Here is a 256,339-nt window from a genome sequence, read left to right as displayed (position 1 = left end):
ATGACAAGCTGGGAAGCACCTGGCTGCTGTCCGGTGGGATTCAAAGAAGCAGAGGATGGGGTGTGCTCCCAGGCCTGGGGAGACTGGAGACCAGCAATGCTGGTGGCTGGAGGGACCATCAGCGTGCCCAGCGTGGGACAGCCCCTCGGCCTCCTGCCAGGCCAGGCAGGCACCATGCAGCCATCCCAGCTTCCAGGGCTTGGTAAAGGCTCCTGCTGCAATGCATTACTGGGGGTGTTCAGGGGAAGTAACGTGATTATCGAGCTGCTGCATCCATGCTTTGCTGGCTGGGAACTAGGAATTAGACCAGGAGTAGCACTGCCACCGAAGGGGTGGCAAGGACCCCGAACACCCACCCTGTGCTGCAGGCAGGGTGGCGCCCAGTGCTGTGCAGGCGATGGAGTGGGCTCAGACCCCACAGTGATGTCCTGCCTGGTGCAGGCACCCGGCTCCTCCCAGCCCGGCTGCTGCATGCCCTGCGCCGAAGCTGGTGGTGACTCTGGCAGCAATGCCAAAACCAGCAGCAGAAGGAAGCAGGAAGCGGGGAGCGGTTTTGCTCTCAATTGCAAGACCACAGAAGTATTAGGTGGGCAGGAGGGGACTGCCCGGGGATGTGTCCTGCTCTCTGTGGCCGCAGCAGACTGTGGTTGCATCTGGAGCGCAGGGTGAGCCCCGGCACTGCGGTGTGCCGCTGCACCCTCGCACCGGCATGGCGGGAAGCGGTGGGGAGGAGCGCACTGGGGCTGCTGGGGTGAAGATGCTGGTAGACATCTGGGGCTGGCCTACGGAGTGCATTTCTGAAACATCTTAGATTATTCTGGTTAAAAAACAACAAACCAGAAAGTGAAATTTTACCTGCAAGAGAGAATGCGAGGTTTCAGTAAAAAACTCTGCAGATTTTCTGTTCTGCTTTGTTTTGACAAAAAAGCCAGCTCTGTGTGAAACCATCTTGGTGCCCTCTCGCTGCTGCCGTACCTGCAGCAGGCTCCTCGCCCTGCTCTGCCGAGCCACCCATGTGTGGCTGACCAACTGGATCGGCCCCGGACCCTGCTGCCCCAGGCCCCTGGCTCGGCTCGTGTTCCCCACAACCGCCGTCTCCCCCTGGTCCGGCTGGGCTGAGCCCCTGCGCCCACATTGCCACTTTGCCCGGCACGGCACAGCAATTACCTTTTGGCTATTGTGGCTTTGCACAAACACCTGCACAGGGACACACAGCGGCTCTGAAGTGGCCACCAATGGTTTTGGTGGCTCATGCAGCCCCCAGCTTCGTGTGGTGCCCCGAGGGTGTCTGCAGCCCCCCAAAGCAAGTGGCATGGGGTCTTGGGGCCGTCTGGGAGGGCATTTCGCTGCTGCTCCTCATGTGCTGCAGCCTGGAAATGGCTTTCGCAGCCCATCCGTTAGCAAGATTTATCAAAGGCCGCGCACACACGGCTGCCGCTGCTGGGAGGGTCTCGGCGGAGCAGGGCACGGGGTGGAGGCTGCTGCCTGCAGTCACGGGGTGAGGCCCCATGTGGAGGCTGCAGGCTGAGGAAGAGCTGATTGATGGGCAGGATAATTTTTCAGCATCTTACATTTCATTTCACTGGGGTAGCAGATGCTCAGCCTCACTTTCCCAGGTGTTTCTCTGCAGGAACAACCTGCCACCCTTCAGCCATGTCCCAGCCAACTTGGGCCCAGATAACAGCCCCTGGTCTCCTCTAGAGTAGGGTTTTTTTTAAATCTGGATGCTTTGCCTTTTCCCTTTTTAGGATGAAGGCCCCAGCGGTGCCAAGCCTGCCACTGCAGATGCTGCTGTTACTGCCTGGGCACCTGGGAAGCAGCCACTTGGCTCCGCATCCCAACAGTTCCAGGGTGGGAAGCAGCCAGCCAAAGCATTGCTGGCACGGCTGCCTGGGCAGTGGCACTGCAGCCGGGGGGATGTGGGGCTGGATATGCCACATGGCACAGAGGAGAGCAACCCCTGCTCTGCCAGCCTTCGCTTGGCACACCACAGTGCCTCTGCCAGGGAGTCCTGGCACAGCCAGACCCACTGTGAGGAGCTGAGGGTTTAGGGCTGGAGCTTGGGATAAAACCCAGTTTGGCTGCTCCTGCGTCCCAGTCTTGTAGAGCTGGAAACAGGGCTGCACTGGGCAGAAACCTGGTACAAGGTGCAGGGCAGCGTCACCTGCCCTGGCACGACCACCCCACTCCGGGTGACTGCCACCTCCACCTCGGGGTGAGCTCCCACAGGTGCCTAAGGCTGGAGCCCTCCTCTGTGTGGTTTCGTGGGCAGGATGGGGCCCCTCTGCCTTGATTTATGCCTGGGAGGAAGAAGCATGCGCAGGCCGTTCATTGCGAGGATGTGCTTTCAGAGCAAAGCTCCTAATTATAAGGGCTGCTCTGCACTGTAATTTAAGATGAACTCAACAGACATGTCTAATTTGTGGCCAGGGACAGATTTAACCTGCAGGATGGGTGCCAGGAACCTGCCAGCCCTGCCCCTCTGCAATTTCTGGACACAGCTTCACTTGGCTGCGGAGAGGAGCCACTGCCCGGCGCGCGGTGCTGGCACAAGCAGGCAGGGGACTGGCACCCCAGGGTGCAGCTGCTGCTCTGGGGGTGTCTGTCTCCCCCAGATGCCGATCAAGACAGATACTGAGGGATGACCCAGCTGACTCTGCCAGGGCCCCATGGCAGCTGGGCTGCGGGCAGCACTGGTTTAGCTTCTCCCCAGGGTGTTCTGGGGTCATGGGGAAGCAACGCAAGTGTGAGCTGTGCCAGGGCAGGTCCTGCTGCTCTCCTTCACCCTGGTCCTGTTCTGGAAACAGAAATGTGAAAGAGGGGTATAAGGGGAAAATGCTGTCACAAAAGTTGCTGGAGGGATTGAGGGAAAATCAACAGGCATGTTATTGGAAGCGAAGCCACCCAGAGTTTTCCAAGCAGCCCTTGCCAACAGAGTTTGCTGAAAAGTGGATACCACACTGCAGCCCCGGCTCTCTGGGATCTGCTTGCATATTTACTCTGTTGGGCTGCTCTTACTGCTGGCTTTTGTTTGGTCTTTTCTGATGAATTATTTAGCAATTACGCTATCTGTCGCTCTGACATCTCCGGAACACGCAGTCTCTGGCAGCTGGGTGCTGATGAGCTGCCGTGTCCTGATCTCTGGGCTAGAAGGTCGCAGTTTCCAAAAGCAGAACCTGTTTTCCCTTCTCTGCTTTCTCTCTTACCAGCAGACAGCTGAAAACACTCAGTTTTCCCTGGAGCACGACCCACTGTTCTGGGAACTTCTGCATTTCCCAGGTGAAGTTTCCTTGTTTTGCACAGCAGTTTGCACCCGCAGGCCGAGTTGCTCGGGTGCTTTGCAGAGCCAGGGATGTGCGCACCCACCCTGGCGCAGGGCTGACACCGGGACCCAGCACTCCGCTGGCATGGGGCTGCGCATATTGCCCCTGGAGAGCTTTCATCCCCTGGGGAGAAGGCAGGGCTGCCTGGGGTAGGGGGTCCCATGTGACCCCTCAGCTCTGTGGCACTGGTGGCAGCGCTGTTCTGGGGTGACAGCCCTGGGTAGGATGCGATGCATTGAGTCAGGGTCGATGGAGATGGACTGCTCCTAATGGGATCATCTCTCGCTAACGCGCAGGGCACTCCAAGACAGGCATCATCCCTGATACTTACCAACTCATTAAATAGGCAAGAGGAAATTAAGAGTGAAAAGCACAGCCTGTGGGGAGGAAGGAGCCCAAGGGAGGGGGGACATGCTGCACTTCGCTGCGGGAACTGCCGCAGAGGGAGCAGCAGCTGATTCAGCAGCCCCACACAAAACAGTGTGCTGTGTTTTCAGACCCTTGTAAATGCAAACTAATGCATTATTTACAAAACGCAGCTAAAGTGGCCTCTCGCACCTCCCTTCCCACTGCTGTTCTGGGGGGTGATGCAGTGTTTCAGGCTGTGGGATGGGGGCAGGCTGCAGCACTGGGCTGGAAAAGGCAGCACTGGGCTGGAAAAGGCAGCTCTGGGGTGGCAAAAGCCTATTTCTTGGAAAGCTCAAGGGAAATAGCATAGGAAACTGAGGAAAAAACCCAGCCTAGTACACCCAGAAAGCTGTAGAGCAGCCAGCACCACCCGGGATGGTGCCACTGGGGGCCACCATGGGGCCACCATGGCCTGCAGAGCGCAAAGACCTTCACAGCAAAGTGGGAGTGATGGGAAAAGGGTCTTTGCCAAGTTCTGCTAAAAGTGGGCACAGCACATCCCACCCTGGCCTTTCTCTGCAGGGACATGCTCGCAGGTCCCTGCTGACATTGCCTCCCTCCCCTCTGAGGGTGCTTGGCTGCACTGGCACACGTGGGTCAGCAGTTCCAGTGGCTGAGTGCTCCGGCTCATGCACGGTGTCTGTCCCCCCACAGCAGCACATGGGTGAGGGTCCTGCAGCTCCGCGCTGCAGCGCCCAGGGCGCTGGCTGGGCAGCTGCGTGTTGTGGTGCGCTGCACTGGGCGTGCAAGCCTCTGTGTCGACAATGCCTGCCTATAAACCAGCCTGATGGTGTTTAATTGCTTCCTTTTAACGGGTGCTAATGGTGCAAAGGTTAATGTGAACTATTAAACTCGTAGTTTTGCGCAGGCTTTTTTATGCTGCCCGATGGATGCCGTCAGCCCCAGGAGTGCTCCTCCCTGGCACTGGGCGTGAGGCTGGGTGCATCCCTGCAGCCCCTCTGGTGCCACTCAGCACCCAGGCACCAGCTCGGGAAGCCATCCAGGAGATGCAGTAGATGCAAAAACTCTCCTCTGTGTCAGGAATCTCATGCACCAGTTCCGAGAGCCTTGCAGGCAGGAGCCAGGAACTGGTCCTCAGGAGAAGATGCATCCGTGAGCATATTCCCCTCCCAGGAGCAGGCGTGTGGCTGTGCAGTCCCCAGCCTGGGTCCATCCTGCAGGTGCTCAGTGCTCTGGCCCTTGTCCAGGGAAGCACTTAAGAGCATCTCTGTCTCTTTAAATACAGGAAATTCCTTGAAAATACTTAGTCTGTGGATTCACAGATTTGAAGACCAGAAGCAGCCATGAGGTTGGTGTGCCTGAGCCTGGCCGATGGGTCTCCTGCAGCCCCTCATGCACCTCAATGCACAGGGATGGAGACAGGACTCTCCCCATCCCTCCTCCCCTCATCATCCTTGCTCTCACGAGCACATATTGGTCCCCAGGAGAACCCTGAGTGCTCCCGGCTGCTCGCTCTCGCTGTGCCATCTTCTGTGCACTTTGATTGAAGAGCTCTCCAGCGCCTGGCATTCGCTGCCCACAAAGGTACTTAGTCACTGCAATCAAGCCGGCTCTTCACCTCCATTTGATTAGCTGAACGGACTGCGCCCTGCAAGTCTGTGGAGTAGGGCAATGCCTGGGCTAATCCAGGCTGCGCACAGCACCCTGCAGAGATGCAGCACCCCATGGAGATGCTCTGCAGCACTCTGTGGAGATGCCCCGGTGCTGGTGCTGCTGCTGCTGCTCCCGTTCCCTCTGCCCGGCGTGGGGCTGTTAGTTGGGTGCTGGGGGGCCCTGCCTGCGCTGCACAGGCAGCTCCTGGGCCAGGCAGGGAGGGATTCCCAGGCTCATGGCTGGGCTGAGAGGCAGCTCTACACCTGCCCTGAGCCCCAGGAGGTGGCAGAGCAGCCAGGGCTGCCTCTCTGATCAAGTACTCTGCAGGTAACGGAGCAGTTGCTAAGCAGAGGATGGGCTCATTAAGGGTGCAATTACAGCACAAATATTGCTTATACTGTAGAGCTGCTGTCTCAGCCGTGGGGCTGGAGATAGCTCTGATCCCAGAAACCTGGGGGCTCCCAGAACCCACTCTCTGGGCACCAACAGCCCTCCACCTCCCCCAGCCCTGCCAGTGGGGAATCCATCCCAGCAAACCTTGGGAGCAGCAGGGAAAGGGCTGGGGGCACCTGGCAGCCATGGGTTTCTCCAAACCAGAAGTACTAAAAAGCAGGAAAGGTTTAAACCTTCCTCTTGGAACAAATGCAGGAGGCCTCCGGGTGCCGCCAAGACATGTTGCCTATAAATCAGGGTGATTAGTGGGTTTATAAAGCTGGGAAGCATCGATCCAGGCTGCAGCGCTCAGCCATCGTGCTGGGCAGCCGACCCGACCCATTGAGCAGGTGAGGAGCCACGTGCTGGCCTAATGGACACTGACGTATTTGCAGAAACAGGTTTATTAGATTGTTGTGTTTTTTGGGTTTTTTTGCATCTCCAGAATCGTTAAATCAATCTCCCTGGCCTGGTGTCCCCAACCTGGGGTGCCATGCTGCCTGCTCCTGGCCCCAGGGCTCTCCCAGCCGGTGCAGTGGCAGCTGCTTTTGGGAATAGAACACAGAAATGGCTGCTTCTCAACAAGAAATGAGGAATCTAGGACTTTGTATTTCCCTTTTTCTGCTGGAGAAAGCCTAAGGTCCCTTCGTGCCCCTGCAGGACACAGCTACCCAGACGTGCATATTTGCTTGTGCACATTCTCATATATATTTCAATGCACACATCTTTAAATGTTCTTTTTATTTTAAAAACCCAAGTCTTTACCTGAACATTAAATAAGCTGCTGACTGTGAGCTGCAGCACTGGAACAGGCGGTAGCAGCAGACTGGGTATTGCCTCCTCTGTGAGGTTTGGGTTATACTGGTATGAAGTCAGACCTCTTTTCTGTAGCGTCCTAAAGGGCTTTGTCCACGATGACAGGGCAATTTTTAAAGACAGAATGAGAGGACAGATGGCTCTTTTGGAGGAAACTACGCAGTGGTGAAACGTGGTATTTTCTGAGTGAAGTGTCCAGCCCATTTGACACATCCCAGGTAGGGATGCAGCATGTTTGTGATGCCTGGATCCCTCAGCTTCCTTCATGCCAGGTGATGCCTGGTCACCTCGGGCTGGCCGTAGAGCCAGAGCACACTGTCTGGGTGTTTTTCATGTACAAGCCATCACCCTGATGTCTACTCTACCCATGTGTCAGGTTGAAATGACGTGGTTCTTTTCCTGCATCCCCGTGGGAAGCCATCAATGGAGCTATTGTGGGTCGGGAGCAGCTCCTCCTCCCTCCCTCCCTCCCTCCCTCCCTCCCAGCACTGTCGGGACTGCCAAGCAGGGACCCCATGCACCCCTGTCAGCTCGTCAGGGATGCCGGGACTCTTTGGTGAGTGCTGAGTGCATTACCTCAGTAGCACTATTTCCTTTCCTGAGGCCTAATTAGGGTCTGAAATCAAAAGCATAACGACCCTATTTCCTCTCGCTCAGTGGAGCTGTAAGAAGTAGGAAAGGAGCTTTCTGGTTAAACTGCTTGGGTGAGTAATGTCAACAGAAGTGCTGCTGCACAGCCTGCGGTGGCAGAGCCTTCGGAGGCTCATCCCACCACTGCGTTTTTAAACAAGGTTTTTGTCTCAGCTGGGTTTGGACACCTAAATAAGGAGCACGTTTCCCAACAGGATCTGGGCTGCTGCTGTTCAGAGTTGGAAGGAAATGGGGAAATTCTCCACAGCTCTCAATGGGAACGGCTGTGTACTAATGGCGCGCTGGAAACCTGAGCCCATCTGACCAGGAATTTGCTGGCAATAGCATAAAACAAAGGCTCTGTCCTGGGAAGTCAAAATGCCGGCAGAATTGTTTAGATGAATACTTCAAATTGTCTTCGAGAGAGACACTTTGCAGTGACCCGCCCAGCGGCTTATGCATGGACCATGCAAATCAGGCTGATAAATATGTAGGAGGATGGATAGGCGACAAAAGGTGTCTGTGCTCTGCTGGGAGGGCTGCAAATGCGGCAGCAGCATATGGCCTGTCCCGGTGGGGGCTCGGTCCTGGCATCCGCAGCCCCCGACAGGCAGCCCCTGCTCTGCGGGAGCTGCTCTGCTCCCCAGGGGGAAGGAGCATCTTTCACATCCCCGGGGCACTGGGAAGGGACACGAGCACCTGCTGGTCCAGGCTCAGGCGCCCCTCCTCGTGGCATCCCTTGCTCTGCGAATGACCCCGCTGCCAGAACATTTTGGATTTTGCTGCAGGACAATTGCCCTGCCTAGAAACCCGACCTGAAGCTTCTCCTGCACAACAAAACGTCTGTAAAAAACCACAGCCGGCGGTGGAGGAAAAAGCCAGGCAAACACCAGCTGGATGCTGTGAGAGGATGCAGAAGCCGGCTAAGAATAGAAATGCCTCCCCGGCCGCCAGCCCGGACTACGCGCGTGGAGAGGCCAACTGCTGCCATCAGCGAGGGACTTCTTCACTTAACAGGTCCGCGGGGAGCAATCGTGCAGGCAGCGACAGCACTGTTAGGAGGAAATGCACTGCTGGCTGAGCCGAGCAGTGCCGGCTTTCCTCCTTTATTCTTTCCAGTAATCTGTTAAAATAGCTGGAATAAATCAATAGCTGCATGCTTGGTCTCCCCCTCCTGCTTCGCTCCCTGAAGAGGCTCCTGCAGCCCAGGTGGCCGAGGGACGGCTCGGTGGGCACCGTGCTGCCCGGGCACCAGTGGCAGCTGCTGCCGTGCTCCTGCCTGCTCGGTGTCGGCTGGAGCACACGGCAAAGGGCTCAGCACCACCTTGGCCAAACCCGTCCTTTTCCATGTGAGCTGCTTCCTTTACTCATAAGGCTCTTTGCCAAAAATAAGAAAAAAAGGCTCTCAGGAGGTGGTGGCAGGGGCAGCCTCCAGTGAGTATGGAAAGCAAAGCAAGCTGCCAGCCTGGGGTAGGTCAGCAAATTAGCCCTGAGTCAGGAGGGAGACCCAAGTGCCCTAATTCCCACCTTCCCTTTTGCCCCCCAGGAAAGGCATCCCCCCGGACTGCCGCCTCCAGGGCTCAGCTCTGCGGCACAGCCGGTGCAGGGGACCGGCTCTGCTCCCACTGTATGTTTTTCATGCATGGAGCTGAAATTAATGCACATCCACAATAATTCCTGATTTTTTCCATCTTGGAAATGCCTTGTAAATACTGACGTAACTTGGCAGAAAAAAGCTCATGTTTTATTGTGCTACACCCCAAGCATCTTCCTGGGAACGGGACAATTTAGGATGGCCAGAGCGTCTGCTTAGCTCATGACGGCAGTCACAAATCTGCTGGTGTCAGCAGTCCCTTTCCTTTCATGCCCAATCATGTTTTTCTCGCATTATGGGAGGAATGGGAAGTTTCTAGGAGCCAGGATTGGGACACACGTGGTTTTGTTTTGAGCTCTGAGCAGCGAACAACTTCCCAGTCCTGTGGTACTGGATATCCTGGGCTGGAGTACCCCGGCATGCTCCAAGAGCTCCAGCAGGACCTTGCAGGCAGTGCTTTTTTAACTCCTTTTAGATGGGATGAGTGATGATTTAAAGATGTGCCAGCTGAACCCCCAGCTCCTCTCGGTGGCTCTTCGACTGATGAATGATCTCAGACTCTGGCTTCCCCCATGCCAGGGTGTGATGCCCGTCAGGAGCTGTGCTGGAGGATGCACCTCCCCTGCCAGCGGTCCCATCCGGATGCTGCCCGCAGCCTGGCATCACTGCCCCCAGCATCGCTCCCCTGAGACCTGCTGCTGCTGTTTGCCATCCAGCTCTGGGCTCACAGCAGCTCGCCAGCACAGCAACAGCCCGTGTGCATAGCCAAGCCCCCCGAGGTCCCCAGCCTGAGGGGGAGATGTGAACGGTTGACATCGATGCTGGCTGCATTTGTGGCCAGAGTCAGGAAAAAGCAGGTGACCAGCCTGGGCCAGGGCACCCCGGTTTTACAGCAGACTACCGCGAGGTCTGGCTGGGGGTGAGCTCTGGGTTTGTTCCTGCCTTGACTCCAAGGAGCAGGTTAGCAGCAGAAGCCAGGTGTGATTTCCTCCTCTTTCCAGGCTCCGGCAGCAGTTCTTTCCCCCCTGCTCTCCACCGTGAAACCATCACTCTCCCTGGTCCGTGTCTCCCCTGCAAAGCAATGTGCTGAGGCTGAAAAGAGCTCGGTGCTCGTGGCAGCTGCCTCGTCACCATCTGCATCCATCACACCCCACGCCGCAGGCACTGCTCTCAGTACCTGCTGAGCTCACAAATGAATTATGCATTGTGCTGAGATTAATTTCTCTTTTACATCAGCTCCCTTTCAGTCCCCTGTGGCTCTGGGGAGAGTTTTACAGGTGTCTGGCCTGCACGTCCCCTCCCCAGGCTCAGGAAGCATCCACCAAGGCACCCCATGGGCGCTGGCAGCACACTTCTTCCTAAACTCCTCACGAGAGGCTGCCCAGTGTTGCAGGAGGTGGAGGAGGAAGCTGAGCAAAGCCATCTTCTTCCTCCCAGCCGCCTGCCATGAGTCTGCAGGGCAGAAGGGCTGCGGGGAAGGGCTGCAGGAGCTGCAGGGAGAGTGCTGCTGGGTGCCTCTGCTCCTGGCAAGCCCCATCTCCCAGAGGGTTTCTGCACTTGCTGCAGCCTGTGTAACGCCGCCTGGCTCCCTATCTGTGTTATCATCTAAGTTAGGAAAGGGCTTTTGTTCCTTTTGCCCTGCCTCATTTCACCATCTTTGTTTTTCTTGCAGAGTTCTTGATTTATGCTGAATTCAGCTGGCTGGGTAATAGCATGTGTGTTTGCATAAGTTATCACCTCCCAGACTCACACCCAGAGGGCTGGGAGCTCAGGAAGGCTTCCAGCTCAAAGCAGCCCCCGTTCCTAAGGCACGCCAGAGAAAACACGTCTCCCTAACTGGAGAGTGCCGGTGTTAGCAGGTTTTGCTGCTCATAAATCAGAATTTCCCTAGCAATCGCCCATCTGGTATGTGGCCCCGATTCCCCCAGGCCAGCAGCAGGGTGGGGAGGTCCTGAGCTCCCCGGCCACAGTGACTGTTGGTGCCTGAGCAGCACCACAGCCCCTTCTCAGTGTGGGGCTTTGGGGCTCTCTGGTGCCACCGGTGCTTCCCACCGAGGCAGCCGTGGGCACCCTGTGAGTCCCCCCGCAGCCAAAATTTGCTCATGATCTGGGGGACGAGGCACTGCCAGCCGCAGGCATCCCACCCGGCAGCACAGCCCGGTCTCTCCCACCACCCGGGGCACCCAATTTTTCCTCCTTGCTCCCCTCCTTGCCCTCCTCTTGCTCAGCCATTTGCTTAAAAACGGGTGGCACGAGAGCAGCTCTAGAGTAGCCCTGCTCCCTGCACTGCACCAGTGTCATTTTCTCTGCGGCACTTCCACCCCATAATTTATGGCTGGATTGTGGGTTTTGACACTGCGATCACTCCAGATAAGAATTCTTCAGCATTACTATGCAGATGAGCTTATGAAAGCCCCTAAGTGCTTCTTGCCTGTGCAGCAAAGGGGCTTAAAACAAAGCAGTGTTTATTCCTCAGACGCAGGGGGAATGCTAAGTGGCAGCGCCAGGCTGAGCATCGTCTACCCACCACCAGAGCCAGGAGCTGCCTCCCACTGCCCCCCGGCACCCCCAGCCCCACGGAGCCTGCGGGCTGCTGGAAAGGGGGCAACAATGCCTTTTTCCTTACTTGCAGCTGCTTTGCCCAGGAAAGTGGCGATGCAGCGTACCCTTTGAGTTTGGTAGCGTGTCTCAGATTAGTTGAAGGCGGCTGGGCAGGGGTTGAGTTACAGCAAAGCCATCCCTCGCTGCAGTCCCACGCAAGGTGTCTGCAGACAGGGAGGTGGGAGGTAAAATGAATTTACAGTCTGGAGAGGTCTGGGGGGAGATGGATGGGGCACGAGATGAACAAGCCCATTTTCTCCTCGCCAGTACATTCCTGTCTTTGAATTTACATGGAACACCTCGAGCGCTGATAAATAGAAGAGAAATAGGCTTCCTGCTGGGTGCGGGTGATTGCGGCATACATCAGCATCACGCTGCTGCTGGCAGGAGAGCAGGGAGCAGCGCTGACAGATCCCGCCTGAAGACGGATGGGATGTCTGGGCACTTTACTCAGGAAAGATGGAAGAAGTGAAAGATGTGTTAAATGGCAATAACCCCTCGATAAAGTATTTCACCATGTCAGGCACCAGTAAATGATGGCAGTTGTATCCAGCCTTGATTATTTCACGCCTGCTTGCAACCCTCCATTAAAAAATGCACATGCTCTCTAATCTAGCTCCCCTACCCATATATTACCTGTGTGGTCGATGTTCTACACAAATGCCTCAGATAATGAAATTATAAGCAGGAGGAAATCACATTTTAATAGAAGTCCTATTGGACAACATGCCATGCCAGAATCACATTAGCGGGGCAAATTTGGTGGGGCAGTTCATTTCTCATACGAGGCTGGAAAAAAGCCTGCTGGGGGTGGAGAGGACCTGCCTTTCCTCCAGTCCGCGGCGGTGGGAACCTCGATGAGCTTGGGGCAGGATGGAGAAGCCTCTCCAGCTGCTGGTGGCACAGCATCCCTGCCGGCATGGTCCCACTGGCACTGGGCTGAGCGGATGAAATTCCACTTTCGAGGGTTTTTGCTCTATTGCAGTCTCCAGGACGTTTTCATGGAAAGTTTTGCTGCAACGTACATGTTCTCCCAGAGCCAACTTGGGTCTATTTTCCAATTTTCCATCGAAAAATTGGGCTGTTTTTCAAATAGAACAAGGCCCATTTCCAAGTGAATATGGGCTAGGTTTTGGCCTGTTTTCCAAGAAAAAGGGGATTTTTGCTTCAAAAACATGCCAAAAGATTGTTTTTTCAAGGCTTTTTTTTCTGCATAAAAATTGCAGTTTCATTGAAATTGAAGGAAGAAGGGACTGAAAATCCTCATCCAAGGCTCTTTGAAAGAGGAGCTGCAGCATGGGTAGCTCATCCTCCCCAGCGGATGCCCACCCCCTGCACCGGCTCCAACGCGCCACTCCGGAGCGAGGGCACGGGTGCCCTCACCTTACCGCGGAGCATGGGAATGAGGAGATGCAGCCCAGGCCCTGAGCACGCTGATTTTTTCCCTTTCATGCCTGCTCCTGGATCACAGCCAGGGAGGCAGAGCTTCAGTGCTTCCCTTCATCTCCAAACATACTCCTGCCCCGGCAGGGTCGCAGCAGAAGGGTTTGGGTCTGTGCACCCCCAGCACCCATGCAAGCTTGTCTCCCCAGGGGGGAGTGAGGCAGCACCGGGGCTCTTGCAGGATGAGCACTTGTGCTGCTCCAGCATCTCCGAGTCAGCCCAGCCATGGAAAAGCTGAGCTGGAGGAGGGAGAGCGCTGCTGGGGTGCATTCCCGTCCAACTGCGAGTACTGAAATGAACACTTAGTAGAGAGCTAGGAAGGGCCAGCAGGGTCCTTCTCACCGGCCGTGGCACATTCAGTGCAGCATGGAAGCTTGGTGCCCAGCCTTGTGCCCCAGTGCAGCTCAGCCCCACTGTGCCGCTGCCATGAGCCAGTGCCAGGAACTTCGGGGAACACTTCCTAATGTGATCTGCTTCCTGTGAAAATGATTGCAGAGCATGGATGTCAGCTGCTTGCTTGAAAGCTGGGACCTATTTGGATTTTCATCCCGGCAGCTCTGTCCTCCCTTGCAATGCACAATGCTGCCCAGGCACAGGACGGGGCAAGGGAGGACCAGGAGCTCTGGACCACTGCTCTGGATCCTCCCAGAGAGCATCAGCTGCCAGGCGGGGGGCAGGGAGGAGAGGAGATTTGGTGTCTGGTCCTCTCTCTCACACAGGTCAAGCAGACTCAGCTCTGTCCTTGACCTTGTGCTCAGAGCAGAGCTGTTGGGTGCTGCTGAGCACAGTCCTGCCCAGCACACCTGCACCTCCCCAGCACCTCACTCCTCTGCTGAGCCTGTGCCGCCGTTAGCGTCAATAATTAGATCCATTTCTGCTTCAACTGGAACTTTCTCATGCGCAGCCCACATAATCAAATCACCCTTGAGGTGCAGGAGACATCATGGCTGTTGCCATGGTCCCAGGCAGGGATGGAGGCTGGGAAGGAGAGGGGCAGGAAGGGAGACGGAGTGGGCAGGGTGCTGCATCCCGGCAATGCCAGCGATGGAGCTGTAACCACAGCGGAGATTTTAGTGATCCTGTGGGAACACGTGAGGCAGAGCAGGTGGGAAAGAGAGAGAACAGGGGGATCCACTATATTTGCACCAAAAGCTTGTATTTTATAGGAGATTTTATTGGTTTTTAACATAATCATGCCAGAGATAAAGCCAGTGTCCTCACACTGTGTAATGCATCCACTGGTGTGGACCACATCTCCTCCTTGCAGGGCATCATGGGCTGCCTGTGGGACCAGAACCCATCTCCCTGGACAGCCCATCCTTAACCATCCAGCATCCCCTTCCCAACAGGATTCTCAAGGGGCTGCATGACGAACTGTGGAAAGTAGCTAGGGAGGAGCATCCCACTGCATGGTGTACACCGTGGCTAACGGGGATCAGGATGAATTATTATGGCAGATTATTCTGTAATTCCAGGATCACTTGACTTTTCCCCAAGGCATCTGGCCTGGTCATAGGGGCAGGTGGGATGTGGGCTCAGATGAGCCCCATCTTGCTCCTTATGGCCACTCCAAGAGGCCATCACCAGCCTCAGTGCTGGGGGCTGCTGGTGGGGCGGCCCCGGGGGGTTTTGCACTGCTGGACATGGGGCAACCACCCCAGCTGGTCCCGCACATGACAGCAGCTCGGCCCTGGGGGCTCTGGGAGCACTGACCATCTACAGGAGAACCCCAAAGTTTTGTCAGGCTGTGAGGAGCAGCTGACAGCAAACGTACATGTCTGACAGCAAAAGCAAAGCTCAGCTGTGTTTCAATGTGCCATTAATAACGGGCTGCTGCAGAAAGCGCTTGGCAAGTGGCAGCCGTTCTGAATTACGATGAAAACTACTGATAATAACAACCACCTGACCACAATTGACTCCAGTCACTGGGCTTTCTTAGGGACCTCTGGCAAGCGTGGGGGGGGTCATCTTGGTTTCAAGGCTGTGCTTGCATTGCTGGGGTGAGCGTGCTGCAGGGCTGTGCTTGCCTGCAGCAGGGCTCAGCCCTTCAAGCTTGGCTGTGTGTAGCTGGTTTGTCTCTGTGTGCTCTGGGTGTCACCGAGGTGGGACAGAGGACCCCCAGTCCCTGGCCACCAGCTCTCCCTGGCTTGTGTACACCAGTGCAAAGCCACCCTAGGGCAGGGCTGGGTTTACTCCCCTTGGCTGGCTCTGCCTGGCCACCTCCATCCCTGCTGGACTTGCTCTCTGCTCCTTCCCTGCCTGCTGTGGTGGGCTGTGAGGGGGAAAGTAGCAGCCTGTAGGTATTTGTGTCTCTTGCAGCTCTGAAACAGATTTATAGTTGAATGAAAGAATTTGGCAGCTGAGGGCTCTGTAACGAGGACTAAATGCTCTGCTGTTTCTTAACAAACTGAAAACAGTGTGGGCCTGGTGGGAGGAGGCTGCTTCCCCAGCCCTGGTGCCTGGCAGTGCTTGAGCACGGTGCACAGTGCAGGTGGGTGCTGTGTAGGGATTTGCACGCTGTTGCTGACTCTGAAGGGGTTTGGGGGTGGCAGTGAGTTGGGGCTGTGCATCCTTCTGCCCAGTTTTATTTTGGTATGGATACAGCCCCGCAGCAGGGTGGGTGAGTTCCCACTGGCCAGTCTTGCTGTGGGATGATCAGCTGTACCCCTGTGATGCCCTGTCTCCTCCCCTGTCCAGGGGAGCAGCCCCAGCCCAGCTCCTCTCGCCTTTGCTGCAGGTCCCCCAGTGAGGCAAAGCCATGCCATGACCTGCTGTTCCTGCAGCAGCCTTGGATCAGTGGGGCAAGCCAGGAAAAGCTGTGCTGGGTCTGATCCCTGTGCTTCCCCCCTAGCAGGCTGCAAGTCTCTATTGATTTAATAAGATGCTTTGCTGTTTGCTTTGATTTCTCTGGGGAGCCCAAAACAAGTCACAGCAGTTCCCCTGGGGCCTGAAGCTCCCCTACAATGCAGGAGTTAAAAGGGATTGAGGCCGTAGCTGAATTTAGTGGCTCCATTTTCCCAGTGAAGCATTTAAAGTGGGAAGGGCTTACAGCGAAGCCAGGGGCTCCCATGCTAATGGGAAACATCAACTGAGTTCCCTCCCCGTGACATCGGTACTGTGAACAAGTTACATCAGAAGTGAAATTACTGACTTGCATCTGCCAGACTTCGCATTTAATGTAATAACTGTTTTCAGGCAGTTTGGGAAGTCTGTAAATATGCCCCTCGCTGTAATTCACGTGCATGACCTCCTCCGCATGGCAGAGCCCTCCGGCAGCGCAGGTGCCTGCGGCTGTTTGTTTTGCTCGTGGACATTCAGAGGCGATGCAGCCCCTGGCTTCTCTGCAACCTGGGAGAGCCCCAGCAAGGGGCTGCAGGGTGTCCAGCAGACACAGGATCCAGCCCCACAGGGGAGGCGAGGACGGGGATCGGGGCAGTGCTGCCCAGGGGTCTGAGCCACTCCATTGCTGTCTCCTGGGCTTTGGCAGCACCGGGTTTCCTGTCCTGCGCAGTGTTTGCTGCTAGGTCCTTAGCTGACCTGTCTTGCGAGGGGTCTTTATTGCAAACTTGACAGGTTTTGAATGCTGTTTGGTGGGGAAGATTTATATCAGAAAGCCCCTGAGGCGAGACAGGTGTGATGAGTCCTGCGCTGCTCAAAGAGGCTTTTGGACAACAACCTCCTCCAAACCCTTTGGCAGGTGGGGACCAAAGGCTGCCGGGGGACACGCACAGGCAGGGATGCTCCTGGCACCGCTGCCTCCACACGAGGGATGTGAGGAGGGAGCACTGCAGCCAAGCCCCGATGATGAAGCCCCCTCCAGCACAGACCTGCCCCAGTACCGCCTGTGTGTGGCCTTTATGGCCCGTGACCAATGGCCCCTCTTAGCCTTTGCCGGCACTGGCAGCCACGGGCTTTCATCCGGAGCAGGAATGCCCATTAAACTTTGAATTTCTTGGTGTCGCTTACCCAAAAGCTCAACTCTAACCCTTTGCCTTTCGTATCGAAAACCGAGCCCTGCCATGCCTGTTAACATCTGCACAGATGTTTGGGGAGGGAGAGGAGAAGGGGGGATCCAGCCCTGAGGTGACCTTGCTGGTGCCACTCTGCCGCTCGCAGTCCCAGCAGTGTTGGTCGCCAAGTGCTGCGGGCCAGCACCGGCCCCACCGAGACCCAGGCAGGAGAGGTGCAGGTGTGCTGCTGGCCACATGCACTGTCCCATCAGCCCAGCACTTGGCTTACTATGATATGATATTAAACCATATTAAAGCAGAGCCCCCCCTCCCCCAGAAGCACTGCAGGCGCTTCTGGGCGAGGTGGCAGTTAGCAGGGTGCGTCGCCGGGTTTGAGGAGGGGTTTCCAGGGATGTCCATGTCCCTGTGGAGTTCAGGCTGTGCCTTCTACACCCTCTGGCTGACAGGTGCTGGGTGGCAGAGGGTCTGCTGTGGGCTTTCGTGGAATTCCTACATTCTTGTACCTCTTCTGCCTTTATCTCTTGAAATCTTAAAGAAGCAGATGTTCTGTGCAAGACCATAAGGCAGAAACTCTCTGGCTGGGTTTGCAGCCTGAGTTTAATTAGCCACCTGAGCCCCATTCTTCCTTTTGGCAGCAGGCTTGCAGTTTAATTAATCATCTCACTTTATTTACAGTGAGAACACGCACTCTGCCTTTGCCCTGCCTGCATCACAAGCCCCGTCTGCTTTTATGGCCAGTGCGATGTGAGTGCCCGGCACGGCTCCAGCTCCCGGTAGGAGGGGAGATGTGGGGCTGCCACGGCTTGGGGGGGGTGGGGTGGCTGGTGCTTCAGCTTGACCCAGGCGTTGCTGCAACCAGTTGCTCTCCTACCCAGTTTGTTGTATAGGGGCAGCAGCTTGGGGCTCCCCTTTCTTTCCATGAGTTCACTGCCCTGTGCAGCAAAAGGCTGGGTTGTTGTAGCTAGAGAAGCCACAGGCAGGATTAAAGGCTGCTGGTACATGGACTGCTCTCTTACCACCCTTTGCAAGGACAGATGTCTCCGTGACCCCTTCCTAGCTCACTTCCAAGTATTAGGCACTCTCTGAAGAAGGAAATATTTGCCCAGAGCCTAATAAAGTTTGCTTGCTCCTGCCCTTCTCATCTCCAGGATCAGCACGCTCCCTGGACCCCACTGATGCCTGCCTGGAGAGCCATACATGCTGATGCAGCTCCCACCAGCCTGGGGTCCTGTGCATGTCCCTGCTGCTGCAGATATCAATGTGGTGTTGAGGGCAGGTACATGCTTGCTCTGCCTGGCAAAAAGTAGTGTAGCACTGAGCTGGACCCTCACAGGGAAGGAGGCAGAGGGCTGCATTTGCCAGCAAAACATCCTGAAGACACATCCAAAAAGGTCCAGGACCCACAGCTGGCTCTGTAGGTAGTTTCTCTGTAGAATAAAAAAATAGTAAAATCCTGTAGTAAGTTGTTCTTTCATCACAAATTTAATAGTGGGGCCATGAGTGGGTTCAGATGTTCAGATATCAGAGCAGAGATTGCATGGGAAAGGGTTTGTCTTCCACCCCCCCCCCCCCCCCCCCCCCTTTCTCCTTAGGAAAGAGGAACACAAGTCCAGCTGGCTGAGCCCAGAACCACTCCTCCTCGTTCACTGCTGTATTTGCTGCAGTCGAGTTGCAGCTCCCTGCAGCCATGCTGCCTATGCACGAGGTGCTAAGGGCGGCTCTCCCTGCCCAAGGAATCCCTGCGTAAGGAGGTGAAGAGCGAGCGTGGGAAGGGAAACAGTGATGCCCAGCACAAGTATAGCATGTCTGGGTTGATGGCAAGGAGCAGGAGGCTTTGGACATGCTCCAGGTCCCTGTCAGAAGACCTCAGGGTGAGTCCCTGTGCCAGGAGGCACAGCAGAGAGGAGGAGGAGGAGCGCCAGGAATTGGGGAGCTGTCTGTAGGAGAAGCAGGGCTGCTCCCACCCGCCTGCCCCTTCCTTCTGCTTCTGATTTCCTGCTGGAAATAGACTTTGTGGAAGCGATTTGCAGCAGTCAGCAAAAGAAAGGAGGGACCTTGCAAGAGGTGGAAGGATCTGATAGGGGCCTCTCCCCTAGAAAGGGATGGGGAAGAGCAGCATTTGAAAGGTTTTGCCCAAACTCCTGTAGACACTCAACAGGAGTTGAAAGACCTTTGCAGGGGAGAGGGGAGGAATTATATGGAATGATATTGGGACTGAACAAAAAAAGACTGTATAAAGATGATTATAAAAACATAACCCGTTCCATATGTGACTGGCTGAAAACATGCACAGTGACTGGGGTAGGAGGTGGGTCTGGCACAGGCAGCCATGGTATTGCTAACTGCTAAGCAAAAGCAGGCAGCTGCCTGCAAGAGCAGGGCACGCTCTGCTCCCTGCCACACTGAGCTGCCAGCACCGCGGAACAAAGCGAACGTGGCACAAAGGGCCCATGCCAAGGGGACCCAGCTGCCCCTGTGCCTGGCCCCAGCCCTGGAGTCTTCCAGCTGCAGAACTTTCCATGACAAAGAAGAGGTTTCAGGAGCAAAGCTGGGAGAAGAAGCAGGAGGAAGGCTGGTTGGTGCACAGGCAAGGGACTGGTGATCACGGGTCACCGGGTGCTTGTGCCATTGACTCCCGGTCACCCTCTCTCTGTGGCAGCAGGAATACTGGGAGGAGTGAACCAGCAGTAAGTGATGCCCAGCCTGAGGGGGGCTGTGCAACCCGCGGCATCACCTGCTGCCCCCTGCTAACAAGCCCTTGGCGTGCAAGTGGCAATTATTTCAGCCATAACAGTTTTAAATCAGTTCTTTTATTGACCTGGCCTGTAACTGGATGCAGCATGCAAATAGTGGAGGGTCTGTTCCTGCAGCCCTCATATCCCTCAAGGCTTTCCAAGCTGCCCCCACTCTCCCCAGGAGCCCCCTGGGGGGGGGCTTGCAGCAAGGAAGCCCCCATGGCTGCTGCCTGGGACAGGGGCAGTGCTGAGTGGTGTTTCCCAGCCCCGCCAAGCACCTTGCTTGCAGTGGGGCAGGGATCCCTCAATCCTTGGAGCAGAGCTGGCCGTGTCTAAGCACAGGGAAGAGCGGCACTGGCCAGGTTTACAGGTGGCTTTCTGGGTCAGATCCTGTGCCAGGCGTTCCTAAAATAAATCCTCTGTTCATTATTTCTTCATGGTTTCCACAAAGCACTTGTTATTTCTATGGTACCAGGTCCATTTATCTTCCCCTTCCAAACCCTCCCACTGCTGAACGAACAGCCCGCAGTGGCAGGAAGGTCTGATGCTGCTGCAAGAGCTCCTGAGGGCTGGGCTGGGACTACAGACTGGACCCACAGCAGCCCAGAGCCTGCCCATGCAGCATGGCTGGGTGCTCTTTAGAGGCTACTGTGCTGCATTTGGGGAGGCTCCTGCCTCCTTTTCCTCCTCCTACACAAGCAGCTGAGTCTGGAGCATCATCTGTAGGCTCCAGAGTGCACGTTCTCTTGGCTGAGCAGGGGGGTTGCAGCTCTCAGGTCAAAGTAATGGTGCAAGACAAATCATCTGGTGAAGAGCAGCTGACTCCTGGACAAACACAGCCTGATGTCAGGCCACCTTCCCCAAATACTGGTCCCCATCCCTTAAAGCAAAGGTGCATGCAAGCACATGCATGTGCAGAGATGCACAAAGCCCCTCTGCCCTCAAGCACAAACTGGCACAGCCTGGGACCATGGTGGCTGGCTTGCCCTGCTGCTGAGACCACCTTGCCAGCTACCCAGCAATGGCAGTTTTTATTTCCGATCAGATCTGGTGGGGTTTTCTTCCCCATTTCAGTATTGTATTCCCCGCCCCCCCCCACCTCCCCCCCCCCCCAATAACCTTTAATAGCTGAAAATGCTGGGCAGAGAACAAGCAGCTCTTGTCTCACCTTCTCTGCAGTCTCCAAGCTGGCTCAGGTGATAAGCCAGCCTCCCCCTGACCTGGGGCTGACCAGGGTGGTACCCAGAGATGCTTTGGGAGATGGATGAGGAGAAGGAGCTCGCTGCTGCCAAGAGCATGGGCTGGGATGCTTATCCCCTCCTGCAGAGGCACGTGGCTGCCCACTGATGGTGCCTGCTGATGCTGCCCGCTGCTCCGGAGGAGGCAGGAGCAGAGGTACCCACTAGTAATCCCCCTTCCCCCAGCACCCTGCTGCCAGCACGGGTTTACAGCTCTTCTCAAGATTTTATTAGTGCCTGGTACAGACCCAGGCCTGCTGCCTTTGCCAAATTGTCAGGTTGCTCATAAACCAGAATGATTTAGAAGTAACTAATGCTGAAACTATTCTGTATCGTATAGAAAAAAGTGCTCCTTCCCTGCCAGAAACGCTCCATGGTGACTGTGCTCCCGAGACCTGGTGAGCTATAGAAAGCGTGGGACAGTTAATTAAATGGAAAGGAATCCCATTCCCGGGCATTGGGGGGAATGGTGTAGACAAGCCTACCACAGCACAGCTCAGGGCTTTGCTGGGTTGCCAGAGTGTTTAAAAACAAACACCGTGAGGGTGTGTGGCTGTGCCGGGCTCCCGGAGGTGCCCAGCCACAGTGGGGAGAGGGCCAGGTCCCCGCAGGGCTGCCCCTTCCAGCATCCCTCCTGCTCAGGCACAGAGCCGGGGGTGCCTCTGGCCTGAGCTAACTCCCCACTGCAGGGCTCAGCCCCATCCCTCTTCCCGATGAGGTGCCGGCACTGCACGCTGCCCTTGCTGGGAAGGGCTCAGCACCTGGCAGGATCCGGCTCGCGGCGGGGGATGCTTGTGCTGCTCTCATCTGCTGGAGCTGGAGGGCGGGAGGAGGCTGCTGGGGCGAGGTATCGGGTTCTCCTCTCTGCGGTGCAGTATCTCCTTGAAGCGTGACAGCTGCAATTGCTTCCAGATGTGCGCCTCCTCGCCTCCAGCCGGCTGGGGGGGATGTGGTAAACCCTGCGATGGAAACCAAAACCCGGACCAGATGTACCGTGTCAGCCTCAGCAACGCACACATCTGGCCCCAACGCGCGGGCACCGCCGGAGCTAGCGGCTGGTATTCCTGCAGCACAGCACAGCCGGCATCGCGGCTCTTCCCGCGGGACCCTCCATCCCGTGGGTACCGGCAGGGCTGATGGGCAGCATTTCAGGGGGCTGTGCAGCCTGCGGGCCAGCACCCTGGCTCTGCTGACCACTCCTCAATGCCCTCCCAGCAGGACCTGGAGCTGCTTGGTGGGGCAGAGCATGGCTGGCCAGTACCGCCGTGTCCTCCCCTGCCCAGCCCCGCTGCCGCACCAGGGATGTGGGGAAGAACTCTTGACATCACCGCTGATGTCAGGAAGGACTGGGATTGCTGACATCATGGGATAAATCGGGAAGGAGGAGGGACTCTGCCTGCACACAAGGCTCTTGGCAGGCAGCAGCGGTTAGGGAAGAGCAGCGGGGAGCCCGAGGACACGCTCAGCACTCGTCTGAGAGAAGATGCTCAGAGGTGGGGGGGTGCCAGGCACCCCGGGGCTGCGGCTCTGCCCTGGCACCATACTGCCTGAGGAGCTGCAGGAGTATCCATCAGCGATGAACCCAGACGTGGTCCCAGGAATTCCCTTGCAGCTCCCTCGCCTTCCTGTGCCTGCAGCCCCCACAAGCCCACCCACTCCTGCCGGTGCTGTGACAGCTTGGGTCCCAGCTTTTACCTTGGACCCTAATGCTTACCTCGCACCCAGCACTAATAACAATTATCCCCATGTACCTCCTTCACAGAGGACTTGAGAGAAACAATTAATCTCAGTAACAGGCTTTGAAGAGAAGAAGTGCTGTCTAAGCACTGTGCTTTTATCCTTTTGATGGGGTTAGCTGTGTTGGAATACGAGCGAAGACATTTGGAGTAAATTAATAAAGAGTTTAATGACATCCAAAAGTTAGGGAGATGAAGTATTTGAAAGGAGTTTATAGCTTTATGGGGAGGGAATAGCAAAGCGAAGGGCATGTTTTCTTCATCAAGTCTGCTCTTCGGGCTCCAGCATGACTAAGTCTTTGTACCTTTTACCAGGGTGCATCCGTTCACCCCGGGTCAGCCCATGCTCCCCTGTCCTCCTCGGCAGGGGCCCAGTGACTGGTGCTGCTTGGGCAGGATGGAGCAGAAGTGCCTGGGCAGCAGGGAATTCACCCTCCGCACAACCCCGGGTGCTTTCTCAGTAATGATGGTCCCCAATTAAAAGACCTGCTGTCCCCAGGTGCTTGGGAAGCTCTGTGCAAACAACCCAGCCCACAGAAGGGGAAATACTTGGGGGACACGGCTGCCACATCCGACAGCTCCTGCCTGGGCAGCTGTGGCTGTGCCGGGGGAGGCAGTGTTTTCCTGAATGCAGGGATGCAGGACACCATGCAGAGCGAGGTACATGACCCCTTGCCACCCTGCTCATCTTCTGATGCTCCAAAACAGGAGGATTTGTGCAAACACACCAGGTGCGCCCGTATGGTGCTGGCACTGCTGATACCGGCTTTCCCAGAGCTGTGGTGGGAGGGTCAGGGTGGTTGCAGGGCAGTTATTTCAGTCTCAGTTCTGTGTAGGTGATGGAGAAAAATCATTAAAATGCAGCAGGTGTCTTGGACTGTTTTGCTCTGAAATCTAAATGGTCTTACAGCACTCCAGAGATAATGCATTTTCCTAGCAGTGTATTTATAAGAGAGTCAAGATACGAGCACTTGGCCCAGCTCCCAGACCAAGTGTCCGATGCTGCGCACCCCATAGATGGTGGTTTTCATGTTGTTTTTATATTTTCATCCTGATTAATACCCTTGTAGTGGCTGGAGCATGGAGACTGCTTTACGTTTTGCCAGCAGGCTCTAAAGCCGATGTAATTTACCCAGCGGCTGGCAGAGCGGGGATGCACCGACATGCAGCGAAGCATTTTGCACCCACTTCCTCAGCACCTTCCCCATGAGTTAGCCCTGCCTGTCGACTGGGATCAGCTGGCCAGGGCATTTTCTGGAACATGACACTATCCACGTACCAAATTCCATGGCACAGGTGATTTCACAGCCCTTCCAAGAAATGCCTTTTATTCATCATCCCCAAGATGCTCAAGTGCCTTTAGCAGGGTCTGAAGCTGAGTGGGCAGGTGGTCCTTCCCTGTGGATCTGCTGGAAGAAGTGATGGAGGGGGGAGCAGAGGTGGCAGGACAAGGGGCACCCAGGATGCCCTCCCTTCCCTCAGTACTACAGCTCTGCACAAGCACCCAGCAGAATTCTAACCCAGGTTTTGTGAGGCAAGATGGGGAGAAGAGTGCCCCGGACAAATGTCCTGGCTCTGGGTGGCTGGGGCTGCTCCAGAGGTGCTCCAGATGTCAGTCCAAGCACGCAAACATGGGCAGTTCTTCTCTAGACCTCAGCACAGGAAAAAAATCAACCTCACAGTTAGGAACACATGTTTAGGGAGTGACCAGATTACCTTTTGCAGTGGTGCTAATTACTCAGAGTTAACTAGCAATCAGTTACCTCTAGGCTATAAAAGCCCTCAGTGAACATAGAAACCCAGCTAGAAGGCTTTGAGAGTGGTGCTCTGTGCATTTTTTCTTTCTTCTTCTCCTCCTTTTTGTCTTTTTCTCTGCTCAGTTGGGAAGTGGGAAGGTGTGGAGGGACTACAAGGACTTAATGTGATCCCAGCTGCAATCAGACAAGTGAGTGGCAGAGAGAAATGTTGCCATAGTGTATTTAGGGATGCTGGCTACAGGCAAGATAGAATATTGTTTCCTGGAGAGCACAGCCAGCTCCCAGTGGTGGAGTTAGAAGGAAGCAGCCCCAGGAGGAGAAACAGAGATATGAGTGATCTGTGATGGCTCTAGTAGCTGTGGAGGAAAGGTTGTCTGCTCCCAGCTCAGCCTTTCACATAAGATGCTCAGGAGCAGAAGAAGCTGCATGTCCTGGAGTGAGATGTGACTGCAGTGAAATGGGGGAACTGGGGGGCTGTGAGTTAGTGCTGCTGGTGCTCTGAAATGCCTGCTTCTGAGGCACATGTGCCTGTGGAAGTGTGTTATGTATGGCCATTTCTTACATGCAAACCTGTGTGTATGCATGTGTACCTTCCCAGGTACTGACAGCAGCAGCACGTGGCTTTCTCTGTGTCTTGTGCCGGCAAAGGACAATCTGCAGGTTGTTTAAGATGATCTCCTAGTAAGCAGCAAAGAAAAGTGAATGTGCTCATGCTGTATGTGGTGCTGGATATCAGGAACCCCTGGGAGCTGGGCTGACAGGGCAGGGCACTCCCCTTACAAGTTGGGGAGCTACAGCAAGATGTTGCCTTGGTTTTGTGTAATTGTTGGTGCCCTGATGTGGTGATTAACACTGCTGGACCACGACTGCTGGTGGCACGTATGCATGGAGAGCTCATCACTTTTTCCAGTGGCCTCTGCCTAAATACTTTCAGCCAAAGGAACTGGGATGCTTTCCAAAGCAGCCAAGCTTTCTGCAGGCGGAGCACCACACCATGCCCAGAGGCCCTGTGATGCCTGTTGCATGCTCTCCAGCCCTGCCCAGCTCCAGGGGAGTGCAGCAGGACCAGCCTGAGGATGTGGCTGGAGGAGACATGAATGAAATACCTCACAGCCCCAAATGTTCCCTGAAAGGAGCAGCCCTGAGTATCCTACGTGCTGCCTCTGACGTTGGCTCTGCCCAGGTAAGAGGAGCAGACATGAGCTGTGGGGCATCTTGAGAGCACCAGTGAGCCCCTGTGGCTACCAGCAGTGTGGTCCAGCTGCTCCCTTTGGTATTGCCTTTGCTTTCCTTGCTGTGGTGTCTCTGGCCAGGTGTGGGTGACAGAGGGAGCAAGTGGGAGTGGACAATGAGCCCAGAAAGAGCTGGGGGAGCTGGGGTGGAAAAGCCTTTCCCAGGGCAGGGCACCACTCCACACAGGCTGTGCTTTTGTCCCTGGAGTGGGCAGGTTCCTGGGAGTGGGGACTGCTGCAGGGTGACCCTCTGCTTGGGCATGCCCGGGCCCTGGCGGGGTGGTCAGGGGCCAGCCACCAGGTGAAGAGCAAGCCTGGGTTGCACAGTGCAACAGCAGGGAACATTGGCTTGGAAAGCCAAAAGGTGCCTGGCACCCCGGGTCTGGTGCTGCAGCTCTTCCCGAGCCGGCAGCTTCGTCGGAGGTGTTGCAGCCATGGCTGCCCACCGACAGGCAGCTGCCAGCACTGCTCTCTACGGAACCAGCGATGCAACACAGAAGGGGACGAGGCCACTTTCAGGGGAGACCTGGGCTACGTGGGGGAAAGATGCTTCTCCAAGACCTTGCAGGTTTTGACTAAAGCATGTTGGCATAGCAAAAACATGTTGGCTAGATCTTTAAAAAACAAGTAAGAATACATAAGATACATGTACATCTATATAAACATACAGATATGTGCTTGCATGTATATATATACGTATCTGTTACAGAGTCCTATCGTCGTTTTTGCAGCAAAGACATCTGTCTTTGCTTGTGCTGGATCACTACCATGTTCCACATTACTCCTGCTCTGATTTTTGCAGCACGTCCTCTCCCACCTCCCAGCCTGGCCCTGGCTCTCGTGCTGCTCTGAGCAGCTTCCTTGGGCTCTGTGAGCACTCGGACCTGGCAATCCACCTCTGCGCCCCGAGCATGGCTTCCAAGTGCCACGACGTGCTGGGGGCACGCTGCATCCCTGCCCAGGCAGCTCCTCCTCCATCTTCACATAGTGTCATGGGCCAAAACTTGGCTCCTAAATTTGTGGCTCCAGCGGCGAGCTTAATGGGGGCATCAGGGGTTCCTCCTCCTCCCCACTGTGTTGGCTGTGCCACCTTGGGTTGCAGGCGGCATCTCCTTGGTTCTGCCACATCAATGGCTGGGCCTGAGCTCTGGGCCCCTGTGCTGCCTATTTCCCAGTTTGCTGGGTTTTGTTGGCTTCATCCGAAGGGATATCTGCTGTGGGATGCAGGCAGGGCTGGGTCAGGGTCTGCTGGAACCTACCCTCAGGCTTCAGTGCACTTCAGGGCAGCGATTGGAGAGCAGAGACAAAACTGTGCAGCCAAAATGCAACGTCCTGCCCTTTCAGTGGGACTGACGCATTGTGTTACAGATCTGCAGTTATTCCTTAATTCCAAGCTGTAACTATGCGATCAAACTCTCCAGTGCAATAATTCCAAAACCTTTCTTGATTCCTGTATTAAATAAAGTACATTTACAGGGTATATGAATTCCAGATTCAGCCTGGGACTCCAGGGACGCATATTCCTCTCCTGGAACTTGTATATCCGGCCTGAGGATGAAAACCCCCCGAAGCCCCGAGCATAACAAGCATTTCTTGTATTTTTTCTGTCTCCGTCACATCGGGCATGTAGTATGTGCTCAGGCTGATAAACAGCATCTGGTTAGAGTCAGGTAAGGACCTCTCCGGGGAGTAAGTTTGTGGTCAGCTGCCAACGTTTCTCTCCCTCCTTAATGTGCTTTTGCAGATGGATGAAAACTGCAGCCAGTCAAGGTTATGGTTTTGGATCGCGCCGGGGAAGCGGGGGGAGAAGGCCGGCCTCGGTCTCTGTCCTATGGGCACCACTCCGCTGCCGGGGCCGCTGCTTAACGCGAGGCACATGCACCACTGAGCCCTCCCGCCCCCTTGCAGGGGGGCTTAGGGGAGCTCCCCCGGCCACACAGCCCTGCGGAGCAGGGCCTGGCGGGGGTGAAGGCGTCCTGAAGTCAGCCTCCCCTTCTGCGGCTCGCAGCTCTGGTCCAGGAGGAAAGGGCCTGCGCATCCGCCCGGGATGCGGTACGGAAGGGCTGTTGCCGGCTTCCCTCACCAGTGCTTTCGAGGAACGGAGGTGCAGTGTGCTGGTCCACTCAACTTTTTTTTTTTATTAATATTTTATTTTTTTGTCGGAAACCTGGAAGTCCCGCTGGCCTGTGCACGCCTCGTGGGATGCTTCGGAGTCTGCTGCCAGGTTCTGGAGAACTGTCCCAATTCGTATTTCTTAAAAGCCCTTTTTTCTGCAGGAGAAGGAGGAAATTCTTGTATAAAAATGGAAACGCGCCCCTTCTGCCAAGCTATTAATTCTGCTTCCTATGGAAATGAGAGGTCCCTGCCTTTACTCTGTCTTTCTGTACTGAACTTCCAAGTTTATTTTTATGCCCAGATTTGGCAAGGCATTTAAGCCTGAACATAGTGTTACACATGAGCTGAAGTCCATCCCGGTGCGATGGTGTATCTGAAACACCTTACAGCGCACACAGACACGTGCTTCAGCAGACACCCCTCACGCTGGGTTTGTTCCCTACTATGGAGACTTTCTTTTTTTGTCCTTGCCAAGTTATCATTTGCTCTAATTAATTTCGCACAGCGAGCCTGGGAGCTGACTGGTGGTTTCAAGCCTCCAGAATAGCCAGGGTAACCAATTTAATTAGCTCAAGTGAGCCAAAGTTACTTAAGCGATTTGTAATAAGTTCCAGGCTCTCCCACACCAAAGAGGTTTCAGCCGAGGACAGAAACTTCCTGAGCCTGTTCTGCAGGGACAGGGCTCTTCATGCCGCATCCGATGAACACTTGAGTGCAGGGACGTGGAGCGGCCCTGCCTGGGGAACTCAGTGGCTGCTGTCGCGGGTTTTGCATCCCTGATGACAGGGCTGTGTTTCTGGGTGCAGCGGGTGTCGCTCCCCCTCTGTGGCCCACCAGAGTGCTGTGCAAACACAGCAGTTTCTCATTTGTGTGTGCATCGCTTTCCTCTGCCATCTGCCCTGCAGCGAGAGAGGGGCTGGGGAGATTGTGCTCTCAGCAACGGGACCCCTCGGTCTCCCATATGAGCTAAGGGCCATCCTTCCCAGCAGCGTCAGCTTCTAGCTGCATGTATTTCTGTTGTTAAAATCTATGAGCAAAACACTGTTTTCCCTCTTTCCCTGCTTGCTGGGAATTTTGTGTGGGTGTGTAGATCTGTACGTGCTCTTTGCTTTGGCAGGCAGGCTGACAGCACGGATGTCCTGGCTCTGCTGGTGTCAGGGCTGTGGGATGCTCCTGTACCCCCATCCTCTTCCCTGCCTTGGAGGTAGGAGTTGCCATGTTGCATGCATGGCCGATCCCTTGAGCCCTGGTGTCACCGGTGCCGCTTCAATTCAGCCCAGGTAACTCAGTGAGGACTTGCCAGGTAGGCTGGAGCCCCATCCCACATGTGCCGTGTTTGCTCTGCAACGTGGCTGTGATGTCCAGAGCAGGCAAAAGGACCACGAGGCCAGATGCTCTTCCTGGGGCTTCACTTCATCTCCCTGTCCTGCTCCTGGGGGAGCTGGCTGTGGGCTGCTCTTCACGTGGCAGCCAAGGGGACGAGCCGAATCTCATCCCAGAGCTCTTGTGCTGGGGGCTGTGTGCCTTTGGAAGACCTTCTGCCAGGGAAAGCACCCAGCCGGTTGTGGGGAAGAGCTGGGATGTGTTCCCCAGCCCTGGCGGCAGGGCTGAGACCACAGCAGCAGCACTGAAGGCAGCAGCATGGGGCAGGTGCCTGGCACGGGGTGGCAGACCTTGGAGCAGCCATGAGGAGAGCTCCCATCTGCAGGATCGGGATACTGGCATGAGGAGGATCCCAGCTGCTGACGAAGGGCCCCCAGCCTGGCTCCCGGGTAGAGAGGACAGCGAGCTCGGCAGCCCCTCTTCCCCGGTATGTGGTCCCCATAGTTTACTCTGTAGTGAAGCATCTCCAGTTGTTTGGCTGTGATGGGAAAAGCAACAGCCTGGCTCTGCCATCGTGACAATGCTGTCCTGACCCCCAGGGCCAAACCCACCTTCCTCACCAGGCGGCTCCTTGGAGCTTCCCCCATGCATGCCCGCCGCCTTTCCCTTGGGAAGAGGATTGGTGCAGGCCAAGGCAATCTCCAGCTTCATGTCCAGCCCTCCGCAGAGGGCTCCTGTGGGTAACTACGGTCCTGCAGCTGCACCATGTCTTTGCCCCTTCCTAAACACAGGCTTTAGGGAAATATCTGGCCTCCCTGCAGAAACCACCAATAACATGTGCAACTGCAGCAGCATGTTTGTCTCCCTGGCGCCTCTCGGGAAGGATGGAGCAAGGCCAGGCAGTGCATTCAGCACTGGGCAGATGCCAGCCCTGCAACCTGCGACCTGCCAGGAGAGCTGCTCCGGGCTGGCACGGAGAAGCTGCAGCTGGGACTGACCTTGCCTTGCAGCCCTGGTGCTTGCTAGGGCCGGCTGTGAGCTCCTGCCTTTTATTTTCCCAATTGCAGTGAACCTGACATTCCTTTCTGCCGCTGCAGAAGCAGTGGCTGGGCTTTGCCTGCTGAAGCTGGTGCACAGCCCTTGCACAGCATCACAGCTGATGCGTGTGGGACAGCCCTGCCAGGGTCCTGCATCCCCCTGGCAGGTGCCCGGTGCCCAGCTGTGCTCTGCTTCCCTGCCCACACGTCCAAAAGCCACACTCCTGCAAGAGGCGTCGCTTTGCAGGGCGGGCTGGAAGGGAGCGTAAATTAGGCCTATGCAAAAATGAATTTAATTATTGGGGAATAAAGATCCCATTATTCTCTCTGCCCTGAAGCAAGAAAAAGAAATTTCTTGTTTCCTTCCTAAATTCAAATGAGAGAGGGAGAGATTTATAGGGAAGGTGCACCTGGCACAGGAGCAAGGGCAACAGCAGCCAGCATGGGAGCCAGTGATGCAGGAGCTTGCCGGGGGTGGGCTGGCAGCACGGACACTGGCTCCAGCGCCCCAACACCGTGGTGTGACTTGTCTGCAACCTCCTCCTGAGGCTCCTTTGGCCCCAGGCATTTCTGTGATTATACCCTACCTGTGCAGACAGCTTGAGGATCTTGTTACACTGGCACCTGTCTAACAACTTGCATGATGCTTGCACCAGCCTGGAGCCTGGGCAGGGAGATGTCCTGCTCCAGCTCCCAAAAATACAGCCCTGTGCGATGGGGACAGCAGTTGTCCCCACCAGCTGGCAGCTCTGGAGCTCCCCGCACCCCATCTTTGTGGCAACACTGTTAATTAAGTGGTGCTTTTCCCATGGAAGTGAAAGTTCCTAGTCTAAGCAAGCCAAGCCTGCACCCCTTGATAGCTGCTGGTGCCACCAACCCCTGGTACAGGCGCACACCTGGAGTGACAATAACCATCAGCCAGGCAAAACTGGTGCTTTGGGAAAAAAAACCCCACAGAAAACAGCTGAAACCGCATTTTTCTGGCAGCACAACAGTTACATCTTAAACAAGACATTTTAAATTTACACTGCGAGCCAAAAAAAGTTGTAATTTGAATATACAGCATGGCACATTCCTCAGAAATTGATCATAAAGTTCTGTTAAAACACAGGCACTGCTTGAGTAAAATAAATATTTTTGCTTCCAGAGAAGTGAAAGGTCTGGCCAGCGACTCAATTTATAATATTTTTAGCAGGTGATTCATCGAAGAGGGAAAAAAATACCCAGGGCAGCTGAATCCAGCAATGGCTCTTTGTCTCAGCAGGGCTATCGCATCCAGGCGTGCCGGTAGCTGGCTGTGGTGAAGCTCCCTGCTGCCAGGGCCCTACACACCCCTTTCCTGGGGTCTCCCCAAGCCCCCGTGGACCTGCTGCCTTCAGCAGAGAATAGAGGACTTGTAGCTGCAGCTTCTTCGGGGAGCCAGGCGCTTCTTGCCACTTTGGGGATGGGGTTGTCAACGTGGCAAGTGCTGGGGCTGCATGTCAGTCCTGGCACAGCCACAGCTCCCTGGGCAGGGGGAGGCAGTGCTGAAGCCCTGGCAATGGGTCCCTTCTCCCTCCCAGAGTGGGAAATGAGGCAGGCAGGGACAGAGGTCCCTTCTGAGGCATTTGTTGTTTGCCCAGAGCAGCCTCAGGAGCTGTGGGTTTGGACAGGGTTTCCTGACTGGGTTCCACTCACCGCATTGCTGCAGTCTGGGGATGGAAAACAAACCCTTTGGCCTTTCCTATCTCCGGCTCCAACAGCAGATATTTGTCTTTTCCTCCCCACAGGTGCCAACTCTCCACAGCATGTTGCAGAGCTCGTGGCCCCTGGACACATGGGTGCTCTCTGCTCCTGCACATCCCTGTTTGTGCTGTGAAGGTGAGCATGGGAATGGGACTTGGGGGAAAGTATGGGCACAAAGGGGCTTCTGCGCAGCCCCATGCCTATATGCTTTGTTTTATGCACGTGCAGGTCAGGCTTTAAAGCCTGTGGGAGGCTGCGCACCCCAGGATCAGTTGCTGCAGTACCAAAGGTAGCAGCTTGGAAGGACACAAGCAAGGTGCAAGCACACCTACAGCCCTGTGTCCCCGGCCGGGGTGCGATGGCTGATGCTGCAGTGGCACCCAGAGCCCCCCCTGCTCTGCTCCCTGCTGCATGGGTGAGAATCGGGCGATGCAGCTGTGCAGGGGCACGTGTTGGACCATGGCCCCACAGGGAACCTGAAGGGTGTTTCTGGAGCTGGTGGACATCGAGTCATGGCCAGTGCCCTTGGACTTCTCCAGCGTTTGTGGCCAAATGAAGAGCGGCCTTTAGACTAGCTGCTTGTGATGCATGAGGCACCTGCTCCCGGCTATAAAAATGGATTAGCTGCATTGCATCTGGAGCCCATCCAGGCAGCAGCGCCTTCTCCAGCATCCCATTTGGCACGCAGAACCCACTGCCTGAAAACGCAATGAAGGGGCGTGAGGGGACAAGATGCAGAGTTAAAAGGAGGGTCTGGAAGCTGTGATCCTCTCTAGGTGGAGAATCAGAGAGCTTTGAGCAGCCCCAGATGCAGCACTGCCACCGAGGGCTGGATGCTCCCTTTCCACCCGCTCCTCACCATGCCTTCCCATTGTTCTTTGTACTTGAGCCTGGTCCCAAGGTGCTCCCAGCTGGCTGGGTTTTCAGCCTGGATACAAACTCCAGCACAGCAGATACTAACTCATTGTATTCTGAGTGTTGGAAGGACTCCATGGTCCAACACAAATTGAGTGGTAATATATTAAATAGGAAGAAAGCCCTCCTCCTTGATAGAGCATCCAGGATGCACAGTGCTGAAGGTGCTGCTTCTAGCCCTGCCCTGGGAACCCACATCCAAACGCATTCCTCTGCACACCAGGGAGATCCACTGGGACCTGCTGGTGTGATCCTGATGAGCCCGGTGGTGGGGTGAGTAGGATCCTGCTGAGCCCCGTGGGCGCTCGGCTGGCTCCACGCCAGAGCAGACAGCTGGGCGCAGCCTTGGCAGCAGCGGTCTCCTGCTCTCGCTGCTGCTGCACCACGGAGGAGTGGATGAGCAGCCCACTCCTCTTCAGCAGTGCTCAGAAATACCCCGAAACAAGAGTTATGTGCACTTCCTTCATTCACCTGGAAAATTTTATTCCCCTGCTAGACATCTGCCATAATGCAGTCCTGCCTGGATTGCGAACCACACGTGGAGTTTTATTATGCTCTGAATACCAATTATTTCAGGTACTCATGCAGCAATCTCTGCCCTAAATGATGCAATAAGGGAACTGGAGCTAAGCTGAGACTATGTTTGGGTGATGGCTATAAATCTCTTTTTATTATAAGCTTTCTGGTCAGTGTGCCACTCAGTCCTCGCTGCTCTGGCTTTGACTGATGCACTCTATGATCCTTCCAGCTCATGCAAAGCCAGATGCTTGGGACCAGCCCTTGGAAAACAACTGGCAAAGTCAGGGCTGCAACCGGAGGCTCAGGTTTCTGACTGATTTTCAATGCTTGGGGAAGCTCCCAGATTTGCCACATCGTTCAGCGACATGCGATATAAAAGGTGGGATTCTGAAATGTGCTGGGTTTGGAGCAACCAGCTGAACAGCTGAGGAAGGCGTGGGCCTGGGGACGGGAAGGAAGGTGGAGAGGTGCAAAGAACCAGATTTCTCTGACTGCAGACCCAGGAGGGATCCCTGCGGCTTGCTGGGCGGCATGGGCCACCCTTGCCCCATGGCAGCGGGTTTTTCTTCAGGACTTTTGCCTGGAGCTGAATGCGGGCAGTGTCCTTGAAAAGGGCGGATAAACAAAGCGTGGATGGGAAATTAACGTGGCACAAGGCTGAGCTCACTGACCGAGTCGTGGCCAGGGTGATGCAATGAGGGTCAATTAAGCTGCCACCATGCAGCCTCAGAGGGCAAATTAAGTGCCAATTTTCTGCACTACTGAAGAGGTAAAGAATTGAAATGATAACTAACAGGAAGTTTCAGCTGAAGAGAAAGAGCAAGTTGGGAGATGGGAGTTTGAGGCTGGACTCGGGCCAGCGATGAGACAACTGGGCGAGCGCCACTGGCCTGTGCCGAAGCAAGCTCCGGGGAGCTCGGAGCCCCCTCCTGCCCCAAAGCCCGGGCAGACGGCAGGGTCCATGCGGCTGCCACAGCCTGGGGGCTGGCAGGGGCTGTGTGTGGGGGCTGCCCGCTCACAGAGCCCAGTCTGGCTCAGCATGGGCTCCGGAGCAGATAGGACCATCCAAGCAAGGTGGAGCGGAACCTCTAGTCCTTCCCGAGGTATCTGCACTCTGCTCGTCTGGCTGGAGGGAGTGATGGGTGACAGGGAAGGGTGCTCAGGCGTCTGAGGGTGCACAGACAGGAAGCTCCTAGAGAAGGCGATGGTGATAGGGGCTCCTGGGCCATCACCCCCCACCCTGCTCGCCCAGGCGTGAACCTCCGTGCAAGGCACAGCAGCATCCTTCCCAGTCACCGTCCTCCTGTTGCTTTTTGGTTTTTGCAGGAGGTGGGAATGCAGACTGCAGAATTTGTTTGCAAGGGGAAGTTCCCTGTCTGAGCAGTTTTCTCCTCCCTTTGGGCAGCAACCCCCCTGCCTGACGCTTTCCCGAGGACGAAATGGCTGCGGCACGGCCCGGCGCTCATTCCTGCTCCTTGCGCTCCCTCTGCAGGAACTGACCGTGGGCCGGGGGCTGGGGCCGCATCCAGCCCATGGGTCCACAGCAAAGCCAGGTTGGCACTTCTCACACAAACCCTTTGGGGTGAGGCCAGGGCTTTGTTTTGTTGAAATGCTTGAGCTAATTTCTGTGTCTGTGGTGGGCTTGGTCCTGTCCGGTGTGACGTTTGGGGACCAGACTGCAGTTTGGGCAAACTGGGAGGGGGGTGATGCCCTCAGGGCTCCAGGAAATGGGGTGGGGCGGGGGGCTGCTTCAGAGGGGACAACAGGAGCTGGCTGGAGAGGAGGGGCCGTGGGATGCAGGGATGCTTACCAGAGCAGTGACCTCTGTGCCTTCAGCTGTGAAAACGCATTGCTGGGGCGGAACCCAAAACAAAGCTTTTGAAACTGCAAAGGAAAAGTTCTCCTCTGCTCAAAACTTGTCCCTTGCTATCCAGCTAAAGCTCCTGGCTGTCCCAGCACCGCCCCAGACGCGTACCTTGTGTGCTGGGCGATGCTGCCTCCTGTTCAGCCTCTCTGGGAAGCGCAGTGGCTCCATTTGTCCCTGTCCACACGTCTTGCCCTCGCGGGGCAGCCAGGGGAAAGCAACCTCCCTGGGTATCAATCCACAGGCACGTCCACCACTCCCAGCCCTCCTTCCCCAGCCTTGCTGGAGCTCAGGAGCAGCTCCCCATCTCCTCTCTCTGCAGCCCCGAGGCCGCAGCTCCTCACGCGCTCCCTCTGTAAGCAGAGATGTTCCCTCCCCATCAGAGGCCAGGCTGCCAAATTCCAGCCAAGAGCACATTTTTACAGCATGACACCAGTGGGGCCCCGACAGGAGACAGCACGAGATCCAGGCGTTCACCCGAGAGGCTCTGGTACTGGCGCAGCAGTGGCATGCGTGGATGGCTCACCCAGCACCGTCTGCCCCACCAGTTTCCTCTCTCTGCCCGTGGAAGCGCTCGCCAAATATTACAAAACATCCTCCTTCCTTTCCCCCGGGCTGCAGGGTGCTCTGAGACACCCCGCTGCTGCCTGGCCCTCCCCACGCTGTCCATCCCCTTCCTTCCTCCCTGCTGCTTTTCCAGGCAGCTGCTCGCGCAGGCAGCTTTTGAAGGAGCCCTGGGACAGGTAGCAGAGTGACTGAGCCCGGAACAGGTCTGCGGCTGCAAAGGTAGGAAGGAGAAGGGAGCCGAGGGCTGGGGCACTTGCATGCATCAGGCTGGAGGGAGGAGGAGAGCAGGGATTGAGAGCTCCTCAGCCACCCTGGGGTGCGGAGCTGGCATCCAGCTCCCATCAGCCCTCCTGCGACGGCAGACCTTGGAAGACACCTTTGAATAGCACAACCTTCTCCCCACTTTGCCCTGTCAGAGAGCTCAGTCTAGCGGTGCTTTCCCAAGGCAGAGCAGGGCACCGGCACCTGCCAGCCGGCCAGGGCTGCGTGGGCACACTGGGCTCCCTGCCAGAGCCTTCACGCCGGGCTGCGATGCTATCTGCCACCCAGGTCCATGTCATGGCTCTGTTTGTGTTGCCAAGGAGGAGCTGCCAGGGCGTGATGTGATGCTGTGTGCTGGCATGCAGCTCCGCTCTGCCTGCCCAGCTGGGCCAGGGGCTGCCCTCCTTCAGGACCCTCTTGGGAAGCTGGAAGGGGAGATGCCATCGGTGCTCTGAGCAAGCCACAGGTGGCGAAGGGCTCAAGCACAGCATCCTCCATCCAAGGTGGTTTGCTGCCGTTCTGCCGGTGTGGGTGGGTGCGGGTTGGGGTGCTGGGGAGCCCACCACAGAGGCAAGGTGCTCCGGGCACTCCCCTCCAGCCACCTTGCAGCCCAGCGGTGCTGGCTCCGGGCAGGTTTGGAGCTGGTGGAATTTAGATGGGAGGCTCCAAGGAGGCATTTAAACACCATCCATGTGACAGACCCAGCTCTTAGTCACAGTCCCCGGAAACAACAGTGAACCTCTGCCCCGGGCAGCAGCAAGAGCTTGGCGTGCCTCTTTCCCAGACACATGGAAATTTCCATGGAATTAGCGTAAGGGTAATTATTACCATCTGCCTCCTTGCAGACAGCAGTCACCCCGCCAGTCAGCTCCAGTGCTCCTCGGGGTGCCGTATGGGCAGGGGGTGTGGGAGCCCCACCTGAGCCGAGCTCTGCCAGAGAAGCAGCAGGACAACCTTGGAGTCCTGGCTGCTGCCCTTGGAGTAGGAACCCACATCTGGGGCACATCTGGCTGTTCTGCAGCCCTGCCTGATGCCTGCCTGCCTCTCTCTGCAGTGTGCCTGCTGTGCCTCTGTCCCACAGCCTCCCTGGGCACTGCCAGTCCCTGCCCTCAGGGGAATGGCTTTCCCGGCAGAGTTCCGTGGCATGGCTGTGTGTGACTATTTAAAATCTTGTGACACTTTGCGCAGCTGGGAAGCAAAGCTGCCTCATGCGCAGTGCTCACCTCCAGACCCTCAGAGTGGGGTGTGCTGTGGCTGGGGGCAGGACTGGGGCTCCTGGGCGTCTCGAATAAGCCCTGTCACTACTCTGGGGCTGAGGTTGTGGCTTGCAGATGGTGACACTGACCCTCGAAGTTGTCCTGAGCAGTTGTGAAAGCTTAATTAGCATTTTGCCAGAGTCTGTCAGGCTGAGGGAGCTCTAGGTGTGGGATGGCACTCTGTGTCCCTGAGATTCTTGGTGTTTGGAAACCAGTTTTCTCTCTCCTAGGGCGCTACGTAATTGTCGTTTAATTTCGGAGCCTTCCCCCTCCTGATTTTCTCTTGCCGCCTCTGACCAGAAAGCCTGCAGTTTCCCAGAGGTCTACATGTATTTATTGCTCGCAGGGAGGGGGCCCCTTGCCAAGGAGTGCTGGGGCTGCAAATGCAGCTGAAATAGCCGAGCTGCAGTGAGAGCTGAGCATGGAGCAGCAGCAGCGCTGGCATGTTACCTGCTGCGCGTCCCCCAGCTTGCTCAGCATCCAATGCAGCATCCATCAGCCCTGCCTGGTGTTTTTAGCACTTGTCTACCAACATGTGTGTATGTTGCTGGAGCCATGGCTCCCTTGCCTTGTGCTGGGGCAGCCTGGTGAGGATCCGATAGGCTGGACTTCTTAGGAAATACCGAATTCCTGCCGCTTGGCAGAGGTCATCAGCTCAGCGAGGCCTCACAAAAGCCTATTTCTGAGATTAAACTGCTGAAGCCTGGGTACAGCATCCCAGCTTTGCCGTATGTGCAGGTGCCAGGCAGGCCCCTCATCTGTTTTGGGAGGCCTGAGTTGAAATGTGTCTATAAACCGCAGCGTTTCAGCATCTGCAGGCACGCTGGGATTTTTGCCAAGGCTAGGAAGGGCAGCATTTCTAAATGCACTACTTGAAAATGGCTGCAGGAAATTATTTTGAAACCAAAAGCACAGAAAGGAAAGGACCAAGCCCTCGGGAAGGCTGCCATGCTGAAGTCCGGTCCTTGGGTATGCCGCCCCCACACATGGATGCTGCGCAGGGGACTGCAGCTCTCGGGACCGCACAGCCTTGCACGGAGGTCACTGCTGATGCCAGGGCTGGCAGAGGCAGGGCTTGCCCTCTGCTGTGAGGGGGGGGAAGATGGGCAGCGACACAAGACACAGAACATCACATCTGTGGCGTTTGGTCTTTCAAACACTTGCAGAACATCAGAACAGCCAAAAGGCCCCTCTGAATTCTGCATCTTGAGCCTGGGAATGCAAAAGATCATCTCATCACCTCCCTCACCTACCTGCCACAAGCTCTGGGCTTCTGTGCTCCAGACTGAGAGCCCCCATGCGCTCCCGGCATGGCCAGGTTCCCCCTGCAGCAGTTGGCAGGGGAAAGCAGAGGGGCTGGAGCGGGCTGCCAGGCTGTGAGGGAAGGATTTGGAGCTGACCTCCTCCGGGGCCATGCCCAGAGCCATTTGCTGCTGGGCTGGGTTTTCCTTCGCCCGTGGGGCCGTGGTGCGGTGCTGGCAGGCTGCAGACACGCCAGGGGAGGTATCTGGCAGCTGCCAGCACCTCCCAGAGGGCTCAGGAGTGCTGCCTGCACTGCTGCCAGGGATTATGCAGCCACACGCAGCAGGCAGGGCCCCACGCCATGTCCCACACGGTTGTCACCTGACTCGGACACGGTGACCGACCGCAGCCTCCAGCTCCTGTCCCGGCACACCGGCAGCAGAGGTAATGCTCCCTTCTATCAGATGCATCTGGTGGGCTCTGGGTAGCTCGGGGCAGTGGGGACCATTGGATGACTGTGGCCATTGGGGGACCCCCCCATGCAAGCAGGGGGGTCCCCTCCGGGGCCCGCGTCGGTGTGCGTGGCTGCGGGCACACTGAGCACTTGCACAGGCAAGGGGGCAGTTGAGCCTGTCAGGATATGTTTTCATCCAAGGAAGGTTTGGTTGGTTTGGGTTGGTTTTTGTGCATGTGTGGTAGTTTTTTTCAGGAAGGTGAAAGCTTTCAAGGGTGTCAACACTTTTCTTGCCAAAAAATAATGCAACCCAAGCCAGAACAGCCTGACCGACAAAGAAAAGATTAATACTTGAGTTTTCCGTTTCTCAGAAGTAAAAAGCTCAAATGGTGTCAGAAATGGCTATGTTCTCTCAGGCACTTTAATTAAAATAAATCCAACAAGGACGTTTCCTTAGCAGGGTCACCTCTGTGTTTCCAAAATGCTGTGTTAAATCTTTTCCTTAAGGGGTCTGGCTGCTGCCTGACATCGGGGCTCGCTGTTTGTCTGGCTTCCCCTTCAAGGGATGATTTGGGGAGAGGCTGTTTTAAGGGGAGAGACAGCATCATCGGTGCTTTATCAGGGCTGCTTGACCAAGGTTGAGTGCCCCAGATAAAGGGCTCGGACCCCATTCTCTCATTGAATGTGCAGCATGAGAGGCTGTGTTGGTGGCTGGGGTCTGGTGAGACCCCCGTGAGGTGAGGAAATTCAGCCCCTGCAAGCAGTTTTGGGGTGCAGCATGAAGCACTCTGGTCTCAGGACTAGAGCGAATTTGCATCATTAAAATCTGTGCAGTCTCAAAATCACTGGGTGAACGAAGGGAGGGAAGGAGACAAAGTCCAACAGAGCTGATGTGAACATGTGTGGGGTGCTGGTGCCGTGACACCAGGCCATGCGCTGACCTGTTATTAAATAACCTGGCAGCAGAGCTACATCCCGGCAGCTCCGTCGCTGTGGTGGGACAGGGCTCTGGCGTCCTTGCTGCTGAAACCACAGCCTTGGCATTGCACTCCGGAGTGGGGAGCGTGACTGGGAGTCCTGGTGAATAGGTGGTCAGATGCCTCGGTGATGGGCACCTGGAGCAGCCCAGGGGAGCCCTGCTGAGAGCTGGAAATTTCAGCCCGGGGGTCACACTGATTTGTGCCCAGCTGGAGCCGGGCCCAGTGTGGGAGAAGCCGCTGAGAGCCGGGGGCAGCTGATGAAGGCAGCGAGCGGCTGCAGCCAGGACAGGCGTCGGGCCGAAACGCAGAGCCGGGCTGCGGGGTGGCGCGACGGCTGCAACGGGGCTCTGCCGCGGCTCGGCGGCGGCTCTAACGGGGCTCGGCGGCGGCTCTAACGGGGCGCTGCCGCGGCCGAACCGGGGGGATGCCCGTCGGTTCCCCGGTGTCATTGCCGAGCTGCCCGGCAGGCAGCTGCCTGCGCCCTGCCCGGGGGGTCCCCGCCGTGCGGCCGGCGTCCCGCGGGGCGGTGCGTGGGCGCGGGGCGGGGGGAGCCGCTGTCCGGGGCCCCCCGCCCTCCTGCAGAGGCGGGGACGCGGCCGGGGCGGCGGCGGCGGCGGCAGCGCGGCCCGGCCATGGGGGCGGCCCGGAGCCGGGAGCCGCGGGGGGGCTCGGAGCCGCGGGGGGGCCCGGCCCCGCAGCGCCGGTGAGTGCGGGCGGGGGTCGCGGCGCGCGGGGCTGGCCCGGGGCTCGCCGCGGTGGTGGAGGAGAAAAACGGAGCCTTAACTGGTTAAACTGGGGGGAAAAGTTTCTTTCCTCTCTTTCTCCCTCTCCGTCTCCTTCTCCTCTCCCTTGCCTCTCCTTTTCTTCTTCCCCTCTTCTCCTTCTCCCTCTCCTCTCCTCCTCTGCTCCTCTCCCTCCCCTCCTCTCCCTCTCTTCTCCCTTTCCTCTCCTCTGCTCCTCTCCCTCTCCTTCTCTCCCCCCTTCTTCTCCTCTCCCTCTCCTCTTGTTCTTCTCTCCCCCTCTTCTCCCACTCCTCCTCTTGTTCTCCTCTCCTCTTCTCCTCTCCCTCTCCTCCTCCTCCTCTCTGCTTCTCCACCTCTCCTCTCCTCCTACCCCTCTCCCTCCCCTCTCCTCCTTCAGCCACACTCAGCTTTACAGCCAAGCACACCATCCCCGTTCCCAGCAGATGGGATTTCCCAGGCTGCAGCTCACACCCGGCTGTGGTGGGAAGTCGGGGCAGCGTAGGCACCCCTTCGTTTGACAGCATAAACCTGGGTGCAAGAAGCGGGGACCCAGCAGTGTGATTCTCTGCGGTGCCGTTAGAAAACCAGGTGCTGAGGTGGGAGCTGGCTGAGGTTTCGTGGCTGGTGAAAGCCAGAGTTGGGGCTGGGGGAGCTGCTGCTCCCAGGCCGGCTTGGACACCATAAACAAAAGGGAAAGCATGCTAGCTGTGATCAAAGGGGAAACTGGAGGCATCTTATCTGTAAATCAACCAAAACACTTTCTGGAACGTAGAAATATTTCAAGTGAGCCACCTTGTGATGCAGAGATAGCCGTACTCGGGAGCTTTGCTGCTGCTTTTTCTAACCAACGCTGTGCCGTGCTGCAGGGACACTGGCCCTGCGTTGGGACCTGGTGCCCGACTGGGTGCTGCGTTTGTCCTGGAGTCTTTGCCAGGCTTTACCGGGTGGGTGACCTGCAGCCAGGCTGCTGCTTTTCTAAATGCTCATAAACATCCCTCTGTTGGCAAATGCTGGGTTCAAACAAGGGAAACAACTGCATTATCCCCCTTGTAACTGCTGAGTCCTGCCTTTATTTCCCTGCAAAGGTCTCCTAAATACAAATTAGAGGTGTTCCCAGGCAGAAAAAACATTCTATTGTTTACTGTGTGGATTGGAGCCACTCCTTTCTGCCCCATTGGACTTGGCTGCTTCTCCTTCCCACCTGTTTGCATCACCTTCAGCAAATTTTGTTTTGTTCCCCTCCAACCCTATATAATTTCCCTGGCGCTGCTCCAAGCACCAGCTACCTTCCTCGCTCCCCACTGCCCGTCCACCGTCCCTGCCAGCACCCCACGTTATGTGGCTGCGATGCTTCCTGCATTTCCCAATATCACTGAGTCCCGACTAAAATCAGGGAGCCAAGGCCTGGCAAACACCTGATAAGAACATTCCCGCCATGCAGCACTGATATTTTTAGCAAACAGAACAAAGGAGTTGATAGGGGAGTAAAGAAGCAGCAAGATGAAAGCAGATGCTTGTGTTCATAAAGCATCAGTGTGAAAATCAGGCTAGAACTTGTGTATCTTGAGCCTGTTTCTACTGAATTGCTTTGCACAAGCTCGGATTCACATGGGTAGCGTCAGTGAGATTAAGCTGTGGTTGTCATTGTTAAAATGCAGGAATAGCAGGGCATTCATTTTTGCATCAGTCCTTTTTCATGCAGCCGCAAATATTTGTATTTATTAATTTCATGGCAGTATAGTAGGGAAAAGACAGCTGGAGCCCAGGGGCTGGTTGGTGGTCTCTGGGCTCATGTGTGACAGTTGTGTTCTATTTTTGTACAGCTATTTTGATGGAATGTATAGCGATGGGAACTGTCACATCGAAGGGCTGTGAAGGGTCCTGGGGGAGCTGAGCTGCTCAGCAGCACTGTCCCATGCTGGGCATTGCTCTGCTGCCCCCAGGTGCTGCTGCAGCCTGTGATGCCCAGGTTCCCGCTGTGCCCTGGCAAGCAGATGGCAGTGGCAGAGCCCGAGGTGGGAGGAAATCACATTTTGTCTGTCTTGAATTCCAGAGCATTCAGTATTGTGCTGCTCAGTCGTGTGACCTGTACGGAGGCTGCAGCTCCGCCAAGGTCAGGAGAAGCAAAAGCAATGCGGGGACTTTGCTGTTGTGGATTTGCTCTCCTGCCACCCTGTCTTGTCGCTTGGCAGGAGTCTTCTCGCCATGGTGGGGACATGCCCCAAAATGCCAGCAGGGTTGGGTCTGGCCAGCTGCTGCTTTCCACCACACAGCTGCAGCAACTGCAAAGCGTTAGGTGGCTGTGGCAGCTGCAAAACTCCGTGTATGAGGCTGCGCTGGGCCCGCTGGCACGCAGGGGTGCTGCGGGATGCTGCGGAGGAGGTTTGGGCTGGGGAGCTGCAGGGCAGCACAGCACGGGCAGGGGCTCGGGCTCTGCCCGGCAGCGTCCCGCGCTGCATCCACGGGGGTCGCTCCCGCAGGTCGCCCACCCGGCTCCCGCATCCACGGCCGGGGACGGGGCGCAAGGCGGGCCGAGGGGCGCGGCGGGCCCGGGGAAGCCGCGGGGCCCTGACCCTCCGCCTGCCGAGGGGCCGGAGAGGCTCCGCAGCCCTTGCAAATCCCATCCTGGAGTGCCCTCTAGCGCGAGCAGCGCCCGCCCGGCCCCGCCGAGCTGCCGGGAGGCGCTCTGGGATGCTGCCGTGCTCGGGGGATGCTCTGGGGATGCTCTGGGATGCTGCCGTGCTCGGGAGTTGCTCTGGGATGCTGCCACACCCGGGGTATGCTCCGGGTTGCTGCCGTGCCCGGGGGATGCTCTGGGATGCTGCCGTGCCCGGGGGATACTCTGGGATGCTGTCGTGCCCGGGGGATACTCCGGGATGCTGCTGTGCCCGGAGGTTGCTCCTGGATGCTGCCACAACTGGGGCATGCTCTGGGATGCTCCCATGCCCGGGGGTTGCTCTGGGATACTGCCACACCCGGGGGGTGCTCCAGGATGCTGCCGTGCCCGGGGTTTGCTGCTGCTGCTGCCCATGACAGGGTCGGACCCCAAGGCCCTCGTCGGGTGCTGCCACTCCTCCCGTGGCCTTGGTTTTCTGCTTGCCCTTTCCTAGGGCCCAGTTCCCTTTCCAACCTGGGCTTCTGGGAAAGAGGTTAAGCCTCTCCTCAGATGTGGTCTGTGGCCTGAGCAGGTGAGTCGCAGACTGGAGTCACCAGCATTAATCTTTTCAGTGTCACTGCAAAGGTCAGGAAACATTATGAAGTCATCTCTCTCCCCAACATTCACTGCACATCGTCACTGGTGCACATAAGCTGTGGTGTGAATAGTTCCCTTAACTCCCAAAGTTTGCATTTTTCACAATGCAATGACAGAGCAATTTACCTTTTTACTGATGCATAGGCCTGTTTTAAACTAAGGAAAACATGATAAATATAATAGGGTGGTGTAAAAGACAACTAGAGAAAAATATTCTCATGGAACACCTTGCACCTTCTTTTCTGGAGGAGGTAAATGATCTGTGGATAAAGTGCTTATTACAAGCTCTTAAGGAGACTTATATAGCAGTGAAATATGTATTCATGTTTTACCCATGGGCTGATCTCCAGGCTGTCTCCATGATCCCCTGCTGAGAGGCTCCTCTCACCGGGGCACAGCTGGTGCCATCCTCGTGCCCCATCCCAGGGCTGGCTGCGGGGACGCTTGTCCCCGTGGGGGGAGTGAAAGGCCCCGCCGTGGAGGAGCAAAGTGGCAGGAATCGAGAAGAAAAATGAAAACCCACAAAAGATCTGTTTCTGAGCTAGAAATGGAAGTGCTGGCTTGCTGCGCCATGCCCAGAAAAGCTCCACAGCCAGAAATAGATGTTCTCCTGACTAACGAAAGGGCCAAGAATGGAAACTCCAGGTGCGTGTCTTCCTCTGAGCTGGAGCGCTGCAGCTTCGAACACGGCACGGGTGGCTGTGTGATACCGAAATACAGTGTATTTCCCTCACCCTTCCCGGGGCCTGAGGTGTGGTAACTGCGAGAAGAATGGGGTCATGGTGTGTTTTGGGACATGAGGCCGGGCAGAGGCACTGCCAGCCAGCCAGGAGGAGGTGCATCTGGATGCAGAGCTGTTATCCCTGCATGCAGCTGGCTTCCTGCAAGGGTCAGCATAAGAAGTGTGAGCAAGGGTTTACATCTTTTTGCAGCCCCTGTGACGCCAGGGCTCTTCTAGCTCCAAAATCCTTGGGGCTCCACCTGTTTGCTCTGCAGCGGAGTGCTGCTGCTCCCCTGTTCCCTGGAAAGCCAAATCAGGCTGTGAGCTGTGGGTGGTTTCTAGGTCATTCAGTGCTGCCACTGCCAGAGGCGCTGTGCTGTGCTGCCTTGCTCCCAGCTCTCCTTCCTGGAGCAACTAGGACAGCCCTTGGCCACCCAGACTGGTGATCTGCAGGGAAAGGGCTGCAGGAGCCAAACAATCCCTTCTCGTGGTATCTGCTGCTTGTGTGCTTGCAGAGCAGGTGGAGGGTAACTTATGCAACCCACAGTGTTTGTTTAAAAAAGAGGCAAAGCCAGGAAAAATAGTTCCTATGCAAGGTCAAGTGCCCATGTTTAGAGCCTCCTGGGGCTGGGGACCACTGTGCTGCCACATCAACCCCTCCTCCTTCACCCACAGGTCAGCCCTTTTATGGACCCTAACTGGGAGAGGCTGGGTGCCTGGGCAGGGTGGCTGTACATTGATCGGTACGTAGGCTGTACGTCAGCACATCAGCTGTACATTGGTACACAGGTGGTACATGGGTACATTGGCTGTACCTCGGTAGGCTGTACATTGCTGTCTAGCCCTGAGCCACTGTGTTTGTGTGGTGCTTAGCACAGTGAAGTCCTGGGCCAGGGTGGGAGGTGAGTGCAGTGCAAAGGACAGCTCACCCAGCTGCTGCGTGTGCAGGCTGCAGCCCACCATGCGGATGCAAACTGCTGGCAGGTCTTTTTTTGACCAGGTCAGCGTCCTCTCTTCTCTGCAGAAAATGTGTCTGCTGACTATGCCAAGCAGCACTTGGCAGCCAGAGGCACCGGTGTGACTGACAAAGTCAGGTTATCTCCTCAGTGTTTGATTTGCAGCCAGTGTTGTTGCCAGGCCGGGTTGGGTGCCAAGCTGGAAAGTGCCACTCGAGGCATTTTCTTAATTGCTCATCATAAACAGCAAATGGAAGCAGGCTCTGCTCTTGTACTGCTCTGGTATCTTCCTACCCCAGGGCCCTGCAGGTCAGGAGCGTTGCAGCTGGTGCTGGTGCTGATGTGGTTCAGTTCTGTTGATGCTGTTCCTGCCTGCCAGTCTCCTTCCCCTGGGCGGTGGGTGAGAGCAGGGGGGTCCTTGCTGTGCGCACTTTGTGTGTGTGCAGCCTTCACAATGGAAAGATGCTGATTTCCTCTGCTCACATGCCCCAGTTCCCCTTGTCCAACAAGGGGGGGGGCTACAGAAGTCAGCCCGTGCGTTGTCCTTCATCCAGCGCAGCTCCTTCCCCTCAGCAGCAGCAGCAGCTTGCTCCTGCCACTGGCACTCACGCCAGCTGCTGCTCCCACATCGTTCACCTTTCTGCTTTCCCTGTGTGGTCCCTGGCAGCCACCAGCCATTCTGAAACGCGGTGATGCCATCACCCTGGCTTCTGGGTCAGCGGGGATCTGAGCAGCAGCGGGTGGGAAGCAGGAGAGGCAGGAGGCATTCAGGCTGCAGCGAGCGGTGCTGCAGAGCAGCTCACGCTGGAGCTTTCCTTATATAAAATTCATCTGCAGAAATCAGCTCTGCCACTTCAGATGGTGGGAGGTAGGCTGCTCGTTTCCGTTCACAGCAGACATAGGCAACAGGATGCTGAGTTTCTGCTTTTGCTGTTGGTTTTTTGGCTCAGCTTTGATAAGCGTCACTTAGTCCCCACTTGCTCAGTGTCCTCCATGCAGCAGCATGGAGGTTTGCAGGGCTCCTTGTCCCCTGGACCCTGGGCATGTGGAGGGCAGCGCTGTGCTGCGGCCAAGGCGTTCCCTGGGGTCAGGACATGTGAGCTGCTTCTGCCACTGACTTGCGGTGGGAACTGGCGGCAGCACCTTTGCTTTAGCTGAATCAGAGGTATCTCTGGGGACATTTGGAAGCATTGTGTAAGGGGGTAAGAGGTTGTCTTTGACAGAGGCCGGACGGTAAAAGCACGCAGCAATGACACATATATTTAATAAGGACATCAACAGATGGAGGCTTGGAAGAAAGGATCCCTGCAGGGAGGTTATTTGAGATGCTCCGCAGTGAGGAATGAGCCCTTTGAAGCCTCTGACAGAGGCCGGTGTTGGAGGCAGCCAGACCAGATGGACGGGTCTGGTCTGACCCAGAGGCCTCTCTGCCCATGAGAAGGCATTCCTTGTGCTCGAGCTGGCTGATGATTCACAGGAAAGCATCGGGCTGTGGTCTCAGCCTGCCACGTAAGCACTTTGCATGGTTATTGAGGGCCAATAGCTCTTCTTTGCAATGGGCCGGCCTGGTTTTGCAGCAGGACAGTTGTCTGCCCTTTCCCAGGTCATCCCTGGGATGTGCCGCTGGCAGTGGGGTGAGCCAGCCTGGGGCTCGGGGAGCCGCCAGCTCTGCGGCAGCAACTGTCCGGAGCCGGTAATGCCACTGCTGCCAAAGCCCCGGCCACTCCTTGCAGCGCTTCGGATGCTGTGCAGCATCAGTAACGTTATGCTCCTCTCTCCAGCAAGCGTGTGGGAGGTAATGGATTTGGGAGTGGGAGCCTTCATCAAGGGGAAGATTCCTGAGAGAGGCCAGCATGGCAGTGTTTATTTCTGCAGGGACTGCTGGCTGTTATTTTTAAATAACAATAGTTTAATAAATAAATAAACTTGCTGCCACGGAAGGATATAGCATCAGCCGGGGCTGTTGAAGTCGGTATTTCCTTGGAAAATGGAAGGGGCAGGTGTTTCCCTGCCCTCTGCCCCTCTCCCGTCGCTGCCAACCCCTCGGGAGCGATCCGCTCTGCCTGGCTCTGGGCGGGGGGGCTGCCCTGGGGGGCCCCTCGCCCGGGTGGGCATTCCCCGGCCAGCACGGGGCGTTTGCTGGCACGTCCCGAGTGGAAGGACCCCGCGGTCCCACCGGCTGCGTTACAGCACAGGTGCAGCCCCGAGGAACGAGCGTGGGACAGACCGGGGCGGGGGTGCTGCTGGTGTCGCGGGGGGTGTTACTGGTGTTGCAGCCCACCGCCCTCTCGCGTTGGGGCTTCCCTGGCGCGGGGGGGAGGGGGCAGGGCAGATCGCAGCACCCCGGGAGGGGCTGGGGGCTGGCGCCGGGCGGGGCACTGGGGGCGATGCGCCTGAGCCCCGCGTTTGAGCAGAAATCGGTGGATTTGGGAGTTTGCTGGGAAGGGAGGGGAACGGGGGGGGCGGCGCAGCGGCCCGGCAGCATCGCCCGGGGGGGGGCTCGGGGGCGCCCCCCGCATCCCTGCCCGCACCCCCTGCGCCAGCGGGCGGGCGGCGGCGGGGCCAGGGGCGTCCCGCGGGCCGGTCCCTCCCGGCCGGGCGGTGCCGGGGGGCGGCGGGGGCGGGCGCTCTCCCTGCCGGCGAGTAGTACGGTCCGGGGGAGGCCCTTGGCGGCGGCGGGGGCGGCGCGGCCGCAGTGAGCCCGGCGGGAGCGGCGGGAGCGGAGCGGGCCGATGGCGTTCAGCGCCTGGCAGCTGCTCTCGCCGGTGCAGTGGGCGCGCTGGACCTGGTCGGCGGTGCGGGGAGGGGGCGGCCCCGAGGGGGAGGACGGCGGTGCGGCGGAGGACGCGCCGGCGGAGGGCACGGCCCCCGGCTTCAGGCAAGTGGCCCGCGCTCCCTGCCCGGGTCCCACGGACGGGGACGGACACGCGCGGCGTGTGGGGCTGCGCCCCTGTGTGCTCCCCGCCCCCCCCCGCCCCGGCCCTCGTGCTGCCTGCTCGCTGCCTGCCACCCGCCTGGCTGCTCGGGGGGGGGCCCTGCAACCCGCTTGGCTGCCCGGGGGGTCCCTGCCACCCGCCTGGCTGCCCAGGGGGGCCGCCGCCTGCGCCGCGGGTGCGGGGCACGGGGGGGGGCTGGCTGGAACTGGGCGCTGCTCGCCCGGGGAGGTGCTGGCGGGCACAGGGCGGCAGCGCCCCCCGAAGCCTCCCCTTTGGGAAGATGCCGGCAGGGATGCCGTGCCCTCAGCGGTCCGTGGTGGATGCTCAGCTCGGGAAGGACCTGGCAGAAGCAAGCCCGGTGGCTGGGCCGAGAGGAGGGTTGGGGGCGTGCAGGGGGATGCTCATGATGTTGTTTCACCTGCTCTCCCTTTTCCGTTTGCTAGCGTGTGCCGCTGGACAGGAGAGCGGCTGCTGCAGGATGCCTGCGGCCAGCCGGCCTGGGAGCCGGCCTGGCTGAATATGTAGGCAGTGTGGAGGATGTCAGAGCTAGCCTTGAAAGTGGTAATTCCTCACTCTTTTCCCCCCCTTCGGCAGCTCGGACTCCAAAGGTAATTTTGAGACCCCTGAAGCAGAAACACCGACCCGCTCGTCACTAAAGGAGTTCTGCGAGCCACTGCCCGGATTGCCGGAGCCCGAGGCCAGGACCCAAGGTAAAGAGCCAGCGTGCACCTTCTGCTCTTCGGCACTCCGCTCCGGATGCGGAAAGGCAGGGTGGGGTCAAGGAGGAGAAGTCGCTTGTTTTGAATAATGCCTGCCACATTTTTTGTGGTTAAAGGCCTGGATAGTTCAAATGCCAGTACTCCGGGCTGTGTGCTCTGTGAAGGGCTATTCTCTCACTTGCGTGAAACGTTGATTTTATTGAATCACTTTGGAGGGAGGGGACTGCACTGCAGGCTCAGAAAAGTCAGTTTGCCCCCCTTGGCTCATGCCTATGCAGTGCAAAATTATCATTGTGCTCTCCTGCACCACCAGTTGCACCCTCCTGCTGCGCTCGAGCCAGGAAAGCAAAGGACTGCAGGAGGCAGAGCTCTGCACATCGGGCTCTGTGAGCTGCCAAGCAGGGCTGAGGCTGTGTCCAGGGATGCAGAGACTGGAGCCGGGACCGCTGCGATGGATTGATTGAGAGGAACCAGGGATGTTGTCAAATCATTTTTGTCAGTTAAATTGCCCTCTGCCACTTCCCCAGCTGCGGGGAGTGGGCTGCTGGCTGGTGGGCACTGCCCCACTCGTGCCTTGCATGCCACTCGCCCTTGGCTCTTGCGCAGGAGCTGACGCGGTGCAGGGTTTGTCCTCCCCCCGGGCAGGTCGGTGGTGGAGGTTTCGTTGCGTGTCTCTTTTCCCTGGCGTTAGTGGCCAGGTGTCTTTGCTATGTAGCTGCTGTTAAAGATGCAAAAGCTTGATGCTGCTAAACCCCGTTTCTTGAGAAACTGCGAGGGACCTGCTGAAAACTCAGGGAGTTTCCTTGGCTGGCAGGTCCCGTGCTGTTGCTGGTTTGTCCTTGTGTTTCTCGCCAGCTGCTGCTTCTCTGAACGCGGCTCCCCATTAACCCTTGGCCTTTTGGGGAGCAGCTCCTGCCGTTGTTGTACCCTTCTCTCCAGGGGGAATTGGGGTTGTGATCTGTGTCTTGGTGTTTATGTCTGTTTTCATGCTGCTGGGAGGCGGCTTTGAAGCTCTGGCACCTCTGCATTAAGTGCTGGAGGTTATCAGGGCAGCGCAGGGGGGACAGCTCCGCTTTCCTCTGCTCTCTCAGCAGAGCAGGGTGGCTGTGCAATGTCAGGACATCTGTGAACCCTCGGGGTGTCTGCAGGAGGGCATCAGGGCATGGGGCAGCACGTGGGGGGCCGGGAGGTCCCAGCTGCGCCATCCTGAGCATCTTCTGCCCTCTCTTGCCTGACTGCCTCCCGCTGCTGCAGGGCCCCTGGTACACGATTTGCAATATTGGGCTTTTCTTGAATGCCCACAGCAGCAGGCTGGTAGCTTACTGCTTAGCTGGTTTCAGGTGCTAGCTTGAACCAGAGCCTGGGGCCTCCCCATGCAGGAGCCCAAGCACTGCGTGACCTTGGTACTATCGAGGTGCTGTGGCTCCCCATCTGCAGTGTTGTTTCCCTGTTGAGATAGCTCTGGGTGCCCGACCATCCATCCCTGTGGAAGACACAGGTTTGTTTGCCTTAATCGAGAGAGCACTCGATTCACACTTCTGACATTCCCAGCTCTTGGAGTAATCCTTCCTTTTAAGAAGGGATGATAGAGACGTTACTTTGGCAGATAATGCCTGGGGAGAGGGGAGATAAAGGATTTCCTAGTAGGTATGAGGCTCCTTTCTGCCAAAGCTCCTGCTCAGGAGAGCATGTTGCCTCAGACATCAGGGTGTCACCATCCCCGAAGCGTGCCTGTGCCCCTGCATCCTGGGTCGAGCAGTTCCTCGAGGCCAGCCTGACACAGCAGCGAGGGAGCCGGCTGCTCCCGGCACACAAAGGTCGCAGTGTTGTGGGGCCGAGGGGATGATCTCTGGCAAAAGCTGTTTTTTCCATGCTGGCTGGTGGAGAGCGGGATGTTGGAGACAGCAGAGCCAAACCCACAGTGCCACTGTGCCCAGCTTCATGCCATCCCTGCCCGGGGCTCCGGCTGCATCTCTTCAGCGCCTCTGAAATGGTGGAGGGAAGGGATTACCCGGGTGCAGCTGTGAGTCTGCGGTGTGCTGGCATGTGAAATCACTGTACCTTAGGTAATCACTGTGTTAAGGCCTCATCTTTGCAACGCTGTTCTGCAGCAGCATGTGCCCTTTTGTCTGGCTGCGGCTCGGAAGCTGCAGCGGTAACAAACGCTGTGATCGGAGGCGATCCAGTGTAATGGCTGCTTGTCAGCACTGAGACAGCCGAGCTGTCGCCTAAGGTGGGAGCTGCTGCCCTGCAGTCCTTGGGGAATCGCTGCTGCCAGTGCTTATGTGCAGCTGGGGCAGCACAGCGGGGCAGCTGCAGGAGCCCTGACCTGTGGGCAGGCACAGCATCTCCCGGGCTCAGAGCAACCGGGAGGAACAAGCACACATCTGTTTTATAGCTGCAGTCTCGCCCTTACTTGGGAGTAAACAGGGTTAGGAAATTTGTATGACAGAAGCTGTGACTCCAGGGGCTGGCCGCTCAGCGTGCAACTGAGAGGTGTCCTGGATGCATTAAGCCGTGTTCTCGGGGACAAAAATTCAGCCAGTCCCATCGCCCTGGGGAGGGGGCTGGAGTGAGGCTTTATGCCCACTCAGGATCACTCAAACAGTTTTCCTCTTGCCACCTCGGATGGTGGAAGCTGTAATTCTGTCCCATTCAGGCTAAAGTTATCTTCAGTCACCTGTGAGAAGAAGATATTCTGTGCAAGGAAACCAGCAGCAACAAATATGGAACCATCAGTGACAGAGCAGGCTCATCAGCTTTTACTTCTGTTACTCTGATGCAGGGCACGTGTTTTCCGGTGCGTTAGTGGCAGCATCGTTTGCCGGTATGCTAATTCTTAACAGAATAGATTTAAAAATAGACCAACGTCTGTTAAACAAAAGCGGAAAGCCAAAAGAGGAAAAAAGTCGTTAGCTACGTAAGCCGAAGCTGAATGCACCAGCCAGATATCCTGTGCTCAGCCTGCGTGTGCGAGCGAGCCAGGAAAGGGAGAAATGCGTGACTCAGGCTGTGCACAAAGCATGAGCCGAACCAAAGGCTGCAGATAGTGGAGGGGTTGTTCTCGCCGGCGTTTGGCATTCAGGGCTGTGCAGAGGATCATTGCTGCTTCACTTGGTTGCTGTATGTGGGATGAAAAGGGCGCGGAGCCTTTGCATCGCAGCACTGCTGCTGCCAGGCTTTTCTGATTCATTTAAGGGAGCAAGGGGTGGCATCTAGGAAAGCTGTTTAGTTAGTCGGTGTTTGTGTTTAATTTCAGCCCAAGGAAGACAAGCATAATAACAACTATAATGTACACGCACAACACGCCTATTACTGCAGTGCCAGACTGTCTTGTCTGTATGTTTTTCTTTAGAGAGTATAAAATCTCCATTTTCACTTTGTACTATCCCTCCACATACGTTGGCTGGACCAGAAGCAGGTTTGCACTCTGCGCACTGCCGGTACAACCGCTGTTTTCAGGGATCCAGAGTGCTGTTTTGCAGATCTATTTGGGATGGATCCTGGAGTCACCGAGCTTGCCGTGCTGCTGGCAGTGCCCGTTTTCATGTCGGGAGTAGAATGTCCCCACCTGCAGGGCACAGTGCCCAAGGTGAAACGGGAGAGCTCAGGGTCACCTTGGAGAGCTCGGGATGCGTCGGAGAGGCACTCGCTGGGATGCCTGCGAGAAGGGCTGGTCTGAGGGGATAGCTGCGTGCGGTGGGTCGGCATGCATGGCAGCCTGGCTGCCTTCTCCCAGGGTACCCAGGGGCGTGCAGCACGGTTTGGTCCCGGAGGAGGGTTAGGGCAGCGAGGCGGCCGGGATGGGCAGGCGTTGGCTCTTTCTGCAGGCTGGGTTCCCTGGCAGGAGACGTGAGCAGAGGGAGCGTGTGCTGAGCTGGCGCGACGGCTCTCCAGCATGACTGCACGGGGGTGGTGGGGAGCTGCGCTCACTCTGGGATGTAAATGCATGCAGAGGCTGTGGAGGAACAGGGAGAGCCGCGTGCAGCTCAGCTCACAGCGGTTGGGAAGGACTCCCTGGGAATAGGCAGTGCTGCACCGAGGTTATCACCATGCTCGTGCCCAGCAGAGTTGGGCAGCTGCGGGTCTGGAGGGCAGACCTTGGCTCTTCTCAAGCACCCTGAGGCCCTTCGGGTCGCTAGTTTCTGCATCCTGTGTAATTGTTCCTGCAGGAACACACGCTTGGGTTGTTTTGGCAGGTGATGGGAGGCTGTGTTGGAGGCAGAGGAAACACACAGGAGGAGGAGCCGTGGCTGGGGCTGGGGGGCTTGGGGCCAGGCTGTCCCCCCAGCCCTTTTTGGGCTGAAGGACCCATGTAGGGTGGGTTTGCCTGGGATGCCATCACCATTCCAGGAGGGGGTTTTGTCCCGTTCTCATCAGCAAGACAAGGCTCTCCGTTCCTGCGAGAGGCAGCTGAAGTGCTGGGTGGTGCCCCAGGAGCACCCGTGGTCTGGGCAGGTCCAACAGCAAGGGCTCTGCCCTGCAAACCGGCACAGTCTTCATCCTGGCAGTGCTCTCCAGAGAACCCATTGACCTTGAAGCTTTGCCAGCCTTTCTGCTCTGTACGGAGCCATCTCTGTCCCAGTGCGAGCCCATCCCGGGGTGGCCTCAGCCCCTGAGGCTGTGGTCCCCCAGGGAGGTGAATACCTCAGCCCAAGCAGGGCTGAAAATGGGACTCGGGGGCATTACATGAGTGTGCGGGGAGGGCAGGAATAGGGTTCTTCTGGCAGAGGTGGCAGTCTCCTCGCCACCCCTATTCCTTCCTCTTGGTTCCCTCGGGCTGTCGCACTGAGCGTGGCTGTTAACTCGCACAAGGGATTAATACCTGTCTCATACCTGGGACCTCTCCAGACAAGGGGAAAAACCCCACCAAGCCTGGGGGAGGGACAGTCCTACTTCAGAAGATTGCCGGAATTGCAGGTGCACTCCTCAGCTGTCCTTCCCCCGCACCTTCTGTCTCCCAGTATATTCCAGTTCCTCAGGTCTCAGACTGGCTGAGCGGGCTGTGCTGCAGGCAGAGGGAGTGGAGCAGCAGAGCTGACTTGGGTGCAGAAAATGAGTGAATCACAAAATTGGAAGACCTGGGCGGGTGGTTCTTCTAATTTTTGTGAAGCAATGATTGTTCTGGGTGATGATCACATGCGCCGGCCCGTCTTCTCTGCCGGCCCTGCAGGCATCCACAGCAAGGAGAGGTGGTTTGCGTGCGGGCTGCTTGTTATTCAAGAAGTAATTGCTCTTTGCCTGGGTTAGAAACCAGGATGGGCTTATGTCTGTGAGAACGGCAGCTGCAAAACCTTCTGGTGGGAATGTAAAATGCATTTAAAAGGTGCCTTTTGCCCTGACTTTGAAGTCTGTTCTACTCAGGGCTGTCTCAGTGAGGTTTAAAACATCTGAGCAGCACAGCAAGTGTAATAAACAATTTTTTTGAGTCTGTTAAGGAGGTTTTCCTGGTTCCTAATTATGGAAAGACCTGGCAGGCGCTGCCTTGGACTGTTTTCTGGCTGCACTCCAAGTACGTATCCACTGGATTTGTGTTTACTGATGCATTTTCTGGGGCAGCAAGACCACATCTATTTGGAGGGAGCTTTTTTGCCATCTCAGGGAGCACACAGCCCCTCATGATTCATTTCCGTGGCTTTTAGCATCCTGGAGATCAATTATGCAAACCACGAGCCATCAGCTGAGTCAGGGTGGTTGGCTCAGTGTCCTGGATTAGCCCTGGGACCAGATATTTGCCTGATTCACTTTTCTTCTTTTGCCAGCCTGTGACTGGCTTGATCACAAGCAAACGTGAGCTGGTTGCAGATGCCCCGCGACAGGAACAGCCTTTCCAGGGAGATGCGCTCAGGGCTGTGGGTGCACGTGGGGCTGTGGGAGCTTGTTGTTGGCATCCGCTGGCCAGACCTCCTTCCTGCAAAACACGGGCACGCTTGACATGGTCCCCCTCCAGGGCTGTCACCCATGTGCCAGGGCAGTGTTGCAGCAGTGGAGGGGGACAGGCCGGTTTCCCCTGCACAAGCTCTGCATCACCCATGCTGCTGTTCCCAGCCAGGTTTTCAAACCAGTTTGATCCTCAGGTGAGCACTGGTTTCATTCTGCCCTTGGAGGAACTGGCTGGGCTGCGCCTCCCCAGCAAGGTACCAGCAAGAGCTGGGATCCTGTGCACTCCCTGATGGGTGCTGAGCACCCCAGCATCTCGTTCTGCCTTATGCTGGGAGTCTGTGCAAGCATCCCTGGTTGAGATGTGGAAGAAGAGCTGCAGATGAGCTCGGCGGAGGTGACACCAGGTGTTTTCCTCTTGTGCCTTTTGCACACCTGTGCTGAGGTCCTGGCTGTAGGTGCTTGGTGGGTGTAGCTTTCAGGATGCCTCTGTAGTTAAGGAGCTTCCCCATCCTCTGACAGCAAAGAAAAGATTAAACAGTAAAAGGATTTAGGGGAAGGGATTGGAGTAATAGTGATTAAGTCATGGATCAGGATTTGTGATTAAGGAACTCTGACAGCAGTGTGGTGAGCTGTAAATGTGCAGGCAGGATTTCTGCAGGCAGAGATGCAGGCAGCATGTGGCTGAGTTCTGGTGGGCAGGATGTGAATCACGGGTAGCTGTGGTGCTGAGCCGCACAGCTCCGAGCACCTGCACCCTGCTGCTGGCAGGCCCTTTCCTCTGGGCTTGTTGCTCTTTGGGGGTCTGATGGCTCTGCTGTGCCCCCGTTCCCTCCCAGGGTGAGGGCTGGGGTGTCAGGGGAGAGCAGCAGTGCTGTCAAACCCGTTCCTGCACCTGGCGGTGCGGCAGCTGAGCCCTGGGGAGCGGTTTGCGTTGGGCAGCTTCCCTCTGCCTGGTGTACATCCAGCTCCGCAGCCCTGCACCATGGCACCGCGGCTGATCCCCACATCCCCTCTGCAGCCCATGACATGCTTATTAATTCAGCATAGCATCCCGTTCCCTTTCACTCCAGGGCCTGCTTGTTCACATCTTGCAGTGTTTTTCTCATGTTGTGCTTCCCTGAATTCCTCTCAGTGATTTTTAACTCTCCACCCAGGTGAGCAGTGACTCCCTGTCACTGCCACTCCCGCTCGGATGTGCATGTTTCTGCCCTGGGAGCAGCCACCCCAGGGTTGGTCCTGGCCGGCATCTGGCCCTCAGGAGCCTCGCTGGGCTTTGCAAAGCCCCCCAGCACTGCTGCCATCCTGCGTAGGAGCAAGCGGCAGGGAGAGGAAAGGCATAAATGGAGATGTTGGTTGGTCTGCTGGTGTGGTGCAGAAAATGCCCTTGGCATGCAACTTATGTACGTTCCCTCCCCTGCATTCATGGGCTTCAAATTTTACAGAAGGTGCTTGAAGCTGGAGTTATGCAGTCATCCTGGCAGGTGGGGAAGCTGAACTTTGGGTCAGTGAGTCTCTTGTAAAATCTGACCCTGGAGCAGCTGTGAGGAGGGGAGAGAAGCCCCTCTGGAAGGGCGTGCATGGCAGGTGGGGGTTTAACCAGCTCCTTTTATCTTTTCAGAGCCAAGTGGCCATGGTGACCTGCTGGTAGGGGAAGCCATCCGGGACAGCTTGCCTGGGAAGCACCCCAAAGATGAGGCTCAACCAGAGATCGGAGCCCCTAAAGCCAGCTTGGATATTAAAGGGGAAACCGACTCCGAAGACTCTTCCCTGACACAGCCGCCAGCTGAAACCCAGGCTCCAGCTGTGCTGGGAAGCAGGGCTGACGCTGGCTGTGCCGCTGTGCCTGCTGCAGAGCTGGCCCCGGTGCCCCATGCGGGCAGAGCCACCCGGGAACGGGTCATGTCAGGAGAGGATGTGGTGGATGCCAGCACGGGGCTGGTGGAGCCGAAGGCAGATGCCGTAGCCCAGGAGTCCTCGCCCAGCCGGGGCCAGCTCGGGAAAGGAAAATCACTGGGGAAGAAAACAGAAGAATCCACAGAGGAGACCCCGGTGCCCCCAGCATCCTACCGGTTTGACCCTGAGCAGTACGATGAGAGCGTAAACCCCTTTGTGGCAGGGGGCTGCCGGCTGCAGAGCTCCCCCCCGGCGGCCCTGCACCGCTTCCCCCATCCTGGCGGCAGCACCAGCGAGCTGGGGGGGGACCTGGCCCCGGAGCCCCAAGGGCAGGTCCTGAAACCCGAGGTCGATTTTACAGAGGGGGGAGAGAGCACGGAGGCCAGGAGAGCGACGCCCAGGAAGGGCAGCAAGATCCCGGCCAGCAAGCTGACGCCGAAGAGACACCGGGAGCCCCCCCAAAAACCAGGCGAGGATGCGGAGAGGGGTCCCACAGAGCCACTGCCCCCCCGGGGCTCCCCCCGGCTGAGCCCCGCGCTCTGGGACAGCCCAGGGCTCAGCCCCTTTGGTGGCAGCTCAAACCTGCCGACTCTCCCCAAGGGCTCTTACCAGTTTGACCCTGATAACTTTGACTCCGTGGATCCATTTAAGCCCACCAAGACCCTCACCAGCACCGCCGCTGACTCCTGCCCCACTGCCGATAACAGCCTCAACGAAATCCTCGAGTCTCAGACGCTGGAGGTGCAGGATGATCTCGTGAAAGGCAGAGACTCCCCGAAGAAGCCCAAGTCGCGCCTGATAACGTGAGTGCCGGTGGGCGCGGAGCGGGCGGGCAGCTAGGGGCTGGCAGCCCCCTCTGTTCCCCCGCGCGGGCAGAGCAGCGGTGGCGATGGCGGTGGCGATGGTGCTCCTGTCCCTGTGCCTTCTGAGCGAGCCTGAAATACCGGCGTGCACCTCAGGTCCTGCTGCCACCGCAGTTTTATCTGCCCCTCGTCCCGGGCGGAGGGGCTGCTCCCCTCTCTGCCGGCACCCCCGGTCACTCAGGAGCGGATGGGAGGGGTGGGTGTCCCAGAGCAGCACTGGTGTCCCGGGTCCCAGACAGAGTGGGGTGGGCTAGATCCCGGGACTGGCTTCGCAGGATCACCTCTCTGGGGAACCCTCGGGGCTCCAGCTCGTGGGGTTGAGGTGCAGTTGCTGTGGGGTCATGGAGCCAGAGCAAACCTGTAATGGGGGCTTGAGCCTGTGGGGTTTGCTGAGTGCCCCTGGGGTCTGTAGGTCTTCTGGGGCTTGTGGGTGCAGGTCGGGTTAATCAGATGCTGCTGGGACATTCTGTGAGCTGCCACTGAATTTCTCTTTTTGTAACCAGGGAAGAGAAGAGAGGCTGAGCAGGCAGGTTGTTACTGCTTTTGTCATACCGGCACAGGGGGTAGGGAGCCTGTTGTGCCTTGCTGAACTATTTAGGTACTTTTTTACTTCCTGAACTGTGCTATTTAAAACCCCTGTGCAGATGGTGACATTTCACAGTGCCTCCTGGGAATGTACACAGCATTACTCCCCTCCTCTGGGAACAGGTTCAACGGCTAAACCTTGCTGTTTTCTTGGTATTTCACCTGTTGTATCACAAACGCCCTCCAACCTGCGCCTGGGCAGTGCTGAGGTCTCAGCCTGACTTTGAGATAGCAGCTGGGCTTGGCTCCACCTGCCCCCCTCCGCAGGCAAGGGAAGCAAAGCAGAGGGGATAAAAGCAGTAGCACGAGGGAATAATTGCCCAGTCAATTTTGGGTCTTTCCACTATAATTTGTGATTACACTTAACATGGGTAATTGGAGCCAGTTGAAAGCAAAAGCAAGAAGTAAGGTTAAAAAGGGAAATTTTAGGAGCACAGAGCTTGTGGCTGATTTGGCAGTAAAACCGAAACAAGCCATCGCTCTGCTAATGGGTTCTCTGGTGGGAAGACTAGAATGGGTTTTTACAGAGAGAGCAGATAAAGCCTGGCAGGCAAAAGTAGGGGCATGTTGGGTGTTTTTCTCCTAGAAATACTTTGCAGAGGGTTGATGGGTTTGTTAAGAGTCGGCATTCCCGTGTGTGACCGCAGCCGAGCAAGAGCTGGCGGTGAGGGGGAGCAGTGGGGAATTTTCAGACTCCTTCTCTGTCACCTGGGCTGCTCCGGGTGGTCACCTCCCTGGCAGCGGTATTTGGGGTTGAATCTCACCCCACTGCTGCGAATAGCAAATGCAGAATGAGAGCATCCTTTATCTGTGTGTTCCTTCCAAAAAGGCAGAGCTGGGCAACTCGCTGTGCTTCTCCAGATGAGAGTTAATATCCAGGTCTTTTCACACACTCTTCTTCTCTCCATCTGTCTGTCTCTCTCCCTGTCCGTGCTTTGGTGCATCAGGACTACTGAACAAGTGAAATTTCTCTGTTTTCTGTTGTAAGTACTCTCTTCTGTATTTCTTTCTTCTTTTCCTTTGCTGGTTTTTGTCCTTTCTCTGGGTGTGTGCTGGCCCCACTCGTCTCCATGGCATGCAGGCTCCTTCCTGCCCTTTGACTCGTGCTCTCCGCTGTCCGATTTGTGCCCAGCACCTCCCAGGCCAGGCCCCCGGGGCAGCTGAGCCTGGCGAGTGCCTGGGAGCGAGGGAGGAGAGGAGAGCTGCACCGGAGGCGTGCGCCTGTGCTTGCTCCCGCAGCATGCCGGCTCGCAACACCTTTTGATGATGCACAAGTCCTCGAAACCAGCGCGTCAGCTGAAGGAGGGGGAGCAGGTTTCTGTACGGTCCAGGTCCCTGTGAAGATGGGTAGATTTTAGTCCTGGAGATGAGAGTGTCTTTTACCCCCTCCCACGCAAAACCACCAGGGAGGCAGCTGCTCTAGAGGGGTAGGGTGGAAAGCATCAGCTGGGAGGCAAGAGAGTCAGGGGGGCTATCTCCTCCAGCTCTGGGATGTGCCAGATACTTGGAGCTCTGCCCTCACAGCCGGCTCCGAGCAGGGCTCTCTGTTAGATCTTTGATGGCTGCCAGAGCTGATTTGCTTAAGGCTCTCCTCTGAAGCATCCCTCCTGTGCCCAGAGCTGGGGTGGCAGAGCTGATCTGTAAGATCATGGATGGGTTAGAAAGCACGGCTTGAGTAAAGCAGCCTTTGCTCGCTGCCCCGCGACCTGCACTGCTGCAGCAGGGCCATGCTGTACCGCCAGCATGAGCAGCCCTGCGGTGGGACACCAGTGAAATATCGAGTGCCCCGTGCTGTGCCATCCCAGGCTTGCTGCTGGCCTGCACTTCCATCCCGTGGGGAGGGCACGCAGGAGGGGCTGGGGTTACCCCCATTTAGTCTCCCGGTGATGCTCGGTGTCCCTTGCAGATTGTCAGACCCTCTGGCCTCATCTGGGCTCTGCTCTTGTGCAAGGAGAGTTGGAGGAAGAAGCGTGCTGGGCTTAGTTCCTGATCTTACACTGTCCATCCCAATGCTCTTCTTGTCCGCTTAGTGCCGCCTGCCATGTGCACGAGCAGAATTAGAGCTGGGCTCAAGCACTGACATCTGTGTCTCGGCCGAGAATGGATCCGCCTTTGTACAGCGCGATGTTCAACAGTGGATGCTGTCTCTTAACACGGGACCTGCAGCCCGGCGGGTCCATGCGTGCACCAGGCAGTGCTGCCTGCCTTCGGGTTTGTCCAGCTGTAAACACTGGTGGCCCCTGCATGGGTGGCTCTGTGCGTCCTCGGGGGCTGCGGCGCGGAGCTGGGGCTGTCAGCCTTGGCTGTCTTCTTCCCATTTCCCCGTCCCCTTGAACTACAGAGCTGTTGTCTTGGTGTTGTGGGGGGAGAGCAAACCAGCTACCAGTTGGTGTGGTAACACCGGCCCCAGGAGATGGGGCAGAGCAGAGGTGGAGAAGGACGCGGTGAGCTGCGGTTTAGCTGCTCGCGTTAGGGCATGATGGAGAAAAAGTCAAGAGTGATTTTTCAGTGCGACCCAGGTGTGTGTGTCAGTGTACAAACAAAATTTCCATGTGCTGTGCCATGCTGGTCATCATGCTGTGCTGGTACACATGTGCAATGGGATGGGGAGACTGGAGAGTGAAGTGAGTGGGGGGATTCTTCAAACCTAGGAGGAGCTCACTGCAATCCTGCTCAAGCTTCTGCTCGTGTCCCTGGGCAGAGATCCCTCCCCAGGAGTATCTGCAGTGTCACACGAGCTGCCTCCAGCTCAGCAAATATTGTCTCCTGGGGGGTTCGGGCATGGCAGTGGGCTGTGGGAGATTGCTAAACGTGGAGGGAGAGGGTGCAGAGATGCGGGAGGAGAACTCGTGCTCTCTTTCGCATGCCGGGGTGCGTGTCGTCTCATCGCTGACTCCCTCAGCCCCCGTGGGCTTCAATGGCACAGACCCTGTGCCACACATGGCCATTCCCACCGGGACCGTCCCTCCGCTGCCAGAGCTGATCCAGGATGCTGATGCCTGGTGTGTCAGGATGCGGCTGTGCCTGCAGCCCTGCGCAGATGAACTCCAGGATGGCATGTTTTGAGGAATGAGGAACAAAGTTCCAGGGAGAGCTTCCTCACTGGACAGCATCCAGCCACAGGACCACTGGCAAGATCAACCTGAGCTAAACCTTCTCCCCCCTGCAAGAACCTTCTCCCACCTGCAGGCCCTTCTCCCTGGGACAGCGTTTGCACCTGGCAGATGGAGCGTTGGAGGCAGAGTGGATTGCCCTGGGGCTGTCCTGCAAGCAAAGCAGAGCTCTCTGCCCAGCAGCCATCTGCCCCAGCCGTGCAGGTCCGACTCACACGGAAGACATGTCCCAGACAAACCGCCAGCTGCAGAGACAGCCTGGAAATGGTTCCTTCCTGTAGAAAATCAGTGTGCACTGAGGCCTCAGGATGCCATCATGCTGGATGCACAGGGTGAGGGTGCAGCAAGGGAAAGCTGTCTTTGCCAGCTTCTTGGCAATTGCGTCTCTCGCCGTCTCAGCACCTCGGGGTCCTTTGTCAGATCTTCACCTTCAACAGGAATAAACACCTCAAAGACAAACCCAATTTGCTCTGTAGTCGTGTGTTTTACTTGCTTGTTCCTCCCGTTCATTCCAAACTTGCTCTGCCTCGATATTTCACTGGTGAGCGGGGTTGCTGGCACGCGGCGGGGTGCAATGCTAGCGCTGGGGCTGCTTCCCCTTGCTTGGGCTGTCTTACACGTGCCCCTGCTTCCCTCCCACACAGCCCCCGTGAGCCCACACCTCAGCTGGCTGCTTCTGTCTCCCCTGCAGGAGCGGCTGCAAGGTGAAGCAATACGAAACACAGCCCCTGGTCCTGGATGTTTGCGCTCAGGTATGTGGGGTCTGGCCGCAGGAGCTGCTGGCTGGGCGTGGGGATGCTCCGACGGCCTGGGCAGCGGCGTGCACGGGGAGAGCTGGGCTGGCTGAGCTTTGGGCTGCTGTGTGCCTGCAGCCGTGCCTGGCCAAAGGGCCAGTTCCCTGGAAGGAGCAGCTCCCAGCGGGGGGAGAGCATCTTCCCCGTGGGTGGTTCCTGGTGGGGAGGGAGGGAGACTGTGCTTGAACCAGGATGAGCCCGTCCCAGTGGGGTTCCTGTTCATGCCCAGTAAATGCTCTCTGTTCCATATGGTTCATTAGGGACCTTGTGTGAGCTGTCCCCAGTGTGAGCAAAACACTGAGCTCTGTGGTCAGGTTAATAGATTTTGTGTGTTGATTGCTTCTGTCCCTGGCACCATGTGTTTCCTTCTGCCAAAAACTGCTGAGGAGCTGGTGGGGAGCAGCTTGTTGGTTGATGCTAAGCCTCCCATGCCTTCTACAGACTGTCCAGCAACCTGGGTGCCTGATCCCCGCAGATTAGCTCCGTCCTACTTAACTGCATGCCTTGATCCTGCAGGATGAAGGAGTATTGATCTCAGAAATCCCAGATATTGCAAATCGGGATGGACACGCCACTGATGAGGAGAAGCTGGCCTCCACCACCTCTGCGCAGAAACCGGCCGGGCTGGAGAAGAAGGGCGAGCCAGAAGATGACCTGGAGTACTTCGAGTGCTCGAATGTTCCTGTGCTGGTAGCGAAGCACGGCACGGAGGCAGGTGAGGAGCATTCCCACTGCCTCTGGCTCTGGGGATGCACCATGCATGCACCCAGGCCACCTCTGCAGCCTCTGGCAGTGAATTGGTGCTGTTGAGGCGACGCAGCTTCGTCACTATTTACACTGACAGAGCTAAAGGCTACCATAAATTATAATGAAACTGCCAATGGTTTATTATCTGCAGTATTTGCGTTATGGAAAAATCACGGTGCAGGCTGTGTTTATGCAGAGCACCCTTCCCACGGTAGGACGTGGCTCGGCCGGCAAGGCTCCCTCCCCGTGGTGCAGGCTGCCATGCAGCCGTGCTGTGGGTGCCCTCCTGAAACCAGTGCTGACCAGTGAGCCAGGATGAGGGCTGGGCTGAGCAATCACGCCACTTGGCTGGGGTGTTCCAGCTTCGTGCCCTGCACAAAGCCTGTGCCAGGAGCAGAGCTGCCAGGACTCTGCGTCCCAGCACAAGGGCTATGCTGGATGGAGATCTCAGTGTGGCTGCAGAAAATCTCCACTAATGCTCCTGGCAGTATTTTTCTGTCTGTCTCCTATGTAATTAGCCTCTCTGACCAATCCATTAAAAAATAATTAAAAGCCAAGCAACATGACATTTAATCAATAGCAAAGTTATAGGTGCAAGCAGGAGAAATGGCCGCATGGAAGGTTTGCAGCTCTCCCCTGCGCAAGGACCTATTAATCATTTCTCCTGAATGCTGTGCAGAGCTGTAGGCTCTCAGGAGAGGGAAACAGTCCTTTATCTCTCCAGGGAGGAAAAATCTGACAGTCAGCAGAGAGGCTGGGAGGTTTTATTTATTGCTGCTGGCCTCAGAGGGCCAGGCAGGGGTGGGCTGGCTGCAGGGCTGGTGCTGTGAGCTGTGGCGTGCAGCCCCTGACCAGGCACAGGGATGAATGGGGGGAGACAGCAGGAGGTGTGCAGACACCAGCATTACTTTGCCTCTTCCTTTCCTAGCTGGGCTCTTGCGACACACTTTTCTGTGCCCAGTTAACATGTGCATAGCCAGTCGTGTCTGCAGTTGTTTGAGTGAGGTCCATAAATTACCTCCCGTGCTATGTGAGACGGCATGGTGTCCCGCGCATTGCAGAAGGGAGGAGACAGATTTTTTCTTCTCTCTGCTGCTGGTGAGGATAGCAGGGGCCATGTGGCATCTCCTTTGGGTGCCGGGCCCAGCTGGCGTGGGCTGAGGCTTGTGGTATCCAGAGTGGCCCGAGCAGCTGGGCTTCACTCCAGGGATGCATCCTGCCCATGCTGGCCAGCAAAGTGCAGAATGTCCCGTGCATCTTCCTCCATCCTCCTCGTTCCCCCACAGGCTCCAGGATGGCTGGCATGGGTGGCAGCTGTGGGGACACAGGGACCGGCTGAACTGCCACCAGAGGGGAGTGTTGGCTCCCACTCCAGGGAGTGCAGGAGGAGAGGCTGGCAGGGGTGCAGGATGCATCCTCCCAGCAAGGGCAAGAGCTGGGGGCAAAGAAACCTTTTGGGAGGGGAAGCTCAGGGGATGTAGGGGCTCAGGGGTATCCGCCTGCACCCCAGCAAATCTGTGTGTGCTGCCAGGATCTTGTTTCCAGGTAGCTAAAAGGTTGTATTTCCTTGTCTCTAGGCTTTGAAAAGGAGATCTCCAAGCAGGCGGAAAAGGATGGGCCTGGCATCTTCCCTGTAAGTGCCTCTTGCTTCCCTCTCCCGCTCCTGCAGGGATGCTGGGCAGGGCGGTGGGGCTGTGGGAGGGCTGATCCCCCTGCACCCCAGCTGCTGCCTGCCCCGCCGTGCCTGGCGGTGGTGGGAAGCTGCGGCACGCGTTGCTGCTCAGCCTAGAAGTGCTACCAAAACCTCTTTGAAATGAGTTTCTGTGAGAACTAAAATTATTGAAAAGTCCATGCAGGGACTTGGTAAAAATAGTGGTGATTTCCCAGCAGGCCAGGACGAGCCTGGCAGAGGATGGCTCCCTCCCGGGTGGGCACTGCTGCTTGTGAGAGAGATGCTGGGCAGGGAGCCAGGCTGGTGAGGAGCCAGGGTTGTAGCTGTGGGAGGGCAACGAGAGCAAATGTGGCGTTTGGAAGTGGATGAATGACAGTGAAAAGACAGCTCAGCTGCAGGACAGGGGCTGTGCCTCACGTGGAGGAATCCAGGGCTGGCTCTGACGGCCAGCTGGTGCCTGTGCATTCTGCAAGGCATCCTCAAACTCTGCCTTTCAGGAGGGCAGCTGACAGCGGAGATGGGGGGGATGAATAAAAAAAACCCCTGGTTCTGCCGCCACCGGTGACCCTGGCACCCTGGCAGTGGCACATGGGAGCTGTTGGTGTAGCCCCAAGACTCCTCCACTGTAGGGGGGACCCCGTACCAGCTTAGCCGCCCCTGGCCAAAGCTGCTGGAAGTGACAAGCAGATGACAGTGAGATTAGCAACATCAGCAAAATTAGCTTCTCTGAGACAGATTTAACCGTGCTAAGCCCCACAAGGACATTAGGCAAAGTGAACCTTTTGTTTGGTGCTGGGGAGAGCGTGGGCAGGCTCTGCTCCTGCAGATGAGCTGAGGTCATCCCAAAAACTCCCAGCATGGGAGGATTTGCGGTGGGACAGGCAGTGGGCAGAGGTACTTGCAGGTCTCCAGGTGCACACCTGCTTTTGGGAGATGTGGTGGGAGGCTGTGGCCAAAACCACACAGGGCTGAACCTCCCCAGTGCTGAGCTGCCCGGACCCAAACCTGCAGCTGGGGGTGACGCTGGGGGTGGCCCTTGCCACTGGCCATCACTCGCCCACTGCAGGCAGCAGAGCTGGGAGAGCCGTGAAGGGCTTGGTTGTGCTTGAACCTGAGCAGCAAAGCACAGGGGAGGAGGGGAGGGCAAGAAATGCTTTAGTGCTCTCGTTTCCAAAAGCAGACTGCCTCCTGCAAAGCACTTCTCTATTTATGGCCTGGCAGCTGGTTCCCAAGGAGATGGCTGCATGGGGCTGTCACTTCGGCTTGCATGATAAAAGGAGGAACAGGCGGTGGTGTAAGCCTCGGTTTGAAGGAATGCTTTTCTGGAGGCCTTTCAGGCCGCAGGACCCCCCGAGGGAAGGGATGCGGCCAGCATCCAGGCAGCTCTTCCCACAGCTTGGTTCCTGCAGCTGCAGCACTGGTGCAAAGGAGCTGGGCTCTGGGGGAGAAAGCCGTGAGTGATGGGGGTGCAACCACCTCTACCCTTGTAGGAGTACCCATAATGGAAACGAGGATGCTGGGAGCCCTGTGTGACCATCTCCAATTTTGCAGCTCTTCCAGAGCATGGGATGAGCGGGGCTGTCCCTCGGGAAGGAGTGGGAACAGCCTCACAGCTGGGTCAGCCGGACACTTGCTTTGCAGGGAGGTGAAGCCTGCTCCCCCTGCCAGCTCCCTTGTGCGTTCGGGGCAATCAGCAAGGCCCAGCAAATGTCCTTGCAGCTGCTGGCAGCAATGTGGATGTGTCAGCTGCAGTGATGTCTCCACCTGACTTGGAGGTGATGGAGACTGGCGACCCCGTGCAGCCCCCCTGTGTGTGGCTCACAGTCAGCAAAGATCCTCCAGGCTGGAGATATTTTTAAACCAACCACGGGGAAGGTGAAGGGGTGTCAGATGTGAGCACATCTCTGCTCAGAGCTGGGTCTCCTCCTTCCGAAATGGGCTCTTACTGGGTCTTGCCTTCAGGATGCTGCTTTCTGAGGGTAGCCTGTGGGTGTCCCACAGCCTGACTCCAGCTCCCAACATGCGACTGGGCACTAAAGTGCACTAAAACTAAAACTGAGCTGTCGGTGTGTGCAGGTAGAGAGATTTGGTGCCTGAACAGAGGCTGATAAAATGGGGGAGAACACACCAAACAGGGCAGGTGGTGTGAAAAGAAAATGCACACAGCATCCCAGCTGGGTGATTCCCCCTCAGGGCAATGCCGGGCTGTGCTCCTTGGACAAGTCCCCTGCAGCCATCACCAGCATGAACAGGAGTGAGAGTCCCCTGGACAGCATCTGCCTCAGTGAATCCGAGAAGACAGCCGTGCTCACGCTTATCAGAGAGGAGGTAACTGCTGGGAACCCTGTCCTCCCCGGGTGCACCCCAATGTGGCAGCCCCCCAGGGCTGCCCCTCGCTGGACCCCGTTCTGGCTGCTGCTGGGGGGAGCAGGGGCAGCTCTGCTCTGCCCCGGGGAGGTCCCCTGCGCATCGCAGGCGTGGGGCAGGAGAGAGACCACCCAGAGCACATCCCAAGGGTCCTGTGTCTGCTGCGACCTAGATAATCACAAAGGAGATTGAAGCGAGCGAGTGGAAGAAGAAATATGAAGAGAGCCGCCAGGAAGTCTTAGAGATGAGGTAAAAGTTTTCTCCTCGCACATTCGCCTGCCAGCCCCCTGTGCGGTGCAGCGCTGTGCTCTGTTCCCCATCCGGAGGTGGGTTAGCGGGGCCGTAATGGGATGATACAGCTTGGCATCGGCAGGGTGGGATGTGTTAGGAGACATGTACTCTTTGTGCTTGTGCCGTGTCAAGCCTGCCGGTTTCTTTGTTGCAGGAATAAAATCCCATTAGCTGTGCTGGTTCGTGATGGAGCTTAGCATGGAGCAGCGATGATGGGCACTGCAGCTGGGGCTGTGCAGACAGGCTGCTGCTTGGGCTGCCTGTGTGGCTGGGGGAGGGGGCGGCTTGCTGGCAACAGAGCTGTAGGTGCATGTCTGCAAAAAACTGCTGCCTCTTACCTGTGGTTGGGTTTTTTTCTCCTTTTCTTCTAGGAAAATCGTGGCTGAGTATGAGAAGACCATTGCCCAGATGATAGGTAAGGTGCTGTCGCCTGGCCGGGCGTGCGGGGCCAGGAGCTGGCTGCCACAGCTGTCCCCCCTCACTCACCACGTCCCCACTGTTTATTCTCTGTCACAGAGGATGAGCAGAGGACAAACATGACATCTCAGAAGAACATGCAGCAGCTCACGATGGAAAAGGAGCAGGCTCTGGCAGACCTAAACTCGGTGGAGAGGTCCTTGTCAGATCTCTTCAGGAGATATGAGAACCTGAAGAGCGTCCTAGAAGGCTTTAAGAAGGTCCTTACCTTGGTTTCCTCTTTCTCCCTGTAGTCTTGGTCCTGAGACACAGGGTTCCCGTGCAGCATTGCCCCACTTTGCCCCACACTGCAGCACTGTGGCCCTCCCGCCCCATGCGGTGCTGCTTCAGATGCCCCAGCCCTTGCTTGGAGGGCTTCTTGCTTGCTTTCATCTGTGCACTTTCTGATAAAATGAGCAAAGAGTCTTTCAAATGCCACAGGGAGAGTGTGGGGAGCTGGGCTCACGGGGAGCTGGCTGTTCCTGCGCTCCTCCCTGGCACCCTCCTGCTGAGCTGCTGGCCCTGGAGCATCCTGCCCTGGGCAGAGCTGTGGCCAAGGGAAGGCAGGTGCCAGGGCAAAGTGCCCCAAGAAACTCTGCCTCCATCTACACACTGTTTTTCCATGCTGCCAAGGTGGATAAGGGGCTCCAGCATAAGGGAGAAGCTGATTCTATTTAAAGCCTTTTCCTTTGATACTCAGGCTGTATCATCTCATCAGGGCAGCATCTCTGTGCTCAGTCCCCATGCAGATGGATGTACTTTTTTTTTTTTTTCTCCCAGAATGAAGAAGCTCTGAAGAAGTGTGCTCAAGATTATTTAACCCGGGTCAAGCAAGAAGAGCAGCGGTATCAGGCCCTGAAAGTCCATGCAGAAGAAAAATTAGACAAGTAAGGGCATGCATGAGGTTCATGAGGTTGCTGGGTGCTTAAAGACCTTGTAGGGCAGTGTTTTCATTTGGCTTTCCTGAGGCTGGAAGGCAGGAGCTTATTGATGTGAAAAGCTGCCTTTTACAACCTCAGGCTCAAGTGACTTTAAATGGCTGTAAGTAAGCCAGCACAAATCCCTGAATGGATTCTCTGATCTCTGCTTACTTTTTTTTTTTTTTAATGGAGAAACTGAGGTTCATGGTCTATTTACAGTCACTTAGCAAGGTCCATGTTTGAGGGCTCACGTTTGTGGTGTAGGGGATGTGCAGCTACCAAGGCTCAGCTGACAGTAGCTCGCCAACACATGGTAGCCCCCAGGGAAGTCGGTGAGGAACTGGTTTAGCTTCACTCTGAGAAAGCAGAGTTTCCATACAGGAGTCTGGGGGGGCCGAATTAATCCAGTTTCATGCAGGTTTTCCCTATGGGAAAACCACCTCTGATGCATCCAGGCAAGCAGGAGCTGAGCTCTGCTGACACCACGTGCTCTGACGTGCCGCGGTGCTGCTCCTGCCTGCACCTGGGTGTGATCCCTGTCCCCTTCTCTCCAAACGCCACCGCAGAGCCAACGAGGAGATCGCCCAGGTGCGCACCAAGGCCAAGGCAGAGAGCGCGGCGCTGCACGCTGGGCTTCGCAAGGAGCAGATGAAGGTGGAGTCCCTGGAGCGAGCCCTCCAGCAGAAGGTAACGCGCCTGCCCTGCCTCCTCTCTGCCAGCCGTGCTGGCTGTGCTCTGCATTTCCATTTTGCTGCCCTGAGCATCCTGTGGGTGCTGGAGGGGTCCTCCAGGATTTTGGCCCAGAAAGTGTCTGTGGTTTTGGTTTTGGGGGTATTTCTTTGCTTGTTTTGTTCGTGTTTTGTGGGTTGATTTATTTTTTTTCTTTTTATAAAATGTACAACTGTGTCCTCTCGCAAGGACCAGGCGTAGGCATGGCTGTGTGCAGTGTTGTGGCTGCTGGTTCAGGGCTGGCATGTGTTTGGCTGTCCTGGGGCACAGGCAGAGCTTGCTCACAGGTGCCCACTACCAGACATATGGGCTGAGCCGAGCAGGGTGGGCTGTGCGGAGCAGGGTGGGCTGCAGCTGGGCAGCGACGGGTGTCTGTGCAGCTCTGGGGTGTGTTGAGGGTGAGGAGGGCTGAGCCCAGGGCTCCCCGTAGCATCTGGATGATGCACCAGAGAGCTGTTGCAGGGGCAGGTGTAGGAGCCAGCTGCCCCTTCCCGCGCTGGCTCGGTGGCAGATGGTCCCGAGTGTTATCCTCCATCTGTGATGCTGCAGGGGTCCTCAAGATCTGCTTTTCTTCCAGAACCAGGAGATTGAGGAGCTGACCAAGATCTGTGACGAGCTGATAGCGAAGCTGGGAAAGACAGACTGAGTCTCACCGCCCCTCGTCCAGCACTCTGCACTTGGCTGCTTTTCTTGTAACGTCAAGCACCTTGCCTTATTGCCCAGGTCCCCCCCCCCCCCCCCCAGCAGAGAAGCACACACGTCCAGCTGCCTGCTCCGCTCGGCTGCCGGACCCTGCGGCCCCCGTGCAGAGCCAGTCCCTGCGCTGTCCCTGTCTGTGTCTCCCAAGGGCTCTGGGGCTGTGTTCCCTGTCGTCAGGCTGGGCATGCATGTCCCTCCTGGTGTCCGTAGCAAGTGGCTGCCGTGCCGTCCATCTGCACGGATGCCAGCTCTCAGCTGGGAGGTGACACCCTGGGCTCTGTCCCCCTCAGCTGGGCTGGGTCTAGTGGTGCCCCTACACATGCTGTCACTTACTGTCCTCACGTGCTCAACTGCACAAGTCCAGCCCTGCCTAGCAGGTCCTGCCCCGGGATGCGGATGATGCCAGGGTTGGAGCCACTGGCCCTTGCACTGGGAAGAGGAGCTGGCCCGTGCGTGCACGGCTGGGGAGGCAGTGAAGGGGCTTGGGGACCCCAGGCACCTGCTACAGGTGGTCTGGGGCCACCAGCCTGGATCCCTGGGCTGAAGCAGCCTCCTGGTAGATGGAGTGGTGTTGGGAGAGGCGGTGGTGTTGCCGGAGCTGGTCCTGGTCTCTGGTACATGGGTGAAACAGCACAGCACATCCTCATCCCTGGCTGTGCCAGCCTTGGAGGAAGGAAGCCAATGTCTCTGCATTCGTGCACTTTATTAGCATTTATGAGCACTTGGGCTCTCTTCTCACTTCTTCCCGTCGGGCAGGGTCCTGCTACATGTCTCATTTCCTCGGGAGCATGGATATGGCCACTTAACCAGTAGTAACTCAAATCCTCTCAAAGGAGAGCCTAGCCAAGGGGAGGACAGGAGGCTTCTGCCCCAGGAGGTATTGGAGAAACAGGGGAAAATGCTGGTTCTGGAGAGCTGGGACTTGTCCGTCCACCTTCCCCACCCTGCCCGCAGCCCTGGCACCTCCTGAGGCTTGTTAGGGTAGAGTTTCTAGTCTGCTTTGAAATGTGCAGAGCCCAGCCCCTTGCTGTTGGCTCCCCACACCTAGTGAGGTTAGTTCCCCACTTTGGATGGTGCAGGAGGAAGGAAGCAAACCCTGAACTGCTTCACGATTCTGCTGACTTCAGGGTCCTTTCGCCAGTTGGTACAGAAAGGCAAGGAGGAGTGCAGTACTGCCCGCGGTCTTGCACTGCTGTCAAAAATGCCCTTACAGCACTGAATGTTAAGAGAACTAAACAAAAGCCATCTTTACAGGCAAAGGCAGATCCAGACAGCAGTAAAAGACACTTTGAAATCTGTCTGGATGCAGCCCAAAGTCTGAGTTTCCCCGCCAGCAGGCTGCCTGCTCTGTTTCAGAGGTGTTTACTTTTCTGGACACACCAAGCTCCAGCAGAATTGCTGAGGTTGCCTTTGCACTGTGCTGAGGACCAGGGGGCTCTGGAGTGATGCATCGTGTTTAAATCCCTGCGTGGGTCCTGTGCGCGCCTTCGCAGTAGCGCCATTGCACGAGCCAGCCTTGCCTGGTGAGTTTTGCTGCTGTGCACGCTGTGCAGTGCCACATCTTCCTGGCCGTGGTGCCTGCCAGCAGGCACCTGTGGCTAATGTATTGGGGGTGCTGGGGGCTGTGGGTGATGCCCCTTGGGGTCAGTGCAGGACCGTCCTGTCCTGCAGAAGGGCAGATCAATGGGACCAGGCAATAGCTGCAGTGGTGGAGGATTCTCTGCTGTCGCCTTGATAGTCATAAAGCATCAAATAAGGGAAGTATTTGCTGTTTGGACTGTTTCCTACCCAGCCTTTCTAAGACTTTCACAAACTTTTTTGCTGCTACCTTTTTGTAAAAGAATCCAGCTGTTTTCCTCCTGTTTTCTAATTCCCTGTGTTGAGCATGCAGTGCAAACATCTGTTTAAATCAGAGCCATACAATTGGTATATATTTTATTAGTTATATTATGTATAGAGAGAATTTATTATACACTTAAGCAGACAAAGAAGCTGGTAGCCTGTCCTAGTACACAGACCAGGACTGTTCACCGTGTTCCCAGTTATCCCAGTGAATAGGCTAGTAGCTGGGTGGTGGGAAAGCTGATGGCTGACCCCGCTCAGAGCTGTGCCCCTGTGGCTTTATGCTGGCCGAAAGGAAAAACCTTTTTTCCCCATTTTTTTTCCTTTTTCTTTTTTTTTTTGCGCCCCCCCTTTGTCCTCCCCACACTTCCCTCTAATAAGCTGGTACAAAAGCATCTGTCAGATGATCTACGAAGACTCTGGGGAGTCAAAGATGCCAGCCCCAGCCCACTGGAGTGTGGCTCCCCTCCAATTTCATCAGTGTTTGGGGGTCTGCAGACCATAGGACTGCTCACTTCTCCTGTGTCCAGCTCCAAGGCAGCATTCCTGCCTGGATGCAAGTGTCCCTTTCCTGGCTGCCAGGCTTCAGCAGGGTGGTGGTGACAGCAGGGAGTGACCCCAGGAAGGTGCTGCCCCTCTGGACCTTCTGAGGGTCTGTGCAGGTAAATTAAAGCCCTTGAGACCCAGGGATTTGTTTGGGAGTTGGGTTTTTCTCTTTGCAGCCCTTCAGAAACCGAAGGGACCAGGTCACTGCAGAGCAAGGCGCTGTGCAGGCTCTCAGGGCTTCTTCTGGTTTGGCACATGGGTTTGCCATCGTGCCCGTAGCTGCGCTTGAGGTCCCAGCATGAGGCTGATGGAGCCAGAGCAGGTGGCAGCCCCCGGGCAGGGACGGTGGCAGCCCCTCAGCCCTGGGCTCTGCGTGGGGGCATGCTGCACCACGTGCTGGCTTTATGCACCGTGTGATGCCCCAGCCCCTCTGCGGGAGTGTGTACTTGCCGCCCTAGCGCAAGGGATAATTCAGGTTCTGTGTGTGCCGTGGCCAGCCAGGGCCAGGTTTGCTCAGCCGGAGGGTCAGCACCGAGCACAGCAACCGGCTCGGGGCATTGGGCTCGCTGGGAGCCTGACCCGAGTGTGTCTGGTGGTCAGTCTCTAGTCAGGGGTGTTCTGGCCCTCGGAGGTGGCAGATGATTGCAGAAGTTTGGTTTTCACCACTCGGCACTTCCCCAGAACCCCAACCTGCGTACAGTGCAATCCGTGCTGCAGTCTTGCCCCTCTGGCAAAGCGAAGCCACCGGGAAGGCCAGGCTGCCTGCGGGGAGCAGCTTCCACGTCCATACTCCCCGCGGGCAGCATGCGCCCCGTCTCTGCTCCTGGTGTCTCCTGCTCCCGCTTTCGCTGCCTCTCTCACCCCAGTGCTGTCGCGTTCCTGTGCCTGTCAGCATGCACTTCCAGTCTGGGCAAAGAAGATTCCTAAGGAATGATTTATTAACTATAATATGGTTATAGTTACATATATAAATATATATATATAATGGTTATAGTTATATATAATAGAAGGCGTGTGTTCGTAACTGTCAACGGGCAGGGCCATTGCCCCCTGTGTGCCACTCTCCGCGTGCGGAGCTGGTGGCACTGGGGCTGGCTTGGCCCTGGAGCTCCCGCTCGGCAATGCCGCAGAGGCATGATGCCGGCACCGGCTCACCGGCAGCACTGGGCCAAGCTGGGAGCTGGCAGCAGGAGCAGTGCACGGCGTTCAAACACTGCCCGGCTGCTCCAGCCAAGATGTGTAACCAGCGCGGGGAAATCTGCAGGTACCTGCGCGTCGGGACTGCAGCCTGGTTGTGTGTGTTGTCTTTTTTCTTGCAGTAGAATTTAAATACCCCTTTCTGACAGTGGTGGGTGCCTGCCTGTAAGCCGCTAGTGTTGCTGTTTGCAAGTGTGCATCTGCCAGCAGATCTCTGTCTGCAGTGAAGTGCCAACAAGTAACCACCCCGACTGCAAATCCCTCCCACCCATCCCTCCGGTGTGCCCCCACCCCAGGCAGGAACTTTCTCTGCATTGACTACTATCCCCATCGCTCCAGACCATGTATGTAACTGCCATCGCCATCAATTTTATATGTACAATAATTTCCCTTTTATATGTCAGGTAAATATTTGTAAGAGTTATACTCACACAAATGAGATTATTATAATGATTACTAATATATTTTTTCCATGTTTCATTGCCTGAATAAAAATTGTGTTTATCACTCTTGAAAGCTTCCTTGGTGTTTGTAAGGTCAGTGAAGGGCTTTTGGAGAAGCTGGCTTTATCTTCCAGGATGGGCCCTATTCTGCCTCTTTTTAATGTGGTTTACAATGCAGTTGGTTTCAAATAATCATTGTTATCATCTGTTCCTGAGGGGTGTGTTCATCAGCTCTGAAATTCAGACCTGAGACGACTTTGATGCCCCCTTGACTCCTACCATGCCGCAATGATGCTCCCGGCAGGTTTTGCTGAACTGTGCGCCAGTGAGCTTGGCCAGGAGGAAGAGCTGAGGGCTGCGGCAGGACGTTGGGCAGTGGGACTCTGCTTCATCCCTGGGCTGACCCCGATAACCTTCCGTGGCCTTGGGTAAACCCCTCTGTAAGGACGGAGACTGCCCTGCCCAGCCAAGGGCTGGGTGAGCACAGGGGCGGCTCCACTGGACTCCCAGCCCTTTATGGGTTTTCAGTTGTTCTCTTGCACTTCTCTTTGGGTGGATTGGAAACTTTGGAGGGTCTTTCCCCAACTTGGCTGCTGCAAATGGCAAGGAAGGGATTATTCTTTGGATGGAGCAGATGGGCTTGATCAGGATCTTTGAAAGCCACCACAAGGTACTCTGGAGATGGAGAGGGTTCCCATAGCAGGCGCCAGTGAGATGCAGTGCAGAGCCCAGCCCAGCAAGTGTGGGCAGGTCTGGCCAACTCCACAGGCACCGGACCACTGCTCTGCCCTGATCCCATGCCCCAGACTGGCCCATGCCCTTGGGGACCTGCATCCTGTCCTCCCCAGCTAAGATGGCATTAGCAGGGGCTGCAGTAAGTGTGTTATCCCCAGCCCAGTGATCCAATCACCCAAGCAGATTAGCTGTAAGACCTTAAGACAAAACAGAGGATACGTGCCCTGTGCTGCACACTGCTGAAAATGTTCGCCCTGAAGACCCTCCTGGCCCTGGCTGTCATCACATCCCTGGCCGGAGAAAGTAAGTGTCCTATAGCTCAGGGCAGGGCAAGGTGGGGTAAATCGCTGTAGCTGCTTTCCTGCTTGCTGCTGCCCCGGCCCTGCTGCCTGCCTGCCGGCTTGTGTGCCCCCATTGCGCCCCTGCCTGCTGCTGCTCCCTTCCCTGCAGAAAAATGGTGTTTTGGCGGGATGGTGGCTTTCTCCTCTTAGAGGCACCCAGAGAAGCACCCAGCCCCTCGCCTACTCTCTGCCACTTGCACAAAGCACAGGTGTGAGGTGCCCAGCTGGGACTGCAGAGCCTCCGGTCTCTGGCTGATGGAGCTGAGGAGGCACCTGAGCCGGCGAACAGCAGCTTCTCATTGCCGGAGCCGTGTTTCCCAGCTAAAACTTGGCTCCTCAAAGGCAGAATCACAAAAAGCCATCTTAAAAGGCGGGAGAGTGGTTGCACTGCTCTGAGCAATGCTGCTGTGGTCACCTCAGGATGGTTTCAGGACCTTTGGACCGAGACGAGACGAACCATGACTGCGTTTTTAGCTACGGGTAAATGAAGGCTGTGCCATGCTGCAAAGAACCGCAAAGGAGAAGCAGGAGACAAGCAATCCCACTGTGGAAGTCAGGGTCAGTGTGGGTTAATGGCAGGCGTTTACCGGCGTTTGACCCCATGAAATCCCCGTTTTCCTGAGACATGGGTTTCCTCCTTTCCCATGAGATGAAACTGGGAGCTCCGGCCACCTCGTGCAGGAGCCACCCTGCGGACCCGGAGCTGGGCCACGAGAGGGCTCTGCTCCGCCAGCAAAGCAGGGACAAATTTTACTCCCGACATCGGTGGTAATTTAACCATCACCATCAAAATCAAGTATTCATAATTTCAGGCAAGAGCAGGAACCTCAGATTTGTTCTTTTTCCTTTTTTCGGGGGGAGGGTGCTTCATCTGCAGATATTTAAAACAGCACTGTTATTTAAAGTTTTTTCCTGTTATAAAATGATAATAATGCTTTCACATTTGCTCAGCTGGTTCCTAAACCAAGCAGGGACCTCTGGCAGCTGAGCATTTTCCTCTCCTAAAGGGTCAGTCAGCTCTTGCACCTATTATCGGCTCTGACGCACAGAGTGCCGGCGGAGGTGATGGGCTGGTTGTGATCTAACGTGCCCGTGGCCACCTTTGAGAACCATTTGGAGATGACTTGTCCTTGCTGACACACACGTCTGCCCAGCACTTCGCTGCCTGTCACTGCGCCTGTCCCCCTGGGCAGTGCCCCCGGGCTGTGCACTCTGAGCGTTGCATGGGGGAGCTGCTGCAGTTCAGGCACACAAATGCACAAAACCTGCTTCCACAGGTTAGATGAGTCTTCCCTTGTCTCCCCAAAATGCTCATTAAAATGAAATTGGGCACAAGAAAACAAAGATCTAGGGTGTTTTTTTAAATATTACATCTACCTATTTTTATTGTAAAGCGAATTAATTACAGGACACTCAGTTTCAGGAAGTTTTTGCAGAGCACGGACTCAGGGGAGCTAGCCTGCCCAGTTTAGCACTCATCATTTTGATTCACACTTGGAAGAGTTTTTCATGAATGTCACGGACAGGAGAGACCCCGCATCCCAAAGCCTGCTGCGTGCCGTGGCCTTGCCGATTCCCAGCCAGCAGAGCGGCTCGGCTCTGACCAGTGCTAACCCTTGCCTGTGACTCCCCGTCCCAGTGCTGGGGGTCACCAGATGGCACACCACTGCCACTCTCACTCCTCCTCCTCCCCATCTTCGCTCAGGTAAAGCACTGAAATGCCACAAATGCATTGCGTCCAACGAGAACGACTGCAACAAGCAAGGTTCCCACAGCTGCCCCCAGTACGCCGACGCCTGCCTCACCATCACTGCACCCAGTAAGTCCCTTGGCTGGGGGGGCCGGGGGTTCTGGGGGGCACTGGAGGGGCTGAAGGCTACTGGAGGGGCTAGGGGACACACACTGGGGGTTCCTGGGGACCAGAGGGTGAGAACAAGCAAAGGGCCAACCAGGCAAGACCAGGAACTGGCTTCCTCTTGTCCACATGAAGCAGGGGTGAGCCACTTGGTTTTTTTCTGAGTTTTTAGACCTCAAAAACATGCTTTTGGTCTGGGGTAGCTCACAGCCCTTTGCTGGCGTAAGGAAAGTCCTTTTTAGTGGCATGCTGCTCCCACCCTCCAGCAATGCTTCACCACCCTCAGTGCGAGGCAGCAGCATGGCCAGTGAGATGGGGAGAGATGGTTCCCAAAACCAGCCCCGCTCCTGCCCCAGGTTCTCTCGTAGCCTGGGCTATATGTACTTTCACGTGCGGTTATAAATATGTGGTCACTATTCCACAGCAGGGCTGTGTGATGTGCTCCACATTGACTTGGGGTGGTGTGACCATGGGGCATCCCTTGGCCACCGGACCGCTGCTCGGCTCTCCTGGCAGCTCTGTGGGCAGGACAGAGACCGTTTTATTCCACATCTGTAACACAATATGCTGGGACATGGCTCTGCTTGCTCCCTTTCCTCCCCCTGCTTAGCAGGGCAGGAGTGAAGCCCCCGACACCCGGGGGTGCCTGACACCGCGTGTTGTATGTGCCTTTCCTTGCAGACAGCGTCATTAAGTCTTGCTCCTACAAGTCCTTCTGTGACCAGCGTGGTAGCTCTGGTGGGGCCACACTGAAATGCTGCTTCAGCGACAACTGCAACGGACCACCCCAGGGCTCCAGGAACAGTGGGGGGGCCACGCCGCTGCCCCTCCCCAGCCTGCTGGCTGCTGCATTGGTGGGGAAGCTGCTGCTGAGCTGGCCATGAGGGTCCCAGGCAAGGGGCGGCTGGCCCGGCGTAGCTGCTTGCTGCAATAGCCTAGGGGTACGCGCTACGCACACCGGTGGGTTTGCTTGCTGCTTAAAGCGTGGGGGAGGCTGAGCCACCATCACTCAAATAAACGCTGCAGCTGAAAACTGTGTTCGCAGCCGCTGCTCCTCATTGACAGGAAAACCATAACCTCGGAGAAAACGGCTCAAACCGAACTGATTTGGCTCCCTGTGGGGATGGGAGCTCACCTGAGTGCAGCCACCCTGGGAGGTTTCGTCAGGCAAAGCCTGGGGGGACCCAGGGCAGAGCCCCGCTCCCAGCGTGCTGCCCTGACAGAGATGCTTTTGGGCTGCTTTCTGCTAACTTGAGAATCATGGCTGCGGGGAGACGTTTTTTCCCTCCTGTGGCTACAAATATGCAAGTCTGGACAGACTATAAATACATTTGGCATGAAATATTGGCCGAGCCTGTTTGGTGCAGCTCTTGGTGCTGCTCTGTGGGAGGAAACCATCCACTGGGACCCCGTTGCCTCTGCAGTGAGCCCCGGCCACCCTGCATGGGGTGGGGGTGGGTATCCCCAGACAAGCGGTGCTGCATGTCTGCAGTTGCAAGGAGATGAAACTTTGGGGTGACTTTCATCCCCTGGTGGTCACTGCCACCTCTGGGAGATCTTGCTTTTCCTCTTTCCACCAGGCTTTCCCTTTGAACCCCTCATGACAGGGAGTGTCCCACAGGTGCCCATTGTCTCTACCTGCTAATGAGTGATTTTATGTAAAGTCCTCCTGAAGCCCAGAAACCTCCTAGGGCTGGTCCGATGCAGGCATGGGCACCTGGCCCTGGGGATTTTGCAGTCTAAGGAGGAGAAAAACAGTACTGGGCTGAGGTAAGGAGGAGATGAGATGTGATGTGTGGGGTGGCTGGGGAGAATGCAAGACATGGGGGGCTTCAGCAGAGCTGCTGAGCTGCCCTGTGGGAAAGTCAGCTGCACGCTGGGGTAAGAGCAAGGCTCCTGAGGCTCGCAAGGAGCAATGGCACTGTGGGACGCAGAGCCGGGCAGCAGGCAAGCAAACCACTTTCCTGTTTTTTTCAATGCATGATGCTTATGGATGTGAAAGCGTCCCCACTGAGCCAAGCAAACGCCAGTGCTCCGCTTGCTGCAGTGGCTGAGAGCAGCTGGGGGAAAGTCATCCAAGGAGCGATCGGCCAGGCATGGGGAGGCTGCTCCCCCCTGCGCAGCTCAGCACTCGCTGAGCTCCTGGGTGACTCCTGCCAGTGCGTGGTTTGCAGGGGGGAGTGCTGATGTGGGGCTTGCTTGGTGGTCTGGGATGGCTGGCGCTCACACAGCTCAAAGCTTTGCTCGAAAGACCCCCCAGGAGCGCTCGGTGCTGCTTTGTTTTGTAAGGGAGAACGGTAAAAGCCAGTGAACAGGAACGAGCAGGGAAGACAGGAGGATGATGAGGGGAGGAAAGAGAAGGATGACTGGGAGCATGGGGAGGAGAGTGGGAAACTGACTGCAGGAAACAATGTGGGGCAAGCCAGCAGACTGCTGACTGGAAGCCCAGCTGCTGCTCCTCTAGCAAAGCAATCTGCTGGGAGTTTCCCTCAGTCATAACGCAAGAAAAAAGGGAACAGGTACTGAAATCGAAAAGGGCAAGTTCAAACAGAAGAAAATAAATAATGCAGCATGCTTGGATCCAGCTGTGGAGCTCCCTGCTACAAGAGGCTGCTGAAAGAGGCCTCGGTGAGTGCTGGAGGATGAGAGGGTCAAAAGTTCTGGAGAAGATGGATATTGAGTCTTCTGAGGATTAAAACCAGCCAAGAAGGATGCTTGGCTGCTGCCACTGGAGGGAAGGCCTCTAGAAAACAGATTATTCTGTGTCTGCTGTGGGCTCTGCTCCTTCCCTGGAGTACATGTGGATGTTTTCCTGCAGGGGACCCTGGTTGCTGTAGGACATCCAAAGGCCCTGGGACAGAGGGTGCCCTGCCCTGGGGATCCCCTTGTGACCCTGTGTCTGCTAATAGGGTGTCTCTGCAAGTTCAAGGGGTTGCTCACACCCCCAGGCAGGCTACAGCAGCAAAATATATTGAAACATGTAGGAGGAGAACTGAAAGGCTCTCGGAATAAAGGAAGAGCAGCAGTGTGACTAGCTGCCATGTGACTGTGCCCATAGAAAACAGAGCTGCTTCAGATCCAGGCTCTGGCGCAAGTCACAAGGTCTGCAGGAGATGCCCCAGTATAAAAATACTCCATGGAACAGTTTAGTCTTTGCAAAGCAGAGAGGGATGAGGAGGGGGGGGAAAGACAGTGGTTGGCAGAGTGAGGGTAGAGAACTCCAGCAAGAAGGGCTGGTAGGCAGGCAGTGCAGCGAGCAGTGGGAAGGAGAGGACACGTGTGGGATGGACAAGGGTTGTGGGTGAGGCTGTGCTGAAATCCTGGCACTGAAGCTCTGCCTCTCGCCCACATCTCAGTGTGTGTGTGCTGCTCCCTGTGTGTGGTGACCTGTTCCATGCAGGTGCAGACACTGGTTTAAAGGGGCCTGTGCTGCAGCAGGCTGGTGGGCATCCACCGCTGAGCTTCCAGAGCTTGCCTGGACACAGCCCTGTCCTCACCCGATGGAGTGGCCAGCCCTGCTTTGAGGCAGGAAAGTTGCTTTTCCAACTTCTTCATTTTCTTTTTGTTTGTCTTTTTTTATTATTATTATTTTTAATTCTCGGTATAACCCAGTTGCTGTGGCCTGCATTTCCATAACTGGTGCGTTTTTCATGCTTCAGGTTTTGGTTCCCTTATAGCACCTTCAAAAGCCCTATAGTGAGTGCTCGGCACGTTCAGACTCTGGCTCCATCAGACTGTCTTGCAGCTGGGCAAGGGCAGGCTGTAGGGTTTGTGTGCATGGGGGAGCCAGGCAGTGCGAAGAATTACTCACCAGCTGCATTGAGGGATGATTCTTCCCTGAAAAAGTACATGAGGAGCAGTGCCAAAATCCTCCTCTGTCATGCACAGCAAAATGGGCACCCAGGCTAGGGTCACCCTGGGTGTATCGGCTTGCAGCTGTACATGCTCCCTCGGGGCTCTTGGGAGCGCTGGCAGGAGGGATGCGGAGGGAGGTCATTGCTGCTTTTCTCCTGATGTAATTAATAAATGATGCAGTTTGGGCTGCAGCTTCTGGCAGGGTGTGGGGCTGGACCGTCCCCCAGCGGGGAAATGGGAGGGATGAAGAGTGGGGAGGGAAGATGCTTCTCCCACAGGTGGCCATGGTCGGCTGGCAACGGCGAGGAGAGCAGCTGCGACTGCGGAGCTGGACGCTGCATTTATTTAATGGTGCTGAACGCTGAGCTTTGAGTGAGGGTAGATGGGGCCAACAGCCCTGTCGGGGTCCAACAGGAAATTTCTAGAGAAAAATAACCTCTTGTGCAAAGTGCTAGGAAAGCACCACTTGCATGGTGCCTGTCTGTGACAGCAAGGCTCCCTGCGCACCCTCTGCAGTGCCAGCAGCACCAGGATCAGGTTCACCCACACGGGGAGAAAGCGCTTCAGGGCCAGATGCAGCTCCGGGGAGAAAGCAGGGACTTTTTGAGGGTGCAGCTGCAGGGACCCCACGCTGTTCTGGGTGGCATGGGGTGGGGGGAGGCGAGTGTTTCCTGCTCCCCAAATCCACCCTGCACTGAAGCAGCAGCTTTCCTAAGTGATGCTCCTGCAGGAACGGCGGCTCATGTCCGGTCAGTGCCACGCTCCGGCACAGCCCAAGAGCCGGGTGAGCACAGCCCCCCCGGGCCCTCGCCTGCCCCGCTCCAGCGCGTTGTTTCTGCAGCGGGCTGGAGGCTGCTCTGCTGTGACAGACTGTGGTTTCATCTGCTCCTGGGGCGGTGACATGGGCCTGGAGCAGAGTCACACAGAAATGAACACACATGGTTTCAGTAACAGCATTTGGGCAATCTTCTGCAACATGGAAGGGGGGGGGGGGGGGAGGAGAACCTCTTTGTTCTAAAAATGACCCAGGCCATAGGAAATGCTGGGGGCTGAGGCAATGTGTTTACTTAACAACACTGTGTACAGCAAGCACTGAACAGGGTGCAATTGCTCTGGGAAGAAAATCTGCAAATGTGTAGCACTGGATCCTCAGCACTTAAAATTAAATAAAGGAAAGACCCTGACGATACAGCATCAGTGAGGGGCATGGAGCTGGAGGTTGGGGTCACTGGCATTGCTTGGAGGCGAGTAGAGCTGGTGCAGAGCTCTGCAGAGTTGATCCCCCGGGCTGGGTGTGAGCACCACTGACTGTCTGGGCTACATCGGCTGAGCCAGGTAGGCACCTCTGGGGTGTGGGTAATGGGCTCAGATGACTGACAAACAAATGACTAGTTGATGCAACTGTGAAGTTTTCTGGGTGACCAGGCAGTGCCTGCAAGCCCAGCACATGCCTGATTGCCCTGGGCTTCAAACGAGGAGGTTCATGAAGATGGCAAGGACCCTGAGACCACATCACAAAGGGGAGCAGTGGCTGCTCTTGGAAAACATCAATTATTAACTCCAGGCTTCGTTTTTGCAGCTTCCTCAGGTGAGGAGGAACCCCAGGGCTCCACGAGCACACGAATAACTGTTTGCAGGGTTAACTGCTGGCTCCCCAGAGACCTCACCTGCTGCAAGGGTGTCTGCGGTGTTTTGGTGAGCGGTGCAATTCAGTTTGGACACCCAGCATAACCTCTGTGTTACCTGGCAGGGTTTGCCCCTCTCCCCCTGCAAGGCTGGTGTGCCAACCCCATCGGGCGCTTGCTCTGTCCCGCAGTGCTGTGGTGTTTTTGCAGGGTCCGGATGGGGGCTCATCCTCTCCAGCCTCCCCCCCTTCCTGCGGTGCCAGCTCTGAGCTCTGCCACTCCACGTGCATGTGCCCACAGAGATGCGTGTGCATCCTTGGGCTGGTGTGAAAGCGTGTGAGTGCTCTAACTGCTGCTTGGGGAGGGGGGAACGCATGGGGCAGTCGGCTTGGTGGAACCTGGATCTGAACCACAAATAAAACCAGCGGGGATTGCTCTGGTTTGATGCAGAGGCTGGGGCAGTTCACCCGAGACGCATGCCGCTCTCGGTCACGTGCCTGTTATCTGCCCTGATGCTGCTGTATCTGACATTGCACCCCATAATAAGGCCGTGGGAGTAGAGCAAGGTTCTGTAAAGCAGCAGTGAAGCCCTGTGTGGTTTGGAAGCCCTGGGATTCTGTGTCAGTGTGAGGCCTAACTGTATGGCAGGACCACCGGAGCGTGCCCACCCTTAACTTCCCTTGCATGCGAAGCCACTTGCTATTTTGAGCATCTTGCTGGTGGCGCAGGCGCTGCTCGCCCCGCTGCGGGCTGGCCCTTGCCCAGGTGGGGTCTCGGTTGGGGTGGTGGGTCCCGGGTGGTGGTGGGGGGGGGGGGCAGTTTCACGTGGTGGGGATGCAGCTGTTCCTCACGGGGCAGCTCGTGGGGGGCCTGGGAAGCATTTTGCCCGAGCGTCCCGGTGTCGGAGCAGGAGCTCTCGGAGGGCACAGATGTACCGAGCAGCTTTCTGCCGAGTTTGCGGGGGGGGGGGGGGGGTGGGGGTCTGCCTGGATGGCCCTGGGGCTGGGCAGGGGCTCTCGGAGGGGCTCGCCCACCCCGCGGCGAAGGTGCAGCGCTCCGGGCGGGCAGCGGGACCGGGCTGGCCCCAATCGGGACCCCCGCGGCGGCTGCCCGTGGGGGCGCACCCAGCCCGGCGCCGGGGCCGCTGCAGGTGCGCGGGGTGCAGGGGCGCGCAGCTCCCCCCGCCCCACGGGCCGCCCCCCCCGCGCCCCGCACTCACATCCGGGGCCGGGTTTGCTAATGGCAGACGTAATTAACCCGGAAAAAAAGCGGCGGCGGAGCCAGGGGCACACCCCCTCCGCCCGCCCCCCCCCCGCTCGGCGTGCGCGCCGCGCCGCAGCCCCCGGCCCGCCCCGCCGGCCATGCGCGGGGGGCGCAGCCCACGGACAGCGCGGGGTGAGTGCGGGGCGCTGCGCGTGGCCGCGGAGCCGCCGTCCCGCCCGTGCGCAGCGCTCCCCTCTCGGGCGCTTCTTGGAGGACCCCGCGGGGGTGGGCAGGGGGGCCTCGCTGCCCCCTCCTCCCTCCGGCGCTGCCTCTCAGCCCTCCCCCGGCGAAGGGGCTTCCGCGGGCTCGGGGCGGCTGCAGGCGCTGGAGCACCCCCCGCCCCGCCCGGCGCTGGGTGGCTGCCGTGCCGGGGGTCCGGGGGGGCCCGGCCCCGGGGTGGAGCTGGGAAGCGGGGCTGCTCCGCCGGTCCCGGGATGCGGCAGGAACTCCAGGCTCCGCAGCTGGAAGCATCTGGAGGGAAGAGGCCGCGCGGCGTTGGCGGCGGTGCCCGTCGCTCCTGCACGTTAGTGCTGGCAGCGTGGGCGTGGGGGGGCTGGGGGCAGCGGGGCCTGCTCCTGCTGGTAGCCCCTGATTTGGGGGACGGGGTCCCTGCGGGAGGCCCGGGGGTGCTGCACGCACTGCTCTCTGCTGGGGTCTGTGGGGTCGGCAGCAAACGCACGGGGAGCGTCGGGATCTGCAGCGATTCCGAGCGTTCTCCTGGCTGTTTGTCTGTGGGGAGTTGGAGAAACGCATCCTTGCTGCTCCCAGCCTGCCTTTCAACAGGTTAATTATTTAATTAAGGCAAACGTCTGGAATTAGCATGAGTTAGTTGCTGGGCTCTGCCTACACCGTCTGCCTCGTGTGTCAGCCTGCGGATCGATGGCGGCGGGGTGAACGCTGGAAACTCCTTTGCAAGACCAGGTAAAAGGAAGTAGTGCTGCAACCGCTGCGGCTCGCAGCCATCACCCCGATCTCGCGGAGCTGCATGGGGGCAGTGGGCATCGCAGCTTGCAGCCCCTGTGAAACGGGGGTACCCGTCCTGTGCCCCAGCCAGCACCAGGGCAGCTCAGATGGGTGGGTGAGAGGGGAGGAGGATGATGATGCTGAGGCTGCTTGCTGGGGCTGCCTGCAGGTGCAATGGGCTGTGCTTTGGGGCGAGGTGGCGGGGAGATGCCTCTGGCCAGTGCTGCTGCAATGCTTGGAATGCCAGGTCTCATTGCCTTGGCTTTTTCTGCTGCGGGGTGTCCCTGGGTCACGCTCCTGTGGCTGTAGCTGTGCTGTGAGTGCCAGGAGCTGGGCAGAGAGGGCATGGGCAGCCGTGACGGTGCAGTGAAGCGCTGGCGTCCTGGGGGTGCTTCCTGGAAAGTCTGGCTGTGTGGCTGCACACGAGGCCTTGGAGCCAGCAGTGACTGCAGAGCGGGGCTCGGGAGCCGTTTGGACGGTGCCCTGCACCTTCTGCTCTTCGTGGGAAGCGCTTACCTGGATCTCGGGAGGCAGGCGAGAGGGTATTTTTTGCTGTAAACCTTCTGTAGCCTAATTGCTCTAGTCATCTTGTTAACTGAGCCAGAAAAGGGTTGTCCTTTTTGGTGGGATATTATGACTCTCAAAAAGCTGGGAAGTCATTTGCTTCAGAGGTGGGGAAGAGCCCTGGAAGTCTCCAATGTGCTTGTTACAAAATGGTGTAAATTCATAAATGGGATCTGGTCGTGAGACCCTGAGGGCCTGATTCGGTGGCATGCTCAGGAAGTTCAAGTCACTGGATGGTGGATTAGCCTCCATGAGTCGGGCATGTGCATCATCGGTAAACCTTCCTGTGCCCAGTGCCAGTGTGGTGTCCATTGTCTTTCCGTAAAGGCTGCCCCCTGGAGCACCTCCTCACAGCGAGGCCGTCAGGGACTCATCCGCACCTTTAAATGATGCTGATTTTCTGTGAAGTCCCTCTTACTCTCCCCCTCAGGTTTAGTCTTGTGTCCTTCCTACAGAAAGCACAAGTTTGAGTCTCACATAGAAATATTTGTGACTGGGAGTTTACAAAGTGCTGTATAAATAGCAAAGGTTATTGCAAACTGAGGATTTTCCAGCCCTCCCGGGGTTCCTGAGGAGAGGGAACAAATACCCACATGCTGGTGGAGCTGGAGATGCTACTTTTATCCTTTTCCTATGGAAAAGTGCAGTTCTCAGTGGCTGCAAGGAGACAGACAGTTCATGTCCTGCAGGCAGTGGGATGTGAGGGGACAGGGAGCCTGGCTGGCTCAGGGGAGTGTGGTCTGGAGGGCAGAGTCTGGAGCAATTGCAATCTCCTCTGCCCAAAGATTTTTGCATATCCAAGTGCAGTCTGAGGTCAGCTGGAGCAGAAAAGTTGAGCTGGTTTGTGGGCTTTCAGCCCAGCCCGTGTTAATTAAGGATGGCAGGGGGAGCACAGGGGGTCCCAGGAGGCGTCCCATGGGTCTGGCACTGCAGCCCTGAGGGGCTGGGGGCTCATCCCTCTGCTGCCTGTGGCACACCTCAGCTCTTTCTCATTCCTCTCATAAGCAGAAGTCTCTGGACTTTTATTAGCAGCAGGAGGAAGAGATAATTTATGAGGCCTGGTCTGAACGTGTTGGTACGGTTGAGGGCACTTGGGAATCTGCTTTCTGTGTGCTTCCCCCCGCCCACAAAAAAAATGCAAAGTGCCCACATAACCTTTGCATCAGGGCAAACGTGTTGTTTTAAAACAATCTCTTCTACTGAAGCAGTATGATTTCCCTCTCAGCAAAGCAGTGATACCCATCTCTGAAACGCTGATGATAAACTCTGAGATCCTCACAACAGGTTGACTTGTTTTCTGCCACCTCTACCTTTGCAGCTGCACCACAACTCTTGCACAATGCTTGCCTCTCAGGGCCCCACTCCACTGCAGCCATTCGGTTCAAAAATAGTATTTCCTCCTTTTCTGCATGAGATCTTTTATTTGTTCAGCCTCGGCTCGTGGCACCTGTGCAAATCACCCCTCTTCTACTGGACAAACCACACTGGGTTCAGCTCGCATCCTTTCGGTAACGGCCACCTCCATCGCTGCCTGCCCAGCCTGAGCCGCGGCGAGGGGGCTCTGCCTGGGCAGAGGGATGTGCCCGTGGCTCTCGGCGCTGCCTTCGCTGCCAGCGCATGGCTGGGAGCGATGGCGCAGTGGCTGGGGCAGCCCCACTGCAGGGGTGCTGGGGGGCTCCCCTCACCGTGGCTCTAGCTCTGCCATGCGCGGTGGGCGGGAGCCGCTGCCAAATTCAAGCGGTGGCAATGTGCACCCACTGCTGCTGACTCAGTGGCTGCTGCGGGGTGGCTGAGGGCGACGCTGGGCTCCCCGCGTCTGGTGCCCACAGGGGACACGAGCAAAGCCTGTTTCGTGGGCACACGGCTGCCACGCTCCCTGGTCTGGCTGCTCGGGGCCGTCGTGCCCCGTCCCGTCCCGCGGCAGGCTTGGCGTGGCGTTTTCCCTGCTTTGGCAGAGGAGGTTTGTGCAGCGGCTGCCCACGAGGTTGTCCTTGCAGCCCAGCTCCGCTCCTCCACAGTGGCCGGGCTGGGCTCTGAGGTGACCTCCGGGCTCGCCTTGGCTGGGGGCAGCGCTGGGGAGGGTCCGTGCCCCTGGCAGACCTGGTGACACGGCTTGGCCCCGCGGCGATGGGTCATTGTTTTCCCTGCTGACTCTGCATCCTGGCTGCACAGATTTTCTGCTGGAGTTGCAGATTGTTTTCCATTTCCTGGGAGTGTGCTCAGGCTCTCTCTAGCGCACAGTCTGCTTTGGGATTATTTTTTGTTGCAGTTCCCAGGGACCCGGTATCTCCCACCAGATCCTTTGTGGCTACTTTGTCCTCTGTAAGTGGGCTGCCACCCCACGTTGCTGAGCTCTCCGGGGGGCAGCCGGTGGGATGCGACCATCACTGTGATGGAGTGGCTGGGGGCCCAGGACTGTCACTTGGAATCAGTCTGTCACTGCGTTTGTTCAGCACCGTGCAGCGACTGACTCCATCTGCAGCTCCCGGGTTTCCAGAGTCCTGCAGTTCCTTGCTGAGCTATTTTGGTCCACCTTGCTGGTGTGATCTACCCTGCTCCTGCCTGCACCCGGGGCCGGCACGCTGGCACCCCTTCTTGTCACCAGGGCGTGTGGGGTGACGTTCATGTTTGGCAGCTTCCCCGCAGCGCGAGCGCCTGGCGGTAGCCGTTTGACTTTGTGTGTGTTAAGGGCTGTGGAGGCCTGGCAGCTGCAGCAGGAGGTTTGGGCAGGTTGGGAAGTTGGACCTGCAGGTAACTTGGCCAGCGGCCGTGGGACTCAATGCAGAGGAGGGGGCTGGGTGAGGAGCGAAGCCCCAGCCCCACCTTTGAGCCTCGTGCAGGCTTTCACGCCTTTCGAGCTCGCTGGCCGCAGGGGGGTTGGCAGCTCTCGGGGCCAGGGGGCCATGTGCACCTCTGTGGGGAGGGACGCATTTATGAAAAAGCCTCATTTTTCAGTGAGGGGAGGCAGCTAACGTGCTCATTTGGACCAGCCCTGGCAGGTTGCCCCTTCCCTCTTGTGAGCTCAGATGCAGGCTGGGCGAGTGCACTGGCATCGCAGCATGTCTGGCACCAACAGGTTGAGGTGGCCGTGGGTGCAGGAGCAGCCTCTTGGGGAGCTGGGGCTGTGGGAGCAGAGCACCCACCTCTCCCTGCCTGTCCCTCCTCCGCAGGGTGATGCGAGAAGGAGCCCGGCATGCCGTACTTGGATCGACAGAACCGTATCTGTGGGTTCCTGGACATTGAAGAAAATGAGACCTGTGGCAAGTTTCTGCGGAGGTATTTCATCCTGGACACCCAGGCCAACTGCCTCCTGTGGTACATGGACAACCCTCAGGTAGGGTCCCATGCTGCTTGGCCATGGGCACGTCTGTGGAAATTGTTGAGGAGTGTGTAGACACATCCCAGCCTCCCTGCTGGGCTGCCGTGGTGGAGGCATCTCCTCCGGCTCCCCGAAGGACGATGCTGTCTGTCAGGGTCTCCTGTAGCTGATGTGGCCCCGACCAAACTCCAGCAGAGCAGCCCCCCGGTGACTGTTGTGGGTTCCAGGGCTGCCCTGCCACCGACACCTTGGAGGAGCCTATAGAGATGCTGTGCCAACGTGAGGTGTTACATCTCCTTGTGTCTTAGTGTAGAGACAGTGATGACAAGAAAGAGGAGAGGTTATCTTAGAAATAGTTGTCATCTTGGAAGTGGTATCATGCAGCAAAAGCTCTTAGACCAGGAGCTGGGTAGCTGGGGGAGATGGAGTCTGTGCCTGTTGTGCCCAGTGTCTCTGGGAGCTGCCCCAGTGCTTGCAGTCAAGTTCAAAAGAGCCAGAGCCAGAGCTGAGCTCTAGGAAGACCCTCCTGGAAACCCCACGGTGCTCAAGTGCTGCTTGTAGGCTGGGGAGGCACCTGCCTTCCTGAAGAGCATCTTGTGGCAGATTCTTCATTGCCTTGTTGCAAGGGGAAGCACTCAGCTGCTCAGCTGCAGCCTCTGGGCCGGTGGTGGCCCAGGCTCCGGCTCCCAGTGCCGCACTGGGGAGTTGGAGCCCAGCTTGCACCTGAGGTGGGGCTGCCCGGGGCTGTGAGCAGGACCGGGGAGGGCATGGTGCTTGGCGCCGGCTGCTCGTAGGGTGTGAGATGAACCAGGAGCACGCAGAAGGGAAGCAGCCGAGGCCGGCAGCGTGGCTGTTGCTTTTGCTGCCTGACCCCAGTGATGCTGAATGACAGCCTGGCTCGCCTCTTCTGCATTCTGCCTGTCATTTAACTCCCATTGCTCATTAAATGTTTTGCAGAACCTGGCCATCGGTGCGGGTGCTGTCGGATCTCTGCAGCTGACCTATATTTCCAAGGTAATGTCGGGGTGGGGCGAGGGAAAATGAATGCTCCCTGTTGTCCCTGTGTCTGTGCAGCTTTCCCAGGAGAGGTGATGGCTCACCCTGGCAGCGCCTGAGGCAAGGTCTCATCCTGCCCAAGCCTGTGCCCTCCTCCCTGGGACAGGAGCCTGGGCGGGGAGCGGGGAGCATTGCTGTGGCACGGCTGATCCTAGCGCTGGGACTGGTGTTCGGCCTCAGCTGCCAAGCGGCATGGGATGGCTGCGAGGTCGGGGTGCCGGGCAAAGAGGAACTGCTCTGCTGCAAGGAACGAGGCTGAGTGGGGCCAGGCGTGCGGTGTCGGTACAGCTGGACGCGGAGCTGGTGATGGCTTGGCGCTGCTGCTCTGGCACCGGCCCGGGCCAGGGTTTGTGCGCGTACTGCGGAGCCCCTCGGCACTCAGTCCCGGTAACGCCGGTGCGGGGCTGCCCGCCGCTGGTCCTGCTGGAGCCCCAGGTCCGCAGCAGGCGGCTCCTCCAGCCCAGTGAAGACAGGGAGGTAGAGATGGTGCCAGGATCCCCCTTGCAGTGGGTTTAGGAGCACCAGTGCATCGAGAGCGGCACCCTGAGGGATGAAACCTCTGGAAACTTAGTCTTGTGTGTGTCTTAGTGGCATTATCTGGCTTCCACGGGAAGGCAAAAGTAGTGCAGTCAGTGACAACTGTTGCAGGGCTGGTGACTGGACCGCGTTGAGCCGCGGCCATGGAAAGCAGAGCTGCCACCATCCTCCTCCCGTGAGCTGCCCCTCGGCTGCTGCCGGGGGAAGTGGGGGGCTTGCGGCCACTGTGCCAGGCTCAGCTCCGTGCTGGAGCCGGATAAAGAATTGGACGGGTCTCTCTGTTCCTGCTGAATCATGATTTATAAATTAAGCGCAGATGAAGCAACGCCGGGAGGTTGAGCCTTCCCCATTTCAGAAGGAGCCTCACTTATAAATTATATATGTTTTAGCCTAAATGAAAATTGCTGTAGGACAGCATTTGGTCATAAACTGCAGGACTGGGTTATGCCAGCAGCTCTAACTACCAACGGTAAATATGCCAGAAAAATGGAGGTTTGCTTGAGAAAACATATTTAAAGCATTATAGACTGGCTCTGAAGGAGGAAGCCTGTCAGAATAAATACTCCATGAATGCTGTGCTTGGAGCCCCGGGGAATATTATTCTTATATAAATGATTCCTACTCTTTAGGGAGAAACCACTGCTATTTTCCCTCAATTTTCTTAATTGCTGACAAGAGCGACTGTGTTAGTCCAGCAGAAACTCGCATTTTCAAGGCCTTTGAAAGCTTTCTGTCCTTTGCTTTACAGTGCAGCCAGTGCCGGGGGGGGACAGCGGGAGATGAAAGCCCCGTCTCTGCGCTGACCTTCCCCTGGGACCACGCGTTCGTTGCCACATGTGGTCTGCGTTATGTCTGATACGGGCCAGTTCCTGAGAGCTCGCGCAGCTGTGCTGCAGCTCCTGGGCTCATGCCATGCATGTTGTCCTCATGGGCACGGGACATGCCGGCACCCCGAGGGTGGTGCTGAGCATCAGCCTGGCATCCGTGCTGCAGGGGGTCCTGCCTGGCATTCCCGGGGTGGCGGAGCCTGGGGTGGGAGCGGTGGACTGTGGGCTCCCACAGTGGCACGCAGCCGGGCTCCGACCGGGAGGTGCGCAGGGAAGGTGTACTAACTGGGTCCTGCTCACCGGCCGCATTCATTGTCCCCTGATGCGGGCTGGCTGGCTCTCTTCCCCATCTGCAGACGGGGGTGATCGGGGGGGCTGGGGAGGGCAGGCGGTGCCTCCCCCCGTGCTGGAGCGGCTGCTGGCCAGGGCATGGTGAGGCTGCCACTGGTGGTGTGCCGGCAGCTGGGCGCTCGCCCCTGCACTGACACTGCAGCACTGGTGCTGGGCTGGGGGCTTGGAGGAACCGGGAGCATGGACTGAGTTGGGAGCTTGGGCAGCACCAGTTCTCCTCCATCGTGGCCGTGTGTGTGGGAACTTTCAGCTCTCACGTGTGCCATTAGCCTGTGCTATTATCTTTTAAGTTTTTCTTTAATTTCCTCTGTTGCAGGTTAGCATCGCCACCCCGAAACAGAAGCCGAAAACTCCATTCTGCTTTGGTGAGTGAGGGGGACCCCCGCGAGGCTGTGCCAGGGAGGAACCCCACAGGAGGCTGCAGCTTGGGTGTCTCCCCCGTGAGCCCTCCAGGCTGCTGCTGTCCAGACCCCCTGGACCTGCCTGCAGTGTCCTGGCAGTCAGGTAGGGAAGGGGTTGCTGGCAGTGCCTGGCACGTTGTGCCAGAGGGCCAGTGCAGGGCTAGTGCGAGCCACAGGCCCATGTGGTGGCCCTGTCACTGGGACTGCCCACGTGAGATGCACAGACAGAGCTTGGTGAGGGAGGCAAGACCCTGTGGGTTCCCTCCGTGACGGTCCCTCAGTTTTGCTGTGCTTCTGAATCCTTTCCGTGTGCCCCATTGTGCTGCACTACCTTGTGCAATACAGATTGGTTTTTTTTCCATTTTAATACCTGCAGAAGCTTCTGCTGCTGTGGTGCAAGGAAGGGATGTTTGGTATCCAACTGCCCCCCCCCCCCCCCAACAGCCTCAGCCCTACCCACGCTGCCTCAGTGCCTCGTGTATGAGCTATGAACTCGTGTTTAAAGCAACAAAAATGATGGCACAAGCACATACTTGTCCCAAGGGAACGAGGTTGCCTTTGCAATACTTTATGACAAGGGATGTAGCCCAAGACAAAGACCAGAGCGCATGGCACATCCCCCTGTGGGTGTTCCCACCAACGGTTTGGATGGGAGTTAAAACCTGAGAGCTGAGTGAAGCGAGTCCCAGGGGGCCCTCAAACGCCCTGTGCAAGGGGCAAACTTCAGCACCAAATTAAGCCCTAGTCTGGCTATGCCACAGCCTTGGCTTCAGCCCTGCCCTCCCCAAGCTCTGGTGCAAGGGCACGTCCAGCTGCTGCATCCCTGCTCCATGCCCCAGCGCTGGCCCCTCAGCCGCTGTTCCATGCAAGAGGTTACGAGACCAGTATCTGCAAATCACTTGGTCTGGGCGTTGAGAGGTGCTGTATTGTTGATTTATTGTTTGTTTGATTAATGCTAAGCACTGAATGGGGTTCCCTAACTCTTCTTCTTGTTCCCTTCTTTGATAGTTATCAATGCTTTATCTCAGCGCTATTTCTTACAAGCCAGCGATCAGAAGGACCTGCAGGACTGGGTGGAGGCGCTGAACCGGGCCAGTAAGATCACGGTAGGTTGCGTTATGCTCATCTCTGGTGTTGCTGTGTCCTGCCCTGATGGCCCACTCGATAAGCGCCTGGAAGAGCTGCGCTCTTCCTTCTTGCAGTGCTCTCCTCCTGCATCGCCTCCCGGTCCCACGCGGGGAGCAGCTGTGGCGGCGGCCAGGCTGCCCCTGGCCCAGGAGCAGGTCTGCGTCAGACTTCCCAGGTTCTCTTCTGGGCTAGAGCCGAGGCACGCTGGGGAGGGAGGGGAGCACAGCTCTGAGCTAATGGCTGCAGCATCTTGTCCTCCTCTGGAGCTGGCTCTGCTTCTGGTGCACGCCTTGCTTTGCTGTAACAGGGGCCTGTAGCTCCCAAAACCCCCTCATTCCCAGGGCAGCGTGCCCTGGTCCCCCAGCCAGCCCTGCGAGAGCAGAGAGCTCTGACACAGGCTGTGTGCTGGTTTGGATCTGCGGGAGGGATGCTGCGAGCGGAGGAGGGATGTGCTGGGGACGCAGCCTTTCAGCACGCAGGGATGGACGGCTTTGCTGTCGCCCTTTGTAAGACCAGAGCTACACGATGACCCCTCTCAGGGGTCTGGCTCCAGACTGAGGAAGTTCAGCATCCCCAGGGATCCTCCTGCTTGGGATCTACTTTGCTGTCGTTTGCTTGCCCATCTCTGCCCTCCCTGTCCAGCTGCGGGGGGGTGCGGCAGCTGCACCCAGGGAAGGTCCTGCTGGAGCCGTTCCCATCCCCGCTGCTCTGGGGCCGTTTCCCTCCTGTTGCTCTTGCTGGCTGGGGTTGTGCGTAACGACTCCTTGCTGTGGCTGTCAAAGGGCATCTTTCTTGTGCCTCAGTAATTTATTTACTCAGTTTTTATTCTTCCTGGAACACAAGGTCTTGTGATGAAATGTAGCAAATGCCCTGCACTGTAGGGCACTGCAGGGCGGATTGTGCCTGGATCTGAAGGATTTTTTCTGCCATCTCCTCTCGTTCGCTCTTGTGTCCATATAACCGTAAACTAATGGTCACTGACCCAGTAACTCACAGAGTCTGTGCTCCTCAGCTGCCCGGTGCTGCTGGCGATGAGGGATGCTGCTGTGCTCCCTCTCCCACGCAGTGAGAGCAGGAGCACAGTCTGTGCTGGGGCTCCTGGGCTGGGTGTTTGCAGGATGGATCCTTCCCAGCCTGGGGTGTGTGGGATCCTGCAAAAGGGTCAAGGGCATAGCAGGCTTCAGCATAACCACAATTAGAAGCATTGCCAATGTTTAATGCTAGCACAGTTTTACTAGATCATGCACTGATGCCTGTTGTTTGTGGTTTGCAAATTAAATATAAGGAAGAATCATGGCAAACAGTTTAGGATTGGGGCCTATCAAATAGCTTCTGAGTTTTTTTTAAAATCACTGGAGTGCTGTGTTGTAGTCCCTGTGGGAAACTCATCTACAATGCCAGACCTGGCTTGTATTTTCTTTTTTTATCTGCAAATACATTAAATGTGACGACTACACGGGCTCTGGCTTGTACCTTCTCTTTTATTCAGGTGATAAAAGCCCTCCTCCAAAACTGGGTAGGAGTTGTAACCAGAGATGTTTGTCTAGGTGTGCTACCGGAGTACTTTCCTCCAGGGTAATTGCTTGCAGGCAGCCCGTGTTGCTGAGGTGGGAGCTGGTGTGATGGTAGCAAGAGAGGCATCTTCTCTTTCTGCAAAAAAGCGCTGTGGCTTTCAGACCCTGCTGTTGGCCAGCTCTTCTCATCTGGCTGTGTCCCAGCTGGCCGACCGGCTTGTCCAGCCCTGCAGGGAGGAGTTCTCGCAGGCCGGCTAGGAAACACAGGGCTACCAGGATGCGGGTGACGCTGCCACTCTGCCCTGCGTGGGAAATTCCTCTCCCTGCTCTGCAGCTTCCCATCGGTCTCCGTTTGCGCCTGGGTTTTCTTGGGCTGCTCCCAGTTGCAGTGGCTTCGTCACCTTGGCGTGGGTGGAGGGGGACGGAAGGGCATGGGAGACGTTCTGGCTTTCAGCAGTGTTCTAACCCTTACCAGCCTCTGGGCTTTAAGTGGTCTCCCTCTTCCCCGGGCTCTGCTGGGGGGGTGTGCATCACACCGAGCACACCCGTGTGCGCTGTACGTTGGGTGCACGCTGCTGCTGTCTGAGCCACTTGCCGCGGTGGGACGGGAAGGATGGGGCAGCAATTCGGGCGTTGCTCCTGGTGCAGAGATCCAGGTTCAGCTTCCGCTTCTCACGGAGACTTCTCCTCTGCTCTTGGCAAATCGGTTCCTGTGTTTCCTCACCATGTGCTGCCTTTGTAGCCACAGCGCTGGTGGCTGAAGGTGTGAGGCATGCAGTGGGCTGGTGTGACCGTGACAAGGGGCTCTGCTCAGTTCTGCACGAGGAGGCTCAAGCTGGTGGCAGCGCTGCCCCACGTTGAGTGCCGAGCAGCACCTTCCCCCTGGTGCCGCTGCCTGCAGAGATGCAGCTCCTTCCCTCTGCCTCTGCCCACAATGTCTGCATCTGCGTTATGAAACAGTTTCCTCCGGCTGGGCAGCCTGTGCCGGCTCCAGCCTCCTGCTTGCCCACGTTGCTGGGGCAAGTGGCCGGTGCATGCTGGTGGTCTGCACGGGGCTGTGCAGTGCAGGCGTGTGGGAGCCCACTGTCGTCTGGCCCCTTGCTCTGATGGCAGCGGCGTTTGCGAAGCACTAGCGATGGCACGCGAAGGTGCCGCTGCCGCCTGCCCTCTGCCCGCCGCTGCCTGGCTGTTGGAGAGCACCTGGGGCCCTGCGTGGGCAGCGTGGGCAGCGTGTCCAGGGGGTGATGGGGATCTTGTCCTTGGTCCTTCCTCCTCTCCTGCCTGTGGGTTTGTGAGGTCTCAGCGCAGCCCTCTGCCCCCCAAGACTTAACCCAGGTCTCAGCCTAAATGCGAGTCCAGCCGTCCGCCTGGGGGGACTCAGGGCAGCTGCCAGCTCTGCTCGGCCGGCGGCCGATGCACGGTGTGGCTTGCACGGGGAGGGCCGAGTGTCTGTCCCTGTGCGCTTCAGGGTGGAAGGCAGGAGGGTGGGTCAGAGCCAGAGACCCCGATTAATGGCATTAGGGAAGTGGAAGTGCAGGCAGAGTCAGGAAGGACATCTTGGAAACCCACCTTTGTATCCAGGGCCAGGTGCTGGAGGGGGGAGCTGGGAAGGGTGAGTGAGGGTGCCAGCACTGGGAGCCGGCTCCCCGCTGCCCCGGGGTGCGGGGCTGCTCGCAGCTGAGACACAACCTGCCCGGCTGTGCGTTGGCAGGACACATGGGTGGTTTGGTGTGTAAAATAGTGCCCGGCTGTCTGCTGCACCCCTGCGGACGTGCTGCTGCTCAGCCTCGTTAGGCAGACGAAAGCTCATCATTAAACCTAGCTGTCCGTAGAGTGGGGACAATTAAAGGAGCCGGTGTCCCACAAACACATCGAGCTGCAGAGGTGAATCACAGACTCCTGTGAGGTGATGCTTAATTATTCACCACCTCTCATCTCCCATCTCAGTGCCTCCTGCAAACCGCCCAGGTGTGGCCCACACCCTCCTTAATTGGGGTGGCTTGTTCATTTATTATTTTTTAAAGGGACATTGCTGCATTTAGGTTGGGAGGACAGAGAGGATGGTGGCTGGTGCAGGTGTGGGGCTGCCCAGCTCGGTCACACCTGTGCCCTTCACCACTTTCTTTCCTGTAGGTGCCAAAGGGTGGCAGCGTCCCACTGGCCACGGAGATTGCGAAGCCTCCAGTGGTGCCCCAGGCCCAGGAGAGGAAGCCCCAGGTGGCCTACAAAACCGAGATCATCGGGGGGGTGGTGGTCCACACACCCATCTCCATCAACCAGGTGAGCTGGCAGGATCCGTGCACCATCCCAGGTCCTGGGGGTAAAATCCCTGTGACATCAGCACTCCGCTTTGGTCTCTCTGTTCCCGGAGTTTTAAGAGCCGCTCCTAATGGGGATAAGCAGAAGAGGTGGCACCTTTCTCCAGGGCATTCCCACCACACCCCGCTTTGATGTTCCTGCACTTCGCTGCCGGGGCCCTTGGCATTTGAGCCGGGCTTGGAAGGGTCCCTGCCTGCGGGGTGTTGTGTCAGGCTCCTGTTGTCGCTGTCCTGCCAGCACGGGTGTGCTGCCTTCCGAGGCGAGCAGGGCGAGGGTGGCTGGGTCTGCAAATCACTTGTTGCAAATGCTGCTTGGACTGCTGCTTTGGGGAGGGAGAGCACAGGGAAAGCGCCTGTCGGGGCGTTGTTACCGCTTTAGCATCCTGCTGTGCCCCACCAGTATTAAACAGCGCAGCAGATGAAGAAATACTGTTCCTATGCAGCAGCGATGGGCGCTGCCATTCTCTAACCATGTGTCAGAGCAGTAGAGCTTGTGGGCATGGGTCCTGCAGCGTGGCGCTGGGCTGGGGTCTGGGAGGGTCCAGCCTTGGGGCTGGCGGCAGTTGCTGGTTTGGGCTGTTGGGGAGGCTGGTTTGCACTTTCATTTCTGGAAACCAGTTCGGTGCCTGCAAACCCTTCCCACTCAGGGGTGTATAAATAGCTGCACTTAGCACCCTGTAGCACCTCTCCTTTGTCTTGCTCTGAAATGTGATGAGAGTAGGGAGTGTGAGGAGGAGGAGGAGGACAGGAGGCTATGAATCTGTTTGGCTTCCTGGCTGTCCCACACCATCAACCTGCACGTCGTGGGTCCAAATCCCCTATTGAGGTGCCTGGGGCAGAGGGGCCCCATGTCACTGCCCCCACCAAAGCAGCCAGAGGGACTGACCCATCCTGCAGATGGTGGCTGGTACCTCTTGCCGTGGCTCTGCACCCCCTTCCCTCGGCACGTGGCCGGGTGTGCACGTGGCTCTCCCCATCTCCCACCTTTGGGCACTTGTCTGGCTCTGGGTCTCGCTTCACCTCTTAACAGTGGCAGCGCTCAAAATAGAGCAGAGAATTAGTTCATTGCAGTGTTTTTTTTTCTGGCAGGTGCTTTTAATACTCTCCTGGCTGCAGGGTTTGTCAGGAGCAGGGTGCAGAGGTGTGTGGGGTTGGTGCTGCTCCCAGGGTTGGGCTAGCAGCCATCCCTTCCTGGTGCCACTGCCCAGTGGGATGCTGCTGGACCCTCAGCCCGGTGTGTGAGGTGGGGAAGGGCAGAGAAGGCTGTGCCTCCCTCCGTGTCCCTGGGAGCCGTGCAAGTTTGCAAACAAGTGGCAGCAGCCAAACTTGCAACTTTTCTTCTCTTGTTTCAGTGAGTTAAAGCTCCTTTTTCCTTCTGACCCTTGACTCTGCCTCCCTCTCCCCCCATGCCACCACCTCCTGAGAGCCACGAGCTCTATCCTCAGCCCTCGCACGATTTCTTCCTTTCACTGAGGGTTTTTTTAGAGGTGGTGCATCAGCTGCCGGAATATTTTCCGTGCTCTTGCTGCTTGCCCCACGTGAAATGGCTATTCCCCTGCTGCAGCTTCCTGGGTGCGTCTGTGGTTTCCTGGCTCTGCCCCGGCCGCCGCTGCCCTGCCACAGCTCGGGGGCTGCAGCTGGGAGCCCTCTGCTCTGGCTGCGCCTGCAGACTGGCTGGCAGCATCAGCTGGCTCCCAGGCATGGTGCTCCCTGTCGCAGCAGCATCCCCATCCCTGGGTTTGGACACGTACATGTGCAATGCTCAGCAGAGCTGGTGCCACCCCAGGCGAGGGGAGTGGGTGGCTTCCCCATCCCGGCTGGGCTGGAGCTCTGCTCCGCTGCTCTCCGGAGGTGCTGGGCAGCAGTTTGGGGCCAGCCAAATGGCTGCTTGTGTCTGTCCCGGAGAAACCAAGGCAGCCTCTCGAAGGTGCTGGAAGGAGCAGCGCGGGCAGGTCGCTGGTTAACCGCACCGGCGCGGGGGCCATATAAGGCTGGTGGTAGCGAGAGCCGCCCCGGCTGCTATGGCAATTCTCAAACCTCAGCACAGAGCTGGAGGAAGGGGTTGGAGGGATGGGGGAAGGACATGAGCACAGATGTTTCATCTCAACCATCCTCTGTGCTGCCGAGGGGGAAGGGAGGGCACTGCTGGGGGATGGGGCAGCGCAAGAGGGTGATTCTGGCAGCAGGGCAGGAATCTGGCCCCTGGGATGCACTGGGAAGTGCTTGACGTGATCCAGGGGATGGGTGCTGGGCACACAGCTATGTGCGCAGCCCGCCTGTGCTCATCGCAGCGAGCATTGCACTTGGCAAGAGACAGCTTGGGGCAGAGGAAGCAGGGTTAGTTGTTTCCACCTGATCCGAGAACATCACAGTTCCTTTTGGGAGAATTTGGCTGTGCAAATGTGGAGCGGAGAATTCACGGCTTTCCTGAGCAGTTTATTCCCATGATAGATTGTCTCCTCCAGCTGGAAAGCATCCCTACTTTCTAACTTGGGTTTGTCTGGCTCCAGCTTCCAGTTGGTGGGTTTTGCTCTGCCTCCCTCTGCCAGATGAAAGAGCTCCTTGCGTTTCCCCCCCGAGGGGGTCTGCAGTGCAGTCGAGTCCCCTCTCAGTGTTTGATAAGTGAGGCAGATGAGGTCCTTTAACTTCCCTGCTGCAAGGGATTTTCTTCAGCCCTCAAATTACTTTTCTGTAGCCTTTCCAATTTCTTAATGTTGTTTTTGATATGTGGGCACCACAATAGTGAGTAGTACTCGGGCAGCAGTCTGAAAAGCTGCATGTAATGAGATAAAATCAGCTTTTGACTGGTTTGCTCCCCTGCTCGTGCGCAGGCACTGCGATTAGCCCTTGGCTTGCAGCGCTGTGCTCGGGGCTTGCTTTGGCCTCTTTTCCCTCCAGCTGAGGTGTTCTGCCTTCTAGCCCTCCCGGCTTTCTCCTGGCTCCCCGGTGACTCTGCTCTCTGGTTGCAGAACGGCGGCGATGGAGGGGAGGGCAGCGACGTGGCTGCCCACCCGCTGCTGCGGCGCTCACAGAGCTACATCCCCACCTCGGCCGCCAAGCCGCCCACTGGGCCGCCCGTCCTCAAGAGCGGCTACTGCGTGAAGCAGGGGAACGTGGTGAGTGCTGCGGGTCCCTGGTACCGAGCTGGGGGGTGGCCCTGGGCTGCCTGCTTCCCCCAGGTTGGGGATGCTCTGGGGAGAGCACCAGAGCCAGCACCAAGTGGTTTCCTCCTCTTTTCCAGAGGAAGAGCTGGAAGCGCCGGTACTTTGTTCTGGATGAATTTTCCATCAGTTACTACAAGTGCGAGCAGGTGAGCAGCCCCGGCATGGCAGCAGCTGCTCCCGAGCCGAAGTCTGGGGCCGCTGCCCTGCTGGCGCAGGGGGCTCTGTGGGAGGCGCAGCCTGGCGCTGCCCGCCCAGGAGCCAGCCAAGCCCATCACTGTCTCCTCTCACCTCCGCAGGACAAGGAGCCCTTGCGTTCGATTCTCCTGAAGGACATTTGCAAGACCCACGAGTGCCTGGTCAAGTCCGGGTAACGCTCCTGCCTGTGTTTGCCCGCGGTAGCCCCAGGTTGTTCCAGGCTGGAGCAGCCCAGGGGAGCCGCGAGTGCTCCAGGTGCTGGGGCAGCAGCTCCCTGAGGGGCTGAGCCCGAGGAAGGCAGGGAGGGAACTCGTCTCCCTCCTTCGGGGAGCCCAGAGGGCCCCCAACAGCAGCTGCTGCTGCGAGACGGTGCCGGGCTGAGCTGTGCGGCCGCTCACTTGTTTCACAGTAACCTAAACATTGCCTCTTCATTTTGCTTTTAAGAAATTTCTTCCCCTTCAGCTCCCCCGAGTGGATCGGGGAAATGTGGCGGGATGCAGGATATTGTCTGTCCTCCCTCCTCCTGCCAGTAGCCGCCTCTGTTGGGCAGGGGTTCTCCTGCAGCTCCCTTATCTCCATAGATTAAGGAGTGGGGGCCCTGCGCAGTAAATAGCATCGTGCGGTGGAGGAACAGAGGTGTTCATAAAGCAGCCGAAAGCCACATATGGGTGTTTTCCTTAAACTAGCACAGGTGGCTACACAATGTCTTGGGAACAATTTATTGCAGTGAATACTGAGAAAATTAAAGTAACTTCAAGACTTGCAATGAAAAATTAACTGAGAAAAAAACCCTCTGTAGCTACAGTAAAATGTAATTTATTAATGTATCCTTGAATTGTTTCTTCTTAATAAGTCAGAGAAGGCTCACATTTAAAACAAACTGTAAATGAGATGGGTTACAGTTCTGGGGAGGGGCAGGGGTTTGCATGCAGACAGCAGAAGCTGGTGTGTGTGTGTGTAGCTGAAGGTCTCTGGGGAGCTGGAGTCTTCTCCAAGTCCTGATGGGATCCAAGGTTTGCCTTCAGCATGTTTTCCCACAGCACACTCTAGAGATGAGGATAAACACAGATTTTTATTTTTATTTTGTTCCCCAACCATGGTGACTTCTGGGTAGTGACCATCTCTTTCTCGCTGCTTCTAGTGACCTCCTGATGCGGGACAACCTCTTTGAAATCATAACGAGCTCCAGGACCTTCTACATCCAGGTGAGGCAGCCGAGTCTGGTTTGTGTTTTCGGCAGCACTTCAGCTCTCGACAGCTTGTGCAAGCCCCGTCCCTGCAAACGGGCTGTTCCCCTGCAGCCTCTGGCCAGCAAGCACAAGCAGATGAGTGTGTAACAGCTTCGCCTGGCGCCGGGGCATGGGCAGCAGGGGAGAACTGCCGGGAGGTTTCACTTCTCCCCTTGGGCTTATTTATAATAGCGGCTATTTGTGTGAGCAGGAAAAAGCAGAGACAGAAGCACGGGGCGATCTGATGAGCATCCCGGGTGCGCGGGCTGCGTCTGCCCCTCGCCTGTGCTGCAGATTTGGGCAGCCCCCTCTGCCCTCCGCAGGGGCACTTGTTGGTCTCCCTCTTGCTGGGCTGAGCTGGGCAGGAGGCGGCAGCAGGCAGGGGATGATGTACACAGGGCTCTTGGCACTGGTGAGTCCCTGAAGAGCACTGGCGTGGCGTGACGTTCCGTGCTGTGGATGCACATCCCCCACACACACAGGCAAAGCCCCAAACCGTGCTGCCCAGAGAGCACAGGCCGGGGGGGCTCCTGGCAGGGTGCAGACCCTGAGCCTCTGCTGCTGCAGGGACTGCTAACACCCCGACAATGGTTTGGGGCTTTTTTTCCTTAAATGCTTTATCTATTCCTGATACAAAAATGCTGCACTGTGAAGAGTGGTTCCCCTACTGCAGGGGAAAATAGGGTGATGTGGTGGTTTTTAAGCAAGGATGAATTATTAGCAAATACACCGGGAACCCTGATAGCCTGTCCGCCTGCGTGCCCATGCTTTGGCGCGGCGGGGATCAGCTCTGGCTGCGCTGGGGGCTTGCAGAAGGCAGGGTCTCATCCTTGCTGGTGTGTGTTGCAGGCAGACAGCCCTGAGGACATGCACAGCTGGATCCGAGTAATCACAGGGGCGGTCCAGGCCCTGAAAAACCGCCCGAGGGTAGGTCATGTCCTTTCTGCTTAAAGTTTAGTGTTAAATGAAGATTATGCCAATGTGTAAGATAATTATTTAGTGGCTTGTGTAAGTGCTGGGTTAGCCCATTTCCAGGACGTGAGATCCCTGACCTCTCTGGGGTGGTTTGCCAGTCACTGGAGAAGTTTCCCTGAAAAACATGGAAAAGGGAGATTCAGCCCTCGAACTGGACCTGCGTGAACCCCGCTCTGCTCCAAGGCACAAGCGAGAGCCCGATAGATGGCAAAGGGCCATTTAATTCAGACTTCCAGTTTGCTTAGGGTTGGGTTTTTTTCCTTTCTACAGAGCTTGTAAAGAGCCTGGTTCTGGTCCCCAGAGCTTTGCAAATTGCTCGCAGCATTGCATGCACAAACCCCAGCCCCAGCCCAGCGCTCACTCTGCATCTGTCCTTGCAGGAAATGTCCTTCATGAGATCCACCTCCATGATCAAGCCTGGGGGCTCCATGGCCCCCTCCCAGCAGAGGCAGGTGACGGAGGAGAGGAGAGCACTGTGCAAAGCCCCCTCCACCTCGTCCTGGCAGCCCTGGACCCCGGTGCCACAGGCAGAGGGGAAGCAGCCGGTGCCGGAGGAGATGCCCACGCTGCTGAGAGACTCGGTGTTCATGCCAGCCTTCACAGAGCGCGATGCTGGAGCTGCGCCAGGCAAGCGCTTGCGGCACAAGTCAGAGCCGCAGCATCTCAAGGAGAAGCCGTTCGCCTTTGACCTGGACGATGAAAGCATCCGGACATCCGATGTCTGACCAGGCGCTGAGCCACCCCCCGGCTCTGTGCACCGCCTCCCTGCCTGCCGGGGGTCCCCGTGGGGTAGCTTGGGGTGTGCAGCCACGCCATGCCCAGGCCGGCTGGGCTCCACGCGTCCGCTCAGTGTCTTGGACCAAGCTCACCCCATCTTCTCAGCAGGGGTGAAGTGGCCCCTTCCCTCCACTGCTGCTCTTCCCTCCGGTACAGGCTCCACCGCACCCATGTCCTGGTGCCCTGCCCTGCCGGGGACGGGGTTCCTGCCTGCGCTTTGCCCCGGGTGGCTCCGTGTTCTGGCTTTGCGGGGTGAGAAGCGCTGGTCCCCAGCACGGCGCAGAGGAGGGGGCATCATCTTCCGCAACCGCATAATTTACCCCAAAATTCAAGCCTGGAGGAAGCAACAGGGGGTCTCGGAGTTATGAAGGGGAGAGTGGCCTTTCTTGTGTTCAGAAAAACATTTTTCACCCTTTTCATGCTGCTCAGCCTTCCCTGGGCAGCTGGGCAGAGCTGTGGAGACACCAGCCCGCAGCTGCCTGCACAAGGGACACACTGCAACTGCCCGTTTTGGCGACTTTTTCCCTAGGAGACCTGCTCTGTGCACTGCCTGACTAGTGCTGTATCAACAGGTCTGTTGGCTTTTAGTTATACCTCTTTACACCGGTGGCCACGTTGAAACCCAGTGCTGCAGGCTGCCCGCCCAGCCCCTCTGGAAGGCTCGTTGATGCTTCTTGGGCAGGCAGCTGGTGCAACAGCGGCTGCCGGCAACAGGAGGTTCCTCAGGTACGGTGGTGGTTTTGCACTGCATGCATCTGGGCACCAGAAAGTCTTGCCCAGGTGGTGAAGTGCTTTTAGCAAAAAAGCAACAAAAGCCAAGTGTTTAATGAAATTGGGAGGGCTTGTCCAGCCAACTCACCTGCTGCCTGCCTTGAAATGGAAATGAGTGGAAGTTTTGAGAGCAACACAAACTCATCATTTCCATAACTAAATAAGCTGCTGTAGAAGGTGTGATAGATAGCGTGTAGAAATTTCAGGTATTCCCTGGGCAGCGAGATCGTCTGATACCTTCACCCCAAAAGGTGTGTGTAGTCCTTTGGCACCGAGCGAGGATGCGCGTCCTTGTCCTTGCTGCCAGCAGCAGGTTGCGTTGCTGTGACTGAGAGCTGCAGCAAGCCCATGCAGGCGTAGGTGCTGCAGCACCTTGTTTGAGGGCTTTTGCCTGGACCTGGGGTGGCGGAGTGAGGAGGATGGTTGGGGCTCTGTCTGTGCCCTGTGGAGAGCAGCACACGTCTGGGTGGGAAAGCTTTAGCCCGGAGTTGTGTTAAGCAGAGCAAGTGAAGGCATCCCTGCATGGGGCTGCTGCACTCTGTGGGCATCCCAGCTGCAGGGGGACTGGCACCGGAGCTCGGGGCGGGGGAGGGGGACGGACTGCAGGGGGTGCCAGGGGTTGTGCGGGGCCCTGCTGATGGGCACAGGGGTTTTAAATGTGCTGGCCTTGGCCCAGTCGCACTGCCACGTCCCACGTCAGACACAGGCACGTTTTTTGCCGTCTTAGATCTACTCCTGCTGAGGAATCTGGGTGGCCAGTGTGGCAGTGGCGTGGCCAGCTTGGCAGCGCCTGGAGTGGTCTGGAGTTAACAAGGCTTCTCCTCTCTGTGGGCTAGTTATCTGTTCTTTTATTTTTGTTTTCCGTCTTTGCTTTTTTTTCTTGTCATTACACGTTCTCTGCTCTGCAAAATCAGCCAGTGTGCTCCCCAGGAGCAAAGAAATCTGTTTTGTCCCTGCCCTTTCCCAGTCTCCAGCTGTTTGACAGCTGTGCTTCAGCCTAGCTTGGGCTCAGCCTGGGATTGAGCGGGGCTTTATCGGTTGAGCTCCAAGCGCTGATTAGCCCGACTGATCTTAACAAGGTTAAAACTGCATCTTCCTTCGTTGATCCCCTTCTGTGTTGGAGGGGCTGTGCCTCCAGCGACAGGGCCTCCCAGATTTGGGGTAAGGGTGGCTCAAAGGGGGTTGTGTGGAGGTGCTGGAGAACACTGAAACTATGAAAATGAGTGAGAATCGATGCTATAATGGTACAGGGTGAGTGTTCGTATTTGTTATTTAATTGTAGAAACCTAGATCATGCTGTTCCTTTTTCTTCTCCTTTTTGCTTTATTTGCACTAGTGTTTGAAATCATTATTTTTTTTTAGGCTGACTTGGTGTTTGGCTCGTAACATGGTGTTTCAGAAATGTCTTGGTAATTCAGTAAGCCTATCAATCACAGAGTCACAGCATTTGGTGATAGCACACTGACCTCATTTCTGGAGAACATCAAATGCAGAGAGATGATGGTTACTTGGTGCAAGGCTTCAAAACCATGGAGTACCAAGTGTTTTTGTTGCTTGCTAATTGGAAAGTTTCTTCGGGCCTGGGATGGTAAAGCAGAAGCTTGTTGCACAATCGGGGTTAATTATCCAGGAGGAGAAACTACCAGTGGCTCCAGCTATTGCAACATTCCTGTTTCTCATTCCCACCCTCCCGCATCCCCAGGACAGCTTGAAGGCTGAATGTGAGACTGAAACAAGCATGTTGAGAGTTGAGCCAGGCTCCATACCCGTCCATCATGCAGGTGGTGTGGTGGGGAGGAATTTCTCTCCCACCCCAAAGGACCAGGCAGATGCAGCCAGACCTCAGTGGAGCTTTGCAGTGATTTTTAAAGCAAACTTATTATCCCCTCATCTCTGCATTTGCTTCCTAGCTGTCCTGTGTGTGGATGAACGCATCCCCCAGTAGCTGCTCCTTTTTGAAGATGAAGCGTGTGCTGTGAGTTTTCCCCGCTTTCCTAGAGGTACATGCAGGTTCGAGGTGTCTTGTGCGGAAAGAGTGGTGAGAGAGATGGGTTTGCTCTTTTCTATGGAAACTCCCAAGCGGTTTCAGCCGTTTGTGCAAGTACTGGCTGTGGATTTCAAGTGCTCTTAGGGCTGGGGTGCCTCATGTGGGCGATGCTCCGTGACTCCCGTGGTGTCGGTTACTCACCTCCCGCCCCTTGCCTGTAAATGCTGTCTGCAGGAGATGGAATGCCCTTTTTTCTGTGTTTTTAAATAAAAAAAAGGAAATCCCAGTCGCTTTCCCAGGCTGTCTGTTTGCATTGTGTATTTTGGGTAATTATTGCTGGGGGCATCGAACACCATCCCTGCCAGGGTGAGGGGACGGGGTGCAGCAGCTGGGGGGGGACCGCAGGGAAGGGAGGGCAAAGGGCCACCATGGCCTCTGCTTTGAAAAAGTTTTTGATCTAGTTTGTCACTGCTAGAAAATAAGGGGACAATGACTAACCACGCGAGAAGCATCCCTTGTTGCCAGAGCATGTGTTTGGTAAAGGACATGAGGCTGGGGCAGAAACCATCCTGTCTCCAAGCGGTGCGCATCCTCCCGGCCTGAGGTGCAAGTTTAATTTTATGGCTGGTGATGCTAAGACAGCTCCATCTATTGCTCATCTTGAGCCCTTCCAGGGGTAAGTGTGGCCCAATAAAACTCTTGGTTTATCTTTGCCTTTCTGAATACGCAGGCAGGAGGAAAGCTGTCAGACCAATACCCCTGGTATTCCTCAGCATAGTCCATGACAGCCTTGTACACGGAAGGAATCTGAGGTCCTGCTGTTAGCTGGCAGCTCCTGGGCTAAGGACATGGGGAGATGTTAATGACCGTGGGCTTTTGCACATGGAAATTTTTTTTCTTTCTGGCTCGCTGCATAATTTTTTCCCCACCGTGGGCTTTTCAGCCCTGTTGTTTCACTGGCCCGAAGAATGTGGTAGTTTCATGATGAAGCCTCTCCCCACCCCAGTGCCCTGAGACCTATTCAAAGCTGCCAAATTCAGATTACTTGTGACCTAAATGGGATATAAATCCCATTCCCCAGAGAGGAGGAGTTGTTGCAATAAACCACAAACCAAAACTAGAATAGGCAGAATTCCCGGCCAAACTGAACCCCGTTGCAGCTCCCTTGGAGGCAGAAGTAGAAGTAACACAGGCAGAAATTAGCCAAATGCAAATGGCTGGAGGGTCCTCAGTTTGCAGAACTGTGTGAGAATGGAGAATGGTTGTTTGCTATATTTTACATCAAATGTGACTGGACTTTTGCATATACGGATTTTTGTGTCTGGTTCTAGCTGTGACTTAACTGCAGCTTCCTTTTCCCGTTCTTATTCAGCTTGGTAAGTTTTCAGACTGCATCTGGTGGGGCTTCCTCTTTTGAGTGTGAGGTTGCTTGAAGCTCCCGCTCATTTCGGTACTGCATGTGCCCTGTGCTGTGGGCTGGAGCCAGAGCGGTGACCAGCATGCAGATGGGAGCTACCCCTTGGCAGCTCCAGCCCCTTCCCAGCTCTGTGATGGCTCCCAGCTGTTCCCTGCAGCTCTGGGTGCAAATGAGCCCTCTGTCACTAATGAGGCAAAGCCGGCAGTTAACAGTTTTGTAAAACACAAACGGTGGCCACTCAACTGTCACGGGTTTTAAGGAACACAACTGTAGCAGCAGGGAAAGGGAATGTAACCTGCTGCCATGGGCAGCATGATGGAACACATTTTGAAAAGCATACTTACTTATGAAGGGCAGGGGACAGGAGGAGAAACAGGCAGTTCTAAAATAACACATGTACTCTTTTAGAGTGGCTGCAGTGTCCTACAGATGATGTTTCTGTCAATATGAGCATGGCAGGGAGAATTACATCGATAGACACAAGTGCTGATTTTGAGAGGCCTGAATAGCAACTTTATTTGTGGCACTGTGGCTTTCCCCGCCTGCAAGAGAGTGGGAAGTAATTTTCTCCAAAGGGTGCAGTTTCTACTAAATCTAACTCAGCTTCCCCTGCAGCCAGTGAACAAGGTTTTAAACAAATAGCGTAGAATTAAGACTTCATCGCTTTGCCACAGTGTCTATAACCTTGTGATGGGTTACTAAACCTTAAAGGTTTGCAAAGTCTAGTAACACAAAACCACACGCTAGCGGCCTGCATGTCTATGTACTCTAATACCGAAAGTATGTGGAATCAGCTCCTTCCATAATTTATTAAGACTTGTTTGACCACCTGTGTTTGCAAGGCCTGATTTCTCAAACTGTCACCGCTTGGGGTGGTGGTGGTAGGAATCCAGATTATTTTAAACAAGCAAAATATATACTAAACAATTTTGTATCCAAGGTTTGTACAGAGGCGCCAACAAGAACAGTTGATTTGCACGTTAAGTTACAGCTTTGTAAATCCATGTTTGTGCAAGGCATAAGCCTGTTCTGAAGCTGCGGAACAAGCGGAGGAGTCTGTCTCCAGTCCTGCAGAGACGCCGTTAGCCTCTCCCGGGGTCAGCTCTGCTCCCCTCAGTACACGGTGCACCAGTTGCTGCCGTCACTGGGCATCAGCCCACCAGTGATGAGCAGGATCAGATCCACGAACCACCATATCCCCAGTCCTCCGAGCGTCAGCAGCTTCCCCACGGCGGTCCCGGTATGGCCCAGGCAGAAGCGATCCACTCCAAAGCAACCCAGGAAAAACGAGTAGAGCAGAGTGGTTATAAAGTAATGTCCAGTGTACCTGCAAGGGGAACGGTCAGAGGTCAGCGGCGGTGGGGCAGCGGCCCCCGCCCCCCCGGGGCCTTCCCGCCGGCTGGGCCCGTGCCTGGCGGCGGGGCTCCCTCCCGCGGGGGCCGGGCGAGGTGCAGGGCCCGGGCGAGGGGCCCTCCCAGTGCGGGGCCCTCCCGCCCCCGGGAACGCGTCCTACTTGACGCAGGGCTTGCTGCCCCGCAGGAAGCTCCGCGGCTCGGCGCACTCGATGCCGTCCAGCGCTCGGCACTGCACCCGCGTGTGGTCCACCTCGCCGTAGGCCTGTCCGCCGAACTGCGGGCAGCGCGGGCGACCTCAGCCGCGGGCAGGGCCCGGGGGCGGCCGGCAGCGAGCCCCGGCCGAGCCCCCCGCCCCGCTCACCCGGCCCTCACCTTCACGCAGCCGTGGCCCAGCTCCTGCTGCGCCGTGGCATTCCCGCCGTGGTCCACCGGCTCCTCGCACTCCACGAACTCCTCGGGGCTGCGGGGAAGGAGGGGAGCGGTGAGGGAAGGAGGGGAGCGGTGAGGGAGGACGAGGCGGCCGCCCCCCCCACCCGCCCCCTGCCCGGCGCAGCCCTCCTCTTACAGGTAGGTGCAGAGGACGAGCGGTGCCCGCGGGTCGGTGTAGGCCCAGCTGGCGGCGGGCGGCCCCGGCGCCTCAGCTTCGGTGCCGTTGTGGGGGAGGCCGCGGGAGGCGCCCTGCAGCAGCAGCAGGTTGCCGAGCAGCAGCGCGGCCTGCCCGCATAGCAGCACGTAGCCCACCGGCCCGCCGCGCCGCGGCGCCATGGCGGCGGCCGCTGCTAGGAGACGCCGCGCCCGCCCCGGCCGCCGCGCCGCCGCCAGCCAATAGAAGCCCGCCGTCGACATTTGGGGGCGGGGAATAGCTGCTCACAGCCAGTCAGGGTGAGGGCGGAAGAAGACGCGGCGGGAGGCTGCGCGGAAGTGCGCGGCAGCCGAGGAGGCGATTGGCTGCCGGGGGGCCCGCCGGCCTATGGGCGGAGGGTGGGGGCGGGGCACAGGGGCGGGCGCGGGCGCTCGCGCTTCGGGGCGGTCGTGAGTGTCGGGCCTGGGGCGCCTGCCGCGCAGGCCTCTGGCTGTGACGGGGCTGCGGCAGGAACGGGGCTCCAGACGCGCTGCCCCGCTCGGCGTGAGTTGCTGGGGCGCGGTCGGGAGCCGTCTGGTGCGGGAGGGGGCGGTCCGCCGCCGGGCCTCGCCGCCCCCGGCCGCCCCCGGCCGCCCAGGCGCTCCCCCTGCGCCCGGCGGAGGCGCCGCGATGCCCGGCCCGGCGCTCGGAGACACTGCCCTGCAGGCGGGCGCAGCCGCCGTCCCCCGCCCCGGCAGAGCCGCCCCGGGGGTGCCGCCGCCGCCTTCTCTCGGCACGGGGGAAGGCCTCGCCTCGGGCCCCGCTCCCCACGTCAGTGTGTCACGGTGACAGGCAGGGCCCGCCCGCCTCTGCTGAGGCAGCGGCGGGAACGGGGCTCCCCGGGCTGTGCTGTGGCTCGCAGCTTCCCCCGAGCCCGGGCTCAGCACCGAGGCAGCGGCCCGGAGCCCGGTGTGGCTCGGGCAGGCACGGAGAGCTGCTCGTCCCCGTGCTCTCGCTGGGAGGGGGGGCCGCAGGCACACGAAGCCCCCCGGTGCCAGGCAGTGCCGCCTTCCCGCAGGCACCACGGCCTCGGCCTGGTCGCTGATGGTTAACGGTGGCTGTGGGCCTGGGGAGCTGCGTGCGGTGCTTCTGGAGCAGGCTTTCCTCTGACCTGCGCAGTAACTGGTTTTTCTGTTGGATGTGATGGCCAGCTGTCTCATTAAGCCCTTCCTTAATGATTAAGAGGCTTCCAAGTGGCTTTAGAAATACCTTAAGGATTGCATAGCATGTGGGCTGGGCAGCCGTGGATTTCATTGGCAGCACTAAGGAAGGCAGGGGAAAGATCGTGTTGAGTGTGTGTTTTACTCAGGTCTTACACTGTTCTGTCAATATAAAGCATCTTTGAAGTGGGTGTAAATGAAACTCACACTGTAGGGCCTGATGTTTTCAGACCTTACCGTGTTAATTACTGGGGGAAAGGTCATGTCCAAAGGGGCTGGGAATGCAATCAGTTGAGGCAGCAAGGAAATACCAGCTAGGGCAGTGGCAGGTTGCGGTCCAGAAGGAGCTGTATAGCCAACTGCTGCTTGGAGAAGCCTTAGATCCAGGAGGGGTGAAGCCATGTCTCTGTTCCCTTGAACTTACCAAAGAGTGATCTGGAAGTTTTTTGAAAATAAGTGGGACTCAACCCCTTGAGCAAACTTCCTGTCAAAGGGAAAACAGGGATTTCAGGAGTTGTCTAGACCATCTTCCTGCCCAGAGGAGGAGCTAGTCCAGCTCAGATGGTCAAGCAGCAGAATGTTTTTTTGCCCTAACTGCCCTACCCCTTGTACAAAGCGATTGGGAGACACTCTTGCCTAGTCCTGGCCCTTTGTTACGCTTGGAGAGCTGTAGAGACTACCTGAGTGCTTTCTGCGTGAGTCTCTGTGGTTAATTGAAGAGAATGGTGCACTTAGGTATTTAAAAGTAGAGGGTTAGAGACTGAGATCCTGCTATTGACTACATCTGGACAAGCTGCTGCCTATTTCCACCAATTTTCTTTGCCTCAATTTCTTCTACCTCATTTAATCCCTCCCACAGTGTCTTGAGGTCATTAGATTGGAAATGCCAAGCACAGTTTGAGACAGGTACGTGGCATTCATTAACTCCATCTGGAAGCCAGGCAAAACACGTAATTTGACAAGAATGCATTTGGGAAAGAGCCGTTACCAGGATTCAGGGGTGCCCTTCAGCCAGCGATCTCTGGTGCGGTGTTAATGAGTGTGCTTCCTAAGCCATTTGGACTGTTGCTGGTGATGTCAGTGAAGTCCTGACTGCATCCAAAATCCTTAATCTGTCTTATTTACAGTGCTTATAAGCAAATGCCATGTACATGGTATGTGGAGAGGATGTGGGAGCCAGCAGGATTGAGGTTGGAGGGAGAACATGACACATCTGACTTTGCTATTTAAAACTACTGTTACATGCTTAGCCAGTTGAGTTGGAGTCCTTAGACCCTTCAGTCTGGCAAAGGTACATGCGTGTAATGGCCAGCGCCAGCATGAGGATTTCTGGGAGACTTCTTGCTGATTGTACAGCTTTGTTACAAAGAACTGTGAACATAACTGACAAATGGCAGGTGTCATTTAGGGAATTCATTCCATGTCCTCTCCCCTGCCCTTGCTATCTGCTTGAGCACAATATGGCTTACTAAACCACAGCCTGGCAATGTCTGTAATCCAGATCACAAAGTGTCTGTAAGCTCCACCGGTACTCACGTGTGCAAGATTTCCACCCTGATACACTGGATAGTACTGCTGCTCATGTTGTACATTAGCCTTTCTTCCTTTAGAAACCAGCCTAAAAATCTTTTAAAGCCTCCGAAGGGGATTGGCAGAGGCAAATCACAGAGGAAATGCCTCTTTCCTTGGGCCTTCCTTACTGCTGCAGAGGGCAGGCAAAGGTCCTGGTTATTTGCTGGTTGATACGCTTCTGGCCTTGTGCCATCCCCTTCGCTGCATTCCTTAGGGGCTGCTGTCTTGTGGTCCCACTGTCAACAACAGGCAAGAAACTGTGTCCCTGCTCTGTCAAAGGATGTTGGATTGCTTTTGCTTGAAAAACACCAAATTCCCTTGCCCTCCCCAGGCATCGAGTGAGATTCTTTTCAGCACCTACCACGTGAGCTTTCTTATTGCACTGGATACTTTGCCTTTGGTGTAAATAGTTGGGTTTGCATCTTTTTGGCTCAGCAGCCACATCAGTGCGAGTGATTTCAGCTGGACTGGCTGCTGTATTGCATGGCTTACTCTTGTACTGCCAATGTTCTGTGGAAATGAGAGGTCTAGCTCGCATATTTGGTTTCCACTTGTGTAAGTTTTTTCTTAGTAACTTAACTTCTTTGAGGTATTTCCCGTTTCTGCCTTTTATGCCTATTTAAGAGAGTACTGCTCCTATTTAAGCCTTTGAAAGAATGAAGCATCCTAATTTTAATATCAAGTAATCTCTAAGGCTTTTGTCTACAGTGGATTTTCTCGCATTGCCTTATTCTAGTAATGAAGTCTGTGCTGAAGACAGCTTATGACCTGGATCCCAGTGCTTACTTTTGATGTTTCAGTTGTGACTTAAGAGATTGCAGAGCTCCAGGATTTATTGGTTTTGCTTCACCTGGTTCTTCTCCAAGAGCATCTTCCACCATGTCTGAACAATAGCTCCTCTGATGCAGGCATTTCAGATGTGCTTGAACTGGTTGATCAGATGAGCAGTTCTCCAGATTTTTTCTGTTGCCAAAGTTGGCAGGTTTATATTTGACCCAAAATGTGTGTTCAGAAGCTGTCCTAGCTTTCTGGCCTTGTTTCTGGAATTTTGAGGTGTGTTGTCTTCAGTTCCTTGTATTGCAAGGTTGTGATAGTGGTGGTGAGTGACATGAGAAGTCAAGGGAGATTGATACGGCTCTTGCTAAATGTGGACCTGGGAATCTCATGCCCCTCAGGCAGGAACTGTGGGATCATTCGTGTTTGTGCATTATTTGTACAGTGCACAGTGGTATCTGTATTTGATCCGTGTTATTACCATAATCCATGGGAAGCCTCCTGTGTCTTGGGGAATGCCCAGCTTACAGGAAGCACAATGTATTACCTGACTCATAAGCTATGTGCAGCTTCCATAAGGGTTGGAGATACATAACCTCTGTGGTGTTTCTAACATCAGGTGGGAATAAAATCCTCTGTCTCACCTTGTGGTATTATACAATTTAACACCCGGCTTCCTGCATAGCTTTGTGGTTTGGTCTGTTAGGATTCATAAAATTGGCTTCGTAGAGTCGGGTTGTTGCCTTATTCCAGCATCGGGTTGCTGGAGGCTGCGAGGGGGAAACCTGTGAGTCACAGGTTGTCTTCCTGTAACTCCTGCAAAAATGGATGCAGGCTTTTGGGATGCAAAAGGCCAAATTACTCTTTTCTCTTTAATTGTTCACTGTAGTGACAGCAGCATAAACCTCTTATGAGTTTGTAGAAAATCTTATACTTAAGAAGACAGGGAAGACTTGTGCCAATTGCTCAGCCTGTTATGTATTTATTGATGGCAACTTTTGCATCATGTGCATTCAAAAGCAATTTCTAAAACATCATAGATATTGGTCAGACCCCTGGGAGTGAAAACTTGATGGATGTTTCTGGCTGATAGCACTCAAAGGACGCTCATGTCTAGTTGTCTGTTCTTTGTGCTGATGGGATGTGTGTGGCCTTTGGTGTAGATCTGGCTCTGAATCAACGGAGAGGTATTTTGCTGAGTCTGTTTTGTTCAAGAGCAGCGACCTGCTAGGGAAAAGAACTTGGATGCTCAAAAAAACCTGTGAAGTGCCACACTCAGAAAACCAAGAAAGGTTATCGGTATGTGAGAAGTCATCAGTAAAACTGGGTTTTACTTGTATAGGCTCTTGTGCTGCTTATCACTGTAGTACAAGGGTGCCTCTCCATCACAGTCAGTAACGTGACTGATGTGTCACATGTTGTTTATTCCTCCTCCTCTGGAAGAAGGATGCCGCGCTACATGGAGTGCCTGGGGAGGGTGTTGCGCGGGTTGTTTTCCAGAGGCAGGTCAGAGGCCACACGTGAGGCCTCTGAGGGCATGTGGTGCTGGCGGGGGCTCCTGCGCTGGCCTGTGGCTCTGCTGCCGTGTGTCCGGCGTGCGTGGCGGTGCCGTGTGCTCCGTGCGTGGCGGCCCCGCTGCCGTGTGCTCCATGTGCCGTGTGCTCCGTGCGTGGCGGCGCTGGGGAAGGGGCGGCCAGCAGGGCCGCGGTGCCTGCGCTTTGTGCTGGCCCCAGCTCCCCTCAGCCCGCTGGCCCTCGGCAACTGCTCGCCCTCAGGCCCTGCTGTTTTTTTCTCTACAGAAGCGCCGGGAAGGTGAACGCTGGCTTCGTCCGGGGGGGGGGGGGGGGGGGGCGGCCGGCGGGGGTGCTTCCCTGGGCACAGCGGGGCTCAGCCCCCGGCCCGGGTGGGCGGCAGGAGGACCTGAGCCTCGTCGCCAGCCGGGCCGGGGCCGCCCCTTGTCCGCGGTGCTGCGGGCGGAGCGGCCCCCGCCCCGGAGCGGCGGAGGGCGGCGCGGCGCAGGCCCCGGCCCGGCTCCATAAGGCCGCGGGCCGCCGGCCGGACCCAGCGCCCCAGCCGGGAGGGGCGATGCGGACGGGGAGCGCCATGGCCTGGGCCCGGGCCCGGGCGGCGCGCAGCTGCCTCTGCCTCCTGCTGCTGGCCGCGCCCGGGCAGCCGGGCCGCGCGGGTGAGTGCGCCGGGGCCGGGGCCTGCCGCCGGCCCTCCCCGCTCCCGGCCCGCCGCCGGCCCCCCCTTCCCTCCCCGGGCGGCGCGGCCGGGCCTCCTCCCCGCTCTCTCCGCGGGGTCGGGCCCCCTCCTCTCTGCTCCCTGCGCTGCCGGGGCCCGGCCCGGCTTTGGGGGCGTCCGGCCGCCCCTCCCCTTCCTCGGGGCTGCCGGGGCCCGGCCTGGCCCCGGGGGCTGGCGGGCGGGGTGGGGATCCCCATTTGCCGGGCGGGGGGGCTGCCGCCCGGTGCCCCGGGGGATGTCGCCCTGGGCCGCGATGGTGGCGCAGGGGTCACAGGTGTCTGAAGGCCCGGCCGGCAGCAGGGCGCCGCGGGGCCACGCAGCCTGGGCCCGGTCCGGGTCCGTCGCTGCCGGGACGCTCCGGGCAGATGCTGGGCCTGGCCGGCGACGCTGCCGAGGGGACAGCAGGGGGACAGCCGGGCCTTCGTCTCGACCCTGACACCGGCCGGTGAGCTGGTGGCGGCCCCATACACCTGGTTGGGTTCGCCCGCGGCCGGGCAGCACGCCGCTGTGCTCTCCCGCTCCGTGCCAGGATGGGCGTTCTGCTCTCCACAAGCTCTTCCACACTCCTACAGCGCAGGTGGCGATCCAGCCGCAAGAAAGCCTGGAAAGCAGGGGGTGGGGTGGGCAGCCTGGGCACAGGTCTCCCAGAAATGTTGGTGTGAGCAGGTCCTGGGTAGATCAGCGTCCTTTACCCAGCCCAGTGGATGCTGGGCTTCACTGTGGAGGTGACAGAACACCCGTATCAGTTCCACTGTGTTTCAGGGGACACGTGCAGGGACCTGTGTCCTCCCCCTCTCTGTCTGGGTGGCCTTCACCAGCATGGAGCCAGGGCATCACCTGCTCCGGCAGAGCCAGGCGTGAGGCAGGACCCCCGGCAGGCTGCTCTCCCCCGAGGAGGACGGTGGCTAGAACCCAGGCACAGCACAGTGCCATCGCTGATGGCAATGAACGGACACCATGCTCTCTGTATGGGCTTTTAATGAGTCGACGCTGTGCTGTCTTCATGGATTGTTTATGGATTGAAACTGTTCTGTTTACAGGCTTTTATGATGCTGATTCTGATGTTATGATGCATGATAGTCAGAAATGCCTCCTCTGTCACCATTTTCCTCCTCCTGAAGGGATATATTCGCTGTGTTAAACTTCTGTGTTTGTCATTAATGCATAGTTTTATAGTCAGGGCTTCCTAATTGAGGAGTCTTCTCTAAGACTAATAGTGATGCTGCATGCTGAGAAACAGTGCTCTTGTGGTGGGTAACTCTCCTCGAGGGTTTCTGTGCTGCAAATCTCTTGCCTCTCACTTGGCGTGGTGGTGCTGGCAGTTGTGAGCTGTGTGCTAGACGAAAGCCAAGCTTTTGAAAGGTGGCTGTTGGCTTGTGGTTGAGGTAGCACAGTGTGTTGGCAACTGCCTTGCCAGTGCACCAAGGGGTGAAGTGTTAAAGGATGCCTCTCCAGGGTTTTGGATGCTGGTGCTTCCAGTGGACTGGTTGGTGTTTTGAGGAGTAGTATTGTAGTTCCCACCTGTGGGCGGGAGGAAACATGGGTCACCGTAGTTCCTGATGGTGGATGGCAGTGTTTCTCTCTGCTTTCCGAAGTCTCTGTCCCAGCCAATAGTGCTAAATCTGCAATGAAAGATAACGTACCTCCTTTGTCTCATGTCTGAGCACGAAGGAGAGGGGAGAAACGAGTCGCCTGTTTCATTTTATCCAGGAACTTCCAGCTTTTGGATTGGAATGTAAGTGCTTTGGACGCTCCCCAGTAAATAGGGATATGAGGCAGAAATGGGGTGTTACCGGAAACTACTAATTGAAAATTCCTGAATGAGCATAATCATATAGTGATGTGTAGCCTTAAGGGATTTGTGTAGATTTTCCCCTCCTATTTGTGTCCGTAGGCGGCTTTAGCTTTTGGCTATGTAAATTCATAGAGAAACCGTCTGGCATTGCTGTCGGCAGGGACTGGTTTTTTTGCTACTTGGTCTCTTCCTCGCTGCTTGGTGTCATACACACACCAGGATGTTCTGGCCATACTTTACCAGTCTTTAAAGGGATTCTTAAAGTGTCTAAATGCTTTGGTTTGAACTTCTGGGGAGATGCAGTGTTTGGTTAAGATAATTCCTTTGTTCAGATCATGAAAAACACAGCACTGCCTCACCCATATTTCAACAAATCTGGGACAATCATTCAGCAGAGTAAAGAGGGTTTTTGTGGTTATTTCCTCCATGTGAAGAATAAAAAGAGGAAAGAAATTTCAGTGTAACTAATGTTGACTACTGTAGTGCTTTGTTTTCAGAAAAAGGAAGTTTGAAACATGACTGTAGTTTTTGCATGTCTCAATCATTCTCATTTCTCAAGCTAAAATTAAAAAAAAAAAGTTTATTTGCTCAACTGTACCGAGTTCTGTGATTGAATTTGTATTACGTGGTTTCCTTTGGTGGCCAAATTTAAAGATAGTGACGTCTCCAAAGAGAAACGTTCCCACGAACCTCCACTGTGTGAGTCGAGCTGACACTACACAGCTGATGAGATGTGGAGGAAGTGAGTGGGCTCTGTGTGCGAGGAGCTTCTCTCCATGGGCAAGACTGACACGGATGGAAGGGCAAAGACTCCAGGGCCATTGACCCAGGAGGAAGGCTGTCCTGGTGAGGTTAATCATCTTGCACCGGAGTATAGTGTGGCTTTGCTCTCTTTCTCCTTGTAAGAAGGTTCCAAGGTGGAGAGGGTGTTTTGACAGTACTAGAGAACAAGAGTGACAGTCCTTTTTGTGGAAAAAGAGTAGCTGTTCTCCTGCAGACAAATTAGTGTGGCTTTAGAAAGGGCAGAAGGAATGGTAAGAGTCTAGACAGGAAACACTTACAGCATAGGTCAGGATTTCGGCAAGAGAGAGGTAAGAATTTTCTAGGAAATATTGCTGTAGAAGAGCTCAGTATCCTCATTAACATCCAGCGCACCCAGTAAAATACTAAGAGATGTTATTATTAGCTGTTCTTGCCAGCTTTAATGTGAAACAAATATTCCAGGTGAGCAATGGATCAAGTAGATGAATTTGCTTCTCTTGCCATGATAACTGGTCATCTTTTCCTTTTAAAAAGGCACCATGACACAAGGAGACCCACTTGGTCTGAAGATTTAGAGCAAGGGAGGGAGGAGACAGAAAGAAAAGTCACAAGGAGGAGTGCTCTGTAGAGGAACAGCTGGCTAAATGTGCCTGGGTGCTTTGGAGATGGAGCATCACCAAGGCACACTCTTTAGCCCTTGAGGTATGGGAGGAACTGAAACTGCTGGCTTCACAGGAAATGTTCCTAACTGTAGCAGAAGATTTGTTAGCTTGATGTTTTGTATAAATCTCTAAATATTTTTAAGTGGACTTGGGTAATATTTACATAGTGAAAGTGAAGGAGGTTTTTGCTTTCAGTAATCCAAAGCATAAATCTTGCTACAGCTGTCATCTTCGAGGAAAGGTCAGCTGCACCTAAAAATGCTTTCGGTAGTGTTTAATCAATTGATGAAATACACTGACGATGTAATCAGTGGTTACATGTTATTCTGGAAGGACATCTGTAAGGCAGTTCACAGAAGTTTCTCCCCAAAGAGATACCGCTTGGTGAAGTCCTCTGTGATTTTGAGTATGGGACACAGAGAATGCATGTTGAGTTTGCAGTCGATACCCTTCCAGTTAGATAGGATTCAGGCCCCTTAATGAGAGAGTTACCAACCCCAGTAATGTGGACACACAAGAGAAATCTCTGGCAGAAAGACGCGACTTTGAAAGGATGAACGCAAAGTGTTCTGCTGAGGTGGAAATAATTGCACAGGTATGAGAGGATGAAAAATGGGGTGCAGGAAGGAGCATGTTGATGGGAAAGGAAATGAGTGTTGGAGTAGGTTGTGACAAGTGTATCAGCCATGCCGTCTGTTACGGAAGAGAGATTAACCTGTGGAGATATTAAACACATAAAGCTTGTGAACCTTGATACTTGCAAGGCCTCACTGGACTGTTGTGTCCTGCTTTGGGTCCTTTTTCAGGACAGGTACGGTCTAACTGGAGAGTAGAGCCAGTAGAGCCTAATACGAATCATCAGAGATCTAAGAAACAGGTTCTACAAGGAAACACTGAATGTTAGCTCTTAGTTAGTTGAAGGAAAGTGGAGGTGTGACAGCATACTTCTAAAAATCTGCAGCCAGACAGAAGGGGTGTAAGCTGTGAGCCTCCTTTGGGTATTAGAGATACAACTTAAAACACCACAAGGGAAATCCATTGGACGTCAGGGGTGCTTGTTGGAGATGCTTTGTGTGGGACTGACCCTACCCCGGGACCTGAGGGTGTTTTGGAGATGGCTGCATAAAGCTCTTGGCACCTCTTCTAGTGAGCAGTCTGCTGCTGAAGTGTCGAATGACCAGTGCAGCTGACCTCATCTGTTAATTGTAAACAATTATAACAATAGTTAATTTAATGGGTTTGTGTATTTAATGCTTTAACAGTGTGCATCTTTTGACTCTACATGTGCACAGCTAATAGGTTGACACTCATTGCTGCCAGCTGATGCTCTAGGTTTGACACTGTTTTGGTCAAGCCTTTACATTTAGAGTAAAATGGCTAAAAGTTGCCAGGGTGGATGTAGACACAGGATAAATCCAGAGAGGGCATTAGCAGTGCCTTACTCCTGTGTGGTCCTGAGGCTTTCCCTGGCTCCATTTCCACTCTCACTTAGGGGCTGAGTAAGTTGAAGTAGGCAAATACAAGTAAATGGTCATACTGGGTGTCTTCTCTCTGAGTTTCACTGATGGGCAGCTGTGAACAAATAGAGGCAGTATCAGAGGAATGCTGGTGTCTTGTTCACTGTACAGAAGGATGGTCTTCAGTATCGCTTGTGATGCTGAAAGCAGTGAGGGTTCCGAAAGGGGTGGTCAGAGCAGGTGAGCCCCGGAGCCATTGCTGGCACCCCCAGCAATGCTGGGCCCCGCAAAGCCGTGGCTGGGGGGTCTGCGCCTTGTCCCTGCCGGCCAGCCCTGCAGCTTGCTGTGCCTATGGCACCTTCCTGTTAGCCTGCCTGCAGCCTGAGCTGCTGTGCTGGTCATGTGCTGATGAGCTTGTTTATATGAAATTAGTTTCTTTTGTGGTGTAATAAGCTACAGTCTAAACTGTCTTCGTTTGTTTGGTTTTCTTGGTTTTGGGTGGGTTTTTTGGCTTCTATTGAAGAGCATATCTTTGACCTCACTTTAGTAGGCTTGGGAAAGAGTTACGGTAAAGGGCGGGTGGTAACTGAGCTGAACTGTTCGGTGTAGGTGGATGTAGCTGTGTGCTGTATTTCTGTAACTGAGGCAGCGATCTGCAGGCATGCCAAGGTCTATGAAGACAGGAGATGCAGCTTGACTTCTGTTAATATACATCTTAACTGTCAGGGAGTGAATACCCCAAGAGCTTACCTCAGTGTCTGGAGAGCCGTAATGGCTATGACATGTTTTGATGGTTTTCAAGCCCCTGCATGCCACAGAACGTGCACAAAATTCCTGCTGTGGATTTGGGGTGGGGATGAGAAAATGATTCACATCTTCCTAGTTGCTTTCAATGCTTGGTAATTAAAGGCAGTCTTTAATGAGACAAGATAAATATAGTGGAAGCAATTGTGCTTTTGTCCTTGGAAATGCAATCTCAACTAGTGTTACACCCAAGAATGAATGATAACTAGCATATTCTCAGCGGTGACGTGTAGGACAATTCAGACAGCAGCCTTGGCCAGTGGCAGGAAGCACCTGAGTACAAGAAGTCCCGTAAATTACCAAAAAATTTACTGCAAACTACTGTGCTCGAGAACCGTACTTACTATATTGCATTGAAGTTTGTCAAAAAGGGGCAGAGAAGAAGCTACAAAAAATAGCCTGTCTTAGAAAAAACAGAATGTAGGTATCTTCAAACACCTTATGTGGAAACCAACTGAATGTCTGGGCTGGGTTTTTTGCTGTCACTTTTGTCTTTTCTTAATTGCTATGAATTAAACCACCTTTACTTTATACTGAAACGTGTGGGTGAATTCTCATGGGTAGTAACAGTCTTGACTGGAGGGTAGCATCTTAATACTGATGTGGTTGCAGGAATGCATCTGATGATGCCTTGGCAGCATACCGGAACCTAGCGTTTATCGACACTGCTGCGATAGCTGCAAACTGCCTTGTCCTAGAAATTTGCCTTATGCTAATTAGGTTGGACTGAGTATGTTTTTCTTCCCTGGGTGAGATAAGGTCTGAATGTGTCAGTCAGTAGGAGGAGCATTGAGTGCTAGGTGGGACTTGAAGTGGCCAATGTATTGTTGGATTAAGGACAGATCTCTCAAAATTTGTGCTTCTTGGTGAGAAAACTTTTAGCCTTACATTTTAGCTTTTTTTGATAGGAAGCACTCCGTTAATTAAGACAAATGTGCCCTTCTCCACTGGTGAACTGTGCCCACAATAAAGGGAGGAGGAATAAGTACTAGTAGCTGGCTTTTTTAGGAGGAAGATTTAGGAGCAGGGTTGTCTCTTGCATGTGCTAATTTCTGCTTTGTTGCACTTGTCCGTTTCATTGGATTTTTGATTAACTAGCCCTAGTACCCTCTTTGAGAGTCGCTAGTGATGTGTGAAATGTTGCATGGGGCAGCTGGCATGGAAATCGACTTTTTATAAAGCAAGGGTCAGTGCCATGGAGATGCCTGCTGGAACGGATGCTTTTGTCCAGTGAAGGGATGTGCTGCGCTTTCACCTGCTGCAGAGTGGTTTTGTCCCGGGGGGAATCCCATGAAACAAACTCTTCTCTTTGGTACATCAGCAGGCTTGTTGTCAATTTGATTGGTACTGAAACATGGGAAGAGAAAGGATGCTTTTGCCAGAAGAGAAAAGAGAACTGAAAGTTAAAGGGAAAGCTGTTTGCATTAGGCTTTAACTTTTAATGTGAAAGCTGCTTTTCTCTTTTTTAGTTCTACTAGAAAGCAAGGTAGTGCCTTCCTAGCCTTACATTTTAGCTTGTTTTAATAGGAAGCACTCTGTTAATTAAGACAGATGTGCCCTTCTCCACTGATGAACTGTGCACACAATAAAGGGAGGAGAAATAAGGCGTGGTACCTGCAATCGCTTCCCGAATTGGGGGTAGTGAAGGGAGGGAAAGAGCGCAGAAGGCTGGAGAACTGTCAGAGTATTCAGAGTTGAGAATTGTACTCTTAGTGCTGTTCCTCTAAGAGGAGGCCTCTCGGAGTTGCACTCTTCCCAGAAATCCCTCCCAGTTTTGCTAGCTTTGTAGGATGATTCACTCCTTTGTCTTGTGTGTACAAGCTGCTTTTGGGGAGGCATGCTCCTTTCTGAGCACTGCAAAGACTACTGAGCCCTGCTGTTTCTGTAGCGTGTGTCCTAAGAGTCTCCAGAATGCTGTCCGAATGTCAGCATCACATCCCCTGCAATAAAGGTACTTCTGGACGGCAGGGGGGAAGTACCAGGCACACAGCAGCGACGTGCAGGAGCTCGGGGTCGGATATGAGCGAAATCTGCGGTTGGAAATGACAAATGTAGAGAAGTGATTTGCCGGAGTATGTACTTTTGGTGGTTCATCCCACGGAAGGAAGCAGCCCTTCCCTCCCCTGTTTTCAGGCCAAGGAGGTATTGACACTATTTTCTATAGCCTGTGAACATAAGGGCTTCTTTTCAGGAAGTCTGTCTCTGCTTTTTTAATACATTTTTTCCAACAATCACTGTAATTAATGTAATTTCTGCTTTAGTATGTGTACTGTTATTTCCTGAGAAACAACATAGCTCTGCCTATGCTTGTGTGACAGAAACGCTGTGTCATGACTAGGTGCACTGCAGTGCGACTCCATGCTCCAAATGGATGCACATCCGTGCTGTAATGGGAGAGAAGTTGAAAGCAGTCTAACTGGTTTTGTTTGCTCCTTGGGGATATCGGTGGAAAGAGTGCAGAAGTGGACGTGCCTTTCACTTGGGCAGTCGCTTACCGGGATGCCCACATGAAACGCTAACCTGAGGTGGTGGTTGTAGCATTGGGGTTGTGTGGCAGCCTGCTAGAGAGGCTGCAGGAGCCTCAGCATCACTGCAGCTTGGCACTGCCAGCTCGGGGGAGGCTTCTGGGCAGCCCCTGGCCTTTAGAGCCTCTGGGAGGGCTCCTGCTCATTTCTGAAATGATGGAGCAGGCCTCTGACGGAGGCTTTGAGCACTCAGCACCTTCGTATGACTTGAGAAGCCACAGCCTTCGGAGCTGCAGGGTGAGCTTTGGCGTGCTCAGAGTGGCTGGTTTTTAAATGAATGCAGTGTCTCAGTCCCACTCTGAGAGTTTTTGGAGGATCTTAGAAACTAAACAGCCCCTCATTGCCCCCCCCCCAGATGTGTGGTGATTATTCCTGGAGGCAAACGGTGACAAGGAGGATAACTGTTCCCTTCCCCCTACCTTTGGGTTGGGGAAGCTCAGGCTCCTCTGATGAGCTCACTGATTCCATTGCCGTGAGCTAGTAAAACTGTTGCTCTTAATGCTGCCTGCAATCCCTCCGTGACCAACCTACTGCTTCCCCGGGGAGCAGCTCCTGAGCCAGGCACAGGCAGACAGTGACCATTGATGGGAAAAGTGATTTACATGTGCAATTTATTATTGTTTACACAGTTGATATAGAACGGTTGCTTGTAAAAACTGATGCCTTATAAAAGAAACTTGGACCATAGGCTTTTGTTTGGCTCAGAGGATCTGTCTGATGTTGCATATGCAAATCATTTGTAAAGTGATTTGCAAAAGGCTACTTTGTTGCATGCATTTGTTTCACCTTGCTTGTTTTTATAAGGTCCTTAAGAGCTCTCCAAGAACATCATGAGTAGCACTGGCCTTGTGTCAGAAGGTTGGCTGTGACATGCAGGGGGAGGGTGTAAGGCTGAGCTCTGCTGGGCCAGCTTTGTGTGGCCCTGCCGTTGGGAAGCGCAGGAATTGCTGGAGCCCCCGGGAGCTAATCTAGAGGCTGCATGGTTGAGCTGGTGCGGTTCTGCAGCTTTGCAGCACAGGACGCCTGGCTTTGGCACCGTCTGTGTCCTTGAGCAAGTTCTCTGTGCTGACCTGCTTTGTTAAATGCTCTGATTCCTGCTGATGAAAAGTGATGGTGTATGAGATAGATACTTGTAAGACAGTAATTGGGGGTGCAACACTTTCGATTTGAAACCTTGAAAATTGGGTGTCTTCTCAGCCATTTGTATGTTGTTTTTTCTGGCCTTTTACAAGGCAATCCAAGTGTGCTTTGCTCTAGAGATTTGCTCTGTGCTCTCCTGCGTGCATCAGGGCCTTTGGCTTTTTCTCTTTGGATTACAGCTCTCTAAATGCAAGTGGTGCCTTGGCGAGTGGTGCTGTGTCCTTTCTTAAAAGTAGAGATTGACAGAATGCGATAAGAAACGACGCCAGTCTAGTAGCAGAGGGATCTGCCCCATGAAGTGCTGCAGACCCCTACTGAGCAGCCCAGTTTCAGGGGTCTGTGATAAGCTGGAGACCTAAATTGGCGTCACAGGCTGCCTCCTTCCTGCTGAAGGGGCTTTACCTGAAATAAGAGTTCTCTTCCTTGTGCCTTATCCTTCTGATTGCTTTGTTTCTTTAGCCGGTGTTTCTGTTCTGCTTTCTAGGTTTCCAGCCGGTTTCTCTCCTGTCTTCCTATGAGGTTGTAATCCCGCAGAGGTTAGGAAGAGAACGGCGAGAGGCTTCCAGTGTCTCCTCAGTACAGGTACTGGGCAATCTTAAAAATGCCTTCAGTTTAGTATCTTACTTCCTAATGAGGTACACCCAAAACGGACTTGAAATTCTCAGAAAACTCTACCAGGCCCATCCAGCAGCAAGCAAGTAGCCATCCTTACAAAAGGTATTACATCTAGCATTGCCTTTAGCTGAGTTACAGTAAATACCTCCCTGCTTCAGAGGTTACAAGTTGCCATAATGGATTTTTGATCTGGGTGTAAAGATTGCATAATGAGCGTTGTTCAGCAGTGGAAAGAGTTTTAGAGAGGTAGTGGGATTGTTATCCTGGGAGATGCTCAAAATCTGTCTGGAGGACGCCATGAGCAGCTTGGGCCAGCTCTGTAGCTGGCCCTGCTTTGAGCATGGGGTTGGATTACAGAACCTCCAGCAGTACTTTCCAGACTGTATTATTCTGCTGTAGCCACGTAACTAAAGACCGCACACTTCAAAGTATTTGGATTAACCAACTGTGTTTAGTCACAAATTTTACAAGCATTGGCAGAATTTAATATTAACAAAAATGCCTTGCAGTTTATTGCAGACGTTGATTAATACTCCTGCTGTGATATTTAATGTAGTGGCCAGGCGATTCAGCTTATCCACTTAATATTTAAGGACCCTAGTTGCTGTGTGTAGCACTTGGCTAATGCAAGGCTGTGGAGGTACTGGCTCACTGTGAATGTTCAGTAATAAAACTGTGTTGTCCTTTTCCAGCTGTAACTAAGAGGTTTTCAGTGGAAGTCTTAGAAACAAGGAATAAGAAAACCACAAAGCTATTTTGAAATAGCTTTCTTGATGTAACTTTTCCCTAGTTACACAGAAAGGGATGCCAGGTTCCAGAGGTAGGGATAATTATAAAATAAGTTCAGGTTCACTCACATGTGGTTATTCCTGGTCTGGTACAACTAGGAAGATTTAAGAAGGAAAGTTTGTTAACTTAGTGCCTGGCAGTTCCAATGTGTGGACATGGCAGTCATTTTGTCTGCTGGATGTCAGGGAACCAGAGCAAATCCTGATGGCTGTGGTCAGCTTGTCATTGCCAGGTCTTGTGCGCTCAGCAGAGCTGGCTTGGGAGCACAAGGAACACCCGCTCCCCTGGCCAGTGTTGGGGTGCCAGCAAGAAGTGTGACAGGAGAGGCAGCTCAGATTGACAGAGTTCTGCATCCCCCTGGTGGGTGGTTAAAATTTCATTGGTATCGTCTGCATCTCCAGTGACTACTGTTGTATCTAAAAATGCTAACAGTACAGACTAGTCCTGAGCTATGGAAGGTGACAGTAGTGCTTTGAATGCTAGAGTTGTAGCAGTAATGGAGTTTGTAGAGGCTCTTTTCTGCCAAACTTCTGTTGATTTCAGAGAATGTTTTATTCATTAATATGAGTAAAATGCAACTTTTTTTTTCTATTCAGGACAAGGTGTCATATGCTATTGAAATAGAAGGAAAAGAATACACGATTCATCTAGAGAAGAACAAGTGAGTGATGAATTTCTTCAGCTTATTAAATTCCATCTGTTTTGTCTGAACACCAAGCTGGCAGGTAGCGTGTGGACTCTACTCTTGAGGTTCTCTATGAGAAGTACAGTTCCGTGCTAGCGCTGTGAAACCGGCAGAGAAAGGCAGTGAGAGTGGATTGAGTCACACAGTCTTGGCTATCAGCCAGAAATTTTGTTGAACTCCTGCAACCCTGGTGATCCCCTTTCAGTAAAGGAAGCAGTAGTTTGCTCAAATGGGGTTTGGGGAATGGTTGAAATGACTCTGTCCATTCACATCTAAAAATAAACAAACTGAACTGTATTTCAAGTAAATATTTTTGCTTTCTTCTGGGTTTTGTTTATTGTTTCAGGGTGGGTTTTTTTCCCCTTCTCATAGCACAAGAATACTAATAAACCAGGAAACTGACTTTATTTATATCCAGTGCCTTAACACCCGTAATTCACGGACAGTATGGATGTTGGCTGTCTTGAGTTCGTTTTCTAAAGGGCTACTTGTAGCAGCAGCAGGTTTATAAGGCTATGGGTTCTTACAGCTGCCCTCATAATAGGCAAAAGAGATAATTATTTAAATGTACAAGCCTCTGAGGATCTGGGGATCTCTAGCTGCCACTTGCCAAGCCCCTGACCCTCAGAAACATGGGAATTCAGCTACACTGCATCAATGGATTTACCAGTATGGGTCAGCAGTCTTAATCGTGGGAGACTTCTGCAATGCACTTCCTTCCAAAACTGGCAAAGAGAAGTCATATGCAGCAGACTAAGTGCTATGATTTTAATTATTTTTTAAATTTTTTTTGCACGGAAGCAAGCTTTTAGCACAATTTAATGGGTTTTGATGCTTGTTTTACTTATCTGGGGTGAGGTGGTTGATCTGATTTCATTCATTAATGTTCCGCCATTTTGGTATCTTTGCTTTTGCTGTGGAAATGCACAATTTCCTTTTTTAATTTTGAAGGATTTTCCTTCTGAATATTTCCTTATTTAATTGCAATTTATGTATTTGTGACACTTTTGATTAGGATCATCCTACTGCCCTGCTACAGTATCATAGTCATTTCATGAAATTTCTCTGTATTCCTTCTCCCCTTTCCTTACAGAGAACTGCTGCCCAAAGATTTCACCGTTTACACCTATAATAAGGAGGGAAAGTTGCAATCTGAATATCCAGATGTCCAGGTAGGATTTTTTTCTTTTTATACGCTTCCTGAAGGTGACACGAATGCTAAGCATCTACAGAGTGAGGGAGTCACGTATTACAAAATGATAGTTGTATTTTTTGCTGGGCCACCTTCTAACCCTGTTCACGTGCTGTGCTCTTTGTGGAGAGAATCCTTGATTTTTGGATGAGGATCTAGCCTGCAGCTGGTAATAGATGCCTGTTTTCTAAAACGGAGGTGATTGCTGTCTAACTGAAAGCTACTCTTCTCTAAAAAGGAAATGCTTTTCTTAGCTGTCAGGTATATCGTTATCTGAGAGTGGTGCTGTCCTTGTCCTACAGCACGGTGCAGTGTTGGTGTCGCCTCCAGACACAGACCTTGCTTCTGAGGGGGACCAGAGCGCACGGAGCAGGGCTGGGGTGGTCTAGTGACTGAGTGTGCAGCTTTTACATTTACGCACAACAGTCTTCCAGATTGAAGTCAAATGAATGGTCAGCTGCTGACCCATCTTTTCAGTTGTGTGAAGCTGTCTGTTAGTGACTTTTAAGAATTTTTTGAGGGTTGACAGGCTATCAGTTAGTTCCCAAATTTCTGGACTACTAGAAGGGATGAATGAGATAAAAACTGGAGGACCTTTGAGAGGGATGTTATCTGTGTAGCAATGGAGTTACTCCACTAAGAACACATTTGCAGCCCTCTTTTTATGCACAAGCAGGCTGCCTGATAGGTTGCCTTTGAAAATGTAATTGCTTCAGTGACATAAGAATAAAAAGCAGCTTGTGCAATACAAAAACCATGAGAGTATTTCTAAGGGCATCACTCTTCTAATGTATCAGTATTGTTCTTTTGAAAAGGAAGTGTTGGTCATACATGATTCATAGGATCTTGCTTTTTGAAATAGAGCACCTTAGTCAATGGGGTATTTACTTCCTAGGTAAAAGTGATTGACTAAGAGGAAAAATGCTTTTTATGTATGATGTCATGAAAGTCACAGTGGCCCTGAAGGATTAACACATGCCTTCAGTGCTTTCTGCATTCATTGCTGAAACAACAGGCTGTTGTTTCTACCTGACCCCTATAATAATGTTCAAAAATGCACTTACCAGAGGAAATGGAGCGTATTTGCCCCATACTATCCCCTTGTCTAGTTTCCAAAATAGGTGTTTACGGAGGACAAAATGGAAGTATTCAGTCTCATCAGGGCTGATGAGGGGACGTACTGTGCAACCAAAAAGTTCAGCAAGCGCCTGTTGGCAAGAATAGCAGGTGCTGGCCCTCTTCTTGCTGGAGAGAGGTTACGTACAAGTCAAACATTCTGCAGGGCTGTTTGCTAGAAGACTGGTGATTTGGCCCAAATCTGTAGGGAGGGGCTGGCCTTGAAATGTTTGAGGCAGGGTGGAGGACAGAACTTAGAGTAGGATGGCTTACGGTCAAGTTAAGAAATCCAGTTGCTAGATATGCTTCTGAGCCCTGCTTGCCTGGTATTTATAGCTTGTTGGCAGCGCCAGCTCTGAATTCGGCTTCAGGTAGAATGGCTGAGTGGGCGATTGGGATCTGAAACTGAAATCTCTAATGAACTGCTGGTGCCGTGGAGTTGTGAAGAACATTTGCTTTACAGGATAGGGAAGTAGGGATGCAGCTGGAGTCCTGTACCCCTGGCATCTTGATTAGCTTCCTATATCTAAGTCCTTGTGGTATTAAGACAGGTGAGGAAATTTTTAGGTGCATGTTAGCAAAAGAAATGCTGTTATATTGTGGTAGAGCTACAAGTGCGTTAGAACCTACAGACTGTAGTTAAAAGGCATGTGGTAAATTTAACCTAAAGCATATTAATGTTTCTCAAGTTGTAACTACTGCCGGTCAGTGGCAGGCATAGCAATTACATGATGAGAGATCGGGCTGGGTGTGCAGATGTGCATGGAGTATGTGTGTAATGCACTCTTGTTTTCCTGCACAGGATCACTGCCATTATCAGGGATATGTGGAGGGGACCCTGGATTCTGTGGTTGCTGTCAGCACTTGCTTGGGGCTCAGGTAGCACAACTCATCTTTTGTGTCCTAGCTGTCACGTGAGTCTCATGGCTCAGTGAACCTGAAACAAAATTCTTGCTCTGCTTTTAACTACTGTTCAGCCAGGTGGGGATTCATTGTCCGGGGCCAAGCTGCAATAGTGTATGCCTTTGTGCAGTCTTTCTGTGGTGTCTTTTATTCACATAGTTAACAGATCCTTGAAATACCGTTAAATAAGTTGATTAATGCAGTTTGTTATCAGTGTACAGTAAGTTATTTTGGGACATTGATTTTTTTTATTATTATTATTATTTTTTTAGGGCCATGTCTGACACTAGAGTGGCAATAGTGTATTTGAATTAAAGCATTTCTGCTTAAGACTTGTGATTTAATTTCTGGGGCATTGCAAAGTCTTCCAAAAATGTTTAATTTACTGTATTTCTGAAAGCCCTGTCCAGTGAAAGGCTGCTTTCACGCTTGAAATGCGGCATGCTGTTTTGCAAGGACTGAGCTAGAGACATGCCTTTAATTATCAAAGAATAACTGTTTGTTTTACTGTAAAAAAAGCTGGGTAACTATCCTCTGTGCTTAATGCAAGAATTTCTCACACACTACCATATTTTAGAGGTTTGGTGACAATAGGGAACATCACCTATGGGATTGAGCCCATGGATTCCTCTTCTGGCTCTAAACACATTCTATATCGATTGGATAATGTGAAGAAGGAGCCCACAATGTGCGGAGTAACCACTGAAGACCATGAAAGAGAACATACAGAGGAAAATCACCATCCCAGTATGACTCAGCTGCTGCGGGTAAGTACTCCACTGTTTTCTCCACAGTCCCCTATAATGGGTCTTGTAAGTGTTCAGCTAAGAATATCAAAGCTGCTTATCAGATTTCCTGGAGCTTAGCACATACCTAAAGGTTTCTGATTCAGAGGGCTTTGTGTGCTGCTGAAAAACTCAGTTGCTTCAACAAAGCAGTTGCAGTTTGCTTCTGCTTGTAGCAGAAGAGGAGCTCTCCCTTCACTGCGAGGGTGGTGAGACACTGGAACAAGTTGCCCAGAGCAGCTGTGGATGCCCCATCCTTGGAAGCGGAGAGTGTCCCTGCGTGTGGCAACGTCTAGCCACAGCCTGTAGCTAGATGATTTTTTAAGGTCCCTTCAACCCAATTTTTTCTGTGAGGGCTAAGTGGCTAATTAGATTATTCATGGGCAGAGATTTTGGGGCTGGTAGGGGTAGGAGCACAACCCTTATTGGAGGGGCTCATTAGCAAAGTATTGCATCAGAAGCCAGGAGAATATTGTGTTGTTTGTTCCATGCTCCTAAACGTCAGAATAACAGTTTGGTGTGAAGGTGTCCCCCCTTGTTGTTTGAAGACTGGCTATACAGGAACAAGATTGCAGTAAAAGCAGTGGTATGAGAAACATTGAATTTCATTTCAAGGTTGTTGATGTTTATTTGTTAGTTAGTGTCTTTCTGCTCCTTTATAGGAGTGTATTCTGTCTTCCCAAAGAAACCTTTGTGAAAAGTAAAGAGGTCTTTTGCTTTTGAAACACAGGAAATCTTTGTGCAGCTAAATTTTAGTGTAGAACACGTATAGAATTGTCATTGCATTGGATCACACTTCTTGGTTTTGGCTTGTTGCTGTCTTGGCACAGTGTGCTTTGGGTGTGTTTCTCAAACCACCAGTTGTAGCAAGTGAAATACGACATTGACATGATTTTGTTTTGTTTACTTCAATTTTATTAATTCAAGTGTAATCTAAAACTTTTTTTCACAGAGAAAGAGAGCAGTCCTACATCAAACAAGATATGTGGAGCTGTTCATAGTTGTGGATAAAGAAAAGGTAGGGACTGTGTGTTGCTTTCCCTTCCTTCTCCCCAGGAGGTGGCTTGGAAAGCCCTCAGTTTTCCTTACTCCCAAATGGGCTGTTGAAAGACACTGACAATTCAGCCAAGGTTACGCAAATATGCTAACCTAAAACAGAACAAATGTGTTGTATGCAGTACTCTTCAGGAAAAGAGTAAACTGGCAGACAAATGTAAAGAAAACACTTGGCAAAAACTGTCTTTGCTGTACTGTTTTTGAATATTGAGATGTTGTACAATGGCAGTGAAGGTGCTGCTGTCTTGATTAGCATCACCTTGACAGGAGCTTTGGAGCCAGGCAAGAATGTTTTTCATGTTGCTAGTCTTAAAATGTTGTGTTCCTTTTTCTAGCTCTTGTCTTTGTCTTCCCTTCAATGACTAGTTTCTTTGTCTTGCAGTTTGAAGATTTTGGGAAGAGTGAAACAGAAGTAAGAGAACACATGGTGCAACTGGCAAACTTCCTTGACAGTGTAAGTTAAAGCTACGCTGAGTGTGTAAGTGGAATGACATTGTGTGCAGCAGCCCTGCAGCTGTTTACTTTTGTAAACCTCTACCTTGGCGTCTCTTCTGTTACCGCTTTAGTGAGAATGAAATAAAGGGGTTTTTTTATCAAGCCAGGAGCTAAACCTGTTCCCTCAGTTGTGATGTTGAAGAGTCGTACCTGAGCGTTGTGCTGAAGGAGTGCCAGAGTAGCGGGGGCTGCAAAGCGGTGGCAGTATTTATTGACAGAGGGCTTTGGTGAATGCATTGCTGTGAAGGCTTTTCCACCTCTACATTCATCTGCAATCATAATACTTGAGAATTAATTTAGGGAACTCTTCCAACCTGTGCTACGTACAGTGAGTAACAAGACAGGCTGTTGCAGTTACTGCAATTCTTGTGTTTATGTAAAGGTTAGAGAAAAGGCATGTTTTTCAACTTGACTATTTCAGATGACACTATTTGTTAGATTTGAGACTCTTTTTTTATATCTGTTCTCAGTTTTCTTACAATATTGCTTGTGTGGCATTTAAGCATTGATCCTTTAGCTAATGAAGATTTAAATCACAGCGAAAATGCATTTTGGGTGATTTGAATTGTGTGCTAATGTTTAAAAAACTAACAAACCCAAACAGAAAAAGTAGATTCTTGCAATAAGATATATAATACTAGACCACTTGATCTTATCTGAAGGTCTTCAGAAATATTTCTTTTTTTTTTTCTTTTTTCTTTTCTTTCCCAGATGTACATCATGTTGAACATCCGCATTGTGCTGGTTGGTCTGGAGATTTGGAAGTATGAAAACATAATTAGCACAGACGGAGGTGCTGGTGATGTGCTGGCAAATTTTGTACAGTGGCGAGAGAAGAATCTTGTTTTACGCCGGAGACATGACAGTGCCCAGTTTGTTCTGTGAGTTGCAGTCTCTTCCCTTTGACTTTTAAGAAGCTCATTCTATTGCTCTCTGCTCATGCTCAACCGTACTGTGGTATCAAAAGTAGCCAGCGTATTTCAGCAGAGAATCCAGTGCAATCTGCTGTGGTTTATGTACTTGTGAAAACAGTCCAAGTCAATTTAAGCATTTTTAAGGTTTCTGTGGTCGTTGAATTCAGTGTCCTCTCTGACAGGTATATTGCTAAATAATTTTTTTTTTCTTGTCCCACATGTCCTGTACTGTTCCATGTTCTATTGTATAAAGCTTCTGTTCAGATAATCCTTTGTCAGGTTGCACACTGGTTAGACTTGTAATCTAGGGATTTTTCCACTTGAAAATGAGCATAAACCTGGTGCAGAGTATTGCATTTTAACGGAGAAAAAGTTGTTTCTGCAGTTGGTATCCAGAAGCTAGCTACGTGCTTTGAGCTTTGACATGTGACGTTAATCTGTCCATCCCTACTGCCTTAAGCTAGCTCAGAGCTTCCTGAGTTGTCATCTCTGCCCCACTTCCAGGACGCGTGCCCCTGTGCACTTCCCGCTCCCGCAGATAGCGCAGCCCTTAGGAAGTCACTGCCCAAAGCAGCGAAAGGGCAGCAGCGAGAGTGTGCTCTGCCTGGGGCAGCAGCCCAGCCTGCCCTTGGGCAAAGTAGCAGCTCCCCTTCCCACAGGAGCTGTGGGAGCCTCTTCTCCAAGGCAGAACAGCACCGCTCAGGTGATGAGGATGAAATGGCTGAAAAAATGTTCTTTTAAAAAATTCTTGTATCTGAAGAAAAAGTGGTGTGTCGTGCTGTTGCACTTAAGCTTTAAGAACTGTGTAGAAACAAAATAAGAGAGTAACGAGAAGGAAGTTGACAAGGAAAGAAATCTATGGAGTTTGACAACAGTAGAAGGGCAGCTAACAGCCATTTAAATTATTTATATTTAGAGGGAAGATGTGGAAGAGGCTGACTTTCTCTGCAAACTCTTGTCTTTAAGAATAAAGAGCCATGAACAGAAAGATAAAGCCGAACTGGTACATTCATACCCACAGTCAATAGTAGCATTCCTAGCAGTGCTGCTTTGTTAGGATTGGAAAGCTGGAAAAGCAGTATTTTATGCCCCAGAAGCAGAAGTGGTGTATTGAGTAGCTGTACGGATGGGCTGTACTGTTGGCAGTGTTGTGTGTCTAGTTGATTGTCTTTCCTTTTTCTCCCCATGAATTCCCCGTAGGAAGAAGGGGTTTGGTGGCACAGCTGGAATGGCCTATGTTGGAACAGTGTGCTCCAAGAGCCACGCAGGAGGCATTAATGTGGTGAGATATCTTTAGTGATAAGTGTGAATGCGATCAAGATAAGAGTTTTGCACTCCAGAAGTCTTCCTGGAAGTGTGGAATCTGTAATAACAAAGCTGAAGTGGCTTAGTGGGAGCTTTTATGTGGTCTCCAACTGTTTCTGGCACTTCCATGATATCCGGATCACAACTTTTCTGTGGTCTTCTGCGTCCTCTGCTCAGCTTCCCTTCATGTGTGCAGCACTCATGAAAAAGGGACAGGATTTCTCTGCTGACATTTGAAGCACCTCTGCCTTAGAAGTATGTAGTTCTCAGATTTGTCCTCTGGTGTCTGCTTGACCTGCAAAACCAACACCCGACTCCTCGAGCGGTGCTAGTTGACTGCCCTTTTTATGTGAAATTGCGGAGTGTTAATGAACTGAATTGCTGATCTCAGATAACTGGCAATCCTAGCAATCTTGTTTTCTTGGACAGAAGTACTGGAATCAGCGTTTGCGTGTTTTAGGAGATTTGGGCTGGTGTGGAGAACTCAGTCTTTTGTGTTAATGTTGCAGCTGCACTGGAAAGTAGAGGCCGTTCAGTAGTGTCCCAAATATGTTTATCCAAGGGCTGTTATTACTAAGCAGATGACACACACTGGTTAGAAAGCAGGCACAGTTGGTCTGAGAATCCTTTTAATGTAGAGACAGAATGACAGAAATGTCTTATTGGCACATAGTAAACACTGACTGTCTCAATATAAGCTGTCTGCTAATTTTCTTCTGGTTTGCTCTTGTGCAGTTTGGAAGAATCAGTATACAGATGTTTGCTTCAATTATGGCTCATGAACTGGGCCATAACCTGGGGATGAACCATGACGATGAACGTGTCTGTCACTGTGGAGCAAGCAGTTGCATTATGAGCTCTGGAGCATCGTGAGTAACTGACAGAAGGGAAGGCATTGTCTGAGGGTCAAAGGACCCTACCCATGCGCTTTGTTTTTGTGGATGATTGCTTTCATCTTCAAAGTGCTCTTGCAGAGAGTCATGTCACACTTGCAGCTCATGGGGAAAACAAGCGTTACCATTGTTCTGCAAACTGAGGGAATGCTTGTGGGTTGGCTTAGTGTAAAGATAAGCTCAAGCTCTCTGTTGCAGAGGATCGAGGAACTTCAGCAGCTGCAGTGCTGAAGACTTTGAGAAGTTGACTCTCAACAAAGGTGGAAGCTGCCTGCTCAACGTTCCCAAGCCTGATGAAACCTATAGCGTCCCATACTGCGGGAACAAGCTGGTAGATGCTGGGGAGGATTGTGACTGTGGCTCACCAAAGGTTAGTAGCTTGTATATTTTACAAATGCTGTCAGGGTAGTCTTGCATGCCCCTTGGTGGAGAGAGGACTGTGCACGGTGGAGGGTGCAATTTCTTGACATTCACGGCACTTCTGTTTTCAGGAGTGTGAAAGTGATCCTTGCTGTGAACCAGGTACTTGCAAACTCCGCTATGGTGCTGAATGTGCTTATGGTGACTGCTGTAAAAACTGCCAGGTAAGGGACTCAAATGTATTATTTAGAAGTGTTCTTCAGTGGCTGAAAAAAGGAGAGCGTTGGCCTGGCCAGTGCGTCTGTGAGAGGGAGTTGTGCATGTACACAGCATGCACTGAGTGCTTCAGGTCAATGCCCTTTTTTGGGGCATATTGTGGGTGGGTGCAGGGTTCATCTCTGCTCTAAGGCTTCTGTTTTCTGATGCAATTTCCCCCCTCTTCTCTCCCTTTAGCTCCTTCCTGGAGGAACTGAGTGTCGGGCAAGTAACAATGAGTGTGACCTTCCAGAGTACTGCAACGGCACGTCCCAGTTCTGCCAGCCGGACTTCACCGTTCAGAACGGTCACCCATGCCACAATGACGAAGCCTACTGTTACAACGGCGTTTGCCAGTACTATGATGCACAGTGTCAGGATATCTTTGGCCCAAGTAAGGAAGAGCACAGCGTTACAATTTTTCTAGGAGATGTAGCTAAAAGAATACGCTAAGTTTATTTATAATATATTTACTTCTTTTCCTATAACAAAGACCAGCTGGCTTTGGCAAAGGAATTGGAATTGTGGTATTAATGGCTTAGCCTTCACATGTTCTTCCTTTGTTACGGTTAATGCTCTGCTGGCGATTCAAGCAGTAATTTTGTTGTACTGATCATTCCTGTTACAGCGGGGCTTCCAGTTTATAGGACTGTAAAGAAGCCATGAAGAAATATCAAACAGTACAATTGCCTCAGTGTTAAGGGACTACTTTTCTCTCTTTCTTTTTAAACTTGGAACCTTGTAGTGCTGACATTTTCAGCTCTTCATTGTTTTGATTGCATTCTTAAGCTGTCTGTGCTGCATGGAAGATACGAGGTGTTTCTGTCCCTATTTAACTTGGTTCCTTTGTCTGGGGGGTGGGCTGTTGTTTGCAGAAGCCAAAGCAGCCCCCAGCATTTGTTTTACTGAAGTGAATTCCAAGGGTGACAGATTTGGCAACTGTGGTTTCCATGGCCATGACTACAAGAAATGTTCCAGCTGGTGAGTTGAGCCCATGCATCACAAGGTTCCTAAATGTATCATCGAGAAACTTTACTCAGGTGCTCTAGTATTAGTTTGGGGTGTTGTAGCAGGTGCACTGGGGAGAAACATGTCATCCCATAATCTAACCTTACTGGCATGTATGCATCATTCTGAAACCCCAGTGAGACAGATTAGAAAAGATGTGTTTTATCCTAATTTCCGAGGCTGTTCTTAGCGCTTAAAGCCTCCATGCTCACACGTTTCTAAGTTCTGTTGACTTTTGGGTTAGATTGTCTGGCTTGAAGTTTTGCACATAATAGTTGAAATGAGTTTGAATCTTCAGACAGTTCTTCCGTAGCTGGGTTTGAAGCTTTCGGACTCATGCCACAGTTTCCTGTGCATGCAGTGTTCTGTGGGCTCAGGGGATCTGTGTGTCACGCATTCAGACATGAGGCCATGGCAAGGAGAGGGTGTTCCACGTCTCCCATCATTGATTGATCTTATCCTAAGGTGTTTGTGTACAGGAAAATGAGTAGCAAACTTTCATGTGTTCTTTAATGTAAAGGTCCCAACAGCTTACAGAAAGAAGGGATAAATCTGTACTCTTGCAGCCCTGAAATGAGGCTCAGCTCGGTGTTGTTTGGCAAACTGCCTCAGTTTTATTTTCAAGTAGTGTCTTCCAGTAGAAAGAAAAGATCGTATCAAATGCATGGCACACTTTTTCTCAGAGTAAATTCAAGTGTCACTACAGTATTCATATGCTGATGTTGTAGGAATGCCATGTGTGGGAAGCTGCAATGTGAAAATGTGAAAACGATGCCTGTTTTTGGAATTAAGCCTGCTATTATCCGAACTCCCATTGGAAGCACCACATGCTGGGGTGTAGATTTCCAGCTAGGCTCTGATGTCACGGACCCAGGGATGGTGAATGAAGGTACCAAATGTGGTACCGGAAAGGTAATTAACAATTAGGAAGTGATTTCTTAAAGTAATAATTTGGGGGTTTCATGTGAATAAAATTTTCAGCCACACTGTTTCATGAATATTTATGGCCATTAATTTTTTGATGTCTGTAGTTAATGCCAAACTGAGCGAGTCCATTGGTTCCCCACACGGCCTAGTACTGCACTGCGTGTGCATAAAAAAATGCAACAAGCCTTTCATTTACAGATGAAGCACAAGAAATTAAGTTTGCTGAGAGCCAGAATCTTTGCTCTCTCAATGAGCAGGAAGAGCCAGGCACACACAAATGCCTTTAAGACAACTTTCAATTAAAATCCAACTAAACAAGAAAGCCTAGAAGCTTAGCCCCGGCAGAGGAATGTGCATTCCACTTATCCTTATTGTGCACAATTTAATTGCTATTCCTTTACATGCAGGCTAGAGACAAAAGACTTCCAGTGACAGTTCAGACCCCATACTGAGAAGCCTTTTGTAGAACAGACGTGTTTCTGTAGTGTTGGGGTTTATGGCATAAGAGTATGAGACTCGCTTTGCGGTCAGTGAGCACAGAGTGGCTGCGGAGCCGTGTGCCATGGAGCTGGCAGCTGGGGGAACGCGGGATGGGGAAGGAGGGGTAGGTCAGAGGAATGCCATCTTGCTTCCTTTGTGCACATCTCTGTTCCTCTAGGTCTGCAGGCACTTCCAGTGTGTGAGCGCTTCTGTTCTGAACTATGACTGTGATGTGGAGAGGCAGTGTCACGGACATGGGGTAAGCAGAGTGAGAGCCTCCACTCCTGCTGATAGTCCACTTAAAATGAAGGCTACGTCTATGAGTTCTGCTATAACGGGCTGTATTTCTAAGTGAGGTCTGCAGACATCTTTGTTACGAGAGCACTGGATTCTTAGAGCCAGTGGCCATGCAAATATATAAACAGACTTGGTTTTTTTGGAAGGTCCCAGATTGAGCTAGGTATGCTGTAATTGTGCTTAATCAACAGTGTCTATATACTAGTCTTTTTTTGTACTTAGGAAGTCTTCTGCCCTTCTCTGTTTAAGGCTGTAACTAATGTGGAATAAAGTAATCATGATGCTAGATGCAGTGATTGAAAAAATTCTGAGGGGTTCTTGAGAATGGGTTTTGCTATAAAAAGCTGCTTTTTGGTACTGTTAATGAGAAAAGTGCCTCTAACATTCAGCAAAAATTGGACCAAGGTTATGTAAGTTGAGCAAGTTTTAAAGTGGTGGATAGTAACTTAATTTTTCTTTATTTAACTGTAAAACTCTATAAAAATGTCTCTGGACAAGAGAGCCTATAACATTATCAAAAATAATCTTTGATGAAAGCTCTTAAGATGATATTTTTTTGCCAGGCAAGAAGAATTCCCAGTTCCAGTATTACTAATGTAATTTGAAACTCCGCTGCTCAAAAAATTATAATAATAATTAAAAAAAAGCCACAGTCTTTAAGCGGATGGGATAGCTAATCTTTGGAAGCTCATCCTGAACAATGCTGTGCTGCTTGCTCAGTCATGTGAAATCTTGAGATGCCTGGCCAAGGACTATTTAGATTTGATGTGAGAGTTACTGGTTAAAGTTCTTCAGGCTGAGTGACGCAGAAGGGGCGGAATAGATGGTCATGGCTACCACATGCTGCTTTTAAATATATGGGAACTTAAGTTACTAAGTAAACCTTATGGTGGTGTTTGTGTTGTTTAAATACAGGTGTGCAATAACAACAGGAACTGTCACTGTGAAGCAGGCTGGGCCCCTCCTTTCTGTGACACTAAAGGCTATGGAGGAAGTCTGGACGGCGGACATCCTTACAATGGCAAGTAGTTGTAAGGCAACTGGGCACAAGTTGCTGCGCCACCTTGACAACTTCCATTCTTAGATCGAAATAAGCCACGGAATTTGGCTGAGGATGTGGGTTCAAATCCATAGATGTGAATTTTTATGTCCATAAGGCCATGCTGCTTCTAGCAGTGGTGGCAGGGATGAGTAGCTGCCCTGTTCTGGTATCTGCGGGTAGATGCATTTCCCTCTCGCCACAGTCAGGACTAACACTTGGCCCAGGCGAGCTAGAGCAAGGTGTGTTGACCAGTCACTGTTTTATTAATATTTATTATTTGAGTGCAGACAGCATGCTTCATTTGGTAGTAAATACAAAGGTAGTCCCTGCCCCAAAGAACTAAGGGCATAGAAGAGAGGTATGTGACAGAGAAATGGGGAAGTACAGATGTTGGGGCTCTTGCTGTATTGAATGATTATACTGAACTCTGAAGCAAGTGGAAAAATACTGAAGAAATAAGACGAGGTCACGGCCAGAACAGTGGGATGAAGAAAAAGGAGCAAATTGCAGATGTTTGCACAAAACCAAGGCCGACAGGACGCAATAAGAAGAACTAGGAGACCGCAGAAAGGAACCTACGTGCCAGAACAAGCAGAAACAGAAATCTTCCCAGTAAACAATTGTTAACCAATCGTATTATTATACGCTTGTAAGATAGCCAATCACATTATCGCACGTTTATAGAATGCCTTATAAAAGTTTACCTGGTTTGTGCAATAAACGGATCAGATCTTGAACTCCGTGAGTATTCGTATCTGACTCCCGCTCGCTCGAAATGCCCGCAGCATCCAGAAGCTCTGTTTTCCTCTCATTCAGTTGAGCTCATAAGATGTTCACAGTAATGTAGTGGAAAAAAAATTACATCTAGATATTCAATATGCTGTTATAGCCTTATAGCCCAGGGTGTCACAGCACCTACAGTTCTTTGACCAGACAATCCTGTGAAAAGATAATCAGAAAAGAGTATCTTTGGGTATATGTCTTTCAGTCTTACTAGATTCTTCAGTTTTTTCTTCTATGGAAAATGGAAAATAGTTGTAGAACCAGTCCTACAAAATATGCACCACTACAGTGAGTCAGGTGGTGGTAATGCCATATAATACTTTTTTTTTTTTTTCCTTCTCCATTGTTTTGTTCCCATCAAAGACACCTCATTGAGAAATGGGCTGCTGGTATTTTTTTTCCTGGTCCTCCCACTCCTTATAGCTGCTGCTGTGGCATTTGCAAAAAGAGACAGGCTGAAGCGGTGCTGTCGAAGATTAATGTCACGCTGCCATTCGTAAGTACATTTTCCTTAGTACCTTCTCCTCTGCCCTTTGGAAGTAGTCCATAGGCATTTATTTATGCAAGCCAATGCCAAAGTAGGGAGGCATGCTCCAGTCCTAAGATGTCAGGCGAAGGCCCCTGCATCAAATGACACATGTAGCTTTTCCTAGGCAATGACAGAAGAGGTAAATTCACCTTAAATTGAGGGAGCAGAGAACTTTCTTCTTACTGTGTTTGTCATCGTGCATTGGTGATTGGTTTTATATTTTTAGGACCCATCTTTGGTATAAAGTGGCAAAATGAAGCTGTCAGAGTCCAAAACAGAGAAATGGTTATGTTGTTTATTAGATTTGTGGCAAATATTATATTCCTGACATTTAATATGGGCTAAGCTAGTACAAAGGCATCTAGCAGGTTCAAAGTGCTTGGATTTGTAGCCTGCATAGCCATTCTGTCAAGGTTATGTGCTCACACGGTCCTTATCAACTGCATTTCAGGTCCCTTCAGTCACCACCTCCTAGGACAGAAACCGAACCAAGAGACTACCACCACAGAGGCTTTTCACATGGCATGCCTTATGCTCCAAGAGGTGCACCCATGGTAGGAATGATCTGCTTTTCATCACTTTATTTGTCGTCTGTTACTCTAAAGCAACAGATAAAGGCAGGCTTTTGCCCTAATAAAAGCTTCAGAGTGACTTTATTCTTCTATTTCTGCAAACTGAGTTTTCTCTTTGCTAAGGCAAAGAGAATAACTATTTCCCGAGGTGGGTGTGTGCGAACTCCTCAGTTTCCTGCTGTTTAAGCTTTTTATGAGTTGTGCTTGGCTTGACAAGCAGTTTACCTGCTCTGCTACCCCCTTTATCATACACTGGAACCCCCTGCCCCACCTGAGGAGGGAAGCAATCCTTGCCAGCTCCCTAGCCCCACTCCTTTTCAGACCAGTTACCTGTCTGAGTGCCCTAACTAGCCAAAGCACACTTGCCGAGCAAATCAAACACTTGTGATCAGCCTTTCTGTTTTTTCCGAAATAATAGTACTTTCCAGACTGCTGCTGTTTCTTTCTGCTGAGTTTCTCAGAAGGAAAGGGCAACTCGGACATTTCCAGTTTGTTTGCAAGTGGTCTTAAATGTCAGTTAACTAACGAAACAAATATTTCCGTTCCCTATATGCAAATTTGTGAACGTTCTTGTTAATGTTTTCTTCGCAGGGTATGGAACCGAATACCTTTCCTGTTCCATCTTACCCAGGTAACCAGCATTCTCAGCAGGCTTACCACCAGTCTTACTACCCATCTCCGCAATACCGGCCACCACAGACGCAGAAGCTGCCGACAAGGTCAGTTGAGTTATTGCAAATAACTATTGGCAGTTGCACTGAGGTATATTTATGGTCATTGCCTTCATCTCTGTAGGCATTAGGGTATTTCATCACGTATTATGTGCAAGCAGGACTGACCTTTTGTTGAAAAAAGTTTCTCCTTCACACTGTGGAACTAAAGTGCTATTGCCCGTAGCATTCATTTTATACACTGTCATGACTACATTTTGATTAAGAAGTTTTGGAATGCTTTTGCAGAGCCATATTAGCCCTGCATAGAGGCGAATAACATGCCTCTCAAAATAAGCAGGTTAAAAAGAAATTACTCAAAAATCTGTCATTTTGCTGATTCATGAACATTATTTTCAAGTACAGGATCATTTCTCATCAACTTTGAACAGAAAGTTTTCCTTTTTTTGTTTTGCTTTTAAATTGTATTTCTAAGATATGATGCCTATGCCGTAAACTGCGCATCCGGAAAGTGCAAGGTACTGAGAGGGAGAGCTTTACAATAGCTTGCGTTGGTGGGAAACTTGTGGGGGTCTTTGTCTGGGGAAAAGTGGTGTGTTAACGAACTGGGGTTCCCTGAGGGTTCCAGGCAATGGAAAACAGAGTCTGACCATGGCATGTTTGAAATGAGTCTTCAGTGTGGAAGCTGAGATGGCACAAAGTGGCATAGCTGGCCGGGGGGAGTCACTGGGGTGCTGGTGCCAGGCAAGGGGGAGAGGGATGTACGTTCTGGATGTCATCACCTGGGCTGACAACGGCTTCGATGTCCTCTTGTAGGCCGCCACCTCCGCAACAGAAATGTGTACCTCAGGGACCTCCTCCACCACAGCAGAAATTACCTCAGGGACAGTATTTTCCTTCTCGACCGGCACCTTTGCCTCCCAAGTAGCTTTTGGCTTCTTCGGGGCCTTCACGTGACCTGACCCGTTCACTGAGACAGAGCTGAAATTGCAGTTACCTTTCTTGCATTGAGTGGCCCAAGGTAATCCCGGAAAGCCTTCCTTCTGCAGCCTGTGATAAGGCAAATGAGATATTGAAACAAGGAATGTAAAACTTTAAACTAAATACCTCTACCAAAGCTACAGGAACTGAAAACATCTAACCCATTCTTAGATCTGTCTGAGTATTGTGGCTTTGTAAACTGCAGCAGGCTGTCCAGCTGGAAGTGGAGCAGCCTGCAGCTAAATAATCTTTAAAGTACAGCACTTGGGAGTTGCTTTTAGTTTCCCCATTTCTGCGATGAGCCCTAATAACAAAATTGTCTGATTTGTTGTTGTCTTTCTTAAACGTACAGTGAAGAATGGAAGCAACCCATACTGTTTTCAAAACAAGGAAATCCAGCCAATTAATTTGAAATAATTTCGCATGGACTGGAAAACGTTACCCATTTACACATTAATGGCACAAGTGAAATAAGGTATCAGTGTACTACTTCAGAGGAAGATAAATATATTGTAAACATGTTTATGCATGTATATATGTTTATTGATGTGTAATAATGCACTTAAATTCTTACTTTCATGCTGACTGACACTAAGCTGTGCTATACAAGCACCAAGTTTAATGATTTTAAATTAGTAATTGTGAGTTGCTAAATGTGAATCCTGCACTAATTTCCACTAATACCAGGAATAGGCAATGAAAGCAAAGGTACGAAAAGACGCAGCCATACTTTGGTTTTAAAAAACAGGGTGCTCTTATGTTTTAATTTGGGTCTAAAGACTCAGTAGCAGTCACTGCAGAAAACTGAGATGTGAAAAACGTGTCTGCCTAAGTCACCTGAGCTTCTTTGAGCACTTTAAACAGGAATTTGTTGACTAATGCAGCCCTTTCACCCAATCCTCAAACCTTTTTAGTGTCAGTCAGGATGCTTGAACAGGCTAACTTGCATTAGGTGGGACTGCCATCTGTTTCTACACCACTGACAACAATATCTGAAACCTGCTTCTGAACGGCAGTGTGTGGTGTGCTGGCCGAGGAGGGGAGCTCTGTTAGTGTGATGCTGTCTGGCTGCGGGTAGAAACTGGACGCTGGTGGTCACAAATAGAAATCTGTTGCACCAACTTGCTAAAAGTGAAATAAGTACTGAAAAGAGTGCTTGGCTTTTTCACTTTGTGCTAGCCACAGAGCACAAACTCTATCTGTAAAATCCCCCATAATATTGCCAAAAAAAATTTTTTTCCTCTGTATATACATATATAAATATATATATATATATATAGTGTTTGCATTTGCAGTAATAAAATACTTGAACTCCTGTGGTTTCCCATAAACTTAGACTAAGATTTATAACACTATTAAAATACGTAAAATGTCTCCTAGAGTATCACCAGATGTATTTGTGGGGGTCTTCTGTTTGTTCCAAGATAATCGCTTCCTGACGTTTGTTGTGTTTACTCAGTTTGGGCTGGCTGTAGCAATGGGCTTTGCGGCACAATGAGGCAGGTGGTGCGGGAGCCTCTCTGGTGGGTCTGCTCCGGACCATGGGGACGAGGGAATCCAGGCAACAGGAATCACCTCTGAGAGACGTACGGAATTGTATTTGAAGCTGTATGTGTGAACTAAAACTATGCTGAAAATGGTGCCTTTTAATAGATAAAGTTTTTATACTTCCGGCATGCACGTTAGCAGTATTTGCAGGGTGGTGGTGTAGGGCAGTGAACGTGCGGTTTTTAGAAGCGATCCTATGGAAAGGAAATAGCTCAGATTTTACATGTGTTGAATATTGCAGATGACTACTGACTTTCTTTTTTAAAGTGTACGCATATCCCTGTCCCCCGAGTCGCTCTGGAGAAAGCGGGGGGCGATGTCCGTCCCCACACGCGGTGAAACCTCTGCTCGTCGGTCGCTGCCATGCTCTCGGGGCCTGACCTAAGGGCTGTTACCGACCCCCTTTGTAAGAAACAAACGAGCAATAAAGATGCCGGTTTTGTACAAGGCGCTCTCCTCTGCCTCTGCTTTCCGGGGCGGGCGGGGCCGTTGCCGGTGGGCGGGGCCGTTGCCGGTGGGCGGGGCCGTTGCCGGGGCAGATGGCGACGCGCTGGGTGCTGCTGTTGCTGCTGTTGCTGCGGGGGGCTGGGCTGGGCGCCCCCCGCCGCCCGGCTGGGCTGGGGCCCGGCTCGGCACCCCGCGGGGGTCTCTCCCCGGGCTGGCAGGCGCTGGCCCAGGTCACAGTCCTGCGGCGGCTGCTGTGGAAGGAGACGGGCGCTGCGGGGCCTCAGCCGGCACGTTGAGGCAGGGGTCTTTGGGGGGGGGGGGGGGGGCGGGGCGGAGGGGCACGGGCTTCAGCTGCGCGGAGGGGGCAGATGTGTTAGCAGCTGTAACGGAGGCACCATACCACTGCTGCCAGCGCAGCAAAGGCTGTGCCGGCTCCTTGAGGCACTGAGCTCATGCGCTGGCCTCAGCGTTTGTAGTTGCCCTCGGAGCATGCTTTTCCGGAGTCAGTGTTCCTAATTCTCCCTTTCTCTGCTCTTCTGTATGCGCAAGGACATGGTGTCCTACATCCTCAGGATAGAGGGCAGACCATACACCATTCACCTGCAGCAGCAGTAAGTTGGCCCCAGTCTTGCCTTGTTTGACGCCTGCCATCCTGTTCCCTGGCAGCTGCTGGGCTGGGGGCTCTGCCCCCCCACAGGACAGTGCCAGGCTGTGCGGTGATCCCTGCCTGCAGGCATTTGTGCTGCTGCTGCTCCCTCTGGCTCTTTCCAGCACCATGCCCTGCTGCAGGCATATCCCAAAGCCCACAGGAGAGATGCGTGCGTGTGTGCCGAGGGGTGGCAGAAGGCTGGAGGGGGGTTTGAGGGATGTTTGTGCCTGTGAGCCCTGATGCCAGCGGGTTCTGGATCTGCCAGTGCAACAGCACAGGCTGCAGGACCTGGAATAGGCTTGAGAAACTGTGTAAGAGAGATTTAAGTCCTTCACTTTACACCTTTCTTTTGTAGTGTCTTTTTACCTGGTGATTTCAGGATTTACACATACAATGAGAAGGGATCTTTGCGCTCTGATTCAACCCATGTCAAGGTAACCTTGGATTGCTTTGGGGTTTTTGTTCCATAAGTGTTGCAGCGTAGAGCTTCTGCCCAGTATGTGCATTCAGCTGTTTGGTGGCGGGTGAGGGAATTGCCCTCGCAGCCGCGGAAGGGGCGCCTTGTCCTCTGTTGTGCCATAGGGAGGCTGCCACTACCAGGGGTACATTGATGGCTTCCCCACCTCAGCAGTGACCCTCAGCACCTGCTCAGGGCTCAGGTAACGAACCGCCACCTCCCCACGCTGCCCTGCCCATCAGTGCCCGTGGGTGCTGCTGGGCCTTTGCTGCAGGGGAGCCCAGGGGTGCCCCAGCAGCCTCGCTCAAAGGCACCGGGACTGGGGCAGCCTCCCCGGTGTGGCTGCAAACAGCTGGTGCCGTCACCTGGCAGGGGCTTGCTGCAGTTTGAGAACATCAGCTACGGGATTGAGCCCCTGGGTTATTCTCCTGCGTTCGAGCACTTTGTGTATCGCGTGAGTGGCGAGAAGATGGCAGGGTCCCTCCTTTCCAGCAGCCACCCCAAGACAGGGCCAGGTGGGCTGACCGCAGAGGAGATGTTGAACAAAGCACGTGGAGACAATGAAGTGAGTGGATGTCTGCTCTCGCGGTGGGGCTGATGTCCCCGTCATGCAAGGAGGGGAGGGCTCCAATCCCACAAGAAGCTTTGGCTGGTGTTGTCTGGACAGACTGATGGGGGAGGGTGTTCAGGAGTGGCAGTGCTTGTGGTGGGGTGTCGCATGGGCTGTTACTCATCTAGTGCCTAATGAGAGGCGTTACCATGGTAGAATGGCTTTGAAAAAAGTCAGAAATGGCAAAGTTGGCATGCGTTCCTTATCTTATGCTAATTTAAAGACAGCATTGTAACATTACTTTTGAATGGAACCTTGAGTAGTCTAGCAAACCTCAGGAGTAAGGTGACTATAGAATGTAGAAATAAGTAGCCTTGGAGACCATTTTCCTTTTCAGCCACTGTCAGCTGCAGCACTCCTTCCCAAATACTTCAAAGTGTACGTAGTTCTGGACAAGGCTTTGGTAAGTCCACACCATTCATCTTCTCCTTGTGTTTGCCTGACTTCTATGAGCATAGAAATGGTGCCATTTCCCAGCTTTTATCTGTATTTGTTTTCCCTTTTGAAAAGTTATATGTACTACAGACATTGTAAGAAAGAAAGAATGAAAATTGATAGTTGAATTTACACGATTGGATGTTGGCAATCATTTCAGCATTTCAGCATTGTTCTGCTTCATCCTGGCAAATTCCTTGTCCACTTGTGTCCTCTTGGGTTGTTTTTCAGTACAACTACATGGGTTCAGACACGAATACTGCAACACAGAAGATAATCCAGGTCTTCAATTTAGTCAACAATGTAAGTTTAAAAGTCTTGTTTGTATTGTAGTAAGAATGATGGTGGGGTAGATGTTAGTAATGGCCACCTATATCCTAGCTGCTCTTGGTTTTAGGAGGAGGTTATGCAAAAAATTCCAGTTCTTGGCTCATGATGCTGCAGCTGTGATGGCTGGGCATGGCCTGGCAGGAGGTGTCTAGAGCTGCCGTTCTGCTCAGAAAGGAAGCTATGTGAGCAGGCGTTTCCTCTGTTATGCTTTCAGATGTTTAATCCTCTTAATGTTACTGTTGTGCTGTCCTCCCTGGAGCTGTGGACAGAGGAGAATAAAATATCGACAGCAGGGGAAGCAGATGACCTTCTACAACGATTTTCACGGTGGCAACAGTTGTATCTCACTCTGCAGTTGTATGATGTAGCTTATCTACTAGTGTAAGACAAAGGTTTCCTTATTCAGTAAAGGTTACAGGGTAGAAATCAGTTAAGCCAATGTAGTTTGAACTATAAAGTTCCCATGAAAAACAGTTTTTTAAAAGAAACATATTTCTTATGTATTTCATAATATTAAGGAATTAGGAAATTATTTCTTTCAAGACATACCTTCCAGCTGGCATTTCAGTGGCGATGCAGCACGCACGAGTGTGCTGCTGGTCCCAGCAGCCCGTGGCTGAGGAGGGGCTCTGCTGCTGCCCCGGCCAGGGCTCGGCTGCAGCCCCGTCCCCACCTGGCAGCTGCAGACCCTACCAGCAGCTCCCCTGGGGCTGGCAGGGGGCACGGGGGCAGCGGAGCACCCGGGGGCACCCAGGGGGACTCAGGCTGTACAGACCCGGGATCGCCCGCTTACCTGCAGCCATGGGGCATCCCGGGCTGGATGGCTGGTGACTTTGTGTGTGTTCCAGGTACAGGGACCGAGCAGCATTTGTGGGCATGACGGCTCTGGGAAAGGCGTGTCAGAGAGATGCTGCTGGCGCAGTGGCCGTGGTACGGTGCCACCCAGGCCCCACCAGCACACGTGTCCGTGAAGCTGGCTCGCCCATGGGCGGCAGGGACAGGCGGGTGGGACACAACCGGAGCTGGGACCTGCCAGGGTCTCGGCAGGCAAAGCAGAGCCGCCGCAGCCCCGCTCTCTCATCCCTCTAGTACCAAGCGGCTGTGACACTGGAGTCGTTCTCCATCCTCCTGGCACAGCTGCTGGGACACAGCCTGGGCATCGGCTACGACGACCCCCGAGAGTGCCACTGCCCTGGGCACGTCTGCCTCATGAGCCCAGAGGCGCTGTGAGTTGGTGGCGTCCACGTCCCGCCCGGGGGCAGCAGAGGCGGGTGGGCAGGACGTGCTGGGGGAGAGCGGGGTCCCTGGCAGCTGCCAGGTCAGTGCCACAGCCAGCGCCATGCGGCACATGCAGCCGTGTGTCTCCTGCACCCTGGCCGAGTATGCGCTGTGCCACAGTTGCATGGTGGGGGTGGTCGCAGGGTGTCCTTGACAAATGTCATTCTGTTGCAGAAAATACAAGTCAGAAATATCTGCTTTTATTCTTTTAAGAAGGAAAAAAATAGTCATTAGTGATTCAGTGCTTAATTTGAAAAAAAGAGACATTTTCTCTCCCAAAGCAAGATATTTCTGAAGGCTTCTCAGTTTCTATTAATAATGCATTGTAAAGTTGGGTTTGACAAGTGAACTAAAGGCACACAGGGGATCGTTGCACCTTGTGCCAGCAACTGAGCAAGTTCTTGAATTGCAGAGATTTTGAGAGGCTGCATGGCAGTAGATGCGTTAACAAACCCCAGTGTGGATAATTGATTTATTTTAGACACTTCAGTGGCGCAAAAGCCTTTAGCAACTGCAGCATCAGAGACTTTGAAACCTTCCTGAAGCACGATGGAGGTGCGTGCCTTTTCAGTGGACCTCACTTGACTGGACTGTCGTACCGGAGAGCGGCCGTCTGCGGCAACGGCGTTGTGGAGCCTGGCGAGCAGTGCGACTGCGGGGCAGCGAAGGTGCATGCTGAGGGAATTGTGGCCAAGTGTGCACATTTGTACTGTTTGTACGTTTAGAACAATGAACCCTTGAGACGAAGGGCACAGCTGAGGTAGAGACCAGCCCAAGAAGGATGATGTATTTTTAGATCATTTTTCTATGATGGCATTCATCTGACAGCAGCTTTGCCCACTTTCTTCTGATAGATATTGCCCAAGTGTAGCTTTTTGGGGAAATGATGGGAGAGCAGAACCTCTTACAGTAAAAACTTCTGGGGGAACAAAAAAGTAGAATAATGTGGTTTTGTGTTGTGTCCCCAGGCATGCTTGAAGGATAAATGCTGTACTAAAACATGTCGGTTTAAGCCGGGAGTGCAATGTACCTCTGGATTATGTTGTCATGAATGTCAGGTAAAGAACATTTTCACAATTATCACAAGATCATTGTTTGGTTTTGGAGAAATAGTATGTTCCCATGCTGTCAGATGGAGACAAACTCCTGCTGTGCAGAGAGGTTCCCAAGGTAAGGCTTTCAGCTCAGCTCCCTGAAACTTCTGGGAGGAATATTACTGGGGGAAGACTATTTTGGAGAGTGGAACATGCATGTGGGGACCCGACTGCCTCAGAGGTGGCCCCAAGGGACTGGGGATGCAGTCAGGACAGCGTTGGGAGGGGCCTGATGGGGGACCCCACCGATGGGCACATAAGGATGGAGAGAAGAGTCCTTTCTGCCTCCTCTGCCAGTTCAAGCAGAAGAACTCACAATGCCGCCCTGCCGCCGATGCGCAGTGTGACCTGGCCGAGTTCTGCAATGGGTCCTCTGCGTCCTGCCCCCCCAACCTGTACGTGCAGGATGGGCATGACTGTGAGCATGGCACCGGCTACTGCTACAAGGGACGCTGCCAGTCTCCGGACCTGCAGTGCCAGCAGCTCTACGGGAGAGGTAACAGAGGCTGCTGTGGTTGCACTGGTGCTGCGGGGACTGCCCGGGTGCAGGAGGTGGCCACAAGTAGTAATGATGCTCAGTTTGTGTCTTTGCTCTTTAATGCCCCGATCTCAGGTCAGTCTCATCATGCCTTTTTAGCTTGGTTTTGGTGGGAATGAGGGTTTGTGGTTCGTTGGTAACTTGTTTCTGGTACTTCCCCTGTGAGCCCAAACCCAATTCCAAGCACCTGTTGAAGCAGGAGGGGGGTTTGGGACTGCACTTGCACATATCTGACATGAGCGATGGGGCACAGGACTCTGTGCAAGATTTGTGCCTTGTGTCCTGGCTTCTCCTTGTGCAGGAGGCAGGAGGGACAGCAGTGACCGCGGTGCCTGAGAAGGGTGGGTGCAGTACCCCAAGGGGGGCAGAGCTGTGAAGCAGAGCACCCAAGGAGGGAAGGACACAGCTGTAGGAAAGCATTTCAAGCTCAGTTTTGACTCTAGTTAATATACACTTCAGTAGCGTGTTGTGCTCCCAGTTCTTCAGAGATAACGATGAAAACAACAAAAAAAGTAAATTGTGATCTGTGAGCAAACTTAATCAGTGAACCAACCTACTATTTGCTAATCCCCTGCTAACTTCTGGGGTTCAGGACTGCTGGGGGTTTGGCAGTTCAGAGACAGGTATCTTTTCTCTAATTAGTGGACAGCATCTGTGTTTTGCTGTGAACAGGATGAAAAATTCAGAAGTTAATAGATACTGTAATATCTCCCTCTGTGTTCCTTTAAATTATAATAAATATTATTGCTAAACTTGTAGGTTCAAAAAATGCTCCTATAGCTTGTTACGAGGAACTCAATAGTCAGCGGGACAGATTCGGACACTGTGGGTTCCAGCCCAGACAAGGCTATAAGCCCTGCGCTTGGAGGTATGCTCTAGGAAAAGGCACTTGCTCTGCTAAAAATGTGTATTTTAATTGGAACTTTACAGTCAAGGGAAGTGTCCAGACTCCAGTTGACAGTAAGATTTGTGGAGCAATATATAGAGTTAAGTGTGTATTCTCCTTGTTGGTAGTGTGATGTCTCCTTTTGTGCAGATCATCTCTTGAACTTCCCAGTCCTGCTTATTTTTTCTTACCATGCAGTGCCCCAGATTTGTGTTGCGCTGTTTAATGTTGCTAGTTCATCAGGTAGCACACATATATATGTGTGTGTGAGATATACATCCTATGCAAATTGATTTTACAGGGATCTCAGATGTGGAAAGTTAATCTGCACGTACCCGTACAGCATGCCATTTCCATCAGATGATGCTGCTGTTCTTTACGTCCAAGTGCGTGAGCACTTATGTGTGTCTTTGGATTATCTGAAGGTATCAGCAAGGCTGGATCCTCTTCTGGTTCCGCCAGGTACAAAGTGTGGTTCTGGAAAGGTGAGAAAACATTTTATAATTATCTAAAATGCCAGATATAAACTGTAAATATTAACAAGGTTTTAGAAATACTTGCTCCTTTGCAGCGTAAGTGTACTTGATATTTACAAACCCTGTAAAATATGCAAACATTACGTGAAAGGTTTGGCATGGTGTAAGCATATGTAGACGTAACCCAACCCCAAGACAGTAACTGTAGCTTTTTAAAAGCACTGTTGTTTTTTTAGAAGCAGTGTATTTTCACTCTCTTTTGGAACATAAGACCGAAAGGCTGAGCGCTGCGATGGTAAGGCAATGCGGAGCTGGAATTGTTGTGGTTTTTCCTAGGTGTGTATAAACAACACTTGTCACCCGCTTTCAGTCCTGGGATATGACTGTGACAGCGCAGTGCAGTGCCACGGCCACGGCGTAAGTCACTGGAGGGCACGGGGGCTGCTGCCGAGGGTGAGTGGCTTTGGCATGAGGATTTGCTGTGGCTTGTACGGGAATTGGTCAAAGACCCATTTCAGGCTGACTACAAAATCATGACCCTGTTGGCTAACACAGGGAGTAAAACCATTTAAAACTCTGGGTCCTAAAGCAATATCAAAATATGGCAAATTTTGTTCACTAAAATGGAGAATTTGGTCGTTTGGTTTATGGAGGGGGGGGAAATCGAAAGCAAAATTGAAGGAACATGGAATTGAGGGCAGTTGGAGCCAGTGGAGCTAGAAAGTGTTGTGTGGCTGTAGGGAGTGGGAGCACTGCAGTGTGATGCTTGGAGGGGTCCCTGGCTCCCCGGCCCCCCGCCTGGCCCTGCGTGCTGACAGCCGGGGCGAGCCGCCCTCTTCTCTGCTGGTCAGGCGGAGACGCGCGTGGGTTTTGCGGGAGGGTGACGTTTGACTCGTTTGATGTCTCAAGGCTACCAGAGCCTGTGCTCGCGGTGTGTTTCGTGCCTGACACGGTCCCTGAATTGCCAGAGCGGCGAAGGGCGTGCAGCCCCCGCGGTGCCCGCCCGGCCAGCGGCAGCGGCACAACACCGGTCTGGGTGGAGGGTCCCTTGCATGAACCCATGGCCGGTCTTTTAACGCCCCCCCGGGCTTTTCAGGTGTGCAACAACAGGGGGCATTGCCACTGCCACGCCGGCTGGAAGCCCCCCGACTGCCTAGAGAAGGGGTCCCGCTTTGGGGGAAGCGTTCACAGCAGGCTCCAGGTGGTGGACCGTGGTTAGTACCCCCAGCCGAGGGGGGACAGGCGTGGGGGTCCCTGGCAGGGTGGGGAGGGCGGGGGGTCCGTGCCCCCTGCCCACTGCCCACTGGGCTGTCTCCTGCCAGGCCTCTCCCCTCAGTGGCTGCTGGAGAACCCGCTGGTGCTGGGCATCTGCCTCCTCCTGCTTGTCCTCGCCACGGCCATCTGCCTGGGCCTCCACTGGCAGGGCCAGCAGCCCCCTGGCACAGAGGGGTGAGCAGGATCCCTGGGGGGGACGGGCTGTGGGATGGGGCCATGGTGCTCCCCAGAAGGGTGGAGATGATCACCAGGGAGGCACGGGCTGGGGCGACTTCTGCAGGGTTGGAAGATTCTCCAGGTTGAGGGGATCCCCTGGGCTGCGGTGATTCCCTGGGGAGGGCAGGGAGATTCCCTTGGGCAGATCACCTGATCCCCAGGGCCGAGGTGATCTTCCAGGGGTGGGGAGGAAATTCCTAAGGGCTGAGCTGATGCCCTCAAGGTGGGGGACGATTCCCCAGGGCTGAGGTGGTTCCCAGGGCTGAGGCGGTTCCCTTGGAGGGGGGACATGAGGTGATTACCTGGGGGGCTGAGGCGACCCTCTGGGTCTCCGTGCAGCCCTGCAGTCGAGGAGGGCAGCAACGGCCAAGACCCGGACACGGAGCCAGACCCGGACATGGACACGGACACGGAGCCAGACCCGGACACGGACACGGACACGGAGCCGGACCCGGACACGGAGCCAGACCCGGACACGGAGCCGGACCCGGACACGGAGCCTTACCCGGACACGGAGCCAGACCCGGACCCGGACACGGAGCCGGACCCGGACACGGAGCCAGACCCGGACACGGAGCCAGACCCGGACACAGAACCAGACCCAGATCCGGACCCAGGGCTGCACCGCGGGTGCTAATAAAGCCGTTGGGCGCAGCCCCGTGTCTGTGTCTCTGTGTGGGGGCGGCAGGGCCGTTTGGGTACCGGCCGGGCAGGATGGGGCTGTGCCTGGCTGTTCGGGAGTGCCAGTGCTTATGGTGGGGTGACCGGGGTGTCTCATGGGTTGTTACTCATCTAGTGTCTAATGAGAGGCAATACCAGGGGCTGCAAGATTTACTGATAGATTGTAAAAATGGGGGTGTATCTCCCTCCAGTCTGCAGATGATTGGTGGCGATGTGCTAGCTGCTCTGGCCTCAGGGTTCACGCGATGAGTGTCCCAGGGCCCCGGTGTTCATCTTAGCTGGGAGCCAACGTTATTAGCAGAAGACTTCAGTGTTGTCCTAGGTGTTAACACACGGCTTTTGCTTTCTGCTCTGAAAACAGAAGGAGCAGATGGCAATGCTTTGTGGAGGGTTTAGTGTCTCAGACAAGTCAGCATTTCTTGTGCCTTATCTCTACATTGGTGACATGAATTATTAATAGTAAAGAATTTGTTTTTTCCAGTTGGTGCCCAAATACGAGAGAGAGATGGCACTCCACGTGGTTTTGGGAAGGGCTTTGGTAAGTCTGTGTCGGTTCCTGTTCTGTGTGTTTTCTTTGCCGTTGCTCGAGCTCCAGTAAAGCTTCACCATGGTCATCTCCATGGTCCTGCCTGGCTCCGTATGGTCTATACCTTGTGGCCGCATGTCATCGGGCTGAAGCCTCTCTGGGAAAGATCATGATAACTACATGTGCTTCAGCGTGGCAAATAACCTAGTTATATTCTGGTGTTATTTTTCAGTACGAGTACCTGGGTGCAGACGAGTATGTTGTGACACAGAAGATAGTTCAGGTCTCCAGCTCGCTCAGCAGTGTAAGTTTTCGCTGATTTATGCGTACTGAGATGGAAACGTTGACGGCTTATTTCAGCCTACTAATGGATAGGTATTGGTAGGATTTGTCTCATTTTGGAGAAGATAATTAAATGTGCTTTTTGGAAATACGGAATCTCTGCTTTTTAGCTTTTGACTTTTTGGTTTAGTCTGTCAGAGCCTCCAAGTTTGCCTAGCAGTTGTCCAGACTGGGGCAGGAGCTGTGGAGGGGATTTTATCCCATCCATCCAACACAAACACATGCTTTAAATCAGTGCTGCTCTGGAGTCCAGGATTCCTAACCCCCCTGAGATAACATGCTGTCCCACAGCATGTGCTCCACCAAGGCATCCCAGGTGCCAGCAGCCACTGCTGCTTGTTTCCATCTGGCTGTCTTAGGGAAGTGATTTTATGTTTTTCCTGCCTGTATAGTACACAGCATGCACAGTTGGATGAGCATTTGACTTGAAATCACAGGGAATATAGCGTCTCCTCCTGGAAACCTAAAAGATGCAGACAAGGACAAGTTTGTGTATTCTGTATGTTTAATTATTTAATATATTCAAGTTTAGGTTGCCTTTGGGTTTGTCAGATCCTGCTTACTGAACTGATTTTTTTTGCTCTTTTGGACACACTTCTGTGTCTTTCCGTTTTATATTTTCTACACCTTTTTCATGACATACATACAAAGCAGCCCATCATTTGCCAGCTGCTCCCATCTGTTTTCCTGAAGCAGCATGGTTGCTAATAAGTACAAACATTTAAACAGCACTTAAATTAAAAATATAGGAGCAGCCACTTCTCTTGTTAAACTTTCAGATGTTCAAGTCCCTTAATCTAACAGTTATGCCGTCCTCCATGGGGGTCTGGATGGATAACAGTACATTTAAGACAATGGGGCACGGTGAAGAGGTGCTGGCACAGCTGTTGGAGTGGAAGCAGATCAGCCCTGTTTTGCAGCCCCACGAAGTGCCATTTCTGCTCCTGTAAGAATAAATCATGATCATTATTTAAGAGCAGACAGCAACAACCTGCTGAATGCATGCACTTTTGAATAACATACTTTGCTATGAGCATGGTGCCTCTAATAAAAATTAAGTAAGGATGCAGTGAGGTATTGCAAATATAAAGTGAGATCTGCCCAAGGTGGGCAGGCTGGAACCCCCACAGTGCAAGGCTCGAGGATCCTCCGTCGGCAGCGGCGTTGACAGCATGCTGGGTCCCGGTGGGTGCTGCAGCCGTGCTCGGGGTGCCCTGGGTTTTACTGGGTGCAGCGGCATCTCCCGTGGCCCCACAAACGGCCTTGTCAGGCTTGGAGCTGAACAGCCGGCCGTGGCATCGCCTGGCCCTTAGCCAGAGCCATACCTTCCATACCTTTGCTTCTCTCCCTAGATCGTATTGCAGAACCCTCTGCCCTGGCCGTGCTCAAGAACTGGCTGCTGCTCAGCTTTGGCACCGTCCTCCTCGCTCTGGTCTGTGACACTGTCGTGATTACAAAATGGAGCCAGCTGAAAAGATCCTGTGCAAGGAGGGGATCGCGAACAGACAGGTAAGTTGGTGTTACTTAATTCAAATCCTCCATTCTGGGTGTGGGAGATGGGCAGCGAGCATTTGTAGTGACCGGAAAAGCTGGCAAGTGGGATTTACAGCTTGGGCAGAGCAGTGAAAGTTGTTTGGAAAACAGCAACTATTTGTTGATAAATTGGGAATTGTTTGTTGGCCACCAAGGGAAGAAACTAGCAAACAGGTGTCTAAAATGTACAAGCGTAGAAGCAAAATGAAGGGCGGCTTTCTTGGCACCAAGCACGCTGCCTGTGTGCAAGAGCTGGAGGAAATAGGTTTTCCATTTGCTAATTCCTGGGGAAAGCTAGCTGTAAAAGGGGAGAGGTAGGATGCAGGAGAGGCTGCAGGTCCCAGTAAGAGCGGGGAGTGGTGGCTCGCTGCGACTGGGGGGAGCCTGGGGGGGGCTGAGGCACCGCTCTGGGTCTCCGCACAGCCCCGCCACCCAGGAGGGCAGCGACAGCCGGGACATGGACACGGAGCCAGGGCCGTGCCACAGGCACCGGTAAAGCTGTTGGGTGCAGCCGCGTGTCTGTGTCTCTGTGCGGGGGCTGCAGGGCTGGTACCAGTGGGGCGATGCAGGGGGTGGTGGGGCTGCTGGCTGCACTGGGCTGTCGGCTGGCCAGTGTCGGTGGTATGGCTGGTGGTGGCGAGCAGCCCCCCGCAGGTAGGTGCAGCCCCTGGACCCCGCAGCCCCCAGTGCTGCTCTCCCCATGGGCAGCACGCCTGGGCCTACATCGTCCCCATCGAGGGGACCCCCCGCACCATGTGGCGGTGGCAGCAGTGAGTGGGGCGCAGCGGGGTGAGTGGCGCGGCCCCCGGCCCCTCTGCAGCCCCTGGGGCTGTGCAGGGTCATGGCTGGGGACCAGGGTGGGCCACTGCCTGGTGCAGTGGCCAGCATGTGGCCACATGCCGACTGCAGGGGTGTCATCTCTCCATAGAGCGTTTTTGCCAGAGGATTTGCAGATCTATACCGGTGGCAGAGGGGGGCTTGTGAAATCCGAACTGGCACACCTCGAGGCCTGTGCCACCTTCTCTGCCCAAGGAGCCCCCACGCTGCAAACCCACACCCTTATGCTGCTTGCTGTGGTGGCGACAGTGGCACAGGCTGCTTCCTCGGGTCCCTGCTGGAGCAGCAGCTACAGTTGAGGTGTGGGGCAACGGCACTGGCTGGGCGACATTTTCCACCCAGCGCATCTGCTCTGGGACCACGGCTTTGGTTGGTGCATTCAGAGGTACGAGGACTGGCAACGGATTTGCCCCTGTGGGGTGATGCAGCCGTGCCAAAATTGCCTGGGACAGAACATATCTCCACTTGAGGAGCGAAGCACTTTCTAGGCTGAGGCTACAGGGAGAATATTAGTCGTACAGACAGGTAATGCAGTCCCGCACTTCAGAGGACCCATAGTGATGCCTGTCCCGCTGTCCATGCCCCCCCTCAGCCCTTCCCACGCACCCACGGCACCTCCAGCCCCGGCCCCCCGCACAGGACGCTTTCTGTGCAGGCAGGGCTCATAGTGTTGATTTTCCCCCAGGAAACCACTATTTCAGCAGGCCCTGCTCAGAGCCTCCTGCCAAGTGCCCCTGGATCGAGGGACCCACCGGGCTGCCCCAGTGTCCCTCAGCCGTGGGACCCTGCCCTGCCAGGCGCCAGGCTGGGGCGGCTCTTGGCAGCACCGGGGCGCTCAGGCCATTGCGGCCAAGGCACAGGAAGGGCGCGGGGCGGACGTGTGGTCCCCGCCGTGGCTGCAGGCTCCTTCCCGCTGGCGTGGGGCTGGCCGGAGGGTGGGCTGTGGCGGTGGTGGCAGAGGAAGCCTGACTCATCAGAGCAGGCGTCGTGCCAGGAAATCCCCCGGTGCTGGGCGGCCCCTTCCCTGCTCTGGCTGCAGCCCACATCCCCTGGATAGGCAAACCATGGCACTCACCTTCATGCCTGGGTGGGCTTGGGGGGTGCCCTGCCCAGCGCCAGCACACTCTGGCACACAAAATCCCTCCAGCCTTTCCACGAGAAAGAGCTGCCACAGGTGTGCCCCCTCCTCAGGGCCCCTTGGTCCCCAAGGCACAGCGAGCAAACGGCACAGGCACAGTGTTGCCGCAGCCCTGTGCTTTCCCCTGCTGCAATGGCAGCAGCACCCGCTGCAGGGAGGGGACCAATCTGCCAGGGTGACAAAGGCAGCACTGTGGGGAAATGGTCCATGGCCAGCGTAAAGCACCCCAGGCTGCTTCTGTGCAGCCTCCCATGGGAGCCTGGAGCATCCCTGCAGCTCCAAGGGGAGGTGCTGGGGGGAGGCAGCTCACAGCCCCTACCCGCAGCAAGGGAGCTTCCTGCAGCCTTACCCGTAGGTGGATGCCCACGGGATGGAGATTAATGTTTGCTCCATGACAGTACCTTATCGGCAACCTTTAACCATGTTTGCTCAGACCCTCCGGCCATTGGGTGGCCGGGCCCTAGCCCCCCCAGGACAAGGTACGTTCCCCTCCCGGGGCTGGGGCACGCGGCGCTGGCTCAGCACATACCGGGAGCAGGGCAGCCTGCACGTCTCCGTCGAGCCAGAGCACATCTTGATCCTGCAGCCAGCACCTGGTGATGGAGGCCGACGACAGCACAGAGGAGACCCTGCTGCCTCTGGCGCTGACAAGGTTTCAGCTCTCCGAGGAGTACGGCTTCCTTCTTCCTGATCCTCTGGTAGGAGATGGCTGTGCCACTGCAGTTGTGTGCTACAGGAGACAGAGAACAGAAAGATAGAGGGGTTGGCGAGCAGCTTTCTGGTTGGGTTTCGATTGAATGCTACTCCATAAGAGGTTAAAACAGCAGTGAGGAAGGCACATGATATTTTTGCTCAGGCAGTTTCGTAGGACAAACCCTTCACTTTAAAAATGAGTAAGTGGCTGCAGCAAGCGCCACAGGGGAGAGGAGAAGGAGCTTTGCAAATCATGCATCAGCCTTGGCTTTACAGGATTTCAGGGAGCATGAGGAGAGCAGTCAGACTGCAGATCTCCCATGCTGAAAGTGGTGCCATTTATCACTGGGCTTACTTCACAGTGGGAGTGCTCAGGGACAGGCAGATGCTTATTTATCATCCATTAATTCGCAACCACGCAGGCTGGTATTACAAGAGGGGGAACCAGACACAAGCCATTAGCTGCGATGTGACACGTGGGAGCCCAGGCTGCCCTCCCTTCCCTGCAGGCGCGAACATAGCCCTGCCAGTTCCAGGAAAACCTCTGCAAATGGAACGGAGCGGGACGGTGAAGGGTCCCCACACACCCCCAGCTGGGCAGTGTCCGGAGCAGCCATCCCCAGGGCTGGTGTGTCACAGCCCTGCTCTGGCTGCCCCATGCATCCCCTGGCCACCATCGCAGCCCCCATCCCCTTTTCTCCCCAAACCCTATGGCTCTTCTGCATTGCAGCCAGAGCAGGGACCGCAGCAGGAGAGTTTGGGTGTTGTCTCTCAGCTAGCCTCAACTCCAAAGAGTTTGCCTAGGGCTGGCCTTATCTCCAAGCCTTCTGTCCCCTCCTGCTCCTGTCCCAGCACGCTGCTCTCCCCACACTGGGACAGACAGGCTCCTTCCGCTTTGCAGTGACTCCCCGAGGGGCATGCCAGTGCCTAGAGCTGCACTGGTGCAGGACTGTTTTGACTGTCCCATGGTTGGCATGAGACCCTCAACTCATGGGTGTGCAGGGGATGTGCTCCCCCAAAAGCCCCCCCAGAGCCCAGGGGCCAGGGCAGCCAGCCCGTCTCTCTCAACCGACCCATCACCACTGAGCCCAGTGACTTCTTCCCAAGCTTGGTGCTGGCAGTGCCGTGTTTGCTGTGACCTGTCCCTCCTCAGCTGCCACCTGCCCACAGCGGGATGCTCCGGGATGCTCCATCCTCTTGGTGTTTCATGAAGGATGATGGTGGCAGCGCGTCCCCAAGCCCGGCACAGCCCTGAAGACTCCTCTTTAGGGAAGGGGGCTGCACTCTCCCCTGAGCCCCTCCCTGCTTCATGCACAGCCCCACAGCCAGCTCTGCTGATGCCAGATTTAACCTCTTGGACACATCTCCTGTCTCAGTCCTGAACTGCTCAGAAACTACGGGGAGAGAAGAGATGCAGCCTTGCAACAGTCAGACTCTGCATTAACCGCCCTCTTGTCTCTTTCAAGACAGAGCTGCCGGCACCCTACGGTCCCTGGATGGAGATTGCCCATGACCTGCCTCAGCTGATCACAAGCCATCAGCTCCGCTCACGAGTTCACCAGGTACCTGTGTTATCTTTCCTGTCTCTGGTGCTCTCTCAAACCTTGGTCTGACACAGCAGTGTCTGCAAAACGCATGGAAAACCAAACCAACAGCAAAGCCATGTCCTCAGCAAGGACTCACGCAGACAGGACTAATACCGTGCAAGGGCAAAGCCAACGTCAACACAGAAGTAACTCCTATGGCAGACCCCAGGGCGCACCGGCCCCCCCGAGGCGGCGAGGCTGGAGTGGATGGCATGACAGCTGCGGCTCATCCCGGCCGCGCTCCCTGCCCCTGAGCCCCCAGGTGCTCCATGAACCCCTGGCCCGGCTGGACCCCTCTGGCACACAGAGGGATCAGATGCTCTCGTGCACACCCCAGCACAAGGGAGAGGAACGCCTCTTGGAGTAAAATCCTCTGGTTTACTGTCCGTGCTTACAAACCAGCAACAGCGCATCAGTAGCAAATCCTGCAGCGTGGGAGGGAATGGAAGCTTGCAGGGAGACAGCAGAGGCAGGGAGAGGCACTAGGAGGGTCTCTCCCCTGCTGGTGGGGCAGCCCCCCGCTGCCGGGGGCCCTTGGCATCACCTGTGGTGCCCCTTGCTCCCAAGGGTTTCCCTGGCAGATGCCGCAGCTGAGCGCCCAGCACCTCCGAGGGCATGAGGAGCTGCACTTGGCGCACCTGGTTCTCAGCTTCATCACGATGGGCTACCTCTGGCAGGAGGGCGAGGAGGGCACCGTGAAGGTAAAAGCAACACGGAGCAAGTCCACCTCTCCTGGGGATCTGGGGGCTGATGCTGCTCCCCTGGGACTTATCCCATAGGAGCAAAGCCCCTTTCCTGAGGCTGCAGCACCCTCCTGCCTGGCTGGGTGCCCATGGACAGGCACCTTTCACCAGCCTGACAGTGTCCCTGATCCTTCCTGTGCTTTGTGCCATTCAGGTCCTGCCCCGAAATCTCGCTGTCCCCTTCTGGGAGGTCTCGCAGGCCCTCGGCCTCCCACCCATCCTCAGCCATGCGGACTTTGTGTTGGCCAACTGGAGGAGAAAGAACCCCAACGGGTAAACAGGCAAACGCTACCGGAGCGAGCATGGCTTGTCCCGCCATCGGGGCAACAGTGATGAGCCTGAGCAGGTCCTGTCTAGCACAACGGGGACAAACAGTTCCCAAACTGCTCCTGTTCTGCCAAAAAACATTGAAAACCCACTGTCATTGGGGGCCTGTCTCATGGGGGCAGATGCGGGTGCCCAGTGGGGAACGGGGTGCCTCTGGGAGCATCCCCCCGGGACTGGGCCAGCGAGCTCATTTGTCTCCTACAGAGCACAGTCTGTTGCTGAAGCAATTTATAACATCTCTCTCTCTCTCCTTTTCTTGTGCATTTGTTGGCAATAACTGAAATGCCCACAGGCCTCTGGAAATTGAGTAAGTATTTAAGATGCTGATTTATTTTCTAACGGTATTAGTTTTGTTTGAATTGGCTTAGCACTCCAACACTGCAGGGCTCTGCTTAGGTTGAACCTACCTCCTGATATATGAGCACAACAAAAACAGCTCAGCCTTTGGCAGAGAAATGCCACTGCAACAAGAGCAAAGTGCCATGACCACAGCTGAACCGTAGGCTGTCTAGTCCACACAGAGCCTGGCTGTCATGGGCCAGACTTCTGGTCTAACGAGTGCACGGGGTGGGTCATGGATCCCTCAAAACCAGAGAGGCCCCTCTCCCCGTTTGCTCTGTGCCAGCTCCTCTCTGCCCAGGGTGCAAATGAGAGGCTCTGCAGCCAGGAGGGTTTTGCTCCAAGGGCTCAGTGGGTCCTGGGGTGTGCGGGGAAAGCCTGAGCAAGCACCCTTCTAACCCACACACACCCGGCGCTCCACTGGTCACCTTTGCAGGAACCTGGACACCATCATCTCGCTGCCTGGGGGTGAGAGCCTGCGAGGCTTCATCCTTGTCACCCTCCTGGTTGAGAAGGCTGCTGTGCCTGGGATTAAGGTAGGGTACCGTCGTGCCCCATAGCTCTTTGCTCACCCAGAAAGCACCTGCAAGCACGCGCCCACGAGGTGCACCCGTCCCCTGCATGCTTGCTTGTGGCCTGGGGGAAGGGGCAAGGCTGGCGTGGGTGGCAGCGGGTAGCTGGAGCCACTGTACACAGACATCCCAGCCCCCTCATCATTTCGTGCTCTCCCTCCTCTCCTCTCGCAGGCAGTCGTTCAGGCCATTCGTGCCATCCTGCAGCTGGATGAGGAGACTCTGTGCAAAGCCCTGCAGGCACTGGCAGAAGCCATCAGGGACATGAGCAAGGCTTTGAAACAGATGCACGGTAACAGCAGCCTTCAGCTGGAGGGCGGCTCACACCCTCACATCGCTGTGCACGCTTTAGCTCATCAGATGCATTAGTGTAAATGCGCTCACACTTGGCCCCTGCAGCATCTCTGGAGGGATGGAGTGGGAGGAGGCAGGAGCAATGCAGGGGCAGCTCAGCGCTCCCAGGGTGACGCAAGGTGTTTGAGCACCATGAGGGGTAAAAGCGTAGGGTGGTTTTGGGCTGAGCAGCTCTGAGCGGTGATGCTGCACTGCACACAGCAGTGCCCCAAGGAGCCCAGACAGGGGAAGCCCACGGTGGGGAGGGGGCAATGCACTGGCCCCTCCTGCCAGGTCCTTCTCAGGGTACAGATTTGGGTCACCTCAGTGGCATTGGGCGGGGGGGAGCACTGCCACACGGGAAATGCCAATGCAGAGGAAACTAATTGCCTTTTGCCCATGGTGACAGCTATGATCTGATTTCCTCCTAGACTATGTGGATCCAACAGTATTTTACACTGTGATCCGGATCTTTCTCTCTGGGTAAGTGCAGCACATTTCCCACCAAAGCCACCGTGTTGATAGCTGTCAGGGCTGGGGGTAGCAGGGGACGAGCTGGGAAGGGGCAGCCCAGACAGGGCATGGGGTCCCCAAGGCAGGGTAGGAACCAGCATTGTGTCCAGCAGTGGTGGCCCCAAGGGCAATGCAGTCCCGTCCCTCTCAAGGGAGGGAGTTCCCAGGCACTTGAGCTGCCTGTGCGGAGCCAGAGCCGGGTAAGGACTGCAGCAGAGGGCTGGGGTCTGCCTCCCTACCCACTTCTCTCCATCCTGCACTTCAGCTTAGCCCCGGCATTGTCTCTGCACTGCAACAGCCATAACTGTGCAGAAACAAATCATTCCTGCTCTTGGCCCAAACAGTTTTGACAGGAAAAGACTAATTTCTCTTTCCGTTGCATGCTGTACACAGAAAGCTACAAAGCTGAGTGGGGTCCCTTCCTCCTGTGTGTTAAAGAAATATCAATAACAAGCCTATTGCTGTTGCTCCACTACAAATCTGTTAATTAACAAAAAAATATCCCCGCCAAATACTGGGGAAGAGAAAGTCACTTGGGCAAGGCAGAAACACTCCCATGAGAGCCCAGTGCTGGGGGTTTGCTATCCCTCATCTTCCCTGCGGGGCTGTGAGCATCCCCAGCTGCTCCACTCCTGGGCTTCTCAGGGGGTTTCTATTTTTATTTCTCTTTAGCATATCTCAGCATTCCTAAGTCAAAAGGCTCCATGCATCCTGATTAGGTTTCTCTCATTTTTTATCCAAGCCGACCTCGTCTTGATGGTCATCAGCCTGGAAAAACATGCCTTTTAAATTCCCTTCTGCTTATAAGAACTTCCCACTAGTAAAGGTTACTATAAATACATTCTTGGGAGAGCTAAAAATATTATGGTATTTGATAATGAATCTATTTTCTCTGCAGTTTGTGCAAAATCTGCTCCAGCAGTCGAGCAGCCTTAGCAGACAGCACCAAAAGCTTCCTGAAATGGTGCATTCTTCAGAAGGTCAAGAGATATTTTTGTGCCAGGCACATTATCTCTCTGAAATTGTAACAACTCCTCTTTCCATTTGTGAGCGAGAATATATCCATTTTTGCACAACAGGCGCATAAAACTGCATGACAGGGACTGTGAGTTAATGGTGTATGGGGGGAGGCACCGATGCTGCCCGGTTCCTGGGCTTGCTGAGGACGAGCAGCTTTATGAGGGGGAGGAAATCACATTACAGGCTTGTTCTCTGCTGAAATAAATAAAGGCAGGCTGTCCTGCGCTGTCCTTAAAGACATCATCTCAAGAGTAACAAGAACAGAGAAAAATCCAAAGCACAAACTTCAAGGGCTTGGAACAGCGTTTGGGCAACTACCTGCTGCAGAGGCAACCCAGCTTCAAACGGCTGCTGGGACTTCAAGGGATTAATGTTAATTAAGTCACTTGCCCAGGCAAGTTCCCTCTCCCTTCTTGCACGCCCAAAGCAGCTCTGGACCAGGACATGAGCTGGAGGTGCAGCCAGGCGGAGGGCAGCTCGTCCTGGGACCATGCCATGGGGTGCTCACCAGTGTGCAACGATCCTGTAGAACCATCCCTCGCTCCTCAGCGAGGGATAATGAAGGATTTCTCTCCACACCCATGACCTTGTTGTGCACCTTGACACGGTGTTTGGTGTCCAAGTTTATCTCCCATTTGAGGACAGCTGGCAAGGCTGAGCGAGGAGGGGGAGATCCACGGGCCAGGCCAGGAAGGTTTTGGTCAGTTGTGCCAGCCTAGGGTCCCTTCTCGCAGCCCCCATCATTATCAGCTGCTCCACGGCCACTCCCTGCCTGACTGCCCTGTCTTCCCGCTCAGCTGGAAGGATAACCCTGCCATGCCGGAGGGGCTGATATACGAAGGTGTAGCTGACGAGCCCATGGCGTACTCGGGAGGGAGCGCAGCGCAGAGCGCTGTCCTTCACGCTTTTGATGAGCTCCTGGGGATTCGCCACAGCGAGGAGAGCAGTAAGACACACTTTTCCTTCTTTCTAAGCAAACAAGGGGGTGAGGGAAGAACCGAGCCAGAGTGATTCCCAGGGCTGTGCCCAGCTCTGCCAGCTGACAGGACACCCACCCATCTCACCTTTGCAAAACCCTCGCAGAGCCCGGCTGGGACGAGGTTCTGCCCAGTTCATTAGGGAGGCAGTCTATAAACGAGGCTCTGGCAGGCACTTCCTTGCTGCTTATAAATTCCCAGATGGATAGACTTTGCTTTTTGCATTTTAACTTTTTACTGAGATTATATATGGGTACAGAGATGAGGGAACAGAGTGTGCCAGCATCCTGCCAGTAATTTAGCTCACCCATTCACATAGCTCCACGTTAGTCCAGCCCCCAACAGAATATATTTATCAGAACTTAGCAAAACCACTCTAGTAGCAGAAAAGGCTGAGAGCAAGGGCTAAAACCTGCCTTTAGGGTTAAGAACAACCCTAATGGAGCATTGACCTAAGATGGGTTTTCTTCCTCAGTTAATCAAGGCAGAAAGGAGGGGGCCAGGAGGCTGTGCAGGCTGTCAGGTACCACCCAGCACAGTGGTCCCTGCAGACCACAGCACCAGTGCTCCAGTCTGGCTGCCCTCTGAGAGCGTCGGGGTGCTTTAACCCACTCACCCCCAACTTATTTCTTCCTTTGCTTGTGTCTTCCAGCCACCTTCCTCCACAGGATGAGGGACTACATGCCCCCACCCCACAGAGCCTTCGTGGAGGAGATCCGCCGTGCCCCATCCCTGAAGCAACATGTGCTCTCCTCCGGAGACACACAGCTCCGTGCAGCTTTCAACCAGTGCATCTCTGAGCTAGCAGACTTCAGGTCCTACCACATCACCATTGTCACCAAGTACATCACTGTTGCAGCAGCCAAAGCCAAGGCCAGACAGGCAGAGCTGTGTGACAGGGTTGGCCCCTCTGCGGGGAAGCTCCCATCTGCACTGGAGGCCAAAGGGACCGGAGGGTCCCACATCTTCAGCTTCCTGAAAAGTGTCAGGGACACCACCAGGGAAGGGATGATAAGTGCCTGACTTGCCCCAAGGGTTTGCAAGGCACTGCTCAAGGCGGGTGCAGGAGGCCAAACGGCTCCGGTGCATGCTGCAGCACACGAGCCAAAGTCCAACTGCAGCGACCTGCACCAAAATTCTCCTCTCCGCAGCACCCTTCCTGCTCGTGCATGTCTGGGATGTGGAACGTGCTCTGGGTTGTCAAAGGAGGAGAGCACTGTTGCTGGTAAGCCCCAAAAGGCATGCAGTGAGTGCAGCATCCTGCCATCGCACTGGGATGGGCACAGCATCCTTCCGTGGCACTGGAATGGCAATGACAACCTTCCACAGCAGTAGGATGGGTGCAGCATCCTTCCACGGCACTGGGATGTGCACAGCAACCTTCCACGGCACTGGGAAGAGCGGTATCCGTCCCAGCCCTGCCTGCTGTGCCCCACCACGCTCATTCCCCGCGGGTGGGGGCTGCCACTCCGCTGGGGGCGACACGGGCTAATAAAGCAGCGATTCCCAAACCCAGTCGTGCTGCCGGGCCTTGTGTCCGTCGCGAAGCTGCGTCCCCGGCCAGCCCATCGCGACATCCAGCGCTTCTCCATCGCGAGGTGGCGGCACAAACCTGCTTTTGGCTCCGCCGCAGCCGGGCTCCCCGCAGCCGAGGCATGGAGCGGGCAGGTAGAGCGAAGCACGGGGGTGAGGATTTGGGAGGGCTGGGGTGGGGGCTGGGGGCTGCGGGGTGCAGCAGGTGCCAAGCCAGGGCTTCCCACTGCGACCCACAGCCTTTGGCTCCCCGACACGGCTCCTGTCCCCGACACTGGCCAGCCCTGCCGTGCTAACTGTGCTAACACTGACATGGTGCCATCCTGCCGTGCCCGGGGCTGCCAGGCCCCTGCGGGTCCCAAACCACCACGGCAGGCTCGAGTCAGCAATTCTCATCACACCTCGCTGCCTAATTCAGATGCTTGGGCTGGTAATGCCAAGCAGTCCGGTTGGAAACTCGGACTCTTGTTTGCCCAGCCTTTCACAATTACTTGTTTCTGTAAAAGACGGTTTTGTTTGCTGAAATGCCTGCTGCTAGTCTGAGTAACAGGCAGAGATCTCACATAGCCCGTGCGTCTGCAGCAGGGCCACAGTTACTCCAGGGGAAGTCTGCTGAGAAACCAACTCCCCAGGCACGAGAACGATGCTGAAGTCACTCAAACCCAGGCGAGAGGGGAAAGTGGACAAGAGAAGTGAGCAGAGCATGTGGGGTGTCAAGGAAGCTGGTGTTCACAGAGATGCTGCATTAAGGCATAAGGTTTTACTCTCCATTGCCAACTTCATCGCAGCTCCTGATTTATTAAGGGCTTAGGACGTCACAGGAGCAAAGCCGCAACATTTGGGCACACACAGCCTTCACTTTCTTAACTCTCAATGATCAATACTGTGCTGTGGCAGGGGATGCAGGGACATGCGGTTTCCTCGAGGGGCCAGCAAGAGAAAAACGCTTCAGACAAACCCATGGTCCTCACCAGGTATCTGCAGTAGACCGATGGTCTGATGCTGGGTTCATCCCAGGACACGCCATGCCGGTTCCTGTGATACAGACACCACAGCAGAAGCAAGACCAGCAAACAACCCTGCAGCTCAGCACAGCCGCCAGGCTCCCACCTGCTCCCCTGTGCATCGCTCCCTGGTGTGAGCCTGTGGGACTGGGCTCACCGCACCCCACCGTGCTGGGGCGGGTGAGCAGATCTCTGCACTCAGAGCAGTGCTGAAGCTTTTTCATAATGCCAGGTGCCTAGGTTGCCCTTTTGCAGCAAGACAGCACCCCTAAATTCCTTGGAATTGGCATCTTTAGGGAAATCAGGCCATATGCCTTTGTGTTTTGCCCGCCCAGGTTTTGCTGGCATGGCCACCAGAGACAGGTTTCACACCCAATCAGTGTCTTGGTGCAAAAATAGCTCTGGCAGTGCCACTTCTCCTGCACTATCAGAAGAGAGTCAAGGTCCTTTGAAATGAGGCTTCGTTCCCATAAGGGCAACAAAAAGCTCAGCACATGGCAGCTTGAATTATTAAAGCTCCTTGCTAAATTTTATTTTGTGCCCTCTTTTGAAACGCAGTCTTAAAACTGGGGCTTAGGAGACGATAACTTCGGTAAACAACCTATGGGAACACGTCAGCACCTTTAAATCTTTGCCTGGCAGCCCTCATTCCACTCAATCTTCATTTCTGAATAGCCGCTGCATATTTTATGTAGGAAATATTTCATTCTGATGATTGTCTTGGTCTATTACATTTCAGACCATTTCAGGAAAACAGCAAACTTACAGAGGAAAAAAACAATCACTCCAGATAAATGAAAAATACAATAAGGAGCCACAGGCAGCTGGTGCAGGCTGGCACTGCAGGGGAGACGTGGGCTCCATGCATGCAGTGAAGTGCCCAAACCCACGCTGGGCAGCAGCGGTGCCAGTGCCAGGAAGGGGCAAAGGGCCCTTGGTTTTTTTTGTTCCTGTTGCAAACCCTCACGAAGCCCCAGGGCCCTTCCCCGCACACGCCACCCCTGCCCTGGACCACTCCAACACAGGGGGGAGGCAGATGGCTTCATGCCACCTTGGAAGAGAAAAGGGGAGCTGGGAAAGCAGAGGGGAGATGCCAGAGGGCTCTGGAGAGCCAAGGGGGTACCCCGCACCAGTGGACACCTTCAACAGATCACTTTTGAGGGATGAGGAAGGTACCTAAAAGCTGCACAGAAAGAGAGTCAGACCACGGTGTTTCCAGGTCAGCAAACGACACAGCAAGAGCTCACCACATTTGAGTTCACTTTTCCAAATGCTTTGTCAGAGATGCATCCAACAACAGCACACACATTAAGCAGATTCACCTCCTTTAAAGTCAGAGTCAGGGAGGATCCTGCCACACTCACAGCACCCAGACAGTGATGCACAGTGATGCACAGACCCTTCCCATCTTCTCTCCCGGCAGGCTGGGACAGCTGCTTCACGAGAGCTTTGATCTCTCTGTTTCCAAACCACTGCTGTCTAATATTGATCACAAGATGCAGGCATCTAAGGTCTCAGGTGCATTATGACTGTAAGCACACTCCATTTCAATAATTTACATCTGCACCTAAAAATGCCACAATACCTTTGAGAATAACATGGTGCTTGGCACTCATTTTGCCACCAGGAACCACACTGTCCACATCCACACAGCAAGACGCGGCTGTGGCCTCGAGGTCCTGCTCTGCCCTGAAGGGTTTGTGTCAGAGCGTGGGTCTCCATCACCTTTACAGAGCCACAGGTGTAGCAGCAATGTTCAGTCTCTGCTGCTCTGGCTTGCTGCACCCTGTTTCAAGCCCACAGCCTTTCCCCAGCCAGCACCTCATGGGGTACCTCATGGGTACCACTGCCCTTCTGCCACAGAAAGCCTATTTCTGCAGCTCTTAAGTAAAGTGCATGTTTTTGTCACCACGGGAAGGCAGCAGAAGGGCAGACCTCCCTTTCAGAGGTGCTGTCCCCCAGACCGCAGCTCCCAGAGGAACTTCTCTGCACTCAGGCTGGGACAGCACGACCTGCCCAGGCTCCACACGAACCATAACGGGATTTTGCACCACTGCCCCGAACCCAGCAGCATCTGCCAGGTCAGCCAGGACAGGCGCTGCCAGGGAGCTGATGCAAAACCAACAGGGATCGAATCATAGAATCGCCCTTGGCCACAACCAGAACAGCAGCTACAGACTCAAATTAGCACCACCCACACAGAAAACCATCTTGTCACTGCAAACAGGGGCCCTGCCCCTGCAGCTTGAGGCGCACATTTCCATTGCGAATCTGCAGCACGGCACTCCCAGCCCTGCTCCGGGGGGGGGTCCGCCTGCTGCTGGTGCCTTGCTACCCCCTTCCATAAAGCAGAGTTTCCCCCACGAAGTCTGACGGTCGGACCCGTGTGACGGAGAAGGAAGCTGGGTGCGCACCCAAGGTGTCAGGAGGACACCTCGCCTGGGTGCACCTTTGATGCCACCAAACCACGGGACCTGCCCACAGCACAGCAGCCCTGCCCCCCTCCCCCACTGTGCTATGCCCAGCCTAGCAGCCGCCATCCCACCCACCTGCTTGCTCAGACTTCGGCCTCCTCGCCTTGCCCAGGTCTCACCCAGGTCACCTTCCACTGTGGCAGATCTGTGCAAAAGTTCCTCTGGGCATTGACAGCCACTTTCCCAAGGGCCAGGCTGCCTGCCCCTCTGCCGAGGGCATCTCACAGCCTCCCAGCACATACAACCGAGTGCTTTGCCGTGACTCCTGCTACCACTTTTGTCCCTGTGAATATTTGAAATCGAATAAGAATACAAACATTTGGATTCTAGACACTTCCCAACCCCGACCTTCTTTATTACTTGGCTCTGCTCCTGGAACCGGGGCCAGAGGAGACTCTGAACGATTTAAGTTATTTAACATGCTGTGCATAGATCAGTCTTGCTCTCTCCTCTAGCCGCAGGTTTCCCTTTGTGGTTTGCTGCACACTTATTATGTTCATCAATATCCAAGTAATTAAAATCCCCCATTATTTGGGTCCTGGCTGCCTTATGAGGGCCTCATAAGCTATAAAACATTTCATCATCAACCTTCCTTAAGTGCCCGGGATGTCTGCATCCCTGTCTCAGGATCCCCTGGCTGCCGTTACAACCCTGAAGGTCCTATTGAAAGCACAGCCTGCTCCAGCCCCAAGCGTGTCTGCATTCCTCTCTACACATTCCAACTCTGTGCCAAGATTGCTCATTTTTATCCCTGTCTTTATCCGCTGGCAAGCTTATCTAGAGCGACCCGCCCTCCCCAGCTCCCGCTCAGGTCACAGGGCTGGTGCATTCCTGGGAGAACCTGCAGGCTGTCAGGCTCCAGTCAGTCACATCCTGAATTTTGCCCTGCCACACGACCGCCCACTGTCCCCTGGAAAAACAGCGAGCCCCCAAAGCTGTCACACCTGCAGTGCTGGCTGTCCCCGCACCACAGTCAGGGGCTGTCCTGGGGCTCTTCTGGGAAGACTGGCTGGGGCGGCCAGTGATGCTGCCCCTCATGCCCAAGCTCAAACCACCCAGAGCCCACCAGCAGGTCTCTGTGGCAGCAGCCACTGACTGTCCCAGCTCAGCACGTTGCTCTGGGCATGGACATTACGGCACGCTGGGTAGGGCAAGCAGTGCACGTGCCCTGGTAGCACGCCTGGCATGGATGCATACCCACGGGTGACAACATCTCTATAGACAAGTACTCGTCTCCTAGTCGGGCTCTCCTCTCCTGCACAGCTCAGCCACAGGTCTCAAAGCAATTTATTAGTAACAACCAAGTTTGCTTTGCAATTCCCCCTTGGGAGGGCTGGGACGGCGCAGAAAATAATTGCCTTCACCTTCTTTCTGACGCTGCCGCTTGCCTGAGACCTGATGTTGCATCGGGTGCATGCCCCGAGCACTGTATCCCTCTGATGCCTCTCAACCTGGCAAAAGCACAAGAAACGCAGAGGGCTTTATCTCTGCCTGGGGGATTACTCACCTTGGCAGGAGTGAATGCAGTCTAGATATGATTAAAGGACATGACTCAAGCCAAAAAGTACTAATTACGGCACAGAAGGAGGAGGAGAGAAGAGCTGCTAAATTATACCTAATATGGAAGGGGAGTTAGGAACAGATTGAAAAGCCATCACTAGAGAGGTGATGAATGACACTGCCGTGCTGGGGACATGCCAGACACGGTGCCCCAAGGCAGCCACAGACCTCTTGCCAACCTCTTGTTTTTGTTCTGCAGTTTGCATCATCCTGTTCTACCTGGCACGCTCTTTGCCCAAGCGTCCCTGCGACCTGCCACCCCAAGCCCAACAGCAGCCAGTGAACAAGCCTGGGAGAAACCCTCTGCCAGGGAAGGAAAGGAACGGGTTTGGTTTTGCTCCCTCTGTGACCTCCAGTAAATCTCTGGGTTTCTGCTGGGCTTTAGCTTCCCAGCCTCCCTAGGCGGGCAAGAGTCTCTACTCCTTCTGCTAATGGCGTGAGGATCCCTCTCCTGATACGCTCTGCCCGTGCGGCGGATTCACACTCTCCATCACCTCCCGTAGCTGCCTCCACTTGCTGAAGCCTAATGCTTTCCTCTTTTTTGCTCGCTCGTCACTGCAGGCTGTGATCTGTACAGACGCAGTGTCAGCACCGCAGTGGCGCTGGGATGAAGTGACAAGGGATGCATACACAGCCGCACGCTTCCTCGGCTGCAGCTCCCAGCACCTTAAGCTTGTGCCCGCTGGGAAGCCAAAAGGACGGCACGGCCAGTGTCAGACAAACGCTGGCCATGTTTTCCCATAGATGGTCAGTGCTGGAAAATGGCATTGGTGTAAAGCAAGTCACTAGGTGGAAGGGTACCCAGAGGGCCCTTTGGGAAAGGGTTTTGCTTCAAGCCCTAAAGTCCTCAGTGTATGACCAGTACTTATAAACCATTGCACTGTTAATGCCATTTGGAAAGAAAAGGAACCAGAGACCAAAATGTTACAATTAGAACAAAAATAACTTCGCATGGGGCAAACACAGCTTGGAAACAAGCCAAAGACAGGCCCTGGCCAAGGTCCTTGACCTCCTTTCAGGATGACGAGCATTGCAGTAAATGCATGCTGCTGCACCCCCCTCGCCCGCAGCCCCGCACCGAGCTCTCCGCTAGCAGCTGGGGTGCCTCAGCCAGCAGCCGGGGGTTTATGGTTTTCTGGGACACAGCAAACACCACCTCCCTGTTCATAAAACGTACAGCAGAAATCGAGTGCGCGGCAGGGTGAGGGCCTGGGTGAGCAGGCTCATCTTTAGGCCCCTGGATGAGAGGGGTATGCCATGCACCTTCCCCTCCTCCACAGACTGGGGGAGCATTAAAAATACATCATGACTATGGCCTGGAAATGTCTTGTGTGTTTGGGGACAAGAAACCAGAATTTCCTTTAATTCCCCTTCGGGGCATCCTTTCACCTGCAGCGAAGCAGGGGAGGGTTTCCCCACGCACCCTGGGGCAGCAAGGGGCTCCCCGGAGGGCTCCCCGGCTCCCCCATCCTGGCGGCACACACCCGCTGCTGGAGCAGCTCCAGGCTGGGTACAGCCAAGAGGGGAGGTGATAAAACCCCTAGGTTTTGAGTGTAAGCTATCTGAGGCTGGGGCTGCCTTTTTCTGTATTTACTCAGAGACGAGCACAGCAGGTTCCTGGTTTATGATGCTGCATTAGAGTAATTTGAATAATAAATACCACGAAGAAAGTGCATTATTATGAAATATGGGGTTTTCCAATAAATAAGTCATGGCCATTATTTGCATGTATAATACCAAGAGAGTGTATCTGGGACAGCTGGTGCTGGCTGGAGTGTCTGACAAGATTTGCAATAACCCAACATCCCCCTTTAGCTCACCTCTTACTCCAGCTCCACTGGGTTTGCATTTTAGGACTCGGGGGGTTGATGCTGTTGGGGCAGACCCCATTTCTGCAAGCCCTTCCTTGCCTGCAAAGCTGTGCCACATTTGCCACACGGACCCAGGGTGCAGAGGTGCCACCCCCAAGGGTCTGACCTGAGCCCCAGCCACAGGATGCGTGCTCGGTCTAACAAGAGGAAAGCGGGTGAACGGCTGGGAACAATTTCTCTAATGCTTGGAGTGGCGGTTCACACCAGGAGCCAGGCTTTAACCAGTGCCTGCGTGGTGGCATGTCGCCGGTGCCACGCGGAGGAAGCGCCGTGTCTGCCTCAACGCCTATTTGCAGAGTTAGTCACTGCAGCCCGTGGTTGCTAGACCCGGTAAACAAGGGCAAACAAAGACACTGGCGTTCCAGGCAGGCACGGTGAGCCCATGAGGCAATCCCTACCCAGCTTCCCAAGAGCTTGTCAAACCGATTTCTTAGAGAAAATAAAAAAATGGAAAAAAAGACAAGGCACTGCTATTATTGCAGTAAGAGGCTGTCTCATGCTGGGCTCCGCTGCTAAATATATTCTGTGTTTACTGTATGCAAGAACAGTAGGAAGCCTTCTGAAATGGCACTGGGGTTGCTCTGATTTTTTTCAGCAATCAATCATGCCTGGCTTGAGCCATTTTTATCCTGACAGAAATGGAAAATATTTTCCTGGTTTAATTTCTACTGATCAAAGACATTTCCTCAACAGAAAGGAGGCCCCATGGCCCTGGGGGGAGAAGAATTCCCAGAGGAAACTATTTCACTGAGAAGACGCAGGGCACAGCTCGCTCACAGTGGGATGCCCTGCAAACAGACTGGGCGAGTCAGGACACGATCGCTGCAAGGCCAGGAGCGGTTAGCAAGGCTATTAATCCTTTTTCTTCCCAATTAATTTGCTGAACAAGAGACTTGGTGTTTACCTGTGTGCTGGCAGTGCAAACCTGCAGTGTTTGCACTGAGAGCATCTCGAGGCCATTGCTGCCGTGTGCAGGCAGCGGCAATGCCGGGGCTGGGTGCATTTGCTCAAGGGGACGCAAGCCAGGAGCTCCGGGAGGGTGGACAGTGGCCCATGGGTGAGGGGCAGTGATGTGCATGAAGGCAAGAGCACAGGCCTCCCCCCGAGCATCCTTCCTTGGATCCCACCTGTCCCACCCCGTCCCCCGCATGTGGCTGCCCCGAGGTTTGTGGGTGCAGCCCTGCCTGCGATGGGGGCAAGCGCCATCCCCTCTGCCACGCCAGCATCCTCTGCCAACATGAGAGAGGTCTGTGGAGGGGCAGGGTTTTGGGGTCAGATATCTGTTGGATTTTGTTTACTTTCTCCATAAGATTTCCCTAAACAGTGTTGGGAAACACTTTCCATGAACCTCATCATGGCCGGAACTGACTCAGCTTTCTGCTCGGAGAGGGTTCTGAAGGCGAGCTCACCGGCCTCGTTAACTTGACATCATGCTCAACACTGTTTACTCGTCGGTAACATATCTTATTTTCATTTGTGCTCCCGATGCATCCCCGCCAGCCCCACAGCATCCCTGGCTCCCCCAGCACATCTCTACTGCACAATCCTGCCTAAAGCACGGCTGCTTGTGGGGCAGCAGGCACCATTCCAACAGCAACTTGTCATTTAGGGAGCACCAGCGACCACCCCCACACGTGACTATACCCAGACCTTGAAACTTTGCATTTCCCTTTCCCTTTTTCCCTGCCCACTGCAGGGACAGAACCTGCACTGTCCTTCCAGCCTTCACCTGGGCTGCTCCTGAGAACACAGGGCATTGCTCAGCTTTTGCTCCTTGATGCTTTCGCAGAGCAAAAGCAAGCTGCTCGGAGCAATCCAGGCAACTCAAGTGCATTCAGATCAGCAGCAGAAAACCCACATGAGAGCTGTTCTACCCAGTGTTCTCCATCTAAATGGCTCTTTCATGTATTATGGAAAAAGCACGCGGCTCTGGGCTGGCGTTTCAGCACATGAATTACACGGCTGCAGCCATCGGCTGCTGTGGCAGGGGCCATGGAAGGTCATGTCACACACAGCTCTGACGTCACACCAGGCAAGATATCAGCAAGATTGACAATGCCTGCTCCGGCCCTGTTCTGATGGCTTCCAGGGTTTTTTATGTAAGAAAGAAAAGACACGGCTGGAAGCAGCATCGGGGCTCTCCCACCTGCCTCCAGAACACCTTGTGTACCGAGCAGCCTGCTCAGCGTGCTGATCCGGCCCACGCCGAGGCCACAAAGCAGCGACTGAACGCAAGAGCAGTTAACAGCCCCCGGCTGAGCCCCGCACCGTCGCACAAGCGGCCCCAGCAAGGAACCTGTCGCCACGCTTGTCTGCGTGATTTGGGCAGCCCCATGACCTGCAGTAAGGACCCTGCAGTGTATGTACAACGTCATCTATTAAATATAGAGCACAACCTACATGAAGATTTGTAGCTAAGCGGCCAGGCTTGTAAGATCCAATACACAGCCTGGAGACCTTTCTCTCCCCAGACGTCTTCTCATGCCAGCTCCCGCTTTGCTCCACCAGTCTCGGACAGACCCTCGTGGTGGACACATTTCTCTCCCGAAGGCAGGCATTAAGACAAATCTGATTTATTTCTCCCAGGCAGATGCCGACAACTTCAGAGCACAAACTGCAAACTGGGCTGGTTTCTAGTTTGCCACCGAACCTCTGACAGATCAGAGCTGCAGCGGGAGCAGCCACAGCTCATACTCTCAATTAGCAGTTAGCTGATCAGCCAGGTCTCTGTCAGAGGAGCTGCAAAGCACTTTTTACCTGTACACATCCACACAGCATCATCTCTCTCCCCTTTCCTCCCCTCCTACACAGAGCTGAAATAAACTTGCAGTTCTAGAAATCTTCCTTTTTGTTTGAAATGCTTGCATAAATAACCCAACGCAGACAGACTGAAATACCCATAAACCAGCGCTGACACTTGACAGGGATTCAAGGGCAGATCTCAAGAACAAAGACAAGGCTCACTTGTAAACAAGGCATCAGTCACTTAGATTATAACAATTAGGCAACATGATTGTTGGGAAACATCTAGAAAGCATCACTGCAAGAGCTAAACAAGCCCGAGAGCAGGGGCTGGCAGCGGGCTGCTGCTCGTAAAGCCTTGGGGGGGTTCCCACCCTGGCTGTGTGGAGCAGGTCTGTGCCCCGTTGCACTCGATGATTCAGGGTCGGCGGGAGGCTCGCTGGCCCTGGCTCTGCCCGGCACAGACCCCAGCTGGGGCAGGTGATGCTGGCACGGCACCCGCAACTGCCTCACCCCTGTCCTGGAGACAGGCTTTACAGCCCTGCTATTGCTCTTCGGAGCCGGAGCTGACGCGCGCTGCCTGTTGCAGCTTTCTGGGGAAAACAACCACGGGAGAGGTTCAGTAACCTGCTGTAACCCCACGAACAGCTGGGGAACAGCCCGAGCCTGGCCCTGGCAGCTGCCCAGTGCTCAGCCATGCAAACCCATACAACAGCCATACATACAATGCGACACCTGTGCAGCACAGCTCCCACCCCCCAAAAGCGGCCAGGGCACGGCCAGCTGCACGCTGAGGGGATCTGCAGCAGGGCCTCAGCATGCAAAAAACACCCCCAAAAAACATATGCAACCACCAGCCCCTGCGACTCGGCTGCCACTGCTGCTGCTGTAGGCAGATTGAAGGCAGGGCCCTGCAGGGGGTTCGGGCTCCAGTGCCGCCCCGGTGACGGCAGTGGTGACAGGAGGAGGATCACAGAAATTGCTTTTCTAGCAGCTACAAAGCAAAAGCTGTTGGGCCATGAGAGAGGGTGATGGGAGGCAAACACCATCTGTTGTCTCCAAGGAACCCTTTTGTTACTGGAGAAATGAAGTACAAGGCTGATAACACCACAATTTCAAGCTCATCCCACACAATTTAGATATTGGTTGATTTCCTGATAGATCTCTGTAGGCGCAGGCTAGGTGTTTCCCTCAGCTCTGATTATCAGTTTTCTCCTCCCAGAGTTACCCAGCTACACGTCCCCAAGCCTCAACTGCACGCTGCTGCCGAAGGCACGCTGCTCTTCCCCAGAGCACTGCCAGGACAGGAGCTACCCCTGCCACGTGCCTGTTTGCTTTGCCACAAGATTAAGGAACTGAAAACTAAATCTGCAGGTTTTTTGCTAGCAAAGCCTGTCCCTTTGGACCAGGACCTGGCTCAGCTTCCTCTGCACAAAGCAGGTGCATCTTTCCTCACCAGGGGACATGCTCTTTAGTTTGCTTCTGGATGGATCACAAACCAGCAAAGCATTTTGCAAATCAGAACTGTCTGTCAGAACAAAAATTGCCTCAAAAGCCCCAGAGCTGGGCAATAGCCTTATTGCTGCCCAGCAACTCACTCAAAGTAGGCAAATAAGCAGCAGACGCAGATCAAAACCAGATTCCAGGCTGAGCTTGCCATTTTAACTAACTCTCTTGCACCCTGGCACGGTCCTGCTGTTTGTTTCCCCACCAGACTGTACCACTCGCAGAGTCACAGCATTGCACAGACGTCACCCAGGTTTTCCCCTGTGTCGTGGTCCCAGGCAGACCCACCAGCCCTGAGCCTTTGGTGATCCACTGCCAAGGCCAGAATCTCCTCTGCACCATCACTGCCCTTACCAGGTACCACAGACCAGCAGCTTACTGCCCCCCTAGTCCCCTACATTGCCTCATTGCTGCGCATTGCCGCTGCTCTGCCTTCACCCCGACCGCTGCAGCATCCCGCCCCACCAGCCCCGCGGGAAGCCGTGCCATGCCATTTTGCACATCTGGTTCCCGATCCAGCGCCGACCCCTGTACACAGCCCTGGGCTGCAGCCACCAAGGCTCCGGGAGCGATGTGGGGCACCGGGGGCCCCCACGAGCCAGAGCAGCACAAAGGCACGCATCCTGTCTGTCACCCATTTTCCAGCAGAGGAAGCGGCTCGGCAGAGATTAGAGCCCTGATGAGGGGGACACTTGAGCGCCAGTACGTGTGTCTGGTACTGTCGCCCGTGGGCTGGGCTGTGACAATAACCCGAGCCAGCCGCGCGTCCCAGCCCCAAGGCAGGATTTCCCGTGAGCCCATCCCCACGGCACCAGACAATGAGCCGTCTGACAACTGGAGACAGCTCTGCCTTCACCCTTCTCTAGCGAGGGGTACTCGGGGACCTTCAGGAAGATCAAACAGGAAACTCAGCAGAGAAAGAAAAAGGTTGTTCGTGCTTGAAAGTCTAAACTTTCATTGCCGTACCATTTCTTGCTGACCCAAGAGGAAGGTGCTGAAGTCAGGACATTAAAATACTTTCCCTGGCTGCAGTGGAAACAGCAGGACATGCTGAGCCGGTCTGCAAACACGGTGGGTAGGTGCCACTGCAGGGTGCTGGTCCAGCAGCATATGGCACCCACCTGACAGAGCAGCCCAGCTGCCCACCACAGAAGCTGCCCAGATGCGGGGCTCCTCGGCAAACCCACTAACTTCTACCCTGCCCGCATGCTCTGAATGCATCGTTCGCCTGCTACTGCCTGCATCCCCTCTAGACACGGCTTTTCTTAACAAGGCTTTCAGCCGTACCACATGCTCTGGCTGGCAATCTGCCACCAGACTCTCTAGTAATTATCTGCCACTGCAAGTGGGGAGCACCCACAGCTAGAGTTCCCCTCTGCAAGATGACTTTGGGAAGCCTCAAGCAACAGAAGCCACCCATGGCTTCTTTAAGCAGCCAACCTCCCCCCCATCCCCAGCCTCTCCAGCCCCCCGTGCCAGTCAGCATTTCATGCCAGAAGTCGATGTGTCCTCAGCTCAGCTTTGCTGAACACAGGGCTTGTTTTTCAAAAGGGTTTTGCTTTTTAAAAGTGCCAGAAGTTTCTGTTTCTGTTCTGTTTCTTAACAGGCATGATTTACTTACTGTAACTGGCTATTCATTATGTCCTGCACTGCATTATTAACTCGGTGATCGCACATTTAGCAGAGAATTTATGAGAAATGAGGAGACATTCATTACCAGTAATACCACAAACTTTACTCTTATATGGTCTCCCTGCACAGCGCACTGCTCGGCTCCTTGCAGCCGTGTTCACACAGCCTGGCAGCGTCAGCGCGTTCCTTGCGCCTGGGCAGGACGGGGATGTGCTGCAAAGCTCCAGGACCACGGTCCCCCTTGCTCAAGCCAGTCTGACCTGCAGCCTCGGTGCCACCGTCCCGGGACGGACCTGCCTGCAGGGACACCGTTGCCAGAAAGCCGCAGAAGGACCAGTGAGGGGCAGGACTATGTTCTCACTCTGCACTCCCGACAACTCCTCTTACTGCATCAACGCCATGAAAATCTGTTATTTTCTCCAACTTCTCAGCAGCCTGTGCTGCCCTTAAAACAGGGACAGCGCAGCAGACACCCGCATCACACCAGCTTTGGGTCCGACTGGCCGCTGCTGGCTCTGCCATGTGGCAGCAGGATGGCGCAGGGGTTGCTGGTGAAGGAGACGAGCCACGGGGCCGAGGGAGCCCTGTGGGGAGATGCCAAGAGCCACCACTAATAAAAAATTAATTATACTAACACTAAATCTTGCTCACCTTGGTTGCAGGAGGCTGGAGCACAGAATTAATGCCATGCAGGCTACACCTGACACAACGCCACCACCTGTCTTAGCAGCCCAGAAGCCAGCATCTAATTTATTTTTCATAGCTAGGATAAAGAAAAGTATTAAATAGATGCAGTGCAAATTTTTTTCCCTATTGAAAGTTTTTCCGATGCAATTTAACCAGTTTAATGGTCTCTTCTGTTGTCTGAAAACCAACAGCTTTTTTTCTGTTTTTTAGGCAGGTAGCTGCATGAGCAGGATTGTCTAAGAAATGCTTTTACTTTCCAGCAACTGAGCTGCAGCAGAGATGCCCTTAAAATACACCTCACTGCACCGCACATCTGGATTGGGGATCACAGGAAAAGTCACAGGGAACACACATGGCAAAGTTAAGTTCTCAGGCTTTGTAAGCAAAGGGCATGGTGTCCTGTGTGAGACGTGGGACAAGTGTTCCCAGATGCTCTATTAAAAAAACCAGCAACCACAGGAAAACCCAACCCAAACAAACACAAAAGTGGACTCTGTGCTGTAGAGAAAGAGGCACAGGAGCCACGGTGAGTAGCTGTAGGCAGGCTGGAGAGCCAGCGAAGGCCCTGCCATTTGCACGACCTGGATGTCTGACAAATTCCCAGGAATCTGGATTCCTTGAGGAACACGATGAACCAGTTCCTCTGTGACCTGACAGCCATCCCGCAGCTGTGACTGCTGCAGAGCACTCCATCTCCGATTTGCTTCCCAGCAGCGAGCAAACACCAGGAGCAGCATTTCTGGCCTCTGAGAAGGGCAGGGGTTCTCCAGCCTGCACGGGCAGCGGCGGGAGCGAAGGCTGTGAGCGAGCCCGAGCGAGCTCTTGTGCGAGGGAAGGGTGGGAAGAGAAGAGATGGCTTGAGGCTCCTGGGCACTCCAGATTCTTAGGTTTTCCACTGAATGAGCTAAAGACAAAGCACGTATATGTATTTTAAGACAATCATTTAACTTTCCTCTCCTGTTCCAAAGCCTTCTAGATGCCTGCCTGAGACTCAGTTTCTGAGTCTCTGCAGCACGGATGCTCTCCGAGGGGACTGCTGCATCTTTCAGTGCCAATGTGGTATTACAAGCCGTGCAGGCTTAGGCAGGCTAGTGAAGGAAAGCTATGCAAAACATGCCCTAGCAAAATGCAAAGGCATCCCAGATGACCTTCTTTGGAGTGATTTTGGATGGCTACATAAATGCAGACTAGGTTTTCTGCACGAGTTTGCAGGAAAGGCACTGGCTGCTCCTGCTGCCCAGGGCAGCCCTGGCCTTCCCTCCACCTGCTGCGCGCAGGGCTGCCGGCTCCTTGCAGGGACTGGGGGCTTTCCAGAAGCCCCTACAGTGGCTTTTGACCCGGTGGGCACCCTGCTTTACCTGCCTCTCCTACAACAGTGCAGCCGGGGCAGGCAGGATCCTCTGGCTCTGAGCTGGAGATGCCTCTGGGTCTGTTTGAACAGGCTTTGCATGGCCAGCGGAGCACAGAGCTGGCCGCTGACTCACCATCCTTCCTGAACCTTTCCCTCCGGCAACTGCTCGCTCTGACTGCGAGACCCAGAGGCTCGCTTTAGCCTACAATAAATAATTAGCAATTCAGCTTCAAAACCTTCCCGGACACGACCTGGGATGAGGTGCCTGTGGGTGCTCGGCAAGTGGCGCTGCCAGATGCCCCTGAAGGGCCCCCACGCCCTAAAGCTCAGCACAGACCTGCCCGACCCCCCAACAGAGAAGCCCCCGCGGCTGGAGTGCTCTGAGCCCATCATGCCATGAGAAGCAGAGTGCGATTAGGGATGTGGCTGAGCTGCTCCACAGAGATGGTGGGGATAGGAATGAATCCTCCCATTAACGTGTGAAATGGAGCATTTGCGTTTCACAAAGCAATTATACAATAATAGCAGGAGAGCCACGGTAGAAATCACATCTTGTCTGAAGTTTAGCTCCAATCCAACACATGAGTAATTCTTCCTAGGCATGACTGGGAAAGCAGTATTAAAAGACTGATATAAACAAAAATTACCGGAAAAAACAGATGAGGCATGCTTCATCTCTCAGTCAGAGTTGAACACAACTAAATTTATACAAAGTGGGCAGAGAAGCTTGAAGGGGCAAAGACATTTGTTACTGCTCAGCGCAAGATGAGCTTACACGAAAACGCATGCTTCATCATGGCAGCTTTGTGATGTCTTACTCCTCAGGCATCAGCTTTATTCTCGGTTTCCATGGCAGATACTTTTCTGAGCTTGTATCTTCCACAAATATTGCTAATTTATTCTCTCAGCCATGTCTCTGGAAATACCTGCAGAATGATTCCACGTGCAGTAAGAGTGGTGAAAACCAGGCATATGTTAACATGCCTCAGCTCCTGTTTTTGACCAGAGGAAACAAAAGAAAGGCTCATTTTCTACAGCCACAAGATCATGGCCGATCTTCTGGCACTACTTTTTGCCCTAAGTACTCTGAAACTGTACTATCCACCCAGTGAAGCAACGCTCATTTAGCATTTCAGCCAGACACTTTTTACAGGTGAGTTTTCTCCTCACACAGTGCCCCAGGCAGCACCTTGCATCCAAGCGGGAGGGGACCTGCAATGAGCGTGGCCCTGCTTTCTGCTGCTCCCCCCTCGCATGCCATGTTAACAGGAGCCTATAAAACATGAGGCTTTTCCACAGGCAGAGACCCAGAGGCCAACCACATCAAAAAGATCCTATTTTCAGGTTTGATTTACCAGCCCTGCAAATGTTGAGCAAACAGTGGCTGATGTGTAATTCTCACAAATTCAGCAAGACTACAGCAAGGCGAGAGGCTTTTAAGTCTTTCTGGCAGAAGGAGAATCACAGGGTTTTGCAAAGTAGTTGTTTATACGCTAAAGCACATAACAGCTAGCACATACCAAAGAAATTCAGACAAACTTGTAAAAAGTAACCCGCACAATGACAGCGATGCAGAACCGGCGGAAAAAATGGCAGGCATGTGCAGGGGGAGCTTGTGCCAGTAACGACGGCATGGAGCAAAGTCCTGGCAGCTGCAGGGAAAGCCCATCCTCTGGCAGAACGCGGGTGAATGCAGGGCACAGGGCTGTCTGCCAGGACGTACCCAGCACCTATGGATCAGTCCCTAAGTCCCAGGTGGGAAAGTGGTCAAACACTGAAACGCAGCCCACTCCCTCTCCTAAAGACCAAACCCTGGCAAACCCTGGCTGGCTGGATGCTCCTGGGAGCCTGGACGGAGGTGGGACTGCAGCCATCCTGGGGGCCAGGTAGCAACCTGCCCCGCTCACCATTCACCCTGTTCTCTGCCCTGTGCCAGTGCAAGCGCCTGCCATGTGGGCTTCAGGGGCTCTTTACCTCCCCCGTGGCTGCCGCTGGCCACGGGACAGGGGGGTTGCCAGGATTGTGCTCAGGCACATCCCCTCTCTCTGTTCCAAAGGAACAGAAATTTTAAAGGGAATGTGGAATGACCAGCGAGTGAGTGGGCCATGTGACTTTGGATCTGCTCATCACGGTGGTCAGAGATCCACCTCCACATCTCTCCAGTAAATAAGGGAAACCCCTGGGGCCGTTGGTCAAACCATCATGGGGACAGAGGCTGTTTCTGGAGTTTTTCAGTAAGTATGAGTAACAGGGGTCATCAACAAAACCAGTAAACAAGCAGCTAATTTTCCAAACAGTGCCTCCGCAGCATCCGGCCACTTTTAAGCCATTAACCAAAATACACTTATCTCTGGCTTCCTGGCCTCAAGTGACTTTAAGCCCACTGCCATTCTGGGCCAGATTTAGTTGTGCTCAGTAATACCACATTTCTAAGCCCAGCAGGAACTCCAGTGGTCAGAGCCAGCCCCTTGCAGGCAGCCATGCCCAGTCCACGTCCTCAGTGAGAGGGAGTCTCAGAACCACAGAATATCTTGGGCTGGAAGGGACCCATAAGGATCATCAATTCCAACTCCCTGCTCCTCATAGGACTACCTAAAACCAATTCCTATGACTAAGAGCAAGTCCTCCCAGCCCAAGGGCTTGGCACTGGCCAAGGGTGGTGGGGACAGCACAGACTTTTGGAGCAGAGGAACTGCACTGGTGAGCTGAAAATTCAAGAAAAAGAATGCTTGAGGCAGAAGCAGGGCAGCAAACCACTCGGTGCTTTGCTGCAGTGCAGCGTGCATGGTGGGGCAGAGAGATTTTACCTGCTGCCCCGGTGGGAGCACTGCCACGTGCAGCCATGGGGTGTGACGTCCTGGGGAAGTTACCCCAGAGGACACTAATGATCATCTGCCTTTGGTAAAACACTTGCCAAGTAGAACATACAGCTTCAGGAGCGCTAAATGTGAGCTGCTCATCCGGGGAGCAGCAGGAAGCCTCCCATGCCCAGACCTGAGCAGGTTGTGCTGGGTTGCTGTACTTCTGTCTGACCAAGACACAGACAAGGGCTCACTCGCATGCACAGGCTCGCACCTAACACCTCCTACGAGTAATACAATACTTCTCACCTGGAGTTTTAACTGCTTATTATATGCATTATATATCCTGAACAAAGTTTGAGCCGTACTAGCTCGAAGTCCCGCAGTGATGTTTGAAGTTGTGTGAAACCTGTCCTGCAGCGGGTGAAAGAAAACCCACCCCCACCGCAGAAACACAGAAATCTTTTCGCCTCTGCTGCACAACAGAGGAAAGTTGGCAACTTAACTGTTAAACTCGCTTATGACTATTCAGTGTTGACATCAGCGTGATCTCATCGCTGTAACCGGAGCCCTCCGGCTTTTTCTCCAGGCTGCCTTTAAATACCAGCCCTGGGAGCCAGCGCAGCACCCAGCCCTCTACTTGCACCCAGGGCGCACCCGGCAGCACCCCAAGTAGATGAAAGCAAAGAGAAGCTACAAAATTCCAGCCATGTCCACATCCCTGCGAGTGAGCCCCTCGGTCCACGGCTACCGCTTCGACACAGCCCTGCGCAAGAAAGCCGTGGCCAACATCTTCGAAAGCATCAATGAAGAGTCCCTACAGAAACTCTTCAAAAACTCCGGAGACAAGAAGGCAGAGGAAAGAGCCAAGATAATCCTCGCCACCGATCAGGACTTGGAGGAGAAAACGAGAGCGCTAATGGCACTAAAGCAGAGGAGAAAAGACAAGCTGCTTCAGTTCCTGACATTTCGGAAATACTCCATTAAAGTTCACTGAACTGATGGAAGGAGCAGAAATGGAGGAGAACATTTCAGGATGGGACTGTTTGTGACCTCTTGCCACACACGGCGCGCTCCAGGGCCTGGCGAGGGTCTTGTTGGACCTCCCGCAGGGCTTCAGCCCCACCATGCACGCAGCAAACTGCAGCGCCGATGGCAGCATCCGCGTGGACAGCAGTGTCGGTGCAAACAGCAGCATCGGCATGGATGGCAGCATCGGCGCAGCTGGCAGCATTGGTGCACACGGCAGCATCGGCACGGCCAGCAGCGCAGCGGCCAGAGGCTCCCAGAGGGAGGGCAGACCCCCGCAGGAGGCAGCCAGGCTCCTCTGGGCGGCCGTGGGACTGAGCCGTGGGGGAAGCCGCACGCCTGGGAGCGACCTGAGACCTTCTGATGGACTAGGGGTTCACTGACTTCACCTGTGTGTGTTGCCTTTCCAAACATTTTCCTTAAAGTCTGTGCCCCTGCTGAGCCTCGCTGTCTAGGGCCAGGAGGGAGGTTCTGGAGACTGATCAGCTACTGATCATGGATCACTTTGCATTTGTTAAAATGCATGTAAGCGCACCGTATGGGTGCAGTAAGTTCATCCTGCAGGGAATGCATTTGCTCTAGAGACACACTGCGCCTTTTCTTTCTCGAGCTGTATGTGTGCAGTATAAATTGTTTGCACAGAAGCAATAATAATGATGTATTTCCCTGAATTTACTGTGAAAACCCCTAATATTTTGTTCACTTCCCATTAACACTAAAAATCTAAATATCATAACTATATTTCTTATTTGTATAGATTACAATAGCTATTAGATGAGTACTTCATGGCAATATTTTATGACAATATTATAATATCAACTATAATTTATTGCATATGACAATCTGAAAATTAATAAATTATGAAGTAAATATAAATTCTCTTGTCTGAAATGCTCAGTTCTCCTGGAGAAGTGGGGTTATACTTTTTTGGTCATTTCATATAGATTCTGTTCTAAGTGCAGACTACCTGCAACTCTCCTTAATTCCCCAAATGTTGATTTGGCAGCCTGTTCTCAGAGCCTGCAGCAGCCCTTGGCTTCCCTGCAGTCCTGCCACACACTCCAGCAGCACCAGTTCGACCCATGGTTGCTGTGGTGACTCCAGCATTTCCAGAAAGACCTCACCAAATTTAGCTGTAAATCAAACTCAGCTGCTAGTTTCCCCTATGTAATAAGGGAGAATTACATCATTTGCAATAGCATAACAAAAAAATTGGTTTAGAAAATGACCGGTTCTGAGCCACAGTGAGCAGGGCGGTTCTTCAGGCTCTTGGCATTCCTCAAAGCAGACTGAGAACCCACACTTGGCTCCCCAGCATCCAAAGAAACAGAAGTGAGTTATAAACACTTTGGCAGTGGAATCGGACTCAGCTTTTTGCAGGTTATGCCATGCTATCATGATAGACTTTGCTGAAAATACTTAAAAATAGACAAGACTAGTTATTTATAAGTATGTCCTCTAATAACCTGCTGGTTTAGGAAAAAAACATTCCCATGACTCTGCTTAGAGCAACAAAGATAAAACAATTCAGAAGAATGAAAGACCAACTAGGTTTTTTGCCTACAGTAAACTCCAAATTGCCTTTAAGTCAGGGAGACTAGATATAATCCTTTAAATTACTTAATAGAATGGATAATTGTAATTATTTATAGCATGGTGAAGCATGTCCAAGCATTCCCTGAGAGCACCGGGTTGGGGACCGCAGCGTGCAGTGTGCAGAGCAGCACTGGCTCCCCTGAGCATCCCCAGGGCCACGCGGCACAGCACCAGCCTCCCAAAAGTAGGAGGCAGAAGAAGTGCCGCAGCCTTCACTGCAGCCTGGAGGGCGAAAGGCAGGGACCGCAGCAGGAGCACGCAGCCAAGCATTGCTGCCCCCCGCGCTCTGCATCCTCACTGGGGCAGGGGAGGGGTGACACATGGTGGTCCCTCTGCCTGGGAAGACTAGAGAGAGCTGGGGTCACACCTGGTTTGGGATGGACCTTTTTGAAAGAGCCTCCAAAGGCTTTCCAGAGCTGCCCTTGCCCAGAAAAACCTGCCTCAGAGTGGGGTTTGCTCCAGAAGCAGTTGCCAGTTTTCCAGCATTCAACCTGTTCCAGTGCAGCGTCCCACACTCAGACACAGCTGTCTCACCCACTCCTGACACATCCCCACACGCCATCCCCAGTGACACAAACTGCCTCAAACAGGCTGTTCCCAAGAAAGGCCAAACGGAGCCATGCAGAGGCCATCCACAGCCCCGCACACACCGTGCCGCCCCTCCCGCTGCCTGCGCCAGCCACTCCAGGCAGTTGGGACACAGCGTCTTTCCTCCCGCTCCAATAGGTTTTCCCATCAGATCCATTTCTTGTGTGACAAACGTTTAAACCAGAAACCAGCGGGGCGATGCAGCCATCCAATCCATCTGCCTCTGTGGTGTGCTATACAATGGGACCCCAGCGAAAACCCTGTGGAAAGAGGATGCTCTCAGGGACCTCCCTGCTGCCCCTGGGTACCAAATGAGCTTTGTGCTGTCCTACTGCCTTCCACTTCCCAGGCTCTGCTGCTGGGGCTCTGCTCACCCCCTGCCTTGCCTCAGACCATCGACAGGCTTTTCACAACACACCTCCTGTGCCAGGGCCAGCTGTGGGTTTGTCATAGCTTCGCCACATCTTGGCCCCCAATACCAAACCACAGCTCCGAATGGACCCATCACACACAAGCACAATTAAAGCACGCATCCAGAACCTGCCCACCTGAGGCACAGCTCTACCAGGGATGATGGTCTTGCTCAGGGCTGCAGCTGCCTGTTTCCCCTGGATGGAGATGCCCCTGTGCCTGGCCAGCAGCACCCGGACTCGTGCTGCAGACCCTCCGACTGCCAACAGCTACATCCAGCCCAATGCTACCAACACTCAGGGGAGCCCAATGCATCACCTGCCAACTTTCTTTCCTTGTAGAAAGCAAATCTGAAGGAAGTCACAATTGCAGCAAACTGAAGGCAACACAGATTGCAGCAGCTGCTGCAGGCACATCCTGCCGTTGCCCAGACATTCCTGCTCACAAACTTTTGTATAAGATGATCGATAAGATCCTGTGACTTTGGGACTTTATGGTCCCTCTTGTCTCATTACATTTAAGTTATTGGCCCAAGTAGCATTCCTGATAAACAAAGGCTGCTTATAAAAGAAGTTATGCATTTATAGGATTTTTACAGTAGAAAAAGGCAATTCTCCTTGGTCACAGCCTGCATGCCATTTTGGCAGGTTTGCGCTTCCTGAACAGCAGCGCATCTCACAGTGAGCTCAGGAAAAATTGCAATTAGTTGTTATGAAACATTTGTCAATGAGAATTTGAGGTGCAAACATCCAGCTGTTGCAGTCCCCTCACACTCACGGCACTGCCCTCTCTGCTGCCGCTCCCCAGGGCTGCAGGTGACGGCTCAGAGCACCCAGACCCAACCCCCGTGATCCGGCACCGGGCAGCCTGTGCGCTCGCAGGGGCACAGTCGAGCAAAGCACCGCTGGTAGTGGTGCCCACACTGTGCTTTGTTTCACGTCCAGACATGATCCGTGCATACAGGGTGCAGGAGGCAGGTCACCCGGCTGTGCCAGGCCCTTCCTGTGCGCCCGGTGCTGCAGACGCGGTGTCTGTCGGTGCGCACACGCTGCATTCACGGGGCAGCCCTGCAGCGCCCCAGCCAGACGCGCAGCCCATTGTCAGCCTCCCCACGCAACAAACAGAGGAAAAGGCTGTGCAAGGCATTTCCTGCCTCCAGGAGCCGGGCGTTTCCATTTATTCTTCTCCCTGAGTCAAACTGGCTGTACTGGGTGTCCCTCTGTCCCGGCATCCTGAGGAACATGCGTCTGAATAGCTAATTTTATCTAGCTTTTCTAATGCTCTGTCATAGAGAGGCGCACAGCGGAGGGGGTGGCTGTGCCTCCCCAGCTCCAGTGGCTGTGCCCAGGAGTGTGCCGGTGGGCTCCCCACCACAGGCAGCTGGAAGAAGCAAGCTCTGGCTTGTTTTGCAGGCTGGGGAAGGCGGGGGACAGCCTGGAGTGTGTCAGAAAGAAACAGGCCAGAGCAAAGGGGGGGGGTCAGTTACAGCAGGCAGCACAGAGACCCCACAATATGTCCCCCCATGAAACACCCATCCCCATCTCTCCAAAAAACTGCTCTTGCAACCATCCTGATGACGAGAAGATGGGGCTGGAACAAGTCAACAGCCCAACTCAGCCGGTCCACTGTGTTCAGAGTGATATGGGGATGTTCCCCAGCATCTGAACATCCAGTACCGTGACCTTTTAATTTCTGGTGAAATCAAATACACACAACACGATCAGAGTCCAAATCAGAGCTGGGCCAGTCCTCACATGGCAGTGTTTGACAACAGCAACACCTCCCAGACAAGTTTCCCTTCCATGTCATTGAGCAATGGGGAAGTTAAAAATTGACTGTTCAGCTGAACCGCACATCTGTTTTGCCCGCATGCAGACGCTCTCCTTTGCGAACGGGAGGTTCAGCACCCTGCGGACAGCTGGCACTCACGGGCAGGCACCCCAGGGCAAGGCAAAGCCACCCCCACCCCACCCTGGGCAGCACAAGGGGAGAAACCATCGGCTGGCAGCAGCTCCGCTCTGGAGCAACTGGCGGGGACCAGGAGGACAAAAAGACTTTTCACCTTGCACGGATTATCTTCATCAGGAGCAACACGTAGCCGGGGCCAGACCCAACCGGCTTTGGCACAGTACAACAGCACACCGCCTGCCCAGGGAGCGCTCGGGGAAACCCCTCGCTCCCACGGGAGCCTGGAAAGGCACAGGGATAGACAGCAGCTGGGATGAAGGTGGCCCCCTCCAGCCTCCCCCAGGCACGGAGTGGGAGCGCAGCGGTGCCCAGGCAGGCACATCCAGCTCAGCACCAGCGTGGGGCAGTGCCACGTGCCTGTAAAACAGAGGCACAGATGAAGCATATTTCATCTGTGACTGTAAAAGGAAAATATCTGCTATAAAGCGTGTTAAACGTGAGTGAAGACCTACAAAGTGGTGAGATTTACAATTGGGTTAGTATGGTTATCACAGAAAAGAGCTGGTCTGGAGTTTCAAAATGCAAATGCCTCACATGCAGCAAGATGATGCCACAGCGTCGCTTTGAAGTGATAGACAAGGCTATTTATGAGAGGAAAAGCCTCCAAAATACCACAGCCAACAGGAGATGGCACAGTTGTCATATATCTTTGCTAAAAAATAAAACTCAGGCTATGATAAGCATCTTAATACATGGCCCTTAAAAAAAACCCCACATTTCTGTGGAGCTGTACACCAAGTTGGTGCACATGGCATGGCACGAGGATGCTCTCTGCTGTGGTAAGCAGTGAAGTCATCCCCATCCAACAGGCAGCACCTCAGAAGCCACCGCTTACAAGGGATGTCAAGGTACTGAGATGTTTCTAACACATCAGCACCTAAATGCCATCTCTTACAGGATTAGCCACTTCACGCTGTTTATCTGCACTTCTGCTCTGCACAGAGGGCTCATGAGGCCTCTCCAGGAGGGCACAGAGGGGCTCAAAGCCAGGAGGGCTGGCACAGTGGTAGCCCGTGGGCTCCCTCACATGCCAGGAGGTTTCTGTCATGCCTGCCTCCCCCGGGAGGTCTGAGCAGTGAATCAGAGCTGAGCCATCCAGCCTTCACCTCCTGGAGTCCAGCCCCTCTGGGCGCCCACGCACAGGGCACATCATCCCTGTAAGTGGAGGCTCCAGTAACCGAGCAACAGTTGGGACTCAGCACCGCATCCTCCCCCGTGGAAAACCCGCTCCCTCTGAATGACCGAGCACAGGCCCAGGGCTGGGAGGGGGGGGGGGGGGGGCAGGGGGGCTTGCTGACTCATGCTAAAGCAACTGGCTCCCAAAACACCCCGTGTGGAAACAACGGGGAGCAGTTCCTTGGAGCTGCCTGCACAACAGGCAGCTGTGCTGGTCCAGCTGAGCCCTGCCGCCCTCCCACGGGGAGCTGCCAGGACCCCGGCGCTCCACGGGGGAAGATGTTCCCCACAATATCAAGAAGCTATGTGAGCGCTCAGAACGGGCTGAGAGGATGCAGCAGTGAAGCTTTTCAGAGGGAATGTGGGGCCTGAAAGGCGCCCTAGGTGCCAACCCCAAGGCAGAGCCCTCCTCAGGAGCTGCCCGAGGGTGGGGGTTCAGCAGTGCTTGGGGTCTCTCGGCTGCCCCAGCCCACACTGACCCATTGGCCCTGATCCCAGCAGCCAGATGTCCCACATGCCTGGGGCAACAGAGGTGCACCTGCCTCTCGATGTCCCTTTTGCAGCACCAGCCCTAAGCAGGAGCAGGTCCCGGCACTGCGGCTCACGGGCCGGCATTCACGGCACCAGGGGCTGGGCAAGGCTCCAGCCACCCGTGGTGCATGGCACCCTCCTGGGAAATGACCCAACCAGGTGGCTACACCATCCTGCTCCGTTCCTGCTGCTCTCCAACAACACCAGAGAACGATTCCCTTTTTTAAATGCCCATGCAAAAGAAAGTGCGTTTCCACTGTCTTTGCAAAGTAAAGGTGCTTTCACGCCTCAAGGAAGCAGGCAAAAACCAGCATACAAACATCTCACAGAACCTTGACACAGCTCAAGGTACTTTCTCCACCTGCTACTGTTTCTGCTTTGACATTGCATAATTAAAAGGAATGAGAAAATTGTCAAATTATGCTTCCCAGATTGGACGTATTCTCCAACTGGGTTTCTATTTAAAATTCACCTGCCATCCTGAATGGCAAAAAAAAGTTCTAATCCAGGCACAGTTTTTTCTCTCCCTCTCTCTGAACTGTAAAGTACAAGACACAATTAATCATTTTGCAAATATGCTCGTGAGCCGTCAGACCCTTTGCCTCTGCCAAACTTTTTGGGAGGCTCTGATGTACATCCAGCCACCCTCGCCTGAGTGTCATTTTCTGAGCCCATTTGCAGAATGACTGCACAGGGCTGCCAGAGAGTTCAAGGACAAAACTACAATTCAAAGACATATTGAAATCTTGACCCGAGTGAAGTCCATGGAAAAAATCCAGGCAACTTGAAGGATTTTGGGCAGAAGTAAAAACCTTGAATATATTCTGCAGAAAGTGCTGCCAAACGTGCTGGTTTTGCCCCAATTCAAACAATAAGCCTCTTCCTACATATGGATTGGTTTAGCTGCAATAAAAAGTATGCAAAAATGCATTATGATGGTGGAGAGACATTTATCAAAGTCAAGGACCAGGTTTTCCCTGCTCAACTGGCCAAAAAATAATTATTTTTTTTAATTTTTTTTTTTAGGAAAGTTTTTTAAATTCTTCTGAAATTAATTATCTGCAGGGAAGGTGAGGTAGAAAGGAAGGACTGGTGTTACCTTGAACTAACTCCCGCATCATCCTTGCAGGCAAAACCACAACATCCATTTCTGCTCATTGCAGCATTGCAGGCCCCCTCCCTGTTCCTATTTTTTGCAGCGTACCACCCATCCAGAGCCCTTCCCAAGCATGTTTGCTCACAGCAAGAGTCACTGCTAGCTTGATCCCTGCTGGAAAGAGTGTCCTCACGAAGCAACATCTATCTAAGCAATGAACACTGAGATCGGGACATTATAACAGCTGGTTTCTGTCTGCCTGCATGAACTGATAAATGGGTATTTCCTGTCCATTAAAGCTAAGCCTTTTACATTTCCCCCCACTATATTTTTCTCACAGCAATTCCTATCAGCCATGTACTCAGCCAGATGACATGCCCTGCAAAGCCACGTAGGCAATGAAGAAGAGCAAGCACCAATGAAGCAGAACTCCAGACCACGCTGCCCTTCAGGTGCTCGGCAGCCGCAGCGCAGCCGTGACAGCCCGCGCGGTGGGATGCAGTCTGTTTGGCTTGAGAGAGGCCATGCCTGCAGCCGGGCACCGCGTGGGCACGCACCACGCAGCCCTGCGCTCGGCTCCTGGTGTTCACCACCGGTGTCACTGGCCACCAGTCACCCATCGGAGACAGCCACTGCCTCCCACTTTTCAGCAGGCCACTAGCAGCCAGGCACGAGCATGGGGACGGCTGCGGAGGGCTGAGGGCAAGCTTGACCAGCACCTTCCCCCCCCTCCCTCCCCCCCCCCACAGGCAGGAGCAGGCAAGCCTAAGGTAGCAGGACTCTGCAGCACGCAGGAGCTGCCCGCTGCTCATCTGCCAGGCTGCACGGAGGGGCAGCTGCGCCCTTTCGGTCTCTGCAGCTGGGAGACCCCAGATTCACAGCGGTTGATCCCTGTCTGTATCTCTGCCTGTGCCCCCCCTCGGACCAAGCCACAGTAACCCCCCTCCCAGCGTGCTGCCAGGCACGTCCCCTCGCTCCCAGGAGTGCTTGTGTTATAAACGTCTACATGCTTGATTGCAGGGCTTACAGTTTGCCATAAGTAAATAAATTAGGTATAATTTAATATTTGATTGTAAGATTTACTGTTCTATTCTTTACAGCTTCTCAGGTGGATGCCCAGTAATTGAGCTAAATGAAGAGCCCCATTAATTCCCGACACTGCGGAGCAGCTCCGGTGCTGGCTGTGGCAGGCAGCATGCAGCAGAACCGGCTTGGAAAACCCACCACCTCCAGATCCCAGCCCCCTTGTGTGGGGGACGAGAGAGTCACTCTTCCTGGGGAGAATTTAAGGAGGGAATTATTGCTCTTTGCCTGTAATTAATGCACAGAGCCACATGGGCAGAGTCCGGAGTCCCCTCGCAGAAACCCTGGGCTGTTTTGGCACAAAACCCAGGGACAGTCTGAGGTCAGCTGTTACAGACTGAAATTAGCTTTGCCACTACTTTTGAGACCCTTTCGTTTTGAATAATGCGAACTGGTTTTTGTAAGATATTAAAGCTAGGTCAAGTACTTGAACTTGAAACAGCGTCCTGATGTATTTTAGTAGCTTGCCAGTGCTGAACCACGTTGCATACCTGTGAAGGCCGGCTGACAGGCTAGGTTTAACCTCCCTTCTGCTTTCAGCTGTGGATAGCTGGTTTTGTGCCTACAAAATTAAAAATTTCATCCTTTTGTGTACTATTTTAGCTCAAGTGCCCCTGTCCGTTCTCTAACTATGTTAATCTCTGTCGCAACACTGTTCTCTGCAATCCATTGTGTAATCGGCATGTTTGGGTCCTGCTTCAGAAACAGTTCAAACACAGCCCTCTAAACTGGCTGCTCAAAGCCCCATCCTATGGGAATTACATTTGCAGCGTGCTCTCTTCCCACGCAGCTCCAGATAAAAGTCCCCGGGTATCGATGTCAGGGGGAAGCTAATGAGTTAATTCCCATTTTGTACTTGTTTTTTCAGGGTTCAGCTAGTTTGGTTTATTGAGTTCCAGATGCTGCCCCCTTGTTGCTTTATGCCAATTCTTAGTTAAAGCTTGAACCGTTGCTCTGGAGGGCGGAGGGGGATGGGCTGGAGCCCCTGTGCCCCACAGACGCCCCCCCCTCTCCTGGCTGTCCCCAGGTGAGCCCCAGACCCCAGGAGAGGCAGGGCTGGCAGCTGGAGCTCTGCTGCTTTCCTCCCGCACCAGCCACGCTTCCACGGGCACGGGCACCCACCTCCCCGCTGTAGCCCTCGTGACTGAGCTGTTGCAGGGATCTTTCTCAGAAAAAAAAATCTCATTTAAATTAACCAAACAAGCTTTCCTGGAAGATAATGCCTTTGCTCTGTTGCTGACTGAGCTTTGACTAAGCAAACCAAAATTATCTTTAGCTGAGAAAAACATCACTGAATCTGTACTGGCCTGGACCTACCCCTACACACCCCTTGCACAGGCAAAGTCCCATTAACCCGAGCAGGAATTCAGGTTAAACATCAGCCGAGTACTGAGCTACAGAGCACGACAGCACCTGCCCAGCAATTCCACATTTTCATATCGTTTACACTATTTACATAAAGCAAGCACATGAATGCCTTTAAGCCCATCCCTGCGGGCTCCTCTGCTGCTGCTGGGGCATCCTTGAGCCCCTGCCACCACCACGACAGCTGCACCACGCAGCAATCCACTGTCAGGGAGCAAGTCTGAGCTTCTCAGACCCCCAGGATCTCCACACCCACACTGCACTAGTTTTCTCTTCCAATTATTTTTCAAGCTGCTATAAACACACAACCAAAACAGCCAGCAATTTAAATCTTTCCCCCTCCACAAGAGATATTTAAAACTGAAAATACTTTTTGCATATGAATAGTGCATTAAGTCTGTGTCCCACGTTCCCTGCAGCAAACTTTGATCATGGAAAGGTCCCAGAAATAGCTGCCCCTAAATCCCATTGGCTTTCCAGCCCCTTCAGCCCTCAGAGGAAACAGCTCTTTCTTCTGCTAGATCACCTCATGGGGTTTTGACCTTCCTTTGGTACTCAAAAACCGATTTAGTGGGATAAATCTTGGTTTGAAAACTAATTAACATTTTCCCCTGCATTCATACTTCTAACACAGCCCAGGGCAGCCTGCTGAAGAGGGGAAAGGCTGCAAGCATCTCCTGGCTTGCTGCTGGGGACTGCTCCCCCAGTAAACTTAAGTCACCTTGGGATGCTCCAGTAAACCTCTGCATCGGGCTTATCACTGCTTCCCAGAGGCCCTGCAGGGAAATTTTAATATTGTAACAGGAGAGCAACCTCCTGAGCTGTGGATGCTCTGCTGTTACAAGCCATAGGGGCTAATACAGGCAACTTGCTGTTCACACACTTATTATCAGTCCGTGAATGCCATCGCTGTCCCACAGGGCACATGCTTTTGGGGCTGCCTGAAGTGGATGCTTGGATTTTTCAGAGGTCCCCTCCATTGCACTTTGGGGGAACATCTACAGCTCTACCTGCCTCTCACCCTCCCGCTTGAGTTTGTAGCTTGAGTTTTGGGCATGGGACCAAACCTAAATCCAGGACCATGAGTTTGTGCTGGTCCTTCCATAAAAAATTCCTAATAATAGCAATTTCAGATTTTAATCCTTGAGCATGACTAGTCCCACATTCCTTCATAAGACTGGAGGGAGCCCTGCGTCCCTGGAAGCAAGGCCAAGGGAGGTAGCTAATGCTCTGCGTGCAGCAGACTCCCATGGGCAGGACAGGAGGGAGCGTGAAGGCATTCGCCTCCAAACACCTGTGTGGCATCTGGCCCAGTGGGGCCAGCCTCTGGGTACTGTGACACCCACAGCCCCTGCAGCAGCTCTGGAGGGCTGCAGCAGGGTGCCCTGCAGCTTGGGGGGTCGGGGGGGACCGGTCCCAGCACAGCAGTGTGCCCTGCACTGCAGCCCTTGCACAACCTCCTGCATGCTGCCGGCACGCCAACACCCCGGCTCTGGCGTGCCCCTCTGCAGGAGCTGCACCTGGCCACTTTCCTTAGCCCAAAGGCAGCTGAGCATGTTCGGTTCATTTAAGAACCAGTTAATTCCGTCCTCTCCGCTGCCTGCCTGGCAATGGCACTGGGCTCAGTGGCTCATGCCAGTGCTGTGAAACTCTCCGGACTCACCCCAAATGCGGCAGCAAAAAGCTGGGGAGTGGGGCCAAAAGGCACAAGCTGGGCTGGGCAATGGTTTGCACGAGTGGGACCTGTGTACAGCACCCCACATGTATATCCTGAGGACTGTGGATGGTGTTTGAGGACTCCTCCTTTCCTTCCGTTAAGCAGTTGGATTTTCTATCAAAACCAAGCTGGAAATAGCATTTTTACAGCTTGCGGCGGTGCCGCCCTCCTGTGGCTTGAAAATTGCTCGAGTTGGAATAAAAACAGCTTAAAAATCTGATGTAACATAACCAAGTAACTAAACCCTACAGTTAACGGCCTTCCCTTTGGTCTGGCAACGCTAAATACTTCAGCTTGGCATCTGAAGCCAGAGCAACTCAGCAGTAATGTGAGAAAGCAGCTTACAAGCCGATGGGGTTTTATCCTCAGTTATCATTATCTTTTAGCTCAGCATCGTGATGCTGCTGCAGAGGCTGGAAAGGGTACGCTGCTGGGATGCGCTGCTCTGCTGCCGACACTCCCCATCCCGGGGGTTCTGCTCGCTGCTGTGCTTCTGTATTTACTACCACAGTAGAATTTATGCTCGAGTAGAAACAAACCTTAATTTACAAAGTCCTGCGAACAGCGTTTTGCCAGGTGGCGTTCGATTCAGACTGTGGCCGTTGCGCTGCCAAGTGCAAGGTCTCAGCCTCGCACAGGCGCTGCCCGCCGTGTCCCACCGAACGGGGGTCCCAGCAAAACCTCGTGGCCGAGCCCGGCGCTGTGCTGCCAGGCGGGGTGGCTCACCCACCGGGGAGGTGCCTGAAGACTTGCAAGGAACACTAGCAACCCAAGCACAGACGCAACTCATTTGCTGGCCAGGATGGAAGAAAATATAAATCATATAACTTATGTAAAGGAAAACCTGGAGACAAGCTGCACAGCTGTGCTCCCAGCACTGCCCTGTACTCCTCACTCCGCACCCCAGTGACTGCCTCCAGGTCCCTTCTGGGGACACAGCAGGGGTTTGCAGGGCTGGATGCAGCAGATGCTGGTCTCCTTATCGTGCACTATGTACCAGGCAGGGCTGAGCACCCTCCCCACTCCCTCAGCTCTCCACATATATGCACAGCCTGGAGGAGCATCTCCCCACAGGGAAACCCTCCTCCGACCATCGGGGCTTGCACCAGAGGCGTGGGCAGATAGAGGGGCGAGCGAAACTCCTCTGCTCCCTGCTGCAGCACGTCTGCCTTCAAAGGCACTGGCTGCAGTTGCAGCCAATATTTGAAGAACACAGCCATGTCCTCAGGAGGAAAGCTCTGAGATATCTGTACTCAGTGCTGGAGTAACAGTTTGCCTCCAGAGCTGAGTAGAAGCAGTTACTGTCAGTTCATTAAAACCCGCTGCTGCGGAGCCCTTCACCTGGCGAGGTGGCGGACCCAGCCAGGCTCAGCAGCAAGCGAGCATCTGGTCCACCATTAATCGCAGGCTGTTACACTGACTTTGTCAAAAAACGTATCTGCTAGTAGCGCTGATGATTTCCAAATTACTTCAGGCTAGATGACACCACAGTGAGGTGGGCATGACTACCCTGCACATGCTTACTGGTCCCACAAACTCCCACCAAGAGCTACTGGCTCTATAAAGTTCATACATGCCAAAAGGTTTGCAGGAGAGGGGGATCTGGGACAAATGTTTCACCCCAGTGACTCACCAGCTTCCACAACACCTTCTGGGTTTCCTACTTGTGCTATGGCAACAGCAAATGCAACACATTTTTGTAGGGTGTTTCATACACTAAGCTTTTGCTGAAGCAACTCAAGTTGCCAGAGTCCAGGCACGCCTTAGAAAAAGCACCACAGCCAGCACCCCAGCGAGAGGCAGCCACCCACACAGCTCCAGACAGGGTTGTGGAGTAACGTATAGCCACAGCAAACATTTTCCAAAGAAGCTGGCAAGATGCCGGTACAAATGGTGCTGCCACACCTTGGACATTGATCCAGGGCTGTGGCACCGGTGAGGCAGCTCTCGGCCACAGGAGACCTGCCAGAGGCGAGGGGCAGAGCTGGTGAGCAAGCCACACTGGTCATGGGCAGGGAGAGGGCTGCGCGGACATGGAACATGGGAGCCCTGCTCCACTGCCTGCCCTAAGCACTGCAATTGCTGACATCAGTGTCCTGGGAGCAGAACCTGTGTTTCACAGATTCACCTCCTCTGCCTCTCACTAACAGCCCACGAAAGCTCTCTGGCAAAGCGGGTGACTGATGAGGCCGGTGGTACAGATGTGGTGGTTTGTACATTGTGAATGTAAAACACCAAAATATACAGGAAAATGCTCAATCAATCAACAACCCAGCCCAGGAGTTCTCTCATTGCATTCCTAAGGAAGGAGACACACACCTTTTCTTTCCTAATAACCCTTTTGATTTTTTCCAAAATGCATACTATATCAATGCAACTATAAACCAACAACACATATCTAAAGGCAGCCGACAGCCCAGGAATGCATCCCTATGCCCTTTTGACAGCTTCACCCACCACATCCTCGCCAAGGTGCAGCACAACCGAGGTTTGTTTCCTGATGCAGAGTGCGAGAGGGAACGCGGAGCCAAGCCCTGGGTGCTTCACAGTGCTGGCTCCCAACGGTGCTCTCCCCAGTGGTTCAAGGGAGTTACACTTTGAGAAACAACATCTACCAGAACAGCTAGCACAAAGACTGGGAAGCAAGTCATAAGCACGTGAGCTACCACAGCACTTGGCATGAGCCAAGGAGAGCGATGATGACCCAACGGCCAGCAGTGCCAGCACTACCCCGGGAGCCCAGCCCTGCCCTGGGCAGGTGGAGCCCACCAGCACCCCCACTGCTGCCTGCAATGCTGGCCATATAGCCCCCCAGCCAGCTGTAACCCTAGTTATTTTTTAAAAGTGACGCCAGCGCTTTTATTAACCTCTTCCTCAGCTTTCCCTGCTCAACCAACACCAGTTTCTCCCACCTCCATCTTCTCCCTCGGGTGCACACATCAAATGACAGCAAGCAGCAGTAAAACCTGTGGTAGCATTCAGCTAAAGCCCCCCTCAGTAGAGAATGTCTCCCTGAGGTCCTCAGTGGGCTCTTTGCTCGGTCGCACTCCCCAGCCTGGAACATTTTTGGGGACTGGTTTCGCAGTAGCACGCCGCTGTCAGGGCTCATGCATTGGGGGTGTCTCGGGGGTGTCAGGGGTGGGTGCTGCACAGGGAGCAGCAAGCTAACCTGCACTGGGGTTTCTCTGGGAGCACCACAGAGGAACAGGGACCACCCAGCTACCTTGCACATTGCAACACACTTTATTCTCTGCAGCAGAGGTTAACTCATTCAGCACTTACCCGGTCAGGCACTTGTTTGTCTGTGATTGCCCTGGTTTATTGCGGAGCCTTTCCAGCAATTATGCCACACTGATACCCAGCAACCAACCCCGTGCAGCGCTCCATCAGCATGTGCACAGTCACTCATCGTAAACATGCTTCATTAGCTTCCACAGGCTGAAGGCTAGCTGACTCTCTGCAGTGAGCACTGCTGGAAGCAACAAAAATTATGCAACCACTCCCCAAGAATGTGCATGTTTTATGAGTATTATAAATTGCCAGGGACTCATGTTGCATCAACAAAATCCTGCACAGATTCAGAATTAAAAGCACCCTTGATTCACTTAAAGGGACACGTCAAAGCCTCCTTTAATGGTGATAAATCCCATCCTTTTATCTGAGAAGGTGACATTTCATGGCAAGTAAGCCCAAGAAATTGAGTGGAACAAGGAAGAGCTTCCTGTTTTGTAACTGATTTCCTATAATGAACAAAGCTCAGCATGAAAACAGTAGGCTGCATGTCTGGTGCTCAGTTTTTTTAGGTTTTTGTTGATCCCAGGCAGGCAGATGGAATTTATCACAAGAAGCTAATCAGGGACACTGAGACCTAGTTGCATTTACAGGGAGAAAATCTTGGTGTTCGGAGTCATTAAAAACCTGCCTCTCATAAGCACATTGCTTGCAAATTTACAGATCATTTCCCAGCCAAACCGTTTCGCTTGGGCCTGGCAGCAAAGACCAAGAGGAGAGCAATGGGAGCTGTGCACAGGGGTCAATTCACCTGGGTCTGTCCCTTCTTCTTCCAGAGCAAAGAGGAGCTTCATCATTCCAGCAGTCAGAGGGGTGCATGACTTGGGAAGAAGGCTAACAAGAGCAGTCAAATAACTTGGCCTTTAAACCATCTAGCATGGCCCTGGTCCTCCTCTGCGGCAGACACTTCCCCCAGGCTCCTGTAGCTTGGAGGTCAGGTTGAAAATCCCCTTTCTTCCCCAGAGAAGGGAAGAAGCCCTGGAAGCCTCCAGGACCCCATAAGCACCCAGCCAGAACAACATGGGCTCTGAGCCAGGCAGCCTCTACCCAAAGGGACCAAAGCAACCCCAGATGTTTTAGGGACAGAAGAGAGCTCCAGAGCTCCCTCACCTCCTCGCTTCTTCCAAGACTCTGCCAAACCTTTTACTGCTCCAGCTTCCCCCTTACAAAGGGCAAGAGCCTCCTGCTCCTTGCGGGAAGCTGGTGTCTTGCAAGGAGTTGGTCTCCAACAACCCCCTCCCAGCCTTTCTTCCACCCCAGCAGGTAGAGAGCCCTGCAGTGACACCCTTAATCCACACCCCTGTCCCCTCCCGGAGGGACTGGCAGCTCTGGAAAAGGCTGGGTTGGTTCAGGCTGTGCTGGGGGGGCTCTGGTACCTTGCGTCCCCACTGTCTGCAAGCTGTATCACAAACCATCTCTGCACGGCAAGTGCTGGGCAGCCCCTGGCTCCTGCAGGCACCTTGTCCCTATGCAGGGACAACCCCCCTTCCAAAGGGCTTTGGGAAATCAGCTCTGCAGTGAACAGGGCAGAGTCCTATTCAAATAGGTTGCCTGAAAGTCCCTGTAGGGCTTCATCCAAATCCTGGAGCTCTCAATGGGCTCGTAGAGAGAGTCAAAGCATGACTGGCCTTGCTGGGTTCTGGAGCCCCAGATGGATCCTGGCCCTCCATCACTGCCTCCACCTGCTGGCGTCGGCATCAGTCCCCTGATGGGCACAGCTTCGAGTCCGCACAGCAATGCTCATGCCGCAGCACGTGAGCATTTGCAGATGCCTTTGCTGGGGCTGTGCATCCCTGTGAGACCTATGCCTTTGGGAAAGGCTTGGAAGGGACAGGAGGAACGGCTTCCTAAAAGAGAGTAGATGCCACAAGCATTGCCTTTTACTCTGCCTGCACGTTGCGTTCTGGAGGCAAGGTAAGAGCTGTCTGGAGGTAAGAAAACAGGGCTGGTGGCTCGTTTCCATCCCCTGACCAGGTTTACTGTGAATACCTGCACAGAGCGTGTATTGCATTAGCATTCCCCTCTGCACACGCAGGTGCTTAAAATACCACAGAGAACAAAACAGAGAAGGGAAAGCAATTTGCTAAAAAAGCCCATTTGCTTCAGTGCTCAGACAACTGCTTCCAAATCAGCCCGGGCGCAGCCTTCTCCTGCCTCCCCCCCGCTGCCCACCCTCACCGCTCCGGCGGAGGGGGTGTCGGGCCCGTCGGAGGCTGCCAGCCCCACAGCCGGCCGCCTTCGGGAGAGCCTGTTTTGAGCTCTGGTAGGTGGAATTGCAAACAGGAAAGTGCTGAGCCAGCTGGGAACAAGCTGTTTGCCTGCCCCCGGGTCTCCCTCCCAGCAATATTTTAGTTCCACCTCAAACTGCCAAAAAAAGGAGCTCCTTCATCAGCAAAGCGGGGAGGAAGGGCAGCTCCCGTTCCCACATGCCGCGGCAGGGTGTCCCTGCGGCCACCCCTCTCCCGGGCCACCACCCTTCCTTCCCCTGCAGCCGCGGTGCCTGTGACCGTACCTGTGCCAACCATGTAAAAAACCTTCCCCATGCCCCGACGAGGGCCGGCACACACCAAACCTGCCAGGTGCTGCTGCAGCTCTTGGCCTCCCTTTTTTCCCCAGAAAGAGGTGCTGCTCCGGTGGAGCACTAACTGCCCCATGAAAGCTGCGAATTTCCCTGGTTTATGCTCTTCCAAGAAACTCATTCTTTGTGGTTTATCAAATCCAGCACATTTCCAGATAGAGGAAAACAAGCTCCCCCAATTACACTTTGCCATTTGTCTGACGTTTTCATTATCCCCTATGTAGTACCCATCAAACATTGTCTTGTACTGAAAGCCATTTCTGTCAAATTAAGTTAAAAGGAAATAGCAGAAAACTAAAAGCTCCACATCTAATCCTGCCACCTGGAAAATCAGCAGAGAAATATAATTTTGTAGTCTTTCAAATTAAATCAGATTCTGGGCTCTCTGCTGATGAGTTAATCCAATGCTGAGTGGAATAGCTCCACTCAACCATGACTAGGTTTAGGCATGTTCAATTCATGGCAAAGTGGTTCCAGTTCAGAGACACTGCTTTTAACTGTATGCTCACCCTAGTTCTTTTAATTTTATAATTTACCTCAACCATCCACCATTAAGAAGCTCTCAGCAGGAGGTGGCCTTTAACTGCAGAGCTGCTGGCGCGGCCACGGAGAGCGGTGGCCAGGGACCCACAGGTGGGCTGTGATGCCTATGTGTGTTTTGGTTGGTCCTTCCCTTCCTGCGGCACCCACCACTGCAGCCGGGTCCCGTGCTGGTGGGCTGCCACCCACCCCCAGGGCAGGAGACTACCGTCAGCAAAGCAGCTGGAGATGTCTCCCAGCAGAACAAAGCGAGATCACGCTGGGGTGCCTCCGGCAGACACGTACCTGCAAGTCCTCCTGCTCAGCCTCGGCAGCAATCTCAGCGTACGAGAAGCCTCCTCTGCAGCCAGCCTGGTTTTTTCACAAAGAGTAAAACTCTGAGCGCATCGTTACGGACAGCAAGCCTGCTCAGCCCCCTGCACACCCCAGCCCCAACCCCGGGCTGCCCGCAGCATCCCTCTCCGAGCTCCGGCCACGCGTGCAGCTGGAGGACACCTGAGCCTTTTGCCAATCTGCCCCCAGATGGAGCCGACTACATAGGGACTTCAAGGCTGGACTGGTATTACACCCTAGTGAGAACTTCTGAAAGAAAGAAACCGTGAAGGAAACATCCATTGCATTAACGTCTCTCCTCCCAGTTAAATTTTAACCATCTTCCTCCCAAAAAAATCAGGAAAAATACACATAATAATAAAAATTAGTATAAGAAAAATAAAAGTAAAACCTTCACATACTTATGGAATAGGGCTAGTAGGAAAATTAGGCAAGTTTGAGCACTTCAGGAGTTGGTTTTGTTCTCTGTGACAGGGAAAATCAGACCCTTTATTGTTCTTCATTCAAAAAAATGAGTGTGGTCATGAACCACACTTCAGCATAACAGTGCCTTGGTACAAAATAATTCACTTACCATGTGGGAAGCCAGACTCAAGTCCCTGGTTTGCCTCATGGTTGGATTTTTCTGTGGTTCACCCTAAAACCCAGCCTGAAATTAGGAAAATTTCAGAGATTTAGCAGTACGAAAGGTTTATTATTTTACTTTTGTATTATTTTACAAAACAGTTGCCTCTTGTGGCACACGTCCATCAGGCTTGTGACCAGGCCATTACAAAGGCTTATAGTTGCTAGCTACAGGAGCTCAGTATTTGTCACATACGGGGCTCACAATGGCTTGTGCTGCCCACGCTGCGGCCAGGCAGAGCCTGGGGGCTGCCTGGTGGGTTCCCACTGCTACAACAATGGCTCCCAGAGATCAGAGCTGCTCCCCTGACACTGCATGGGTTTCTTACTCGTGCGTGAGCAAGCGGACACTCCTCATACAAAGACCCCCAGTATTTTTGTTGGGCTCTCTGGGTGGCTGCACTTGGAAATCACTCCCAGGCTGCTGCTCCCGTGTGCCAGCAATCTCTGTGAGCAGGCGCTCCTCCCTGATGTTTTGTATAAAACTGACCTGCATGTGATTTTGTGCCTGTTTATTCTCCTTTAAATGTGTGCAGTATAAGCAGAAGCCTCTGTCATCCTTTATTTCCGTCTATTCCCTCCACCCCTTGCTTTTCATATAAGAAGTCCAGAATGGCACATCTGATCTCCCCTGGCTTTCCTACAGGTCTTTTGGAAACTTTAGACCAGTTGCATTAAAAACAGCAAAAAAATATTGGAACTGTGAAGGTGCTGAACAGTCAGGGAGGGCTTCCTTTCCTAGCAGCAGTAGTCTCTGAAGTTAGAGCCATTTTAGCACTAGCTGCTGAACAAATCTGTCCCGTGTGGGACCCAGCTCCTGCACTCCTTGGTGACAGCACCATGACACCAAACCTCTGGTTGCTGCCACCCTCCAGCCCAGGCAGCCGCTGCAGCGAGCCCTCACCTGCTCTTTTTCAGGCCCCTCTATACTCACATAACAGATCAAAAAGGGCAAAACACTGCAATTTTCTCCTTCTAGCGCAAGCCAGAATGCTCTCTCTAGGTAACTGTTGCAGTTTACTTAAGTAATTATGGACTGGAATTAAGTAGTTATGGACTGGATTCATCCCTCCTGAAGCTTGCTTTCTCTGTAGAGAAATAATAAAGCTGGCAGAAAAAAAACTTACCTGGGATTGCTGAGGTTTCTGTGCGAGCCTTTTCAAGTTAGGAATTTAACAGGTGTAAGGATCAAGAAATGGTGTTTCTTTTCTTTGCCAGTTTGCCACAATTACTGGAACACCTGCACTAACTGAGACTGAAAAGCTGCTCTGAAACCTGGCAAAAGGATCAATAACCTTCAGTATTAGACAGCTCTTCTTGGTGGGATGCTGCCGTGGCTGCTCACTGCTGGGTTCTTCTACGCCACCCACTAGACCTGCTCATGCCCTCCCTGCCTGCTTCTGCTCTGGCACCGAACACGGTGCTTAGCCGTGACGTTGGTGCTGGTGCTGAACTGTAACACAAGCGGGAGCTGTGTGTGGCAGCTCAGGAGGCTCCTCCAAGCCATGCTCCACTGCTGCAGCCTGCTCGGCCCTGGCGGGAGAGCCCGGGTGAGGAGCCCGGGTGCGGGATGCATCCCAGTGTCCCATCAGGAGGCCCTTGCGCATCTCTGGTGATGTCTGGGCACACAGAAGATGCACCTTCCCCACCCATGGTTTCACTGGCAGGGAGGTCTGAGCAAGTCAAACCTGCGTGGGCCAGTGCGCTGCCCACTCCCCACAGCCTCAGCATGGCTCACCCACCCCAGCTCGGTGCTTTCTGCTCTTCCTCGCCTGGGACCAGCATCTTCTCCCGGAGGCAGGGCTGTCTACATCCTGCCAGGGCTCTGCCTGGGACGACTGACCTCTGCAGGCAGCAAGGAAAGACTGCAAAGATTATATTAATGACAATAACTATATTTATAGAAAAGCAGAAATTAGGTCATTTCTTCAGAGTAAGAAAAAACCCAACAACAACAAGGGTAAACACGAATGAGGTGGTTCATTCTGGGAAGCTTTTCTGGTATCAAGAGAAATGATTTTAGCGCAATATGGTGTTTTGGTTTGGTTTCTGTTTTGTTTTCCTAATTTACAATGTGTTTTAGCATCTATGCAAAATACCCTCAGGCTGCCAATGGCAACAGGACCCAGGGTGGTGATGTAACATAAGAGAATATGTTCTCTTACACCATTTATCCAAACTCTCCCCTTTGCGCCGAGATTTCATCAAACGACTTTAAACCAAGTCCAAAGGCTGGACCTGCATCCTGCACCTCCTCAGGCAGAGGAGCTGTCTCTCTGCCACACACCTGCAGACCAATGCTGTCATCTCGTGGCACTTACCTGCTCCCTAAAAGTGCCACCTTGCACCTTGCAGAGTCCCTGCCCCTCCTGGATGCCTGCCCTGCTGAGAGGAGGAGGAGGAGGGGGGCATCTACCCTGGGAAGCATCACCCTGGGAGGATGCACAAGCCTTTGGGTTACCCAAAGACATTTTGCTTATGAGGACAGTGATGTTCATCAAGTCAAGCTGCATGTGTCAGCAAGGACATAAAGTATCATTCAAGTGGACACATGCTGCTATTCTATAGAATTAACAACCCATCATAACAATGAATCTAAAGCAAAGGCTGAAAAGAAAACAAGCAATAATTTCTGCCAACATCGCAGCTGTAAGCGTGCAATGGGAAAGTAGCTGATGGGGCAGCCGCCTGACTCAAATGAACAATGACAGGAGGAAAGGAGAGCCTGAAAGCTGCTCCTTTGACCCAAGTCTAGGTTTTTTTCAATTGCAGGGAAAACAGTTTGCACTGCTGCTGCTCCTGCAATCACGACGGATGCTGGAGAGGAAGATGAAGAATTTATCACTCCTCTGTGGGCAGGCAGTGATAGATTATCTGTGGAGCTGTGGAATTTCCCCAGACCCGATATGAAATCAATCTCCTGGAAATGTTTCACTAGCCATACAGAGGGCTATCTGGAAAACGCAAGGTCCTCCGGTGTACAGCTTTACCTGCAATCATCTGGGCTGCAGCACTTTAATTTGTTTCCTTTAAAGACACTCGAGGGTACCATAAGAGGCAGTTTCCAGGATTCAAAGGAGACGGCAGAATTTGATCTCTTTCCATGGCCTTGTATGTAATTACTGGAGAGTGTGGGAGGCAATACAGATGCAAAGACTCAGACAAGTTAAAAGAAGTTATTCAAAGGCAGCAGACGGAAACCTACCTCTGCTTGGATTTGGGGGAGGCGTGAAGGAACTGCTAAGCAAGGAGGCAGGACCAGGGCCAGTAACAACAACCCTGCAAACTCCAGTTGCTGGGGGCACATTCCCTGGATTGGTGCATGGATCTAGAAAGAAGGAGCAATTACTGCCTTCAAACTGCAATGACGACGGCCAGAGGTTCAACTCCATCCACAGCCCGTCCTGCAACCCTCCCACTGGCAGAGGGCTGGTCTGGCGCGGGGAGCGTGTGTGCGTGAAGCAGCGTGCAATGCTCCAGCAAGCTGCAGCCCTGGCACAGAGACCCTCCTCAGAAGAGCGCTGATGCCCAGAGCATCCCACAGACAAGACCACCAAGGGGTCGTCAGGAAGTGAAGTGGAATGGACCTAGTCCTGCAGCATCCTTCTGGTATAATTACCCTGGCATTAAGATAATTTTCAAAACACTTTTTAGTTCCTTCTTGAAGGCACGTTCATCAGCAGTGAAACAAGTCTGCCTGTAGTGACCAGAGGCAGCCGGGCTACGCGGACGATGCTGCAGCAGGCTCTCCTGATGGACAGCCACCCAGCAAGGCGGGCTGCTTCTGCAGCTGCCTTGCAAGGCGTCTCTTTGTGCTCTGCATTTGTAAAAGCTATGTAACTTGTGACACTTCTAATGCTCCAAAGCAGTTTGTTTCTCCCTTTTTTAAATTGCACCCTGCCCCAGGGCATTGACCTTCAGCACCCCTGGTGGCTGGAAAACTATTTCAGGCTCTTGGCAATATCAAGCTCATCTGTCTTTAACTTCACAGCTCTGTATTTTAACAGGCTAAGTGACTCCTCGGCACTGCCACTTTGAGAGAATTTCTTATGTGTCATCTAGTTTTAGTACTATTCTGTTTCATTTGCTACCTTACCTTAATCATTTTTTAACACTCTTTCAGTTTGGATTTCCCTCTCTTTTCATCTTCATCTGTTCCTGATATTTTATTTTTCCAATAAACTAATTTAATGGCCTAATCCCAAGCCTGCTATTTAGATCATGGATGTAGAGGCTGCAGAAAGAAGTCCCAATTTAAATCTGTCAGTCAAACATAATTTAATCTATCATCTTCTTATATCCAAAACTGCTCCATGGGAAGGAAACCATGATAGGGACTCAGTTTACCTTTAAAACATCCAGCTTTACAGATTTCTAGTGCTTGCTTTTCTTATGCACAGGCTAGTAGAAAATGACAAAGTTATACAGACTTTGGACAACACAAAGTCACAACTGTTTAGGTCCAGAGACGACTGCACAGGCTTTTAAGAGCCCAATCCACAGTGCCATCGCTGCAGCACATGGACTGTATTGGACCTGTGGGGCAGTGCTTCTCTACTCTTTTTCCATTTCTGGACCTTCTAAAATAGGTCCAGGGAATTAAACATACTGACGGTAACTGCTTCTCTTTATTATCTTTCCTGCTCTGTCTCAGGCAGCCCATGGACTTACCGGAGGCTGTGGCTCAGGGCTGAAGTGCAGCTGATGTCTGAGCTGCTGCTCTCCTGCAGATGCGTCTCTGTGGACCATGCGTGCTGCACTGGAAGCTGTGAGCAGAGACTGCTTTCATCATCCTGCCTGCCAGTGACAGGAGCTGATGGGAGAATGTGTTTGCTGCACTGGCGTTTTGTAAAGCCTGCCGAAATCGTAGGGTGAGCAGAGTGCCTCCTTGCCTTAGATTCAGCACTGGGGCACTGAGGGATGTGACTGTCACATCCCTGTGCTGGTCCCGCTGGAAGACCCTGGCAGCCCCATCCCGAGGCTGGCACAGCACAGGACAGGGCAGCCCTGCCTGCCACTTACAGAAATGGCTCAAGTGCACCAACGAGGGTCCTGAGCTTTCTCAGGGTGAACACTGATGAAGGACAGCCGAGCCCAGCATTGGCCAAGTGTTGCAGACATGCATGGTGTGGATGCAGTCAAGGAGCTTTAGAGTTAAGACATTAAATGGGGAATGCTCTTCCCGTGGCTCCAGCTCCTTTGCCCCAGTTCAGCAGTGGACTGATGTTCACCTTTAATGATCAGCCCCAGGACACGCGTGGTGTCCGGAGATCCACCTGTGAGAGCAGCAGAATTGCATATCTCACCGACAGCTGCAACATTCATTTAATCACCCTCCCTGCCCAGGGCCCGTTCGAGGAGCGTATCAGGCAGCAACAGAAAATGTTCAACAAGACTGGTTGCACAAGATGCGAGCTCCTGAAATCAATCCATGTGAGACGGAGCAGCTAATTACCACACAAGCATACGGTGCACTTCTCAATCCCGGCTCCCAAGTCCCCAGGGGTTGCAGACACGGAAAGAGTTTTTCAGTGGCTCGAGCACCTGAGTCAACAGGCTGCTGTGGGCTTCCAGCACTGCCCACGCTCCTCTGCCGTGTTCGTTTTTGGCACTTTAGTCTGATTCACATTTTCCCAGTTTCACTAGGATCACGGGAGACCCATGTAACGTAAACTGGCTGCTACATCTCCACCCCCAGGATTAACAGCGAGGATCCTAAATGCAGCCAGGCTGCGTTAGAGAGCTGCTGCATCCTCCTGTGAGTGGGATGGCTGCGAGCACAGAGGGTGGGCAGGGAGGAGCATTAAATCCTGGCTGGGTAGGACAGACCAGCACAGGAGATGGCTGCTGACCACCAGCCCTTTGGAAAGTGAGCTGGGGTGCCAGAGCTCCCCACATCCACCCCGAATGCCATCTCCCAAGGGAGTCTAGGGTACCTCTGGGTTAGTCAGGTTTGAGCCAGGAGCATCCGCTCAGCTGGATGCCTCTGGACTTGTCTGTATGGCGATCTGCACAAACAAATCCCCCCATCTTCTTCTACGGGTGAGATCAGAGTGCTGGGAAGAAGGCTCAGAGCATGAGAAGAAACATTATTACCCTGGAGTATCAAGTACTAAACGATTGTAGTCCATCCATGAGATGAGTTGTATAACAGAGATGCCATTTTTCATGAAAAATTAAGGACTTTTCCTAAAAAGCTTACCAGGAGCTGGATACTAAACAGGTGGGCGAGGGCACCTTGCTACCTCCCAAAGCTGGCAGAAAAGCAGAACATGGCACAAACAGAAAGAAAAAGGCACAGGCTCAGGAGTCCCCATGTCCCAGAGCCTCAGTACTTGCTGACTTCTGTCGAGCATCTCTGCTCGTCTGCAGAAGTGAAAACACCTGGATGTATCTCAGGGTACATTTGCAAAACTGGACCACTTGCTCTTCTAGAAAGTTCATATTGGTTGTTCTTTATTTATTTCCGTGTAGTCAACCACTGCCAGCTATGCGAGACAAGCTTTGATCCAGGTCTGTAAAAGCCCAGAGAAGTCACTGCACGATTTTCACCCAAGCTGGAGATTCAAAAGCCATGACAGTCAATATATTGTCAGCTGCAGTAAAGAGTCCTACAGTCAGGCACAGCAGCCATTTAGCAGATGACCACAATTTATTCTGGCCCTTATTTCATCCTGCAGCAATTAGCCAAGAAAAAAAAAAGGGCTTCATCACACCATCATTTCAGCCTTATCTATTCCAGCATGTTTAGGGAGACAGAACCTAGAGGTAGGTGCTTTCTGGATCCCAAATAAAAACGCTATTAATGTCTGCTAGCACACATCAGTTTTCACAACTACAGCATGAGATAACAGCTACTCATCCCTGCTGGGTTTTAGTCATCTCAGGAGATGACTTTTGACAAATCCGAGGCAATCCCAAAAACGTGCATGCGCTGGGAGGGGGAGGATATGCAGAAGGGTTTTGTACAAGGGATCAAGCTGTCCTGACAGTACACGAGCACTCTACTGCGCTAAGCCCACTGCAGAACGAGCAATTGCTTCTGATCCTGATTTGAGCCTGCATCCCAGAAGACAGCTAACAAAACTGGAATTTCCCACTTCCAGGCTTTTTACTGCCTGTTATTAGATCCTCCATGTGAACATGAACAGGGACCCCCTGTCCTGTGCTGTCTCCTGCTCCCAAATAGCAGAATCCCCCCCTGGGCCCCCTCCAGCTCCATGGCAGGAGCCACGCTGCCGAGCCCCAGCACACCTCGCCGAGGGCACAGGAGCATCAGTGAGCCCTGCGAGCCAGCAGCAGTGCCCACCACCGCGCTTGCCCAAACCGGGGATGAGCCCCATACCAGCACTCAAACATGTAATGGATGTTAGGCTCTTCCCCTTTGCTCCACCTCAATGTAAAAACATTAATCTGATGTCCATGTTCGAGTTTTCTGCAATAATATCTTCCCCATAAATATCTTCTAAATAGTCCCAACCTCAAACACAGCGCTAATAAAAGCGCTCTTTATGGCTATTAGACAAGTGAAATGTCCCTGGACTGAACAATTACCTTCAAATATCTGTTCAGAACTGGCTGGGAGTGGAAATCAGTTTCTTCCTCTCCAGGTACAAATCCGTAATGAGGATTTATTTCTGAGGCGGTGGGAATGAGGTAATCCCTCTCCTTCTTGAGGTGAGATAAGGAGGAGAAAAAAAAAAAAAGTAACAAAACGGTACAAGTTAATACTGAAGCATCTGGAAAAGCAAATGATTTGCGGGAGGAAGGGGCAGGAGGTCAATGGCATAGAAAAGCTTTAAATAATGAGAGAGACAAATGACTGATTTGTCTAACGCTGTCCTGCAAAGGGGAGAAGGCAGGAGGGGCGGCACGGGCATGCGGAGGAGGGCCACTGTCGGGGTCCCTGAGCCACGCGGGGCAGTGCACACCCCTGCTCCCCACTGGTGGCATTTCTGTCCCGTGCCACAAATCTCCTTCCTACCGAGGAACAGGACTTGGAAAGGCAGGATAAGCTGCACCCTGCGACTCAGGGCCCCGTCATGCTGCCACTTCACGCGAACGGATTGAGCAACAAATGGCCCAAAGACCCCCGTGCCGGAACAGTCTGCAAGACCCTCCTTGCATTCAGCCCCCCAGGAGTCATGCCAGCAGGGAAGAAGCCAGCAGCGGGCACCAGCCCCCCAGGACAGCCAACACCGCCAGGACCCCAGCCCCCCAGAAAGCTTGGGCTGCCAGCAGCGCGCCCTGCAGTGGTAGCTACACCCCAGTCTCTGTGTCTTAATGACTCCAGACCACACAGAGAATGCTGTTTCTCTTCTTCCCATACTATTTTATCTTGCTCTCTCCCACGAGATGAGCAATTACCAGCAACAAATCCTGCTCGGCTGAGGAGGGAAGACAAATATGCTTTTAGACCTGGAATATGCAGCTACTTATTACAAATATTTGACAATGTTAGGACAGTTACTATCAGTCTCTCAGTTATTTTCCATTGCTCTAACATCCACCAAAAAGAAATCAAATACCTAAATCACCTGTGAAAGCGTTGCGAGGTGATCTGCCCTCCTTGCCCTGCCAGGTGACAGAGAAGCGCTGCAGACAGACGGGCACAGGGATGTGCCGCAGCCCCGTAACGACCCGGGGCTGCCCTGACGTATGATAAACCCGACATACGATAAACCCAGTGCTGCTGGCATGAGAATTGGTACAAAACCAAACCGACGAGTGGCATTTTGTGGGGACAGCCTTTTTCTGCCTGTTTTCTTTCAGTAAAATTGCTGCTATAATAATCCTACTTTGGTAAAACATATAAAATTGCCATAAAATGAAGCAGATGAGAAGTAATTGTGTCATCTGGGAAACGGAACCGTCGCCCAGTCTCTGCTCTTCAGCAAAGCCACAACATACCTGTAAAACTGCCCTATGCAAATGGAATAATTTGTGAAACAGTGCAGATTAGGATAAAGGTGTGTATTTATGGGAAGCAATTGAGGAAAACCGCCTTGGTGCTCTCCTGGGATTTGTGCTTTGCATTTGCTGATCAGCTTTGTTTTCTGCTGAACCCCCTGGTAGTTCTGTAGTAGGCAGAAGAGGAATTTGTTGATGCTACAGAAAATGAAGTCCTGCACAGCAGTCAATAGGAAATAATGGATATCAATTACACAGCTGGAACTGCTGACTTGATCACATTTTATAACCCTCTACTCTAGGGGTTTTCTTAATAAATCCATTGAGAGAAGTATCATATCTTTCACAGCAATATGTTTCAGTGTTTTATTTTCTATGAAGGAGCAACTGACAGTTTTACAAAATGCTCCTCGGAGTCTCCCATGGCCTTACAAAGGTATCAAAATTGATGGGAGATGGACATGAGCTATTTGTTCTCTAATGCAGGGACCAGTTTGCCATAACGTTTGGAAATTGCCGCTGGAAACGAGATGGATTCCTTCCCTTCTGCTTCAATCCCGTTTATAGCACAGGGGCAGGCTCCCGATGAGTGATTTAATAAGAGCCTCACAGCAAGGTGCTAAAAGATCAGGTCGCCTAAAAGCAAATCGCCCCTTGAGGAGTACCCTAGATTTTGTTGCAGTCAGAAAACAGCATTGTCCCGTGGGAGTGTGAGCAGCTTTCCAGCCCAGCGAGGAGGGGCCGCACTCGTGCAGGGCAGCAGCAGACACATCCACTCAAACCAGACTGAAAAATTACACTGAACAGGGGAAAAACAAGCTCACCTTTGTCTATTACTTGCAGTCTTTTATCTGCATTTTTATTTAATCCAGCCACCATCTCAAGTGTTGAAAGCAGAAATGCAGCCCTCTTACATGGCGTCTTCCCTATGGTAAATCTAATTAAACAGCCATTAAAATGTGTGTTAGCTCGATTATATCAAGGTGACCTGGAGCTCCTGCTAAATGTTAATAACAGCATTCCCCACTAACTGGCATTCAACAGGGAACAGGCAGTACTATTTCTACTGATGCAGCCTTTAGATGAACATGCTTATTAAAGTGCTTTGTGTACTACAGATTCCCAAATAAATGCATATCTCATTTTCTGGCAGCTGAAGTGTTTTGTGTGCCCCTCCAGTGCTCCCAGCCAAGGCTGGGATCCCGGCAAGCACCCCCACTGAGCTCCTGCACCAGTCAAGCAAGACATCTGTAGCAGCAGCAGATGCAGGCAAAGACAAAACATGCACAAGCAGCATCTCTAAAGCCCTGGCCAGAGGAAAAGTGTTAAAATGCAAGAAAGGAGAGGAGAGACGTCAGACCCTTACCTGCAAACAGCAGGAGTTTCTTCCCACCCTCACAGCAGCTGATAGGAGCCTCTGGTTGCAATGGCTGTGGGTCAGGCTCATGGAGTAGTCCCTCCACCTGTAGATGATGAGGTTGATTGATTGTTTCCCAGCCGAAGTGAACACCCACGTGTGTCTTTAAATCCCTAACCCCAATTCAGATCAAAATCTGGAACAATTTCCCCAGTTTACACTGGCCTGACTGCCAGTCTCAGAACCACACATAGTTCATGTTCATGTCTGCAAGACTCTGTGGATCGATTTCCACATCCCTATCCAGAACTAGACCTGCTAATGCCCAGCAAAGAAATCTCTTTTTTATAAGTAGGCAATTTATCCTGTGAAGGTTAATGTTAGCAAAATGCTAATGATGAGACTGATAACTGAGAAGCGTCTGTCCATTAGTACAGGTTTTTATCATGCACCCTAAGAAGTATCATTATGCTGAAGAAAATCTTCACCACGTACTAAATCAAAGTCAGACAGATCGGCATCTAAAAAGTACTTCCTTTGGTTGTTACCTTATGTTTGACTTTACAAGTTTATTCCTGTAACTGCAGCTGCAGTTAAAAATAGGGAATATCCCACCAGGCTGCAAAATAGATGAACAGGTGGAAAATGTCTCACCTCCCCCTTGCACATGTCAGCAGGCTTGATTTGGACACTTGGGTTACATGACTGCATAAACCTCCCCCTGTCAATAATTAGCAACAACAACATCATTCATGTCCAACTATTGGGTGGCATCAGATTGAAACAGAGAGAGGCCACTGGGGCTCAGAAGGAATAATTACTGTCCCCAGGAGCTCCTCAGGAGCCTGGTGTTTCATTCCCACACCTGACCGTAACTCCCCCGTGTACCTGAGGAGCAGCAGATGCACAGCCCAACGCAGGCAGCTTCCCTGCCCACCGGGGACGTCACCGCTGCTCAGGCCAGGAGGTGCTCGCAGCTGCGCTGCTGAAGCAGGGCTGTGCACAAGCAAGCAAGAGGCAAAACACTGCAGGACAGACCCTGCACCTCTTCCCTCCGGTCCTTCAGAGCTGGAATTGCTGAAGAATCTCACCCAGCCACCGCTCTAGCATCCAGGCTGACAGCTTCCACCGGCCGGGAAGCAGAGGCAGTCCTAGACTACGTGGGTCTGATGTTGCTGCTAGTGCAGGCAATTGCATTTCACTCTTGTGGCTTCTTGAAAGAACAGACATCGTTTTGCATAGTTATGCAAACAACCACCCGTGCTAACAACTGAAGAGACAAACAAATAAGCTAGATCAATGCTGAAGGATAGAACGTAGCAGTAATGAACCGCGTTGGGTTTCAGTGTTCCAGTCTGTTAACAGTCCTGTTAGAGGAGGGAGGTAAAATGCAGCTTCAGCTGACAGACTATGGGGGATGCTGCTGCCCTTCCCGCAGTGGGCATTCCCAGGGCAGGGACCTGTTTCCCAGATTCCCAACCTCCCTCCAGGGGAGTGGAAGTCACCATGTCCTTTTTCTGGACTTGAGATTCGGGGATGATAATGGGGGTCTCATCCCAGCTCTGAGCTGATTTCCCTCTCCTGTACAAGATGGGGAGTTAGAAAGAGCATTTATTCATGAGCTCTTATAGCCCCCCACTGGAGCACTGGCTGCGTGGACACACACAGGCAACCCAGCAGAAAGTAGCTGCTCCTGCCCAATTATTCCCACCCCTTGGCAGGACTGATTGCTGTACGAAGGGGTTCAGTTGTCTGGTGTTTGCAGCATTACCGGGAGCCCTGCCTGACGCAGCCATTCTTGCAAGGAAACCTGTGCGTGGCCGTGTTTGGCAGGACTGCCATTGACCTGCTGCGTGCAGGGATGCTGGAGGATCTGGAGACACAGGAATGATGAACCTCGCCCAGGTGCAATGATAAAGGAATGAACTAAGGTTAAAAACAAAAAAGAAATAGGAGAAAAAGAGCCAGGCTGTAACACAGAGAGCTTCTGTTCCCTGGATTTTGGCAACGCTTCCAAAGGCAAACATGCCTTTTCCAGTGCCCTTTTCACTTTCCTTTTTTTCATACATCCAAAATAGGTTTGTTATGAGCACTCTGACACTGGTAAAATATTACAATCTGTGCTCAGCACAGGGTATGATAAATATGCTTGAATAAATGATAGTGTGCACCAATTTGACAATAATTCAGGGATAAGCATTGCACAGACATTTTGAGCCTTTGGTGCAGCTTGGCAAATACCCTTCCCAAAGTCAGTGTGTCTGCAGAAGGTTAGAGGTGCAATCCAGCACTAGCCAGGTCAGAAATGAGGCTTCTGGCCAACGGCAGCAATTCGTCAGCTTACTTTTAACAGGAGCACTGCATGCCTGTTGCACTGCAATTTCATCTGGGCTATTTTTTAAATATGTTTATTTTCAGATCTTTGTTGTCCTGTATTATTTTGAGTTTGAATTTCCATTTAAAGCGTGCTTTTGTATTAATCCTTCAGCTATTAAGATATATCTCTGGCAAGTACGGAAGGCACAAGGCACAGTAATACTAATTAAATAACATCCAAGAGCTTTAGCACTACCATTTATTAATATTACAGAAATACATTAAACTGTGAGGAACAGCTCTTTAAGAATCATTACAAGGGGTGCACAACTGACTAATTTTTCCCATGATGGACTGCCTTCTTGTAGATGACGGAGTCAGGAGAGAGCAGGCTCGTGGAGGAGGACCTGCGGGCACGGCCCCCCTCGCCTCGCAAGCAGGGAGAGGGCACCTGCCTGCAAGCCCTGGTCCCTATGGCGCCGGCGGGCAGGAGTCTGTGGGCAAGTGGGGTTCAGCCCTGTGTTACCCCCCGCCTTAATGGGGAGCAGAGGGTGTCCCAGGCTGCTCTGGCCTGCTCCCACCAAACTGCTTTGTCACTGCTGGCCATGAACACTTAGAGGAACAGAAACAAACAGAAAAGAAAGCGAAGGTGCAGGTGTGGAGGACTGCTGTTGGAAGGGACATATGTGACATAAATGAGCAATTCTATGCAGAAATCTACTGAATTTCATAGGGAGTAATGAATTAAATGAAGTAGAAAGTATGGCGTGACCTGGAGATTTGCTGCAGTTACTGATGTAATTAACCTCTATTGAAATAATTAAGCCTCCTAATCTGTGCTGCACGAGCAGCACAACTGAAGGGGCAGGTGTGAGCCAGCCCCGTGTGGGCAGCGGGCAGGAGGCACCGGACCACACCGAGGTGCTCCCTCCTGCCACAGGCTTTGGCACTGCTCACGGCAGCTCTCCCTCCGCTCTGCGGTGCTGCTGCTTGGCGTGCACCAAGGGTTTGGCCAGAGACAAGGGCAGCCCCTGGCATGGACCCCTGCACCCAGCACGGGCACCGTGCCATGGGCAGCAGGACCGCGGGCACCGTCAGCATCGCCCGAGCAGCTCCAGATCAGCATCTTGGGGTGGTTTCTCACGCTCTGAGAGACATCAGTGCTCAGGGGAGAAGCAGGGGCATACCGGGCTGCAAATCCTAAGGACTGTCTCCCAAAGCTCGGATCGACAGCCTCCAAAGTCCCTTTTCCTAGTCCTGGTGTGCCCTGTTGCAGCAGGATGCTGCTCTACAGCTCTGCCTGCGGCACAGAGGGAATAAACCACACAGGGAAAAGAGATCGTGGTCACAAATATCCCACAGAATGCTGTGGCCTGTTCCTCTCAGACTTGACCTGTCTCCTCAAACTGTCACATTTTCCCTCCTTCAGCAAAGGATTGCTTTATGCCAGTCAGTGAAGCAGAGTTTTGTTGTCTCTAGTTATTAATTTACTTTTATTGGCTGCAGTGCCTTTCTGCGTTTTATTACCAAATAGCTCACACTAGCGGAATGTCTTTTCTTTTAGGTGATACATGTCTGACTTTCCCAAACAGGCACCAAGGAGAGGCAAAACTCTGCTGTGCCGCATCACAGCAGCACTCAGGGAGCACATGGACCTCGCTGCCATCTGATCAACTTTTTAAAGCATTAACAATCCCTCTTTTGAGCTAAGGGGAGGCAGAAGAGGTAGGCAGGTCGTTAAGTACAGGCTGACCAACTTTTTGCTAGTAACGAGTAGAACTGTGCCTGAAACACGAGGCTGCACATCCATGTCTCCTGTTTTTCCCAGCATGGTGAACCTCACCCGATGGCCAGCCCGAACGGGCTGCAGATGCCTGCAGCTATTTTTCAATGCAGGACCTGCCTTTTGTTTTAGGGGGAGCCCACCAAATCTGGCTGTCCGCTGAGTTCGTTTCCCTGCTAAAGACTGGTTGGTGATGGAGAAGTACCACAAAAACGCTGATCCCTTTTCCCCTCTTTCACTGCTCAAGGCATATGATGAAAAAAGTGTAAGATTTAGATCAATTTTTTTTCAGTCCTAAAAATATGCTCTAAAACACTTTCGTTGTCGAAGTGTTGCTCTTTGTGATAAAGCACATTTTTCCTCTATAGCAATTATTTTGAATGCTGCTATTAGATTGACTGTGAAAACCCAATAGCATCACATAAGGTACCAGCCATATCTTAATACCAGGTTCCCCCACTGTTCCTGAATAACATCTCCCTGCTGCAGCGTGTCACATCGGTCTGAATCCTGCTGAAGCCAGGACAACGGGAAGGTGGTGAGAATTTTTTTGAGAAAACTGACACCTGAAGTAAGTCCTCTGCACAAACACCCATCTGTGCTGAAGTTAAAAAAGACCAAAAAATAAAAACAACCTCAGGTGCTTTACCGGCTTTGAAGACTGACATAAGAACTTCTCTGCTTCCCAGGAGCTGTCAGGCACAGACATCTCCCCCAGGTGGAACATGACGGCTCAGCAAGGGAAGGTCCCACTTGCCACCACTTTTAGGAATTTACAGGACCAACTGGGAGCAGCAGCACCAGGGGCAAAGGATTAACAACTGGACATTTCCAAGGTGAGGGGCAGAGCAGGTTCTGGCAGTGCCTGATGCTGCTTCAGAAGTGTTAATGAGCCTTGTGCTGAGGCGGTGTGAGCACAGCACTGCTGGGGCCAGCGGACTGTTGCTAAATTAATGTAAAAGGCAGGCATAAATTCTAATTCACTGCATCCTTGTCAACGGCACTGAGCAACACAGCTGCTCTCTAAATTTGATTATAGCTATATCACTACTGAAGCTAATTGGGGGACATGTCATTAGTTTTACATCAAGTACAGCGTGAATTTTCCTTTCAGTCATATTTACTTCAACTTCACAAAAGGAATGAATTAAGTTTACAGTGATATTCAACACCTGTTCTGAGAAGGTTAGAATTCAATTGAGCAAATGAAAGAGAAGACCACAAATGGGAAAAAAAAAAATGAGCTCTATCAGATACCAGTACTGTCTGATTCTCCCTTTCTGGCTCTGCTTTAGATGGTTTTCCCAATTCTGCTGCTGACCACCAAAGAGCTCCTAGGAAGAAACTTAGGAGAAATCCCTTCAGAAGCATGCTGCTGGGGACAGAGCCACATGAAGGCGCTCAGGGTGGCATCCTTCTGGTCCTGGACTGATTTTCCACAGAAACACATCTGTTGAGTGAACACCTCAAGACGTCCGAGCCAATCTGCAGGAACATGAGGATGGACCGAACCCTTGGCATGCACAGTACAGAGACACAGGGTGGACAGGGCAGCGTCCTGCCCCCATGAGCTGCCAGAAACCAAACACTGCCTGACCCACACCACAGCGCGGGCAGCAGGCCAGGGCCTCAGGAGGGGTTCCTCTGGATCTCAGTACCCTTTGCTCACACCTGGTTTCCACTACTTACTAGTAATTCAGTGCAATTTGTAGGAGAAAACGTCTGTGGCAAAGATACTCATTTTTCAAGACACAGCCATCCGTCATTTAGTTGTGCGTGCAGCTTTTTTGGTTTTGGTTTTGGTTTTTTTCTCCAGATTTTAAAACTGGGACAACTGTTTTCACTTAGGCAGCCTCTATTTAGATAGACAATGGACCCTGGAGCAGAGAGGTCCAGGCACAGTGAAGCACAAGCCAGCAGCTCTCCTGGTCCTGTACCTCCAGCAGCACCTGAAGGACAAAGCAGGTGCAGGAGAAATTCTTGGTGGGTGAAGCAGACTTCCAGGTACAGCATCTGCCGGCGTTTGAAGCCCAGGACATGCTCAGATCATTAATTCTGCTTTTTACAGCCCCTAATCTGCCAGTCTGTGCTGTAGCACAAAGGTACGTATGACAGAAGATGTAAAGTTTTCCCTCAGCCATCTGCAGCAATAGCTAACGCGCGTCTCGTCTGGAAATACCTCTGTGGCAGGTGCAAACAGACCCCCAGGTGCTTCTCCACAGCCTCCATCTCTGCTCTTGAAAGAGGCAAAGCTGAAGACTTTAAAGATTTGTTCGTTTGTTGGGGGGTGTGGTTGTGTGTGCGTTCGTTTCCCTGGAAGATTGACAGGCTCCTACAAAGTATTTATATGAAACTGTTGAGTCTCTCTACATTTAATTACACTTGACTGAGTGTGTTAACACAACCATGAATTTTTAAAAGCTATCAGTTTTATTCTGTTTGACTCCAAACCTGACAGTGTGAGTTGCTTTCCAGTACATCCTTCCCTCCAAGCCCTGCTCCCCGACAGCTGCAGCTGAGCTCAGGCAGCTCCCGACCCCGAGGAGAACCCCCCGCCCCGCAGACCCTGCTGCAGCAGAGCTGCATTGCCAGCGGGAAAACACCGCTTTCAGCCCACAGGCACTACAGGGGATTCGCTGTTTGTTGATAGTGCATCTGCCCTGAGTCACAACAGGAAAGGCTAATAACAAGGGAAGAAATATATTAACGAGACTGAATTGGCTCAAAAATTAGCACCATGCACTAGGTCAGCAGTACTCCCCTCCATAGACATTTGGCTCCGCCAGAAATGGCCTTTATTCAGGAATAAATGAGTTTAGTTCCCAGCTGCTTGCTCAGGGCATGGGACAGCACACAGCTCCTGTCCCCAGGGACTCTGCTGGTCCCCAGCCAGGGGCAGCATCAAGCGAGCAGCACCGACATGGCTCCAGTGCATGCAGCGACAGCAAGGGCCGCAGGGGTGGGGAGGGATCCTGGGGCTGGCCCATGCTGCAGTACCCAGGCACCTGCGCTGGCATCCCCGTCGCTACCAGCGCTGCCCGGCCTCAAGGGGCAGGATGGCGACGCGGAGCAGAGCAGGGCTGCTGACAGGCACCACACAAGGTGCCCAAGGGAGAGCGAGTGCCCGCCTTTGCCAGAGCCCTCGGCCCAGCTGATCTCTGCTCTGCCGAGTCACTGACTGCGAGTAGGAGCCTGGCGAACTCAGGAGCTTGGCTGCGTTTGTGGGTACTGAGCTCATGCAGCTCATACTTGCTTCCTGTGCTCTGGCAGGAGCCCAGGTGGTGCACAGCTCCTCTCTTACTTGCATTTTATAACTCTTCCATCTTCCACATATTTATTTCAGCCCATTTCCTACTCCACTCAGCAACTCTGCGATGAAGCATCACGGAGTCTTTACAGTCTGGATTCCATTGTCTCTGCTTCTCCTTTTATGCTTAGTTGCCACCATTGCAGTGGGAATTTTTTTTTTTCAGCTGAGGTTTTTGAAAGCTGCTTTTTTGAAACCACAATGCTTGCAGGTTAACTGGAAGGGGTATAATGTCCTAGTGCCAGCAACACAGTAAAAAGCTTCAATACCTCTGGAAAGCCACGCACTTGAAAACCGTGCAATAAGCTGAGATGCAATGCTTTCCTGTGGCAGCTAGCCTTTGCTGTGTAGTCATCAACAAGCAGTTTCCAAAATGGTCAGGATATCAGAGGCAAAAGTTTAGCAGTGAAAAAGACAACCGATCATCCATGTGCTACTTGCCGCACCAGTTTGGCAACAGCAACCAGGGCCACTCACGGGGCACCACACAGGGCACAGCAGAGGCACCGCAACGCACCGAGCACAGCAGCCTCTACAGCCGTAGCGGCAACACCAGTGACACCACCATACACCAGCAACACAATGCCAGCAAAGCGCACACACACTGCCTGCAAAGCCAGACCAAACCCAGGGTGGGATCAACCAGAGATCAGCTGGCTTTGCCCCACAAGACTCTGCAGAGATGCTGAGCCTGGAAAAGGATCTCCTTTCCCCATCTCACTTGTCATTCTGTGCCCATCACTTTGCTAATTAACCCCCTCCTTGGCACATTGCTAGCGGGGGTCTCCAGAATGCAGGACACAGCAACTGCACCCCAAGCGTGTGTAGTGCTCTGTCACCCAGGAAGCCAAAGACCTGACATTTGCACTCTCGTGCTACTCAGTTCTGCAACAAGGTGTCACGTCCTGGCAGAAACAAACAGGCACTTAACCCAGTAACGCATTTAAAAATCATTTGGGTCTCAACAGGTTCTTCCCAGTTTACGTCTAGCTGCAGAGCTGCATATATAACAAGCTGAGGCTGTTAAAATCTTTGGTGGCGATAATCAAAATCTGTTACCTTCAGCATCTAGCACTTAGCTCTGTAAGGGTGATGTTACTGATGTAAACACAGCAGCAAGAGGTTTGGAAAAAAAGTGCTACATTCCAGATTTGGGGGCAGTAAAACACAGTTCAACCAAAAGGCGTTGCAAGAGAAGTTTATAATCGAGATCTGCAGCACTAGGAAGGTTATTTGCATTTAATCTGGACGAGAAAGTGTAACTGAATTTACTGCAGCAGTTCTTTTGAGACGCAGCTGGTAGATCACTTTATTTTTGCCTCTGTGCTGAACTTGACTGCTATGACAGAAGCAGGAGCCTGGCTGGTTAGGGTGCATTAGCATTCACAGATATAAAGTGACAAATTAGCATATTCTCAGGAGCCATGGGCAGCAGGGTGGATGGTCCATCCTAAGGACCCCTGTTGTTTGTTGTGAATCATATAAAACCTGCGGTACGGAGGTGTTCAGAGAGCACAACCCAGGCGCTCAGGAGCTGCTGGGCTTGGTGGCCACAGCATGAGCCGGGCCAGGTAGGGGATTGCTCCAGCCATGCTCTGGAGACCCAGGAGAAATTCTCCATCCTTTCAGCCACTGGCTGATTCTTATTTTTAGGTTTGTGCTATGAACAACTGAGTATGCATACAAGGGCAGGAGCGCCGAGGCAGCCGCACATGCTGTGCCTGGGGCTCCCAGCGGCAAGCACCCACCCATCCAAAAACAGCCTCAAAGGTACGGTACGCCATGCAGCTTAAAACTGAATTTAGAGCAGTGGCTCATTCGTCAATTTATATTCTGGTCAGGCCCCGTGACAACAATGCTGGAGACATCTATCGAATGCAAGTGAACACAGTTCTGCTTGTACAATTTGCCTCTCCCTGGCTCACACACCTATCATTTTCCTGTAGTTTGTTAACAATAAGTATTCACATAATTCATTTCTGTAAGGACAAACCAGAGCGTTATTAATGTTTTGTTTCCCTTCACGTATGTGTCAGGCATTTATTGAATACAAACTTGAATAAGTAGATGCCATCCAGAAATATAAAGCAGTATTTCACAGCTAACAAAGCACAGGTGCTGGTATACTTGGAGTAATTTTGCAGCATGAAACCCCATCAATTGCATATAAATAATGAAGTAGTAGGGATACCAATTCACAATTAGGAATGACTAATCCCCAGTTCCTACACCAGGACACATCTGCCACGTGCAGACCATCTCAACACAATGCTTTCTATTTATTTTCTGCTAAAACTTGTGCTGACACCACAAGGCCTGGGCTCTGCCAAGCCCAGCGCCAGCATCCAGCACCAACCCTGGGCACAGAGGGAGGCTCCGCAGCAGCCCAAGCCAGGCAGGGCTGGGAAGGAGGATGTTCTTTGACTGATGCTGGCGTTTTGGCACAGAAGCTGCTCCGAGCATGCTGCTTCTGGTGCACAGGAGCATGGACACGGAAGGAGCTGCCTTTGTGGGGAGCTGGATGCGGATCCAGTGCTGCCAGGCACACCTCTAGCCCCAGCAGCGTTTTAGCAGCTGGGGTTCACTTCTGCAGAAAAGGCTCTTTGCTTCCCAAGCCTTGCATGCCCCTAGCCCCTGCAAGCCCCCTCCCGCAGCCCGTGGCACCCAGCATCCCACTCCCACCCAAAAAGTGACCCTCTGGAGCACAGCCAAGTGGGGGGAGCCAGAGCTGAGACTGCACTTGCAAGAGAAAACATGAGTTACAGCAGATCACTGTACTCCACCTTGCTGGGAAATTTTGATCTTTTCTGGTATTAGACATAATAGGATAATACTCCAAAGAGTTCTTTGCCTCTGACTGGCTTTTCTGTTTAAGGTTTTTTGTAATAACTTCCCTACTTAAAACAGATACAAACCCTGCTGGTAACACCACGTGCTTTGTCAGTAATGTAAGGATGCTGTAGAGCACAAAGCTGGAAGCATTTATTTTTAACAACCCCTTTTGTGTGTTTAGGAGGACAGCACAATAAACGCTATGAATATAGAATATATACATATTTTCCTAATGCCAAACAACAGACTGGTAGCCCAAAATGAGAAGTCATTTATTAGAAATGACAGGAGAAACTACACTGCCTGTTAAATGAATATGTATCTTTTCTATCACTACTTTGCAGGCTAACTGTAGGTCTCCATGTAGACTTTTAAGGTTTTCTTTCAAATACTAAAGAAACTACCACAGGGAAGAATGTGTTCTTCCAATTTTAAAAACATCTCTTTTGAGATTATAATTTACCACACAAATGTAAACTGCCCTGGGGAGCTACCCTGGTTTTCCTAGATGACTTCTTCAAAGCTTTTACCTCTAAAGCAGTTTTCTTGGAAGGAATTCTGTATAGAGTTGCAAGAGTGTCCTTTTCATACACCTATTATTTGAAATTTACTTCTGTTTGCCCCATGGAGAACTAGAATTCTGAAAGGTGAGCCACTAAACTGATAGCAATAGCACATGCAAACACAGTATTTCAATTTCAATAAGCCATTAATTAAAAAAACCCCAAAATGGCATGAACTACAGCAGGAGGAAAGTCTGGCATCAGCAAGATGGACAGGGAAGTTTTCCTCTTAACTGAAGTCTTTCCCACAGCCTGGAGACAGGTGGCATTTGGTGTTATTTTTAATCGACTTAAAAACTTTTTAAGCACTGTGAACTGAGTAAAAAAAGGACATCTAATAAAAATTAGAAAAACTTGCAAAAAGCATATTCCCAGGAAGAAAAAACCATAGACTGGCAATTAATAGCACCTCAGCTTTTTAATAGATATACCTAGAATGGCCGTAGGGCAGTTATTTCAGGCTGTATTTCCTTGTACCTTGTTTTCTGCTGGTTGGGTAGCCAAGTCATGCTTTAAAAATATGTTTAATAGGTTGGTAAATGGTGCAGTTTATGAGCTTCCTGCAATTTTGCCTTTCACCTGCACCGCCCTTCTGCAGACTGCAGCAAAGCAGCACATCTGCCGTAGTGTAAGATCTCCTATACCTGCACGTACAGATGTTCTCTTGAGCATCCCCCCAGGAGAAAGGGGGACACCCTTATAAGCAGTTACACTGGATGATGGCTTGAACGGTCTTCAAGATCTTATTGCTATAACAGCTCTTGAGAGCTTGCCTTAAACCTTTTCGTAACTTAATGGAACTAGAAAAAGGCTGTGTTAATGTGAGAGACTGACATTTAGCTTTGAGCAGTAACGAGCCCTTGGACGACTGCTCCTTCTGCACAATTAACAGGCCAATGGGCAGCTCGCTCCATGCCTGCCTGCCAGGGACCTCGGACACGGAGCAGATGCAGCGTGCTGGTGAGGCTGCACCTCCGCACTGCCTCGGGGCTCTGGGTAGAAGTGTGACCTACCCCAGCAATCGTCCTGCAAGACCGTGATGGGGACAGGCTGGAAAGCATCTCCAGCATGTGCCTGTGCTATCACCTGGCTGTCACCATGCTGTCTCTGGCATGTCTCTCCAGCCTTAATAGTGAGAGATTTCCATCTGCTCACTGGGCACCACACCAGTGCTCGCCTTGCACACAATGCTAATTATCAGCATGGACCGATAAGCATAATTAGAACTGGGAAAGTAACAAGGTATTACAAGTGACTCCTTATCAAATAAGTACAATGCTTAAACCTTTGATGTGGACAGTTTTATAGAACTGGTAATTAACTTTGTCTAAACGTGTCACAACTTGACCAGCCAGCACTGCACCTTTACACACAGGAGACTCTGGGAACCATTCAGAATGAACCCTCCTGAGATCAGCCCTGGGATGTGCTCATTGGAAATGCACGTCTCTGCCTCCTCTCACACAAAGCACGAGCAGGACAGACAAGTGATGGACAAGACATTTCTTTGTCTCCCTGTTTTGTGCCTCATCCATAGCCCAGAGACATCCATCCAGGGAATAAACTCATTTGCAAGCAGATGAGAGAGCGATGGGAAGACAGACAGGAATGCAGGAGTCTGCTCCTGCAGAAGCATTGCATCTGGAGAGTAATTAAAGCAGTGGGAAAAGTTGCTGCTAATAAAAGAGCTAAAGCTTCCAGTGACACAAGTCCCATAATGATCCAGCCAAGTGACAAGCAGTTTTCATTCTCTTCATTTAAAAGGACAAATTTGCTTTCCTGCTTTAAAGTATATCGACTTTAACAAATACACTTTTCCCATTAGTAACCTATGAAAAGGCTAAATTCAGTTAAACAGAAGGTGATGAGGGCTCAGGCAGCCGCAAGGACGCCAGGAGAGTATTCCCACAAAGCTCGAAGGTACTATGGAAAGGGCACAGCTGATTTATACTTTCCATTCTGTATGTGCCCAGACTTTGCCCGTTTTCAAGTCTTGCACCTTACTGATGAGCTTCTGTAACGCCAGATAAGATGCTAAGCAAGTGGTATCTCTCATTTTAGCCCCTGACAGATGCAGATACACACAGCCCCAATTCCCATGAGAGGCTTCCCCGCTAGATCTCGTATTCTGCGGAGCAAGACTTTGGTGCAATAACTTAAATGGATACACTTACCCCAGCCCTTACTGAACTTTTATTCCTCAGTAACCATCATTTAAATGTGTCTCCCCCTTTCACAGTTTTTTCATGGAAATGCACGATTTCAGTGAAGCAGCCCTACTTTTCTCACTTTCTGCAGTGACAACCAGACTGAGTCATCACAGGAGAGCATGCAATTTCTTGGATAAATCACTTATGCATGCAGATGCTCTTATAGAATAATTTTGGTGCCATTGCTCCGAGGTTACCAAGCCCAAGATGCTATCAGCAACACTGACATGCAGCCCGTTTTTCACATGAGAAAAATGTAACATTTGGTGTTAATCTAGGAGGTGTGCAATAACAAACGAGCTCAGCCTTCAGCAGCGGCCTCTGCACAAGGCAGGGTATTGATTTCAACATGATGAGAAAATGAAGAAGGATGATGCGTTTCATATTATTGATCCTATCTATTAGCAATAGCAGCAGGTCACTCCATCCTCCCCAGCTGCCTCCCTCTCCCACTGCACGAGCATGCACTGTCTGCGCAGCAGAGGACAGGCGGCCTCGGAGAGGTTCATTCCAAGGGCCTCACCTGTGGCCAGTGTGGACATTTAAGGTGGCTTGTGACTCCCTCTGAGAAGCAATGGGCCTTCCCCTGTTGCAAGAAGGCACAAAGAGTGGCTGCACAGGCTGACTCCAAGCAGACCACTGCCATCACTTTTTGTACGCAGAGCATTACTCCAACAGGTTTCTCACTGCTGGTCAGGAGCGATTTCTCCCCAGACCAACCAGGACAGGGGACAGCATCAGCCAAAGGGTCTTGGTCCCTGCAGCTGGGGCTCAAGGGTTAAATATCTTCCAAATCTATAATTATAATGATTTGATAATTAATGTGGAAGCTGCCAGAGCTGGCCCAGTGGGGGAACCTCCAAGGTCTCTCAACTTTCATTGAAATCCTTTTACCATTTCAAAACCAATGTAAGTTACTCAGAGTAACTTCTAGAACACTTAATCAATGCACTTAGGCAACAGCACAGAGCACAGGCCCTTAGCAGAGGTGGCGATAGTACATTCATCTTTATAACCCCTGGTGCCACATGCAAGAGGAGCAGTCCCATGCTCACGCACAGCTGGGCTCCCCTCTCAAAACACACTGTGAAGAGGAATGCTGCCTTACTGGTTAAACCGGAGCCCAGAGCTCCCTCCCCCTGCCCCAAGCAGCTCTGCCACATGCAGGACCTGGCCCCAGTTGCAGTCGCAGCACATTTCAGCCCTGCAGAGCCCAGGCTGGGCAGGGACCCACCTGGATGCTCCTGCAGGCACCTATCCCAGGAGCATCACACCACTGCCACAACCTGCAGATCTGAGCTGTATCTCTGCACCACAGAGCTTCATTTCCCTTCAATAATGCAAATACATTCAGTCCACCCATCCCCTCCACCCCACCTTCCCATCCTCTGTGACTGAGTCTCATTTGGCCCGATCACGAGAACTGAAACTTGGATTTACGATCAAGTCCAGATTAGAAATCAAGTCATTTGTGAATGGCAAGGTGATTTTGTTTTTTAAAAAACACATTACAAGTTACAGTTCATGCACCACAGTTTAATTGCATTTGCCCTCCAGCCTTTTCAATTAAAAATAAAATAGAAAACAGCACTTTCAGAATGGAATGAGAAGAAATTCTCATAAAGAAAATGCTGTTTGGAGAGGAAGAATAATTATTGCCAAAGATGTAATAAAGAGGAAAGGAGTATCATTCTGTGTCATATCCAAGGGCCAAACATTATTCAGACCTTTCAAAATGAGGTCGTGCCATCACTGGAGGCAAAATGAAAACTGTAGATCATTGCAGAGCGCATGGATCGCTTTCTTACCTGAAATTGAGATGCAGTGGTGAAAACCATGAGCTGGGAAGAATTCACATTAATGATTTTAGGGTACTGGCCCTGGAATCCTGCTCCATGACTGCAGTGATACCGGAGAAGGGAAGCCCCCCCGGAGCAGCTTCTCCTGGCTGCTGCTCAGCCCTGGGCCCTTGGAGTGAGCTGAGCATCGCGGGGCTCCACGCATGGGGGTCTGAGGGGCAGCAAGGAGATGTTCACCCCTGCGCCTCCCCAGTCTCCAGGAAGAGGAGGTGTGAGGAAGGCTCTGCAGAGAGCAGCAGCGATGAGCAAGCTTGTGCCTGCCAAGGGGTTCTGCAGCTCTAGCAGCACAGCAAGCAGCCTTCACTGGCTGTTGCAAGAACATGCATAGCAGCACCACACATCCCGGTTGGGTAGGAAGCCACAGGTACCTACTGGAGTTCATTAGTGGCCAAGAGAAAGGAGTAGATTTCCAGGCTACAGAAGTGAACACCTTTCATGACAGATAATTAACAAATACCAACTTTGAATAAATAACCTGATATTTCTCAAGGGATCTTTGCCTCTCATTCTTGCCTCAAATTTCTACAGTAGAAAAATAAACCTAGAGAGAGCTCTAATGTAAAACACCAAATACTTCTTACTCCAGGTTGTCTCCAGTTACTTCCTACTGCCTTGCCTGGAGAGAGATTGATTTCTGATGAGCAGCATTTGCTTTTCCCATGTCTTCCTGCTGCTGTCCTGGGCACACCCCGCATAAATAAACAGCCCTTTTCCCACACACTTTGCAAGGCAGCAGTTCCTGGCAGAGTACGAAGAGGCATCTGGTGAAATCCCATCACCTCTCCATCAGGAAGCCAGGGCCGAAGGACACCTTCCAGCCGGGCTGGCTGCCCTGAGTGATGGCAGCGAGCTCTGCCTGCGTGTCCAGGTACCCTTGTCAGGGCTACGGCTCTTGCCTCACACTTGAAGAAATGATTGTGACCCAAAATCTGGGAGGCTTGTGGCCCTGAATATTAACCACCACAGTCCACACTTGCTACAGCTCTGGAATATTTAAAACATTCTGATTGTACCTTCAGATAAATTATATCAGGCTTTCTGCAGAGCTATGAATAGAAGATATTTTCATAAGAAAACCAGGAGGAAAGACACCCATTCTCACTATATGAATAATATATATCATCTCAAACCTAGACCTTGCAGAGAGAATTAAGTCACAGCACACAGATTCAGAATACTTTCATACAAATGACCTTCTAATCACCCTCTCCAGTCCCTTGCTCTGTATCCAGTTGTGCTCTCATTAAGTACCTTCAAGAGCACAAACCTGGGACTTCTCCACCCCCATGAAGCAATCCCCTGGAGGGATGCTCCCATCTGACCACAGAGCTCTTCTCAGGCTCCCCCTGGGCTGAGCCAAATGGGATGCCCCTGGATTTCCACTCCAGGACAAGGTGTCAACAGCAAAGGAAAGGCTCAGAGGTCCCAAACCTCCCAGAATAAGGACTGTGGGATGGGGGCATAAGGGGCAGGGACCCCTCTGGAGGCAGCACCAGCATTCCTTAAACAGCTGCTTCCTTCTGTCACCCTTGATTTGTCCTTGAGGTTTTCCCCCCGCAGTGCCACACCACCGGCTCTGCAGCTCATCTCCACCGCCCGGAGCCAGACACTATCCCAGCTCCACCCCAGCCTTCAGGGATCTGCTCCACTTTCAATTTATACTGCTGTCAACAAGCTCATGCTGAACATGTCCTTTGCCTATTTTTCATGTTTTCCCTGCATTAACAGAGCTGCAGAGGGGCCAGACAGGAGGAACCCAGGAAATGCAGATAGGCAGTTCGGGATCTGCTCCATCCAGACAGAAAGAGGCTGACCAGGCAACCAAGCCCCAGCACCACTGCCCTGGTGCTTGCGAGGTGGGAACAGGAGGCATCACTGCACCAGGATATGGCCACATCCTCTTCCTCGCAGCAAGAAAGCACGATGAGGACATCGGCAATGACTGGAGAACAGACAGCTGCTCTCCAAACTGGGTTCTCATCTAGCAAAGTGTGGTTAATTAATAAATGATGAATGATGTACCACTTATCTATAGGATGATGTACTTATGTTTATCTAAAAGTTGGGAAACGTCCAAGGGCCCTTATTGCTAACATGAGGGATGTACTAATTGCCAAGTCCTTGGATTTGTCATCTTTAAAAAGGCTATCTGGTCCCAAGTTCCTGTTGTTTATACAGCGTGGCAAAGACAAGGACTTAAATCATGGTCACTAGTTTAGGGAGATATGTAAGTGAGTTCCTGGAATTGTAATGAATATGTAAACGATTTCCTAGAAAGTTAATGAATAGGTCTGAGTGACTTGTATAAAGAGGGGACTGAAAAATCCCCTCGGCGTGCATGACTTCGGTGGAGCGATCCCCCACACACCCAGCGCTGCCGAATAAAGATAACCTCCACTCACTCGAATATTGGTGACTGATTCTTTAAATCATTAACAAAGGAGGTTTAATTAGCCAATATTTCTAAGGACCTCTGAGAGCCTGAGGTGAAAGACACCAGATAACTGCAAAGTGTTATTATTACATTTCACCAGAAGTGGTTTGATTTAAAGAATCAGTCTAATAATGTCTATTCATTAACTTTCTCATTAACATATCTCACACCTGGACAACTAGCACATTCCCATTCAAGGGCCTAGTATACCTTCAAGTTAACAACTTGAATATATCTTGTGCCTGGACAATTAGCACACTCCCTATGTCACCCATTTAAGGATTTAGTACATCCTCAAGTCAACAATAAGGGTCTCCTCAGATAAACATGAGCACACCTTTCTTTAAATAAATCGGATATGGCCCATTATTCAGTTTATCACCATTAGCTTTCCATGCTGCCTCTCCCCTTTTCTTGCTGCTTCCCCATATTCTTACAATTCCCTAATACAATAACATCCCTCTCTTTTCCTCAAACTCTGCGTTTGTCCTTTGCTCCTTCTCCAAAGGCAGCTGTCTGCATTCGGCAGCTGTTTCCCTGCTGGGGACAGTGTGCGATGCTGGCACGGCCCCCAGGCTGGGGCTCTGGTGGTGGACCAGGCTGGGGGGCTCAGCAGCCCAGGAGCTCCTAGGGGGCTGGGAAGGTGGGGGCACAGCAGGCACTGCAGCACAGGCACCCTGGGAAGCATCACTGGGACTTGCACTCCTGTAACCGAGATCTCAGGGTTGGTTGAGGGTTTTTTTTTTGCTACCATTAATACGTGCTTAAGCCACAAGGAGCTTCTTAAGACAAACTCATTCTATTCCTGGTTGTGATGTGAAGCATTTGTTAAACACACACTTTTCCTCCACCCCAGCCTCCCTGCCCAGGGGGGCAGCTTCGCTGCCAGCACCCAGATGGGCTTAGTTTCAGACCACTTGTCTGTAAAGGAGGCACCAGGCTTGGAAAGAGTAAAACAAAAGGCAGCAGCTTTCTGCACAGCAGGACAAACACATTTGGAAGTTCAGGGGTGGGGGCAGGCCGGGAGCATTAGTTTTAATGGATTGCATGGGCACCGACCAAACTGGGCTGCAGAAACTCATTTTGCTGCATGGACAAGTTTTAGACAGTAGATTTGCAAACTTTGATGCCTAGAAAGCAGCAAGTATTAACATAGTTTTCTCACACCCCAGCTCAGCCCAAATGAAAAAGCAGCCAGCAACTTTCAGTTCATGCATCTAATCGAATACACATTCTGAGTTCATACAGCATCGGAGGCACTATACATATGCAGGAAATACTGCGAGAAATCCATTTGTATAAAAACCCCAAGCATCATTGGAAAAAATGTATGAAAACCAAGAGCGCAGTGTGTGTTAGCAAACACATCCATTTCAGAAGGAAAACAAACAAGGTAATTTAGCAAACATTAAAGATGTCAGCAAAGCACATGTGATTACAGAGGAGAGGCCAGGAGACAACACAGGCACAGAAAACTAACTGCAGGGAGGATATCTGAAACCTGCACGCTTACCATTTCAGACACTTATTTTCCCTGCAAACTGCATGTGCAGACACATCAGAGGGATGCAGCACTGGACCTTTTCAGCTCATCATATCACCTGCCTGTCACCCCAGGGAGCAGAGCAATACATTCAGACTGACGGAGTCCCACCCCGTGGACCTGCACCCATCTGATTACACAGGTTGTCTTGTACTGCATGGCAACTTCAGTCTGGAGAAGGGAAGACACAAGAGAGAGACATGCTAAATACTCAAATACATAAAAAGGCTGAAGCAAAAAAACCACCCACCCTCCGCATGCACCTTTGAGAGAGTACAGGTTCCATTTGCAGCAAAGACAGCACAGGTTAGACACAGGGAAAACAGTATTTTAAGGGAAAGAACAAAGCAGCCATGTAACAGGCTCCTTGGAAAGGTTGAGTACTTTCTGTTACTATAAATTTAAGGGTATTTCAGATAACATGCATTAAGGGACACTTACTTGATGACCCTGCAGCCCTGCAAGCCCCAGCCTTTCAGATCATGCCTGCCCAGCATGGTGCTGCCCCACGTCCCCACTGCAGGACAGCCATGCCCAGAGCTCCGCACAGCCCCGCTGCATCCCTGTGCCTGCCTGAACCTCCCAGGGCTGCCACTGCAGCCTTTATCAACTTGCTGCATTGCTCTCACCTGACTTGTTACACAAATACCACCGGTTTAAATTATTGCAGGAAGTCATTAATACTGGGGAACCTGGCTGCCAGGCAGCACAGATAGCTCCAGCTAAGCAGTCCTGTATCTCTCAATCAAAAGAGGTATTTGATTTTATTTGGCCAAGGCTAAAGCTGTTGCAAGGTCGCTGCTTCAGACTGTGGGACAGAAACCTGGAGTATTTCCAAGACATCAGTTCTACCACATAGACATTATTCCCAGTTGTTACAGGGAGGGATAAGCTGCACCCTAGGGCAGGATAATCAGGCTAAGCCGCTCTGGTGTAATTTTCCTGTTGCTCCCAGGCATTTCTCTACCTATGCTTGCTGAGATGGGATCTCTGCTTGTCCTGCTGCCTGCCTGAGGCCAAACACCCTGTTTCCACTCCAAGGACTTTGCAATTTCAGCTCAGCCATCTGCACCATCTCCTCTCACACCAACTGCACACGTGAAACTCCTTTCTACTTCCCACATCACCTACACACTAAGCTGGTCAGATGCAGAGAAGAGAGTCCAGTTTTTCCAACCTTCAGTGCAAGCTCACTCCACCTTCACACACTCCCTCTTGAGAGGCAATTGCAGGCATCAGGAGGCTCAAGTGCGTTACTGCGGTGTAGCGATCAGGCAGGCATTGCTCCCAGTAAAGAGCAGGAGCCCAGCAGCCCAGCTCACTACACAGGCTACAGCAGGAGCCACCCACTGAAGAGACTAACCTGCAGGAGCTGGGAGAGGGGAGGAGTAATAAGGTATTCTGCCACTTGCAATAGGATTTCCCTAGCCATTCTGTTAATTCTTCCTTAATTAACTCATGGTGCCATCAACTGCACTCTCCTGACTGAGTCGTTGTGCCTGTCTGAGGTTCTGCAGCACATTTACTGATGGTGAAGACAGACAAATTAATAAATGCTCCATACAGGAGTTTCCAAAGGGCTTATTCTGTGTCTTTCCAGCCAAAGCCCAGCAGAATTGCCTGTGCCAACTAGTGCCTACAAGCGCCTGGCAGACAATCTGTTCTGCACACTCACAGGAGATAAGCAAGTTAATGAGCATTTCTTCTCACAGCTATGACCATTGCAGCAATCCCTTGTGAACCCTGTATTTCTCTCTTCTGTAATGAAATCAGAAACTGACTTTATAAAGCTGCTACTTACAACATTTCTGGCAAAGATTTTGGCTGATTGGGATTGTAAACACCATTGCAACTATTATAGCAGTGTTAAACATGCAAAACAATTTTTTACAGTTTTAAAGCAAAAGCTTCTGAGGTGGCTTGCAGCTTGGAAAGCATGTGCCTGCCTGGTTCATTCTTTGCAATGACACTGGCTGAATCTTGGGCAATCTACAGTGGTCACAGAAATGGTACAGCAAGCTAGCACACTGCTGTGGTTTAACTCTGGCTGGTGACTAAGCCCCACAGCCACTCACTCACTCCCTCGTGGTGGGATGGGACAGAGAATCAGAAGGGCAAAAGCTAGAAAACTCATGGGCTGAAATAAAGACAGTTTAATAGGTAAAGCAAAAGCCACGCACACAAGCAAAGCAAAACAAGGAATTCATTTACTACTTCCCATCGGCAGGCAGGTGTTTGGCCATCTCCAGGTAAAGCAGGGCTCTATCCCACGTAACAGTGACTTGGGAAGACAAACAGTGTAACACTCAACATCCCCTCTTCCTTCTTCTCCCACTTTATACGCTGACGTGAGGGTCTGTGGTATGGAATATCCCTTTGGCTAGTTCAGGTCAGCTGTCCCAGCCGTGTCCCCTCCCGATTCCCCATGTCCCTCCAGCCCTCTCACTGACAGGGTCCAAGAAACTAGAAAGCCCTTGACTTGGTATTGACATCGCCCAGCAAGGACCAAACCCATCAGTGTGCTCTCAGCGTTGCGCTCACACCAAACCCAAAGCGCAGCACCGCACCAGCTACCGAGAAGAAAATTAACTCTTTCCCAGCTGAAACCAGGACACACAAGGACCAGGAAAAGCCCCTCCTGAGGAACACAGAGGACCTCTGTTCTGCCTGTACATCTATCCCAGGCACCAACACACAAACCAAAGGCTGCCCAGGCACCTGGGCAAGCACCCATAGCACCTCCCCAGGCCTTCAGGCATTTTTGTTTGCTTTTTTCTTCACATGACCTAGTGTCCCATCCACACTACAGAGCCAAGGCCACCACCCTCACCATGTCCTGTCTGCAACCAGCACCAGCTTTCCTCACACATGGTCTTTATTTCAGCATCACTACACTGAAGTTACCAGACAAGGAGGATGCTACTTGACATGGCCAGTGCTTCCCGCAGCCCTGGACTGGCCAGCACTTGCAGCCGCTCTCACCTGATGCCCTGCAGAGCTACCTTATGCCCTGCCCAGCACTTGCCCCTCCAGCAAATACCTTGTTCTGAAGGATACAAAATATTCTGCTGTCTCACTGCTAAAATCCTAACAGCACAGAGCCAACAACAGCAACTTTTGCACAGCAAGCCCCTGAATAAACTTAATAGTGAACATTGCTGAGAAATCCTGAATTGTGAGTAAGCCAGCTCAAGCACAAGTTGTTTGTGGACGTTAACTTCAACTTGTTGTTGAAGAACAACAAAAACAGCAACAGGGGAAAAAAACCCCACTTTTCAATAACTCACCAGGCCTCATCTGCTCAAGTACAGTCACAGACCTCATGTCTGTATCTGCCCAGGACCTCCAGGGTTCTGTCCCCCTGGTGTCCCCAGCAGGTCTCCAGTGCCTCTCACCACCCACCTCACTGATGCACCAGTCCCATCTCCAGCTCCACCAGCACATTCCGGTCAGGTACATGCCAAGCCATAGCAACACACAGCCCCAGTTGCTCAGGTCCAGGTTAAGCAATGCTTCCAGCCCTAAAAGCATTTGGCTTGCAGCACCTGGAATTTAATACACAGACCCAGGAGTCACCACTCGGAGCTATTTAGAGCTCAACTTGTACCGAGTGTGCAATGATTGCAGGTCTCACAACAAAGTTACGTACCTCTGGCTTATTAATAAACCCCTAAAATGGCAATGCCAGCTTGTTTAGCTCAGCGCCAAGGCCACCGCTGGCAGCTCAACAGTCCATGCTGACAGAAACAGTGCATCCATCCCATAAGGTGCAGCAGTGCGAACTGGACCTGGGCCAGTGCCCCATGGGGTCCCGTGGTACCATCTGCCCACACTGACAGCAGCAAGGGCAAACATACTTTTAAGAAAATAGTCTGTCTGGGTCCTCTTCTGCCCAGCAGTCTCCCCAGTCCCAGCAGATCAAACACTACCTGGGCGTTCTTGGCTGGCATCCTCACCCAGAGCCCTGGGGTCTCCCTTGGCGTGAGCCAGGTCCCCCAGCAGCATGGCTGGTGCTCACAAGGGTGAGAAGCCAGGGGCTGCCGCAGGGCTCGACTACATGGTCCCTCTGCCAGCTCCCCAGGCAGGGGTCCCATCTCTGTAGGAGGGGGTCTTTAGCCACTGCCTCCTCCCAGGGGCACGCTCCACTCAGGCTTAGCAAGCTCTGGAGGCAGAGCTTGTTGGTCACCCGCTCTTCCCAGAGCACTATACCCCAGAGCTGCAGGCAGGAAGGAGCTGCCAAGGCCACAGCTTTAGGACTCTCCATGCTTGGTGGCTCCAAGCACAGTCTGTCACACCTCCTTGCATCACAGGCTCTGACCGTCCTTTCTGCAGGGTCTTGCTCACCCACCCCAGCTACACACAGCTCTCCTCCCAGGAAGGCACCAGTTGCTCTTGGCAGCCCCAGGGCTGGATGCATCCTCCCAGCAGAGGAGCCCAAGGCAAAGCTCCTGATGCTCCGGGGCAGCTGGCTCTGCTGGTGCCAGGACTGTGCCCACAGCACGTCACTGCTGCCCCTGCACGCTCCCAAGCCACTCTGCATTACCTACCGCACTGCCGCCAGGCTCCCCTCCTGCAAACAGCCCTGCCGGCAGCCAGAGCCCCCACCAGCCAGCCCTGAGTAGTAGGTGCCTGCCCAGCAGCTTTATGGGATGCTCAGCGCTGGTGGTACTGAGCCTGGCTCATCAGGGGCCAGCTGAGCTCAAAGGTGTGGGCAATCCCTCCTCAGGGACCACCTAACAAGCAGAAGCCAGGTTTTGCTTGTGAGCAACAACATGCAGTCATCATCGTGCAAAATGAAAACTAAGCACAGCTGCCAAGGGGAGTAGAAACTGTTCTGCAGATCAATCTCTGCTAGACAGCCAGGAACATTAATGTTACCAGCTGTTGAAGAAGAAAATACTAAACATCTACAAAGTCTGCTATTTTTGGTTGAGGCATGGATAAACACTAGCACAGACAAACAGTAAAAAACAGCACTTTTTGCGCTGTGGATTCTTTTTATGGCCAATGGTTGTTTTTTTTTCGAGAAGTCACTCAAGCTAACATGTAGGAAGCATAAAAGAACTAATTTTGCTTTACTGATTAACAAATGGTTTTGCAATAGCCAAGGACACACTGGGTACATATTGCTGAGGAGAAGCAAGAGCAATGACTGCAACACTGCAGGCTAGCAATGAGTTAAACAGTTCTGCAGCAGATCTAGCAAAGAGCCATCCCATTAGCCAGGCACATTCATTGGTACCTTGTGTGGTGCTATTCTGCCCTGAAGTTTCAGGGACTGTGACCTCCAGCATCCATGTTTCCTATGTGAAAGCACTAGCAACAATACACTGAATTTCCACAGAGCCTTTCATTACAAAGCCACCTCCCCTGCCTGCCGGGGTTTGCAGCAGATTCTGATGTGTGGCCATTTGCTGCTCTGTGAGGAAACAAGAAAGGAAAGACAGATACTGCAGGAGGAATTACCTGGCCAAGAAAAATGAGGTGAAGTTTTAGGGAAGAAGAGCCAGGAGATATTTAATGGCCCAGACTGACTGTCTGAAACAGCGTCAGAAATAATAGCACGTCCAGCCCACAGAGATGTCATGCCAGGGTTTGGGGTTTTGTCCATGACACAGACCGAGGTCCATCATGTGCACTCTGTCACAGGAATAAATCTTTCCAAAGAGGCCAAATGACTTAAGTCTCGGGTCATTCTCTGTACCAGCTCTTTGGCTGCTGTCAAAGCTGTTTCTGAAAACAAGCAGTGTACATGAGAGCTGAGATCCATCATACCTTGCCTTGCAACAGCACAAATGCTGTGAAGATGTGGCAATACACCTTGGAAAACTATTTCCACTGCACTGTTCCAGCTGTGGATATTGCCAATGATCAAACAACATCGAAAATAAAAGCAATGGGAGCTGGTGCATCTGAGATGGCACACAGCGAGGTGCATGGCGCGGTGTGTGGCAGCGCGCACGGCGAGCTGCGTGGCAACGTGCATGGCAAGGCATGCAGCGCGCAGGCTCAGCAGCCAGCCCTGCTGCCTCAGGGAGGTCGGCATCTTCTCCACCCGCAAGCAGCGCTGCCTGATGGCTTCCCACAGCCCCACCAGCCCCTCACATTTTAAGGTGATGTTGTAGAAAACCAGATGCTGAAACCGCGTGGTTTTTTCCCATCTAGCCACCCGTTTCTTGCAGCCGATGGTCCCAGTGGTGCCGGGACAGCCGGGCTGGGTGGAAAGGCCACAGGCAGGACACCAGCCGCTGGAGTGGCTGGGGCCCGGACCTGGCTGGTGTTCCTGCCCCGGGGCAGCCCCTCGCAGCGCACAGGGAGCATGGGGAGGCAGCACCGTGTTGCAAGGCAGGCAGTTCACGGGGCAGCCAGCAAAAGCTCACGGCCCCAGAGTGCAAGAGCTCCGACAGCTGCAGAGGAGCCTTGGCTTGTGCTGAGAAGCGTAGCCACCCTCTTCAACCCTTGCAAAAATTTCAGCCAGGTGGTTTTGACGTGAAAAAGCCTAGCTGACCTGGGTGTGCCTCAGATGCAGGGTTGCTGCTACCTCTCAACAAAATCCAGGGCTCAGTCCCTGCTCTGCCCGGGGTAGGTGCCAGGTGGCACCCCCACCCCCACTCCCCCCCACATGCCCCTCATCCCCCTTGCCCCCCTCGCTTTTCCTTCTGGCTGCTGCTGTCCTGGTGCTGCACTCAGCAGCTCCTGCATTTGTGCCTGCTGCACTGGGATCGTGCAGAGCCCTTCCCACCCCCCAGGTTTTTTTTGTTCTAAAGCCTTGCCCTTTTGCTCCGTGTCTCTTTTCAGCTTTACTGTCCTAACAGGGACTCTTTCCTCTTTGCTTTTCCTCCCTTTGCACGCCTGACCTTACACAGGCTCTCATCTCACTCTTTATACCCCTACCAACAGACACCACCTCTCCTCCTTCCTCTCATTGGGTTCCAGTACTCTGCTGCTGAAATGCCCTTGACAGTCTGTTTCTCTGTAGACCATTAATATTTACATTAATGTTATAATAGGAACTTGGATACTGACTAGGTAATAAAGCAGAGTTGCTTAAGAGGTGCACAGCAGGTAACAAAGTTCTGGAGACAGGTCCCCTTTATTTCTATCATAAATCACCAGCTCCCTGACTCCTGCTGGTGCCAGCCCCAGAAGCTGCACCATACCCCAGTGCCCAGGTCACCTGGAAACATTGGGGCATCTGCCACCGGGCAGGACCGTGTGCAGGTGCCCATGCTGCGGCTCCCCACAGACAGACACTGCGCTAGGGAGGGTGACTCACCTCCCGGGACCAGTGCCACCCCCAAGGGTGATGCTGGTGCTGCCTGTGAGCTCACACAGACCAGGCAGAACCCAAGTCAGTTCCTGCTTTTTTGCTCAGCGAGTAGGAGGGAGCAACAACCTGGCGACCTGTTACGGTGCAGAGGAGCCACGGAGCATCCCTCTGCAAGTTGTATATATTCTTTAACTGTGTGTTTAATTAAATAGAATACTTGTGCTTTATACTAAAATTGCACAGAGCTGACTATTTAAAACACATATACTGAAGGCGGCCAACAGGGGAATGGCTCCAGAGCTGTTCAACTTCTGAGAGAAAACACTGCTAAATTTCTCTGAGGTCTTTCCAAATGACCCTCCCGGGACCGACAGCCTGGTGTTGCTATGCAAAGAGAAATGGGTCAGAGCCATCAGTTTTGAATTTAAAATATTACTTTATTGCTCACTGTGAATATACGGAGGCTACTGGCAAAGCGAGGGGTGGCGGGGCTGGGCAGAGGGGTTGCTGTCTCAGGGTGTTTGCCACGGTGCCCTCAGCGCTGGGAGGGCAGTGGATTATTTCTGAGCTCCACTTGCTATTCCCAGCACTGCCTTCCCCTCTCTCCTCCTGCCGTGGGCTCTGCCCTTGCCAGACAGTGACTCACTGAGCTGCCTGCGCGCTGCCGGCCCCTGGCACCGGGCTGTGCCTCGGTGGGCGCTGGCTGGTGCCATGGCACTGCTGAGCCCTGCGCCAGGTCTGGTGGCTGGTAGGAGCCCACTGCTCCCACTCCCCACACAGACGCTGAGGCTGTGGCTGCGGCCCTGGCTGAAATCAGCTCCCTGACACCACAGACCTCAGCTGCTGCCACGTCCTATGTACCCGCGGAGCCTCTGCTCTCTCTGGAGATAAAACCCACCCCAACCTAAAATACATGTTGGGAGCAAAAGGTACCGGCTAGGCTTGGTGCTGCAGCAGTTCACGAGGTGGCCAGAGCATCGCGCAGCACAAAGCAGCAGTGCGGTGCTGGGGTCGTGGTCTTGGTGCTGACGGTGCCCCCGGCAGTGCCACAGTGAGGCAGCCCATGAGGGAAGCACCGGGGTAGTCTGGTCACGGTTTTCGTCTTCCAGCCCTCCAAGCAACTGCTGGGTCCATCAGAATGGTGAATGGGACCCGTGATAAGCCCTGTGTTAAACCCCAGCAGGGTAAGCAGGTCCAAAGGAAGGTGCTGTCGGCAGAGGGGGTGATGCTGGAGCCTGGGTGGGGTGTCTCTCATTTGTGGGTGAACTGGGGCTGGAAGATTAACGTGCTTTTCCAAATTGCTTTTCTTTTGACCTGTGCTAGCACTGTGAAGTTCAGAGGGAATGGCACAGGTTTGTTTTGCTGTTCTGGCAGGAGGCGAGGCGCGTTCATAGAGTGGGTGCGAATGCCAAAGGGCACGGAGTGTGGAGGGTGCCCAGGGAAGGCATCTCAGCTGGTGGGCGCGCACGGAGCTGGTGGGTGAAACTGCCTGGGCCCATCAGGGAGGTGCCAGCCCCAGTTCACACTGGTCACCCCCCTGCACCTCCCACCCCAGGCACTGCTCCCTGCTCCCAGACCCCAGCCCCGTGCCGGGGATGCTGTGCGACATCACCCAGAGCACAAAGGGGCTCCTTGGGCATGAGGCACCCGGCTGCGCAGGGGATAGACTGCTCCTCTGCCCAACACGAGTCCCACGGGCAGGGCTTTCTCCATTCTCCTGTCACATATTCCCTCCAGAGCTGGGACAGGTGCAGGTGACACAAGTGGAGTTCCCATTTTAATCACAGAGGAAACATGGGAGAGGTGCGGGTGGGAGAGGGCAAGGCTGGAGGCTACAAGGCGTCTGTGTGAACCAACCAGACATTCCACTGCCCCAGAGCATCTCCTAGGTGAACAATGTTTGGCTGGTGAAAAAAAAATGGCAACTGAAATAAATCCTAAAAAAAAAATAATACAAAACCATCCAACTATATAGCACAGATTTCAAGTAATTTATTTTTAACATTCCTTTTGAAATACACGTCTATGATTGTGCTCACTTTAGAAATGGTACATACACAAATGTCCTGTTCTCAGAACAGAAATTACTGGGTTAGGCACTCATGTACAAAACACACAATGCTGAATGGCAACAGAGAGGATTGTACAAAACCCCCTAAACACAAACCACAACAAGTGCGATTCACATCTGTCAAGTGACAGTTCCAATTTTCTGTCCAATGCAAAATAATAAATTTATTTCAAATCCTGTGAAATTAGGTGATGGCTGTAACACTATTTAAAGCTCTCAAATTTGAAATATTACATAGGGTTTATACTACTTAATTTTACAGGTGCTTACTACCTTTCTCCTCCAAAATGTCTAATTTCTTGCCATAATTACGTTAAACTAAAGCTGAAATTCTTTCCAGTCTGCATCTAGCTTGAAGCTTCTTGTTCCTATTTCAGACCCAGAAGAATCTGTGTGCCCTAAAGCTTGTCTGTTTTCTGACTATATTGGATAGTCTAATAAAAAAGCAGTACATTTCACTACAAACTTTAATTAGCCTATATCCTTAGATCACCACTACTACAACACTAAATCACATAGAACCGATTACGAAGGTGAAAGTCAACAGGAACTCTAACAGGCATCACTATTGCTAAGATTACAGCCAGAAAGAAATCAGTGAGTAGAAACCTGTGTCCCAAAGGCAGCTGCGTGTCTGCCAGCCAGCACCGAGCCCCTCGCTGCGTGGCCGGGACCATGGGACAGCTGGCCGTGGGAGGCTGGTGCTGACTTTATTTCTGTGCTCTGCTGTGGAGGCCCTTGGCTCTGCATCCCTCACAGGTCATTTCTAGCAGGTTACCAGTGGAACTAGTGCAAGAGCATGAGCAGATCTGACCCGGAGCTAGTATGAGGCAGCTGGGTCTTTGGAAGCATCCCGGCTGCACAAGTGCACGCAGTGTTTTTAGTTAGCAGGAGGAGCAGGCTTTCTGCATAGCAGCCTGTTCCCAAGCTGAGCGCGGTGCCACAAGGATGAATAATCACCAGCTGGTGCCTTCCCTGCCACTGGCCGTCGCCAACCTGCACGCAGCTGAGCCCCGGGATGCAGCGGTAGGCAGCCCCCCACCCCAACCCATGCCAGCCATGGGGGCTGCCCCCACCCCACGGCAGGGCCGCCTGCCGGGACCCGACTCTGTCCTGCCGGCACCACCCCTCGCGTGACTGCACAGTCCAGGCTCAGAGGGCTTCACATTGGAGTCCCAGAAAGAAACACTCAGCATCTGATGCTGCTGTTGTTTCACTTGTGCTGCGCTCACCACATTGCATTTGATTATGTCGCTGCCCTTCTCCAGAAGCAGTACCAAAAATGACTGGGGCAGATGCCGCAGCCAAAGTCAAGTGTGAAATAACAGAGATCCTGTGGGCAACATCTTTGGATCAAGCAGTGTTAGTGTATTGTCCTCTTAAACAAAATGAAAGACCCTGCCCAGCACAGAAGCCAGGAGGGCTTCCTCAACCAGTCCCAGCTCTGCCAGGCCACAGAAGGGTTGAGGCTGGAAGGGACCTTCACCTTGTCCAACCCCTGCTCAGACAGGGCCACCTAGAGCCGGCTGCCCCGAGGGCTTCTGAACATCTCCAGGGATGGAGGCTCCGCCAGCTGCCAGCTCCCCGGGCAACCTGTGTTATCGCTGAGTGTGGGTTTTGTGGTGGGAGTCACAGCTGCTCTCCAAGGCTGGGATGCCTTCATTCACCAGCATCTTTCAACAGAAAAGCACTATACAAATGCAAAGCATTACTTACTGTTCCTGTCCTGCAGGGCGCTGGCAGCACACGTGGATGTGCTGCGGAAGGGTGCTGGGCCAGTCCCCTGTCCCTGCCCCGGGGACTGCAGTGGCTTTGTCAGTGGGGCTGGGGCAGCATTGCATCGGAGAGCATGGAGGAATGCACAGAGGAGTGCACGGAGGGGTGCACGGGCTGCCTAGCCCTCCGCAGAGCTCACTCCTAGAAAACATTAGCAGCGTCCCACCCAAGAAGTGTTGGGGAAAAGCTGAAGCCGGGGTATTTGGAGAAGGAAAGAAACAGGCCTTTGGTCACAAGAGCAGAAAGTCTGTGATTTTGCCTTCTTGTTTTCAGAGCTTGTAGGCACTTACTGGTAAGTGGCCATAGATGTAATGTTCAGGAAAACATACAAAATAAAAATGTTTTACCAAAGTGCTGGTTCATGCTGGTAAAGCAGGGCTTGTCTGCTTTTCTCATACAAATGATTTAATAGCTTGGCTTAAGGAGCTTTCCAGGTCACTTCAGTGCATGCTGAGTTGTATCAGAGACTCTGCTGATTTATGCTGCCCTGCTTACCAACGGTGCTTCACTGCCCACTGAGTAAAATCGCTAGAAAAGAGCATGTCATCTCGCCTTTTAGCTCAGTCCGTAAGGTCTTAGCACAGTGGTGATTTTGGTTTCCTCTACAAGTTGCTTTGCTTTAGCTCTTGCCAGCCAAGAAGGCATACATGTCCTCACTTTTACATTGCCTTTTCCCATTTGATTCAGTGGAGTAACAGACCACAAATCATCTAATTCCATCAGTGCTAAAGCAAAACACGGTGGCCATTCAGTCACCTTTCGGTCTCGTTCCAGACCATGGATCTTGAAGTCAGCACAGCGCCAACAGACATACAGTCCTCAGGGCTGGACAGGGTGGCACAGCGAGCACCAGCTGACAGCTCAAGCAATTGCAGCCTAATGCAGTGAACCTCCAGCCAGGGGAGTCCCTCCTGCCACCAGTCTGGGCAGGAGCCCCTGGCTCAGCATTCAGAAGCCATTTGGCTGCACCAAGCTCCAGCCGGGATCTGGACACAATTTTGCAGAACATTGGCCCTTCCCTCTGCCCAAGCCAAGGCAAAACCAAGCCCGAGAATGTGTGTCTGTGTGTGGAAATTATTTGCTTTTTTTCTTAAATTAGAATCGCCTTTTTACCGAGATTCATTTTAATGCATCACTGCACTAATGAACTAAAAATCTGCATTAGGAAGTGACTCATATGGGGTGGGGAGCAATCAAGACAGCACTCCTGGTGATTTAAAGATGCATGATCTAAGACGGACTCAGGCCAGACCTCTCTAAAGGTACACACTGCTTAAACCTGCAGCAAGGGTGGAAGGCATAGATGTGAGCAGTCTGTGCCTCACACCGCTATCAAGGGCAGGGTCAAGCAATAATACGCAGCGGCACCTATTAAAACCAGAGCCTCCCTCCTGGCACCCTAAACCAGAATGCCCAGTGGCACCAGCATCTTTGTCTTCGCACTCTGCCAGGCCAGCCATAAAGGAAGCATCCTCACAGAGTCCATCTGAGGGCCCCTCTCATCTCTGGCACTGCACCATCATATTCCTGGCACTAGCAAAGTTACTTTTTCATTATTTAATACTGTGCACCTGCTAGATTCCACATTCCCTAACAAAGATAATAATTTGCTCATTAAGAGAAGGAAGCTATTGAATCAATAGCACAGAGCTGTGAGTGAATTGAGGTCATTTGTCTGTTAAGACCAGCACCAGTCTCATTAAAGTGTATGTGTGAGCGGGACTTTACAGAGGATGCTATTCTGAACCAGCTTTTCACTATTTCTTCCTTTCTGGACGGAAAGGCTTGCTCTGATCTATTTCTGAACACCAGCTATCTCCAGGCCTTTTAAACCTACCCACACCCCCCCCCCCCCTTCCAAGCCCAATGCATTCATCTCACCTCACAGAGCCATGTTTTTCTGCCACAGCCCACCTGCACAGGGCCTGGAGACCGCGGCAGGGGGGGCATTGTGCTCCAGCAAAGGGAGCAGCCCCCACCCCAGCAGAGCACAGACAGACAGCATGGGGTCTGCTGTACTCTGCACCAGGAGATGCTGCTGCAGTGGCTCTGCAGACACCCTGGCTGGTGTGTGGGGCTGCTTTACCCGCCCCCCACCTCACACGGCCCGGGTCCCACTTCCAGCACCCACGGAGGCGCAGAGTGGGAATCTGGATGGACACTGAAGTCCCCATCAGACCGGACCCAAGGCAAACCTCTGCTAGCAACTGTGGGGTCTGCTCCCCTGCAGACGGTGCTAATTAGAAAGGATGCTTCCTCAGCCAGGTGAGGTGGGTTGTGGCTGTGACACCAGTCTTGGATGCCGCTGAGGGCTGCCACATGCTATAAAAAATAAATTAAGGTTAGCCTGGATATTTGTTGCTTTGGGCTGACAAGGTACAAAACAGCTTTTTTTGTATTTTCACCATAACGTTATTGCTATTGTTACAGGCTATAAGCGATGCACTAAGAGGCAACCTGCCAAACTGTCACATTTTTTGATTCAAGTAATTTCTTAAAACATGAACTTGTAGGAGGCTTTATGCTTTGGAGACTATAGCCCTCATTTCCAAGAGTGAGAAAAATCACAAAATATGTGCTTAACTAAATGCCTGAATGGTTGTTTAAAACATTATTGGATTGTCTGATAAAATAAAGGCTTTCCGCAAGAATTCAGTGTGTATTCACAAAGAGCCAGTGTTGTCAAATACTAAATCTGAACTCATTCAGTTATTTACATTTACTATGATAACAACTATGATTATATAAATGGATTGAAGCCCTGGAGTGAAACATCCATCCCACACCTTTCCTTGGTCTCATTCCTCCAGCCACTTTCCTTACAGCAAATGCTCACAGGCTTTTTTTCTACCTCATACTGTTCCTTTTGTCCCGCACAGTCTGCAGTGGGTGGCTGCAGAAGCTGCAGACTGATTTCAGATCAGCAGCCACGCTTCTTTTCTTCTGGAGCTGGTGTGATTGAAAACCCCTAATTCCGCACTGCCTCCCTGCTCACAGATCGCTGAAAGGTTTCTCTTTCAAAATATTGTCACTCAATATTTATATAGCGCTCACACGAGCAGTGCCTATTCTGGTCTCCAGTCACATGCCTGCTGCTGTCATTTTGCACAGCAAACAGGGATGCTCCAGAGAGGACTGACAGTGGCTTTCCCCATCTTCTACTCTGCTCTTCCCAGAGCAATAGGAGGCAGAAGCAGGAAACAAGGTTTTCTTCCTTGTTTCCTGCTGCAGGAGCCTGGTGTCCCCCCTTGCTACTTATCAGGACCAGCAAGGGCAGCTTTGCTGGCAGAGGAGAATGGAGAGAAAAGAGATACATATACATCTCCCCTGCTCTCCTTTCCAAATGCCCTTTACTGTCTGTGTCCTTTGATCCCGGATTAGGAAAGCACACTTAAAATTTAGTGATGCTAAACTTGAACTTGTGCCCCCAGCAGCACTCGGCATGCTCCCCTACCACCCACCCTCGCTGGCCAGCAAGCATTGCTTTTCCTCCAGCCCCCTTCTCTGGCAGGGAGCTAGGTAGGCAATTAGTGGAGCCAGGCTGGTGGCCATGTGCTTTTCCCTCTGGATTTTTTTTTTCCCCGTTTCCTATTTCTTTAGTTTCTCTTCTCATCTCTCCCCTTTCAGTCTTGGCTTTTTGCCTCCGGGCCATTTTCCTGCCGAGACACGGGGGAGGGAAGGTGGAGCGTAAAAGCAGAGGACAGAAAATCACCTCCCAAAGCTGAAAGCGGGGAGAGCCCCGGGAAGTGGCTGTGCTGAAGGTCTGAGCATCTGGAACAGCAGGGAAGAGTCAAGGAAGGGGCTAGAAAAGGCAGAAAGAAAACAAGAGAATCAACCTCCTCATGCTGTGATCTGCAGAACAGCTGTGGGGGGATTTGGGATTAAGCATGGACAGTGGGGGAGGAGAGTCGGAAGCCTGTGGCGCTCCGGAACATTGTCCCTTTCCCCAGCCTGAGGACCTGGGAGAAGAACATTGCGGCTTGTACAAGGTGAAGGTGTAGGAAACGCTGCCAACACCAGGACCTTGTAGTCAGGGCTTGTTGTGAGCCATTCCAGGAGGCCTCGCTGGCTGCAATGCCCCCACGGCCGTGGGACTGTCACAGGCGGCTCCGGCGCCACATCGCAGCTGCTGGCACCCGGCTTCGGCGCCTACGGAGTGGTGAAGTGCTGAAGCCTGGAGAGTGAGCGGTGCCATTATTCATTACTGGCATTTTAATTGTTCTGCCAGGGTCAGCTGCAATAAATGGATTCCTAGACTGGGTCAACCTTTTGCCATTTTACAAGTCAAAAATGCCCAGCAAAAATGCGATATTTAGGCTAGCTTCGAGCTGTCACAACAGGCACAAAATCCTCTCTTACTCCGCTGTTAAATGATCCTTGTTCTAAGGAAAGAAAAAGAGATTAATGAATGCATCCATATGTGCTATTAAGAGAAAAATAAAGGCAGAGATAAAGAAAGATAGAGGCAGAGAATGGTAGATCCTAAAACATGTGTTTTCTGCAATTTCATTTTTTATACAATAGATGCAGTTTCTTTCCCCAGACTGCAAAGATAGGCTTGACAACCATCTCAACAACAGCAGTGTATAATAACATCTCCTTGCTATTAATATGCAAATTGAAATGCACACACTGATTAAAAAAATATTAGACAAAGGCTATTGTCAAAGACCCGTGAGCACACTACAAAGCTCGGTTAGTGAGCAGTGGCCCACGGAGGGGACGCTGCTTCAGCTGCTCCCTTTCAAGCACTAGCATGGCAAGCCCAGCTCACACCACTGAGGCAAGCGAGTGGTTACTGTCACTGCTGTACCAGCATAAGCAAAGCCTCCAGGAAAGTATCTGCAAATATAGTCTTCCTGTCCGGGCTTCTTACAGAGACCGACAAAAACTCACCGAGCTCTGCCTCTGAGCTCCGGTCCTGCTGGCAGGACCTGCCGCAACCACCAGCCCTGCCTGGGGACTGTCTCTGCGGGAGATGATGCCACCCCTCCTGCGCAGCCGGGTGCCTGCAGCCCCCTCTGGTTCCTTCCTGGGGAGCAGCCTGGCTCCAGTAGCTCCCAGCCGTTGGCTGGAGGAAGGGCTGGGAGGGCAGATGGACCTTAAATGCAGCTCCAGGGCCAACAGGCTGGGGATGCGTGGGGGCTGGGGGTCCAGGTGAGGCTGGCTGGGGCAATTAAGCACCCTGGTGCATTTGGGGCATGTTGTATTGATGACATCAAGCACAGTGTGTGATAATAGCCCCACCAAAGACAAGATGGAATTAATGTGTTTTACATCTAAGGCTTGGCACTTGTGGTCACCACATCAAAGTGGGGGTGAAAGAGGACAAGACCATCATGGAGAGATATCCCGGACAACTGTTCAGCATCAGCTGCTCGCGTTGGGCCCTGTGCCTTTAGCAAAACCCTGATCTGCAACCCCTCTATTGAAGGGTATGAAACAAGGTTCTGGCAAGAATACAAGCCTTCTGCACTCAGAGATGATTTTTAGTATTACTGGCAGGATTATGAGATGCACAAAGGTGCTGGGAAAATGAGGATATGATATAGAGAAATAATTTTACAGAGTTTGCTTTAGCTCTCCTGTGACTTAGGGTATGAGTAATATGTAAGAGAGCAGTATAAAAGTGCAATGCATTGCTCTGGCTTGAAGAGTTCTGCAGCCGTCTCCTGACCCCGCTCCCCAAAGCCAGCAGAACACGCTTAGCGAAGATAAACATCACCGAGTTGACAGGACCAGCTCCATCATCCCTATTCTGACACTGGAAACAGAAATTAGACTAGAAAATTTATCCTAAAGTCTTGCAGTTGAGCTCCGTGCAGTAATTGAAGCAAAGAACACTTTGCAATGTTAACGGGTATTTGCTTTGTCTTGAGATCCTAAATGTTTAACCACCAAATTGGCTCCTCCCCGTCTTGCAGATCTGCAACAGATCTGGAGGTTCCCAACAGCCTTTCATGGGTGGGAGAGGACTTTCAGCTGGTCCCACGCGTGAGGAGTTCAAATGAATCCAGACAAGAGCAGAAAGCTGCTGGCACAGCCAGGAGGAGATACGCAGACTTTCACATACATAATTTGAAGATTATGGAAGGTGATTTTAAAGGTCAGGACTTGCTAATTAAGTTGATGCAATAGGAAGTTAACAAAGAAAGCACCACTTACGTTACTAGGAGCATTCTTCTCCTGTGATTAATTTCTTTGTATTAAGTAGCATGTCTCAGGGTAGAGTCACTTTACACACTGTTACCATAGAGCTCTATGGCCTTCGCACAAGGAGCCAGTTAAAAAACATGTATTATTTCGTGCTGTATTATGTCTGAGCATAAAACACCACAGAAAATTAGTGTCTCGCCTCCCGAAACATAACCTACTGCATTTGCACCAGAGCCTAAAGAACTATATTAGTATGTGCTGCAACACTCCAATGAAACATGTCTAAAAGAATATGGTTTTGGTGTTAATAATTGCATTTTGACCTGTCTCCCAGTGCCAGCGGTATTCCAGTGCCAGTGACATTCCAGTTAGCACTGCCCATTAGAAGTGTGTGTGTGGCAAGACACAACCAAACTGACAAATATGGAGATTTACGTTCTTTACAGAGTACCTTGCACCGAATTTTAAGTTGGGAAAATGTTTGGCCAGAACAGACAAAATTAAATTTTGTAACGTATAGATGTTCTGCATGAGAACATGCAGACTATGTTTTGGGGTTTTTTTAAATGAAGAAAATATATGCAAATGTTTTCACCCTTTCAATTTAAAGTAACCTTGGGGGATGCAATTACTGCACTGCATCCATTTTCAAAGATCTTTAATATATCTGCACACAGCATTTGAGCCTGGGGTGGTGTACTACTCTCAACATCAGAGAAGAGCCATGCAATCTGGAGGCATTTCTGCAGGGATCGCTGACTTACCGCTAGAAGATTTGTCTTTTTATGTCTTTCTTTGAAGACCTAATGAACTTAGGAAAAGCAAGAGATTAGAAGGATTTATGGACCAAAGCCTGATTGACTGGACCAGGACAATATTGGCAACAAATGCAAATATTGCACTGCTTTAGTTTCTCTGGTTTGCAACAGAACAGGGCAGGGGGATGTGATGGGGCATCTCATTCTCGCCTCGCACACCTCTTGCTCACCAGAGCCGGGTGGCATGGGACACGGCAACCTCACCTGCAGCACTGACCCTCCTGCTCTTGCACGTGTACATCTTTGCATCACCCCTGCAGTGTCATGGGAGAAACCATCCACACGAATGCTGCCAGAGTGGCATAAAAATCTAGATTTTTCTAAACAAGAGACAGGCCCTCTGTCTGTGGTCATTCTTGTAGACCAAGTAAGCCACCAGCTGCAGGCCAAGCCAGACAGCCAGGGGAAAAGGGCAGACAGACTCGTACGGGCTGAGTATTGAAGGCTGAGTTCAACCCCGCTCACTGCAGCACCATCAGAGCTGTCTACACACCTGCCTAGGGAAAGAAATTGTGTTTGTGCTGTAATTAATTTGCTGCAATTAGCTTGTAGCGATTACTTGAGCACACAACTTAGAAGGTTTTTTTTTCTCTCCTGACAGAATCACCTCTGCAGCACCCTGGGTGCAGCTTGGAGGAAGGTGCATGGGCTGCAGGAGGGAAGAATCTGAGGGAAAGGAGGCTCAGAAAAGTCAGGCTGCACATGCATGAATGATGTGCCCTGTTTCTGTAAATCATTCTCTCTGTAAAGAGGCAGTTTAGCTTCAGAAACCCTGCCATCTTATGTTACTACCCAAAACACAATAAACAAAACAGCCCCACAGCTACGAAACCTAAGGGGATGCTTACTCATCTGTGAACAAGCCATTCTCCTCCACACATGAAAGGCATCGATGCAAGAGCACAAATTAATCATACAGAGCATCTTCAGGATCTGTTATTGCCCCCAGAGAGTAAACAATTAGGTCCTGCAGTGCATCTGACCCTTCCCTTCGCAAGGCTGGAGGCACAAGCACATCCTGCAGCCCAGCCGGGGCTCCCAGTGAGCAGAGCTCCAACAGGCACTGGGATGCAGAGAGCAAAGGTCTCTCTTCCAACTCGGTTCCTTCTCTCTGTTTACACCCCCTCAGCGAGGCCGAAGAAATGAGATGCACTGCAAAGCACAGCACAGGGGCTGACTCCATTTTGCAGGCACCTTCCCTCTGCCACGAGCTTTCAAACGGGAGAAAGCTGCTGGTGCAGGAGCCTCTGAGCACAACTGCCATGTCGTATACACAAAAACAACACAAGTGTGAGCATATGCAAAGAGAGGCACACAAGCTACCCCACTTGGATACACAACGGTTTTTAAGCATGTAGAAGGAAATTAGCAAGAGCTGGTGAAGAGGCGAGAGCACTGAAGGGACGAGGCATTGCGATGAGCTCCACGGATTCCTACTCTTCCCCCCCAGCAACGTAAGGGAGCAGGGTGAAAGGAAAAATCACCTCCACACAGACTGTACACTAGAAGCATTCACAAATTACTTCACTTGTCCCTTTTGTAAGCAGAAGATATTCTCCAAGCACATAGCAGCACCCTGTATGGCTACTTGAAACAAACCCCAGCACCTGAGTCGGTGCCTGCTGCTCTCAGGTGGCACCCAGGGCGTTAAGCATCCCCAGGGCCACGAAGTGCCACTGCTCACCCCACAGGTGAGCGGGGAGAGCTGTAAAAGCATTAAATGCTGACTTCAAATAGGACTGGTGCTTCTCTCTCTTTCCATGTGCCACTTCAGCTAAATCAAACTAAGCACAAACAAAATGCAACAGGAAAGACTCTCAAAGCAAAGACAGGCAAACTTTAAAATTCAATGTGAGTTTTGCATCTATGTCTCCTGCCTATCACAGCTCAAACATACTAGTCAGGGTCTTTGTCCCACATTGTCTGTAACCTCTGTCACTGCACATGATGAGATTCATGTTCATTTCACCAAATATGAAGATGAGCAATAGCATCACTCTGTTCTGTCAAGTCAATTAGCCCAGGTATTATACAGATGTGGCACGTCCCTTTGATTAAATGCCAAATGAAGATAAAGCACTGAACATTGCCTATTAAGTATATTTGCCAACAAATTTCATATGTTATGGCAAAAAAAAACCCGAACCCAAGTCACTGGAGTCTCATTTCTTCCTAGACTAGAAGGGGTCTATTTAATCTTCACTGCTGGCAGGCAACATAACACAGGGTTCAGTGGAGCAACATTTATTATCGATCTTCCTCCTTATTTAGGAGAATTATTTCTCTTCTCTCCTGAAGGTTTGGAAAGAGTCTTTTAAAAATAAATCTATTCAGTTTGGGCTTTTAATTGCCTTTGCAAGGTAACAGAGTCACTTCCACCGATAAAAATAGGTTTGTTTTCATTAAAAGGGTGACCCTAGCAGTGAGGTAGTGAGGGATTTCAGAGTCCCAGATGAGGTGGCAATCAAGAAGCCAGTTACACAACGTTATCATTGCAAAAGAAAGCCAAAAGCAGCTTTCTGTGGCACTGCTCCCTGCAGCACGCATCCCAGAGCTGCAGCAGGAACACCCTGCAGCTGCCTGCAGCCCATGCTCCGCACCAGCCAGCCACCGGAGATGAACTTCTTCCCACAGCAGGGAAAGATATGAAAAACAGAACCCTGTGAGCAGCAGACTAAGACTATTTTTCTTCCTCTGGCATCACAAGGTCCCCTCCACAAAAAGCCTGCTCCCACTTCATCCCACGGGCTCATTTGCAAGTAGAATTGCTTGTACTGACAGCGTCCTACAGGTACCAGCACTGGCTTCAGGACAATTACTTCTGAGCATGTGCTACCTTGTGACTTAATGACTTTAAATATTGCCTTTCCTCCAAATATGGTTCAGCCCAGGCTGACAATGAAGCTGCCTTGATTTCACATGCACATCTGCCACTCAAGCCTGCTCTGCTGTACAAACCCTTCAGGTATTGCTACCCTCAAAGTGAGACAGATCAAGGTTACTGAGCAGTGCCTACAGCATCCGCTGCTACTGAACCTGGTTATCCTATGGGCTACCATATGACAAATATACAATAATAGTAATAATTCTATGAACATATAAAGTGACATTTGCATCACAACTGCAGTTTTCCAAGTGACGTGCCCAAATGTGTCCCATCTGAGACACAGAGCACTACTTAACAGCAAAATGCAGAGCAACACACCTCGCTTTGCTTTGGCTTATTAAGGTGCAGAGAAGCAGACGGAGGACGCAGACTAATCATCTACGTACAATTTGTTCACTCGGCAGAAAATTCACAAACCTGCAGGCCACAGTGGTGAGCTGTGGATTAAATTAAAAGTTTCTGCGATGCAGAGCCAGCAGCAGCAGGTCACTGCTCTTCCTTGAGACGCTGGCGAAGTGGACGTGCACGTTGCTGGGATTCCTGGTAAATGAACTGATGGATCCGCACACATCACTGCTCCCTTCCAAAGACACAAGAGAGCCTCTAGCCAAGTGTGCACAACAAGGAAATGTCAGAGCCTGTTATTTCGGAGTTGCAGAACCAGGGAAATGGCCACAGCCTCAGAAGAATTGTGTTACTACACACACATAAACCAACCAGATTGCGCTTTAAAGAAGTGGTGCTTAATCTCTAGCAGCATGCACAAGACAGGTTCTCTGCATGCAAAGTGCACTCACCGAGTTTGTCTAACAGGGCACAGCGCTGTTTGTTTTGCATTGCTTGTAGTACCTACGTGAAACTGGACCATGTTTATTGCAGCTCTTTTTGCATTGCAGCGGGTTGGGTAAGAAGCCCGGTCTCTTTGTGCTGACTGTAGTAGGAAAACTAAAATCTTCATGAGCTCCTTCCAGTGGACAGAGTTACTTTTGTTTCCACTCCCCCCAAAGCCAGTAAGGAATAAACACCTTCCTTACGGCCAAGCACCGAACGGCTGCAGACTGGGACCCGGCTGGGGTCTGCACAAACACTGATCCTTTGGGACAGTTAAGGCTGGTTTTCTGTTAATTTTTTCTTCCTTCAAATCCTTTGAGTTTTCTCCTCCCTGTGAGCACGGACCCCCACGAGCCACAGTCTGCCACGGAGCTGCTGGCGGCGGTGCTGTCGGACGGGGTGCTCCGTGGGCGGCGGGACCCCGGCTGGAGGAGCTGCCAGCGACACCCAGCACCCGCAGGGTCTCCACCATGTCCAGCTCCCGAGGCTCCCTGCAGACCCGACCCTGCCGAACGCTTCGCCGCTCGCAGTGCCAACATGGCTGCAACACACTGGGTCTTCTGATACGGGAACAGCCTTCACCTGAACCCCCTGCCCATGGGGAGGGAAGGGCCAGAGCTCAGCGGGAGATGCGCGGCTCTGCAGACCCAGGCCCCAGCAGCGAGTGCATGGGGGGCTGTGCTGTGCCGTGTCGTGCCGTGCCAGGCAGTGCCTGGGCAGAGGTCTGCCGTTGGTGCGGCTCTGGGAGCGCTGGGCCCCCCATCCTGGGGCACAAAGATTTCTGCCCCAGCGCAAAACTCACCGGTGCGGCCGTGCTGGTAATGCCCAGATGCCGGCGAGGGCTCACTCCACCACGGCCACGGGTCCCAGCCTGGCACCCGCTGCATAGTGAGGGCAGCTCCGGGGACAGTTGGCCTCGGTGTCCTGAAACCAGCCTCCACAAGCCGCCTCTCCACTGTCCCCATCACCGGTCCCCGCTGCCTCTCCACCATCTCCCTGCAGGTGCGCAGGTAACACGCTCGCAGCCAGTGCCCCCAGTGCGGGGCGGGATGGACAGGGTGGCCCAGCGAGCTCAGCCACGG

General features: G+C 53.1%; 8 protein-coding genes across 17 annotated transcripts; 7 read left to right on the top strand and 1 right to left on the bottom strand.

The window, feature by feature from the left end:
• Nucleotides 1-38,407: 38,407 nt before the first annotated feature.
• On the top strand, nucleotides 38,408-74,223 carry TACC1 (transforming acidic coiled-coil containing protein 1). Of its 5 annotated transcripts, XM_055820174.1 has the most exons (14): nucleotides 48,124-48,339; nucleotides 48,992-49,107; nucleotides 56,618-57,695; nucleotides 59,288-59,323; nucleotides 62,145-62,205; nucleotides 62,764-62,962; nucleotides 64,572-64,627; nucleotides 66,860-66,994; nucleotides 67,206-67,282; nucleotides 67,696-67,739; nucleotides 67,841-68,001; nucleotides 68,561-68,667; nucleotides 69,267-69,387; nucleotides 70,007-74,223. In XM_055820174.1, exons 1-14 carry the CDS (start codon nucleotides 48,194-48,196, stop codon nucleotides 70,073-70,075), a joined length of 2,406 nt encoding a protein of 801 aa, XP_055676149.1. In that variant the 5' UTR covers nucleotides 48,124-48,193; the 3' UTR covers nucleotides 70,076-74,223. The 5 variants fall into 5 exon arrangements, with proteins under 5 accessions (XP_055676147.1, XP_055676148.1, XP_055676149.1 ...); XM_055820172.1 differs by lacking the exons at nucleotides 48,124-48,339; nucleotides 48,992-49,107 and adding an exon at nucleotides 38,408-38,798; XM_055820176.1 differs by lacking the exon at nucleotides 59,288-59,323 and having other exon boundaries at nucleotides 48,126-48,339.
• Nucleotides 74,224-75,062: 839 nt separating this feature from the next.
• Nucleotides 75,063-78,125, top strand: LOC114011098 (CD59 glycoprotein-like). Its single transcript, XM_027781187.2, has 3 exons — nucleotides 75,063-75,194; nucleotides 76,938-77,051; nucleotides 77,769-78,125. The coding sequence occupies exons 1-3, from the start codon at nucleotides 75,137-75,139 to the stop codon at nucleotides 77,969-77,971; spliced, it is 375 nt and encodes a 124-aa protein (XP_027636988.1). The 5' UTR covers nucleotides 75,063-75,136; the 3' UTR covers nucleotides 77,972-78,125.
• A 3,947-nt stretch (nucleotides 78,126-82,072) lies between these two features.
• Nucleotides 82,073-106,192, top strand: PLEKHA2 (pleckstrin homology domain containing A2). Of its 5 annotated transcripts, none has more exons than XM_055820284.1 (13): nucleotides 83,813-83,962; nucleotides 84,632-84,751; nucleotides 88,528-88,691; nucleotides 89,634-89,690; nucleotides 91,764-91,812; nucleotides 92,857-92,954; nucleotides 96,624-96,770; nucleotides 99,778-99,924; nucleotides 100,050-100,118; nucleotides 100,269-100,339; nucleotides 101,309-101,372; nucleotides 102,246-102,323; nucleotides 102,752-106,192. In XM_055820284.1, the coding sequence occupies exons 3-13, from the start codon at nucleotides 88,551-88,553 to the stop codon at nucleotides 103,094-103,096; spliced, it is 1,266 nt and encodes a 421-aa protein (XP_055676259.1). In that variant the 5' UTR covers nucleotides 83,813-83,962; nucleotides 84,632-84,751; nucleotides 88,528-88,550; the 3' UTR covers nucleotides 103,097-106,192. The 5 variants fall into 5 exon arrangements, with proteins under 5 accessions (XP_027636973.2, XP_055676263.1, XP_055676259.1 ...); XM_055820286.1 differs by lacking the exon at nucleotides 83,813-83,962 and adding an exon at nucleotides 84,075-84,353; XM_027781172.2 differs by lacking the exons at nucleotides 83,813-83,962; nucleotides 84,632-84,751 and adding an exon at nucleotides 82,073-82,277.
• Nucleotides 106,193-107,810: 1,618 nt separating this feature from the next.
• TM2D2 (TM2 domain containing 2) lies at nucleotides 107,811-109,539 on the bottom strand. The gene is made up of 4 exons (XM_055820199.1): nucleotides 109,244-109,539; nucleotides 109,051-109,138; nucleotides 108,837-108,952; nucleotides 107,811-108,650 (listed from the first exon to the last, which is right to left on the bottom strand). Exons 1-4 carry the CDS (start codon nucleotides 109,522-109,524, stop codon nucleotides 108,437-108,439), a joined length of 699 nt encoding a protein of 232 aa, XP_055676174.1. The 5' UTR covers nucleotides 109,525-109,539; the 3' UTR covers nucleotides 107,811-108,436.
• Nucleotides 109,540-114,827: 5,288 nt separating this feature from the next.
• On the top strand, nucleotides 114,828-144,843 carry ADAM9 (ADAM metallopeptidase domain 9). The gene is made up of 22 exons (XM_055820198.1): nucleotides 114,828-114,991; nucleotides 124,680-124,777; nucleotides 126,196-126,260; nucleotides 127,378-127,456; nucleotides 129,395-129,471; nucleotides 130,073-130,262; nucleotides 131,233-131,298; nucleotides 131,719-131,790; nucleotides 132,543-132,712; nucleotides 133,946-134,027; nucleotides 134,786-134,919; nucleotides 135,142-135,313; nucleotides 135,435-135,527; nucleotides 135,757-135,952; nucleotides 136,434-136,539; nucleotides 137,295-137,478; nucleotides 138,152-138,232; nucleotides 139,186-139,291; nucleotides 140,459-140,591; nucleotides 141,076-141,178; nucleotides 141,788-141,915; nucleotides 142,684-144,843. The coding sequence occupies exons 1-22, from the start codon at nucleotides 114,892-114,894 to the stop codon at nucleotides 142,793-142,795; spliced, it is 2,547 nt and encodes an 848-aa protein (XP_055676173.1). The 5' UTR covers nucleotides 114,828-114,891; the 3' UTR covers nucleotides 142,796-144,843.
• A 364-nt stretch (nucleotides 144,844-145,207) lies between these two features.
• LOC101920865 (disintegrin and metalloproteinase domain-containing protein 2-like) lies at nucleotides 145,208-153,741 on the top strand. Its single transcript, XM_027781146.2, has 18 exons — nucleotides 145,208-145,454; nucleotides 145,848-145,926; nucleotides 146,075-146,151; nucleotides 146,322-146,514; nucleotides 146,897-146,962; nucleotides 147,226-147,297; nucleotides 147,539-147,705; nucleotides 148,173-148,254; nucleotides 148,414-148,550; nucleotides 149,084-149,270; nucleotides 149,571-149,660; nucleotides 149,994-150,192; nucleotides 150,994-151,102; nucleotides 151,422-151,605; nucleotides 151,933-152,013; nucleotides 152,693-152,810; nucleotides 152,919-153,045; nucleotides 153,427-153,741. The coding sequence occupies exons 1-18, from the start codon at nucleotides 145,384-145,386 to the stop codon at nucleotides 153,722-153,724; spliced, it is 2,337 nt and encodes a 778-aa protein (XP_027636947.2). The 5' UTR covers nucleotides 145,208-145,383; the 3' UTR covers nucleotides 153,725-153,741.
• A 4,869-nt stretch (nucleotides 153,742-158,610) lies between these two features.
• On the top strand, nucleotides 158,611-166,762 carry LOC101914440 (indoleamine 2,3-dioxygenase 2). Of its 2 annotated transcripts, none has more exons than XM_005233527.3 (10): nucleotides 158,611-158,842; nucleotides 160,304-160,399; nucleotides 161,005-161,124; nucleotides 161,321-161,439; nucleotides 161,786-161,800; nucleotides 162,269-162,368; nucleotides 162,579-162,696; nucleotides 163,169-163,220; nucleotides 165,068-165,216; nucleotides 165,900-166,762. In XM_005233527.3, exons 1-10 carry the CDS (start codon nucleotides 158,744-158,746, stop codon nucleotides 166,268-166,270), a joined length of 1,239 nt encoding a protein of 412 aa, XP_005233584.1. In that variant the 5' UTR covers nucleotides 158,611-158,743; the 3' UTR covers nucleotides 166,271-166,762. The 2 variants fall into 2 exon arrangements, with proteins under 2 accessions (XP_005233584.1, XP_027636903.1); XM_027781102.2 differs by lacking the exon at nucleotides 158,611-158,842 and adding an exon at nucleotides 165,723-165,770 and having other exon boundaries at nucleotides 160,303-160,399; nucleotides 160,991-161,124.
• Nucleotides 166,763-185,016: 18,254 nt separating this feature from the next.
• Nucleotides 185,017-186,313, top strand: TCIM (transcriptional and immune response regulator). The gene has a single exon (XM_027781104.2). The coding sequence runs from the start codon at nucleotides 185,085-185,087 to the stop codon at nucleotides 185,403-185,405; it is 321 nt and encodes a 106-aa protein (XP_027636905.1). The 5' UTR covers nucleotides 185,017-185,084; the 3' UTR covers nucleotides 185,406-186,313.
• Nucleotides 186,314-256,339: the final 70,026 nt, after the last annotated feature.

Source organism: Falco peregrinus, chromosome 17, assembly GCF_023634155.1.
Source record: "Falco peregrinus isolate bFalPer1 chromosome 17, bFalPer1.pri, whole genome shotgun sequence".
Taxonomy (NCBI): Eukaryota; Metazoa; Chordata; class Aves; order Falconiformes; family Falconidae; genus Falco; species Falco peregrinus.
The sequence above is the reverse complement of the archived record's forward strand: the minus strand, read 5'-3'. Positions and strand labels throughout refer to the sequence as shown.

Excerpts from the sequence above, each read along its gene's own strand:
- TACC1 (XM_055820172.1), top strand. The coding sequence starts at position 38,423 with ATGGCCAGGTTCCCCCTGCAGCAGTTGGCAGGGGAAAGCAGAGGGGCT. Across the intron at positions 59,324-62,144 it reads AAATTTCTCTGTTTTCTGTT|GAGCGGCTGCAAGGTGAAGC; the intron begins GTAAGTACTCTC and ends TCTCCCCTGCAG. Across the intron at positions 67,283-67,695 it reads CAGGAAGTCTTAGAGATGAG|GAAAATCGTGGCTGAGTATG; the intron begins GTAAAAGTTTTC and ends CTTTTCTTCTAG.
- LOC114011098 (XM_027781187.2), top strand. The coding sequence starts at position 75,137 with ATGTTCGCCCTGAAGACCCTCCTGGCCCTGGCTGTCATCACATCCCTG. Across the intron at positions 75,195-76,937 it reads CACATCCCTGGCCGGAGAAA|GTAAAGCACTGAAATGCCAC; the intron begins GTAAGTGTCCTA and ends ATCTTCGCTCAG. Across the intron at positions 77,052-77,768 it reads CCTCACCATCACTGCACCCA|ACAGCGTCATTAAGTCTTGC; the intron begins GTAAGTCCCTTG and ends CTTTCCTTGCAG.
- PLEKHA2 (XM_027781172.2), top strand. The coding sequence starts at position 88,551 with ATGCCGTACTTGGATCGACAGAACCGTATCTGTGGGTTCCTGGACATT. Across the intron at positions 100,119-100,268 it reads GTTACTACAAGTGCGAGCAG|GACAAGGAGCCCTTGCGTTC; the intron begins GTGAGCAGCCCC and ends TCACCTCCGCAG. Across the intron at positions 102,324-102,751 it reads CCCTGAAAAACCGCCCGAGG|GAAATGTCCTTCATGAGATC; the intron begins GTAGGTCATGTC and ends CTGTCCTTGCAG.
- TM2D2 (XM_055820199.1), bottom strand. The coding sequence starts at position 109,524 with ATGTCGACGGCGGGCTTCTATTGGCTGGCGGCGGCGCGGCGGCCGGGG. Across the intron at positions 108,953-109,050 it reads TGGGCCACGGCTGCGTGAAG|TTCGGCGGACAGGCCTACGG; the intron begins GTGAGGGCCGGG and ends CGCTGCCCGCAG. Across the intron at positions 108,651-108,836 it reads GGCAGCAAGCCCTGCGTCAA|GTACACTGGACATTACTTTA; the intron begins GTAGGACGCGTT and ends TTCCCCTTGCAG.
- ADAM9 (XM_055820198.1), top strand. The coding sequence starts at position 114,892 with ATGCGGACGGGGAGCGCCATGGCCTGGGCCCGGGCCCGGGCGGCGCGC. Across the intron at positions 124,778-126,195 it reads CCAGTGTCTCCTCAGTACAG|GACAAGGTGTCATATGCTAT; the intron begins GTACTGGGCAAT and ends TTTTCTATTCAG. Across the intron at positions 134,028-134,785 it reads ACGCAGGAGGCATTAATGTG|TTTGGAAGAATCAGTATACA; the intron begins GTGAGATATCTT and ends GCTCTTGTGCAG.
- LOC101920865 (XM_027781146.2), top strand. The coding sequence starts at position 145,384 with ATGCGCAAGGACATGGTGTCCTACATCCTCAGGATAGAGGGCAGACCA. Across the intron at positions 145,927-146,074 it reads CTGATTCAACCCATGTCAAG|GGAGGCTGCCACTACCAGGG; the intron begins GTAACCTTGGAT and ends GTTGTGCCATAG. Across the intron at positions 148,551-149,083 it reads CTCATGAGCCCAGAGGCGCT|ACACTTCAGTGGCGCAAAAG; the intron begins GTGAGTTGGTGG and ends GATTTATTTTAG.
- LOC101914440 (XM_005233527.3), top strand. The coding sequence starts at position 158,744 with ATGGAGGCCGACGACAGCACAGAGGAGACCCTGCTGCCTCTGGCGCTG. Across the intron at positions 161,125-161,320 it reads GCGAGGAGGGCACCGTGAAG|GTCCTGCCCCGAAATCTCGC; the intron begins GTAAAAGCAACA and ends TGTGCCATTCAG. Across the intron at positions 162,697-163,168 it reads GGCTTTGAAACAGATGCACG|ACTATGTGGATCCAACAGTA; the intron begins GTAACAGCAGCC and ends ATTTCCTCCTAG.
- TCIM (XM_027781104.2), top strand. The coding sequence starts at position 185,085 with ATGAAAGCAAAGAGAAGCTACAAAATTCCAGCCATGTCCACATCCCTG.